Source organism: Lampris incognitus, chromosome 3 (genome assembly GCF_029633865.1).
Source record: "Lampris incognitus isolate fLamInc1 chromosome 3, fLamInc1.hap2, whole genome shotgun sequence".
Lineage (NCBI taxonomy): Eukaryota > Metazoa > Chordata > Actinopteri > Lampriformes > Lampridae > Lampris > Lampris incognitus.
The window spans coordinates 103319029-103559733 of NC_079213.1; the positions used below are offsets into that span (position 1 = coordinate 103319029).

The 240705-nt window shown below is 44.7% G+C and overlaps 2 protein-coding genes across 2 annotated transcripts; one reads left to right on the forward strand and one right to left on the reverse strand.

Annotated features, from left to right (window-relative positions):
- The first annotated feature begins 1470 nt into the window (after positions 1-1470).
- On the forward strand, positions 1471-70046 carry usp13 (ubiquitin specific peptidase 13). The gene is made up of 21 exons (XM_056277126.1): positions 1471-1611; positions 3949-4074; positions 9706-9766; positions 14424-14545; positions 16787-16929; positions 18714-18898; positions 22320-22417; positions 23231-23421; positions 24722-24793; positions 26765-26870; positions 29534-29659; positions 35721-35874; positions 37974-38148; positions 38872-38960; positions 41444-41566; positions 50008-50031; positions 50455-50598; positions 54847-55016; positions 64030-64219; positions 68232-68316; positions 69950-70046. Exons 1-21 carry the CDS (start codon positions 1501-1503, stop codon positions 70044-70046), a joined length of 2592 nt encoding a protein of 863 aa, XP_056133101.1. The 5' UTR covers positions 1471-1500.
- A 16090-nt stretch (positions 70047-86136) lies between these two features.
- Positions 86137-199801, reverse strand: pex5la (peroxisomal biogenesis factor 5-like a). Its single transcript, XM_056276543.1, has 14 exons — positions 199733-199801; positions 174014-174125; positions 155404-155613; positions 151435-151558; positions 149746-149839; positions 149418-149447; positions 142052-142147; positions 114250-114366; positions 111452-111595; positions 105679-105749; positions 96275-96484; positions 92923-93088; positions 89038-89195; positions 86137-86338 (listed from the first exon to the last, which is right to left on the reverse strand). The coding sequence occupies exons 1-14, from the start codon at positions 199799-199801 to the stop codon at positions 86137-86139; spliced, it is 1803 nt and encodes a 600-aa protein (XP_056132518.1).
- Positions 199802-240705: the final 40904 nt, after the last annotated feature.

Below are 240705 nucleotides of genomic sequence, written 5' to 3' on the forward strand. Positions count from 1 at the left end.
GGCTTGGATAATGGATGGATGGATGGATGGATGGATGGATGGATGGATGGGCTTGGATAATGGATGGATGGATGGATGGATGGGCTTGGATAATGGATGGATGGATGGATGGATGGGCTTGGATAATGGCTGGATGGATGGATGGGCTTGGATAATGGATGGATGGATGGATGGGCTTGGATAATGGAGGGATGGATGGATGGATGGTTGGGCTTGGATAATGGATGGAGGGCTTGGATAATGGATGGGTGGATGGGCTTGGATAATGGATGGATGGATGGATGGGCTTGGATGATGGATGGATGGATGGATGGATGGGCTTGGATAATGGATGGATGGATGGGCTTGGATAATGGATGGATGGGCTTGGATAATGGATGGATGGGCTTGGATAATGGATGGATGGGCTTGGATAATGGATGGATGGATGGATGGATGGATGGATGGATGGGCTTGGATAATGGGTGGATGGATGGATGGGCTTGGATAATGGATGGTTGGGCTTGGATAATGGATGGATGGGTGGATGGATGGGCTTGGATAATGGATGGGTGGATGGGCTTGGATAATGGATGGATGGATGGATGGGCTTGGATAATGGATGGATGGATGGATGGATGGATGGGCTTGGATAATGGATGGATGGATGGGCTTGGATAATGGATGGATGGGCTTGGATAATGGATGGATGGATGGATGGATGGGCTTGGATAATGGGTGGATGGATGGATGGGCTTGGATATGGATGGATGGGTGGATGGATGGATGGATGGATGGGCTTGGATAATGGATGGTTGGGCTTGGATAATGGGTGGATGGATGGGCTTGGATAATGGATGGGTGGATGGGCTTGGATAATGGATGGATGGATGGATGGATGGATGGATGGGCTTGGATAATGGATGGATGGATGGATGATCATGAAAAAACATTTGGCATTATTTGCGCCAAAACGTGAAATTGAACTGAAATGCAAGATGACGGCGGTGACGCACGTCCGCAATTTGATCGATACAAGTCCGTCTGTCTGTCTGTAAGATAACCGTTTTCAAGTATTCGAGTGACCGGGTGTATTGCGTGTTTGTTTGCAGGGCATAACCCATAAAATATTATTTTAAAAAAAAAGGCGCATTCACCGAAGTCGCCGAGGTACGAAGACGGGGAAAACACGGGGACGAGCGCGTGTGGGTGTGCGTAATTGGCGCACGGAGAGGTGGGCGGGGTCCGGCGTGCGTCACGAGCTGGCAGAGGGAATGTCAAAGGCTTCGCTAAAGAGGAAGGAAAACACGTTTCTCTACGGATATCTCCTGGGCCCTAGTCCACTACCGGGGTTACTGCTGTTATTTTTATTCCCCCCCCCCTCCAGCGTCACATCCACCCCCCCCCCCGTTGCAGGGAGGAATGTGGAGATCGGGTGCTTTAAAAATAGCATCCTCTCCTCTGACAGCCCTGCTCCGGTGACTCCCGCAGCATTGTGCCGCCAGAAGCAGGAATGCGAAGATGGCTGCAGACCTGGGAGAGCTGCTGGTCCCTTACATGCCCACCATCCGAGTGCCCCGGACAGGAGACAGGGTTTTCAAGAGCGAGTGTGCCTTTTCCTACGATTCTCCCGTAAGTGTCCGTCCCCACCTCCTCCTCCTCCTCCTCTTCCTCCTCCTCCTCCCTGATGACACCGTTTCGGAGAATTTACATCACAAAAAGCTTGTCTTATTACTCGTCTTTCATTATATTTCGCCTATACTCTAAACTGCAAGTGTGTGTTGTGTGTGTGTGTGTGTGGGGGGGGGGGTCCCGACTCCGCGACTCGCTTGAACTTGAAGCGCGGGGGTCTGCAGGACAATAACGGATTAAGCGTTGCGTACATGGGGAGGGATGGGGTTTCCAGTGTGAATAACAACTGTAGTATCGAGGAAGTCATTAGAAAAGGCCCCGTTATTAAGGGGCTATACGGAGGAGGGTCTCGTGTTTGCAACGCAGCCAATTGATTAAACTGATTACACCTGCCTGGCTTCTCCCATTGTTCCCAGTCATACCAGTCGCCCCCCCCCGGTTTCCCCCACAAAGCGCCGGGCTGGCTGGCAAACGGCGCCGGGGAATGGCAGGCTGGTGTTTTCGGTGAGACGCGGTAAATCTCGTCACGGAAGAGCCCGCGAAGGGTGGTTTAATGGAGGACCCACCGTCACCGTCCGGTTCCTCTACCGCGCCACTCTATGATGTGGCCTGACGGAGGGCAGTCCTGTTGTGTTGTGTTGTGTTGTGTTGTGTTGTGTTGTGTTGTGTTGTGTTGGCGACTGGCTTGTGGTCGATCGCACAAAGTTGTGCGCGCGTATGTGCACGTGTGGCTGCGGAAGGCGGCTCGGCTCGGCTCGGCTCGGTGCAGAACGCGCGGCGGGACGCCGGTTATCTCGGCGTGGACCCTTTTGAAAGGTGACTCAGCTGTCTGGAGTTCATCACCACGCTCCGGGTTATTTTTACCCGCGGGCTGCTGCCGCAGCTCACATGTCACCCCCAGACCCTTCAAGTGTTATCAGTCCCCCCCCCCCATTTATTTATATTTGTCTATCTTTCTCTATATATATGTAACCGGTTATTTTCTCGCCCGGTGCGGGATTCTATACGGGGTGTACTGCACCACAAGGCGACATCACTAACCGCTCGGCTAAAGGGTCAGACCCGTTAGCTAAACGGGTCTTATTAGTAGTTTACATATATATACGAGTGCAACTTTGCGGCTGTTGATGGCAGGTTTGATTCCCCTTTTTAGAAAAAAAATAATACAAAAACTACATGCTGTTGAATCCTGTTAAAACAACCACCCCCCCCCTTAATGCGGATGACACGGGTGCCTGCTGGCACCGTCTTTTCATCAGGGAGGAAAAGGGGGAGTTGTTTGCTCCTCGCCAAACTTTCCACGTCCGATCGCTTGTGCGGTGTTTCGTGTCTTCCCCTTGTGTTAAAACAACAAGTGACAGAGACGGGAACAACAAACACAGCGTTGTCCCTGGGAAGTGTTCTGGTACACAATAAACGAGCTGAGGCTGGCTGCAGGCCCAGATAGCAAAATTGCTGTGGCCCGGACCCGTCCCACACCCGACACTTCATCCGGCCCGCATACCGCGTGGAATGATGGCACTTGGGCGGTCCACCCCTGTTTGCCAAATCTGGGCCAGAACCAAGCCATAGCAGTGCCGCATGTGCCACATATTTGCCAAAGGTGGCCCATATTTGTTTTGTGATATTTGGACCATATTCACCATTTACCACACGGGCCACTTCAGGGTCACATCCAGATTACATGTTGTCGAGAGCACCACATCTTTGCCAAAAAAGGCCCACATTTGATAAGGCATATTTGAGCCATATTTGCTATTGTACATGTGAGTCACCTCAGGCTCACATCCATTTTGTCAGGGCCAGAAGAAGGCCATCGGTGCTGCATCATTGCCTGAAGAGGCCCACATCCGGATGCTGTCTGGGGGAGGAACCCAGCAGCCTTCGCTCTATGGTGCACATGAATTGAACTTGGTGTGTGCATTGTGAGCCACTTTACAAGCTGCATCACTGAGTTTAATGCATCTTGCTTGTGTTACTTTACAACACAACACATGTTAAATTATACGGACACAACATGTCACATCCTGTTTAACAGCGTGACCTTAAAATGTTGACCCTCATTGTAATCTCTCACTGGGCGTATAGCGATTAACATGGCTGACACACATTACACCTCTCTTTAAACATTGATTAGTGTCACATGATTCTCTAGAAATTTGACTTTAATTATGATGATGTGTTCAGTTGCACCACAACCTCTGTGTAATAACGAAATTTCCAAAGGGTTAAGGACGATGTTTTGGATATGCTGCCATGTTGTGCTTTAAAAAAAAAATCTGGCCTATTTTCATGTTGTTGTTGTTGTTGTTGTTGTTGTTGTGTATGTGTTTGCAGGAGTCTGAGGGAGGCCTGTATGTGTGTATGAACACATTCCTGGGCTTTGGAAGAGAACATGTGGAGCGGCATTACCGCAAAACAGGACAGAGTGTTTACATACACCTTAAGCGACACGTCAAAGAGGTAAGCTGTTCTCTCTGTACTGCGTCTGACTGGGGGTCCACAAGGAACTACAGCTGTACAAGTACTGTTACCGTTGTTGTTGTACCACTACTACGACCACTTTCACCGCTTCTACTTCTACTACTACCACTTCTACTACTATTACTACTAGTCAAGTCAAGTCAATTTTATTTGTATAGTCACCACTACCGCTTCTACTACTGCTGCTACTACTACTACTACCATGACAACATATAGTTTATTTCTCTCTGTGGAGAGAATTGAATTGAATTGTGAAACAGACTTAAAATAAAAGTGACACACCTAACAGATTAGCTTTATGTGTTATAGTGTCTACAATTACACCAGTGTAATATAGTACTACTACTAATACTGCTACTGTTACTGCTGCTACTTCTACTACCAGTATAAGTTGAACTTTATTTCTCTGTAGGGAAACTAAATTGTGAAGCAGGAAACAGAATTAAACCAACAACACAACTAATGTCGCATTATGTGGTATACTACTACACAAATTCAATGTAGTGCTGCTATTTACTACTACTACTACTACTACTACTGCTAAATAACAGTGCTAATGATATTTATAACTGTAATAAAAATCATTGAAAAATGCAAGACATGTATCTAAAAAGAGTGATATGGACCAGTGAACCAGGAAAATACAGTGAGAATAATGCAATAATTTGGTAAAATCTAATTGTGATTTAGAAAACAATAATGCCGACTTAAACACTTAAGTCTTGGTGACCCAAAGCTTAGATCAACACAGTTAAATTATTTGTAAAAAAGATATCCTTTTGTCTATGAATGATGGTAGAAGAAGTAAGTGTGATTTGTCTGGCGTGTACAAATACACAGTATCATTCACAATACCACAGTAGATGTAACATCAGGAGGTTGTGAAGGTTTTAACTTTCCTTAAATGTTTAATTTCATCGTCATTTGCCTGGTGAAGTTCATTTAGTAGGGCACAGCGCTAACTTGAAGTTAGCTTGGTGTATAAAGTGTTATGAACTCCAGAAACAAGTAATGCTATCACTTTTAATCCTGTATTTTACTGTTGTATTGTATTAAATCACATACCGAGCATATAGACCTAGTTAAATTCTTTGTCACATAGGTGAGGAATTAGGCAGGGGTGTCGATTTAGGCGGTTGTGTTGTTTGTTGTCCCCGCTGATATTTTTGTGACATGCAGGAAAAGCATGGTCACTGGTTAACATGGGTCTCTATTAGGCCCATGAATAATGTTATACATGAACAATGTTATGCTCCTCTCTAAAATCACATTGATTTGACTTGTTATCAAGACTTGCCTCTCTTGCTGTATGCCAATGTCTAGTAGGCCTGACAGGATAAAGATAGTTGTCCACGGTGTGTGTGTGTGAAGGTGAACATGAGATGGGATAGTGGGATGTGAAAATTTAGGAAACACCATCTCCGTCTGCTTAATTGAACGCCCACACTGGCATTATTATTACCCAGCACGTATACTGGTCCCTGCTACTGCGTCTTGGGCTGGATTCATCCTGCGCTTTATAAAGTTAAAGTTAAATAAGGTTTTCAGTGGATCAAATTAGATGAACAGAAAAACATGATCTTTGATAAAACCTGTTTCTCAAGGCTGACCTCCTTGGCTCAAGGGACTCTCGGATAGAGGCTCTTTGGTTTGATAGGTTTGGACCGACACTCAGTTTCCTTAAATTCAAATATCATCTAACGGCACTTCACAACAGTAGCTTTTGTTGTGTTTTTAATTCATATGCATCAGTCAATGCACTGTTCTTTGGTTTTGTAAAACGCTCAATGTTTTCTTTATTTGGATCTCGTTTAGCTTGAAGGTTAGTCTTCCAAGAGTCCATTTATGAGCCTACACTGGTATTTGGGAGAAGGAAAGCGAAAGAAAATAGGCGACATGAAATAAGAAAAAAATACGATAACTTTAATTAGATCAGGTATTATTATTAATCTTATTTAACACTGTACATCGTACTGACAACACTGTCATGTTGCTAGATATAACTATTTAACACACACACACAAACTTATAAACCACCAATCCAGTCATATAGGATAATAATTTTAATATTTCATAATCTTATAATTTTCATAATCTTCATAATTTTAACTGCCCCATAAATAAAAGTCCATCTGTTTCTATTTTTTCTTGGTTAATACACAGTACTTTACATCTCTAATCCTTATGTAACTGTTTATCCTGCATTAGTAGTATTTTGTCCCTATCACTTATGTCAGATCCTCAAACTTAAGTGGTATAGTAAACACAGTGCTGGCAATTCGGCCTTTTTTCCCAGACGGTATTTCCCCTCTATCACATGCAACAGTCGCCATGTTTTCTTCTGCCCATGAGCAAAGTTGCACCCACAGTGAATGCAATAAGCCCCATCATTACAGTTTGATGGTGAACAACAAAGGCCTTAGTTGCCCCCGTGTTTGCCCCGTTGGGTCTAATTGCTCCCAGATATAAGCCCCCCCGCTGTAAAGAGCTTCTATTTCCATGCCAGGATCGAGCCAGAAACAGCTGGTCACATACCGGCTCCGATGTCTCTGCTGCTTTCCACCATGAGTCCACATGGACCACAGTGTGTCAGCATTCTGTGTGTGTGTGTGTGTGTGTGTGTGTGTGTGTGTGTGTGTGTGTGTGTGTGTGTGTGTGTGTGTGTGTGTGTGTGTGTGTGTGTGTGTGTGCGTGGGCGCGCGCCTTGTTCTCTGATGGTCTTTTGATTGTGTTGTGCCCTCTGTCCATTAGATCAAGGAGATTGAGCAGAGAAAATACTCCAAATGGGCATTATAATGGATGTAAAATTTAAAACAAGTAAATCCTAGGTGCAGCATTTGATGTGGTGTGCGATGTTTTCACAGACTAGTCAGGGAAAGGTGTGTTTCCAATAGGGAATAATGAGGGAATAATGAAGACAAGTTCCAGGCATATGTGTGTGTGTGTGTGTGTTGTGTGCAGCTTCAGTAAGGGCCATGGTCCTTGGGTCCACAGGACGCAGCAGACCAAGCTCCCTCAGCTACCAACACTAGCTCTCTGAGCCCAGACACCTTCGACACACCTCCCCGCACTCCACACGACGACACTAAAAACACAGTCAAGGCTAGGCGAGGCCGCCGCCAGACTACCCTTGGTGTTATCGGAACTGCTGGTCTGCATGGGCTAGCAGTTAGCTTAGCCTGCCCCGCTTCCGTGTCCTGTCAGACCGCCCTCGGTGTTATTATGTTACGTTGTCATTTTGAACCTGACAGGTGCTGATGGACCACAGTCCAAAGACCTGCAGGTCAGGTGAATTGGACGTATTAAATTGACCCTAGGTGTGAATGTGTGTGTGTGTGTGTGTGTGTGTGTGTGTGTGTGTGTGGGTGGATGGGTGGTTGGATGGGTGGGTGGACCCTGTGATGGACTGGCAGCCTGTCCAGGGTGTCTCCTTGCCTGCCGCCCAATGACTGCTGTGTTAGGCTCCAGCATCCCCATGACCCTGAGAGCAGGATAAGCTGTTTGGATAATGGATGGATGGATGGATGGTCCTGATGGAAACCAGCTAGAAATGCTCGGGTCGTTTTACTGCCAGCTGATATTCATTTAGATGTACATGCTACCTGGATTCACAAAGTGTTTATGATTTGTTAAAACCACATATTGATTTATTTGTTAGTTGTCTATTAGGGGTTCAGTGTAAAAGCGAGATACCAAACCACAACAGTTCTGAAGATGGCAGCCTTTGCTCTGAATGGAACAGATGTTGTGAAGAGGTGTGATGCAATGATTTCTGTATTTCTGACTGTTTGAGTTTGTTGTGCTCAATTGTTTTACAAAGGGAAGCGTGCTCATGTATTTAGCTTATGTTTTTATTTAGTAGGGGATCTCAGTTGAATGCGTTGTGGATCAATTTGGTGTTTCACACTTTACTGTAGATAAGAGGGAACGGAGCCTTTAAAAAAAGCCGTGTAATGGAATTGCAGTATTTGTAATATCACGATGGTCGAGAAATTGCAATACATGTCAACTCTAAACTGAAAGGTGTCTGCCGATTCCCGGTCCTGTATCACATTCATGTTAACCCAGATAGCAAAATTGCTGTGGCCCGGACCCGTCCCACACCAACACTTTCATCCGGCCCACATACCGCTTGGAATGATGGCACTTGTGCGGTCCGCTCCTGTTTGCCAGTTCTGGGCCAGAACCAAGCCATAACAATGTCGTGTGTGCCACATATTTGCCAGAGGTGGGCCATATTTGTTTTGTGATATTTGGGCCATATTCACCATTTACCACACGGGCCACTTCAGGGTCACATCCAAATTACATGTTGCCGAGAGCACCGGATCTTTGCCAAAAAAGGCCCACATTTGATTTGGCTTATTTGGGCCGTATTTGCTATTATACGTGTGGGCCACTTCAGGGCATGAAGTGGCCCACATCCGGATGCTATCTGGATATGGAGTCTGGAGAGACACTTGGAACAAACTGGCAGTCTATCAACAGTCCACACACTTCTGTTCCTACCTATAGGTGATCCAGAATCACCCAATCCATGTATTAATCTTTGAATGTTTGAGCAAATTACTGATGATGGGAAACCTCTTGATGAGGGTTGAGTCAGTTTAATGCATCCTTCTGTCCGTTAGACGTGGGTGATGTGCTTCTCGGGGATCCTGTCAGGTTAGACCGCACAGAGGCTGAAAGTGCAGTGCTCAGGGGCTGCGGATGCCCCGTATCTTCAACTCGCCATGTTTTTCATGGACATGGCATCTGCCTGGTGGGTTGATCCTCTTCCCACCCTGTGCTGACCAGTCTCAGCGTTGCCTCTTTTCCTATTGGCGCTCTCCATCGGGGGGTTCCCCCCGCTGTGTAACCTGACCTGGAAAACTCTACATGTAGCATCAGTTTCTCACAAAATGACTTGCATCCAGGGCTGGGCAGTAAACTGGCATTATCAATTATCACTGGTGCTGTATCGGGGTGACATTTCGATACTGTTGTCTTGCGATACACTATTTTGTAACCTCAATGAATTAAAACAAGAAACTATGACATAAAATGTCTCACAAAATGAAGTCTGAAATATTTGAGGAAGTATTATTTGAAAACTACCTTTGGTTTTGATATTATACGTTACGTTACCAAACAGTTCAATGTGATGAACCACAAGCTGGATTCTGAGACATGATCATTTTAGCTTCTTTTAAATCTCGTCTTAAGAAGTTCCTTTTTATGAAAGCTTTTTACATATGTATGATATTTGTTTTTATTTATGCTGTTTTTATTTTTGCTCTTACTTGTTTGGTCTTACTCTTGTTTTTGCCTTGTTTGATTTAAAAACATTTGTGAAGCACTTTGTGGCATTGTTTTAGAAAAGTGCTTTATAAATGAAATTACTATTATTATTGTTATATTTAAGCATATATATATGCTTAAATATAACCATAATGATTCTAAGTTGTGCCAGATATATATATATATATATATATATATATATATATGGGGTTTTTTTCCATCTCACTTGTCAGACACGTGTTTTCTTTAGGTGACAAAAGTTTTATTTCATTATTGGCTTTATTTAATTTTCTGAAACTGATCTCGCTGTTGTCTCTTTATCCCCCACAGAAAGCAACAGGTGCAGCGGGTGGCGCCATCCCCAGGAGAAGAAATGGGAAAGTGTTTCTAGGTAATTTCTGTTTTACCCCGGTCTGACACTAGGGGGCAGAGCTGCGGTCCGCACCGATAAATCAACCCCTCTTTTGCCCCGGGTTGATTCCTGCATGGCTGAAATAAAAGCCCAGTCTATAGTTGGTAGGGTAGGTACTTCAGTAGACGTTTGACCCGGATCGGCGGTAAGGGACACTGGCAGGCTGGCAGTCTGGCTGCCGCACTGCGTCTCGCCCAGCGTCCTGTCCAGCGTCCCGCCCAGCGGGCAACGTCCCGCCCAGCGTCCTGTCCAGCGTCCTGTCCAGTGTCCCGCCCAGCGGGCAACGTCCCGCCCAGCGTCCTGTCCAGTGTCCTGTCCAGTGTCCCGCCCAGCGGGCAACGTCCCGCCCAGCGTCCTGTCCAGTGTCCTGTCCAGCGTCCTGTCCAGTGTCCTGTCCAGTGTCCCGCCCAGCGTCCTGTCCAGCGTCCCGCCCAGCGTCCTGTCCAGTGTCCTGTCCAGTGTCCCGCCCAGCGGGCAACGTCCCGCCCAGCGTCCTGTCCAGTGTCCTGTCCAGCGGGCAACGAGAGCGTTTACATTCACAGGCCAAATAAGTCAATCAAACCTAAATGGTTTAAATCCAATTTAAATCTAAATTATTTATTGTAAATAATCTTAAATGTAGATTTGGATGTAGTTGCATATATTGGGTGATGGGAACATTGTGTGTGTGTGTGTGTGTGTGTGTGTGTGTGCTGATTTGTATTCAAACCTGCGGTCAGAAACACAACGGTCATACATGAAAGACTCCAAAACCATCGCGCTATTGTGTTTTTGTTTTTGAACTATAGCCATGACCCCGTCAGCTGACCCCTCCCACCCCCCACCTAGTCTCTCTTTACCCAAAGCAACAGATACTTCCCATGTGACCTCCCCCCCACCCCCCATGCCCCCCCACACATACACACACCTTTGGTCTAAACATAGACCATTTATTTGTTGGTAACGGTTCTAAATCCAAAGCGCCATATGCTCCGCCCCGCCTACCGCTGTGTGTGTGTGTGTGTGTGTGTGTGTGTGGTAGAGGAACGCTTTCTGCCCCTTTTCCTAGCTGACGCATGCTGCCCCATCGGCCCATCAGCTGCCACCGCCCATCAACCCCCACCCCCCACTCCACTCCAGCCTGACACACTTCTGCCGTGGGCAGCCATGACAGGACTCCACTCAGTGCTCTCTCTCTCTCTCTCTCTCTCTCTCTCTCTCTCTCTCTCTCTCTCTCTCTCTCTCTCTCTCTCTCTCTCTCTCTCTCTCTCTCTCTCTCGCTCTCTCGCTCTTGCTGACCTGGTTGTGTGTAATGAAGATTTCACTTGCAAACAGATGTTCTTCTTTTATACTTCCATTTAAAACATTAGCCGGTCCACGATGATCCACATCAAGCTCACGAGGGTGTTTTAAGTCTCATAAAGCTTATTTCAAGATAAGTTTTTCTACCCCGCGAGCAGATATTATGTTTTGTGTCAGGAAAGTGTGCCTGTTCCATGATAATAGGACTTGTTTCAAGACATTTGGTCTGATAATAAAATCTTGAATTGTTTCTTGTTTTAGGTTTTCCATCCCTGATGAGTGAAAACTCATAACAAATCTCATAATTGAATACACTTTCTGGAAATAAGAACTATTATCTGTCAGTGGGGTAGGACAATTTTACTAGCAATATCTTTAAAGGAGCATTACAAGACTTAAAACAAGATAAAATGATTTGATAAGCTTGTCTTTTTTGCGGCGGCATGGTGGCGCAGTGGTTAGCACGGTCGCCTCACAGCAAGAAGGTCCTGGGTTTGAGCCCTGGGGTAGTCCAACCTTGGGGGTCGTCCCAGGGCATCCTCTGTGTGGAGTTTGCATGTTCTCCCTGTGTCTGCGTGGGTTTCCTCCGGGTGCGCTGGTGTCCTCCCACAGTTCAAAGACATGTAGGTCAGGTGAATCGACCATACTAAATTGCCCCTAGGGTGTAAATGTGTGTGTGTGTGTGTGTGTATATGTCGGCCCTGTGTGATGGCCTGGTGGCCTGTCCAGGGTGTCTCCCCGCCTACCACCCAATGACTGCTGGGATAGGCTCCAGCATCCCTGCGACCCTGAGAGCAGGATAAGCGGTTTGGCTAGTGGATGGAGGGATGTCCTTTTTGCAGCGTAGGGCTTTTGCAGGTAAAGTGATATGGTGCACAGTGTTGTACATCTTCACCATAGCAGCCAAATGTGGAAGAGTAAGACAAATGGCCTTTTTCTTTTCTTTTCTTTCTTTCTTTCTTTTTTTCTTGAGGAGGGGGGTTTCCCCCCTTTTCTCCCTAATTGTACCCGGCCAATTACCCCACTCTTCCCGAGCCATCCCGGTCACTGCCTCCACCCCCTCTGCTGATCCAGGGAGGGCTGCAGAGCAAACTGGTAGAAGACCTTCACCAACAGATAGGACAACGTCAGTAAATAAGGTTGACACCACGGCACTGGAAACTCTGATTCATTCTGAATGGAATTTGGAATGGTCCGACTCCAGCCAATGCAGTCACCAGTATCGCCGTAGGAGTCAATAAATGTAACCAAAAAAATATTAAGGATTATAAATTAAATCCTCTGTGATCGACACTGCTTTGTTTCCTGTCACCCCACACTTTATAAGGCTACGACTTCAGCTGTCACCTCTCTCGACTCCGTCTCTCTGATTCGGTTGTGACGCAGCCTCTCAACAAGGTGTTTGGTGGCATGACAGGAATGTGGGACAGTCCTCTCTGGCAGCCATTTTGGATCTCGCACACACGCATGCGCGGGCACACACACACACAAACACATGCACGCCTGGTACTTGTATTCATTATTTCCTATGTGACTGCAGGCCGATGGGTGTTTGGACATCTCCATAGTTGTCTGATGATCTAATCAGATGTCTTCTCTCCTCAGACGTCACTGTTACACCAGCAATAACACTGGGTTAGGGGGCAGCAGTGGCTCACGGATCTTTGGTTTAATGCCTCCTGAGTCACAGACACAACTTTAGGCCTCCGAGTGAGAAATCCACAACTGTATATGGAGTTCAAATGAAAAGAGGATTCTCTCTGTCATCTGTTTCCATTTGTTCTGCTTTTTTTTCATCGTGACCCTCTCTCTACCTGCACGCTCTCACTTAATGTGAAGTGGACCGCATTACATTTTAATGTATAAAGTGTGCTGTATACGTTTTGATTGACTGACCTGATGAACCTTCTCGATCGTTCTCGTAACTTATATTTTCACTGCTCTGTCCTTTACAAGCGAGCCATTACTGTGTGAAACCTTGAATGTACATTCAGAGTACATTCAATGATGGTCTCATGTGGTATTTCCATGCAAATGTTATGTAATAATGGGGGAGGGTGGGTAGGGGATGTTGGGGGAATCTGGTCTGCTGAAGTGTCCTTGAGAAAGTTCCCAGCCTGCTTGCTCGCTTCACTGTCATTGGTAAATGCCACGGCGGCATAACATATTTAAGTTGTCTTCCCACATGGACATTAACAAAGTCTCTCATCGACGCTGTTTTTCCATGTTTTCACACCTTGAATCATCCATCCATCCATCCATTATCCACCCACAGTCAAATTAATGACATCTAGCTAGATAGACCATTTGGCAAGGTTGGCAGTAGATGGTGTATCTAGATGCCATGGAGCGATGTATGTCACTTCCGGTGTGGAAAGATGGCTGCGTGAATTAGCGGTCTCACCCAGTGCCGGTGTCGGAAGGTGGCGGCGCGAATTCACATTTGCGGCGGCCTCACCCAGTACCGCCCATGCAGTGTCTTTGTCCAGTCTGCGTCTTAAGTTTTGTCTTCGTTTGATGGCTGGGAGAGCAGGGCAGGCTAAGCTAACTACTAGCCCATGCAGACCGGCAGTTCCGATAACACCGAGGGCGGTCTGGCGGCGGCCTCACCTGGCGTTGACTGTGGTGTTTTTGATGTCGTCGTGAGGCGTGCGGGGAGGTGTGTCGAGGGTGTCTGGCTGGGAGAGCTGGGGCTGGATCGGCTGGGAGAGCTTGGGCTGCTTCGTCCGGTAGGCCCGGGGACCACGGCCCCTGCCTGGAGCTGCGCTCGAGGGGGAAACGCCGAGGGGGGTCTGATAGGATGCGGAAGCGGGGCGGGCTAAGCTAACTGCTAGCCCATGCAGTCCAGCGGTTCCGACAGTCATCCTGGCTGGCGTTCGCTCTCTCTTGGACAGCGATTTTTTTATTTGATATATGTGTTCTTGTAGTTTTTGGATGTATTTTTGTCTTTGTGTTGCACTGCTGTGGGCTGGGGGAAACCGCATTTCGTTTCATTTCATGTACACAAGTGCATGAAGTGAAATGACAAAAGTGTGTCTGATTTCTGATTTTTTTTTTTTGCTGTTACTTATATTCTGGCAGGACTATTGGTTGATGATGTGACACTTAATTTAGGACTGTCCAGTGTGACACCCCCCCCTTCACACCTCAACACAGTCGAAGCACACACACACACACACACACACACAGAGTCATAGATTCTAAGTGAAGCGACTGCTGAACACCTCTGCTAACTCTCATTGGAGCTTTGCTTTCTGGACTTCAGCTTGTGAATGTCAATCAATGCTGTTATCAGCATCCATGACTTGTCTTAATTGATACTGTATGTATTAATCATGTGCTTCCTCCCTCAAAGATTTGGAGTTAAACCGCGATTTTAATGGGGAGGACTATGAGTATGAGGACGAAGCCAAGCTCATCATATTCCCAGACCACTACGAGATCCCCTTACCGAATATCGAGGAGTTGCCAGCACTGGTCAGTGAGTCGGTGCCACTGGGCTCGTGTGTGTTTTGGGCGTGTTAAAAGGGATGGGTGCTCACCAGTGTTTTACCCCAGGGCAGCCATCTGAACTTACAAGCACCTCCACTTTGCATGAATTCGAAAAGCCACCCGGTCCAAAATTTCTCACAGGGACCTGTCGACCCGAGTCAGAAGTGGCAGAAGTCAAACTGGAAACCACTGGTGACCTCACCGAGGGCATCTTAGCACATCTGGGTCTGTGTTGCAGTGTTTGCATGGAGTTCAGCAATAACATCAGTTTATGTGAAGTGCAAGTGAGGGCAGACGTATGTATTTCACAGAAGACCTCTTTTCATATCTTATTCACTCTCCCCGGCTGTTTCCGTGCTGTGTCTGCTTCTTTTTGGCATCCAGAAATTCTCAGTTTCTTTCTTTTTCTGTCCAAGTTATTCTACGCGTGTGTTATGTATTTCTCTGAAGCTATAACTTGTACTGCTCTTGTGAATAATTCATCACACGTCTGCTGGAGGAACACTCGGGCTCTGGCTTTTTGGTTTGGACGAACATCTTATGGTTGGTTTTATTTTTGTTTTGTTTTGTGATTTTTACTTGAAACTGATGCATGGTTCATCTGCTCGCTTCTGCATTTTAAGTTGCTGTTTCACGTTGCTGTTTCATGTGAAATCCCTTTGTTGTTGTTGTTTTCAATACTGTTTTCCTCGTCTTGTGCTGGATCAATGTTTTTCTGCCACTGAGTTGTCACACGTTCTTGGTGTCTTGCAAAAGCTCACTTATCTTAGTTTTTTTTTCTTTTTATTTGTTTTACTTCATTTACAGCTTATGTTGGCCCTCATGTATGGTGATTTCTGAAAATTTGTTCTCCTACAGCCAAAAACCAGGCTAATGAAAGTAAACCTTAAAATAAGACAAATACACTTACAATGAACAAATTAAGCCGCTTTCTCAGTCCTTATAACATTTGGTGGGTGATGATGTTTTTTCAAGGTACATCGCTTTTTGTGACATTCTCAACCAGACTTCACTCATTCTTTCTCTTTAAAGTATTAGTAATTGTAAATTTAATTTATCAGCACATTTCTGGACAACCAAGACCACCATTCAATTCAATAATAAATCCAACCATCCAACCATTGTCCAATCCGCTTATCCCAGTCGGGGTTGCGGGATGATGGAGCCTATCCCAGCAGTCATTGGGTGGCAGGCAGGGAGACACCCTGTATAAGCCGCCAGGCCATCACACAGGGCTGACACATTCACACCTAGGGACAATTTAGTATGGCCGACCGGAGCACCCGGAAGAAACCCACACAGACACAGGGAGAACATGCAAACTCCACACAGAGGGTGACCTGGGACGACCCCCAAGGTAGGACAACCCCGGGGTTGGAACCCAGGACCTTCTTGCTGTGAGGCAACTGCGCTAACAACCGCACCACCGTACTGCCCCTCAATAATAAATAAGAAAAATTAGATAATCGCAAAAAAAAAAAAAAATCAAGATTCAAAAATCTCAAAAGAACCAATTCAATGAAATGTGAAACATTGATTAAAATCCCAGAAACACGGCATGAAAACAGAAGTGAGTGATGGTCCTGCAGCCAGAGGGGCCTCGAGATGATGGGAAACCGTTGAAAACTTCAAACACAAAACATTAATGCATAAGTAATTCAGCTAAACTTATGACACAAAGTAATATTAATAGTCAAAGAAGTTTGAATCAATTCATCTGGATACAACATTTATTGACAGATACATACAGATACACAACTAAATGACATTAAAGATGTCACTTAGTTGAGTGATGAAATGTATCTGTCAATAAACATTGTAGCTGGATGAACTGATTCAAACTTCTTTGATCTTCTTACCTGGATTATTGAGCATGCATCAAGATAAACATAATAGTGGTTTTGCTTTCTTGTAGATGTCACACATGCTTTTATGAGGGAAATAAATCAGGACTTCTGCTTTGTAACCATATGAGGATCAATACAACAACAGATATTATTAAATATCTTATGCTGTTATGGGTTTGATTTGAATAATCAGAATCAGAATACTTTATTCATCCCCGAGGGGAAATTGAATAAGCTCACTAAATGGGTTGGGGGGGGGGGGTTGAAAGGGGCTTTGGCGCAAAAAGGTTGAGAGCCACTGGCACAGAGGGTAATAGGTTTGTGTCTGTGTCATTGATCTCATCTGTTTCTTTGTTTTTTCTTTCGTTCTCATGTCCAGGTGACAATAGCCTGTGATGCCGTGCTCAACGCGCCATCGGCCTACAAGAAGCAGGAGCCGGAGTCCTGGGAGGAGGAGATCCAGGTGTCCAGACACGCGAGGAGCCTCAGACAGCAGGACAATGGAGTCCGGATCCCACCCAGGTAACGTAGGACACACTCGTTTTACACCGATATCTACCATTCCATTTATATAGGCCTGGCCAGGAGGGGTTTTGTCAATTGTTACTAATCAATCCATCATTTCCATTTCGGTAATCCATTTCCGCTTCTAGTGTGGGGAAGATGGCGGTGTAAATTTACGTTTGTGGCCTCACCCTGTGCCGTCCATGCAGTGTCTTTGCCCATGTCCACGTCTGCGTCTGAGTTTGTGTCTTTGTCTGATGGCTGGGAGAGCTGGTGCTGGATCGGTTGGGAGAGCTTGGTCTGCTGCGTCCCGTGGGCCTGGGGATCGCGGCCCTGCCCGGAGCTGTGCCCAAAGAGGAAACACTAAGGGTGGTGTGACAGGATGCGGAAGCAGGGCAGGCTAAGCTAACTGCTAGTCCATGCAGACCGGCAGTTCCGACAATCATCCTGGCTGATGTTCGCTCTCTTGGACAGTGAAATTATTTTTTTTTGTGTGTGTGTGGATATGTTGTATATGTGTTTTTGTAGTTTTGAAGTTTTTGTATTTTTGTATTCTTTTTTTTGTAGTTTGGATATATGTGTTCTTGTAGGTTTTGGATATGTGTTTTTATGTTTGTGTTGCACTGCTGTGGGCTGGGGGAAACGATGTTTCATTTCATTTCATGTATGCAAGTACATGAAATGAAATAGATATTCCTGATTCCTGATCAATCCATCACACTTTATTCATATAACATATTTTGTACACATTAATTACATGGCAACGGTGATGACAGGTGGCTTGTCATAACCGTTGATGGTGGCATGTTGCAGTGATTTTTCATACTATTTTGACTGGTTTAGCAAATAAATAGTAAATGGTCTTGACCACGTTTATGTTGTGGCACTACAGCATGCTTTTCGACACCAAATTACAAACAGATTGATTTCATGCCATCACATCTGACTACATTTACTGTGAAATTTCTCATTTATGTCTGCAGTAACAGTGTTTTGTTTGGAAAACAAATGTGTTATCAATTCATTGTCAATGCAGTTGCCCTCACCTCGCCCTGGTCTATGATCAAAACCTGCTTTCAGTATGCCTGAGAGGTGTCTGTCAAGTTCTTTACTTCCTCCATGAGTCCTTGGCTATGTTCACACTGCAGGTCTTGAGCGTTGCATTGGCGGGTGTCAGACTCCTATCTGATTTATTTCCACGTATGAATGTGGTCAAAATCAGATCTGAAAAATATCCAATTTCATGTGCTTTTTTTACTGGCTACACCATTATCCTAAATTTTTATTTCTGATTTTTCCCTTTTTCTCCCAATTTAGTGGCCAATCAATCCCTATTTTAGTTCAAACACCCACCCTCGTACTACATGCGTTCGCCAACTGCCTCTCTCCGGCTAGCAGTCTCGAAGGAGACGCCTCGCCACTTTCCAGGCTGAACCACTGCTTTTTCTAACACACCCAGAGATGCATTCATGTGACGAACACAAGCCGACTCCGCCCCCCTCCCGAAGACAGTGTTGCCAATTATTGCTGCTTCATCGAGGCCGGCCATAGTCGGATCTGACGAGACTGGGGCGCGAACCCCGGTCCCCAGTGGGCAACTGCATCGACACAAAGCCGATGCTTAGACCGCTACACCACCGCGGACCCTGGCTACACTGTTATAAACACATATCCGATCTGTGTATCAGAGCAAAAATTCAGAATTGGGTCTCTTGCACCAGGCGGTCTAAACGTAGTCTTGGTGTGACTGAATGTGGAAATGAACAGATATTGAGAGCCTATATGTGTCTCTTTCCTGTCAGCGGGTGGAAGTGTCAGAAATGCGAGATGCGGGAAAACCTGTGGCTGAACCTGACAGACGGCGCTGTGCTCTGCGGGAAGTGGTTCTTCGACGGGAGCGGGGGAAACGGTCACGCCCTGGACCACTACAGACAGACCAACTTCCCCCTTGCTGTCAAGCTGGACACCATCACCCCCGATGGTGCAGGTAAGCCACATTCACCTATTCACCGTTCACTGTCCTCACCGGCCTGATCCATTTCAGCATTAAGTAGGAACTGCAGTCTGTCGCAGCAAGCAATGTGGGTGATGTGTGTAGAAGACAGTGAGACTTCCTGGACACGTCAACAGTCCATCGTAGAGGGCGCACACACACACACACACACACACACACACACACACACACACACACACGCAGTCACTCATTTAATGAACAAGAGAGAAGAAGAGAGAACATTCAAACCCCGTACAGATAGTCAAATCATTACTTTTTTTTGCAGATTTTTCCCCTTTTTTCCCCCCAATTGTACTTGGCAAATTACCCCACTCCTCCAAGCTGTCCCGGTTGTTGCTCCACCCCCTCTGCTGATCCAGGGAGGGCTGCAGACTACCGCATGTCTCCTCCGATACATGTGGAGTCGCCAGCCACTTCTTTTCACCTGACAGTGAGGAGTTTCACCAGGGGGACGTAGCGCATGGGAGGCTCACACTATTCCCCCCAGTTCCCCCTCACCCCCGAACATGTGCCCCAACTGACCAGAGGAGGCGCTAGTGCAGCGACCAGGACACATACCCGCATCCGGCTTCCCATCTGCAGACATGGCCAATTGTGTCTGTAGGGACGCCCGACCAAGCCGGAGGTAATACAGGGATTTGAACCGGTGATTCCCATGTTGGTAGGCAACGGAATAGACCGCTATGTTACCTGGTCGCCCAGTCAAATAAATTTTAACTGAATTTTTCGAAACTGACAAATAATAAAGTGTGAATTGGTTTCGTTTCCATCAGATCTGTTTGAGCGAATAAAACCCTGAACATAGTTTGATGTGTCCTATGTCATGTGTCCATACTTGAAGAGCCATGAGAAAGATGGACTAGTTAGAATGAAGAGACAGATGATCACGTGATTAAATTCTGTTCGCATTTCACTTTTTAATGCGTTTCCATTTAGTGCATGATCTATTTATCAATGAAGGCAAAAACCACCCCAATGGAGCATAAAAACTATTTTGTGATATATATTTATATTTATATATATATTTAAATAGCGTTTTTGTTTTTAAACTGTCAATGGTGTTGATAAAAGTGCTCAACAAATGAGGAGCGGAGTATATATACGTATACACACACAAAACAGTTTTATGTATCTTACATTATATCATTATATATTAATAATATATAATAATATATATTATGTTGTTTATATATGTGACATATATCACATAATGTAATAATATATATATATAATGTAATATAAATATATAAAAACTATTTTGTGATCATATATATAATATAAGATATATAAAAACTATTTTGTGATATACTATATATACACACACACACATAGAGATACATACATACATACTAGTATGTATGTATGTATGTATGTATGTATGTATGTATGTATGTATGTATGTATGTATGTATGTATGTACACTACCGTTCAAAAGTTTGGGATCACCCAAACAATTTTGTGTTTTCCATGAAAAGTCACACTTATTCACCACCATATGTTGTGAAATGAATAGAAAATAGAGTCAAGACATTGACAAGGTTAGAAATAATGATTTGTATTTGAAATAAGATTTTTTTTACATCAAACTTTGCTTTCGTCAAAGAATCCTTCATTTGCAGCAATTACAGCATTGCAGACCTTTGGCATTCTAGCTGTTAATTTGTTGAGGTAATCTGGAGAAATTGCACCCCACGCTTCCAGAAGCAGCTCCCACAAGTTGGATTGGTTGGATGGGCACTTCTTTGAGCAGATTGAGTTTCTGGAGCATCACATTTGTGGGGTCAATTAAACGCTCAAAATGGCCAGAAAAAGAGAACTTTCATCTGAAACTCGACAGTCTATTCTTGTTCTTAGAAATGAAGGCTATTCCATGCGAGAAATTGCTAAGAAATTGAAGATTTCCTACACCGGTGTGTACTACTCCCTTCAGAGGACAGCACAAACAGGCTCTAACCAGAGTAGAAAAAGAAGTGGGAGGCCGCGTTGCACAACTGAGCAAGAAGATAAGTACATTAGAGTCTCTAGTTTGAGAAACAGACGCCTCACAGGTCCCCAACTGGCATCTTCATTAAATAGTACCTGTTAGAGCCTGTTTGTGCTGTCCTCTGAAGGGAGTAGTACACACCGGTGTAGGAAATCTTCAATTTCTTAGCAATTTCTCGCATGGAATAGCCTTCATTTCTAAGAACAAGAATAGACTGTCGAGTTTCAGATGAAAGTTCTCTTTTTCTGGCCATTTTGAGCGTTTAATTGACCCCACAAATGTGATGCTCCAGAAACTCAATCTGCTCAAAGAAGTGCCCATCCAACCAATCCAACTTGTGGGAGCTGCTTCTGGAAGCGTGGGGTGCAATTTCTCCAGATTACCTCAACAAATTAACAGCTAGAATGCCAAAGGTCTGCAATGCTGTAATTGCTGCAAATGGAGGATTCTTTGACGAAAGCAAAGTTTGATGTAAAAAAAATCTTATTTCAAATACAAATCATTATTTCTAACCTTGTCAATGTCTTGACTCTATTTTCTATTCATTTCACAACATATGGTGGTGAATAAGTGTGACTTTTCATGGAAAACACGAAATTGTTTGGGTGATCCCAAACTTTTGAACGGTAGTGTATGTATGTATGTATGTATGTATGTATGTATAATATTTGTATACCTGGCCTGATGGAAACCCCACTACTGTTCTACTGGAATATTGACTATCAGTCCAACAGAATCAGCACATCATCATTACGTTTCAGATGGATAGAGTAATGACTTCTTAATGGAAAGAAATTGTGGAAACTGGAATTTACATAAAAAAATGTAGTGTCAGGATATGATGGTACCCAAACTTCATCCCAGTTCAACCCCAGTATGTGCCCCTCTCGCTGTGGGACAGTCAGATTACATAGTTTTCGTTTTTTACCACTTGTCAGTGTTAAACAGAATAACTGGTATGGAATCAATAAGTAGCTGGAATGGATTACAATAATTTCAGTATTGTTGTGATATTGGGAGTTTTTCAAATGCAGTTTTGGGGAAATTATTTTGGCACTGTTTCGATTTCTCCATAATTTCATATATGAAAGACCAATGTTAAAATAAAGAACTGATGGTTTAATTTGTGGCATTTTGATAAAGCTCCATTCCTTTAATTTCATTGCTGAGGATGAAGTTTTGTTGTGGGTGAGAAATCATCTCGTTGTTAACTGATTAAAAGGAGGATATGAGGAACAGGCAGCATGGTGGAGGTGGGACTTGGTTATAAATGATGTATAGATTGTGTCTGCTGTATGATGTACTTGCTGAGAAGTATTATACAGTATCTTCTTCTTTACCGATGGTCGACATAAACCTGTTGTCAAAACTAGTGGGCCGATGATTGTTTTTGGTTTGATCCTCCAACAGATGTGTACTCATTTGAGGAGGAAGAAGCCGTGCTGGACCCTCACATATCAGAGCACTTATCACACTTTGGAATAGACATGCTACAGATGCAACAGAGGGTAAGAGGATTTGTGTGTGTGTGTGTGTGTGTGTGTGTGTGTGTGTGTGTGTGTGTGTGTGTGTGTGTGTGTGTGTGTGTGTGTGTGTGTGTGTGTGTGTGAATAAACTGATTTTGCTTTTCACCAATTCACTTGCTTCATCTGCCTGCAACTAAAAGTAATCCCAAGACTAAACTGTCTCTATTGGCATCCGGGTGGCGTGGTGGTCTATTCTGTTGCCTATTAACACAGGGATCGCCGGTTCAAATCCCAGTGTTATCTCCGGGTTGGTTGGGCGTCCCTACAGACATAATTGGCCGTGTCTGCGGGTGGGAAATCGGATGTGGGTATGTGTCCTGGTCGCTGTACTAGCGCCTCCTCTGGTTGGTCGGGGCACCTGTTCATGGGGGAGGGGGAACTGGGGGGAATAGCGTGATCCTCCCACATGCTATGTCCCCCCTGGCGAAACTCCTCACTGTCAGGTGAAAAGAAGCGGCTGGCGACTCCACATGTATTGGAGGAGACTTGGTAGTCCGCAACCGTCCCCAGATCAGCAGAGGGGGTGGAGCAGTGACCGGGACGGCTTGGAAGAGTGGGGTAATTGGCCGGATACAGTTGGGGAGAAAAAGGGGAACAAAAATAAATAAATTAAATAAAATGCTTCTATTTGCAAGTACAAAACTAAGACTGTATTGACTTTTGCAGTGACTCCTGGGAAATGGAGAATGCTCATTCATCCCATATGCAATAGGATATGTATCACAGAGGTTGTTTGTTTGTACCCGGTGAAGTTGAGGCTTCATACCCAGCCTCTCCTCTCTCCTCCTTCCCCAGATGGAGAACGGGCACCACACAGACAACAACGCACGACCGCGGGTCAGCGAGTGGGAGGTGATCCAGGAGTCCGGCATGAAGCTGAAGGTGGTGTATGGCTCAGGTTACACAGGCATGAAAAACCTGGGCAACAGCTGCTACCTGGGCACCGTCATGCAAGTCCTCTTCAGCATCCCCGAGTTTCAAAGGATGTGAGTACGACACCACACCGGGGGGGGGGGGGGGGGTACACATGTTGGTACGTTTGTGAATAGGCTGGCCATAGGTTTTTAAATAAACACGTCGATAAATGGATATGCAACCAAATGTTACCGGCTCGCAGGATTGATGGGGTAATATTACGTAAATTAAAATGGCTGGCCAGGGGTGTCCGGGTAGCGTGGCAGTCTATTCCGTTGCCTACCAACATGGGGATCACCAGTTCAAATCCCCATGTTACCTCCGGCCTGGTCAGGCATCCCTACAGACACAACTGGCCTTGTCTGTGGGTGGGAAGCCGGATGTGGGTATGTGTCCTGGTCGCTGCACTAGCACCTCCTCTGGTCGGTCGGGGCGCCTGTTCGAGGGGTAGGAGGAACTGGGGGGGGGGGGTAGCGTGATCCTCCCACGCGCTACGTCCCCCTGGTGAAACTCCTCACTGTCAGGTGAAAAGAAGTGGCTGGTGACTCCACATGTATCGGACGAGGCATGTGGTAGTCTGCAGCCCTCCCCGGATTGGCAGAGGGGGTGGAGCAGCGACCGGGACGGCTCGAAAGAGTGGGGTAATTGGATGGATTTTGTACTCAAACAGGATATTCCGATGCATCGATTCGTTGCCTGTAAAAACGGAATCGAATCGCTCTTTAATTGACTCGTTACACCCCAAGTGACTATGGTGGCAAGTACATTTGTAATGTGTAGCAGGTTCACACAGTGAACAACAAAACTCCTGTTAGTGGTATTTCTCGACAATAAAATTTTCACCAAAGAAAAAGATAAAATGTAAGGTAATTTCAAAATATGAATTTAAAAGGAAAGATATAAAGGGTAAAGACACAACAGAGGTTGTTTGCATGTAGGTGTGAGAATGTGTATTTGCAGAGTATGGCAGATAGGATATTTGCTGTTGTATGTCTGGTCACACCAGTGCTCGCTGAGAGAACATTTCGTGGGAAACGGTCCACATGTACAGCCTCAGAGGGCTTCACATGCAGCGAGAATACAAGATGATGTACGACACCTTTCATCCCCAGACCCTCGTCTCCACACCAGAACCCTTCACTGTGAGCAGCTCTGGATAGGAAAACTAAAATGTACCGCTGGATTATCATGAACTCAGACGACCGGTTCCTAATAAAAAATTTGGAACCCTCGGCGTGCTGACAAGACACCGCTGCACCTGAGCGTGGTGGTGTCTTGTCAGCATGTCCCTGTGTTTTTCCATGAGGGTTTTCTTGGCATGTGGCCTCCCATGTGCAGTGTCCAAGTCTGACATGTGGTTTGGATGTCTAGGTATGTGGGCAATCTCCAGAGGATCTATGACTACTCACCCCTCGACCCCACCCAGGACTTTGCCACACAAATGTGAGTGACTCCCACATTACATAATGCCATGTCGAAACACGCCGACCTTTGAGGGCGTTCACCTATGGCCTCACGGTTTTGTGTAAACATTTATCTCTGTGGCCGTCCAGCATCAACGAGTCAGCTCATTATGAGCTTCTTCAATATCAAGATGGCTTTAGAATAACCATAGAAGGGTGATACAAGCATAAACATATACTGACATGTAAGCATATACTCATAAACAACCATCTTGTCTTTAATATGCCTCTAATAATAGGACTTGTATGTAAATAAATAGGACTCGTAGGTAAATCTGTGAGCTATTAAGTGAAACAAACTAGCAATCAAATTATGACTGCGATAAAAAATATTCGGGTGAAGGTCATTTTTTGATAGAAGACCACCTTGAGTTATCCCACTTATTATATGGTTTAACTTTATGATCGAAGTCAATAAATTGACAGAAAATAATATTTTGGCGATAACTATTTGTTCTTCTATAACATATTTACACAGTAGGAAACACTGATAAATGATCATTAGTAATGTGGATATGATGACCAAGCAGGTGGAGACATTCATTGTTCATTACACTAAAACAGTAGCTTAAGTTCAGAAAAGTGTCTCGCTTTACTGTAATGCAGCCATTAAGACCAGGGAATGACAACATTTAAGTTATATCACCATGTTGCCACAACCATTATCCCTATATACTAGATCTCATGATATGATGATATCATGATATATCATCATCATATGATATTATGATATACATATGATATGATATTAAGACATGATATATCATAAGATATCATATATTGTGGCAGGATGCGGAAAAACACAGGAGACGAAGGCGAGTTTGAACTTTATTCCTCAGCTCCAAAACCAAACTGAAACAGGAACAACCTTGCACCAGAGAGCCTGGGAACGTAAACCACGCCCCCAGCTCACAGCCCTGCTGGGTGAGAGACATAGCCCCTAGTGTCCGCCACAATATCATGATATCATGATATATCATGATATCATGATGTATGATATGATAAACCATGATAAGATGTCATATCATGATATGATATATCTATTATGACATCATATAGCTATTGTATAGATATATTGATATCATGATATACCATCATGATATATGATATGATATCATATCCATACACTGACCAACTCTACCTGGTGATTGTTTGCTAAGTCAATGTGTTACTAGCAGACAGACAGGTCGTGTTACAGCCACATTGGTCAGCTGCAATATGAACACATTTTCAACATGTTCATATTCCGTCCAATATGAAAAGCGAGAAAAGTCCTAATTGGGCCAGTCATGATATTAGTGGTCAGGTCAGAGTGTCCTATGAGCAAGGCACAGCGTCACCTGATCATGTTTTTAACTGGCACGGTCGTTATTTAACAAAACCTCTCAGTGCAAACCAACTGAGTTGTTTACAAGAGTAGCAAACCAACACTTTCGTTCTTACATGGGGAACAACAAAGATTTTTTTTTTTAAAAAAGAAGAAAATTATTTTTGTCACAGTCTCCATCCCTGTTCTTTTCAACAACCACTTCTCAGATGTCTCCTCTGACAAGGGAAGACACGTCAGTGTGGTTTGGAGTTGGGACACACTCAGCATCAGAACAAGATGAGATGTGTTTTTGTACACAGAGACATAATTGTACATAACTGTACATTTTGCACAGATGCGCCGTCACAGGTACAGCATACATAACTGTACTCCTGCAGGTACAGAAGGTAGAGGTCTGTACAGGGACTTGCAGGACAGGGTGCAGTATTGTACCCGGTATACGTAACTCCAAAAGGTACAATATTCAGCTGTACCATGCAAGGCATTAGTGCAAAACAGGAAAAAGAGGATTTGAATCACCACCCATTTAAAGATAGACCAAAACTGTAAAGCAACAACTGAAAAATGAAAAGAAAGAGTGATGTGATGTGGCCTTGGTTATGCTTTCCTCTCGTTCTGCAGGGCTAAACTGGGTCACGGACTGCTGTCAGGCCAGTACTCCAAACCGCCCGTGAAATGTGAGCTCATTGAACAGGTGATGAAAGAAGAATACAAGGTATTAAACTGGGTATGTCCAGCTCCCCGTCTGGGTCCGTAACCGACCGAAGCATGCAAATACCAAGACTCATTTGACAGGACACAGGGGAACGTGATGGAAGAGCTTAATTTGCTGTTTAAACCCTTTTTTATGATGTTTTTAGTCTTCCTAGAATGCATTTTGTTTTATTTATTTATTTATTTGACATTACAGCTTGTTTACTTTGCTGTGTTAGCTGCAGATGAGCTGATAGAGAAAAAAAGCTGTTTGGGATTCCCCCCAAATGTTTTTGTTGTGCGACTTTTTAAAACGCAGCCTTAAAAATGGTTTGTGGCTGCCGGGCGTACGGATGAGGTTTCTTAGGAACTCGACTCCAGGCGCAGCTCTGCTGATGTGCTTGTCCTCCAATTCCCATAATGCCTTTGGTATTTTAATACACCAGGACGCTTTTACTCAGCCCTTGCTTGTATTTGACAGCTGATCTGCAGAAGTGTCTCCGGGGCGTCACCTCAGTGGGTGCAACATATAAAATCGTCCCCGCATAGCTCCCAACTGCCAGATAAGTAAACCAGTAAATCCATTAAGGCCTAATGGGACCCAGCCTCCGCTGAGGCAGCCCCAGGCTTCCTTTAGGTCTTACTGACCATAGTAATTGCTAGGGAAGGATTTTGATCCAGCACTTCCTCCATACGGGGGAGACGTATGGAGGCGGAATGACAGCTGGGTGTCATGGCTGGGTTCAGAGGAGGATGGGGGGGGGGCGACATGTGATAGCAGATTGCGTCCAGTTCATAACCAGGCAATGCTGCACATGTTTCATTTATGTCTTTTCAGACCAGTCGTCATCCCATTGAGCGAAATTTTCCCCCCAATTGTATCCGGCCAATTACCCCACTCTGCTGAGCCATCCCGGTCCCTGCTTCACCCCCTCTGCCGATCCGGGGAGGGCTGCAGACTATCACATGCCTCCTCCGATACATCTGGAGTCACCAGCCGCTTCTTTTCACCTGACAGTGAGGAGTTTCCCACATAGCACGTGGGAGGATCACGCTATTCCCCCCAGTTCACCCCGACCGACCAGAGGAGGCGCTAGTGCAGCGACCAGGACACATACCCACAGCCGGCTTCCCATCCGCAGACACGGCCAATCGTGTCTGCAGGGACGGCCGACCAAGCTCACCTGACAGTGAGGAGGGGGACGTAGCTCGTGGGAGGATCACGCCATTCCCCCCAGTTCCCCCTCCCTCCCGAACAGTCACCCCGACTGACCAGAGGAGGCACTAGTGCAGTGACCAGAACACATACTCACATCCACATCCAGCTTCCCACCCGCAGACACGGCCAGTCTTGTCTGTAGGGACACCTGGCCAAGCTGGAGGTAACACAGGGATTCAAACCAGCGATCCCTGTGTTGGTAGGCAATGAAATAGACCGCTATGCTACCCGGACACCCAGCAGGAACATTTTCAACATTACAAGGTGCATCTTACACAAGCACAATTGATTTGACCCAAGACAAATAAAGTTTGCAGGATGTCCGATGACATTTTGCCGAGTTAGAAACCCCTGTCACAGCAGCAGGTTGCCAGCTGTGAAGACCCCTTGAGGCCCCTTTAACAGGAGCATTGCACCTATGAGAAGAAATGAGCAACATGGTTTTGATTTTGGTCTCTGCTGTTGTTGGTTTTGTATTTTGACCTCCAGCCGCCCTGAGAGGTGGGAGATGCTTGGAGCGCAGCACGAGATGTGGATTCTTTACAGACGAGTTCAACACAGAGGATATTTTTTTTATTCTTTCACAAGTAACATCTCAACTTCAAGGCCAGAGGTCTTGTCTGTTGAAGCCTGAACATCAAACCTGACAAGGTCATATGTCTTCGGCGGAGAGGGTCTCTGCTTTCACACGTTTGATCTGAGAGTTCTTTGCTTCTTCTTTCATGAAAGCTACTCAGAGCAGAAAGCTGCAGGGCCAAACACACCGGCCCGTTTTGCTAGAGATGCACAAATGCATCTTTTCCATAGCTGTCAATCAGAGTTTATGTGTCACATTTTGTGCGTTAAATGCAATTTAATTTGCTGCAGCAGATTAAGCATACAGACATGTCTGCATGCTTGAGAGCAAGTCAAAAAGGAGGGAGAAATGCAAGCATTTAGACACGCACACATACACGTATAAATACAATATATGCTAGGTAAGAAAGGATATGACAACACACGCTGACAAGGTATTTAGACTATTACTGTCATGCCGTTGGACAAAACAACTGAGATGTAATCCATTATGCCCCTCCAAGAGGGCTATCATGTAAAAACCAGTAGATCAAATCTAGTCATCAAGGCTTTGTAAGCGGTGTAGCACAACACTAAATTCATACGTACACCCGGACTGGTTTTTCTGTAGCGCTCACACCATAGTGGTAATGGAGACTGCTCCTGTTTTTCTTGTTGCACCTCCCCTCCAGGAGTACATGTAGCCAACATCAAACGCCCATCTCTCGTTGTGGCCATTTTCAAAAAAACAGAGAAGCAGATTGCAGCCTGGCATCGCCGGTAGGCCAGCTGTCCAACCCCCGTATCTGCTGTGTCCCTGATATTCGCTGGTGGCCCAGCGTCTTGTCTTTATACTTTTCCTCTGAGGCAGGCGAGTGGTCGTGCACAGCAAGTGTGTGTGACGCGCAATCTTCTCATTCCAGCAGCAGCAGAAGGGCATCTCTCCCCGGATGTTCAAGGCCCTGGTCAGTAAAGGACACCCGGAGTTCTGCTCCAACCGCCAGCAGGACGCCCACGAGCTCCTCCTGCATGTCATCAACCTGGTGGAGGTGAGTGGAACCGCGGTTTACACCAGTCAGAGGTGAAAGGTCAGGCTGCAGCTCTAATCTGATACCTGAACATAACCATTTTTTCTAACCTTATAGCTAAAAGAAACGTATGTAATATAATAGCATGTGAGTGGATGAGCTGAGTGGATGTCCGGAGCAGTGTTGACATTCATCCATACTTCTAAAATGCCGATGAAACGTGTACCGAGAAGGTGACAAATCAGGAATCAGGAACAATTTATTGTCATTTCTTATACGTACTTGCATACACAAAGAAATGAAATTTTGTTCCCGCCAGCCCACAGCAGTTCAACACAAAAAACGCACATCCAAAATTTCCCAAAAACGACACCACCAAAAACATGAAAAACAGAGAGAAGAAAGCAAAAAACAAACAAAAAACAAAAACAAACAGGTAACAACACAGTCCACCCTGCAATGCAGCCCGAAAAAATTCCTCTGTCCAGAGAACGAACTCCTGCCTGCCAGGATGACTGTAGGAAGTGCCGTTCTGCATGGGCTAGCAGTTAGCTTAGCCCGCCCCGCCTCCACGCCCTGCCAGACCGCCCACGGCGTTTCCTCCCCAGGTGCAGCTCCAGGCAGGGGCCGTGGTTCCTGGGCCCATCGGATGAAGCAGACCAAGCTCTCCCAGCCAGACACCCTCGACACACCTCCCCGCACTCCACATGACGACGCAGACACAGACAAAAATACTGCACAGTTGACCACGGCCAGACCGCCTCGGTGTTTTCTCTCGGGTACAGCTCCGGAAAGGGCCATCAGCTCTCTCAGCCGATCCAACACCAGCTCTCCCAGCCATCAAAAAATAAAAATAAAAAAAAACTTCACACGAAGACACAAACTTAGACGCAGACGCCGACAAAGGCACTGCATGGTCGGCACTGGGTTAGGCCGCCACAAACACGAGTTCGCGCCGCCATCTTCCCACACAAAGACAAGCGTTACAGGACAAACTGGGACGGGAAGGCATTAGAAATATGGACTTAAATCAGAACTCTGCATTTAACTGAGGAGATGTGATTTTTAGAAATATTTTTCTAAACTTGTGGCACTCCTTAAAAGAATCTAAGGAAGTACTGGTATAATAGCAGTAGGTGGTGTTATTGCACCGGTTGATAGCAAATCATTGTTTTGTTTTTGTTTTTTGTTTTGTACCCCCCCCACCCCCTTTTCTCCCCAATTGTCAATTGCATTTGGCCAATTACCCCTCTCTTCCGAGCCATCCCGGTCACTGCTCTACCCCCTCTGCTGATCTGGGGAGGGCTGCAGACTACCACATGCCTCCTCCGATACATGTGGCGTAGCCAGCCGCTTCTTTTCACCCAACAGTGAGGAGTTTCACCAGGGGGACGTAGCGCGTGGGAGGATCACGCTATTCTCTCCAGTTCCCCTTCCCCCCGAACAGGCGCCCCAGTCGACCAGAGGAGGCGCTAGTGCAGTGACCAGGACACATACCCACATCCGGCGTCCCACCCGCAGGCACAGCCAATTGTGTCTGTAGGGACGCCCGACCAGGCCGGAGCTTAACACGGGGATTCGAACCGCCGATTCCCATTTTGGTAGGCAACGGAATAAACCGCCATGTTACCCGGACGCCCGTCTTTTGTAGAATTAGTGAAGTGTAGTCTATGAAAGATAATTTCTGGCATGAAAAAGAGCCATTACGGATAACTGAATGTTCATAGTCATCATGAGACCCTGACTGATTTCAAGTCGCAGACTTTTTCAAAAACAGATTTCTACGGTTTTGTAATCAAACACTTTACGTGTGTGTATCTTGACATTTGTTAAGACCTGATTCTTGAACAGGTCATGGTTCATTCCAGGTAACTGAACGGTACGGCCACCAATGAAACACGGTGCCGTGAACTAAGCTGACTGTCCTGCAAGGCTGTTCCCCTCCCAACAACAGCTGTCGTCAGTGAAATCTGGTCTACAAAATGGCTGGGTTTGGTTGGGGGGGGGGGACTGTTTTTGATGAAAGACGGTGCACCGCCCCTTCGGCTGGCAGACCACGCCGCTGCTCTGAAGTGACTTTCTCAACGGGCTCTATATATAGCTCACCCCCGTATCTGTTACACAGGGTGTCCAGATAATGCTTCCTGTTCCGCATTTAGCCACGCGGGACATGTTCAGACTCCAACCCGGAACCTCATCCCCCTCTGTGTCACTGAGACCAACAAAACAAACCCACCCGATGACGCCGTCCTCACCCCTGTCCAGGGCCGCCATCTGTAGACAGACATGCCTCTCTGTTGAAAGATGCACAGGGTCGCACCCTGTAAGCCACCATACTCCACAAAGGCTTTAGAAGGGATTACTTATGACTAGCAATGCTCACTAATTTACCATTGTGTTATAAATCAGTAATAACAGGTTATAACGCATTAATAAAAATACTTTTTGGGTTGTCAGGTTGGGGGCCCACATTTTATCAGTGTGAGAAAGTCTCCATTCTCTCAACCACATGATTGGGTGAAGCTAGCCAAATTACTGACTCCTACCTAACCTTAACCTTAACCCCTGCCTAACCCTAAACTTTATTTATTTTTTTATTTGGATTTTTTCCCACTTTTTCTCTCCAATTGTACCCGGCCAATTACCCCACTCTTCCGAGCCGTCCCGGTTACTGCTCCACCCCCTCTGCCAATCCGGAGAGGGCTGCAGACTACCACATGTCTCCTCCGATACATGTGGAGTCGCCAGCCACTTCCTTTCACCTGACACTGAGCAGTTTCACCAGGGGGACATAGCGCGTGGGAGGTTCACGCTTTTCCCCCCAGTTCCCCCTCCCCCCCAAACAGGCGCCCCGACCAGCCAGAGGAGGCGCTAGTGCAGTGACCAGGACACATACCCACATCCGGCTTCCCACCTGCAGACACAGCCAATTGTGTCTATAGGGACGCCTGACCAAGCTGGAGGTAACACAGGGATTCGAACCAGCGATCCCCATGTTGGTAGGCAATGGAATAGACCGGTATGCTACCCAGACGCCCCTCTAACCCTAAACTTAACCTTAAACTTAACCATTGTAATTGTTGTTTCTGTTGCTACCATGTAAAAATCAACTTTTCAGAATGCATTACACACATTTCCAGGTCTTATTATTTGTACACTGGTCGGTCACGTGGTTTCTGAGAGAATGTCTATGAAGACTCTCTCATATCAATTAAACATGAGCTCCCAACCTGGCAACCCAAAAAGTCTTTAAGTAGGCTAATGCATTATAACGTGTTATTACTGATTTAAAACGCAAATGTCTTATTAGCACTGATAAAAAAAAATTAGCGGGCACTGTTAAGCCCTGTGTGCATTATTGTAAAGTGTTGCCTTTTTAGATGTACTAATAGAGCATTGCTGTTTTTTTCTAACTAGTTGGGGGAAATGGTGAATAATTATGCTAATGCATCATATGAATACTCCTTCAGTAGCTTTATTGAAGGAATATTTGTGAACCCCACTGATATGCCCACATCAAGTGATGGTTCGCTAATTTAATCAGTTGAAAACAAAATTTAACATCCCTAACTCCCACTTCTTTCGTTATCTCTAAATTGGGCATTATGTCAAAGACAAAATTCCAAATTTTGAAAACAGGCCAGAGAATTGCCCATTCCATGACCTCCTGCAGCTTCCTCCGGACTCCAAACATCTGATATCTCGCTTTGTGTGTCTGTTTACCACCTCTGTATCTACTAACCATCTGAAGGAAGCCTGGTCCACTGAGCTGAATCTTGAAGTGTCTGACGACATTTGGAATGAAGGTTTGACTAGAATCCAAACTTGTTCGATCAATGTCAGATATAAACTGATCCAGTTCAAAGTCGCCCATAGACTCCACTATTCAAAGACCAAACTACACAAAATTTACCCATCCGTTTCTCTATTGTGTGATTGATGCAAAGTTGAAGAAGGTTCTCTCGCGCATCTTTTCTGGCTCTGTCCTCATTTACATAAATTTGATATGAAATATTGCAGTGGTTCTCCAGAGTCTGTGAAAGGGGCATTCCTCCTGATCCAGAACTGGCACTCTTTGGATGCTCAGAGTCTGCTTTAAGCTGTACCCCTATGGAACAATCGGCATTGATGGTTGGCATGGTAGCTGCCAAAAAAATGATCCCAACAGAGTGGAAATCACCGACAGCCGCTTGCTTTCAGAAATAGCTCAATGAAATGATCATAATCATACAGATGGAGAGAATACGCTTCCATAAATCTAAAACACCCATAGATTCTTGAGCATATGGAGTCCATTCATTGACTATCTCAAAAAAAAAAAAGTCTTTAGTGATGCAACCCGCTATTCTTTGTCTTTTATCTGTTGTCTTGTAATACCTGTGTAATTTCTTGAAAACTGTTGTGAACCAAGTTATATTATATACCTATATATGTCTGGCAGCTCCTTTCCCCCCCTTTTTTGTTTTTTGTTTTTTGGTGTTTTTGTTTTTTGTCTGTTAATTTTTGCTTTGTTTTGTTTTATCTTATTTGCGTGTGTCTTGAATATAAAACTGAAAAACTGAAAATAAATTATTTAAAGTGATGGTTTACTAGATTTATGATGCCGTAGGTTGATATAATCCATAATAGTACTACCAGTTAGTACACTGGGTCTGGACACGGATTAGTACGTTAATTTGCTGTCTAAATTGTTCTGTGGTGCAAACGCTGATTCTCAAGTGTGGTACAAGGATGACTGCATCTTATACTTTGTATTTCCAAACTAAACTCTCATTGTCACACTGCCGTGTGAGCTGGTTCGTCTGAATAAGGCCCTGGATCATTATTTTCCTCCCTGTAAGTCGAGTGTACTACTGGCAGGCATCTCCAGCTGTATGTGATTTACAGTAGGAGCTGAGCTGGGAGACGCAGATAGTCAGACCCCCAAATCGAGTCGAGTCACTGCATCAGCAACTTTTGCCTCAGACCAGGCAAGACGCTTCAAACTTCACTTGGGCAAGAGTGAAATTATAACTTGTAATTAATTATAACTTGTGTATTACTGTGCTTTCTCAGAATAGACGACCTGGGGCCTCACCCAGACCCCCCCCCCCCATCATAGTCTCCAAATAAACACAGTCTGGAACCCAATGACCCCCGCGTCAGCCCATGGACACGGCTCTGAGAGGCTGTAATGCTCTTAATTAAACTCTTAAACTTTAGATGACTGACACGACGACACAGAACTGTTTTGAGATAACTGGGTCAAATAGCGGTTAAGCGCAAATCGGTCTTTGAGCAATAAATGTGTCTAAACCTGGTGAAGAATGGTGGTCAGATGACATGTTAACACTGTCATGTCTATATAAATACATAGGTTACACCTGCCAAAGCAACAACACATGTCCTCCAACAGATAAGTCTCAGATGACATTTAGTGTTGGTTTAATAGCAGCGGTGTTGGTTAACTACCAGTAACACTGGTTTAACACCAATAACATTAATTTAATACCAGTAGCACTGGTTTGATACCACGAACATGAGTTTAATACCAACACTGGTTTAATAGCAATATAATAGTTTTGATGTGAATAACATTAGTTTAATACTGATGACACTGGTTTGACACCAATAAAATCAGTTTAGTGCCAATAATATTAGATTAATATCAATAACACTAGTTTAACACCAATTACATCAATTTCATACCAATAACATTGGTTTAATACCGGTAGCTAACATTAGTTTGATATCAATAAATTGCTTTAATAGCAATAACTTTGGTTTCTTACCAGTAATATTACTTTAATGGCGTCGACATGTTTTAATACCAATAACATAAGTTTAATACCAGTCGCATTTGTAATGACGTGGTTTGAGGTTGTTGGGCCACCGTACTGGGGGCGTGGCAGATTAAAGATGGCTGACTAAACGACCAGGTGTCCTGTCGATCATCGTCTTTATACCAATAACAATGTTTTCATAGCAGTGAAGATGGTTCAACTGTTTCATAGCGATAACAGAGGGTTAGTATAAATAATATTAATGCCAATAAGGGTGGTTTGAGAAACAAATAACTAATCCTTCTTATCTATCTGTAAAGAGGAACAGCGCGGGCTCGGAGAACCCGAGTGACGTCTTCCGCTTCCTGGTGGAGGAGCGCGTGCAGTGCTGCCAGACGCGGCGAGTTCGCTACACGCAGCGGGTGGACTACCTCATCCAGCTGCCCGCCCCCATCGAGGCCGCCACCAACAGAGGTGAGAGAACGCCGGGCAGCGTAGGAAGCCACAGCTGCCACCAGGGGGCAGTACAGATAGCACCAGCCCGGTTTTCTACAGAACCGGCATGTTTTCAGTTCAGAGGTCATTGGAGGCTCCCTGAGACGTTAGCTTGACCACCGTGAATGCTTGGAGGTGTCGGTTGTCTATTTCTAGGTATGAAGAAGCGTCCTGGTTGATCACATTGTCACATTGTAGTCAGATAAAAACACGTAAAAGGTATAAATACACTCAGTATGCACTGAAGATATGGCGATGCATTTCCATTCCACGCAAAACGGCTACCTAAACAAATTTTGCTTTAACATCATATAGTGTACTGCAGGTCTTGTGGAATGCAGAGTGATGGGTATTAAATCCAGATGGCGTTATGCACTTAGTATTGTCATGTACTGAATGGTGTACTGTACCTTTAAAATGAACTCTGATAGAGATAGGTAACTAGGGGTAGACATTTTATGTAACACATCCGCAGTTGAGACATAAATCAAATCAAATCAATTTTATTTGTATAGCCCAATATCACAAATTACAAATTCGCCTCAGTGGGCTTAACAGCAACGCAACATCCTGTCCTTAGACCCTCTCATCGGATAAGGAAAAACTCCCTAAAAAACCCCTTTAACAGGGAGAAAAAATAGGTAGAAACCTCAGGGAGAGCAACAGAGGAGGGATCTCTCTCCCAAGACGGACAGAGTGCAATGGATGTTGTGTTCACGCAATTTACATAATACAACATTGAAAGAGGATAACAGAATTGTAATGGACATAAAATTTATGAAGAACATGATGCACAGGATGCCAAGCAGTGTCCACGTGCCAACGGAGCAGTCCAGGACCCAAGCCACGCGACCAGCATCATCATGTACTAAGAAAAACTTAGGTGAGAAGTGGAAGGGCAGGCAGCATCCAAATGGCGGCCACCATCACCATGGAGACCGAGGAGGAGAACCGACCGCACATGCATGCAAGAGAGACTCACATGACACCATTCAAACACAGAGAAAGAGAAAGGAGAAGACATCATTCAGAGAGAGAGAAAAGACTTGTTAGAGAAGAGAACAGTTTGTAATAGTCATTAGCCATAATCAATTAAGTCATCAATTCGTCATAATCTATACTCGATAATCTCGTCGGCAGAAGATTGGTTGGTAAATTCATTGAGACAGCAAACCAACCCGCCATCCAGTACAGGTTGTGAAGCACTCAACTTAAAGGCAACTAGTTGTAAACTAAGGCAAAAAGATGAGTTTTAAGTTTGGATTTAAAGGACTCAACAGACTCCGATTGTCTGATGGCAGCAGGCAGTTTATTCCACAAAAATGGAGCCCGATAGGAAAAAGCCCTGCCACCAGCTGACTTCTTTTTAACTTTGGGTACACACAGGAGCCCTGTATTTTGAGAACGAAGTGCTCGAGATGGCATGTAAGGTTTAAGGAGATCAGACAGGTAGGATGGAGCAAGCCCATTTAGGATTTTATAAGTATGCAGAAGCACCTTGTATTCTGATCTAACATGGATAGGAAATCAGTACAAGAGTTGGATTTCAAAACAGGTGTCCTGTTTGATTCCGATAAACCTAATAAAAATAACTAAGGTAAAGGAAGAAGTTACAATATATAACAGTTAGAAATAATCAAAAATCAAGTTTAGACCATTTCTCTGCACTGGAGAACGCTAGTGTGTTTCTAGGACAGCGCAATGAACTTCGCGAAGGAAATGACGCGACCAAAACGCGTCATAGATAGTGACATGACGCGCACGATCACGCGCAAATTACGAACGGCGCAGTCATTTTGACTGCTCATGGTCATTTTAGGTAGCTCATAACTTTTTTGTGCAGTTGATCTAAAACTCGTTTTAATGCAAATATATGCAATTTTAGGAGCATTCATGGAGCGGCAGCTCTGTATTCTCCACACACACACAAAGTTATTAAGTTTAGAAAATCCCAAACCGTCAAAATGACGGCCTTGGTCGTTCTAATGTTATGGAGTATTGTGATCATAAGCTCTTGTCATAGCACACATTGTAATTTGTGTGTGTTTGTGTGTTTGTTTTAAACTTCGGTCCACCAGAGGAACTGCTGGCATACGAGGCCAAGCGAAGGGACGCAGAGGAGAACTTGCGGCCCCCTCCCGAGCCGGTGAGGGCCCGCATCCCATTCACCGCCTGCCTGCAGGCCTTCACCGAGCCGGAGAACGTCCCTGACTTCTGGAGCTCAGCGCTGCAGGCCAAGTCCGCCGGAGTCAAGTAAGTTAAGATTCGATACTCAACCCACTGTGTCCTGTTTAATTGTTACGTCAATGTTATCTGTGTATTGTGCTGCTCCTTAAGTAGTGTTTTAATTGTGATTCTGTCTTGATCCAGTCATTTTTACTGTGCACTTGTTTTTTTCCTTTACTGTTCTGTCATGTATTTCTTTATGTACAATAAATAGTCTTAACTATAAAACTATAACTGTCACGTATGCATCAATGAATAAAACCTTACTTACCATATTTATTAAGCATTTCTCTACATTAAAATGCAATGCATTGTGTTTTACATTAAATAAAAGTGCACAGCTAAAAAGAAGGAAATGATAAATGAAGAGAATGAGAGAATAAATAAATAAAAATAATGCTGAAAATTTTAACCTCAATAAAACAGTAAAAAAATACAACAAGATAAAAAATAGAACGACATGAATCAAAATGAAATTGATTGAATTAAAACAGACAGAACGTTAAAAAAGCGTGTGCGTCAGTTGTAAATGTGATATAGTCTATATTAGGATGCCTTCACAGCACCTCAGGCATTTAAATTCATTACCAAGGAGTTTTTGAGTTTAAAGTAATAAAGTATTCCAGTTAGTTTTACTCATGTTGTATTCTCTGTACATTTCCAAGACGGCCACGTTTATTAAGATTCTTTAGGATCCTTTTTGTCTTTTTCCTGGAAGTTAAAGGTTAAACTCTGTTGTTTTCTTCTCAGGACTTCCCGTTTTGCCTCCTTCCCAGAATATTTGATCATGCAGGTCAAGAAATTCACGTTTGGGGTTGACTGGGTCCCCAAGAAACTGGGTAAGTGATTGAGGAGGGTTTTTTTTTTAAGCCACAGCAACACAACAGCCGGGCCCCACGCTGCGGGTGTCTTTTGGTAGAAAGCTAATCAGACTCTGAATCACAGTACTTGATTTTATCTTTTTTTTTTTTTTAATTTTTTTATTTCTGATTTTCCCCTTTTTTTTTTTTCTCCCAATTTAGTGGCCTTTTGATCCCTATTTTAATTCAAACACCCACCCTCGTACTGCATGCGTTCGCCAACTGCATCTCTCCGGCCGGCAGTCTCGAAGGAAAGCGCCTCCCCACTTTCGTGACAAGGCGAATCCAAGCCGAACCACTGTTTTTCCGACACACACAGAGACGCATTCACATGACGAACACAAGCCGACTCCGCCCCCCTCCCGAAGACAGCGTTGCCAATGATTGCTGCTTCATCGAGTCCGGCCATAGTCGGATCTGACGAGACCGGGGCGCGAACCCCAGTCCCCAGTGGGCAACTGCATCGACACCAAGCCGACGCTTAGACCGCTACGCCACCGCGGACCCTGATTTTATCATTTCAGTATACCGATGTGGTTCTTTCTCTGTTGTGAATCGTGTTATTGGCCTTTTCATACTAACAGAGCTTGTTAGCAGGTGGTCCTCAGGATTAATAGTATTGCTGTAGGTCTAGGTAGTGTAGCGGTCTGTTCTGTTGCCTACCAACACAGGGATCGCTAGTTCGAATCCCTGTGTTACCTCCGGCTTGGTCGGGTGTCCCTACAGACACAATTGGCTGTGTCTGCAGGTGGGAAGCCGGATGTGGGTATGTGTCCTGGTCGCTGCACTACTGCCTCCTCTGGTCGGGGGGGGACTGGGGGGAATAGCGTGATCCTCACATGCTCTACGTCACCCTGGCAAAAGTCCTCACTGTCAGGTGAAAAGGCGACTCCACATATATCGGAGGAGGCATGTGGTAGTCTGCAGCCCTCCCTGGATCAGCAGAGGGGGTGGAGCAGAGACCGGTGTGGCTCGGAAGAGTGAGGTAATTGGCAAAAGTACAATTGGGGAGAAAAGGGTGGGGGGTGTAAATGGGGCTAACATGCTTGTTTCGCCATTGGGGAGAAAGGGGGGGGGGTAGTATTGCTGTAGTTGTAAATGCCCAGCAGGGGGCGATATGACACCGTGACTCACACAGCTCAAATTAATGCACATGAAGGTGATCTCACAGACTAAAGATAGTTTTTATTTTCCACAAGTAAAACTTTACCTGTGCCTTTTTTGAACCCTCATTCCCCCCTCCCAAAGACCGCACACACACACACACACACACACACACACACACACACACACACACACACACACACACACTTCACATCCCTCCAAAGCACTGCAGAATTTTAACTATTTATAGGACTCGAGAACTTGAAAAGAGGATACTGCAGCATCTTAGGTTGCACATACTTGTGTTGATGGAGAGAAAAAAAACGGCAACCTAGAAATTCACCTTAAGTTTTTGCTGACCAACAACTCCTGCATTCAAACATTCCTTCATTCTAGATTTCCTTCTCGGGAAATATTTCACAAGACTGCTGCTGCTGTAGTGTTGAACAGCCTTTTATGTCACCATGTTAATTAGGTGATTTTAGTCAACACACATTCACTAACTCTAAATGGCTGTGTGTTGTCTGTGAGTCGTGCACGGTCCAGATGCATATGTCATCTGTCATTAAGGAATATCAACTACGCAAGACTGCCTTTGCAACAGCAAGGTGCATATAGATTCCCATATGCTGGTCTTGCAAGACTAATAGAGGCAAAGACAATAAAGTCTCATCTCATCTTCAGCCGCTTTTCTGGGGTCGGGTCGCGGTTGCAGCAAGCTAAGTAGGGTACTCCAGACGTCCCTCTCCCCAGCAACGCCCTCCAGTTCCTCTTGGGGGATCCCAAGGCGTTCCCAGGCCAGGTTGGACATGTAGTCCCTCCAGCGTGTTCTGGGTCTACCCCAGGGTCTCCTCCCAGTTGGCCGTGCCCGGTAAACCTCCAAAGGAAGATGCCCAGGAGGCATCCTCACCTATGGTCATGAGCTTTGGATAGTGACCAAAAGGGTGAGATTGCGGATACAAGCGGCTGAAATGAGTTTCCTCCGTAGGGTGTCTGGACTCAGCCTTAGAGATAGGGTGAGGAGCTTGGACATCCGGAGGGAGCTTGGGGTAGAGCTGCTGCTTCTTCGCATCGAAAGGAGCCAGTTGAGATGGTTCGGGCATCAGATTTAAAGTCTTCTCAGACAAAATCTATGGCGCATCAGTGCTTGAATGCTAGTCCTTTTCTCCTTTTTTCTCCTTTTCTACTTCTATCTATCTATCTATCTATCTATCTATCTATCTATCTATCTATCTATCTATCTATCTATCTATCTATCTATCTATCTATCTATCTATCTATCTATCTATCTATCTATCTATCTATCTATCTATCTAAAAATTAAAAGTTAACAAAAGTTGTCCATGTTGGTCTTTCAGATTTGGCCATCGATGTTCCAGACTTCCTGGATCTAAACCGGCTCCGGGCCACAGGACTCCAGGCGAGCGAGGAGGAGCTGCCAGACCTCTCACCTCCTATTGTACTCCCCGAAGACACCAGAGGTATATAGTACAGATCTCCTATCTCATCCCTTAACCCCTTCAAGACCAAGGATGGACCATCTTCATTTTATTTATTCATTCATTTGCATCCACAAAACACGTTTCCTGAGTCCATCTCTGTCCTCATCAGCAACTCTGAAAAGATGCTGAGACAATCACATACTCATTAAGGGAAATAGTGGCTTGGACTTTATTCAACTTGATGGCAGAATCGCTTACATGTGTTTGTTTTGTGCAGATACACTTTTCAAAATGATACTTTTCCCCAACACTGTTTCAGTCAAGCTTCAGCCTCAGATGCACACAGTTCGCCGCACTTTCAGTCAGTCTAGGTTAAAGAAGCTCTTAGTGAGTGTGCAGAAAAATAAGTCTTCTCTTTTTCATTCACTTTCTTTTGCGCCAAAATCTCTCCTCCCTGTTGCGTCATCTTTCAATAAGCTAATAGTCTGGAACCTCCTCGTTGTCATTTCCGTATGGGGGGGGGGGTCTGAGTTCGTCCAAATGGGGAAAAAAGGGAGCTGCTTTGCAATATGTGGTATACTAAGTGAAGTTTAAGGATGAAGTAAAGCTCACACAGAAATTAATACTTGTCGTTTCTCTTTGAGCCTTACTTAATCTTTAAACTTCTCTTATGATGTAAATTGCAAAGAAGCTATTTTTCCATGTATTTTTTAGCCTGCTGCTTTTTTTCCTTCTCAGCACTATTTGCTGGACAGGATTATTCATATAAAAAGCCCTTCACAAACTGGCTCCCCCATACCTCACCGACCTCCTCTCCCCCCACCAACCCTCTCGGTCCCTCAGATCCACCTCAGCCTCCCTTCTCTCTACCCCCAGGTCCAACCTCCGCGGCTTTGGTGACCGAGCCTTCTCCAGGGCAGCTCCCAGGCTCTGGAACTCACTCCCCCAAATCATTAGAGACTCAGAATCCCTCCCACTCTTCCAATCCCGTCTTAAGACACACCTTTTCTCCATTGCCTTCTCGTGCCCCCCCATCCTCTCGTCCACCCCTGGTCTGGGGCAGGCTGTGGACCGAGCACTCGTCCTGCTCCCTCCCTCAACTTCCTCCCCAACTCCCTCTCCAAGCGTATCGGACATTGCTGCGGTCTGCCCACATTCAGGTCACTGGTCGGGACTCACCTCTTCAGACTTCACCTGTGATTTATGTGATTTATGGTGTTTGTTTTTCTTTCCCTTTTGTATCTGTCCAAGTCGGAGAGTACTGCTGACGTCGTGTGTGGCTGCTGCTTCTCCCTCTCGTAGCCCCCTTTCCCATCCACCCCTGTATGTCTGTGTTATGGATATTTGTCGTCTTGTTTCACCCCATTTATTGTAAAGCAACTTTTGAGTATTTGAAAAGCGCTATATAAGTTTTATTTATTATTATTATATGTGTCACCGGGCGAGTGCCCAGTGGGGGCACCAAATGATTAAGACAACGACTAGACTTTTAAGATATTTAAAATATATTTTAAGATATTTGTCATATTTTCTGTGCATCTTTCAGCACCACGGAGGCGTGGAGGGCGGTGAGGAGAGAGAGAGGCGCTGTTTATTTCAGTAACCAGTGCAGTGGCCGTTCGGGTGTAATCCCTACTCCCACCACAATGTGGGTTCTAATGGCAGAGTGGCGCTGTTCGCTCGGTTACCAGATTTACAGACCTCTAGAGAATCCTGCCATTTTAGTTCGAGAATAAAAGTAGTGCACTTTATTGCTGATAGAAAATATGTTCAGAGACCATTTTACCAATCCACCCCCCTGTGTGGAATAGGTAAAATAAGTATTTTTCTGTTTAATAGAGGCGAGAAGGAAAATCAAATCCTTTATAAATGTTGTATCTGCCATTTCTGACCAGGAAAATGAAAAATGGCCTTTCGTTTGTGGATTTTAAAATGAAAATGAAATAACTACTCAGTTTTAATTCCTTTAATTTTTGTTTCTTAAAACAACAGAACAACAACCCCCCCATAATTTCAACTAATTCAAAAAAAGTACTACTACTACTACTTTGGGCCGCTCCCGTTAGGGGTCGCCACAGCGGATCTTCCATTTCCATTTCTTTCTGTCCTCTGCATCTTCCTCTGTCATGCCAGCCACCTGCATGTCCTCCCTCACCACATCCATAAACCTCCTCTTTGGCCTTCCGCTTTTCCTCTTCCCTGGCAGCTCTAGCATCCTTCTCCCAATATACCCAGCCTCTCTCCTCCACACATGTCCAAACCATCTCAATCTCACCTCTCTTGCTTTGTCTCCAAACCATCCAACCTGAGCTGTCCTTCTAATATAATATAATCCTGTCCTCCTTCGTCTCTCCAAGTGAAAATCTTAGTGTCTTCGTTTTTGCCACCTCCAGCGCCACCTCCTGTCTTTTCGTCAGTGCCACTGTCTCCAAACCATATAGCATAGCTGGTCTCACTACCATCTTGTAAACCTTCCCTTTAACTTTTGCTGGTACCCTTCTGTCACAAATCACTCCTGACACTCTTCTCCATCCACTCCACCCTGCCTGCACTCTCTTCTTCACCTCTCTTCTGCAATCCCTGTTACTTTGAGCAGTTGACCCCAAGTATTTAAACTCATCCACCTTCATCAACTCTACTTTCATCCTCACCATTCCGCTATCCTCCCTCTCATTCATGCATACGTATTCCGTCTTGCTCCTACTGACTTTCATTCCTCTTCTCACCAGTGCATACCTCCACCTTTCCAGGCTCTCTTCAACCTGCTCCCTATTCTCACTACAGATCACAATGTCATCCGCCAACATCATAGTCCACAGAGACTCCTGCCTGATCTCATCCGTAAATCTGTCCATTACCATTGCAAACAAGAAAGGGCTCAGAGCCAATCCTTGATGTAATCCCACCTCCACCTTGAACCCATCTGTCATTCCAACCGCACACCTCACCATTGTCACACTTCCCTCATACAAGTCCTGCACCCCCCTACATACTTCTCTGCAACTCCTGACTTCCTCATACAATACCACACGTCCTCTCTCGGCACCGTCATATGCTTTCTCTAAATCCACAAACACACTATGTAACTCCTTCTGACCTTCTCAATCAACATTCTTAAAGCAAGCGTCGCATCTGTAGTACTCTTTCATGGTATGAAACCATACTGCTGCCCGCTAATCATCACCTCTCCTCTTAACCTAGCTTCTATTTCCCATATCTTCATACTGTGGCTGATCAACTTTATACCTCTGTAGTTACTACAGCTGTGCACATCACCCTTATTCTTGAAAATCGGTACCAGTATGCTTCTTCTCCACTCCTCAGGCATCCGCTCACTTTCCAAGATTGTGTTACATTGTCTCAGTGCTATTCCCTGTACCTTCACATCACTTCACTTGGCACTGTGGTCATTCAGCTGTTGGAATGGTTGTTTATGTCAGTCGTTATTAAGCTTGCCTGATTTGGTATATGGGTATGATGATTTTTTTTAGACATCCTCTATAATGGTTTTGCATGTAGAACTCATACCAGTTATGCCATTTATGATGGAAATAATGATATTTAGCATGACGTGTTGCATTGGGATGTGAGTTGCATTCAGATTTGAGCATCAGTGTAAGGGCTAGTATGGCATTTGTATGCCCATGTCTATCTATGGTGCAAGGTTTTTTTGGTTGGGTCTTACATTTTTCTGAATTATGTGTGTTGAGCCTGTACTTTTGTTATAAGTTCATGCAACTTTATGGTCTTAATGCCCATAGTAATTTTCACTTTTTTATGTGTGAAGTGAGAGGAGGGGGGCGCTTCAAGTGTGGTCACCCTAGGGCCCCACACTGTTAATCTATTAATTGGACATAGTTTCCTAAGATCTGAATTTGTAGAACTTCCTCCAATTATGTTTTCTTTTAAAATCTGGTTCAACAACACCAAACCTCATCTATTGGTTTGTTTTTGCAGAATTATTTGCCTGTCAAGCTTGTGTCAGTCTCTCTGGCTGAGATTTAGTACTACCGGCATAGACTTTCATGTAAACTAATGCAAATGTGTGTTCTCTCACAGTAGCTGTAATCAGTAGCCTATTTAAGAGTGTCAGACTTATCTTTGACATAGTCAAACGATTGAACAAATCCCATCTAACATCTGATCCTTTGCCAGATCCTTGAATGAGTTTTCACAGTGAGAGATCACTGAATAGATTTTCTCAGGTCAGGCGAGCTCAGTTGATGATAGAAAAATGTTTGACTTCCAACGTCTGGCTGAACTTAATGGTTTCCAATGATCAGGTGAGAGCCCTGTGTAGTACAGATTCACAGGCAAGGGAAATAAACCCGCAATAGTAAGTGATGCTAATAAGCCTGGTTTGGATGAAGACTGGTAGTGATGATACATTTCTATGTAGTTTGTTCTCTAATGCTGTTGTTGTCAGTAGTAAATCATGTGAGGATGAGTAAATGTGTCTTGATGCATGCTCAGTAATCCCAGTGTCGAAACCCAGAAAAATGGAATCAGTTCATCTGGACACCCAAGTTTAGAGGGAGAAATATTCATAATTTCATTTCATTTCATCATGGCCTGGTTCCAATCGTACCTATCTGACAGAACTTTTTCTGTTTTATTTATATATATATATTCTCTCCCATTATATATAAGGGGAGAATTCTCATCCCCTGCCCCCCTCACATGTGGTGTCCCCCATGGGTCAATTCTTGGTCCATTATTATTTTTCATTTACATGCTCCCCCTGGGTCAGATCATCTGTCATCATAATATTAATTTTCCCCTTTTATGCGGACGACACCCAGCTTTATGTCCTGCTTTCTGGTAATGACACACACGATCTTTCTTGTGTTATGGCTTTGTCTCTCTGATATTAAGTGCTGGATATCACAAAATCTCCTCCGGCTCAGTGAGTCCAAATCTGAGTTCTTGGCCCCCCTAACCTAACTGGCGAGCTGGAAAAGGGTCTAGGGAACCTGTCCTCCATTATTAAACACTCTGCCTGCAATTTGGGTGTCTTTTTTGACTCCAAGCTCTGTTTTAACACACAATCACCAAGGTAGTACAGTCTCGCTTTCTCCAAATTAGGAACATCGCAAAAGTTCAATATTTCCATCTCAAACGGACCTTGAAAAAGTCATCCATGCATTCATCTCATCACGTCTGGATTATTGTAACTCCCTGTATTCAGGGCTGTCAAAAGTCCATCTCCTGCCTCCAGCTCATCCAAAACTCAGCTGCCAGACTGTTAACAAATTCCAAGAGACATAAACACATCACTCCCATTCTTGCAATGCTTCATTGGTTACCTGTTAGGTATAGGATTGATTTTAAACTTTTACTAATTACTTTTAAAGCCCTACATGGCTTCGCTTCTACAGATATCACTGATTTGCTCACACCCCATGGACCTGGTCGCTGCCTGTGCTCCTCAGGCAGGTCCCTTTTAACTGTTCCCTCAGCCAGCCTCATTAGTAAAGGTGACCGGGCGTTTTCTGTAAGAGCCCCATAGCTCTGGAACTCCCTACCTGAGGAAATTAGGCTAGCAAACTCACTGCCTTCTTTTAAATCACTTCTTAAAACTTAAAATCACTTTAAAAAGTGATGAGTCAACATTTATGTTCGCTGCCATCTTGGCGAATTTCAGAGCTGGAACATTTAAATGTGGGCAATGAGTTGGAACTGAGTTGGGATCTGCATCAGACACTTGAGCACCCTGTCAATCACTCCAGAGAGAGACCTGTGAATCAAAGCAGCCCACCCCAAACATACCTATCTTCAAGTCTTTCTACCCTCTTAATAGAACAATTATTTTCAAAATCTCTGCCTAAACACGCATTAGAAGTGAAATTAGGTTTTGAGAAATCAGCTGTTGGCTTTGTATTTCCAGGGAAAAGTTGGGGTTTTTTTATCCATTGATTTCCACACAACCGGCATCTTTTTAGAACCAGCTTCTATAGCAGCCATCTTAAGGCACCTCTGCAACGGCTTCCTAAAATCAGCTGTGGTGATTGCCATTTGGTGCTCATCAGCATAAGGTGTTTAACTTCCTCGGTTTGTCTTCTGTCTCTTTTCTTCACCCATCCTCTTCTTCAGGGCGACTGAGAGCCCTATCCAGTTTAGCTGCTCCGTTTTATTTTTTTTGTGTTTTTTGTGTTTTTTGTTTTTGAGGAGTTTAGGCACATCATGTTGTCAGAATACTCCTCAATATTTTAGCAGGCAAAGAACACTTAGTGTTCTGTAGTCTCAACCCCCATTACCACCCCAACCCACCCACCCTGCACTGGGCCACTGAAAAAGGGGCTCTGAGAAGGATCCAGAAAAGACAACATCTTCTGGCAGCCATTACAGTGCCATACAACACACAGAGAGATGACGGGTCCTCTCAGAGCTTCGGAGTTCATATTTATGGGGCGTAGCTTGGCTGTCATCAGGACAGGAAACCATTTTGATTTTAGTGGACAAAAGAGGAAGTCGGTGGATGTATGTCTGCGTGTACTCTTTTAATATTTCAACACTGAACTTCTGCGTGCTGCCCCCCGACACACTAAATTAACATCAAAAGACATGCATGTTAGGTTATTACTCCTGTCTGTGCCCCTGAGCAAGGCAATGGAAAGAAGAGCTGGAGTTGGTGCACGGGTGCTTCAGCTGCACACTGCTCCTAAACAGTAGGATGGGTTAAATGGAGAGAACAAATTTCATTGTAAGAATACAATTCGTTGTAAGGTACAATGACAAAAATTAAGTGGCTTTTTTTTTTTAGCATTGAGACGGCGTACCGCACCTCTCACATTAAAGAGCCTGTTCTTCAACTCGTTGGCAGCATTGTTTAGGTACTTTAGGATAGTCACTTCTTAGAGTGGGTTTAGACTAACATAAGATGAGATAAATTTCATTCGTTGTTGGGATATTGCATTGTGCAGTGGCTAGAAGTGCTAGAAACTCAAATCGAGATATGAACACAACTGCTGTACGAGGTTTACATGAGCCATCTTGTCATGACCACTCGTCTTTAAGGTGGTGAGAGCAACTCAAAACCAATGGGTCCAAAACACATGTGAAGTCTGACATCAGAACAGTGAGAGTCCAATTAAACACCATGACCATAACTGTAGTTGTCCACCATCGTAGGAAAAGTCCCAATTTCACTACACTGTCATATTTATTTAGGCTTTCTTATTTTTCACCAAGGACGGAATGTTTTAGATTCCAATATTACAATGTTTCAGAGACATCCATCCATCCATTATCCTAACCGCTTTGCTTCAGAGACATCAGTTTACAATAATCAGATTGGATTGAATTGCACTTTATTGATCTCCTCAGGGGAAGTCCGATATTAATTTAAAGATATAGTCTTGTACTCGACCGGTCTTAAAAACATTATCACAAGTCTACACTGTTTGAGACCAAGTCCATACTCGAGTACAACAACCCTAGTATATGTACGGTTATACATAAATGTGGGCAGTTTTCCCCACAGACATGTTGAACAGACAGGGTACATGAGTATTTAATGTTAAGATAAACCGCCTCTGGGGCGCCTCGAAGGGTTGGAGCGCATGTAACATGATCACATGGTCACATGGCCACATGGCCACATGGTCACATGGTCATATGGTTGCCGGTTCGGGTCCAGCCGCTGACCTTTGTTGCGTGTCATCCCCTCTCTCTCTCTCTCTCTCTCTCTCTCTCTCTCTCTCTCTCTCTCTCTCTCTCTCTCTCTCTCTCCTCATCTTTCCTGTCTGTCACTGTCAATAAAAGCAGAAATGGAAAAAAAAAGATAAAACTTCCTTTAACTATGAAAATCCTACCGAACGTGAATGAGTGTTTGAAAAATCACTGTTAATTTTTTTTTTTTTTGGTCAGGGTTGGCTGTGGAATACAAGTCTCACATTTAGATTTTAGTTACTGTTGTTAGGACCCGTCTGCTGTTGGTCTAACTCAGAATTTGTAAAATGTGAGAGCAGTGTAATGAAAGGAGTACAAAGGGGCCGAGCGTTCCTGTTTCTGTGAAAATGGTATGACAAGTTTCATCAGTCGCACGTTAAGCGCCCACCCATCGCCCGTCGGTGAGCATGAGCAGTGATTAATCACGTCTCAGTCGCCCTTCTCGCTCATCGATTACGAATCATAGGTCGCCCCAAAACGCATTGTTTCCCATCAGTTTAAAATGAAAGATTTTCTCACTGATGCAGAAGTAAGTCAATGCTGTAAACACATCATGAGTTTGCTTTGCTGTGCAATTGAAAACTTGTTACTGTCCTTGTTTATTTATTATATTTTATTATTATTTATTTATTATTTATTAACATTATTTGCACAGATGAACATGTTTCACTTTTGTTCATATGTTCTTTGTTCGTTTTGGCTCGTGTAAATGAGGTTTTTGAAGTTTTGATGGTGTGGTCTGGTCTCAGTTCTGCTCTGGTACCTGAAATCCTTCCTCATGCTGGTCTTTCTCTCTGCTCCTTTTCCAGATAACTCCATGAGCTCCATCGACTGTGAGTATTCCACCTCTCACCCGATATCGAAGTCTATAAATTCCCAACCCATCTATCCAAATTTACAAGGCCGGAAAAAGTTATTTCAGGCGTCATGTAGTAAAGACAAATGTTGTAGTGTTGAAATATGACCATGTGTACTATGTCAGCAGGTGCTGCGGGTTCCCTCTATAAGTGCTGAGACACCAGGTTTTATTCCCAACCTTATTTTCCAGAGCACTCGTTTTCATGAGACGGCCTCATTTCTTTCCTTAATAAATCATCCCGTGATGAGGAAACTTCCCCCTAAGGCGTTTCCTCTGGTCCCTTTACTTAACAAGGCCTGCAGAGAGGACTCTCAGAATCTGTTTGGTTGTTTTCATATGGCGCTGATTCAGCCGGTGTATGTTTTAGTTATCCTCGCTGGTTTTCTCATATCCCCAGCTCCGGAAATAGACGAGGCGTCAGTAATGCAGCTGGCAGAGATGGGCTTCCCGCTGGAGGCCTGTCGGAAGGCAGTCTACTACACCGGCAACATGGGCCCCGAGATGGCCTTCAACTGGATCATAGCCCACATGGAGGAGCCTGGTAAGACAGGCCCTGTCGCATGCATGAGAACATAGCTCTGGGACAAGCAGACGTGTACAGACACACACACACACACACACATTTTACATTAACACTATCCTGGCATTTACTTGACTTTTTTTTTTTTTTTGTGGATTTTTCCCACTTTTTCTCCCCAATTCCGAGCCGTCCCGGTCGCTGCTCCACCCCCTCTGCCGATCCGGGGAGGGCTGTAGACTACCACATGCCTCCTCTGATACATGTGGCATCGCCAGCTGCTTCTTTTCACCTGACAGTGAGGAGTTTCACCAGGGGGGCATCGCGTGTGGGAGGATCATGCTATTCCCCCCAGTTCCCCCTCTCCCCCGAACAAGCGCCCCGACCGACCAGAGGAGGCGCTAGTGCAGCGACCAGGGCACATACCCACATCTGGCTTCCCACCCACAGACACGGCCAATTGTGTCTGTAGGGATGCCCGACCAAGCCAGAGGTAACATGGGGATTTGAACCGGCGATCCCTGTGATGGTAGGCAACAGAATAGACCGCCATGCCATCTGGATGCCCAGTTGACACTTTTATCCTCCTGTTATCCTATGGTGCTGTCTTGTAGTGAACATTACTGAGGTCCAGTTAACGGCAATAAAGATGAAAACCATCAAAATTTCCCTTTTAAGTTTGTGGTTTGGCATGTGGTAGTCTGCAGCCGTCCCCGGATCGGCAGAGGGGGTGGAGCAGTGATTGGGATTGCATGGAAGAGTGGGGTAATTGGCCTGATACAATCGGGGGGGGGGGGGGTTAAAAAAACCGGAAAAACATTTTTTCTGACTGTAAGGTGAATAATGAATGTCCTGTTATCTTTAATATGGTCAGCAGGCCATTGATTACACAGAAATAACTGTGTTACCAGTAAAATAAAAGTAATTGAACTATGAGGAGTGATTATTCCTGAGTAATATATGAGTAGAATAGGGGCTTCCCTGTATCACTAGTACTGGAAGCTCCATTGGACCAATTCTCACAGGCTCTTCAACTGCATTTGTTGGAAGTGGGGGGGGGGGGTACTTATTGACTTAAACTTGTTAGGGATTTTACAAACTTTTTTTGGGATTCAACTCAACTATCGCCGGACTGATCAATCACACTCATAATATTGTCGCGAGTTCAGGGGGGCAACTGGGAACCACCGCAGCCGGGACGCGAACCCAGATCAGGCGATTGCTTTAACCGGTCAACTAAAGGGTCCGACCCGTTAGCCAACCAGCTAGCGAGTCTAGACATTCATGATGGTTACACTACCCCCCTCCTTCGGGAATCGCGTCCCTGCGCTTCAGCATACCAGCTCCCTCACGCTTCTGGGTGCGCGCACTTCTGATGGCCTCACAATCTCATCGTCCCACTTCTGACACCAATGTAGCGAATTCAGGGGGGCAGCCGGGAACCGCCACAGCTGGGACGCGAACAGAGGTGTAAAAACCCGGTCCAGAAAGTAAAAACTCTAACCATGTCTTTACTCCATCCATGTATTAAATCAGCTGATTTGGGAAACAAGTCAGTGCAATCTGATGGTTTAGTACATGGGTGGAGTAAAGACACAGTTAGGGTTTTTACTTTCTGGACCGGGTTTTTCCACCTCTGGATGCAAACCCGGGTCACCCGCACCAAAAGCGACTGCGCTAACAAGTTGACTAAAGAGGTCCGACCCGTTAGCCAAGCGGCTAGCGAGTCTACTTATTCATGATCGTTACAGTATTTATCCCTAAAACTACCATTGATTTTTAGAGAAATTTGGTTTTAAAAGTCCTTTGGTGGAGTTGAACTCTAAAGCTGAACCTCTTCATTCCCTGATGTTATTTGGTGAATAGGTCTGAAGTTCTGCAGATTAGATTCTCCTTGTTTATTTTCAGCTTGAAAATGTCGTGTTGGTGTCCGTTGTGTTTTTCACATTTTGGGCCTGTGCACTCGGAAATATACGCGGTGAACAATAAAAACTTGAACTTGGATTTGAAATAATGACTCAAAAACAAAACTCCTGCCCTCACCTTGAAGGAAGTAATCACCACCGTCCGAACTGCATTTCCTCCCACTGCTGAGAGCGGCGGTCGCGGCAGGGAGGGATGTGATTTGAATTCCTCCCTCCAGACGCATCACACTGACTGCTGAAGACCTGGCACATCTCTTTACACATGCATATGTGCACGTCACTGTGCACGTCACAGACCGATTTTCTTTTTCTTTACATCTTTCCCTTCTGACCACAGTAAAAGGACCCCCAGGTGCAAAAGTGTTCTGTGTTGTTGCTTTGGTGCATATTCTGATTTTTTTTTGGGGGGGGGGTCTTATTATGTGAGTGTATCTGTTTTGATTGCAAATGGGACTCTATGCTGTCGCTTTGTGTGTGATGTGGGCTTTATCATGTGGCTGTATACACACACAACAGTGTGTGGGTCAGTGGAAAGGAATTTCTCATATCTATCCATCCATGCATGTATATGCATGTGCGTGTCTGTCTGTGTATCTGTCTGTCTGGCTCCGTGTTTTACATTTTACCTTGGAAGTCGTTATAATGATACTATAATCATAGTGGACGGTGTGAATCTGTTCTCTCATTTCTTTTGAAGTTCAGGTCTGTGTGTGTGTGTGTGTGTGTGTGTGTGTGTGTGTGTGTGTGTGTGTGTGCGCCCCCACAGGCGAATATGAGTCATTTACTCTGTGTTTGCATTGGTCCATCCTTTTACGAGATTGTCAGTTACTGTCTCTCACTCCGTGTGGGTGAGTTGGTGTGTGAGGCCTTGTTCAGACTGCAGGCAAATGAGATTTGTTTCTCAGATCAGATCTTTAAGACAGGCTGTCCACACTGTTACTTGCAAGTGATCGGATCAGATTTGTATGTCCAGACTACACCAACCTATCTGCACGGGTTGCTGTGGTAACGGCGTAGGCGTGAGTAACTATGTACGCTGGAGACATGGTTTACTAACGGGGAAGCATGAGCGCTAGAGATCCATCATCTCGCCCTCCAAACAATCGTGCTGTCAAGTCGCGGTGCAGAACTCCTCCGTCTCACCAGACAAACTCAGCGGAGGAAGCCGGTATGCATTGTGATGTTCCGTGCTGCAGTCATGGCGGTCACTCTGGATTTGGCGTGGTCGTCATATGTCGTGTTGCAAGTGACACAGAAGACGGTTTGAAATCCGATTTGGGCAGCCAGAGCGTCCAGACTGAGACGCATCTGTAGAAATCCGATTGGAATCACATTTCAACCACCTCCAAATGTGGTTTCAGTCTGATTGGCAAAGATTGTATTTCATGTGGTTTTTTTGCTGTCCAGACTTTCTAAAATCATTCTGGATACAATCTAGATATGGCAGAAAATGGATTTGGGCTGGCAGTCTGAACAATGCCCAAGTGCCCTCTAAACGGGTGTTTCTCTGTACATGTGTGCATTTTCACCCTGCTTATTACCACGTTACCGCTCCAAGTAGCTGAAGGATTATAGCCTTGTTCAGGCTGCAGGCAATTTGGATTTGTTTCTCAAATCAGATCTTTAGACAGACTGTCCACACTGTTATTTGCAAGTGATCAGATCAGATTTGTGTCCAGACATCACCAACCTGTCTGCATGGGTAAGTCTTGTAATTCTTGGAGCTGTGGTAACAACGTAGGCATGAGTAACTACATACACTGATGATGCGGTTTACCAACAGGGAAGCATGACAGATAGAGATCCATTATCTCGCCCTCCAAACAATCACACTGTCAAGTCACGGTGCAGAACTCCTCCGTTTCACCTGACAAACTCGGTGATGGAGGAGGCTGGTATTATGATGTTCCGTGCTGCAGTCATGGCAGGCTCCACTTCTGTCACTCTGGATTTGTCGTTGTAATTGTGTGTCTTGTTATGAGTGATGTAAAAGACAGTTGAAATCTGATTTGGGCGGCCAGAGCATCCGGACTGAGACGCATCTGTAGAAATCTGTTTGGAATTGCATTTCAGACCACCTTCAAATGTGGTTTAGATCCAGTTTGCAAAAATTGCATTTCATGTGGTTGTTTTGCTGTCCAGATTTTCTTAAATAAATCTTGATACAATCTAGATATGCCAGAAAACAGATTTAAGCTGCTCTTTTTTTCCTTTTCTTTTTTTGGTCACAAGCCACAGCTGTATTAGGAACCTGATGTGTGGGCCTCTTTGGCAGTTAATGGTGTTCACACCATTAAGAAGGGGTTTTACATGAAATTATTGATTTATGCTCTCTCCTCTCTCTAAGACTTTGCAGAGCCCCTTACTCTGCCCTCCATGATGGACGCTGCTCCCTCCTCCAGCGACCTCCCCATGGGAGCCACCCCACTGGACAACTCGCCCCCTGAAGAGAGCATTGCCATCCTCACCTCCATGGGCTTCCCCCGCAGTCACACCATCCAGGCCCTCAGAGCCACGGTCCGTGCCCCTCTACCACCTTCATTTATTTCTTCATCACATAGATTGATTAAATGCTGTTCTGATGAGTTTTATTAATTTTAGTGGGCACTGAGGTTGACAACTTCTCCTGTTAGGGGTCCACACACCCCAACCCCAGCTAAGGGGACTGCTGTAATTATTGGGGCCCTCATGAACCCCTCCTTTCAACCCCAAAATGACTTTCATTCGTTTGACTGATGACTAGTTTCTATTTTTTACTTAGTTGAAGGCAAGACTGTAAACTGCCCACATATGAACGAGTGCTGGGCAATATGGAAACTATTATCATGATAGACACAGGGAATTTTACATGGCACTGATATATATGTACATCTGCTTAAATATGCAAAAATAACACGTTTCAGAATCCAACTGAGATTCATTACATAACAGTTCAGTATAGCATATATATAACAGTATGGATAATAACGATAATAACAATGACATTATATAATGATATATATAGTATATATATATAGTGTGTGTGTATATATATATATATATATATATATATATATATATATATATACATACACACACACACACACACACACACACACACACACACACACACATCAAACCATAACTAAATTTAAGAAAAATACTCAAATATTTCAGATCTAAAATTTAGGTGGTAGATTCTCATTATCATTCATTTAGACAATAAAATCCTGTTTCAAATATGAAAATCTCCAAATGTCTTCCCGATAGTATGGAATTATTGTATAGCCCTAGTATGACCAGTGTGTGGGTCTTATGATGGACTGGCCAACCTTTCCCCTGCCAAGAGACTGAATGAAAGAATGAAAATGCATGAAGTAATGTAATTATTTGTAAAGCTTAGGTAAGTAGTTTATTTGTTTTAATATCTACCTTGCTAACACGCAGACAGAAGAGAAGCTGAATAGGTGCGATAATCAACAGAACCTCAGGGGTCTGCAAAGGGGACTGCAAAGAAACAAAGAACACGAATGAATTTGACAAACTGATTAAAAACAGGACTCAAATCGGAGGGAAGTGGTATATCCAGAAAAAACAAACAAACAAAAAACAGCGTAAATTATAACTGATGAAAAGTAAACTGCTGTAGACTCAGGAAGAAGGAACAATCCTTAGAGTCCTGTGAACTAAATTGCTTTTGCAGATGTTTTCGTGTACTATTTATATTGTGGACAGCTGATGGGAGGATGTGATGGAGGTATGAGTCAGCGCTCTAAAGATGGAGACAGGAAGAGGAGATTTGAATATGAGTCCTCCAACCAGTCGTAAGCAGACTTCGCTGGCCTACTTGTTGGCTGTCGATAGTGCAGCTTCACTGGGTCTTTCATGTATGTCCGTGGTGAACAGCGACGTCTGCTCCCGCTCAGTAGTTGCTAATGTTGCAGTCGGCCGAGGCATCCTAAAGAACCTGTAACTGAGGCAGCTTTGCAGATCTAAGACAACACATTGGCTTTTTAGTGGCGATAGGCTAGTAAATATTGAGATTCGATGTTACTATTTTTTAAAAGATAATATCCAGTTTTCTACAACCCGGGTCTTATTTTCATAGTATTTTCCATCGTGCATATCTTATGAAATCATTTCACTCATGGGCTTCATTTTGTTGATTTGAGACACGGGACCACAGCTGGACTCAATTTTACAATGGTGTCCTTTAAACAACCCCCCCCCCCCCAAGTGTCTCAGTCAGACTGTGTCCATGACTGTCCATCTATGACTTCTCTATTGTGCTGGCCGCCTAGTTTATGGATGGTTACTGCTACCTATGGTAGGTATAGCTGCTACTTCCTGCAAGGTGAACCAGGAAGTAGATCAGCAATGCGATCAACCATTGACAGTATTTGACATTTCAGGTAACTATTTATTTGCACATTTGCTTTTACTTTCCAAATACAATTGGCTTAAATTGGTCTTGTTGAAAGATGTCTGACACTCGTGTTCAGTTGTCCTGTAAGACACTGTTGTAAAGCTGAGTCCAGCGGTGGTCCCGTGTCCAGAATCTCAATATAGCTACCTTCCCATCTTGGGGGGCTTGGCCCCTCTTTAGAACTGGGCCTGAAAGACACTGTGAGTGATTAAATGTATTTGATCTGTAATGGACTTTTGAGACCTGTCCAGGGTATCTTCCTGCTGTCTGCCCATTGCATGCTGGGATAAATTACAACTCCCCCCTCACAACCCTAAATGGGATTGAGTGGAATTAGGTGCTGAATGAATACATCACACAAATAACATTTCTATAATCCCTTCTAATTTACACATCTGGAAACAGATGCAGACCTAACTTTGCAGTCAGTATTTGCCCATGCTGTATCAAAGTAAATGCATTGGTGGCAATTTCAAGTGAATTAAAAATGGCCTCCGATTCTCATGTTTCAACCTGCCCCATCAGCAAAAATAGATCAGCAGCATCATTAGCCAGCTACTGAAATAGACACCGGTACATCCTTGTGTTAAGTCTCCGATGTCTCTAAAAAAAAAATAAAAATCACAGCCATCTGAAATTTTCTCTGAATCTGGAAAAAAAAGAACCCCCCACCACCACCACCACCACCAGGGGAATTGAGGAGTGAAAGAGCAATGGAGGAAACGTTCAGCCTCAGTTTCTCAGCCAGAAAAAGCAGCGGCCATCGCAAGTGCCTCCCCACATGCCCCTCATGCAGACCTTCTCAATGAATCACGACTCTATTTTGGACTAAAAGCAGGGGGCTGAGAACTTCTGCCCTGTAAGGATAACCCACCCAGATTTTAATAGACTCTGTGAAATAGTTTGAGAGCTGAGACAGAGGGGAAGAAGAAGCATGGGGTCATTCACTCTTCTGAAATGATAGAAAAAAATAAAATAGTCTCACCATTGCACCTATTCAAAGACTTTTTTGTCTTAGGATATGACAAGAGACGCAAAATATTACATGCAATAGAACCTTTTTCCTACACACACATGCACACGCAAACGCACATACACAAATACAATACACAAGAATTGATAAGTGACAGTGCCATTTATAAAACAGTTTATAAATATTTCCGTCTTCTAAGGTTAACATAATAGAGTTTAAGTTGTTTATATGAACTTTTGAGTTTATAGACATATGGTCAGTCGATTCAGTGTAATTGAATGTTGAAAGCTTGAACACATGCACACAGTATGTACAGTGCATCCGGAAAGTATTCACACCCCTTCACTTGCCCCACATTTTGTTATGTTACAGCCTTATTCCAAAATGGATTAAATTCCTTTTTTTTCTCATCAATCTACACACAATACCCCATAATGACAAAGTGAAAAAGGTTTTGTAGAAATTTTTGCAAATTTATTAAAAATAAAAAACTGAAATATTGCATGTACATAAGTATTCACACCCTTTGCTATGACACTCAAAATTGAGCTCAGGTTCATCCTGTTTCCACTGATCATCCTTGAGATGTTTCTACATATTGATTGGAGTCCATCCGTAGTAAGTGCAATTGATTGGACATGATTTGGAAAGGCACACACCTGTCTATATAAGGTCCCACTGTTGACTGCATGTCAGAGCAGAAACCAAGCCATGAAGTCAAAGGAATTGTCTGTGGACCTCTGAGACAGGATTGTATTGAGGCACAGATCTGGGGAAGGGTACAAAAAAATTTCTACAGCTTTGAAGGTCCCGAAGAGCACAGTGGTCTCCATCATTCGTAAATGGAAGAAGTTTGGATTCACCAGGACTCTTCCTAGAGCTGGCCGCCCAGCCAAACTGAGCAATCGGGGGAGAAGGGCCTTGGTCAGGGAAGTGACCAAGAACCCGATGGTCACTCTGACAGAGCTCCAGCGTTCCTCCGTGGAGATGGGAGAACCTTCCAGAAGGACAACCATCTCTGCAGCACTCCACCAATCAGGTCTTTATGGTAGAGTGGCCAGACGGAAACCTCTGCTCAGTAAAAGGCACATGACAGCCCACTTGGAGTTTGCCGGAAAGCACCTAAAGGACTTTCAGACCATGAGAAACAAGATTTGCTGGTCTGATGAAACCAAGATTGAATTCTTTGGCCTGAATGCCAAACGTCACGTCTAGAGGAAACCAGGCACCTCTCATCACCTCGCTAATACCATCCCTACAGTGAAGCATGGTGGTGGCAGCATCATGCTGTGGGGATGTTTTTCAGCAGCAGGAACAGGGAGACTAGTCAGGATCGAGGGAAAGATGAATGGAGCAAAGTACAGAGAGATCCTTGATGAAAACCTGCTCCAGAGCACTCAGGACCTCAGACTGGGGCGAAGGTTTACCTTTCAACAAGACAATGACCCTAAGCACACAGCCAAGACAACGAAGGAGTGGCTTCGGGACAAGTCTGTGAATGTCCTTGAGTGGCCCAGCCAGAGCCCAGACTTGAACCCCATTGATCATCTCTGGAAAGACCTGAAAATAGCTGTGCAGCGACGCTCCCCATCTAACCTTACAGAGCTTGAGAGGATCTGCAGAGAAGAATGGGAGAAATACCCCAAATATAGGTGTGCCAAGCTTGTAGCTTCATACCCAAGAAGACTTGAGGCTGTAATCGCTGCCAAGGGTGCCTCAACCAGGTACTGAGTAAAGGGTGTGAATACATGCAATATTTCAGTTTTTTATTTTTAATAAATGTGCAAAAATTTCTGCAAAACCTTTTTCACTTTGTCATTATGGGGTATTGTATGTAGATTGATGAGAAAAATAGGAATTTAATCCATTTTGGAATAAGGCTGTAACATAACAAAATGTGGGGAAAGTGAAGGGGTGTGAATACTTTCCGGATGCACTGTATATTAGTGAGAGAACCATGCCCACTCATGCACCATGGGAGAGACATGTCAACAGGTTTCCATTCCAACAAAACACGACACCTGCTGAATGAACACACATTAATGAACACACCTTAAGCCGGTGTGTTTGGGGGTCCACAACTGGAATGATAATTTGAATGTACAGTACTTGGCCCTATTGCCACATGGCTGGACACTGTGGGGTTAAAGTGTCATCAGCGAAGATGTATGGATGCCACAAGGTGCATTGATACAAGTCATCAAAGACAATGTGAAATGGCTTCACAGCATATTTCGCTTCTGTAATGTGGTGGATATGGCTGTATCTGACCATAAAGCTGTCATTTTCAAAGTCCCACTACAGCTTGCTACTCCTAGTCACTATCCTAAAACATGCTCTCGCATTCTTAACGCTAACTCTACAGTTAAATTCTGTGATGCTTTTAATTCTTCATCCTTTAATCCCTCTTTATCCCCCCCTCAATCCAGATGCATTATTAAATTCATTAAATGATCAGTGCCTAGTCATCCTCGACCAAATTTCAACATTTAAAACTAGGAAACAAAAATCAAATGACCTCCCCTGGTTGAATGATCATTCGTGCCCTTAGAACACTCTATAGAAAAACAGAATGACAATGGAAGGTCAACAAGTCAGAATTGGCACATAACACCCTTAAAAACCAAATATTAATTTACCAGAAGGCAGTTAAGGATGCGAGATCAGCGTACTTCTCTCAACTAACATAAAAAAATAAACACAATTCTAAAGTTCTCTTCAGGGTAATTGATTCTGTTATTAATGGTTCCTCCACTTCTCTTTTTGAACCCGATGTTGAGTTGTCTGAAAAATTTCTCACTCGTTTTGTAAATAAGGTGGAGAATATTAGGTCCCAGATCCAGCCAGGCTCTAGCATTTGTTCCTTTCCCCATGTTAATTCTGCCTCTTTCACCCAGTTTCAACCAATTACAATTTCAGTGTAGGAGAAAACAGTCTCCAATATGAACCCCTCCTCCTGTATCCTAGACATCATTCCCACTAAGCTGCTCAATGAGTTATTTTCTACTATCAGCCCCGTTATTCTGCAAATTCTTAATAATTCTCTGGCCTCTGGCTCTTTTCCAGACAGTTTTAAGCATTCAGTCATTCACCCATTGCTGAAGGAACCTAATTTAGATCCCCTGTCCCTAAGTAACTACAGGCCAATCTCCAAATTGTCTTTGCTATCTAATGTTCTGGAGAGAGCAATTTCTTCTCAGCTGATTTCTTTTATGAACACTAATACTGTTTTTAATAGTTTCCAGTCTGGTTTTAGAGCAGTTCATAATACTGAGACAGCTCTAGTTAAGGTCACTAATGACCTCCTGCTGACTGCAGACAGAGGTGACTGCTCGATTTTAGTTCTTTTAGACTTAAGTGCTGCCTTTGACATGATCGATCACAACATCCTCTTACATTGCTTAGAGACTTGGGTTGGCATCAAGGGCTCGGCTCTTAATGTATTACGCTCTTAACTCTCCAACAGAACTTTTTCTGTTCTGGGTAACTCTACTTCCTCATGGCTCAGTTGAGTTGTGGTGTCCCTCAAGGCTCAGTTCTTGGCCCCCTTCTCTTTTCTATATACATGCTGCCACTTGACCAGGTCATTCAAAATCATGATGTGGTCTACCATTTTTATGCTGATGACACTCAGTTATACATGCCACTAAAACCAACAGATCCTAGCACCCTAGCAAATCTCAAAAATTGCCTCTCTGACATTAAATCCTGGGTGTCCGAAAATTTTCTCAAATTTAATGATGATAAGTCTGAGGTCATTCTGTTCGGTCCTGAAAATTCCATCAGCCCTTTTTCTACTAATCTTGGTGGTCTGTCAGGTAGTCTTAAGCAGACTGCTAGGGATCTTGGGGTAGTATTCGATGCTAACCTCAGTATTGATAATCAAATCAAACATGTTGTTCAGTCGTGCTTTTTCCAGCTCAAGTTAATCTCCAAAATTAGGTCATTTTTATCAATTGCCGATCTGCAAAAAGTTGTACATGCTTTTATCTATTCTCAGCTTGACTATTGTAATGCACTTTATTCTGGTATCAGCAAGGGTTCCTTCCACCATCTGCAGTTGGTACAAAATGCTGCTGCTCAGCTCATTACTGGGACAAGGAAGCATGATCATATCACTCCTGTGCTTGCCTCTCTACACTGGCTCCCTGTTATATTTCAAATTGATTTTAAAATTTTACTGCTCACTTTTAAGGCCTTAAATGACATTGTGATCTGTAGCGAGAGTAGGGTGCAAGTTGAGGAGAGCCTGGAAAGGTGGAGGTATGCACTGGAGAGAAGAGGAATGAAAATCAGTAGGAGCAAGACGGAATACATATGTATGAATGAGAGGGAGGATAGCGGAATGGTGAGGATGCAAGAAGTAGAGGTGACGAAGGCATATGAGTTTAAATACTTGGGGTCAACTGTCCAAAATAACGGGGAGTGCAGAAGAGCGGTGAAGAAGAGAGTGCAGGCAGGTTGGAGTGGGTGGAAAAGAGTGTCAGGAGTGATTTGCGACAGAAGGGTACCAGCAAGGGTTAAAGGGAAGGTTTACAAGATGGTAGTGAGACCACCTATGTTATATGGTTTGGAGACAGTGACACTGATGAAAAAACAGGAGGCGGAGCTGGAGGTGGCAGAGTTGAAGATGCTAAGATTTTCACTGGGAGTGACTAAGAAGGACAGGATTAGGAATGAATATATTAGAGGGACAGCTCAGGTTGGACAGTTTGGAGAGATGTGTGGAGGAGAGATGCTGGGTATATTGGGAGAAGGATGCTGAATATGGAGCCGCCAGGGAAGAGGAAAAGAGGAAGGCCAAAGAGGAGGTTTATGGATGTGGTGAGGGAAGACACGCAGGTTACTGGTGTGACAGAGGAAGATGCAGAAGACAGGAAGAAATGGAAATGGATGATCTGCTGTGGCGACCCCTAACGGGAGCAGCCAAAAGTAGTAGTAGTAGTAGTAGTAGAAATAGTCTTGCTCCTTCATACATTTCTGATTTATTGGAGGGTTTCCGTGCAACGTCATCACAGAGATGCGTGTGCAGCTAGGGGGCAGAAAGCAGCTACAGCACAGAGATTTTAACCAAGATAGAGGTCAGATACAGCTGTGATGACATACAGTTGTTGTGCAATAAACTGCACAAACCGCCAAAAGGATGGGTGGAAAATGTTTAACATTTTCATTGTTGAACCACTTTGGTAGCTCTCAAAAGATTATGCATCTCATTATCTTTTGAGAGCTACCAAAGCGGTTTTGCCCCCTGGCTGCGCACGCACCTAGTAATGTTTGTAAACAGGAAACCCGTCTATTGACTTGGTATATGCCCTCTCGACCATTAAGGTCTGTAGATGGAGCCCTGCTAGCTATTCTCAGGTCTCGGTTTGTTACAAAGGGTGATCGGGCTTTTTCTGGTGGAGCCCCCTCACTATGGAATTCTCTTCCTATTGAACTAAGACAAACCGAGTCTCTAGCTTCTTTTAAATCTCGTCTTAAAACTTTTCTTCTTATGAAAGCTTTTACAAATGTTTGATATTTGTTTGTATTTATACTATTTTTATTTTTACTCATTTGAATCTTGCTCTTATTTTTGCCTTGTCTGGTTTTATCTTTTTTGTGAAGCACTTTGTAACATTGTTTTAGAAAAGTACTATATATATAATAATAATTATTATTACTATTATTATTATTATTATTATTGATTATGGATTTCCAAGTACAACAGGCTATTAGAGTGGGACAAAACAGGAAGGGATGTGATTTGATAGGATGGTGCAAAACATTTTATGATATTATTGGTTGGAATGTTGCTTGCCCGCTTGCTGGGACTTAGTTATGCAATCACAAAAACTTGTCTGTTTTAGAGGAAGTAGAAGTGATTCGATTTTGATGTAAAATAAGTAAAAAATAAAATTTTTGTGTTTTTTTTTTCCATAACTTGAGTAGGTGCATAATATGAGTGGGGAAATCAGCTAACAAGTCAGAAAAAAAGTCTGTTTTCATTTCACGTTGTCTTGAAAGCTGCAAAGTAATTTTTCTTGTAATTTATTGTTATTTGCCTTTGTGATTTTGAATATTGGTGAATGTTAACATTTTTATGTTACACTTTTAAATTTGTATATAATTGTCTCAGCTAATGTTTGACATGCGCTATGCTCATCTTTCAGAACAACAACCTGGAACGAGCGCTTGACTGGATCTTCACGCACCCTGAGCAGGAGGAGAGTGATGCCATGTCAGACATGGCCGACACAGAGCCCAATGACAACGCCTTCTCCAACACCAACTCACACAGTGACTCCACACTGTCCCCAGACCGGGACGCCTCTGGTCCACGGATCAAAGACGGACCGGGACGTGAGTAGCGCTGCGTCAATCCGATTTCAGCTGCCGATTCTGTCAGTATTAACATTTTACCCTTTTTGTCAGGATAAATATACCCAGGATGTATTTACAGGTGCAAAGATAGTTATATGTGTGAATTTTAAGTTACATAATAACAAAAGCTAATTATGAAAAGAAAAAAGATCCACATTGGTGGAACAGTTTGCATTTCAGAATCGGAAAAACTTTATCGATCACATAAACACGTTTCTTCGAGGAATAAAACAATAAAAAACACAACAGAAACAGGCAACAAACAGTCCTGAAGACAGACAACCAGCTAAACAATATAATTAAAGCGTAGTTAAACTGGTAGATATGCTGCTTATTAACAACTTTTATTGCTGATGGAATTACTTGTTTTTTGTGGATGTTTTTGGTGGTTAATGGGACATGATAGCATCAACCGGGGGGGGGGGGGTCACATGTTATGAATATGGCTTTACTTGGTGATGAGGAAATTATCACAATAGTCATTTTGGATTTTTACACAATATTGATGCACTATGTCTATAATGATATCTGCTTACATATGCAATCATACCATGTTTAAGAATCCAGCTGAGGTTCATTACATTGGACTGTTTCGTAATGAAAGTTATCAAACAGAAAATAAGTTTCAAACTAATTTTCAAGTAATACTCCCTCACACCTCATTTTCAGGTCATTCTAGGTGACAGATTTTCATTATCGTTCATTTAGACCACAAAAGTGTGTACCAGGATGTGACAATATCCGCATTTCATTCTGATACAATACCATTATGGAAAGATAGATAAATGATAATACCGAATTATCTTCCGGCCCTAGTGTGGCTTTTTTTCTGACTGTCTGAATGAATGTAAAGGCCTTGTAGTTGTGTTGGAGGGAAGTTTGCTTACCCACTGGTTTGGTTAATGATCCTTGAGAGTCCTTGCAGAGTTTTGTTTTGTTTTTGTTTGTGGGATAAAGAGCAATGGAAATTGAATTTTCAAATTTCTGATAAACCCTCGAATTGGCTCAGGAGGTAGAGCAGGTTTTCTAGTAATTAGAACGTCACTGGTTCAATCTCCGGCTCCTCCAGAGAGCGTGTCGACGTGTCCTTGAGCAACACACTGAACTCCTATCTGCTCTTGATGAGCAGGTTGGCGCCTTGCATGGCAGCCTCTACCATCAGTGTGTGACTGGGTGAATGTGAGGCATACACTGTAAAGCACTTTGAGTAGTCGGTAGACTAGAAAAGCGCTATATAAATGCATTTCATTTACCATTTACCCTCTATTTTATACTTGAAGGTATCTTATGACATAGAACACAGGAAGATTGATTAGCCACTTAAAGGGAAATTTTGCAGATTTTCAATCTTATTTCCATGTATTAATCATAGCGTTGGCATCTCTATAGTGTACATATATTTGTCAGCGTTATCTGTATCGCTGTAGTACACTAGAGCAAAGAAGGTTATTTTCACCATCCATTGAAGTCACTGGATGACAGAAGAATTACAAGTCTGATTGTCTGAGATGTTTGCTTTTCAATCTCCAACATTGAAAAACTCCCACGCAATGCATTCTGGTACATGTAGGCAATGTAGAACAGCTCTCAGCAGGAGAATGCCCATTTCTGTTTCAAAATGTATTCCACCATTCCAAGCGTTTATAGTTTTAAAAGACTAGAGAGATCACCAGCACTTACTGGACACGCAGATTAGTGGTGAAAATTTCCTTTAATCAAGCTAATGGAATTCCACTTTATTTGCATTCGATTTGTTTCCAAAAGTTTCTGAAGGTTGTTAAAATTCATTAAACATTTGGATGGAATTGTGCCTATTCACATCAGGGAACTGTCCACCACTACCACTACTTCTATTGCTACTACTACTACTACCACTACTCCTGCTACCGCTATTAATGCTACTACTACTGCAGCCATTGCTGAAGAAACCTAATTTAGATCCCCTGTCCTTAAGTAACTACAGACCAATCTCCAAATTGCCTTTTTTATCCAAAGTTCTGGAGAGAATAATTGCATCTCAATTGATTTCTTTTATGGACACTAATAGTGTTCAACAGTTTCCAGTCAGGTTGCACAGTACTTCATAGTACCAAGACAGCTCTAGTTAAGGTTACTAATGACCTACTGCTGACGCAGACAGAGTTACTGCTCGATTTTAGTTCTTTTAGACTTAAGTGCTGCCTTTGACACAGTCGATCACAGCATCCTCTTACATTGCTTAGAGACTTGGGTCGCATCAAGGGCTTGGCTCTTAGTTTATTACGCTCTTACCTCTGCAATAGAACTTTTTCTGTTCTGGGTAGCTCTACTTCCTCAATGGCTCAGTTGAATTGTGGTGTCCCTCAAGGCTCAGTTCTTTGCCCCCTTCTGTTTTCTATATACATACTGCCCCTCGGCCAGGTCATTCAAAATCATGATGTGTTTTACCATTTTTATGCTGACATCACTCAGTTATACATGCCACTAAAACCCACAGATCGTAGTGCCCTATCAAATCTCACAGCTTGCCTCTCTGACATTAAATCCTGGAAAAAATTTATTGCTGGTCTTTCAGGTAGTCTTAAGCAGGCTGCTAGGAATCTTGGGGTAATATTCGATGCTAACTTCGGTTTTGATAATCAAATCAAACATGTTGGTCAGTCATACTTTCTCCAGCTCAAGCTAATCTTCAAAATTAGATCATTTTTATCACTTGCTGACCTACAAAAAGTTGTACATACTTTTATCTATTCTTGGCTTGTCTATTGCAATGGACTTTACTTGGGTATCAGCACAGGGTGTGTTCACCATCTGCAGTTGGTACAAAACGCCGCTGCTCGGCTCATTACCAGGACAAAGAAGTATAACCACATCACTCCTGTGCTTCCCTCTCTACACTGACTCCCTGTTATATTTCAAATTGATTTAAAAATTTCATTGCTCACTTTTAAGGCCTTAAAAGGTCTTGCTCTTCCATACATTTCTGATTTATTGACCTGGTGTACGCCCTCTTGACCATTAAGATCTGCAGATGGAGCCCTGCTGGTTATTCCCAGGTCACGGTTTGTCACAAAGGGTGATCGGGCTTTTGCTGTTAGAGCCCCACACTATGGAACTCGCTTCCTGTTGAACTGATACAAACCAAGTCTCTAGCTTCTTTTAAATCTTGTCTCAAAACCTTTCTTTTTGTGAAAGCTTTTACAAATATTCAGTATTTTTTATTCATTCATACTGTTTTTATTTTTACTCTTCCTATTTTGGTCTTATTCTTATTTTTGCCTTGTCTGATTTTATTTCTTTGTAAAGCACTTTGTAACATTGCTTTAGAAAAGTGCTAAATAAATAAAGTTATTATCCATCCATCCATTAGCCAAACCACTCATCTTGCTCTCAGGGTCGTGGGGATGCTGTAGCCTATCCCAGCAGTCATTGGGCAGCAGGCAGGGAGACAACCTGGACAGGCCGCCAGTAAAGTTATTATTATTATTAAAGCTATTACTACTACTAGTACCACTACTAATACTAAAATTAAAACTATTATTACTACAACTGAGAAGAGTTGTTCACCAAACTGTTTGGCAAATAATTGTTTATTGCCAAAAGTTGAAAAACTGTCCAAAGAAAATGTAAATTGAGTGGTTTATCAAGTTTCTGGGCAGATGTATCTCAAGAAAAATACATTGCACTGTCATATTGCTTTTCCAACCTTTAACATTGTTTGGATAAACAGGGTTCTACTGGGCTGCAAAAGAAGGTTAGCATGTACATTTTCCAGTGAATTTAATGGATAGTGTTAGTCGACTACATGATATCATAAGTAGCTGTAGACTGAGATTCAAAAATACCATAATAGATGTAAAACCGCCGTCTGTATTGACATATTCAATTTTTTACATCTGGGTACATCAGTGCTACAAAAAGCAATTTGTGTTTTGTTTTTTGGTATTTTTCACAGGTTCTACATATGAAGTGATTATTTCATGCTGTTTTTCTTTCTTTTCTTTTTTTTAAGGTTATGAACTGTTTGCCTTCATCAGCCACATGGGAGCATCCACAATGTCCGGTCATTATGTATGTCACATCAAGAAGGAGGGAAGGTATGTGTCTGGCTAGATCAGCAACACCTTGTGTTCATTCAGTTTAATTTGTTGAGGTCTAGGGATTTACATATTGTGTGACAAATAGGTAATGCTTTATAATGAGTAGCTGTTAATAGTAATAAATGAGTAATAGGGGGTTGTCCGGGTGGCGTGGTGGTCTATTCCGGTACCTACCAGTATGGGGATCGCCAGTTCGAATCCCTGTGTTACCTCTGGCTTGGTCGGGTGTCCCTACAGACACAATTGGCCATGTCTGCAGGTGGGAAGCTGGATGTGGGTATGTGTCCTGGTCGCTGCAACTAGCGCCTCCTCTGGTCGGTCGGGGTGCCTGTTCAGGGGGGAGGGGGAACTGGGGGGAATAGCGTGATCCTCCCACGCACTACGTCCCCCTGTTGAAACTCCTCACTGTCGGGTGAAAAGAAGCGGCTGGTGACTCCACATGTATGGGAGAAGACACGTGGTAGTCTGCAGCCCTCCCCGGCTCAGCAGAGGGGGTGGAGCAGCAACCGGGACGGCTCTGAAGAGTGGGTTAATTGGCCAGATACAATTGGGGAGAAAAGGGGGGGGGGATCCAATAAATAAATGAGTAATAGGGCCCTTATAAGCTCTTACAACAAACGTGTGCATTATAACCTTTGGGTCATTTGTGAAAGTGGGTATAAGGTAAGGGTAAATCTTTTGGTCGAAATAGTCTAGTCTAGAGTGTTATGAGGAAGAGGTTAAGTTTAGATTAAAATCGAAGATGACACTAGATAAAGCATTACAAGACATACCAATAAGATGGTTATTTATACTGTTAGGGTTAATACTCCTGCCTGTGCCCCTGACCAAGGCAATGGAAAGAAGGGCTGGAGTTAGTCCCCGGGTGCTGCAGCTGCCCACTGCTCCTATACAGTAGGATGAGTGAAATGATGAGGACGAATTTCATTGTAACCTACAATGACAAAATAAAATGGCTTTCTTCTTTCTTCTACTTTCAAGCCGTCTGCTAATGTTAACAAGTGTGTTATAAGCACATGTTACATATTTATTAATTGCTATTAACAGCCACTCATTATAAATTGTTACCAACATAAAGGTGGATTTGAATTGTGGCGTGTGGTCGCCTGTTCCCATCACAGGGTTTCTGGTCAAATTACATTCAATTTAGCTGTTTAAAAAAGCAACACCCCCCCCCCCCAAATTGTCATGTTGAAGAAGGTACGGTGTCTATTGTTTGTGAAGAAAGGATCCGGTATCGTCATGTCATTCTTTTATTGATTGATCAATTGATTGGGCTGAAAAACTCATTCATCCAACCATTATGCAAACAGCTTATCATGCTCTCAGGGTCACGGGGATGCTGGAGCCTATCCAAGCAGTCATTGGGCAGCAGGCGGGGAGACACCCTGGACAGGCCGCCAGGCCATCACAGGGCCGATACACGCACACATTCACACCTAGGGACAATTTAGTATGGCCAATTCACCTGACCTACATGTCTTTGGAGTCAAATTAAAATTACATTCACATTAAATTCATTCAATCACATTAGATTAAATTCATCACGAATCTGTTGTTCTCGTATCAGCTATTTCGGAGAAGAGTTGAAGGTACACCATCTCCACCGCCATTTCTTCCCTTCCTGCAGGTGGGTGATCTACAACGACCACAAAGTGTGTTTGTCAGAAAGGCCTCCTAAAGACTTGGGCTACATCTACTTTTATCATCGACTGTCCAGCAGCTAGAGCGACGGATGGAGAGACAGCGACCCCCCCCCTCCCCCCAATCCACCGTGCAACCTTAGAGAACTGCAGCCTTGTAGCCAGGAGACTTGATAAAAAAGGCAATGGCAAAATAAAAATAAAAACGACTACAGTTACAGTAATGGAGATGATATCAAAGAAGAACGGAATGAAAAACGAAACAAAAAAACCGCACCTGCCAAAATGAGAACTACTCGCCTTATCATGATGTCACCGACACACAAACGGGAAACGTTCAACATGTGGTCAGGAAAGGGAAAGCAGCGCGCTTCTGTACGTGTGTATTCTTATTATGTTGTGCTTAAAAATGTGTATTTAAGTGTGTTGTTCGTCTTTACCGTGTAGGTACAGAGGGATGTGTGCAATTTCTGTGACTCGGGAGTGCTCCGCACACAAAAATAATGTCACATATCAGATCTTGTAATCCATTCTCTTTGCCTTCAGCCTTTCTACCAGTATTTCTTTTTAATTTAATTTTTTTATATGTGGTGCGTTTTTGTAAATGTAGATTGAAACGGCCATGCTTCACTGCCAGCCCTGAAATGCTTTGAACCGAAAGCTCTGCAACATGGCACAAACAAGCCAAGAGCTTTCTATTTTTTTGTATTCCACCATGCAGCGCCGAGAAAAAAAATGCAAGAGAATGTTCTGCACCCCCGTTTTTTGAAGGGACATTTGGGAGTCCAAGTATGTTTGAGTAGCTTATTTTGAGTAAAACTAAAGAAAGTTGGTTGGCGGGGTGAGCAGCATCGGCAGGTTTTTGAAATGAAAATGAGCAGGTTCAGCTGTGATGGGCACCTCCATAGAAACCCATGAAATGAATAGGTAATATGTAGAGCGTGAGGCTAGTCCAACGTCCCTTATTTGTGGATGATAAGGGTGTCAAATCTCCCCCTCCTGCTTTGACTTGCAGATGACACGCAGGCTTTGTTACTTGAGAAACCTCTGCCGTGGTAGTTGGCCGTCGGCTGAGGTCAGTTCTGTTTTTCAAAACGGAAAAAAAGAAGAATTTTCATCTTTTCTGAAAGCACTTTTAGACAAAGAGATTAAATTTAATGTTTTGCACCTGACACAGTGGACGTTTTCATCGACGTTTTCATTGACTGCAAGTAGCTGAATGTGGTGAGCCTATTTTCAACCAGTGCTAAAACCACGGTGGCCTCAAAATAGCCCTGAAATTAGCTAGAGATTACAGTATTTCATACAATTCTTATTTCATACTAGAAGACCACACTAAATTTTGAGGGAGCAACTGATCATCAACACACTAATTTAATATATATATAAATGAATACTTCATTTTTCATCTTGCAATGATTTTTTTTTTCTTACATTTTTTTTTCTACCCTCACAATAAACAGACATAGTATGCAATGTTTTTCTGTAGAACAACTCTAAACAAATGAGTTATTTCATTCCTTCAACAAAATAAGTTTGTTTTGGAAGGACAGACCACTATCCCACTGTTAAAATATGATGAGGGATTTTTTTTTTCTTCTTCCCGAAAGAGTAGCATGGTAGTTGAATGTGACTTGGTGTCCCTTCAACAGATCCATCCACTAACCCGTTTATGCATGGCAACCCTTGTGTGTTCACCTCTACAGCAATATGCACTTCAATTTCTCCTTTTTGAACATACATTTAGAAACGAGTTGTTCTCGCCTGCCACAGGTAATGTGTTCTACTTAACATGGTGCAGTGCAGAATGTATATCCCTATGGTGCTCACTGCAACCAAAACCTCAGCTTTAATACTTAAATACCATCTCAAAGATGGGACCGGTCGGTGCACAGGTGCCACCGACCCTTCAAACTGGAATCACTTGTCTCTCTCATCATGTCTGTCCTATTATTTGCAAAGCTATGGCTTCTGACGCAAAAGCTGTGAACCTGTTTTTTTTTTGGGGTTTTTTTTTGGTGGCCCCCAGAGTTCGTTGTGTGACATGCAATGGATGTTGACTTGAAACTGTTGTGCGTTTGTCGCATCTTGGCTAAAGCGGTGGAGCATGACTTGGTGTGGGCATTTTGGTGCATGCCCAGATAGCAAAGAATCTTTGGCCCAAATATGGTCCAAATCTGCGGTTATCTTATGGCCCACATTTGGCCTTGAATGATGGCGTTTACACAGGGTGAGTGTGGCTGCCTCAACTCAGCCACACGTTCACCTTATATGGCCCACATCTGGCCCACATAGTATGTGCTGTAACCCAAATCAAGCCCAGTTCATGACATTTTGGCCATGTCTGGCCCACACAACATTTGTTGTAACCCAAGTCAGGCCCGGCTTAGGATGTTTGGGCCACGTTTGGCCCACACAACAGTTGCCAGTACCAAAAGTGCCCCAGATTAGGCCCAAATGTGTCTGCTATCTGGGTGTCAAGTGTTCCGTTCAAAGAGCGGCCGAAGCCTACACCGCTTTGGTTTGCAAATGTTCTTCATTTGTGCTTTGTTCATGCTTCATTGTATCTGAAGGTGGAAAGTCGTGTGTAAGTGCTTGGCTGATTGATGTTAATACCAAGTGATGTTAGCATAGCGGGATAAAGACACCTGCAGCTAATACTTAATAACGGGTCTGTTTGATTTGGGTGTGGCAATGAGTAAGCGTTGACAAAAATATAGAGTAATAGTTTTTACTCATTATGAGGTTTCACTCATCGCCACACCTAAATCAAACAAACCCACCATTAACATTATTAGCAGCCGCTGTGTTTATCCTGCTATGCTTCCCCAGATAGCAAAATTGCTGTGGCCTGGACCCGTCCCACACCCGACACTTTCATCCGGCCCACATACCGCATGGAATGATGGCACTTGGGCGGTCCGCTCCTGTTTGCCAGATCTGGGCCAGAACCAAGCCATAGCAATGCCACATATTCGCCAAAGGTGGCCCATATTTGTTTTGTGGTATTTGGGCCATATTCACCATTTACTACACAGGCCACTTCAGGGTCACATCCAGGTTACATGTTGCCGAGAACACCGCATTTTTGCCAAAAAAGGCCCACTTTTGATTTGGCATATTTGGGCCATATTTGCTATTATACATGTGGGCCACTTCAGGCTCACATCCATTTTGTCAGGGGCAGGAGAAGGCCATCAGTGCCGCATCACTGCCTGAAGTGGCCCACATCCGGATGCTATCTGGGTGTGACATTGATCCCAGCATTGTCCCAGTACTCGGATTGTTTTTCCACATTTACTGAACTCACTAAAGTGGATCAGGGTTTGGTTGCTCTTTAAGAAAGCAGGGGGATCTGAAATTTCAGTTCATGTGATGAATCCCACTCCCACTTGCACTCTGTTGGGCATATTTAAAGGAAATTTACAGTGAAATTGACTTTGCAAGAATTTCTTTCAGTGGTTTTTATCACTGTCAATTTTTTTTTAAGTTGTCCGAAGATGGAGAGTTCATCAATGTCTATATGATTTCGCTTTCCTGTGCATATAAACAAATGCAGAATTCATGAAATGAATACTAATTGCATTAACTAGCCATACAAATGTCTTGAAATTGTCGCCATGTCATGCAACTGGGCGATGCCATAACCATACAAATGCATTTTTCTTTACCTTTGTGGAGACTCGACTCATTGAACAAAAAAGAAACTGTTTAGTAACCATAAAGAAATGTATTGACTTTTATGTATAGCAGCTACAATAAGTACAAAAAAGTGAATTTTATTGGGATTTTCCTTTAAGGACTGTTATGAGACCCTTTTTTATCATTTTAAACTGGTGTAGAGGTGTTCGGTTGTTTCAGAGCAAGAAGAACCGATCCTTCAGGACTCCTCATCCTCAGATGCTGCTTCACTTAAACTGCCGTAAGGTCAGTCAGCTGCGCAGCAGAGAACTCTGGTCTCTATGCAAGTCTCCTCTGTCTGCCAGGCCTCCCTTGAACACACATTTTCCTTTTCTTTTCTTAAAAAAATAGAGTAGAATGTAAATGGCACACGCCCTTCACCATGTGGACGCTTGTGTCGGCGTCCCGGCACATGGCTTTCTGGGAAACAGTCCGTGCTGTGTTCTGTGGTTATGTGTTGGTGATTCTCTTTATTTTTTGGGTTTATTTTCCTGCACCTTCTTTTCCTCTCACTTCTCGCTCGGTTGTGGCAGACTGACTCGGTTAATATGTGTTTAGTGGGTTTTTCTGTCCTCTGTGTTGTTTCAGCTTTCCCTTCATCTCTCTCGGTCTCTGTTGTGAAAGGTAACGGTTTACCTTTTGTGTCACGAAACGCTTTTGTCCGCTTTTGTCAGCATGTGTACTGAAGAGTTAGTGACACTTATCTGGGTTGTACAATTGTAGCTTTGTGAGTTGATTCTCTTTTTCATTTAACTAAATGTCAAAATGGTACTTTAACTGTTTCTATTCAGTTTTTTTTCTTTCTTTTTTTTTCTTTTTTGCAAACAAGTTTGTGCCAATTCTGTAGTTTTCATTACATACAGTTTTCCTACAAGGGACTATTTTAACTTGACTTTTGTAATGTGTGTATTTATCAGAGTATTGCTTAGGATACAGTATACAATCGGTATATGTGAATACTTTGAGATACCCGTATACCTGCTGGTACTTTACCTGCAATGTCTGGATAATCCAATAAAGTACGCCTCTGAGGAGACTGGCCACCAGTTTGTTTCCATGGAAACTCGTGGGTTAAAACGTGGCATGTTAACTCTGACATACAGAACAATAAAATAGCAAAAAGAAAAAAAAACGAGTGCGCATCTGAATCTAACAGGACAGGAGGCAGATAAAAGAAAAAATGTGGTTAAAGATGAGAACTCATGAAATGATCTCTTTAATTAAAGGGTTTCAACCAGGATGGATTTCCCCACACTTTTTTTTTTGAAAATCCCCCCCCCTTCTCCTCCCCCCCCCCCTCCCCAGATAGCATCCGGATGTGGGCCACCTCAGGCAATGATGTGGCACTGATGGCCTTCTTCTGGCCCTGGCAAAATGGATGTGAGCCTGAAGTGGCCCACATGTATAATTAAATATGGCCCAAATATGCCAAATCAAATGTGGTCCTTTTTTTGGCAAAGATGCGGCGCTCTCAGCAACATGTCATCTGGATGTGACCCTGAAGTGGCCCATGTGGTAAATGGTGAAAATGGCCCAAATATCACAAAACAAATATGGGCCACTTTTGGCAAATACTACAGTGCATCCGGAAAGTATTCACACCCCTTCACTTTCCCCACATTTTGTTATGTTACAGCCTTATTCCAAAATGGATTAAATTCCTTTTTTTTCTCATCAATCTACATACAATACCCCATAATGACAAAGTGAAGAAGGTTTTGTAGAAATTTCTGCAAATTTATTAAAAATAAAAAACTGAAATATTGCATGTACATAAGTATTCACACCCTTTACTCAGTACTTGGTTGAGGCACCCTTGGCAGTGATTACAGCCTCAAGTCTTCTTGGGTATGAAGCTACAAGTTTGGCACACCTATATTTGGGGTATTTCTCCCATTCTTCTCTGCAGATCGTCTCGAGCTCTGTAAGGTTAGATGGGGAGCGTCGCTGCACAGCTATTTTCAGGTCTTTCCAGAGATGTTCAATGGGGTTCAAGTCTGGGCTCTGGCTGGGCCACTCAAGGACATTCACAGACTTGTCCCGAAGCCACTCCTTCGTTGTCTTGGCTGTGCTTAGGGTCGTTGTCGTGTTGAAAGGTAAACCTTCGCCCCAGTCTGAGGTCCTGAGTGCTTTGGAGCAGGTTTTCATCAAGGATCTCTCTGTACTTTGCTCCATTCATCTTTCCCTTGATCCTGACTAGTCTCCCAGTTCCTGCCGCTGAAAAACATCCCCACAGCATGATGCTGCCACCACCATGCTTCACTGTAGGGATGGTATTAACAAGGTGATGAGAAGTGCCTGGTTTCCTTCAGACGTGACGTTTGGCATTCAGGCCAATGAGTTCAATCTTGGTTTCATCAGACCAGAGAATCTTGTTTCTCATGGTCTGAGAGTCCTTTAGGTGCTTTCTGGCAAACTCCAAGCGGGCTGTCATGTGCCTTTTACTGAGCAGAGGCTTCCGTCTGGCCACTCTACCATAAAGGCCGGATTGGTGGAGTGCTGCAGAGGTGGTTGTCCTTCTGGAAGGTTCTCCCATCTCCACGGAGGAACGCTGGAGCTCTGTCAGAGTGACCATCGGGTTCTTGGTCACCTCCCTGACCAAGACCCTTCTCCCCCGATTGCTCAGTTTGGCTGGGCGGCCAGCTCTAGGAGGAGTCCTGGTGAATCCAAACTTCTTCCATTTACGAATGATGGAGACCACTGTGCTCTTCGAGACCTTCAAAGCTGTAGACATTTTTTTGTACCCTTCCCCAGATCTGTGCCTCGATACAATCCTGTCTCGGAGGTCCACAGACAATTCCTTTGACTTCATGGCTTGGTTTCTGCTCTGACATGCACTGTCAACAGTGGGACCTTATATAGACAGGTGTGTGCCTTTCCAAATCATGTCCGATCAATTGAATTTACTACAGGTGGACTCCAATCAAGATGTAGAAACATCTCAAGGATGACCAGTGGAAACAGGATGAACCTGAGCTCAATTTTGAGTGTCATAGCAAAGGGTGTGAATACTTATGTACATGCAATATTTCAGTTTTTTATTTTTAATAAATTTGCAAAAATTTCTACAAAACCTTTTTCACTTTGTCATTATGGGGTATTGTGTGTAGATTGATGAGAAAAAAAGGAATTTAATCAATTTTCGAATAAGGCTGTAACATAACAAAATGTGGGGAAAGTGAAGGGGTGTGAATACTTTCCGGATGCACTGTATGTGGCACATGCGGCATTGCTATGGCTTGGTTCTGGCCCAGATGTGGCAAACAGGAGCGGACCGCCCAAGTGCCATCATTCCCCACGGTATGTGGGCCGAATGAAAGAAAGATGAATGTTGGGTGTTGGACGGGTCCAGGCCACAGCAATTTTGCTATCTGGGTAATTGTACTTCGCCAATTACCCCACTCTTCCGAGCTGTCCCAGTCGCTGCTCCACCCCCTCTGTCGATCTGGGGAGGACTGCAGACTACCACATGCCTCCTCCGACATGTGGCGTTGTCAGCCGCTTCTTTTCACCTGACAGTGAGGAGTTTCGCCAGGGGGACGTAGCGCGTGGGAGGATCACACTATTCCCCCCAGTCCCCCCCCCCAACAGGCGCCCTGACCGACCAGAGGAGGCGCTAGTGAGGACACATACCCACATCCGGCTTCTCACCCGCAGATACAGCCAATTGTGTCTGTAGGGACGCCCAACCAAGCCAGAGGTAACACGGGGATTCAAACCAGCGATCCCTGTGTTGGTAGGCAACGGAATAGACCGCTATGCTACCCAGACGCTTCAGACCATTTTAATACTGACAAAACTGAGTTTTTAAATCCAGTTTTTGGAAAAATAAATTCAAAATTTATTTATTCTTGTGGTAAATAAGACATGAGATCGTAGAATATATAACAACCGTTTATTTTAAAAGAGTACTTTGATATTTTTGTACATTTCAAAGGTGCTAATGCTTGTTGTGTGGTTAGCTATACAGGAAGAGTAATATGCATTATAGGTGTGTCAGTGAAGTCATGTTACAGTATATAAATTATATAATTTCTAAGCTTGTTCCTTGCATCAAAATATCATGTAATCGTGTTTGTTTTGGATAGATAAACTAGAATAAACTGTCATGTACACACAGGGAACTCAGAACGGGGTCGTACTGGCAGCGCTTTGCAGAAGAATCCACCTTGTGAAGCAGCTAGCGACTCTAAACAGCTGGTAAATGATTCACAGAGCGAGACAACTGAGAAAATAGTACTATGCAAGTTAAACTTAAACTACTTTTGGTTATAGTTAAAGTCAAACTTAGTCTGCGTCCATCAATGAGTAACGTATCGCCAATCATGAGAATGTTTGGTACCCTCCATCCATCCATCCATTAGCCAAGCCACGTATCCGAAGTCGAGTCGCGGGAATGCTGGAGCCTATCCCAGCAGTCACTGGGCGGCAGGCGGGGAGACGCCCTGGACAGGCCGCCAGGCCATCACACAGGGCCGACACACACACACACACATTCACACCTAGGGACAATTTAGTGCGGCCGATTCACCTGACCTACATGTCTTTGGACTGTGGGAGGAAACCAGAGCCCCCAGAGGAAACCCACGCAGACACAGGGAGAACATGTAAACTCCACACACAGGATGACCCGGGACGACCCCCAAGGTTAGACTACCCCGGGCTCGAACCCAGGACCTTCTTGCTGTGAGGCGACCGCGCTAACCACTGCACCAACCCCATTTTTTTGGTACCATTGTAACTCATTATGTTGTGTCAGATTAAATTTCTCATCAGGCCATTTTGTTTCTATAATTCAGGCTATGCGGTTCACACCGTCTTATAAGGAATGTAGTATTTGAGCACGTATAACCAAGTCTCAACACTCCGTGCAGCATAGTTCACCACAGTTTAGAGATCCTTTACATGCTGGTGGCATTGCAAAGTGTTATCAGTACATTTGTCTTGGTGACGGCGACGTCTACAAGAAGGTTCATGATGATCACATAGTTTGGTAGCAATGCATTCAAGGTCAATCAGGCTATCACCACATTTAAAAGAACCTAAATGTAGTGCACGCTAGACTCGTCTTTTGGCTTGTGCCTTGCAATCTTCCTTTGTCCATGCAAGAAAAAGCATCTTGTGTATTGAATGTGTGTGTGTGTGTGTGTGCGCATAAATACACGTACACACAAACACACTTTGCTGTCAAGGTTGCAGATTTCAAAAGTGCTTTGTAGAGATATTGTAAGGTACAATTCATAATATATTTCATTTCATAAAGTTAGAGAGAGAGAGAGAGAGAGAGAAAGCATTTTCATGAATTTCATGCATAAGAAAATGAGGATGGCATTCAGAGAGGAGCATAGAGGATCTAGCAGGCAACAAAAGCTTGCTGAGCTGTCGGGGAGCATGCCTTTAGCTCGGTGGTCACACCTGAGAAGGTACAGCAGTAGATTCTACAGCAGGGGAGGGCAATCTTATCCAGAAAGGGCCAGTGTGGGTGCAGGTTTTTGTCCCTACCAAGCAGTTACCCACCTGTGTCTCCTAATCCAGCTCCTCAGCAAAGACTCTACTGGTTGATTAGTGGGATCAGGTGTGTAACTGCTTGGCTGGAACAAAAACCTGCACCCACACCGGCCCTTTCTGGATAAGATTGCCCACCCCTGTTCCAGAGGAAAGGGAAGTCGTCATCAGGCGTCCTACACCAACACACAGCTATAGTACAGCGTTGTACACAGTAGTGTTTGTAGAAGATAGCCAGCAATTTAAAAACATCTTAAAAAAATAAGTTATTTTTCTTTGTCTTTGTAACTGCAGCCTCTTCATTCAAAATGCAAAAAGAAAGCCTACAAGCCCGTTTAAGAAAACTACAGTGATTTGTTTGTAAATTAGAAATTATCGGACATCACGGTTTTCCAGCTTTGTACTACAGTTTGTTATTGACAGTGAAGACATTTTTTTTGGGGGGGGGGGGCACATAGTGCTGACATTCAGTCATGGAGGAATGCCGTCCCAGAAAGCATCTCCAATGATCTGCACCCCAAGTATCTTCCAGGGAATTACAACAAGTAGATTTGGTTGATGGCTTATGGGGAGGGAATGTTTGACCAAGATGGAAAGCTCCTTCTTGGCCTCAGTGACTTTCTAATCTGACACAAATGATATAATCGAAGGATGGATGCCCAAAGTGCTGGCGTTTGGCATACAGCATCAGTGCACTCCCACCGCCACCACTACGTTCTGTGGTAATGTGAAAATAAAAAAGCTTTTCTAAGACAGAGATGCAGCTTTACACTTTTAGCATGTGTGCAAAAACAACTGTGGAGATGTCTTGATGCATGCTCAATAATCCAGGTGAGAAAATCAAAGAAGGTTGAATCAGTTCATCTGGATACAATGTTTATTGTATCCAGATGTATGTCTGTCAATAAACATTGTATCCACATGAACGGATTCACCCTTCTTTGATAATCCTGGAGAGATCCTATGACAAAAAGAAAAACAAAATAAAAAACTACTGATATCAGCCATGCTATTTAATGTTAAGTACCAAGACAAAACAGAACTATATGGTCAATGTTAGCTTTTTTTAAATCCCAACAAGACTTGAATAAACGGCTGCCTCTCTGTTTTGGCTCTCTTCCCTGTGACATATTGATGCAGACTGGTAACGGCGTATGAACGTCTGTGCTGTGGGAGACAACGGGCTCCTTGATCTATTAAACATTAGAGTTGGTGGAGGCTTGCCTGAAAAACAGCTTTGCAGCCGCCGCCCTGTTTATAGGCTTTTTAGGATGGTTTGATGATTAGCTGGATTTTATTGGAGCAGCATGGGTTTGTTTCACGACATTCAATTCAGTTGTGTTGTGAATTTGCTTCAGGAAATATACTTTTTTTTTGGGTTTTTAAAAAAAAAAAATCCCCTTTTTCTCCCCAATTGTATCAGGCCCTGTGATGGCCTGGCGGCCTGTCCAGGGTGTCTCCCCGCCCGCCGCCCAATGACTCCTGGGATAGGCTCCAGCATCCCCACGACCCTGAGAGCAGGGTAAGCGGTTTGGATGGAATGGATGTATCCGGCCAATTACCCCACTCTTCCGAGTCGTCTCGGTCGCTGCTCCACCCCCTCTGCCGACCTGGGAGGGGGGCTGATACGTGGTGTTGCCAGCCGCTTCTTTTCATCTGACAGTTAGGAGTTTCACCAGGGGGACGTAGCGCGTGGGAGGATCACACTATTCCCCCAGCCCCCAAACAGGCGCCCCGACCGACCAGAGGAGGCGCTAGTACAGCGACCAGGACACATACCCACATCTGGTTCCCCACCCGCAGACACGGCCAATTGTGTCTGTAGGGACGCCCAACCAAGCCAGAGGTAACATGGGGATTCGAACCAGCGATCCCCGTGTTGGTAGGGAACGGAACAGACGCCACACTCCCCGGATGCCCCCATGAAATATACTTTTGTATTCTTGTTGCCTGCAGTATATCTGTGAGGTTGAGTTCTCTTCTCAAAGGGCATCACAGGTACATCTGAGGTGGGTTTCAGAGCCGGCGTCTGCTGTGCACTGGAGGGATAAAACGTAAATCCATCTGACAGCAAACCCTTCATGTATGCCAGAGCACTGGGTGGGCCAAAGGCAAACACTACCTCGACCAAAGGTTATAAAAACATGAGAAGCTACTCTTAAGGTAGATGGCAGTTGCTGTTTCTGTTTTTGAAGAATCACTGACCGTTTACCGAATCTGTTTTGTCTCCCACAGGTTTCTGCCCACCAAAGAGGTTTTTTTTTTTCCCTCAAACAAACGGTCACATCAGAGCTGGGTGGTTCTGAAAATGAATGGCTACGGTGGCGGCATCTCTGGCGGGCCCTGAAAACGTTTTTCTCAAAACGCGGAAACAGCACTTTCATTTGGTCCACTGAGTCAGACGGGGCCGATTCGATGATTCAAAACAGCAACATAAAACATGACCTTTTGCATAGGATCCAAGAATAAAACCAGCTGTCTGCAGCGGCCAGACTGGGAGCTGACAGCTTAGCTAGCATGCACTGTGCTGATCTGCCATTTACTCTGTCCTGCATGGCCAGAATAGTGACGTTCACTTCAAACCAGAAACAATGGTCAACGCTGACAGACAGTTGAGGCTTTCGGCCTTTTTAAAGGGATCGTGTTGTTTTTGAGGTTGACCTGTGGAATTATCCGGAGCGCAACAAAGAATGGAGTTTAATATTTCATATACTCAGTTGTTTTTTTAGGTATATAGTATGGTCTCATATGTAAATCTCTGAGGACACAAGCCCACATGTACTATATTACTTCATGTCAGTGTTTTTAGGAGAAATGGTACCTTGATGTGAGTTGACAGCTGGATGGTTCCTCGTCGAGACCTGTCAGACTTTACAACCTTACAATTTTATTTTTTTTTAGTGGTTATCCGTAATTTTTTCATGTTAAAATGCCATATTTGATACTTTTCCCTACTGGCATTTTTGGAGCAACAGCCATTCCACGTGTTAGAAAGCCACTTTATCTTTATTGTCATTGTACAGGTTACAATGAAATGTGTTCTCTGCATTTAACCCATCCTGTTGTGTAGGAGCAGTGGGCCGCTGCAGTGCCCGGGGACCACCTCCACTTCTTCTTTCCACTGCCTTGCTCAGCAGCACAGACCGGAGTATTAACCCTAACATGCATGTCTTTTTGATGGTGGGAGGAAACCCACGCAGACACGGGGAGAACATGCAAACTCCACACAGAAAGGACCCGGGATGGCCTGGGGTTCGAACCCAGGACCTTCTTACTGTGAGGTAACTGCTAACCACTGGCCCACCATGCCCCCAATTAGCGTTCTGTAATTGCTCATCTCTATGCTGCCCCCCCCAAGTATTCAACCATAATGGACCCCACATAGGAAATTGTCTGAGTCTGCCACACAAGACAAAGAAGAAGAAAAAGGAACTTTTTTTTCTTTTTTTGGTCAAATGTGGAAGAGAAAGCTAAAGTGCTAAAATACAAAACCGAACACTATCCGGTGTTTAATTAGGTCTTAGTAAATGTTTGATATGGCCTGGTATGTTGCTCAATATTACCTGACATTGTTGATCAGTCTTCCTTCTCCCCCAAAATACACTTAACGCTGGATTATTTTGGGGGCGTTGCACCCAACTCCGTGACCGTCAGTGTTCACGTGACGAGCTCGAGAGCGTATCTGTTTCGAATGGGGTTTGCTGTGTGACGAACTACTGAAGAAATTAAGGATAACCACTTTAACATGGATGACCGCTACGCAACATTGCTTAAAAACACACGTTTGTCTCCCAGTTAAGGTGCAACAAGCGACCGGGTCGGAAAACGGAGAGACCGTTCACGCTGCGTCACACACAGCGACACGCCCCCCAACCTGACGACACGACTTCCTGTTCTGACGTGACGCGTCTCAGACCGAGGACCGGATGTGAGGTCACATCAGACGTGAGCTGACAGGTCTGCAAGTCCCGGATGCTGAACGCGAAGCCAGCAGCTGCTGAACCAATGCTGATGAGTGGCTTTTCTTCTTCGTATGAAACTCTGGACGTTTCCACACGACGCTGAAGAACTGATAAACACCCCCGTCCGCATTTTGTCCGCATTTCTCTGACCAGTCCGGGTCAAGGGAGCAGAGAAGAAGAAAAGCAAGGCGTCGTTACAAAAAAAGAAAAAAAAAGCCTTTGCGTTCAGAAGAAGCCAGGTAGTCAAAGGTATACAAACCTGGCTGAAAATGGCTTCGTACTTAACTGCTGCCATAAAAAACAGTGTAAATAAATACTGTTGCTCGCATGCATCTACAGGAATAAGGCTTTACACCCTGGCTTGCACGTTTCAGCTGGTTTGAGGAAGTGGTCGGTATGTTTGAAGTGCGGGGGGGGGGGCTCTTCCAAAAGCAGCTTAAGTTTCAGAAAGGAATCTGCGAGCGCGCGTGATCCATTCCTCCCCGAAACAACATGAATGCAAGCCAGGACCAGAATCTGGAGCTCCGGGGTGGTACGTTGCAGTCTTCTTTGCTCACGAAATCCTTCATTTAGGACACTGAGACAGTCCTTGACTCTGAACATAATTGGATAATGAAAAGATTATATAGATAGATATATAGATATATAGATATGTTTTTTTTTTTTTTAAAAAGGTTGTCCTCTTCCTCTCTTAAAACGGCATCTAAGTGTTTCTCGGTGAGGTTCTCTGCCTGTCAGCCGGTGTCTCCTGGCTCAGCCCGGCTCTGCTCCTTATTTTATTTCTCTATTTTTTTATTGACGTGTTCTCTAAGGCATTTGCTCGTACAATCTTTGCCCGTTCTTGTGCTCTTCAGGGAAACCACAAATTACAGTGCAAATAACGTCACAGAGCAAGTCAGCTTCCAAACACCCGCAGGTTCAAGAGCCCCCCTAAAAAAAACACTTTGGGGGACTTGGCCCCATGGGTGCTTGGCTCTGCAGGAAACAAATGCAACGTTCACCCAAGTTAAAAGCAAAATCTGTAACCTGGAATGAGCGACCTCTATGCAACTCAGCCCCACTGTCCTGTTTGCTTTGCTGTGTGGGTTGGATCTGAAATGGGAAGAACGGAGGCGTCATGACTAAGTCCGCGAAGGATTGTGAGCTGTGAGGGACAATTTAAGTTTTTGTTATGGCATGATGTACCATGCTTATGCTACACTCACACCAAATTCAACTCCAAACTTTGGCCCAAAACATTCAGATTCATCCATCCATCCATTATCCAAGCCGCTTATCCCAATTGAGGTCATGGGATGCTGGAGCCTATCCCAGCGGTCATTGGGTGGCAAGCGAGGAGACACCCTGGACAGGCCGTCAGTCCATCACATAGGCCGACACACACACACACACACACACACATACACACATACACACACATTCACACCTAGGGACAATTTATTATGGCCGATTCACCTGACCTACATGTTTTTGGACTGTGGGAGGAAACTGGAGCACCCAGAGGAAACCCACGCAGACACAGGGAGAACATGCAAACTCCACACAGAGGACAACCCGGGATGACCCCCAAGGTTGGACAACCGCGGGGCTCGAACCCAGGACCTTCTTGCTGTGAGTCGACTGCGCTAACCACTGTGCCACCCAATTCAGATTCAATGAAAAGTGAAGGGAAAAAGGATAAATGGTGAAACAAGTCACTGTTTTCCCCCAAGATATGCATAACGTTATATATCAATCTGTTTTCATAGTTGGCAAAGCAAAGGCAAGCCAACATTCTCAGAGTGAAATTATGAAATTTAACAGCAACTCCAACAGGTCTCCTGCCTTGGTCTCCAACTGACTTTGAGAAGAAGCTGTGCTGATTGTTTTGCTATGAGTGGAATTTTTGATCATTTTTCAACCCAAGTGAGCAACCATTTCCCTCATTTTGCATAGCGTAGGGTGAAAGGGAATCTTGCCGTGCCACATCACCATTTTCCATTGCCTTTTCATCACTGTTTTTCACTGACTGCCGCAGGGGGGCCTACAACACCGGCCAAGCAAAGCCAAAACAAAATTTTCACTTCCTTCATTGTTGTTTGGCAAGGCTCAATAGGCATTTGTCTGTGTTATGGGTGTCATCAATTGACGTTGATCAAAATTACTTTGCAGGTGACTGGACTGGCCTTTAATCAGTCAGAGCCGCAAACCCCATGACGTAGAACCGGAGCGGCCCATTTTCACATGAAATGGTCTGCTAGCAACAAACAGTACTACGGCTAGTAGGTCAGTCAATGTAGCTAATTATTATGTCTGTACATGATTTTCGTTGTCTTTGTAATTTTCTTTGATAAAAATAATTCGATAGTAGCATCAATGCTAACCTCTACTAGTGCAGCCATTGTTAACGATTTCAAAAAATGTAGCTGCTCGTTGTCATCTTCATCTAAACCGCTTGCCATAGTCCAACACATTTCTGCCATGCTCACTCAATTCTCAATGGATGCCTTCCAGACTAATATCTTGCATCGGGAAAAATTCCCTTGCAAGATTTAAGCTGGCAATCACAAAGCTATCGCCATCAAATTAATACAGGCCATGCTTTCAAACTATGGAGAGCTCTAACACTGGAAGAAAGATTAGAAGTGATGTTGACCATGCAACATTTTTACTGTGCAAGTAAATGACCTTTTGTATTTTTCAGAAAAGGTGCTATTGCACATACCTGTTGGTGGCGAATTGTGGGTAGGTGGGGAGTAGCTCCATCCCACAGCTTCACCCCACAACAAAAAGCCACAACCGTAACTTGAAGCACAATTCAAAAAAATAGCATAGAGGTCGCCAATTCCTTACATTAGAAATTCTACTTTTAAATGTATTGTGCACGTAAAGCACAATCCTCATCTCCGGCATTGGTCCACACTTGTTCTGATCTGTCCTGTACACTTTGGGCTCTTGGCTGTTGGGGATGGAGGTCCGGGGGGTGACAGAAGAGGAGGTGGTAGTGGTGGCAGGGGGGTATCGCTTGTCACCATCTCCCACCCCCTTCAAATGTCCAGGTTGAAGGCCCGCATGAGAAGGTCGAGGTCACCGATGTTTGCAGCCTGGAAGAGATCTGGCTGGTCCATCATGGACAGAGCTATTCTCAGAGCGGCCCAGATGTTTCCGGACATCACCTGGTGGGACAGTTGGCGGCTCCTGCTCTTCCTCTGCAGACTCAGAGCTGTCAGAAAGTTACTGGCTGCCTCCCTAAAGGGACAGACAAAAATACAAATCAATGTTTTTTTTTAAGTCAAGTCAAGTTTATTTATATAGCACAGGGGTGCCCACAATTTTTTGACTCGTGAGCTACTTTTAAAATGACCAGGTCAAAATGATCTACTCATATTAAAAATAATAATAAAAATACTCAATACATGTTTTACATATATATGAACATTTATATGCAGTGTGTGTATTTATATACATGTTGTGTTACATATACAGTATTGCAATGGATTTGCATTTATATTGAACCTTACACAGGCAATAATCCTACCAAGCATTTGCTACTACACTATGTTGAAATTGCATCACTGCATGAACCTTTACAGCTGTGGTAAATAGATTTGTGATCTCTACCTCTCTACTCTGAGGATGACCTGCACTGGAGGGAGTCAGACAGGGTTGCATAGTTCGGACAGTAGCTGCTGGTAGCCAGCCTCAAGCAGGCCTCCAAATGATCATCTGTCATGGTGGAATGGTATTTGGACTTGATAATCTTCATGTGAGAAAAGGCTGACTCACACAAATAAGTAGAGCCGAATAATGCCGTCAAGGAGGTTGCGCATTTCCTCATGTTTGGGTACTTGTCCTCTGTAAGTAAGTTCCAAAACTCTCCATGCGCCCTGGACTTAAGCTGAATGTCAGCCTGTACTGTCAGCATCTCATCCTCCACTGCAGACGAGTTCAGGTGAAACAGTGATGCCATTTTTGAGACGAGGGAATCCACCTCTGTATCTTCCCCACATAGGTAGCACATAAATGTAGCGATCGGCTCAAGCAAAGCAAAGTCTTGAAACCGTTTGTCAAAGTCTGACCGGACATTTTCAATCTGCTCTGTGTAGCGTGCACTGTCAAGTTGCGCACATGCCCTCCCTTGCTTCTCCAGCTCTGCTGCGAGGTTTCAGAAGTTTCCCAAATCACGGCGCTGCAACTTTGAGGACAGAAGTTGCATTTTCCGTTTGAAAGCGTTAACTGAGCTGATCAAGTTTACCACGCTTTTGTCTTTTCCTTGCAGCTCTAAATTAAGCTCGTTCAACATGTTGGTTAAATCAGTTAAAAACGCCAAGTCTAGCAGCCACTGATTGTCATTAAGTTGCTTGTGTTCCGCATGTTTAGTGATAAGGAGAAACTCCTTAATCTCCGGACAGAGCTCTCGAAATCTCTGCAAGAACCTCCCTCTACTAAGCCTTCTCACGTCAGTGTGTAGCAAGAGGTCAGAGTAGTTACAGTCGGCCTCTTCCAAATGTGTACCAAACAACCGTCTTTGAAGAGACCTCGCTCGAATAGAACAGGCGATTTTGGTTGCCACATCCATGATCTCTTTCATGTTTAGCAATTTTGCACATAATGCTTATTGGTGTATTATGCAATGGTAATTAAGGAAGTCAGGGAAAGCATCGTCCTCCCTGCACTTGGCAATAAATCCATTCGAGCGGCCCACCATAGCATACCAGGTATCGTGTAAGTTTTATGGCATGGGAGTCCTGGTTGTGACTGTATATTCTACATATGTATGCATTCTAATTTCTCACTCTGGCCTCAATAAACTATCCTACTACTAGTACTACTGCTACTATTACTACTACTACGACTGTAGTTCTGATCTGAAACACACAATACTTCTTTGTATTCAATAACCTGGTTTTCAACTGTTTCTTAATTTACAACTCAGATCTTAAACACACACTTAAGGCCTTTGTACAAGTCTGAATTTTTCTCACACATTTCTTTAACCCCTCGTCACGGCCCAATAGCTCTGAGAAATCTCCAGAAACATTTACGATGCAAGCCTTTTCGGAGTTGGTGTTAACTTGATGGACAACACGTTAGGCTGGGGTTTTTTTTGGATGTGGAACATTTTTGGATGAAAAATTCAGACTAGGTGTCCAAAACTCTTTATTTTTTGTATTTAGTAACTTGGTTTTCGAATGATTTCCAACTGTTGGTTCAGTGAACCACTACTACTACTACTACTACTACTACTACTACCATTACTTCTAGAACTACTACGACTATCACTACTACTATGACAGTATTCCTAAGCTATGAAGAAAAATACACATTCCGTTGTTTTATCACCAACCCTCCTTCTGCTGATCCAACCTATCACTCCCACGCCAATTACCCCACTCTTCGGAGCCGTCCTGGTTGCTGTTCCACCCCCTCTGCCGGTCTGGGGAGGGCTGCAGACTATCACATGCCTCCTCCGATACATGTGGAGTCGCCAGCCACTTCTTTTCACCTGACAGGGAGGAGTTTCACCAAGGGGGAGGAGCACATGGGAGGATCACGCTATTCCCCCCAGTTCCCTCTCCCCCCGAGCATGTACCCCGACCGACCAAAGGAGGCGCTAGTGCAGCAACCAGGACACATACCCACATCCGGCTTCCCACCTGCCGACCGGCCAATCGTGTCTGTAGGGATGCCCGACCAAGCCGGAGGCAACATGGGGATTCGAACCACCGATCCCCGTGTTGGTAGGCAACGGAATAGACCGCTCCGCCACCCGGATGCCCATAGTCAGGCTATTTAATTGTGTTTACTGCCTCTTTATTGTTGGTTTTTGCCTGAGATGTGACCAAAGACAAACTTCCAGCCTGGGTTGGCCAGTTAAGTTCTATTCTATTCTATTCTATTCTATTCTATTCTATTCTATTCTATTCTATTCACGTCCACTCACCCACCTGTGTGCCCCCAGGTTGATGCAGCTGATGCCCAGGTTGTATCGTGACCTGATGAAACCCGGCTGGAGCTCCAGGGCTCTGGTATAGGCCTCCACCGCCTCCTCGCTCCGGTCCCCGTTTGCCAGCGTGGCCCCCAGGCGGTTCCACAACAAGTAGTCCTGGAAGAGGAGGAGGAGGTGGAGGAGGTTGGGGAAGAGGGGTGGGTGGGAGGTGGTGTTAGCAGAGGTTGTTGTGGACAGACGGCATTGCTAGAGGCTGTTGACAGAAGACGGTTTGCTTCTTGCTTGCTGAGCAGATCCGAGTTTATCGTGATCTGCACTGTCAGATGCTGCCGGGTCCCCAGACCTCATATCTGCTGAAACATTCAGATGTGGACTTAGAAATGCATTCACTGGTCCATTAGCCATTACCGGGGAGTTTTTCCTCATCCTCTGAAGTGAATGAAAACTCATCTCTTCTTCTGAAAGACACCACTTCCTCTCTGGCTTTTAAGGTCTATTTAATGACCTCATTCTCTGTGAAATCAAGTGTTAACACTCTATTCTCCAATTTACTCTTAACTATTATTGTTTTATTATTATTACTGCTGTTGTTATTGCATCCTTTATTTTCTCATTTTCAGTATTTCCCCATTGTTCTTATTGTATGTTGATTCTCTTGTTAATACCGTATTTACTGTAAAGTGTGCAGGGACATCTCGGTGTGACGATACACTTTGAATAAATTCTGACTTGACACCTCATGTTCTTCTCTAAACTAGTCTCCATCCTCTGATTAAACCCCACTCTGCTTCATCTGTGGAGAGAATATTTGTCATACTTGCTGAAATAGAGGAAAGGCTTTATTTCGCTAATGTGTTTCTCACTTCCTGTTATGTAACGTTGCCGATTTAGGAATCCGGGCTGGTGTTGGGGTTGTACTTGGGGCCCCATGAAAGTACTCAAGCCTTTCTTTCCCTTAGCTATGCCACTGACCGAAACTAAGAATGACAGTTACGGGAAAAGTTTGCAAAAAGGAGTCGTCAGTGTGTTGGACAAAGAGGAAAGTTGTGAGCCCATGCCGAGATGAATAACCACCACTCGACTGCTTTACGTTACCACTTCCGAAACAGGAAGCTGTAAATTCCCATCTTCCCACATGCACAAACTACCGGATCATTGTTCTGGCACGCCACGCTGTGCATGCCTACTTTCAACAAACCGGACTATCCCGAGGCTCATTCCAGGAGACCTTGGCTTTATTCCACCCAGTTTTCTTCCCCACCTGCAGACGGATTGGCACATACAGAGGTCACGTTCTGGTGCAGTGTACGAGGCCTTTGACTTCGGCTCAGCCTGGCGGCGGGATGTCATTATCGCCCATTGCGTTCGGAGCTATTTCTCCAGCAGGGGTGCAGGTATTACCAAGTCAGATGCAAGTGGGGGGCGTTGGATTTTACCGGTGTGTAATATGTGCATCTGCCTGAGGGGATAGAGGTTGATTTGCATGAAGTGGATTCAGCAGTTCAGAAGAGAGCACTTGAGTTTCCATGTGCATGAATGAGTGCAAAATTTTTATTTTTTGAGTGTGTGAGTGCGTGCTTACTCAGGTTTGCGTGTTTTCATATATGTGTGCATGCACAAGAGTTAGTCTGTATTGGTGTGTGTGTGTGTTGATGTGAGCAGTACGTGCCCCCCCCCCCACTAGTGTGAGTGTGTGCGTGCCAGTCAGGAGTTCACGAGGTCGTATTTCTCAGTTTGTTGCTTCAGGTCCTGGTGTGACGGTTTGATGTGCTTCACTGCATCTGCCTGCAGGAGCAGTACTGAGAGCTGCCATTCCTGTTAAGGGGATGTTTGCTCGGGGGCACAGCGTCTATATGTTGCTTTACATGTATATAATACACAGCCTGTGTCAGAGCAGCGTTTTTCTGTGATGCACTGGGGAAAAAACAAGCTTATCAAAGAATTTTATCTTGTTTTGAGTCTCAAAATGCTTATTTCAAGATAGTAAACGCTAGCAAACGAACATGGAGAAAACTGGCTGGAAAACTCTTAACCCATCAGGTTGGACAGTCCACAGCAGCAGGGGTAAAGAGTACCAATGCTGACACCATCAATACCCTACTACTACTACTTTCAGCTGCTCCCGTTAGGGGTCTCCACAGCGGATCATCTGTTTCCATCTCTTCCTGTCCTCTACATCTTCCTCTGTCACACCAGCCACCTGCATGTCCTCTCTCACCACATCCATAAACCTCCTCTTTGGCCTTCCTCTTTTCCTCTCCCCTGGCAGCTCCATATTCAGCATTCTTCACCCAATATACCCAGCACCTCTCCTCCACACATGTGGACGAGAGATGCTGGGTCTCAACCTCAACCATCTCAATCTTGCCTCTCTTGCTTTGTCTCCAAACCGTCCAACCTGAGCTGTCCCCTAATATACTCATCCCTAATCCTGTCCTTCGTCACTCCCAATGGAAATCTTAGCATCTTCAACTTTGCCTCCTCCGGCTCCGCCTCCTGTCTTTTCATCAGTGCCACTGTCTCCAAACCATATAACAGCTGGTTTCAGTACCATCTTGTAAACCTTCCCTTTAACTCTTGCTGGTACCCTTCTGTCACAAATCACTCCTGACACTCTTCTCCACCCACTACACCCTGCCTGCACTCTTTCTTCACCTCTCTTCTGCACTCCCTGTTATTTTGGACTGTTGACCGCAAGTATTTAAACTCATATGCCTTCGTCACCTCTACACCTTGCATCCTCACCATTCCACTGCCCTCCCTCTCATTCATGCATATTGACACCATCAATAACCAGTTTAAACAATTTTATATTACCCTTTATAGTTCAGAACCACCCAGCGACTCGTTGCACATTTTCACTTTTTTTTAGACGGTTTGACCACCCCAAAAATTGCCCCCGAGGGCTGAGCGCAGATAGACAGAGAGATGTCAACGGAGGAAGTGATACAAGCAATTAAATCCATGCAGAGCAACAACATGAAACGAGTACTTACATTTTCTTGAACCCAGCATTATCAATTACCAGGAGTATGAAAATTTATTAGCAATATATATATAGACATACATCCCCCCCCCACCTTGTTCTCTCCAATCGCACCCGGCCATACCCCACTCTTCCGAACCTTCCCGGTCGCTGCTCCACCCCCTTTGCCGGTCCGGGGAGGGTTGCAATCTACCACATGCCTCCTCTGATACATGTGGAGTCGCCAGCCGCTTCTTTTCACCTGACAGTGAGGAGTTTCACCAGGGGGACGTAGCACATGGGAGGATCACGCTATTCCCCCCCCCCAGTTCCCCCTTCCCCCTGAACAGGCACCCCGACTGACCAGAGGAGGTGCTAGTGCAGTGACCAGGACACAAACCCACATCCAGCTTCCTACCCGCAGACACGACCAATTGTGTCTGTAGGGACACCCGACCAAGCCGGAGGTAACACGGGGATTCAAACTGGCGATCCCTGTGTTGGTAGGCAACAGAATAGACCATTACGCTACCCGGACGCCCCTATTAGCAATATTTTGAAGTAAAGATTATGAGACTTACAACAACCCCTTGATAAACTTGACTCTTTTGCAATGTGTATTTGTGTGTGTGTGTGTGTGTGTGTGCGCGCGCGTGTGTGTATGTGTGCGTGTTGTGAGGATGTACACGTGAGTGTTTGTGTCTCAGTTTTTAAGCATGTTTGTCAGTATATACTATACAGCGGGTGTGAGCGTGTGTCCATATGTATGCATACTTACCTTTGCACATGTGTGTGTTTGCTCGCAGTGTGTCTTTAAGTCCGCTGGTGTATAACTCTGCCTATGTGATGAGTGTGTTTGAGCATTAGTGTACATGTGTCTGTGCACGTGCTGGGACCCCCCCCCCCAAACACACACACCTCAGGCCGCACGGACAGGGCAGCATTGAAGGCCTCCACCGCTTTGTTGAACTCGGCGCTCAGGTTGTAGAGAACGCCCAGGCCCGTCTGCAGGTCTGGATCGATGCTGTCCGAGTTCTGCTGCACTGCCTCTAGGAAGACCTCCCTGACCTCCGGTAACAAGGAGCTACGCATGGACACGCATACACACACACACACCAAACTGTGGATTAGTGTGACTTAAGGCTGTTAAGACACTAGCACATAGAACGGTTGTGATGTGACGACCTCCCGACGGCTACTTTATTAAATTACATCACAGAGCAAGAGACAGACAGAAAGAGACAGAGAGAGAGAGAGAGAGAGAGAGTGTGTGTGTGTGAGAGAATGTGTGTGTGTGTGCATGTGTGTGTGTGTATGTGAGAGAGAGAGCATGTGAGAGAAACTGTATGTGTGTGTGTGTGTGAGAGAGAGAGAGAGAGAGAGAACAACCACCTAAATCACAGAAAAAAACAGACTGATAACTTTATTCATATACCCCACAGTAAGACAATGACAGAGAGAGACAGACAGAGAAATAGATGGAGACGGAGAAAGACGCAGACAGAAAAACAGTGAAAGAGAAAGAGAGACAGAGATAGAGAGAAAGAGAGAGACTTAGACAGACAGAGAGAGAAAGGCAGACTGACTGAGAGAGCGATAGAGTGATAGAGAGAGCGAGGGCGAGAAGGGGAGCATAGCACTGAAACCATAGATACCAGAGACTGGTGACTTTATTCATGTGCCCACAGTGGGACAGAGAAGAGAGATAAAGGGGGGGGGGCAGAGAAAGAGATAAAGTGAGAGATAGTGGGACAGAGAAAGAGACACAGAGAAGAGAGAGAAAGAGGCACAGTGGGACAGAGAAGAGAGATAAAGAGACAGAAGAAAGATAGAGACACAGAAGAGAGATAAAGTGAGAGACAGTGGGACAGAGAAGAGATAAAGAGACACAGAAGAGAGATAGAGACACAGAGAAGAGATAAAGAGAGACACAGAGGAGAGACAGAAGAAAGCTAGAGACACAGAAGAGAGATAGAGACACAGAAGGGAGATAAAGAGAGACGCAGAGGAGAGACAGAAGAGAGATAGAGACACAGAAGGGAGATAAAGTGAGAGACAGTGGGACAGAGAAGAGATAAAGAGAGACGTAGAGGAGAGACACAGAAGAAAGATAAAGAGACACAGAAGAGAGATGGGGGAAGTGAATAAACTGATGAACACCACGGGTGGGAACTGAAGGGAGGGAAAAGAGAGCCAGTGAGACGAGTCAGCATCTCTTTAGTGACGACGGATAAGTTGATAAATGTTTTTCCTCCTCCGGGGGGCAGAATTAGCCCTCCTCCATCCAGCACCACTAGCTGCCTCATTTTTCAGTCTTAAGAGAGCAAGGACAGACTGCTTCTGTTTTTTTGTCTTCTTCTTCTTTTTATATTCAGAGTGCTTTCGAGGAGATGAATGCATGTTACCGTACGCTTGCTCTCATAGCAATGAAATTACACCTTTACCGGCCGCGGCTGAGAGACCTTGAAATAACTTTCTCCCTCGCTGACAGCAGAGTAATAGAGCCAGCGGTACAACAAATGGGAACTGTGAACCGACCTCTAAAAGATGGTGTTTCTGAGTATGTGACGTACAGCGAGTGATATTTCTCATAACTGTTGAGTCGCTAAATATTACCGCGTGGAATCCTAACGACTGTTAATCAGCATTTTACTGCCAGGTTCCCGCCAGTTCCAGGCGGGGGGGCAGGGATTTCCAGATGGCCTGTGTGACTTAATGCTATGATCTGGAAGACTGCTGTTTTAGTTTAACCCACTCACACCTATGCTGATACTGGTAGTTGCATTGGTTGGTGTTTGATTATCTAAATGCCAAACATCTGTTCATACCCAGATAGCATCCGGATGTGGGCCACTTCAGGCAATGATGCGGCACTGATGGCCTTCTTCTGGCCCTGACAAAATGGACGTGAGCCTGAAATGGCCCACATGTATAATAGCAAATATGGCCCAAATACGCCAAATCAAATGTGGGCCTTTTTTGGCAAAGATGCGGTGCTCTCGGCAACGTGTAATCTGGATGTGATCCTGACGTGGCCCGTGTGGTAAATGGTGACCATGGCCCAAATATCACAAAACAGATATGGGCCACCTTTGGCAAATACGTGGCACATGCAGCATTGCTATGGCTTGGTTCTGGCCCAGAACAGGTAAACAGGAGTGGATCGCCCAAGTGCCATCACTCCACGTGGAATGTGGGCCGGATGAAGATGTCGGGTGTGGGACGGGTCCGGACCACAGCAATTTTGCTATCTGGGTAGGGGGCGTCCAGGTGGCATGGCGGTCTATTGCCTACCAACACAGGGATTGGTGGTTCGAGTCCCCGTTTTACCTCTGGCTTGGTTGGGCGTCCCTACAGACACAATTGACCGTGTCTGCGGGTGGGAAGCTGGGTGTGGGTATGTGTCCTGGTCGCTGCACTAGCGCCTCCTCTGGTTGGTCGCGGCGCCTGTTCGGGGGGGAGGGTGATCTGGGGGGAATAGCGTGATACTCCCACACGCTACGTCCCCCTGGTGCAACTGCTCACTGTCAGGTGAAAAGAAGCAGCTGGCGACTCCACATGTATCACAGGAGGCGCCTCCTCTCCCTGGCTCAGCAGAGGGGGTGGAGCAGCAACCGGGATGGCTCAGAAGAGTGGGGTAAGAAATTGCATTTTCTACTAAGAAAAGTGTAATGCAAGTGTAGTAGATGGGGGGGGGCATTCACTGGACCTTCCGGACCTGTTCAGGGGCCAAACCATTTCTGTGGGCGGGCCTAGTTGACATACGTATATTGTTTGTATCGTTACATGTTTGATTTTTTTCGATACTATCAAATATCTGGACACGTCTGAGCTTGTTGGCAGTTGCGTGTCTCTCCATGACTGCAGTCATAGACAGTGTGTTTGTCCATGTAATCTGTGAAAGTCAACATCAAACATGTGATGTCAGAGCATCCGGGTAGCGTAGCGGTCTATTCCGTTGCCTACCAACATGGGGATTGCCGGTTCAAATCCCCATGTTACCTCCGGCTTGGTCGGGCATCCCTACAGACACAATTGGCCGTGTCTACAAGTGGGAAGCCGGATGTGGGTATTAAAAAACCCCCAAAACAAAACATGTGATGTCACTTGCAAGTAGATTAGCACTTTGAAAGTTTTCTGTGGTGCTCCACACCTCATAGATGATATTTTTACATCCTTTAATATGTTTGTTTTAATGTCCTACTTCACGTGCAAACTTACTCGGCCGTCAACGAATGCAAACACGGACTTGATACTCTACCTTTCATACCGTCCCACGTTGGAGACGCGGGACATCCTCCGCTGGGAGTTGGGGGAGCCCGTCAGGTGGTTCTTGCCCTTCAGCAGGTGCTTGTATTTGGGGTTGTGGCGTAGCCAGCGCAGCAGGGCCTCACAGGCGTCCTGCCGCATGCCCGTATTGGTCAGGCTGACGGCCAGGCCCATCAGAGCCGTGAGGTTGTTGGGGTGGAGCTCCAGGCACCTGGTTGGGTAGGAGAGAGAGAGAGAGAGAGAGAGAGAGAGAGAGAGAGAGAGCATGTTGGTGGGGTTGGCAGGTCTGCACTTCAAAGGAGAATCGGGGTTTGTCGGGGATTAATTGGGACAGGACAGGGCAGAGGAACATCAGGTGGTGGATAATGATCTTCAGGTCAAATTAGGAGAGCCGCATCGCCGCCTTCCTCTGCCCTTTGTTTGGCAGCCTGAGTTTGGCAGCAGGATTTGGAGGATTTACTTTGGGGTTAAATCCAAGGGGAACGCTGCTGGGTGCTTGTTGCAGAGCGAGAGGAGGGCGGGAGGCGTCTGTTTGTAGTGTTTGTAATGCACTCTCCGAAGTTACATCACCGGTTATGTCATGTGGCGGACTGCCTTTAGTGCCCATTCTGACCTTTGCAAGTGCAAGAGGGAAGAAGAGCGGCACTATGTGAGATGAACAACACAGATTAGATAAAAGAGCAGACAAGATGCCAAAAACAAGATTTAGCTTTCATCAAGATAATGTTCCAGCCAGATTTGTTGATGGCTGCTGCTCCGACTTTCTTAAAAATCTCCAGTAATCTCAGTTTAAACCAATTTATTTCAATCGGGATTACATCAGCTTTGGTTCAGTGTGAGGCCAGCGGCTGCACAGCACACTCGGTAATAAATCTGACTTTTCTCTAAGCAGGTCAACATCATTTAGCCCCTTTAAACCACAAAGCAAGTTCAACACTGCTTTAGAAAGCAAAAGAAAAAAAAACATTAAGAGCCCAGATAAAAGTACAAGTAAAAAGAAAAATACAAAAGGATAAGTCAGACTTTTAAGAGGAGTTCCATATTTTCGCATGTTTGGCTGATCCGTGCATTGTGCTTTAACGTGCGTTGCATTCACATTCGTCTGATCTTTAAAGAGTTATAAAGCAGCCACATCTAAACCCCTACTGCCAATATCGTCACCATTCATTTCTGCCAGTCAGTTGATGAAGTTATATTTCATTTTTATTTTATTTTTATTTTTTTCAAATCAATATCAATACTGAGTGGAGTGACCTGCCTCATTCCACACCGTTTAATGATATGGACATTTATTTATGGAAAATATCTGAAATAAGTGAAACTGCACTGGAAACATTTGAAACCCCCTCACCAAGAAACCCAAGACTAAATGCAAGACTAGATGGCCTGTTAAAAAGGAAATGTTCATTTCATTTCTTATTTTCAGCTGTCTGGTCTGTTTCAATTCCCTGGTGTTTCTAGTTACCTGTTTGCACTTGAGGCAGATTATGAGACAATGGGCCCCTGGGCACAGACACAAGCTTAAGTTTTTCAGTGTATTTTGAGATTATCTCTTTTGAGAAATGAAATTTTATGGGTTTTTGTTGTAAACTCTGGCCATAGTGATTGTGTTTCCAGCCTCATGGTTTGGTCGGTGGTCTTAAGAGAATGTATAAATCCAAATCAAGAGACAAAATGTGAAAATATTTCCTCCTATTCATTTTTTAAAGCGCATATCAGCCCTGTTTGTGTAACCCAGCAGTTACCAGTTGATTCACCGTGACCACAGCTTTACGGCTGTAGAGTGGGGAACTCAGAGCGAGAGAGTTTACGGTTCACTCAACTAGAGAACTAGAGACTGGTAGGGAAGAGAGAAGACTTAGCAAAGTGTTGCCAGCTTCTAGCCTTTCTTAAAGTCACATCACCGCTTTCTACCATGTTTTCATACTAGGTGAGCACATGTACTGTACCTGTATTTGTTTTGTGGAAAGAGGCTATTTTCTTGTATGAGTAAATGTTGCTTTTACAAAGTCAGAAGACTAATCTCTAGCTAATATTCTAAATGTGTAATATACTCTACCCATCATATACAGAGTTATAAATTACTTCCATTTGACTGAATGGTAGAGAAGAGAGAAGACTTAGCTAAGTGGTGCCAGCCTGTAGCATTTACTGTCAAATCACCACTCTGCCATGTTTTCCTGCCAGCTAATGGATGGAGCAGGAGCTGAGTAGATGCATCATTCTCCTTGGACACTGAAGACAAGTTGGCCACCATCACCTACTTCTGTTCTTGAGTCACTTGACTATCAGAACATAATTATTTTTTATCGAGTGCTATAATATTGTAGCGAATTCAGGGGGCAGCCATAAATCTGCTGCAGCCGGGAAGCGATCCCGGGTCTCCCGCACCACAGGGAACTACGTTAACCAAGTCAACTAAAGAGTCCGACCCGTTAGCCAACCGGCTAACGAGTCTACTCATTCGTGATAATTACACTACCCCTCTCCTTTGGGAAGAGCGTCTCCGCGCTTCAGCATATCAGCTCCCTCACACCTCTGGGGGCACATGCTTCCAATGGCCTCATGTCTCACTATCCCTCTTCTGACACCAATATAGCGAATTCAGGGGGCAGCCGGGAACCGTCACAGCTGGGATGCGAACCTGGGTCGGACCCTTTAGTCAACTGGTTATCGTAGTCGCCCGTGGTATGAGAGACCCGGGTTCGCATCCTGGCTGCGGCAGTTCCCGGCTACCCCCTGAATTCGCTACAATATTTTTTTGGGTACCCAATTTTTGTTTTGTTTCAACCGTTTATTGGGAGTGTTTTCACATGGATGCAGGAGTATCAAATCAAGTATAATGATATTCCTTTCTGGGAGGTTTAACTGTTCATTGTTCTATAACATTAAAAATTTCACTTTCATTTCATTATTTACTCTGCTCATGGTAATGCACAGCTCCAAAGAGAAACAATCAATTCAACTCAATTTACACATTCCATGACTGAAAAGGAGCAGGGAGAAGAAAATCTTATTTTACCTGCGAGCATATTCAACCAGTAGTAAAATGTGCAATCTACACTCACCGGCCATTTTATTAGGTACACCTTGCTAGTACCGGGTTGGACCCCCTTTTGCCTTCAGAACTGCCTTAATCCTTCGTGGCATAGATTCAACAAGGTACTGGAAACATTCCTCAGAGAGTTTGGTCCATATTGACATGATAGCATCACGCAGTTGCTGCAGATTTGTCGGCTGCACATCCATGATGCGAATCTCCCGGTCCACCACATCCCAAAGGTGCTCTATTGGATTGAGATCTGGTGACTGTGGAGGCCATTTGAGTACAGTGAACTCATTGTCATGTTCAAGAAACCAGTCTGAGATGATTCGAGCTTTATGACATGGCGCGTTATCCTGCTGGAAGTAGCCATCAGAAGATGGGAACACTGTGGTCATAAAGGGATGGACATGGTCAGCAACAATACTCAGGTAGGCTGTGGCGTTGACACGATACTCAATTGGTACTAAGGGGCCCAAAGTGTGCCAAGAAAATATCCCCCACACCATTACACCACCACCACCAGCCTGAACTGTTGATACAAGGCAGGATGGATCCATGCTTTCATGTTGTTGACGCCAAATTCTGACCCTACCATCCGAATGTCGCAGCAGAAATCGAGACTCATCAGACCAGGCAACGTTTTTCCAATCTTCTATTGTCCAATTTTGGTGAGCCTGTGCGAATTGTAGCCTCAGTTTCCTGTTCTTAGCTGACAGGAGTGGCACCCGGTGTGGTCTTCTGCTGCTGTAGCCCATCTGCCTCAAGGTTCGACGTGTTGTGCATTCAGAGATGCTCTTCTGCATACCTCGGTTGTAATGAGTGGTTATTTGAGTTACTGTTGCCTTTCTGTCAGCTCGAACCAGTCTGGCCATTCTCCTCTGACCTCTGGCATCAACAAGGCATTTTCGCCCACAGAACTGCCGCTCACTGGAAATTTTCTCTTTTTCGGACCATTCTCTGTAAACCCTAGAGATGGTTGTGCGTGAAAATCCCTGTAGATCAGCAGTTTGTGAAATACTCAGACCAGCTCGTCTGGCACCAACATCCATGCCACGTTCAAAGTCACTTAAATCACCTTTCTTCCCCATTCTGATGCTCGGTTTGAACTGCAGCAGATCGTCTTGACCATGTCTACGTGCCTAAATGCATTGAGTTGCTGCCATGTGATTGGCTGATTAGAAATTTGCGTTAACGAGCAGTTGGACAGGTGTGCCTAATAAAGTGGCTGGTGAGTGTATGTCTAACTGAAAAATATTTTATCATTTGCAAACCCAAAATGTCCACACTGAATAACAGGAATGAATTTGCCAGCAGTTGCAGACATAAAAAAAGCACCTATTTTGTAATTATAAATAAATCATGCCAATAGACAAATACCAACCCCACAATGAACCATTAGCGATCATATGTTTTTGAATTTTTGAATGTCGCACCTCTCCCTTCCCCATTGGATGTTGTGCATGTGATGTGCATGATGAGGCAGTAAAAGGTATGTTCTTTCTCGAGTAGCTTTACTGACAACTGAAGATTGCTTATGGCATGCTTATGGCTTGTACTGTCTCATAAAGAATTTACTCGACTCACTGGATTATTTTGCTCCTTATTTGTTGAGCACTTTCCCTACCATTGAGTGTTTCTTTTAAAAAAGTTATATATATATATATATATATATATGTAAGTCAGGTGAATTGGCCATACGAAATTGTTCCTAGTAATGAATGGGTGTGTGTGTATGTGTGTCGGCCCTGTCATGGCCTGGTGGCCTGTCCAGGGTGTCTCCCCACATGCCGCCCAATGACTGCTGGAATAGGCTCCAGCATCCCCACGGCCCTGAGAGCAGGATAAGCAGTTAAGATAATGGATGGATGGATGGAATAACAATAATAAATCAAACTTATATAGTGCTTTTCTGACACTCAAAGTCACTTACAATAAACGGCGGTGAAACCAGACAACAGATAAACATAACACAGACATGGGAAGGGGGATGGGAAGGGGGGCTACGAGAGGGAGAAGCGGCAGCCACACACAACGCCAGCAGTACTCTCCCACTTAAACAGATACAAAAGGGCAAGAAAAACAAAAAAATAACAGCACTGTAGATGTTGATTTTCTGTAGGGGTTTACTGCCGGAGCCTATTCCTCTCCCAAGGTATCCACTTGGTAGTGGCACTATTTAACCCATAGCTGGGGACTGGTTCGTGGGCATCAGGGACTATCCACACACTGGTGGGCCTGTGTACCGCATGTCTAGGGGCCAGACCTCCTCCGAGTCCATTGTAGTTCAGCCAGGGTCCAAGGTGTACCCAGTTACCGTGTGTCGTCAGAGGAGGCACTACATAGGGCTTGCTGTTGGAGAGGCTATGTACTGGCAGGGAGAGACTTATGTGCTCAGCTCTCCTGTTCGCATTTCTGCTAGCCAGCAGTGAAGGTTGAGAGTGAGACATGACAGGCACACAGAACACTTACACCAACACACTAGACGCTTCACAACAACCCCACTTCTTACACAAGAACGTCAGACACATTCCACTATCTCAGGCGCATCTTTGCACAGCCTGCATCTTGGGTCTTGTCTGGTGTGGTAGACCCCTGCCTCAAGCGATCTGGTCCTGAGTGCCTGTTTTTGTGCTGCTATGATCAGAGCCTTTGTGCTGTCCTTCAGTCCAACCTTTTCTAGCCACTGGTAGGATTTCTTGATATCGGCTGCATCTTCTATCTGTTGATGGTACATCCAATGGAGGGGCTTGAGCTTCCATGAAATCTCCTCTTCTTCCTCTGCACTCTGTTTTCTGCTGCCTGAGGTACTCACTCAGCAGTTCATCCTAGGGGGGCCCTCTTTCTGATGTACTCATGGATGTTCCTTGTTTCATCCTGGATAGTAGCCCCGACACCCACTAACGCTGGGCCCCCATCTTTTCACTTATTGCACAGTCTCGGGCTGCTGGACTTTGTGTGGAGCCCTCTGTGCATTGTGAGGAGTTTCCGTGTCCTGATATCTGTGGCCTTTATCTTCTCCTTTGGCCAGCTTATTATTCCAGCTGGGTATCTGATGACTGGTAGGGCATATGTGTTGATGGCTTGGATCTTATTCTTCCCATTGAGCTAGCTCCTCGGGATCTGCTTCACTCTCTGGAGGTATTTGGCTGTAGCTGACCTACTTGCTGCCTCCTCGTGGTTTCCATTTGCTTGTGGAATACATGGGTATTTCTAACTGTCCTGTATGGACAGTTTTAAGTACCTATATATATATTAATTGTTACACTGAATTATTGATCATGTCGTGCACTGCTGACAGGTGACATGTCGTGCACTGCTGACAGGTGACAGGTCATGCACTGCTGACACCTGTATTTGGCCATTGGCCAAATACAGGTGCATCTCAAAAAATTAAAATATTGTGGAAAAGTTTATTATTTTCCGTAATTTAATTCAAAAAGTTAAACTTTCATATATTCTAGATTCATTACACAAAGTGAAATATGTCAAGCCTTTTTTGTTTTAATCTTGATGTTTACGGCTTACAGCTCAGGAAAATCAAAAATCCAGTGTCTCAAAATATTAGAATATTACATAAGACCAATAAAAAAAAAACTATAATACAGAAATGTCGACTTTCTGAAAAGTATGTTAATTTATGCACTCAATACTTGGTCGGGGCTCCTTTTGCACGAATTACTGCATCAGTGCGGCGTGGCATGGAGGCAATCAGCCTGTGGCACTGCTGAGGTGTTATGGAAACCCAGGTTGCTTTGATAGCGGCCTTCAGCTCATCTGCATTGTTGGGTCTGGTATCGCTCATCTTCCGCTTGACAATACCCCATAGATTCTCTATGGGGTTCAGGTCAGGCGAGTTGGCTGGCCAATCAAGCACAGTAATACCATGGTAGTTTTGGCACATTGGGCAGGTGCCAAGTCCTGCTGGAAAATGAAATCAGCATCTCCATAAAGCTTGTCAGCAGACGGAAGCATGACATGCTCTAAAATCTCCTGGTAGTTGGCTGCGTTGACTCTGGGCTTGATGAAACACAGTGGACCAACACCAGCAGATGACATGGCACCCCAAATCATCACTGACTGTAGAAACTTCACACTGGACTTCAAGCCACTTGGATTCTGTGCCTCGCTACTCTTTCTCTAGACTCTGGGATCTTGATTTCCAAATGAAATGCAACATTTACTTTCATCTGAAAAGAGGACTTTGGACCACTGACCAATGGTCCAGTTCTTTTTCTCCTTAGCCCATGTAAGACGTTTCTGATGTTGTCTCTGGTTCAGGAGTGGCTTGACACTAGGAATGCGACACTTGTAGCCCACTTCCTGGGCATGTCTGTGCATGGTGGCTCTTGATGCACTGACTCCAGCCTCAGTCCACTCCTTGTGAAGCTCCCCCAAGTTCTTGAATCGGCCTTGCTTGACAATCCTCTCAAGGCTGCGGTCATCCCTGTTGCTTGTGCACCTTTTCCCACCACATTTTCCCCTTCCAGTCAACTTTCCATGGATATGCTTTGATACAGCACTCTGCGAACAGCCAGCCCTTTCAGCGATGACCTTCTGTGGCTTATGGGGTATTGTCAAGAGGAGGATGAGAGACACCAGACCCAACAATGCAGACGAGCTGAAGGCCACTATCAAAGCAAACTGGGCTTCCATAATACCTCAGCAGTGCCACAGGCTGATTGCCTCCATGCCACGCCACACTGATGCAGTAATTCATGCAAAAGGAGTCCTGACAAAGTATTGAGTGCATCAATGAACATACTTTTCAGAAGGTCAACATTTCTGTATTATAAATCCTTTTTTTGTTGGTCTTATGTAATATTCTAACATTTTCAGATACTGGATTTTTGATTTTCATGAGCTGTAAGCTGTAATCATCAAAATTAAAACAAAAAATGCTTGACATATTTCACTTTATGTGCAATGAATCTAGAATATATGAAAGTTTCACTTTCTGAATTAAATTACGGAAAATAAGGAACTTTTCCACAATATTCTAATTTTTTGAGATGCACCTGTACAACTAAACAATAGAGTCTTTCAGTCACTTAGGCTTGCTGCAACACATGAAATGCCATTTGGTTGGAAAAGAAATAGAGTCATTTTGGTCCAGGGAGACATTTCTGAGATGTGGTGGGTGGGAAGGACGTTTGTCTTGCAGTTCTCTTTTTTTTTTTATTGACAGATGTCTGATAGATAAAGCCGTTTGTTTGTCTGTCATGTACAGCTTTCTGTGATGTCAAGATAGTTGACTTGGAAGTAGGTCATCATGCGTGATCACCCCTGGCCGTTTGCAATCAGTCTCCATGCGGGAAGTATCTGTTTTCGAGAAGGCAATCTCGGAAAGCCCCCCTCCCCCTTCCCCTTCCTGGTCTAGTTTGAGAGATGTTGGGTAAACAGGATGAGGTGTTTGAGGATGAGGATCAAGTGTTTTTATGTGGTGAACTAGGTTTTTCAGGGTTTCTTTGTTGTTGTTGTTTTTTTTTTTTTGGTTTTTTTTTGTCTAAACATTTATGTGGTGAACTAGGTTTTTCAGTTTTTTGCTTTTTTTTGTTTTTTTGTCTTAACATTAGGAGAGGGGACTTACAAGTTAAGTGGTTTTGTGGTTAATTGAAATTTTATCCCTAAATGTTAAAGTTGGACCGAAATCAGTAATCAAATTTAATGTTTCATGTCTAAAACCTATAGGACTGCATATCAAAGCATTTAGAGAATGTTTTTTATTTGTAAATAATTAATATTGTGGGGTTCTTTTAATATCTTTATCCATAAATGTTCTCCATTGTCTCGTGAACAGTGAGGGAGTGGTCTAGTCATTAATATTCACGAATTCACATTTGAGTGACAAGTACAAGTAAGGTTTGATGTAGAGGGTGGGTGGGATTTCGTATTTTGATGAAGTGATTGGCTGTATATAAATGAGTATCTAATGATGTCACAAGTATCAGAAAAATAGATCAACTGAGAAAAAGCTGAACTAGGGGCAGCTCTTTTTAAAAGGGCCATAAAAACTACATTCTAGCTTTTCTATATTAATATTTTGTTCAGAAGTAAAAGACAGGACAAAATACATTCAATTTAAAGTAATAAGCGATGTCCAAAAATACTACTGTTTCAATTTTTAATCCAACTTTAATTTACTTTGATAACATTTTAGTTTTTCTTCTTTCCACAAAAACGCAAAGGATTATTGGTTTCTCCAATCAATTTTACCAATCAGGCAAATGTCACACATTAAGATCGACTTAGATATATACCAGATATGAAATCTTGCACATGCAAATACATAATCGTCAACCGATGATGATAAACTGCTCCATCAGTGAAGCTCAGGGGCCACTTGTGTTGCCTCCACTTACCTCTGGAGGGACACAATAGCTGCTTGTTCGTTCTCATTCTCAGCCTGGGTGGTCCCCAACACCTGCCAAGCCTACATGGAGAGAACAGGTACATGGACATAACATGATTTTAAACCATACTAAACCCAACCGCCATAAAATATCAAAAAATGTATTGAAATCTAAACACACGGCTAAATATTGCCTGTGGAGGAAGACGGCCCCCATACAGTTATAGCCTACTGCCAATGTCTTTGAATGAATACCTGAGAGGATATGCTGTGAATTTTAAATCGTTAGCCAACTCCTCAGAATATAAAACCTCTATATTCCAGAGTCATGTAAGGACACATGCAAATAGGATTTAATATTGGTGATTGGCTTGTAGGTGTGTGTTCTGAATGAAAAACCACCATCATTAATGTTCCCTCAGCGCCACCGACGCTCAGATGGTCTTATTCAAAAGCCGGCCCTTTGGCTCGATTCATCCGTTCTGTGACAGACAAAGTAATGACTTCATGAATTAAGTTATCAGACATGACGTCACTGACGCTCCGCTGTAACTGCCCCTACCACCACCCCCCTCCCCGAGAGGTCAAATGATAATTGAGGTGAGGACTACTCATCTGCCGGCGGCAAACTGAGTTCATTATACACATACGGTAACGAGTGTCACCTCAATCTTGCTCGGGGGACTCACATGTGTCAGCAGGGAGAAAGGCAAAGCTGTTTGAACTCTGAGCTGTGGTTTGTCCACAGCGACGGGAAGCTCAACTCGAAAATTCAGCATCGTACTCTAGGTGGGCAGCTATGAGTTGAATTCGGACCTTCATCCAAATCAGTGAGATTACCAACAATCCTCCATTAACTGTGAGGGCCGTCTGAGCAACCTATGGGCATGCTGATCCCTGTAGGTCAAGTTTATTTGTATAGTCCTAAATCTCATTTGCAGTCTCAGAGGGCTTCGTATTAACCCAATGAAAAACAGTCCAGCAGTGTTGATCAGTGCTACTCAATCGTGGCATGGAGAGCCATGTGTCTGCAGGTTGTCATTTCCAATCCAACACTAAACCAAATGATTTTAGGGATTAGTCCTCCCCTGTCTGGCTGAAGGTGTGTTAATAAGGAAATAAGCTGGTGTAAAGTTGGACTGGAGAGAAAACCTGCATACAAATGACCATCCATGGCATATGGTTGAGTATCTCTACAGATGACAATGGATGACACCCTTTATTCTGAGAACGCCAAATTGTTCAATCTGGCATTTGAGGAAGGGTTTACAACAAAAGGCGGTGCAAGTACAGTCAGGAAACTGCTACAGTTCAGTCTAAGCGCAACAGCTAATTGTGCATCTATATTACAAGTCTGTGTACAATTTTTACATACAGAATCTGGGTAATATTATTATTACTTAATACTTCTTCTTTTTTTTCTTTCCTTTTTTTCCCAATTTTTCTCCCCAATTGTACTTGGTGAATTACCCGACTCTTCCGAGCCGTCCCAGTCGCTGCTCCACCCCCCCTGTCGATCCGGGGAGGACTACCACATGCCTCCTCCGATACATGTGGAGTTACCAGCTGCTTCTTTTCACCTGACAGCGAGGAGTTTCGCCAGGGGGATGTAGCACGTGAGAGGATCACGCAACCCCCCCCCCGGTCCCCCCCAACAGGCGCCCCGACCGACCTAAGGAGGCGACAATACAGCGTCCAGGATACACACCCACATCCGGCTTCCCACCCACAGACACGGCCAATTGTGTCTGTAGGAACGCCCGACCAAGCCAGAGGTAACGTGGGGATTCGAACCGGTGATCCCCGTGTTGGTAGGCAAGAGAATAGACTGCTACGCTACCCGGACGCCCCTATTACTTATTGTTGAACACTGTTTCCTGTCCTGTTCACATCTACTGTTAATAACATGCCATATTCACCTCCACCCTATCTGTTCTCCCACGCACTCCAGTGCAATAACTTACCTGTGCAACAGGATCCATACAATTTAATTTTTCTTGCCCTCTACTTCCATGCAATACAACATACTTCATGTCTTACAGTAATCATCATGGTCTATTTACAGCACACCTCTGTTATAATACACCTTGATTACTGCTTACATACATTCACACCTAGGGACCATTTAGTATGGCTGATTCATCTGACCTACATGTCTTTGGACTGTAGGAGGAAACCGGAGCACCTGGAGGAAACTCAAGCCGACACGGGGAGAACATGCAAACTCCACACAGAGGACGACCCGGGACGACCCCCAAGGTTGGACTACCCCGGGGCTCGAACCCAGGACCTTCTTTCTGTGAGGCGACTGCGGTAACCACTGTGCCACCGTACCGCCCACTAAATTGTCTAAATTACTTAAAATTGTACTAAATTGTCCCTAGGTGTGAATGTGTGTGTGTGTGTGTGTGTGTGTGTGTGTGTGTGTGGGCCCTGTGATGGCCTGGCAGCTTGTCCAGGGAGTCTCCCTGCCTGCCGCCCAATGTCTGATGGGATAGGCTCCGGCATCCCCGCAACCCTGAGCAGGATAAGTGGTTTGGATAATGGATGGATGGATTACTGCTTAAGTTGCTTCTTATCTCTATTTTTGCTTTTTATTAAGTCCATTTTTTATCAGATCTTTGCTTTCTTTTTAAATAATATATTTTGTATTTAATTTTATATATTTGTAACTGAGAGTAATGTCACTATACCTAACATGTGACAATGCAGAACTTGCTTGGTTGCCTTGCAGACTGCAAGTATCAGAGTACTTGCAGTCTGCAAGGCAAGCAAGTCTTGCCCTACAGACTGCAAGTTGAGGGGCTTGTGCCGTGTGTTATTTAATAGACACAGTGCCCCCCCCCCTCCCATGTGTGGTCAGGAAATGCAAGCAATTCCACAAACTGCCAAGTTTAACAAAAACGTTGCCAATCTTAAAGTGTGATTCCAGTATTTTTAAACCTTGGTCCTATTTTTCCATCATTTGTGTTCTAAATGACTAATAGGGGCATTTTTTTGTTTTGTTGAATTGGTCCAGTATTGAGCGAGAACGTTTCAGCCGGCAGCCTTGAAACAGGCTGCATTGTAATCCTTGGGGACAAGTGCCCCCGTTAAAGTACGTCCACTGAAAGTGCTTTTTACCACTGACAGGCTCAGATTGTATGAGAGTCTGACATTATGGAAAGGATCCCTACAGAGATAGACCTTTTTCTTTACGTTTCACTTCTTCCAGTCTCTGTTGTAACATCCCTTTGCGGCTGCTGCGCTTTGTGCGTGGGAGCGTGGCTTGTTTACCAAAGAAGAAGTCTTGCCAAGTCTTACAGAACTGACCATTCATTTGAGGTTGCATAGCCCGAGACACAGACGAACTGCTAGCAATAATTTATTTCCAGTCATGGCTGAATATTTAGCTGGTTTCAACAATGTGGATGAGTCATTTGAATTTGATGGCCGCCCATATTTAAGAGCTCCTAGAAAATGAAACGTGGACAAGGGGAGTGAGAGACAGACAGACAGATAGAGCGAGAGAGACAGACGGACACACAGACAGACAGAGACAGACAGAGAGGGAGACAGATAAGAGAGAGACAGATAGAAAGACAGAGACAGACAGACAGAGAGAGACAGATAGAAAGACAGAGACAGACAGACACAGACAGAGACAGATAGAGAGGGAGAGAGACAGATAGAGAGACAGATAGAAAGACAGAGAGACAGACAGATAGAAAGAGACAGATAGAAAGACAGACAGAGAAAGAGAGAGAGAGGCTTTAGAGATCCCTTTATACTGCACCTGTATATGTTCTGATTCCTCGTATCTGTCTATGTATAAGTACATGTTCGGTATATGGTCTGATTTTTTGTTCTGTTTGTAATGACTGCTTTGGCAATACAAGTGCCTATTTGTCATGCCAATAAAGCACTTCTGAATTTGAATTTGAGAGGCAACAAGCAGAGGAGGGTGAACCAGCTTCTCTGGTTGGCTGTAGTCATGCCAGACAGAATGGTCACTGCAGACCCGATGTCCCAGAAAGTTGAATCAGTTCATCTGGACACCACGTTTAGTGGGGGAAATGTTTCATCACTCACCTAAGTGACTTCATCAGTCTCAGCTGACTGCAGGTATCTAACCAAAACTGGGGATACCTGCAGGGATCACACCCTGATATGTAATGACGGCGATCGGTTTATTAAACTGGTGATTGATTTCATATGCATATGAAAACAGCAAATGTTCCAATTCAAATACATTTTAAGTAATTTTAAGTTTAAAATTAATAATTTTTAGTTTTAAAATTTAGGGTTAACACTCCTGTCTGTGCCCCTGACCGAGGCATGGCAAGATGAACTGGTCCCCGGGTGCTGTATGGCAGCCGCCCACTGCTCCTAGCTACACATCTAGGATGGGTTAAATGCAGAGCAGAATTTCCCCACGGGGATTAATAAAGTACTTAAAAAAAATTGGCATATGAATGCATTTCATATGAAACTGCGATATGAAACCGCGGCTTAGTTTCATATGCATATGAAACTGGTGATCAGTTTCGATCATAATGCAATTGTGCCGTTTACTTTTTGTCCCCATTAGTCATTTAGACTCTAAATTATGGAATAATGGGGCCCAGGTTTAAAAATACCAGAACTGCCCTTTAAACAATAACACACACACACACACACACACACACACACACACACACACACACACACACACACACACACACACACACACACACACACACACACACACACACACACAGTGAACACAAGTTATACTGAATGAACTATAAGTCAAGTCAAGTCCAAATTTATTATAACTATGAATCAAGTCTTATTTAATAACTGGAAAAGAGGAACAGATGGGGGGGGGGTGTTGTTGTTGATTAGCTTCTCAGAGGGTCTTCATGGCAGGGCACTAAGCCACTTAGCACCCCTAGCAGGAATTTGACAGTCGTATTAGCTTCATACACCCCTGGTATAATCTGCACCCCCCCCCCGAATATCCGTCACATTTCGGCGGGGATTCCACAAAGGGTTTGTGGGAAGGCTTAGCTCTCTGAGGCTGCAAAGAGGGTCACTTCTACTGAGATGTGGAGAACACACGAAAGGCAACAAACCTGCGAGGCCAGCTATTATACGGCCCGCTGGGCAAATGGAAATCCTCAGTGGGAATATGAGCAGGGCGGCACTTTTTCTTTGTTACAGTAAACAACCCTATTAAAAAGACTACAGGCAGTCTGCTCACTTAGTCTACACATAGGATAGTATATAGTCAATCTATAGTCCATCTATGTAGTCTAAGTATAGAATGTGTGTGTGTGTGTGTGTGTGTGTGTGTGTACAGTGTTTACCTAAGCGAACACGATGCTCTGTGTGTGTGTGTGTGTGTTTGCTTGCGAGGTTGGCGATAGCCTTGTTTTAAGGGGAAAAAAGGTAAGTCACCGATTCTGTTTGTCAGAAAAGGGCGGTGAGGTCCGGGTGATTAAAACGCCCTTCAGCGAGGCATTGAGCATCACGTATTGGAGGTTAAAAGTTGAGGACTGACTGGGTTGTGCAGCTGTGCTGTGGGAGCATATGAGCCTCTGTGTGTTTGGGACTAGTAGCTTCACATCCTTGCTGTTAATGAGACTGTTTTAATGGTCAACACACCGAATTAAAGAGGTATTGGGGTGAATGAATAGGGTCTGCATCAGTTTATGTCAGTATGTGTCTGTTTGTGTGTGTGACTTGTGTTTTAGAGAGTACGTGCGTGTGTGTGTGTGTGTGCGCGAGTGAGTGTGTGTGTGTGGCATCTGCCAGTTCACCTCTGAATCATGAGGGTCTTGCAAGATGGCCGCCTCCAGCAACAACACGGCATTGGGCAGATCTCCCTCCCGAGATTTCTTCAGGCCCTCTTCAAAGGCGTTGGGCCAGTCCTTGTAGGGGTTATCCGTGTGGAAGTAGTAGCCCTGTCATGGTCACCATCAACAGAACCAATGTCAGAACAGGGACACTGGCAATGTCCGTTTTCTCCCCTCTCCTCGTCCTCTGCAGTTGCATGTGTAAGCAAAAGCTCTGGCAGCTAGAAATTGATCTTTTCTGCTTCACATCAAACGTGGGTTAACCTCCCCGGGGTTTGTCTGTTCTCTTTAAATGTTAAACTTTGCATTTTCAAACTGTGATTACCCCGGCGTGTTGTTGCTGAGGCTCTCTGAACACTTTGACTTTGAAACAGCTTTTTTTTCTTTCTTTCTTCCAAGAGCTGTCTCAACACTAGATGCCTTTATGATTACTCCTGCATAAAGAAGGTCGGGTATTGGGTGGCGTACATGCATACGCTTTCTGTGGATACTCACATTGTTATAAGCCTTAACCCCCCCCCCTCCACACACACACACACACACACACACACCAAGATCATAATGATTCAACTTGGCTTTTCAAAGTCATGTTACTCTCAAATGATGACTTTATCCATTTACTGACAAGAGGACACACAAAGGAGGTTAATTAGCCACCGCTTGTGAGTCTTCGTGACTCACTAGAACGACCAAGGCCGCCATTTTGACTGTTTTGCATTTTCAACGTTTAATAACTTCGTGAGAAAAAAGATACAGACCTGCCGCTCCCTGAGTGCTCCTAAAATTGCATATATTTGCATTAAAATGAGTTTTTGATTAATTGTACAAAAAAGTTATGATAAGATCTACCTAAAACGCCGACGAGAGGTCAAAAAGACGACTCGTAACGTGCGCGTGATCGTGCGCGTCACGTCGCTAATTATGACGTGTGTTGGTTGCGTCATTTCCTTCGTGAAGTTCCTCGCTCTGTCCTAGAAACACACTAGCGTCCTCCAGTGCAGAGTCACAGTCCAAACTTGATTTCTGATTATGTCCAACATGTCTTGTTACAGACGCCGTTACAGACGCACCATGGCTACCACCGAGGCGCTGCAGTATATACAGGCGTTGGACACCGGCCATTTTAAATCGTTTGAAAAATAGTATTAAAGTTGTTAAAATGTTAATTTTGGTGTCAGTCATTCCCTAACAGACATACTAACATATGTGTTGCATTAGTATATCAATTGGGTGTTTATCTTGACAGAATATAGAGTTTAAAAACCGTGGGCGGTGGTCTTTTTAGTAGTTTTTAAGTTACGGTCTTTGTTTGGGACGGTTTCAGTATTTATTTTCAGTTATTTTATGTAACCGGTTATTTTCTTGCCCGGTGCGGGATTCGATAGGGGTGTACTGCACCACAAGGCGACATCACTAACCGCTCGGCTAACGGGTCTATTAGTAGTTTACATTTATCTATTTACATTTCACCTTTATAAGCCTTGTTAGGTTTGTTAGATCAGCAATATGTGTTTTCCGTTTTGTTTTTCAGGCAATGTTATCACTTTTTCAAATTTGCTATTCAAGTGCGACCATGTCTCTCTTAAGTTTAAATCGTTTACAAAAAAAACAGTATTATAGTTGTTAAAATGTTAATTTTGGTGTCAGTCATTTCCTAACAGACATACTAACATATGCAATGCATTGATATCTCAATTGGGTATTTATCTTGAGTTTAATAACCGTCGTTTTAGGTAAGCGTGAAATCCCGGTCGTTCAAGTGTTAAGAAGAAGTCATGTGCCGTCTAGATCCTTGAAGTCCCAGCGAGGCTAATTTAGTCCCAACGTATCTCTCTGAGTGTCATGTACCGTAAAGAATAAGCGATGACCTAGAAAGGCCGTGTTATGTACAAATTAGCAGAGGTTGCGCAAGCAGTCACTGAATGTCTGAACTGTTTGTCTGTTCGAAAATATTGCCTCCTTTGAGGGGAAATGAAACCGTTAGCTGAACGTAAGCACTCATTATATTTGAAACTCAATTTTAGTCTTATAAATTGACATCATGGTCTTTATATTTCAACACACGAGGAGGATTTAGTACTTTCCAAGGCATGCTACTCACTGCTGTATCTACGTAAGTGGTTAGTTCATAGTAGTGCAAGTACAACTTCCTTTAGGTAAACTAAAGTACTATATACGTGTCTACTCCTTCAGCCTCCTTTAGACTGGTGTTGCTCTTTTGAAATAGCGGCTGTTGCACTTTACAGCAAAACTCTTGACTTCATGGTCAATCTATTGTCGAGGTTGGACCAAATTTGACAGTTTAGTTTTTCTATTTTTCTCTTCTTAAAAGTGCTCCCAAAATTTCAGCTTCTCTCAGAAAAATCTTATTTTCTTGATACTCATGATGTCATCAGGCACATGCATTTAAATACAGCCAATCGGATCAAACCATCAAATTATGAAACCCCACCCACCCTTGCCTCCAATCCTTGCTCATACTTGTCACTCAAAGGTGAGTTCATGAATATTAATGACATCTAGACCAGTCCCTCACAGTTCCTGAGACAATTGAGAACAGTCATGCGTGACGTATTAAAACTCGATATTAGTCATTTCAAATAAAAAATGTTGCTGAATGTTTTATTGTGCCGCGTCCAAGATTTAAACGTTAAAACTTAAATCTGATTCCTGATTTCGGTCCGATTTCCACTCATGAATATATCACAAGATGCTAATTTGTGTATTTATGTTGAGCAATTAAATTGATTTTGATCAGTGACCTTCTCGTGTGGCGAGACGGAAGAGGGAATCTGGGCCTGCTCGTTTTCCGTCAGCCAGTTCCGTCGGGCAAGCTCTTCCCACTCGGCTTGCATCTTATCCCAGAACTCTGTGTCCGACTGCAAAGGACGACAGCGAGGGAGAAGAAGGTGAGGAGTGTCAGGAGGATAAGAAGAGAGAGGGAGAGATGGGAAGTGGTTTGGGTGGAAGAGGGATGATTAGTACACAGTAGAAGACCCATCACTTTGATCACACACACACACACACACACACACACACACACACACACACACACACACACACACACACACACACACACACACACACACACACACACACACACACACCCTGCGCTCAGAAATGTCCATCCATCTGGCCTGTTGGCTGGTTATGTAATGCATGGATTGTACATCTCTGATGATTAACAATCACAACCTCAAGTCAAGAGAGAGATCAGAGGCCCCCCCCCCTTAAATTAACCCACATTTTGACCTGCCATCATAGTTGAAGCTCCAATCCAGGACTTTTCCCCACTAATAAGTCATTATTTTATCCATATGAAACATGGTGATGATGTGGTGATTGTGTTGAACAGACAGTCAGTATTCCAGTAGAACAGTGTTGTGATATGTTTGGATGTAGGAGACAGAGAGAAACAGACCTGTTGACTCTGATTTTCTGGGACTACAAACCGGGTGTAGCAGGACTACAAACCAGGTGTAGCAGCCATTGTGGCTGTGTGCCGTCAGCTCAGCAGTTAACAGTTCCCATCCTTGTAAAAATGGATCTTAGGACCAAAGCTAACACAGACAGTCTAATGTATTACACACTACATGACACTATCTGGGAACACTGTTGTATAGTCATATTGATTGTCATGGACACATTGGCATCACGTTTCAGTCTTTTTTCCCGCTGAAGTTGTTTCCAACACGTGTGTGTTTGCCGCTGCACCAGTGTTCGTCCCACCCAGTCAAAACACTTCAACAGTGGTACACAGAGTTTGGACTCCAATCATGGGAAAAATGACTGGTAGTATTATGGAACCTGACTCCATCATCCTTATGGATAAAGTAATGATTTGCTACTGCAGAACAGCCAACGATTTTAGCTTTAAACTGAATGAAGCCTAGAAACACTGTCAAGTCAAGTCAATTTTGTTTGTATAGCCCAATATCACAAATTACAAATTTGCCTCAAAAGGGCTTTGCAGCAAGACAATATCCTGTCCTGAGACCCTCGCATCGGATAAAGAACAACTCCCTAAAAAAAGGCATTTAACAGGGAGAAAAAAAATAGGAAGAAACCTCAGCACAATGCACAATGGCGTCTCTTCATTAGGGGCCGCAGGGGCCCGGCCCCACCAGATGTCACGTGCAGCAGTGCATGAAATTATCAAAACGTCTGTAACAAGTAATATTTTTTTCCCTTCATAACTAACACTGTTGCACTTTTATTACATATGACAACGGTAGTGCTGTCTGACACATTCCACATATCTTCATGTACCTGTTGGGTAAAAGTCAGGAGTCTTTGTTTGGTGAGCATGGAGCTGTACTGTCAGCGTTTATTTAACCAAGTGTGCCGTTGAAAACACTGTGTGCATGTCCGATACACTTTCAGTAGTGAGCTGTGGGGCACCATCATGTTGGCCCCATGGTGAGAGCAGTCAGTAGAATGACATACGTGAAGACGTTTGGTAAACGCTGTTTACGGTATCAGCGTTGCAGAGAAACTTTTCAACGTTGAAAAGGATTAAGACATTTACAAGCAACATGGCATAGACCATATCCTGCTTCGCCTTTATCCCGCTAGCTATATATAGCCTTAGAGAGCGAAGCCTATACAACATACAACGTTAGTTACGTACTTTACCTCCAGAGTCTATGAGCATAGGCGCAGCCCTCTTAGTTCTGGGCGCCACTGGCTCTGTGAATAGCTGAAGAACAAAGTGTAATGATCTGTGCCCTCTGGCTATGTTAACTTATAACATTAATGAAGCAAGGACGACTTCTCTCGTGCTGGGTGTTTATTCATCGACCGGATTCCGACTGACGTTGTTACGTACATCACGTGACTTTGTTGTGGCGCTACGGAAAGCCGTAAGGGACATTAGCAAATCAAATATTACTAGCAAATATTACATCTCCCTTTTTCTGAAAAGTGCTGCTTTCTCTGCAGAGATACAGACCACGTTGAGCACGTTTATAAACGAATACAATCTTAATAAGAAAGAATATGAAAATGGAACTCTTATATAACTGGACTGCAACAAAGTAGTGTAAAACATTTCCTTCCCTGTCTAAATGTGACACCGTAATAACATTTCATCTTTTTTTTTTTTTTTTTTACATTCATAAGTCAAGGATTTGTCTTGGTTTGACCGTGCGACCTGACCTCGTGGTGTAACCAGGCTGTGTGTCTGGTTGTCGCTGATTGTTCGTGTCTGGAGGTTCAGCATGCTCTTGCTGATGGGCTTGTGTTGTTGTTAGCGCTGGTAACAGTCTGCTGTGAAGTGTGTGTGTGCGTAGTGTGAGTGTTCACTCTGCTTTGTCGCAGGTGTTGACGGTTGCGTTGGTAGATCTGACCTTCTTTGGTTTGGATGTGGTAGCTCCTGTCTGTGTTCGCTGGTCTTTCCACAGTTGCAGGTCTCCAGGATCCATCCTCCTGCCGGAAGCGGATTGGTGTGCCTGCGGGCAGGTGGGGCAGAGGTTTGGCTGTTCGGTTGTAGTATGCCTGCTGGCGCTGTTGACATACCTCTCTCCTTTTGTGAACATCCTCCTGACTGGCGATCTGTGGCTGCAGGTGTTTTGCTGTTGATGGGAGAATGGACCGCAGCCTCCGACTCATCAGTAGCTGTGCCGGTGATTTCAGGTTGTCCACCGGTGTGTTGCGATACTCCAGTAAGCTCATGTAGGGGTCTTTGTTCTCGGCTTTGGCTTTGTCCAGGATGCGTTTGGCCGTCTGGACAGTCTTCTCGGAGAGGCCGTTGCTCTGTGGGTAGTGGGGGCTTGTGGTGGTGTGTGAGAAACCCCATGTCTGTGAGAAGTTGCGGAACTCACCAGAGCTGTAGCACGGACCGTTGTCGCTGATGATAGTCTCGGGGATTCCGTGTCGAGCCATTGCTGCTTTCAGCTTCATGATGACGGCAGATGAGGTGCAGCTGTAAAGTCTTTCTAGCTCGAAGAATCTGGAGTAGTAGTCCACAGTGACTATGAAGTCCTGTGAGTTCCATGTGAATAGGTCTGTGCCTATCACTTGCCACGGCCGCTCGGGTATGGCGTGTGACATCATTGGTTCCTTTGCATTTGCGCTGCGCCGTTCTTGGCATATGCTGCAGTCTGCTACCGCATCCTCGATCTGTTTCCCCATGCCAGGCCAGAACAGTAAGTCTCTTGCTCGGCATTTGCTTTTTTCCACGCCAAGGTGGCTGGCATGGATGCGCTGTATCATGTCCTTGCGAAGCTTTTGGGGGACAATGATTCTCTCACCTTTGAACAGGATACCGTCCATTTCTGAGATTTCTGCTCTGTGGTTCCAGTATTCCTGGATGCTGGGCGGGCACTTTTTCTTTGTGTCTGGCCAGCCAGTGAGTGTGGCTCGTCTGAGTGCGGTGAGCTGTGGATCTTGCGCTGTTTCCTGCTTGATTTCTGTGAGTCTTGTGTCGCTCACAGGGATGTTGCTGAGGACTGTGTGCACTTGGGCCTCCATCCCTTCCTGTAGGTCACTGTCGTGGTGTTCTATTGACTTGCGTGACAGTGTGTCGGCCACCGGTATGTCCTTACCGGGGCGGTGGATGATTTGGATGTCGTATTTTTGGAGCGCCAGGATCATCCGTTGCAGCCGGGGTGGTGCTGCTGCCAGTGGCTTTTTTAGTATTGCCTCCAGAGGCTTGTGGTCTGACTCCACAATCACTTTTCGTCCATACATGTACTCGTGGAACCTCTTGCAGCCGAAGGCCACAGCGTAGAGCTCCTTCTCTATCTGTGCGTAGTTTTCTTCAGTGCTGTTGAGTGACTTGGACGCATAGGCAATTGGTTTGCCATCTTGGAGCATGACAGCCCCAAGGCCACTTTTGGATGCATCCACTTGGAGTCGCAGCTCTTTCTGCGGGTCGAAATATGAGAGTACTGGACCTGGGTGCTGTGTAATGAGATTCTTCATCTCTTGGAACGCCTTGTCGTGGACTGCATCCCACACAAACTCACTGTCCTGTTTCAGAAGCTGTCTGAGGGGTGAGTTTATCTGTGAGAGGTGTGGAGCAAATCTGGCGAGGTAGTTGATCATGCCGAGGACTGTCTCCAGCTCTGCTTTGTTCTGTGGGGGTTGCATGTCCTTGACCGCCTTCACCTTGTGTGGGTCTGGTTTGATGCCTTCGTGTGAGAGCGTGTGGCCGAAGTAGCTTACCTCGGACACGCATATGTGACACTTGTCGGGGTTGAGCCTCACCCCTCGCTCCCTTGTGCGCTTCAGCATCGCTCTGAGACGCTGGTCATGTTCCTCTTTAGTCTTGCCGAACACTAGTATATCGTCCACTATGGCCGTCACACCGTCCAATCCTTCATATGTTTCATCCACGCGTCTCTGGAACTCGTCTTGAGCGGACACGATTCCGAATGGCAGTCTGAGGAAACGATACCTGCCAAACACTGTGTTAAATGTCGTCAACATTGAGGATTCAGTGCTCAGTTTGATGGCCCAATAGCCTGACCGCGCGTCTAACACGCTAAAGTACTCAGCTCCAGCAAGCTTTGTGGTGGCGTCCTCCAGCGTGGGGAGGGGGTAGTGAGGTCGTTGTATCACTTTGTTAAGAGCTCTGGGGTCTAAACACACTCTAAGTTTGCCTGTCTTTGGCTTCTCAACAATGACGAGTGCGTTCACCCATTCTGTGGGTTCTGTTACCTTACAGATTATGCCGCCTTTCTCCATGCTGTCAAGCTCGTCCCTCAGTTTGCTGCGTAGGGCGATGGGGATTCTGCGTGGCGGGCAGACGACCGGCGTTGCATCTGGTGTGACGCGGAAGGTGCACTCGCCTGGGAACTCTCCTATTCCCTGGAAAACATCTGCATACTCATCCATTATGCTCTGTGATGTGACATTGTTTTCCTCGCTCACAGCCATCACTATTTTTACCAAGTTTAGGTCACGGCATGTTTTCATTGCCATGACTGGTGGGGCGTTTGTGTCAATGACGTAAAAGTCCAGCATAATTGCATTGTCTCTGTACTTACATTTGAGTTTGCATGTGCCTTTCACGCTCAGCGCGCCTCCTCCATATTCAGTGAGTCTGTGTATTGCTGGTTTCAGTGTCACATTTTTGAACAGCGCCTGGAACAGGTTGGTGGGAATAGTATTGGCCTGTGCCCCAGTGTCTAGTTTAAACTTTACCTTCTGTGGAGGTGTGCCAATTCCAACCTCTACGTAAGCCTGCTCGTTGCTTTTTCCGTTGTTCTCTATTGAGATGCAGTCTATGTACAGCTCTGTCTGTTCTCCCACAGCGGTGCTCTCCACTGTAATGTTGTCGAAGTACAGTTCTTCCTGCTCTCTGTCAGTGGTGTACTCTTCTGGGTTCTCTCCGACGGCATGTACTGTGCCGCGGTAGTACTTTGTCTGTCCCTGGGAGCTAGACTTGCATACTTTAGCAAAATGATTGAGCTTCTTGCATTAAATGCATTGTTTACCCTTAGCTGGGCAAGTGGCTTTAGCGCCATGTAGCCCTCCACAATAGCTACACGCCCTGGCGGCGGTGCTAACGTTACCCTCCCTTTGTCTGAAGTTAGCGTTAGCTGCTTTGGGTGCGTTCGGTTTGTAAGTCTTTCTGCCTATTGCGTGCACCGTTTCATGTGTGCTGCCCTGGCCCATAGACTTTAGCTGTTGCTTTGCTAGCTCGTGTGAGCGGGCTACATCTATGGCCTTTTCTAGCGTTAGCTCAGCTCCCTGGCTAAGTAGCTTTTCTCTCACTCTGGGTGAGTTGGTGGCAAACACGATGCGGTCCCTGACCATCTCGTCGGCATTTGGGTAGCCACAGTCTTTGACTAGGAGCTTTAGCTCAGTTATAAATTGTTCGAAGGATTCACTCTCTCCCTGCATCTTTTCATGAAATTTATATCTGGCATAAATCGGGTTTGCTTTGGGGGTGATGTACTCAGTGTACTTATCGTAGTACGTTTCTAGCTTCTTGGCTTGTTCTCCGCTGAGTGTCCAAGTGTTGTGCACATCGCGCCCTTTTTCCCCTATCCAGAGCAGGAGGTAGCTGCATTTCTCCTCTTCATTCTTCCCGCGCAGGGGGCCCGTGAACATTAGCTCCGTTGTTTGTCGAAATCGTCTCCATGCTTCAGGTAAGTTCGCCGATTCCCAGTCCATCCGTGGAGCTGGAACGCCGTACGAATCCATATTGGGTATTTAAACTCCGCTACTCTGACACCATGTAATGATCTGTGCCCTCTGGCTATGTTAACTTATAACATTAATGAAGCAAGGACGACTTCTCTCGTGCTGGGTGTTTATTCATCGACCGGATTCCGACTGACGTTGTTACGTACATCACGTGACTTTGTTGTGGCGCTACGGAAAGCCGTAAGGGACATTAGCAAATCAAATATTACTAGCAAATATTACACAAAGCTATTTGTTGGGAGCCGATTGTACGATCTCAGTTCAATTTATACACAGGAGTCGCGACTTATACACGGGGTCCACAATGCAGGTGGGCGTGGACTATTTTTTTCCAGCGATGCGTGGGTGCGCGAGGGATAAACCCACTAGCGATAACCGCACCCTTAAAATACACCAGGGGGTCCGCGGTGGTGTAGCGGTCTAAGCATCGGCCTTGTGTCGATGCAGTTGCCCTCTGGGAACCAGGGTTCGCGCCCCGGTCTCGTCAGATCCGACTATGGCCGGACTCGGTGAAGCAGCAATAATTGGCAACGCTGTCTTCGGGAGGGGGGCGGAGTCGGCTTGTGTTCGTCACATGAATGCGTCTCTGTGTGTGTGGGGAAAAAGCAGAGGTTCGGCCTGTCACGGAGCCGAATCCAGGCCGAACCACTGCCTTTTCCCTACACACACAGAGCCGATGCTTAGACCGCTACACCACCGCGGACCCATGACAAATGCATTCTTTTAACCATTTGACTCTATCCATCCATTTTCCGAACCGCTTATCCTGCTCTCAGGGTCGTGGGGATGCTGGAGCTTATCCCAGCAGTCATTGGGCGGCAGGGGGGAGACACCCTGGACAGGCCGCTAGACTATCACACAGGGCCGACATACACACCCACACAGATTTCTTCCTCCCGAACAGAAGATTGCGTCGTTTTCTTCGGTTTCGGGGTATGTTGTCTATCAACGTTGACATATTGTGTGCTCTCAATTGTAGAAGTAAATCTATATTTTTGTATTAACGCAGGCAAACGTCATGAGTACATACGGGTACCATATTGTAACGTGCATGGATAAGAAGACACGCTGGCCGCTGGCTTGCGGGTCTGACCCTTTAGTCGAGCGGTTAGCGATGCCTCCTGCGGTGCGGGCGATACGGGTTCGCTTCCCGGCCGCGGCAGTTCCTGTGGTTGCGTTGTCCCCCGAATTCGCTACAGTATGATGGACAGCGATAACAGCCAATGAAATGCGCTGAGATTGACACGTGGTCTGTACGTATATAAAGGATGCGTCTCTCAGTGTGAGTTTCTCTTTCTACATTGATTCCGGTGGGAGAAGAGCCGACGCCCCACCGTGTATTTATTCCTCCGTAAAGTTAGCATTTATTTCGTGCAAGCACTGGGTGTGCACGCCGGAATAGCTGAACAATTCAACTCTGACAACAATCAAGTTGTGCCTCTTGTTCCATCAGAGCGATTATCCACATCGTCACCCACTAGCCAACGAGTAGCCGTGGGCTTTGCTAGCTCCAGCCATATCCTTCAGTTTAGGATTTTAAGATAAGTTGAAGTAGTCTAACTTCATGCGAAGATTTAGTGCACGGTGCCAAGTGTATTTTTTTATCGTTTGATTGTAGGTTTTAGGCGATCTGAAGGTCTTTAAGGGAATTGGGTCTCAGAGCCTTCAGTTCGACCGCTCACTCTGCCGTCTTGGCCAGCGTCCAATATAAGGTGCAAGCTACAGGCGCAGTAGTTAGCATAGCACGCTAAAGCTACAGTGAGAGTAGTGCTAGTTTGCGAACTAGCCATCGAGCTAGCGTTGTTATTGTGGTTTTGTGGTGAAGTGTGTAGATTTAAATATCGTCGCCGTGGGTTAGTGACTTGCTTCCACGTTGAAGTGTCGTAGACCCAAGAGTCTGGATAGCGTGGCGCATCGCCGAGGAGCATGGCAGTGGAGTCGCACATGGAGGGTGGATTCGACGCCATACCGAAGCCGTACAGGGTCCGGGTAGGTGACTGAGGACATGGCAGCCTGGTGTGTGTGTGTGTGTGTGTGTGTGTGATAGAGAGAGAGATTTGGCAGCGTGAGTAACAAATCATCATTCAGTTTGGATTTGTACCCAGATAGCAAAATTGGTGTGGCTTCGGACCCGTCCCACACCCGACACTTTCATCCGGCCCACATACCGCGTGGAAAGATGGCACTTGGGCGGTCCGCTCCTGTTTGCCACATCTGGGCCAGAACCAAACCATAGCGATGCCGCATGTGCCACATATTTGCCAAAGGTGGCCCATATTTGTTTTGTGATATTCACCATTTACCACAAGGGCCACTTCAGGGTCACATCCAGATTACATGTTGCCGAGAGCACCGCATCTTTACCAAAAAAGGCCCACATTTGATTTGGCATATTTGGGCCAGATTTGCTATTATACATGTGGGCCACTTCAGGCTCACATCCATTTTGTCAAGGCCAGAAGAAGACCATCAGTGCCACATCATTGCCTAAAGTGGCCACATCCGGACGCTATCTGGGTATGAGCTCCAATTTAAATTATTCCAAACTGTGCACTTTATTAAACCTTTTTTATTGGGATTTTACTATTTTGTTTTCAGGTGTTTTTGTGTTGTCTTGTGTTTACTGTGTTGTATATTGCAACAAAGACATTAAAGGGGGCATATGCATTAAAATGCTAACTAACTAGTGCTAACCTAAGGGGAGCAGCTGAAAGTAGTGGTGGTAGTAGTAGTAGTAGTATATGCATTACAGTGCTGTTTCTTAAGCAGTGTATTTAGTGGTGTTTGAATAAATGCCAATTTTTGTAAAAGATACATGCATACATACATTAATGTCAGCAGTTATATTATTGCATATGCAAGGGGTCAGGTTGTACTCACACAATATAGCGTCGCTTTAGGTTAAGTGGTTTAGGTTGAATCTGTTTCTTTGAGAGTAAGTGCTCAAGGTGGGGGCTCATGAGTCTTAAGTGTTTAAAGAATGGGAGTCATTGTTCAATAACAGTACAACTGTATATATTTAGATCCTTAAAGCTACCTGAAGCTTCCCTTTCAGCTATCACTCAAGTGAGATTCCTTGACAGAGTATTTATTGGTACATCCCGGGGTGTGACGATTTCCATTCTAAATCAAAAATCGATCGAAATGAGCTTTCAATTTCAACCTTCGAAATCAAAACAGAATCGGCGATTCTCCTGGTATTTTTTTTCTCTCCACCCCCGCCTATTGGTGTGCGTCCAAAGCAAAAAAAATTTCAAGAGACTGCTTGACATGACATACCAGTATCCTGCAGCTGCACTTTTTGAGACACCATGGCCACTACTGGATTCGAAGATGATGGAGAAACAGAACTGGAAAATCCTCCTGCTTCCCTGAAGTCACCGGTTTGGCAACATTCTGGCTTCCCTGTGAGTTATGTCAACGACTGTCTTCTTCGTCTTTCAGCTTGTTCCCTGTTTCTCAGGGGTTGCCACAGTGGTTTTACAGTTTCCATCAGTACCCTGTGTGGACACAGCACCAATGGCGGCTGTTGTTAACCCAGGCCTCGGCCGATCCGGTATGGAGCCTCAACCGATCCAGTATGGTCTTGTCAATCTGCATAATGATTTGGCAAAATTTTACATTGGATGCCCTTCTTGACACAACCACTAACCCCATGGACAGGGGCACAGGTAAAGTGCTGGATGCCATCCCAGTATTCATGGACTTGCACCCATGCCTGTCTCCAATTATGTCAATGACTGCATGGACAGAAAAACTGCCCTTTGTAGACTATGTTACATGCAGGTATCAGATGCCACCTCAGGCAACATGACGAATATGGCAGGGCATCTTCAAAACCCATCCATCCATTATCTGAACCGCTTATCCTGCTCTCAGGGTCACGGGGATGCTGGAGCCTATTTCAGCAGTCATTGGGTGGCAGGCAGGGAGACATCCTGGACAGGCCGCCAGGCCATCACAGATCCAATAGTCTAAAAATGGCATAGCTGTCCGTACTGAAAATCGAGAATGGAATTGTGACCTTAAAATCGGAAGTTTAATCGTATCGTGGATTTGGAGAATCATGACGCCATAAGTACATCCCATCATAGCTCCTCTCATGCATGTTATTGTATTTGTGGTAGTTTGTTTGTCAAAGTACTACCTGTTGGGGCTGTGCGATATGACGATATATATATTGTGTGACGATAGAAAATGTTTATCGGTTCATATTAAGCTCTATCGTTTATTTCGTCGTGTCGCAAATCTCACTCTTTACGGCAATATTTTTCATCATTTGGATGACCCTTTCCACTCTGCACAGATGCAGGCAGGAAATTTGCACGAAGGCAATACAAACAAACATGGAGGACAGTGAACGTAACGCAGAACGGGGTAATTCCGAACAGAAGGACTCCGACTAGTCAGGACAGAACGAGGAGCTTGTACTTAAAAGAGGGGCTCCTTCTGTTGTTTGGACGTGGTTTGTGTATGAAAAGTCTGACATGGACCAGAAAACTGTACTTGGCAAAATATGCCGTACGCCGGTCCCCACAACAGACTCAAATATCACCAGCCTCTTTTACTACCTACACAAAAATCATGTCAAACAGTTCTGCTGTTAAAGAGTATTATATGATGGGTTTTACATTTTTGACTATATTCTCATTTTAGGCCTATATTTATTTTGTTTGCAACTATAGTTGAAAAGTATGTTCTATTTACCTTTTTATATTTTATACATTAATATTTTATATTTTGTTACGTGCTTAATTGAAAATTTGCACAAAGGTTCTAAGTAAAAGGAGAAAATAATGAAATATGAGTAGGTACCTTTTATTTGTTGAGTATGTAATAAGAAATAGGCCTTCCCATGTGGTCATTTGATATAAAATATTCATTAAATTTACAGAAAATGTGTTATATCGTGGTATGTATTGTTATCGTGATATGAGATTTCAGTCATATCCCACAGCCCTACTACCTATGTACATTAACTGAATGAGCGTTTGGTGGGGGTGCTACACTTAACCCACTTAATCCAACTCAGGTTTGTGGAAGGATGGAGTGAAACAGGTCAGAAGGACCAAACTCACACCAGCGTTCACACCTTTTCGCAATTTTATTGTCTTCAGTTGAACTATCTTTTGACTTTAGAAAGACCAGCTCCCACCATACCCCTCTGACCATCAATGGTACGGACGTGAAAAGAGTCGGCAGTGTTAAGGTCCTGGGAGTTCGCATCACAGAGGACCTCTCCTGGTCCTCACATGTCACTGTGCTTTCCAAGAAGGCCTGGCAGCGTCTTCACTACCTGCGGCGTCTGAAGAAGGCGAGTCCCCCCCCCCATCCCCCATCCTCATCACATTCTACAGAGGCACCATAGAGAGCATTCTGATCAGCTGTATCACTGTCCGGCATGGGAACTGCAAGGCCTCTGACCGCAAAGCGCTACAGCAGATAGTGAGGACAGCTGGAAAGATCATAGGAACTGCTCTCCCATCCATCCAGGCCATCTATGATGCACAGTGCACCCAGAAGGCTCTCAGCATCGTGAAGGACCCCACCCACCCTTCCAACATCCACTTCACCCTCCTACCCTCTGGCAGGAGGTACCGGAGCATCCGTGCTGCCTCCACCAGACTATGCAACAGTTTCGTTCCTCAGGCTGTGAGGTTCCTCAACAGCCTGAACACTTAGACCTCCCACAAAATGACTTTTTGACTTTCTTACTCACTGTCTGTGTCAGGTGTGCTTGTGATGTTTAGGTCTGTGAACGTAATTCTTGTTTTTAATGCAGTTTTTGTTTTTAATATTTATTGTGTTATTTGTTTTTATGTGGCACTGAAGTCCTTGTGAAACGTAATTTCATTCCCTTGTATGTACGAGACACGCATATAAGGGAATGACAAGTAAAAGCAGTCTAAGTCTACTTTGTATGTTTTTGAACTGTGGGAGGAAGCCCCAGCAAACATGGGGAGAACATGCAACTCTCCCTCTGAAGAATAAACCCAGGCCCATCTTTCTTGCTGTAAAGAGACAGGGAGAACCACTAGGTTATATCCTTAAAATGGTTTATGTGGATCTTTATCAAAGCATTACTTGAAGCTTCAGGGGTTGAGAAGATGTTAAAGCTCTTGAATTGCAGATTTAAAAATACTGTATATGGAATTATGGAAATGAAGTTGCATTCTAATCTAAATTCAGAAAACCCCTTTTTACAAACAGTCAGTTTTCCCTCTCCTGCTGAGCTGAGTCGTGTGTATGTATGTGTGTGTGTGTGTGTGTGTGAGAGAGAAGGCCAACATTAAAATGCAATTTTCAGCAATGATCATTTTCTGTAATACATTTGGAGCTTCCGCCTGCAACTGGGCCATAATGGAAACCATTTATGACAAATTGTGACCGTGGACATGGCTTGTGCATGTGCGCCCAATTTGCAGGATGATTGCGATTTAAAATGAAAAACCAACCACGAATACACATATGCAGGGTTTTTATAAACCTGACAAAAATACCATGTATACACGTTTCCCCTTTTGTACAAACATGGGAATCTAATTGTAAGTATAGACAAAGTTTTATGCATCTGGCCCCTGTCGTGGGTAGACGGAGGGTAATTTACATCCAGCCCACGCACCAACAATTAGTTTTTTTCTGTCATAAAGTCAGGACCTCCTGCCGGCTACTGTGATGTGGGAGTGTCCCACAGGTGGAAGCAATATAATGAAAAAGAATATAAGAGAGAAATGGGGGCAAGTGTAGGAAGATGGAGACAGAAATGTGATGACTAACCAGCTGGGTGGGGTTGATTTGATTTCACATTTGGAACAGCAGCAGTTCATCGTGTATGTAGCACTACTTACTGTGTTTAGTCAAAGACTAAGGCCAGATGATTGGTGCATGTTTGACAGGAACGTTTGAGTGGAATAGCGAGGATGCAAGGAGTAGAGGTGGCGAAGGCGTATGAGTTTAAATACTTGGGGTCAACTGTCCAAAGTAACGGGGAGTGCAGAAAAGAGGTGAAGAAGAGAGTGCAGGCAGGGTGGAATGGGTGGAGAAGAGGGTCAGGAGAGTGATTTGTGACAGAAGGGTACCAGCAAGAGTTAAAGGGAAGGTCTACAAGATGGTTGTGAGACCAGCTATGTTATATGGTTTGGAGAGAGTGGCACTGACAAAAAGACAGGAGGTGGAGCTGGAGGTGGCAGAGTTGAAGAGGCTAAGATTTTCATTGGGAGTGACAAAGAAGGACAGGATTAGGATTAGGAGCGATTATATTAGAGAGACAGCTCAGGTTGGACGTTTTTGAGACAAAGCAAGAGAGGCAAGATTGAGATGGTTTGGACATGTGTGGAAGAGAGATGCTGGGTATGTTGGGAGAAGGATGCTGAATATGGAGCTGCCAGGGAAGAGGAAAAGAAGAAGGCCAAAGAGGAGGTTTATGGATGTGGTGAGAGAGGACATGCAGGTGGCTGGTGTGACAGAGGAAGGTGCAGAAGACGGGAAGAAATGGAAACGGATGATCCACTGTGGCGACCCCTGACGGGAGCAGCCAAAAGTAGTAGTAGTAGTTTGTCTTTGTAAACCAAATCTAAGAACTCAATTTTTCAGATAGGAGCCAATGAAACTTGAGATCTATAAAATCAGGATGAGATTGCCTTGTTGGCATGCACTTTGCCTTGCCAACTGCATCAAACATGTATTATAATAAAACACAGTATATAGTGAATGATATCCACCCAGTCATTTCTGTGAAAACACCCCACTATGGAGCAACAGGCAAAGTGTAAACCGGCTTTTAAATAGTGGAGACATCAACAAATTCTCCCCTTATAGTTCTGGTTATGACTAATTAAATTGTCTGTGTATTGTGTCAACAACCAGATTTCAATTAAACAACACATGGGCATGCAACTATATTCTATTTTGCATTTAAACAGGCTCAGACCTGCCTGGCGTTTTCTAATTGAAATTACAACATGTCTGAGAAAAACAGGAATGCAGCCATGTTTCATTCAGCGACATTTCCCCTGGCAAAGGTCACATCAGAACTGCTTAAACTAATGGAGAATGTTGAGAAGAACAGTACATTAGACCTGCCATTATGCAAATGTATCCCAAAGCATGTCGACATCAGCTAATGTCAACCAGCCGTGATGTTGGTGTGCACGTTGTAATTCCACAGCATTTCTCTCTGTGAATGCGTGTAGCAATTAGAGGAGCCATGAAAGGAGACACTGTAACTTTGCACAACCAGGAGGGGGGGCTGTGGACTTCATGTCAAACTACCTGCTGGCAAATTGGAAATGGAGCCAATACTGATGTGGCCTGGCCATGCTGATGAATTTACAAGGAATTCATTCATTCAGTCTTGGAATTCATTCAGATCCATCCATCCATCCATTATCCAAACTGCTTATGCTGCTCTCAGGGTCGCGGGAATGCTGGAGCCTATCCCAGCAATGAAATGCATATTGGTGGCTCTGACTACAATCTTATTGCGCCTATTTGTGTTAAAATCCAGGTGTAAACTGACAACAGATGCAGGGAAGAGGGCAGCACAGTGGCGCAGTGGTTAGCGTGGTTGCTTCACAGCAAGAAGGTCCTGGGTTCGAACCCCGGGGTAGTCAAACCCTGGGGGGGGGTATCTTGGGTTGTCTTCTTTGTGGAGTTTGCATGTTCTCCCCATGTCTGCGTGGGTGCTCCAGTTTCTTCCCACAGTCCAAAGACATGCAGGTGAGGTGAATCGGCTGTACTAAATTGTCCCTGTGTGGGTGTGGGTGTGGGTGTGGGCCCTGTGATGGCATGGCAGCTTGTCGAGGGTGTCTCCCCGCCTGCTGACTGCTGGGATAGGCTCCAGCATCCCCGCGACCCTGAGAGCAGTATAAGCGGTTTGGATAATGCATGGATGGATGGATGCAGTGAAGATGAATTGCAATTCAGTTTTTTGAAGGGGGATATTTTCCTGCTTTTTTGACAAACTGGCACTGGTATAACTACTCTATGTCTTCGTGACTTTTTTCTGACGAAGCTTGTTTGGTCTCACCAAAACCCATTTTATTTCCAATGCTTCACATCCACCTTTAATCAAACGGGCTATTTGAGGGTCATTAAAATAATACTGACATTATGAATGAGCTGCTACTCAGATTGGCTGTCATTATTGCTGCTCCCCCTTGGCAGAAACAGCGATTACCCAGTCAAGAGTCTACCTTGCTCTCAGGACTGGCAGCCTGATGCAAAGTCTGGTTTGATTGTTCCCTGTGTGACATCACTCCGAGGGACAATTCTGATTGGCTTGTTCAAATAATATTTTGTCCCATAATAAGCTGCTGAAAAAAGAGACGTCATTTAAGTGCTGTGAAATCATGAAAATGATGACAGCATAATCTGGTTTCCCAGAATCTTTAAACCACCAAGGGAGATGGTTTGAGGTGCATTGTTGCTGCACATTTGCTGGGTGTATGTGGAGCTGTTCTCAAGGCCGCATACATCATCTTCTCTGTTTCTCAAAACATTACGTCCCTGGCAGCGTATGAAGCACAGCATGCAGTATAGGGGTGGAAATCTTTCAGAATCTCAGGATTTGATATGTTTTCGATTCTTGGGATCGTGATTACATTCAGAATCGATTTTCGATTCAAAAGGATTTCCGATTCAAAATCGATTCTCGATTCGGTACATAGGGGTGTTAATTTCAGGATCTACTTCAGTCCGCTGTGCGCTAAGAAAGGCAGTGAGGCAAATTATGGCACAAAAGCAGACTAAAGTGTGTATAAGATTATGTAGTTTTTATGTTTGAAAAAGTTTTATCAATTGATTGCAATTACGTGAACACACAAAGGTAAACCTAACCTTTTTCAGTGAAAAAAATGACGCGGCGGCAGGGTCCGAAATGAGCTTTTTGGCTTACCGGCCAAGGGGACTGGTAGATGAAAAAAATCTACCAGCCAAGTATAATTGTACTGGCCAAAATAATTGGTAGCCTTTTTTGTGCCATACAAACGTTTTCAGTACATATCAATGAGAGAATAAGGTATTGTGTTGAATAAGAGCTTTTTAATAATGTGCAGATTTGAAGCAAAAATATTTTTATGTAAAATTAGTCAACGGTTAAATGATAAAATGTTACAAGTATGATTTCATGTTGTATTTGCAGTATTATTGTAGCTACTCGAGTGCTCCACATGCCCGTCCCTAGTCCCAGACTACTTCTCACTCTACAGCAGCCACTCTCTTTGCACCGTCCATGAAGTCTGGCCTCCTGCTCCTGACAGAGTCTTGGTGCCACAGATTAACAGCGCTGGTTGGGTCATACTCCCTGATCTCAGGAGATGACAGCTGCACCATCAGTAGATCAGAGAGTGTGACAGATTTGAGGTTGTTTTTTTTTTAAATAATTTTTATTTCTTATTTTTCCCCTTTTCTCCTCCCAATTTAGTGGCCAATCGGTCCCTATTTTAGTTCAGACATCCACCCCTCGTACTGCATGCGTTCGCCAACTGCATCTCTCCAGCCGGCAGTCTCGAAGGAGACGCCTCGCCACTTTCATGACAAGGCGACTCCAGGCCGAACCACTGCTTTTTCTGACACACCCAGAGACGCATTCATGTGACGAACACAAGCCGACTCCGCCGCCCTCCCGAAGACAGCGTTGTCAATTATTGCTGCTTCATCGACTCCGGCCATAGTCGGATCTGACGAGACCGGGGCGCGAATCCCGGTCCCCAGTGGGCAACTGCATCGACACAAAGCCGATGCTTAGACCGCTACACCACCGCGGACACGCCAATCAGTTTTAACCTGTTTCATGGTGTTACGGCCACGAGTGTGTCCGTGTAGGTATAGTTGTTTTTTTGTTGCCTCCTGTATCTAACCTCACTCTGGCTCTACGTTCAGGTATCTGCCAGATGCTCCTCATCACCTAATCCACCGGTCAACGATTTATCCAATTTTCATCAGCTGTGCAGTCTCCCATTTAATCCCCCACATGTCTTTAGTTCACCGGCCAGCTAATTTAGTTTGTGTGATGTAGCTACTTTGTGTTTGTAATGTCTGGCTTGTTTTCAGTTGTTTGTTTGCATGAGTTATGTTTAGCGTTTAGTTGTTTAGCTCTTTTGGGCAAGGGGATCAAGGTAAGATGCCCATGAGCAAACACCCCATCACGTAGCTTACCTCTGTTAGACACAGGAGGTTAGCAGCGGTTGCCACTTTTTGTCTTTAGGTTTGGTGCTTTTCAGCACTGTCAAGGGTGGGTTACTTTTGTTAGTAGTTTATTGTTTTGGCAACCGTTCGGTTCCCTTGTCCTGTCATGGTGTTAATAAATATTTATATTTTATTATATTTAAACGTTTGTCTCACTGGTCTCATGTTCCCTGATCTTTTCTACCTTCATTATCTTGTTACCGATGACAAATGAGTTGCTACGGTTTTTGGCATCCTGGCGACAGACAGAGCAACTCATTATCACGGCCTGTGCATTATAGTTCCTTTATCATCATACCGCAACTTTTCACTAAACTTTATTTTTTTCGGTTGGTGGTGATGGTGGCTTCTTCCTCCTCTTTGGGGCATGGTTGTCTTTTTGATGGTGGTTTTGCGCCTTCTAAATATCGCCACATAACTGGTGTTGCTTGCTAGCATTAGTTAAAAGAATAGAGTGGGCCAGTACCGAGTTTGACAGGGGCTGGTGTCATTGTTCCTCTCGAGTGTGCGTAATGTTACCCGCCAGTAGCGTCTAGCAACATTCTAATGCACTTTGATTGGTCCATTTCTGTTATTGCTGTTGCTATGTTATCGTTCTCATGCACTTTGGTTGGTTAATTTCTGTCATTGTTGTTGCTATTTTATTGCTGTTGCTAAGGGCAGAGAGAGCGAGAGAGATGGGGGGGGGGATTAAGTGGTTGGATTTCACTTTTTTTGTTACTCGCCATTTGGCGAGTAGGCTTCTGAGATTTACTCGCCAATCACAAAATCTACTCGCCTTTGGCGGGTGGCGAGTGTTAATTTCAGACCCTGCGCGGTGGTATGTCGTACTTTTGCTCAGTTGTCTGATCATAAATCTAAAGCCTTCATTGTTGATTACGTTGTAGGGGCACAGGTCTTTTGAAATGAAACAGGCGATGGATCTAGTTTTTTTTTTTTTTTGCCCTTTCAGAATTGGCTGGGAGTTTGGTAAAGTAGTGCAGTGTGAGTTGGTTGTTTGTTAATGTTTCAGAAGGTCATTGTTCCACTTCTTTCAATTCTGGGTGATGGCGTATGATGTGAGACCTAACATTTGTAGTGTTCCCAAAATACTCAACTTTTGTTCTGTAAATCTTGCATGTTGAATGAGTCATGTCAAGCTTCTTCTTCCCCGGGAGATTGTGAAATCCCAAATGCGCACAAACGCTTGCCTTCAATGATGACGGGACTGGCTGAATTTATTGTCGCTCCATTTTTAGAAAGGCTACCAAGAGCTAACATTAGCAGCGACTGAAGAGCCACCGTCATGTTTTCCGGAAGCCGGTGTAACAGCCCAAGATATACCCCCTGGCCAGACTATACCCGGTGTTAAAGTGGGCTAGCCTGTTTTATACCCCGGGTCTAGTATTATGGACTAGTCCAGTTTATACCCCGGGGTATTATTTAGGCTAGGCTATTTCATACCCCCCTAGACCAGATTATACCCTCCACACTAATACCCAGGGTTAAAGTCGGCTAGCTTGTTTTATACCCCGGGTATATTCTGGGCTAGTCATACAACAGATTAAAGGAACTCTGCCACTGACTTTTCGCTCTTGTCTGGGATAGCTGCAGCTTCAGAACACTTGGAGAAATGGTAAGTTATGACGACGATGTACTTGTTACCACTTGTAGTTTCTTGAAGAGGGCCGCTAATGTCAATCCCAACCAGACTCCAGATCTTGGCAGGTACAGGAATGGGGTTGAGTGACAGGGCTTCTTTGCTGACTTTGGGATGACTGATGAAACACTTCGGACATTCTTGTACATCATTCTTCATGCCTCTCCAGTAAGTGGCTTTGCTGTTTGATGAAACTGAGACTTTGCATTCATGTGCTTGGCAGGGTCCAGGTCATAGATATGCTGAGGATACTTTTGGACAGAGCTGGTGTACAAGTTCAAAATCTGGTTGTACAGGCTATCGTCCATGATGGATTTTTGTTTGGGAAAAAAAAGAAGAAAATTGATAATACACATGTAGGCACCCAAAACTTCACACTTACCCTTGTCCTTCCTTCCGTCTTTATTTTCTTCCTTGTTTGTTATTCCTACAAAAACATATTTTGTCATTGTAATTATTCAATTACACGTATAACAGTTACTGGGGCAAATTGTCCCATGGCCATTCCTATCTATAGTTATTAAAAACATAAAATTAAAGTAGCCACTGTAGCGCACTCATGCAACTGCACCTGGTGGCGCAGTTGCATGAGTATTGAGGTGCTTCACTTATCGGGGCATCACATTGCTCAGCTTGCTGAAATTACTGCATGCCCTGGAAAAGAGGCTCCGACCGATTGTCGAACCTCGGATCCAGGAGGAACAATGTGGATTCCGTCCTGGCCATGGAACAATGGACCAGCTGTTTACCCTTGCGGAAGTGCTGAGGGGGGCATGGGAGTTTGACCAGCCAGTCTACATGTGTTTTGTGGACTTGGAGAAGGCTTATGACCGTGTACCCCGGGGTACCCTTGTGGGGGGTACTCCGGGAGTATGGGGTACTGGGGCAGTTGCTACAAGCCATCCGGTCCTTGTATAACCAAAGTGAGAGCTGTGTCCGCATTCTTGGCACAAAGTCAAACACGTTTTCGGTGGGCGTCGGACTCCGTCAAGGTTGTCCCTTGTCTCCGATTCTGTTTGTGATATTCATGGACAGGCTCTCAAGGCGCAGCCAAGGTGAGGAGTGTGTCCATTTTGGGAACCTCAGAATTGCATGCTCTTTGCAGCTGATGTGGTTTTGTTAGCTTCATCAGAATGCAATCACTAGTGCGCACTGGGGCAGTTTGCAGCTGAGTGTGGGATGAGAGTCAGCTCCTCCAAGTCTGAGGCCATGGTTCTCTACTGGAAAATGGTGGATTGCTCCCTCCGGGTTGGGGATGAGTTGTTGCCTCAAGTGAAGGATTTCAAGTATCTTGGGGTCTTCTTCACGAGTGAGGGTAGGATGGAGCAGGAGATTGACAGGCGGATTGGTGCAGCATCAGCAGTAATGTGGATGTTGTACCAGACCATTGTGGTGAAGAAGGAGCTGAGCCGGAAGGCAAAGCTCTAAATTTACCAGTCAATCTTCGTTCCAACCCTCAACTATGGTCATGAGCTTTGGGTAGTGAACAAAAGGGTGAGATTGCAGATACAAGTGGCTGAAATTTGTTTCCTCAATAGGGTGTCTGGGCTCAGCCTTAGCGATGGGGTGAGGAGCTCGGATATCCGGAGGGAGCTCGGCGTTGAGCTGCTGCTCCTTTGTGTCAAAAGGAGCCAGTTGAGATGGTTCAGGCATTTGATTAGGATGCCTCCTGGGCGCCTTCCTTTGGAGGTTTACCAGGCACGGCCAACTGGGAGGAAACCCGGGGTAGACCCAGAACTCACTGGAGGGACTACATGTCCAATCTGGCCTGGGAACACCTTGGGATCCCCCAGGAGGAGCTGGAGGGTGTTGCTGGGGAGAGGGAAGTCTGGAGTGCCCTACTTAGCTTGCTGCCACCGTGACCCGACCCCAGAGAAGCGGCTGATGAATGAATGAATGAATATTCAGAACCGTAGAAGATAAGAATCGCGATTCTTATGTGAATCGACCCCCCCACCCCACCCCTAATGCAGTACCTCCACCATTCTGCGTTAGCCTACATCCAGCAACAAGAACTTTCATATCCTGAAAGCTGAGAGACTCTTTCAAAGATGCAGTTTCCAGGGTAGATATTAAACATGAAGTCAATCAACCACACCTGGACAAAGTGTAGATACAAGTTGCATCGAATATCAAGGGGCCTTACTGACTCTGAGAAGGTTTTTAATCAATATTTACAACACTAAAGCAAGCGGTTTCATTGCCTCTCGTTCTCTTTTACTCCTGTTTCAGCAGCTCTGATGAAGTGTAACATGAAATGAAATGTGTTTCGTTTTCCTTCTGCCTGCCACTAAATGAACAGTTGGAAGAGTCATTAGTTTATCTCGTGAATACATTATGGAAAATATAAATGAGCATGACATCACTTCTCAAGGTAATACTTTGGCTGCTGGAGTCCCCCAAGTGTGGAACTCAATGATTCCTATTTTTCCTGTGGAAAAATCCAATTAGTGCTTCTTATTTAGCTGAACTGAGGTAATACATACACTGCGGTGAAAAGAAATGTTCATCCACACCACAAGGAGGGTAATTTTATAAAAGCTTGATGACTCATGCTGGTTCTGCTGGAACAAATCTGACACCCTGACTAAAATACGATGGTACAATACAGTCCTAGTTTTTATTGTGTACTTAAAAGCCAGATATTTGAGCCTATTTCTCAATACAGTAAAGTTGTGTTCATTAGGATTCACAGAGAAATACAGTCTTAATAAAAGCTTGGTAAGCAAAGACAACAATACCGGAATATGGGAGTAAAAAGCCCACTTCACTTGTTTACATCTTTGGCTCCGGCATAGATGGTGACACACACGACCTTCCCTGTAGGTGGACCACGAGTCTTTCAATCAAAGAACATTTCATTATGAAATCCCTTAAGAAGATTTTCAACATGAAGGGATGTATAAAGGATTGGAGACCTATACTGTTTTGCAGCTTCCGGCAAACATCAAACACACTATTTCAGGCATGTAAATTGACTTTTTTTTTATTAATATTATTTTTAGCTCACTTTTCTCAGCATTGAATTGAATTCCAGCTTCGAAAAGACCGCTGGTATCCGGTAAATTAATTCAGTACCACTATGCCAAAGCTACACTATCAAAACAGGCTTTGTGTATTTGTTTTGCATCATTTATTTATGTAAAATGTACACTCTCTTTCAATGATTAAATCTCCAGTGTGTCTAGACTGAGCTGTACGCTAGAGAATATCACTATCGCCTTTTGCTAGCAGAATAATTTCATCATGGCACACTGAGTGATGGGAACTGTGCCTGGGTCAGCGCTTTAGGACTGATCTGGTTATCTGTCTTTTGTCCAAGTTGTGTGTGCGGAAGTGCTGATACCTCAGTGGAAACAAAGCAAGCAAATAGGGGTGATTTCTCCGCTTTGCCTCGGGGATTCCATTACAAAACCTCTCATTATTTTCCAGTGACACGGAGTAGCCTCCAAACAGGTTCAGCTCATCTCCAGAGTGAGGGAAGCCGTCGCCTTTTAATGTTAATGAGCCACCGGCTGTCCAGGAGAAGTCCTTGGTCAGCGAGACAGACAAATAGGGGCTTAGAGTCCTGATAATGTCACTGGGGCAGAGAGGGGAAAACCATGTACAGGTAAATATTACATAGATGTCTGGCCAAGTGATAGAGAGTTCATCCTGGCAATGCATCTGGCCTGCACATAAAGGGGGCAAAAGGAGCCCAGCCACTTTGTGTGCGTGTGTAAATTTATGTCCAGCAAAGTCATCATTTACTAAAACAAAGCAAAATGGACACGTCTTCGCAAATTCAATTGCTTAAATCCGTGCAAGTATCTTTATTGGAGCGAGGCTTTTGGTCAGCAGAGCCTTCATCAGGGCAAGCATCCTACACAGTGAAATGGGTACAGATATAACAGTTAGTGTAATAAGCTGTATAGACTGTAGCTGTGTGGTAGCACTCTTACTATCATGGGAAGTATAGTTCTCCGTTTGTAGTCCTTCCTACTAGGGCTGTGCGATATGACCATAATCTCACATCATGATATAGGTCATTCATATCACGATCACGATATAGCACTCCCCCCATTACCCCACGCTTCCAAGGCATCCTGGTCACTGCTGCACCCCCTCTACTGATCCAGGGAGGGCTGCAGACTACCACATGTCTCCTCTGATACATGTGGAGTCGCCAGACACTTCCTTCCACCTGACAGTGAGGAGTCTCACCAGAGGGACGTAGCATGTGGGAGGATCACGCTATTCCCCCAGTTCCCCCTCCCCCCCGAACAGGCGCCCCGACTGACCAGAGGAGGCGTTAGTGCAGCGACCAGTACACATACCCACATCCGGCTTCCCACCCGCAGACATGGCCAATTGTGTCTGTAGGGACGCCCGACCAAGCCGGAGGTAACGCGGGGATTGGAACCGGCAATCCGCGTGTTCGTAGGTAACCGAATAGACCACCTGGACGCCTTTGCAGTAGCACTCTTACGGGGGGGGGGTGTGGAAAGTGTAGTTCTCAGTTTGTAGTCCTTCTTATGGTTCAGATTGGTGCACACACACACACACACACACACACACACACACACACACACACAAAGTACATTAACTGGTCAAGTACCTAAATCATATGCAAAATGTGAACATTGAACAAACTAAGAGAAAACAATGGTGAATAATGAATAAACATTTGTTGCTTTGATGCTATGTAGTATTACCCCTACCCGCCCACCCATCCTCGTAAAATGGTACAGGTTATGTATACTGGTGCAGCATGTGCTCATTGAGTGAAGCAGGGTTTTTTTTAGCAGGGGAAGGGGCTTTCATTGGACTATTTAAGGGGCCTAGTCATGACTTCATTCAGGCCAGGTTCATATCATTTTATATCATATAGTTTTAGTTGTGAGATAACGTGCAAACTCCCTCTAAAACTGTTGCTCAGCCTCGAGATGGACTGAATTGCTCATTTTGAATGAGCCGTCTTTAACACCTGACCGTTTCCCAGTGCAATCAGAATTACATGCCCTGCTCAAAGGCACAAAAGCAGAGGCTGTTGAGCGACACGGGAGCGTTACTAATTCATTTACTCCATCCAGGGTTTTCCATGCTAGTCTAGTTGTCCAAACCTGTCCGACTTCTGTCACTTTTTGTTCTCAACCGTCTGCGATTTCACTCCAATCCAACGTCTCCCATCAGACCAGCGCCCCCTGGGAGGAGAGGGTGAAGGTGTTCACTCACCTTCTGCTGTTCTAAAAGCACAAAAGACCCAGCAGTTGCCCTGATCTTTGTCTTCATTGGTGCTGTGAAGTCACCATCTGTACCTAGCAGCCAAGGCACTTCTTCCCAGAGTGAAAATTAACTCTGGAGCATTTGTGTCGGAGCTTTATTTGATAAGAGCGGCAGGCCGTCATTAGCCCGGAGCCGCCGCCGCTGCCCCTGTATGACTTAAACAGTCACGAGTTTGCTCAGAAGATGTCTCGTTATCACTCTTTTTAAATTAAGGTTAAGCTCCCTCTCTCTGTCTCTCTCTGGCAATTGCCAGTTAGTCCTCCCCTTTAAATATCGTTTTATGTGAAATGAATAAATTCCAGAGCTACTCATCTGCTTAATTTTTTTTTTTGCAAAACAACTGAAAGTTAAGGGCTTAATTCCTTTCCTTGCCTCATTTGGTGGGGTCCTTTTTTTTTAAAAGTTTTCTCAAATTTGGCAGTTTCTGTTAATTGAATAGGATAGGCGGCCACCACACTCTGCCGAAGTGGTGTTCTTCCCGGGCCTGCCGAGCCACCTCCTCCCCTCATTTCTTCATAAGTATGGAGGCACACGCACGGCTGCGTGGAGGGAAATTATCTGTGATTCTGGGCCTTGATATTGGCAGCTTGGAGCCAAAATGGCTGACCGTTTGCATGGAAACGGGGCTCTCTGTGGAGCGCAGGGACCAAGCACTCAGGCCGCTCGATCAGAGCTTTTGAGATAGTGTTGCCGATCGATGCTGCATTTGTCCCGGAGCATCTCAGAGTCTCATCACTTATCAGAATTACCTGCCCGCTGTACGCTAACTGGTTTGGGACCTTATGGCTTGGTGTTTCATATAAATGTCACACCCTCGCTTGTTTTTTTTTTTAGGAAGTGATCTCCGGGTTGTAAGTACCGCCTCACTGTGGCGGCTGCTCTCACTTTTTTTTTCAATAACATATTCCTGTCTCCGATACATTATTTATTGACTGGTGCACATTATTTATTGGCCATTATAGGCTCCCATATCACGTATCTCCTCTGCTATTGTAAAGTCGTCATACAATCTCTTGTATACATTACGCCCATCTTGTATAATTTACTGACACTTAATACTCGCATCAATGTCATATAGTACATAGAATTCCTAAAAATGTATATACGGTGTGTGTGTGTGTGTGTGTGTGTTGTCTGTATTTTGAAGTAAATTTCGCATTAATTCTAGGAATTATATAATGAATTATAGATTTTGCATATACATACAAAATCTATAATTTTATATTAAAATCAACAATCTATAAAGAAGAAGGCGACACAAAATCTGTAATTCTGTGTTATGATGAGGCTCATGAACAGCAAATCCAAGTCATATTCTTATGTATGCTCATATATTATTATTCTTATGTGAAATAAAAGACCTGGCAAATAAAACACATAATTTTTCTGACTGTAATGTGCAGTGTGCGGCGTCATGCCGTGTTGCGTGTCTTGTGTAAATGAAGTAACTCCAGAGTCCAGGGTTAACTCCTCTGAGATGTCCTCTGAACGATGGAGTGACTTTTTACTTTCATTACAAAACCTAACTTGCTGGCTATCTCTCCGGTCGTTAATCCTCGGTGGCATAGATTCACGCCTTTTGTAGAAACCTCCGCCGCGCTCTTCGGTGATTTATAACATCATCCATAAAAAAAAATATGGAAAAAAAAATCTTTCCGGCTGAAAGAAAGCTAACAAAGGTGCTGCAGCTTACTGGAGGCAAGACAAACACAGCCGTCGGCATGTGGGCAGCAATCCTCCCATTCCATACATCAATGCATCAAACAGGACAATGTAGAAAGACGCCTAAAGGAGGAAGGTAATCTGCACGCTTTCAGCTTCGAACAAAAGCCTTCAGCATCCAGAGATGGAGGAGGTTTTAGATGACATCCTCCATGTCATTACGGTAAAACCTGAAAGGCATATTTCACAATTTTTCACTTGCTAATCGGGGCGACCACCACAGCAGATACGATGCATAACCCCGACGATGTATGGAGCCTTATCTAATGACCGGCCCGGAGACACCTGATATGACTGCTCGCTGAATGCCTGACCTATTTGCCTCCTCACTGTTGGGAGGGGGGCTTCTTTTTTTTTTTTTTTTTAAATCCAGGTCAGACACTGGATTTCTTACTTGTCAGTCAGTACCGTTGAGCTGCAGATGTCGTAGAACTCATTCAATACAGATCTAAAAGAAAGGTGTGTCGGTCCGACAGAGATAAAACTCAAGGCAGAAGTTGGTGTTATAATGGTGACTATCAAGCTTCTAAGCTGAGCTGTCAGCTAGGATACCTCGTGTCCCCCTTTTTCTCCCTAATTGTACTTGGCCAATTACCCCACTCTTCGGAGCCGTCCTGGTCGCTGCTCCACCCCCTGTGCTGATCCGGGGAGGGCTGCAGACTACCACATGCCTCCTCCCATACATGTGGAGTCACCAGCCGCTTCTTTTCGCCTGACAGTGAGGAGTTTCGCCAGGGGGACGTAGCGCGTGAGAGTATCACGCTGTTCCCCCCCCAATTCCCACTCCCCCCCCCGAACAGGCGCCCCGAATGACCAGAGGAGGCGCTAGTGCAGCGACCAGGGCACATACCCACATCCGGCTTCCCACCCGCAGACACGGCCAGTTGTGTCTGTAAGGACGTCCGACCAAGCTGGAGGTAACATGGGGATTCGAACCAGTGATTCCCGTGTTGGTAGGCAACGGAATAGACCGCCACGCTACCCGGGCGCCCCCACTTAGCAGATTTTGCAAGGGAGTGAATCTGACTGAACTCGATTCCCCCAGTCATTATGATCAAGTAATATTGCTGAGTGACATAGCCATTATGAAGATATTATGACATGTGATATTCACACATTCTGTTGTTCTTTTCTTCCCGCAAAACAAATGATTCAAAGTGTCTGTTTGGCGCAATGAGATTTGTTGAATTATTCAATACAAATGTTTGCTGCAGATAATATATTGAATACCTCATTAAGACAGGGAACCACACTAGAAATATGCAGAAAGGACCCAGTTTTTCTAATATAATACTTTATATTACTTGCTAGCATTGTTCACTTAGGTCTAACAGTGTTTTACTTGGTTATTTAATGATGGCTTTTAATTTAAAGGGTTAAAAAAAAAACCATTCGCGGCCTCTTTAAACTGAGTGTAAGTCGACCCTGAGGCCCCAACAAGGACAGCACTTTTCTGCTGACGGGTAACCCGAGAAAAAGATCCCCCGTGGTGTTAAATAATAAGAAAGTGTGAAGTGCTTGAAAGTATAGTGTGAGGGTAGCTGTCAGCAGACCGGTGACACGGAGAGTAGTGTGTCGAGTAGCTTCCTGCTTACCTCAACAGCGGCCTTGGCACGCTCAAACTCTTCCTCCAGAGAGTGATTCCTGGACAGCAGGGCACTCCCCCACCTCTGCTCCTTAGTTAGACGGCCCTGTCGCACACACACACACACACACACATTCAGATACAAACCCATCATCCGTCCACAGTTCATAACATATACACATGCATGGAGGAGGTGACAGGGCAGGAATGTGCAAAATGCATAGTAAGCACCCCCCCACGCGTTCCCCGCAGATGCAAAAACGCATATAATATATAATGTATACAACAACACACATGCAGCGTTTCTCTCTCTCTCACACAGACACACACACACATATACATTAGCATGGGCACGTACACACGGTAAACCATAAACGCCCAATCACACGAACCCACACACAGAGAATACATTTGATACAAACGCATACGCAAAGCACACATACGCAGGCAGATGTTCACATTCACATGCATACAAACAAACAACCCACGCAACCAAACCATACGAACCAACGCACACACACGATTTACATAATAATGTGTATACACACACACACACACACACACACACACACACAAGCAGCCAGAGGGAGAGAAAGACAGAACGTGTTGATATGCTAGGAGCCATCCCACCCCTAACTGTATGGTCTAACATTGCATGCCCTTTGACCTCTAGCCATGCAGTATCTTGTACTGAAACACAGGGACGGTCTCTCCATTACAAACTGGGCTAAATGACTCTGGCTTGATGTGAAAGTGACATATACATATATACAGCCAGCCATCCATCCATTCATCCATCCATCCATGCATCCATCCATACATCAGCAACTACACAATTAGGTAAATTATTTTCAGGCAGGGGTTCAGATAACCTTTTCACGCATGGATGTGGTGTATTGACTTGCTATAGATAGCAGAAACTGTAGCCCAGGGCTAAGCAATCTGTCACAATGGCAGTGAAATTGAATCGGGTTTCATTGGGGGGGGGGGGTTAATTCGTAACCTTGGGTTTGCTGTAGTTGGTGGTGTGCCTGTCATAATTGGGTGACTAAGCTCTTCTGCTAACCTGGTGTCAGCCCAGCTATTAGATGTAATATTACATTCCCTGCGTTCTAGGGCTGGGCAATTAATTGAATTTTATTCTTAATTTTAATTTTGGCATCCCAACGATTATGAAAACAAGATAATTGAGATAAAACGATAACTGTGCTGGCGGCACAGTGGTGCAGTGCTTAGCACGATTGCCTCACAGCAAGAAGGTCCTGGGTTCAAGCCTCGGGGGTAGTCCAACCTTGGGGGTCATCCTCTGTGTGGCGTTTGTATGTTCTCCCCGTGTCTGCGTGGGTTTTCTCCGGGTGCTCCGGTTTCCTCCCACAGTCCAAAGACATGTAGGTCAGGTGAATCGGCCGTACTAAAAAAATTGTTCCTACGGGTGAATATGTGTGTGTGTGTGTGTGTGTGTGTGTGTGTGTGTGTGTGTGTGTGTGTCAGCCCTGTGTGATGGTCTGGCGGTCTGTCCAGGGTGTCTCCCCGCCTGCTGCCCAATGACTGCTGGGATAGGCTCCAGCATCCCTGCGACCCTGGGAGCAGGATAAGCGGTTCGGATAATGGATGGATGGATTATTGTGCTGCACTCCGTTTCACGATGATACTCTCGTTGGGTCTTGTATTATAAATCCAGCGCACCCCTTTCCTTTACAGCGGTGCACCCTCGCCCCTCCCTAAAAGCCCAAAGTGACAAGTCAGCCCGGCTGCGGCATGTTTAGTTTAGCTGGAGCCAAGATGAGGGAAAGAGAGCCTTCGGTCAACAAGAAAGGTAAAACCAATTCAGCTGTTTGGAAACACTTTGGTTTCAAGGATGCCGACGAGGAACCACAACAAATACCGTGCAAGATTAGTTACATGGTGGTGTCGCACCACAAGACTATATGGCCAGTTTTACGAATCATCTGAAGCTCAGTCACAAAGGGGTCTATGACCAAACAATAAAGGAGCAAATAACAGAAAAAAGTAAAGCCCCCTCGACTTCTTCCACCACAACTGAGTCATCGATTGAGGACTCTCTTTATAATGCAGCCGCCCACCCAGCCAGCTCTCAGACATGAGGAAATACCAGATGCCCTCACATTCTTCCTAGCAGAAGACATTCGCGCTGTCAGCAACCAGGGATTCAAGAAACACATTATTTAAATCTATATCTATATACACTACCGTTCAAAAGTTTGGGATCACCCAAACAATTTTGTGTTTTCCATGAAAAGTCACACTTATTCACCACCATATGTTGGGAAATGAATAGAAAATAGAGTCAAGACATTGACAAGGTTAGAAATAATGATTTGTATTTGAAATAAGATTTTTTTACATCAAACTTTGCTTTCGTCAAAGAATCCTCCATTTGCAGCAATTACAGCATTGCAGACCTTTGGCATTCTAGCTGTTAATTTGTTGAGGTAATCTGGAGAAATTGCACCCCACGCTTCCAGAAGCAGCTCCCACAAGTTGGATTGGTTGGATGGGCACTTCTTTGAGCAGATTGAGTTTCTGGAGCATCACATTTGTGGGGTCAATTAAACGCTCAAAATGGCCAGAAAAAGAGAACTTTCATCTGAAACTCGACAGTCTATTCTTGTTCTTAGAAATGAAGGCTATTCCATGCGAGAAATTGCTAAGAAATTGAAGATTTCCTACACCGGTGTGTACTACTCCCTTCAGAGGACAGCACAAACAGGCTCTAACCAGAGTAGAAAAAGAAGTGGGAGGCCGCGTTGCACAACTGAGCAAGAAGATAAGTACATTAGAGTCTCTAGTTTGAGAAACAGACGCCTCACAGGTCCCCAACTGGCATCTTCATTAAATAGTACCTGTTAGAGCAGGGGTCGGGAACCTTTTTGACTGGGAGAGCCATAAAAGCCAAATATTTCTAAATATATTTCATTGAGAGCCATATAGTATTTTTAATGTATAATAAATTAAATATGTCTTACTTTTAATGCGACTTCTGGTGCTGCATGGTTTTGCTGATGGCCTTGTAGTCTGGTTCATACGTGGTGAGGTTGAGCTTCATGCAGGCGTTGAGGCTTCCATCAGTTAAACGTGAGCGTAGGTTGGTCTTAATGTTCCTCATATGCGAGAAAGACTGTTCACATGCATATGTAGAGCCAAACATGGTCAATACGGCAATACTCACACGCTGCATTGTGTGGTATGTCACAGGAAGCTCGTTCCAAGTTTTAAGAATCAGCTGGTCTTCAGGTTGAAGATTTTTAATTTCTGTCCACTTGTGTTCCCTCGCCAGCTCTGCTCGCTGTCGCGCAAGACTTTCCAACTCTCCATTAAGTGACTTGAACTTACTCATCCACATGTCTGATGCCTTCAGGTCAGCAACTTCCAGCTCAAAGTCTCCGATAGAGACCCCGGGGATGCATGTCAGGTCGATTTTGTCCACTGCACACTCATGTGGATGAGTGATGAACTTGAAAAGACCAGTGCGCGCACGAAATTCTCCAAAACGTGCTTTGAATGACTGCAGGAGATTGAACGTAAAGCCAGCTAGCTGCTGGAGATCCAGATGTTGAGTGGAGTCACTTGCTAAGCATGCATCTCTAAATTGTTGCAGTCTTTCAAAGTGCAGAAGACGACCTGTTTCAATGTCCCTGAGAAAGACTTCCAGCTTGCTTTCAAATGCAAACACTGCTTGTTGAAGGGATGAGATTGTATTTCCAATACCTTGCATTTTCACATTGAGCTGGTTCAGATGGCCAGCTATGTCCACGAGATAGTGAAACTGCAGGAGCCAGTCAGTGTTGTCTAGCTCAGGATGCTTGACGCCTTTCATTTCAAGAAAAGTCCGGATTTCACTCAGGCAAGCTGCAAAACGGCTGAGCACCTTCCCCCTTGACAACCAACGCACGTTGCTGTGTAAAAGCAGACCGGGATAATGATTCCCAACTTCTTCTAACAGAGCTTTAAACTGGCGATCATTTAAAGCTCGGGCAACAATAAAGTTGACCACTCGAATGACCAGTGACATCACCTCACCAAGCTCCTGGCCACACGTCTGAGCGCAAAGCGCCTCCTGGTGCAGGATGCAATGAAAACTTTGGATGGCTCTCTTTTCATGTTCACGGAGAAGCGCTACAAATCCTTTGTTCTTCCCCAACATACAGGGTGCACCATCAGTACAGACAGAAATAAGTTTATCCATCGGTAGTTTTTTTTCTTTAGCAAACTCCATGAAAGACGTGAATAAATCCTCTCCTCTTGTTGTCCCTTTCATTGGCAAAACAGCCAAGCTTTCCTCACGCAGTGTGTCACCTGCAGCATACCTGGCAATGATACTGCACTGAGATAGATGGCTAACGTCTGTTGACTCATCTAACGCGAGAGAAAAGTATGTCCCGGCGTTTATGTCCTTAATTTGTGTTTCCTCGACTTGATTTGCCATCATGATGCTACGATCGTGCACAGTTCTTGCTGACAGGGGCATGTCTTTTATTCGTTTGATTATCTTGTCTTTATTTGGGAAGTCATCAAACAGTTCATTGGCCACATCAAGCATGAATGTTTTGGCATACTCGCCATCTGTGAATGACTTTCCATTCCTTACTATTGCCAAAGCCCCCGCAAAGCTAGCGGAATTCCCGTCACCTTGCTTGGTCCACACACGTAGTTGCTGCTGACTCGTCTGCACTCTCCGCTGTAGCTCCTCGCATGCCCTTTTCCTGCTGTCCCCCGCTGGAGATTTCCATGCAAATGAAGCATGGTGCGTATCGAAGTGCCGCTTTATATTTGACCGTTTCATCGAAGCAATTTTATCATTGCATATTAGACATACCGCAGATCCTGCTCTCTCCACAAATGCAGATTCCTCTGTCCACGCAGCCTGGAATGCACGGTAATCATCGTCTTTTTTTCTTTTCGCCATCTTTTCCGTTACAAGGGTTGAAGCGGATAAACTAGTTGGCTATCTGATCAAATTGATTTCTTCACTTTACAATGACCCGGACATGCTTGCGAGCCATTGGTTCCCGACCCGACCCACGGGTGACCCGTGAAATTTATCTTCAAAACTAATTTCTGTTTACTTTAAAATGACACAGTATTATTAAGAAATATCACAAGTATTTTAAAATCAGTTCCAAACTGATTTTTTTTTTTTTTTTAATTTCAACTCAAAATTGTCTGGGAGCCATATGCCGTCACCGGAAGAGCCATATATGGCTCGCGAGCCATAGGTTCCCGACCGCTGTGTTAGAGCCTGTTTGTGCTGTCCTCTGAAGGGAGTAGTACACACCGGTGTAGGAAATCTTCAATTTCTTAGCAATTTCTCGCATGGAATAGCCTTCATTTCTAAGAACAAGAATAGACTGTCGAGTTTCAGATGAAAGTTCTCTTTTTCTGGCCATTTTGAGCGTTTAATTGACCCCACAAATGTGATGCTCCAGAAACTCAATCTGCTCAAAGAAGTGCCCATCCAACCAATCCAACTTGTGGGAGCTGCTTCTGGAAGCGTGGGGTGCAATTTCTCCAGATTACCTCAACAAATTAACAGCTAGAATGCCAAAGGTCTGCAATGCTGTAATTGCTGCAAATGGAGGATTCTTTGACGAAAGCAAAGTTTGATGTAAAAAAAATCTTATTTCAAATACAAATCATTATTTCTAACCTTGTCAATGTCTTGACTCTATTTTCTATTCATTTCACAACATATGGTGGTGAATAAGTGTGACTTTTCATGGAAAACACAAAATTGTTTGGGTGATCCCAAACTTTTGAACGGTAGTGTATATTTATATGTTATTTTATTTCTCAATTTTTACATTACTTTTTTGTTTTTTCATTTGAATTATATTTAAAGTTCAAGAAAATCCACTGTTGAAAAGACGAGGGTTTTTTTTCCAAGTTCAGTAAATCCATGATGTTTCCAAAGTCTGTAAACGTTAAATAATCGTGATCTCAAAAATCCCCCCCCCCCTTTTCTCCCCAATTGTATCTGGCCAGTTTTCCCACACTTTTGAGCTGTCCCGGTCGCTGCTCCACCCCCTCTGCCGATCCGGGGAGGGCTGCAGACTACCACATGCCTCCTCCGATACATCTGGTCGCCGCTCCTTTTCACCTGACAGTGGGGAGTTTCACCAGGGGGGCGTAGCACGTGGGAAGATAACGCTATTCTCCCAGTCCCCCCCCCCCGAGCAGGCACCCCGACCGACCAGAGGAGGCGCTAGTGCAGCGACCAGGACACATACCCACATCCGGCTTCCCACCCGCAGACATGACCAATCGTGTCTGTAGGGATGCCCGACCAAGCCGGAGGCAACACAGGGATTTGAACCTGCGGTCCTCGTGTTGGTAGACAACGGAATAGACCGCCACGCTACCTGGACGCCATGTTTTGATCTCGATAGTGACCAAAGTAATGGTGATTATAATTAATGTCATAATCGAGCAGCCCTACTGTGTTCACCATGGACCACGGGAAAGACCCTTTTCATTCTAGGTATAACTGAAATAGGCTCATCTCCATATGTGACTCAAAGAAGTGGTGCTCCCTGCATTAAACCCCTGAACTGCAGGTCTTTCTCATATTAACATGGAGTGTGGAAAACGTCATTCCCAACCTCCAGATGTCCAATCATGTGTCACATGAAGGAGCTGTTACTATACGCAGTAGAGGTGTTAAACTGTGCAGAAAATCTTAAAACGAGGCTTTTTGGTTTCTGTGTGTGTGTGTGTGTGTGTGTGTGTGTGTGTGTGTGTGTGACATTGTCTCCCTCTCTGAATGTGCCTGCCAAAAAGAAATCTGAAGCCACTGTTAACAGCGTCACTGTCAGAACACTACTATGAATCCCTTGAGTAAAACAAATTTACTGTTTGTTTGCCAATAAACCCCCAACAGCCAACACACACACACACACTCTGTCCTCCTAGCACAGCTATCTTTAATCCCAAATCTATAATTTATCAGCGTTATTGTTGGAAATGTGATGGATGTTTAGCTAGCTCAGTGAGATCAGCCGTAATAGTACTGAGTAAGGCCGCTGAATAATTCACCGGCCATTAATCTAATAATGGTGTTTTGGAAATAAGGCCTCTAAAGAAGACCTGCACAACCGTCAGTCAACTCAGGAGGAAAGAAGCTTGACATTTGGACCTCGAAGCACCACAAAGGAACAGTTTCAAAAGCCAGTCTCGGGATCTCCTTAAGGGTGCCTCCTTGGCCTAATGATGGTAACCACATTCATGACCTCTGTTTTGCGGGTCTTTTTTTTTTTTTACAGCTTTTGGTCAATTATGACTGTGTGGTGATGCTGGTTTCCCGGTGCAAATGTATAGGTCTTTCATTATTGTATGAAAGGATGCATAGGGAGGCTTACATGTCTTCCACTAATATACTGCCTGTTGAGCTGAAATGGAAGAACGTGACTTGTTAGAAACACAACGGCGGGTTAACAGGATCACACAACAGGATTCCTATGCGAGCTCAAATATCTGGTTTTGACAGGGTGGCATGCATCGGCATATAAATGTTGGAGGCACACTTTGGAGCTGTTAAATTTCCCCCATGAAATTCCCGTCTATCAAAAATAATCTGCATCACAACGCTGGAAGTTTGTCACATTACAAGTATGGTGCATTGTAAAGTGCAAGCAGCACACAGTAAAGATGAGCGCCTCAGGGATGCTCACAGACATGAAGGCTTACTTGAGATGCGAGGGTAAACTCTGACTCGGCTTTGGTATTTGCTTCCGGGGTGTTCTTGTTTGATGGTTCGGATTGGGTTTTGCAGTCTATCGACCTAGCAAAGACAAGAGAAGAGAGAAGACGAGTGCGGAATAAAGGATTAACGGTCAAATTGAAAGGAACAGTGCTTACAGTGATATCGTCTGTGGAGTATCTTATCTAGGCCTGTCAGTGGTCTGTAAGAACACATATTCCACCCATCCATCCATTATCCGAACCGCTTATCCTGCGCTCAGGGTCGTCGGGGTGCTGGGGTCTATCCCAGCAGTCATTGGGTGGCAGGTGGGGAGACACCCTCGACAGTCCGCCAGGCCATCACACAGGGCCAACATACACACACACACATTCACACCTAGGGACAATTTAGTACGGCCGATTCACCTGACCTACATGTCTTTGGACCGTGGGAGGAAACCGGAGCCCCGAAGGAAACCCACAGGAGGAGGCAGACACGGAGAGAACATGCAAACTCCACACAGAGGACCACCCGGGTGGACCCCCAAGGTTGGACAACCCCAGGGCTCGAACCCAGGACCTTCTTGCTTTGAGGCGACCGCGCTAACCACTGCAACACTGTGCCGCACACACATTCCTTCCCTTGGAAATCACCTGCACATATCTCTGCCTTAGCAGTCATTTTAAAGGTTTCCACCCTTTTGATCATTTTAAATAGCACCTCACAACATACCAAGACACATTAAAAGGTTTTGAGGGATGTCCTTAAAGAGACCTTTTCAGCATTTGACAAAAAAGGGTAAGTCATGATGTCTTATTACGCTTACATTTTGATGTGTGGGTGGGTAATAAATTGTTTTCTGTAATGGCCTATAGTTTTCCATTTAGACTTCAGTGAGTTATGCCAGAGCGAATTATGTTTGCCGTGTAAGAATTTATTTAAAAGGAATTTGACTCGGTGGCTTAAATCACATTAAGTCCAAAAAGGCAATTATACACGTACAATAAAAGTAGGCAAGCAGAATATAAATAACATGAAATAGGAAATTAGAAAATAGCAAGTCTTATCAGCCTACCAAGGCAAATTTGCAATTTGTGATAATGGTCCATACAAATAAAATTGACTTGACTTATCTTTTTAATATCTGCCGTTTTTGATTATAGCCAGACTAACACGTTATGAAAAGAAGCCAATACAGGCAGTGTTGTCCGTGAGTGAAGCTATAATGATACTCGCTCTAAAAAGTTGAGACATTGATTTAATAATTTTCCGGTTTCTATACTTGATTTGGTGGAGGTATTCATCCGTTACACCCATGAAACACGTTTCTAGGGCCATTTCATTATCTGAAGACCCGGTCATTTCCTACCTCGGAGGAGGATAAATACAACTGAAAGAAAAGAGATTTACATAATTTTGTACCCAAATATTGTATGTTGGCCCTGTGATGGCCTGGCAGCCTGTCCAGGGTGTCTCACCGCCTGCCGCCCAATCACTGCTGGGATAGGCTCCAGCATCCCCACGACCCTGAGAGCAGGATAAGCGGTTTGGATAATGGATGGATATTGTATTTTTGCCTTTTTCCCGGCCGCCATTGTGAGTAGGAATTTGTCCTTAATGACTTGCATGGTTAAACAAAGTTAGATAAAAATAAACATTTACACATGCAGCTGTCTCTTGGAGATGATACGTACCAAAGAAATTCATTGGAGGAATTTTTGGAGGAGCGCCGTCTCTCCGTCTTCCACTTTCTGCTCCCATTTCTGTCAGGGTTCGGGTTGAGCTCCTCCCATTTATCCAGGGGAGAGCCGATGTTGACTGGAGACAACAGGGAACGTTTCCAAAATTAAAATGCATGAAGAAGACAAATGTAACATTCCTGCTTGCCTGAAGCATAATAGTACTCGAAAATATTGGCAGGGGGCACGGAATTGTACCGAATTGGGGGGGGGGGCACAACCAAAGACAGCAGCCGGGGCGGCTGAACGTTTTTGTGGCTGTTTGATGGCGCTACCCCGTGAGACTATTTTGATTTGTAGTTGTTGTTCTCCCTGCTGACGGATAGGGCACCACTATTCAGGCAGAATTTACAACATCGCACTTTTAACTTGCAGCAGAATAAAAACAATCCTTTATCCTAACCTCTCGATTTACCTCTAAAGTCACTTCCAAATTCAGTCTTATAAGCAGTACAGTACGATAATAACGTAAGATACGGTAACTTAATTGTCCCTGAAGGGGGAAATATCCTACATTTAAAACACAGACAAAAAAAACAAAACTTGCTGCAAAAACACGTTCGTTTTGTTAAACATGAGCAAAAAAGGGCATTTGGGTAGTGTGGCGGTCTATTCCGTAGTCTGCCAACACGGGGATCGCCGGGTTGAATCCCCGTGTTACCTCCGGCTTGGTCGGGTGTCCCTACAGACACAATTGGCCGTGTCTGCGGGTGGGGCGCCGGGTGTGGGTATGTGTCCTGGTCGCTGCACTAGCGCCTCCTCTGGTCAGTCGGGGTGCCTGGGCGGGGGCGGGGGGGGGGGCTGGGGGGAATAGTGTGATCCTCCCATGTGCTACCTTCCTAATGAAACTCCTCATTGTCAGGTGAAAAGAAGCGACTGACTCCACACGTATCGGAGGAGGCATGTGGTAGTCTGCAGCCCTCGTGTAGCAGCGACTGGGAGTGGGGTAATTGGCCAAGCACAAGGGAAATCCTAAAAAAAAAAGACAAGATACTAAAGTATCACTCGCCACAGCCTCTCCATGATGAGGATCCACAGTCCAATGAGAGGCATTCCATGTTACCCCATGGAAATTTTATTCGTTAATCAGTTTGATTGACAAGGGGCCAAATGACTGTCTACACTATTCAGTCTGCGTTTGGGTAGCCTATAGCACCTACCAGAGAGCATGAGTTGGTACTCAAAGTTCAGGAAATGAGAGGGGTCAGGTATGATTTTGAGGGCCTGATGATGGTTTTTCTCAAATATCATCTGGGGATGGGAGGGGGAGGTGGAACACCCATGATTTTCCCTGCCAGCTTGATCAGACGTTGGAGCTGGGCCTTTGTCTGCACTAACGGGTTGCTTAAATCAGGTGGCGATGCAGACTCGATACCAGATCTGTAAAACAGGAGCGTGATATTGCTCTTCACACCATAGACCCCCAGTCTACGTAGAAAATGGAGACGCTGTTGAATGCGTGCACACACAGTCAACTTAGGTGCGCAAACTTATTTGTGCATCCATGTGGACCTCCTGGTACATGTATGAGCTCACCTGTGCAATGGGCATGCCATGGATAATGATGGGTGTGTGGTCCCCGATGGACTTAGGGTCGATGAGCATCTCTTCGGGGTTTTTTTTGCTTTTAACAGCAGCTAGTGTGCCCTGCACCGCCCCACAAACCCCTTGATATCCTCCTCCTAGCAGTTTATGGTGGAGTTTCAGCTGAGCAGGCTGAGGATGGCTGTCAGCAGAGAATTTGATCAGGTAGTTATTGGGGTTGCTGCTAATACAGACACTAGTGTATAAGGTGAAGAGGATAGGGGCGCTCACACAGCCCTGGGGGCCTCCGGTACTGATAGCATGGGACTTGGACAGGGTATTATTGACGCGCGACAGTTGTATCCTGTTGGTTAGGAATGAGTGGTACCATTTTATTGTGTAGGGGTTGATTGACAACTGCCTCAGCCTGATAAAGAGGACATGCAGCTGGATAATATTAAATGCAGCGCTAAAATCAATAAACATGAGCCTTGCATATGCCGCTGGGCCTTCCTGATGTTTTAAGGAGAGATGTGTTATTGTGCTGATTCCATCGTCTCTACCCCCGTTCTCCTTGTAGATGAATTGGCGGGGGTCTAGAGATGGCTGGACATCCACGTAGGTATCCTGCCATGTTTTTGCCAATGACTTCAGTGCAGTTGATGTCAGTGCAACTGGACTGAAATCATTGTTTACGATGGGACATCGTTTCTTGCGGACCTGGGTGATGTGGACGTTTTCCATGGCAATGGGACTGTATGAATGTATGTCAATGGAGAGTTGAAAGAGAAGGTGCCATGCCGGTGTGAGTCCTTAATGACAGCAATTGGGCTCAATCACCAGTTTGTCTGAGTCCGGCTTACAGACCACCCCATTTTGCACCTGCGCGCACTCAGAAATGAAATTGTTGATCTCGAAACGTTTGCAAAAGTCATTCAGCTCATCAGCTTTGCCAAGTTCATCAGTGAAACCTCAACATGTGTTTATTTCATCAGACTCATCACATCAAATTCATATATGAGAAATATCTGCTAAAGAAACCAGTCCTATCTCTCACCTCTGGCGTTTTTGTCCTTGACATAACTTCGATTGTGGAAAAATGGACACTTGTTTTTGAGTAGGATGATGAGCAATGGAGGAGCCATTTTGTGAGATCATGCTACAGGGTTAGTTGCAGATACAATTATATACAATCACTAATGGATTGACAAAGCTAAAAACAGAAACCGTCTATTATTGCTGCGGGGCATATGAACAATAAACCATCTGGCCACCATTTTTACTGGGCATGAATATCAGCTTGTAAATGGCGTTGATGTTATAATCAATTAATTAATCAGACGGGCCACACAATCGTTTGACTCACTCTGGGTAATTAGCTCCCATTTGAAAAATTAAACTTTTTCAGCTGGTAAATAGGAGACTAATGGGCCATTTTCTTCTTAACGTCTTTTAAAAGAGGATGCATTACATTACACACTGATCTATCTGTGACCCATCTGAAATAAACTTCGGGCTCTTTCCACGGGGAATATTTCTGTGTTAGAAAGGGTAAATTTAGGATATTTTGAGACAGAGAACAAGCAGATATCTTTCATGTTTGTGAAATGCAGTCAGGAAGATAGGATGTAAAAGGCACAGTGTGACATACATTGCAAACATTGACAAGACTGTCAAGGTATTTTGTCTTGTTAAATCTCAGTGCTTATTTCAAGATGTTGCTTGTAAACAAATTTTACCCCACTAGCAGAGGTATTTGTTTGTTTCATGAATAGTGTACTTGCTTTATGGTACATTTTAGGACTTGTTTCAAGTTATTTATGTTAATGGGTCGGACCCTTTAAGCAGCTACGTTAACCAGTCGACTAAAGGGTCTGACCCGTTAGCATGTAATGACCACGAATGACTAGACTCGCCAGCCCTTGGCTAATGGGTTTGACCCCTTAGGAGACTACGTTAACCAGTCAACTAAAGGGTCTGACCCATTAGCCAAGGGCGCGTCCCCATGCTTCAGCATATCAGCTCCCTCGTGCCATGGGCGCACGTGCTTCCGATGGCCTCACGGGCTCACCATCCCACTTCTGACACCAATGTAGCGAATTCGGGGGGCAGCTGGGAACCGCCGCAGCCAGGATGCGAACCCGGATCTCCCGTACCATGGACGACTGCGCTAACCAGTTGACTAAAGGGCTCGACCCATTAGCCAAGGGCTAGCGAGTCTAGTCATCCCTGCTCGTTACATATGCATGCAGCAACACTAATAATGGGGAAAAAAGGGAAGCTTTTGCAATTCAAAAGAACTGCTGGTGGGGACATAAAGGCATACCCGTCCTTTGCATTCTGTACAGCCAGTGTATCTGACTCAGATGTAAGACTAAAAAAAAAAAATCTTTTTACAACCTGAGTCGAGCGATACCCGCTCGGGCGTGCGTAGGCTGGGGCCTGTCGGTTCAACTTCCACCTGGATCAGCTCCGTCTCTTCCGTCTTTGAGCGGTGAGGGTTGTTCTTCGGGCCCTCGCCGCGGGACGACAGGGGGCTTCTCTTGTCCTTGCTGTTCCTTCTCTCACCAGGTTCGCTGAGGTCCAACAGGTCCAAGGCTGAAGACAGAACTAGGAGGGAGAATAGGACTCCTTCAGCATGCTTTTATTTTGTGTGCTTTTAATACCGTCAGGCTCTCTGAAGAGCAACTAAACCGTAGAGTCTACGGTTTAAAATGGTTTACGGTTTTAAATGGTCAATGCCGTAGAAGACCTTTTTAGTGAGTTTGCTGACATCTGCAAGTTAAAAACCATGTAATGGTTAAAAACATGGCAGGCTGGTCTTCGTACTCTGTGAAGTTAGCATAGCAGGATAAACACATCTGCTGATGATAACATTAATAATGGCTCAGTTGGTTGTAGGTTCACCACCACACTTATCAGCATTGACTGACAGGCAGACAGAGCCAGCAATAACAGTTGTCAGTAGTACTGTCAATGCTGTTTTTTTGGCACACCTACATCAGACAGATCCATTAATACATGATCGTTACACACTGTAGGCACTGGTATTGTGCACCTGCAACATGACTGACAGGCAGGTTAGGACGCCGCTGTGCAGAGAGTAGTCCCGACTGGTTGTTAAGCAGCCCCCCCCCCCAGAAATTCATGGTAAAAAATTTTTTAAATTCCAGGGTAGATTTTTATAATTCTGCAATATTCTACAACCACTAAAATTTCAGGTTAAAGGTGAAAATTTGTCCACAGATCCTTTAGAAACATTTATTTAGTTTGTGAAATTGATGGACAAAATTAATTGTTTTGAGAAATATTAACATTTGTAAGATTCATGGACAAAAAGAATTGCTTTAAAAAATAAAATTTTTGCTAAAAATGACGCATACAAGTTAAAAATTAAATAGAATTTAGTACGGGATCACAATCGGTATTGTCTGCCCTTTCTTTTTTTATGTCCAGCAAACTCCAGGTAGTCATCTATTGTTGACTTTTGCCAGTGATCCAGTATTTTGCTGCACGCAGCCTAATCGAGCTATAACCGTAGCTTGACTTAACTGTGCATGTAAACGCACTCAGTGTAGAACAGCTTTCCCCCATCCTTGTGAAGCTGTGTATAATTACATGCTCTCTGTGAAACCTTGATATTTCCTAATTTTGAGAGATTTGTGTCCAAGAACCTCTCCCATTTTCTCTTGCCACTGTGATATTTAAAAGCAGTGAGACAAACAACAGTAATTATGGTAAGTGCTTGGGTGCTAAAGCCACACTAAGCACGGTGCACTTTTCAGCATGATTCCGCGATTCCATGGCCTCTCTAATTTTCTATTAGAGCATTCAATTTTCTGTGAAATATTCTGCGGTAGTGGTATTGCGGATTTCGGGGAAGCCTGGTTAAGATTCAGGCTGATTAGATGGCCAGAGGCAGTCACAGAGACTTCTCTTTTTTTCCCCAAAGCATTTTATTCATTTATCTGTAGGGACATTGAGGAATTTTCACCAAATATTATCACACTGGTGAAATTCTAAAAATCAATTGCCTCCACTAGCTTTAACCTTATTAGATTGAGGAGTTCACATGTCCTGAATGTTTTTTGACATTTTGGGTCAGTAAAAACACTTAAATATTTTGAATTTGTTTGAATTGTAAGAAAATAATGGTCTATTAACGTTTTCATTAAAACAGGTGTTTTTGGGGTGTCTGGGTGGTGCAGCGGTGTATTCTGTTGCCTACCAACACGGGGCTCACCAGTTCGAATTCCTGTGTTACCTCCAGCTTGGTCATGCGTCCCTACAGACACAATAGGCCCTGTCTGCGGGAGGGAAGCCAGTTGTGGGTATGTGGCCTGGTCGCTGCACTAGCGTCTCTTCTGCTTGGTCAGGGCGCCTGTTCGGGGGCAGAAGGGGAACTGGGGGGAATAGCGTGATCCTCCCACGTCCCCCTGGCAAAACTCCTAACTGTCAGGTGAAAAGAAGTGGCTGGTGACTCAACATGTATCGGAGGAGGCATGTGGTAGTCTGCAGGCACCCCCCCCCCGGCTCGGCAGAGGAGGTGGCACTGTGACAGGGACGGCTAGGAAGAGTGGAGTGATTGACCGGGTACAACTGGGGAGAAAAAAAAAGGGGGGGGGTCCAAAAAACGGAAAAAAAACCAGGTGTTTTTGGCAGACAAATCTGTTAAATTGTTTGGATGAATCCTCCTTTTCTAAAAGCTGTACTTTGGGAGGGAAAAATCAGGTTTAAAAAGTCAAATTTGAAGGTCTAAATGTGGACGGCTTAAAAGGGAGATATTTCAAATGTTGGCTATAGTGTTGGTACTGAGTTGGTATTAGCTGTTTAGCTGGTGTAGTTCAACGCCTTCTCTGATTCAGAGCCTCCTTCTGCTCTCTACGTTTTAAGAGGCCGTTTTCTGAACATAAAAAAAACCATTTCCATCATCGTGTAAATGACCATTACCCTGTGTATTGACCACTTTTATTTTTAATGCCACACAGTGCAGCTTTAACTATGATGGTTATTACAAGTCCGCTCATTCTACTAAGCATTTCTTGAGCTTCATTCAAGCATGCAATTGAGAATCCTCTTTTTCCTTTTTCAGATAAGACTGTAATTACCGAGTTTCGCTCACTGCATTGTATGCAGTTATGTTTGATCAAGACATTTTCTAATGTGAGCTGCCAGAGGTACTGAGGCTATCACTGTTTTGTCCTCTGGTTAGACAACCCTCAGACAAATTTGGTACTGCTCTTCAGACTCTCTAAATATATTTCAGGTATGATGGCTGCTGCAAAGTCTGATGAGGATAAGGCAGCCCCTTTAGGAGCTCTTGTTTGGTCAATTAAGCAATTCAATCCCAGTCTGGTGGACGGGCAAGGACGGACACAGCCTCCTTTTAAGGAGCTAAACCCTTTGTTTGTGTTGAAGATCAGCTGTTTTAACTGCCCTTTTGCTGTCAATGAAGAGGTGTTGACACTTGGTGCCGTTGGTGACATTTGGGCGGCACAGGCAGCCCAGTGGTTAGCACTGTTGCCTCACCCATCCCAGGTCCTTTCTGTGTGGAGTTTGCATGTTCTCTCCATGTCTGCGTGAGTTTGCTCTGGGCACTCTGGCTTCCTCCCACCATCAAAAAAGACATGCATGTTATGGTTGATACTCCTGTCTGTGCCCCTGACCAAGGCAATAGGAAGAAATAACTGGGGTTGGTCCCCGGGTCCTGCACGGTGGCTGCACACTGCTCCTAGCTACACAGCTAGGATGAGTTAAATGCAGAGAGTAAATTTCATTTGTATATATGTAGAAAAAGACTAATAAAGAGTATTCTATTCTTTCATTTCATTCATTGGCGGTCACTTGGGGTCGAGTATGACTGTCCCGGGAGGACGCCTGTGCATGACAGCTTTTTACGTGGAGAGGCTGATGTGCCTGCAGCCATCACACGGTCTTCGGCAGGGGGTGGCAAGAGTCCAATGGCATGGTGAAACAAGATGATTGGAGACCACCCTCTGTTACAGCCTTCATCCGCCTTCACTGGCATTGTGACCTGAAGACATCTTCTGCCAGTTCCACCGTTGAGGTCTTTGTTGGATCACGCTTTGTCTGGACCTTCTCTCTTGCCTTATCCACCTTGGGTGACCCTACCAGGAGCCAAGGTCCAGATGGCATGTAGCTGTTGGGATCATTAATACATGCAAGCTTCACCATGACAAGGTGGTGATCCAGGAGAAGACATTTCATTTAAGCTTAAATCAGAATGCTATGATTTTTGGGTTATTGGATCAGTTGTACTGTGTAGGGCAATCTACAAAATTACACATTCTTAGTACCATGTTTAAGGTTCAATACAATGGCAAATGAAGTTGGAAGAAAACTGTGCCCCTTGATACTATACCGATCAGCCAAAACATCAAAACCACCTCCCTAATATTGTACAGGTCCCCCTCATGCCGTCCAAACAGCTCTGACCCATCGAGGCATGGACTCCACAATACCTCTGAAGGTGTCCTCTGGTATCTGGCACCAAGACGTTTGCAGCAGATTCGTTTAAGTCCTGTAAGTTGTGAGGTAAGGCCTCTGTGGATCGGACTTGTTTTTCTAACACATCCCACAGATGCTCGATCAGATTACGATCTGGGGCATTTGGAGGCCAAGATAACACCTTGAACTCTTTATGTTCCTCAAACCAATCCTGAACAATTTGTGCAGTGTGGCAGGGCGCATTATCCTGCTGAAAGAGGCCACTGCCATCAAGGAATACCATTGCCATGAAGGGGTGTACCTGGTCTGCACCAGTGTTTGGGCAGCTGGCACATGTCAAAGTAACATCCACATGAATGCCAGGACCCAAGGTTTCTCAGCAGAAAATTTCCCAGAAAATTGCCCTGCTGTGCATCCTGGTGCCATCTCGTCCCCAGGTAAATGATGCACATACGCATGGCCATTCACATGATGTAAAAAATAAAATAAAAAAAAGATTCTTCAGACCAGGCCACCTTCTTCCAGTGTTCCATGGTCCAGTTCTGACACTCACATTCCCATTGTAGGCACTTTCGATGGTGGACAGGAGTCATCATGGGTACGCTGACTGATCTGCAGCTATGCAGCCCCATACACAGCAAGCTGTGATGCACTCTGACACCTGGCTATCATAGCCAGCATTAACTTTTTCAGCAATATTAGCTACAGTAGCTCTTCTGTGGGATTGAACCAGACGGGATAGCCTTCGCTACCCACACATATCAGTGAGTCTTGGGCATCCATGACCCTGTCGCCGGTTCACTGGTTGTCCTTCCTTGTACCACTTTTGGTAGGTACTGACCACTATATACAGGGAACATCCCACAAGACCTACCATTTTGGAGATGCTCTGATCCAGTAGTCTAGCCATCACAATTTGGCCCTTGTCAGTCACTCAGATCCTTACGCTTGCCCATTTTTCCTGCTTCCAACACATCAACTTCAAGAACCGGCTGTTCACTTGCTGTCTAATATATTATTTAGCAGCCCAGCCCTTGGCAGGTGCTAGGGTAACAAGATTATCAATGTTATTCACTTACCTGTCAGTGGTTTAATGTTTTGGCTGATAGGTGTATAACTTAATTGGCAGTGCTAAAACCAATATTACATGTATTATAATAACTGTAGTATTCAGACAATGGCTTTTCAGTCAAGAAAAATAAATCTTGAGGGCAGAATACATTGGCACCTGCTGACACCTGTCAAAAACGACATTCATATGCTGCATCCACATGGTCCTCTGGAACTTGGAAAATTGGACTTAGTTAATTGTTTTTCTGTTTTTCTTCTGGCTTGTTTAACATTCACATGAAATCTTTTGGAGGAAAAAACATGATGGGGCTGTTGTCCACAAGCTAACATTGCTGTGACTGCTCTTTGCCTTTAAAAGACATTTGTGGGCGTCCAGGTGGCGTAGCGGTCTATTCTGTTGCCTACCAACACGGGGATCGGCAGTTCGAATCCCTGTGTTGCCTTCAGCTTGATCGGGCAACCCTTCAGACACATTGGCCATGTCTGCGGATGGGAAGCCGGATATGAGTATATGTCATGGTTGCTGCACTAGTGCCTCCTCTGGTCAGTCGGGGTGCCTGTTCAGGGGGAGGGGGAACTGGGGGGAATAGCGTGATCCTCCCACGCGCTACGTCCCCCCGGTGAAACTCTTCACTCTCAGGTGAAAAGAAGCGGCTGGCGACTCCGTTGCGCAACATGCAATAAAGATGTCCTGGCTAAGATTATACCAGTGGTCCCCCCTTATCCGCGGTTTCGCTTTCCGCGGTTTCAGTTGGCGACCACGGCCCGAAAATATTAAATGGTAGATTCCAGAAACAAACAATCCAACAATCAAACAAACAAACAACAATAGATTTTAAATTGCGTGCCGTTCTGAGTAGTGTGATGAAATCTCGTGCCGTCCCGCCCGGACGTGAATCATCCCTTTGTCCAGCGTATCCACGCTGTATACCCTACCCGCCCTTTAGTCACTTAGTACTATTGTATATATAGGGTTCGGTACGCGGACGCCTGAAACTGCGGATGGAACATGTCCCCCATGGATAAGGGGGGACTACTGTTTTCTGTTCGGGCTATGGCAGTTAGAAAGACACAGACTAACTTCGGCTAAGGTTAGACTACAAATGTTTCATGCATTTACTCAGCAGATATGAGCATTGAGATAATTCAAAATATTGTGTTAAAGTTCACACGTATTTGTTGTTTGTCACATGTAGTAGACCATTTTTGTGCCGGCAGGTAATGCCGGCCCTTTCCGCCAGCTACCACCACAAATATATCACAAATATATTTAAGACCTGTGGGAAACACTGTATTTTGTTGTATGCTGGCTTGCAATGACCAAGTCTTTCTTTTTCTTTCCTCTGCTTTAAGAAATGAAACCTTGAATCTCTCTGTATCTGCGTCTGACTGGTAACTTATTTTACATTATCTTGCCAGACCTGAAGGTGTCATTATGGGATTTCCCAGAAAATTTAAGGTGAGACTGATTTTCAAATTTTGTGGACATCCAAGGTTTTTGTGACACTGGTGCCATGGGAAGGTTTTGATCTCAGATTTGCAAATTTAGCAGGTTTGCAAATTTGCATTCCTGTCTGCTTTTATTCTCAAGGCCATTGCTGCCTTTTGACAGTGCATCAAAGCAGGCACTTTGGAGTTTAGATGGAAAAAAATCAAACATAGTTCAACAGGGCTTTGTTAGTATGTTTGTACCAAAACACAAACGGATATGTTTTGTTAACCACATTAAAAGATATCTATGAGAAATTGCATGTAGTTATTTGGACATGTTCTTGAGTATACCCATGTGATGATTACCAGTTTTGACAGAAATACATTATCTTTGAATATCTACTAATTCAGGTAGCAGTCCAGCTGTGCTTATTTAGTGCAATTAGCAATGCCTTAAAGGCTGTGTTTAGACTGCAGGCAAATCTGATTTGTTTTGTCAAATCCAATCTTTAGGACTGACTGTCCAGGTTATTATTTGCAAGTGATCGGGTCAGATTTGTGTCTTCAGGCATCATTAAACCATCTGTATTGGTTTCCGTTGTAATGATGTAGGTGTGTGTACATACACTAACCGAACCAAAATGACAAACTGCAAGCTATGGAGGGTATGGAGGTTGGAGATGTAAAGTGTCCCCTCTCTATTCACACCTTAGCAATGTGTAGCCAAGGTGCAGAACTCTGTCATCGTGCCAGACTAGGGATGTGTATCATTAAGATTTTAACGGTAATACTATTCTTACCGATACTGCTTATTGATCCGTTATTTTAACGGTACTCTTATCGGCCCTTTTTGTTATTTTTTAAGAGGAAAAAAAGGAAACAAATTAAGAACAGATTTAACATTGCTTTATTTTCTCATATGTACTGTATGTAAATTAACTTTCTGGAGTAGCAACTGTAACAGCATTGTAGTTTGTCAACGCTTTAACAGACTATTATGTGAGAATTAACTCACAATATTATAGACTATAATGTTGTGATGATGGAAATGTAAAACAAATGAAATAGTTATTTACTGCAAAAGAAAATACAGTGGTATAGAGCAACACGGATGGGGCATACAGGTAGGCTGCAAAAGGCCTAACAGTTCTGAGCAGTTCTTCTGGAGAAAGATCAACATGTTTGCCTTCTCTGGCAGAAGTCGGGATTTCTGCTCCCTCCTCCTGGCTTATAGTGTTCCCTGCAGTCAAAATACCCTCTTGCTATGGGTGGAGGAGACTTGATCAGAGAGGTAACTTGTTGCAGTGTTTGTGAGGAGGGCAGAGTAGCTCTGTTCTCCCATCACCACATCACAGGATCTTCAGCCATGGGGATGGGAGGCAGGCCTTTGTAGAGCTCAACTTCTAGAGCTCAACGCGCTTGCAGCAACAGCTTGCAATTGAGGGACAAGGTGTTCTGTTGGCTCATCATCCTCAACTCCCTGTCTTCCTCTGAGAACAGATCTTCCAAGGCACTCCTTGTTTTTTTACAATGGAGGGTCAGTCTCCTTTCATTTCCGGCAGCCATGTCAACATGTACCATGGCTCTGTATGGGCTTGGCTAGTACTTGGAAGGGAGACCTCCTGTGAAAACTGAGTTGCTGCTGGAAGTGGTGTTGGTTGGCCGGTAGGGGGCAGTCTTCCCGCTGGTCCTAATAAAAATTAAAAAAAATTAAAAAATTTCAATGCCCCCAGTGCAGTGACAGGGATTCTGTGCTGTAGGAGATACCGTCCTTCGGATGAGACATTAAACCGAGGTCCTGACTCACTGTGGTCCTTAAAGATCTCATGGCACTTATCGCAAATAATAGGGGGTCCCCCAGTGTCCTGGCAAAATTCCTAACCTGGCTCGCTCCATCTGGCCACCTAATCATCTCTCCATGTAATTCGCTCAATGATTCTTCCCTCTCTACCTCAAGTTGATGTGTGGTGAGTGTTCTGGTGCAAAATGGCTGCTGTGTATCACCCAGGTCCGTGCTACACATTGGTGGTGGTTGAGGTGAGTTTCCCCCCTTCACTGTGAAGCGCTTTGGGTGTCTAGATAAAGCGCTATATAAATGTAATCCATCATCATCATCATTTCTTCTCTTTTTCCTAAAGACCCCTACTCCTGTTGCTGCTGCTCTGTGTCTGTGTGCGCCAGCTCCTCTGACAGCCCTGGTGTTGCTCCTGTCGATTGGCCTTAACAGCTGTCTTACTCAGTCTGTCCCAGTTGGCGTCACTCACAGGCCTTCCTTTAAATCGAGGGTCGATTGCTGTGGCCTCATGTCCTCATCCTGATAGCGCTCCAAAAGGTTCCCCCACACCTTCTCTGTGATGGTTGCCACAAACATATCTTTCTGCTTAACAGTGAAGTGCTCTTCTAGTTTTTGGAGGATGGCTATGATCTGTCCACAGGTGGCATTCTTGTTACATGACACACAGTGTGGATGTACAAAGGATTCCCATGAGCTGGACAAACGCCTCAGCCTTATGGAAGTCCTTGTTCTTCAGGCAGTCCAGGTTGTCCTTGGTCATTGCCTTTTGCAGTCGTGGGTCCAAGGCTGCTGCTTGGCTCACTGGAGACTGCTCTCTCTCACTAAATAGAGAGTGAGTTCCATCTGGTCTTGATGTCAAGTATGAGTGAATGTTGTGGAAGGCCTGAAACAACAACAAAAAACAACAATTTTACTCCTGCACACTTGAATACTGAATTAAATTGTTGAATTTGGGAATTTCAAAATAATATTTTAATGGGTTTAACTGGCTTCTTACCGAGAAGCTGCTGCTTTTCCTTCAAGACTGTTTTGGAGATCAAGGATCTCTTGAACCACACGACTGCTGCTCTGATTCGGGCTACCCATTTATAAACAGAAGCAATTTGGTAGATTTTCTTTGCTGCCACATTCAATGTGTGTGCAAAGTATCATATTTTTAGGATCTCTAGCCTCTTGATGGCAACATCCAATTATAAACATCCATAAATGAAGATAAGACTGAGGTCCTTATCAGTGCTTCAGATAGTATAGCTTCCAAGGTTGTTCAGCGTATTGGGTCCCTTTCTTCAGCTGTACAGTCTGATCTTAGAAATGTTGGTGTTATTTTTAATCAGGCTATGTACTTCAATCAACATATTACCGTACATGTTTTTTTCCATTTAAGAAACATTATCAAACTCAGGTCTGTTTTGTCACTACCTGAGCTAGAAATGATCATTCATGCTTTTATGTGATCCCGGCTGGACTACTGCAAATCCCTTTTCACCTGCCTCAGCATGTCGTCCCTGGACCATCTATAAATGGTCCAGAATGCTGCTGCAAGGCTTATGACTAGGTCCAGCAGGACGATTCACATTACACCAATTTTATATTCTTTACATTGGCTTCTTATCAAGTTTAGAATTGATTTTGAGGTTCTTATTTTCATATATAGAGCCCTGCATGGGCAGGTTAAGGGGTTAAGTATAGGAGTAGTACCTTTCCTAGATGGCCTTTCATGGTGTCCTAGACTGGTCTCCATACACCCCAGCATCATGTGAAGCACAAAATATAGCCTCCCCATGATGAATGACCATCCTTGCGTCGTGAAGAGCCACATCGACTGCGCAGTATTCCTGTTTACGTTGTCAGGAGACAACAGAGCAGAACACGGTGGATCTAGAGGAGTAAACCTCGATGATAAACCCTGCTACTCTTATGGGTAGCAGTAGTCCTAGGTGCATTCATCGATAGACTGATGTTATGGACCAGGGGACATCGTGGCTTTTCAGATGATCAATGCATCTTGACAATGGAAAGGCAAAAAATCCTAAACCATAGAACTGCATGTGGAGTAGCGCCCCACGCTTTAAACAAACATGTGCAACCGAAACCCTATATTGGGGCATCCTGATGGACGACCTAGGTGAGGTGAGGTGCATGGTCAGGCACCTGTGTACATCTGTGACCTGCTCCATCCCTATATCACTAGTAGGTTGCTTAGGTCTTTTGACCAGGGTTTACTAATTGTCCCTCACTCTTGTTTGAAAACAAAAGGTGATTGTGCGTTTGAAGTTGTGGTTTCAACACTGTGGAATGCTCTACCTTTAGACGTATGATCTGCAGTCTCTGTCGACGCCTTTAAAAAGCAGCCGAAGACCCATTTGTTCAAACTAGCCTTTGTCTTGCCTGGTACTACCTAGTGTTTGTAATTATGTGTTTTTGAGGTCTTTCATTGCTTATGTTTTATGGTTTGTTTCTTTTTTACTGTTTTTATGGTCTTTTTAACAATGTTATTCTTGTGAAGCACTTTGTGACCTTGTTCTGTGAAAGGCATTATACTAAATAAACTTGACTTACTAACATATTGCCAGTGTTATCAATGGCCACAGCTGCAGTCTCGCTAGGCTCTATCTCAAACTCTTGCAAAATGTCAGATCTCTGCCGCTTCATCACCGGTTTGTGATTTGTACACTGCCCTAGTGTGTAGGACATTCTGTTTTACACTGCTCTGGCTTGTGTAGTGAGTGCACTGTAACAGTGAGTTGATGGTCCCGGCTGAGGCTGGTCAAGTCAAGTCAATTTTATTTGTATAGCCCATTATCCCAAATGTCAAATGACATGTGCCTCACTGGGCTTTACAGCAATACAACACCTTGTCCTTAGACCCTCACATAGAAAAAATAGGTAGAAATCTCAGGGAGAGCAACAGAGGAGGGATCTCTCTCCCAAGACAGACAGGCATGCAGTGGATACTGTGTTTACTCAATTTACACAGTACAATATTGAAAGAGGATAACAGAATTATAATGGAATTATAAAATGTATGAAGAATATGATGAGGAGGATGCCAAGCAGTGTCCAGATGCCACCGGAACAGCCCAGGACCTGAACCACGTAACCACCATCACCTTGTAGACCTGACAGGAGGACAGACTACACATGCCCATAAGAGTGACACATCACACCATTCACATACGTGCGGGAAGAGACATGAAAAAACATTAATCGCACACGGAGTGAGAGAAGGATGTAACATTGAAACAGGATAACAAAATTATATGAATTTATAAGATATATATATGTCTATATATATATATATAAATGTGATGAGGAGGATGCCAAGGAGTGCCCAGGTGGCGATCACCATGGAGACCTGGGAGGAGGACAGACTACATGTGCACACGGGAGACTCACATCACACCATTCACATACACAGGAGATGAGAAAGGAGAAGACGTCATTCAGAGAGAGAGAAAAAGATGTGTGAGACAAAGGAACAGTAGTTTGCTATAGTCAATAATCTATATTTCTGTCGGCAGAACAGTGCTTGATAAATTCATTGAGACAGAAACCGACCCGCCATGCATTACAGGTTGTGAAGTACTCAATTCAAAGGCAACTAATTGTAGGCTAAGGCAAAAAGATGTTTTAAGTTTGGATTTGAAGGACTCAACAGACTCTTGATTGTCTGATGGCAGCAGGCAGGTTATTCCACAAGAACAGGGCCCAATAGCAAAAGGCCCTGCCACCAGCTGACTTCTTTTTAACTTTGGGTACACACAGGAGCCCTGTATTTTGAGAGCGAAGAGCTTGAGAAGGAATATATGGTTTAAGGAGATCAGACCGGTAAGATGGGTCAAGCCCATTTAGGGGTTATAAGTCAGCAGAAGCACCCTGAAAGCTGATCTAACATGGATAGAAGCCAATGAAGGGAGGCCAGAATTGGTGTAATATGGTCAAATTTTCTAGATTTAGTTAGAATTCTAGCTGCAGCGTTCGGAACCATCTGAAGACTTACTATGGTACTAGCCTGTGGCAGACTTGAAGAATCAAATAATGTGTATCTATATTTGGGATAGAAGATAAAAGCATAGTCATACATTTGGCATCATCAAAATTAGAGGCACATACACATATTAATATAATTGGTATATGAAAGAGTCTGCCGGAGACAATGATGATGCACTATTTTTTCAGGTGTAAACTGAAGCTTTTAGGAATAAAAAAAGCTATTCCTCTGGCTTTTGAGTTAAATAATGAATGGAATACCTGTCCCACCCACAGCTGCCTCAGACTTGTGTGATCACTTAATTTAAGGGGAGTTTCCTGGAGGAAAACAATATCTGCCCCATGAAGCCTTTTGAAAGGACCATTTAAAACTCTCACATTCCATGAAATCATTTTCACATGCAGCTTTTTGGTCATGCTATCAATATTAGGCTCAGTCATAAATCCTACTAAATATAATCACTGGAATGATATAATTTACCCAATATATATTTAGTATATGAAACCAGCTGTACTTGACGTGACAGTAAACATGTGACATTTATGTCAAAAAGTGACCAACATGTGACCTCCTCAAACCCCATCCCAAAAACAAAAGCTAAAATAGAACAAACTTTGCAGCATGAGAACAATCTGCTAAGACTTCCAAATTCTATGCTCTTCCTTCCTTAGAAGCGAGCAGCAGGTCTCCTATACAGTTATACTCCCAATGAACAACGGAGTGTCAGTCAGACTTAACCTAACCTAACAAACAGCAGGAGAATTCCTGCATTAACCATGTATTAACTAGGGCTGCACAATATATCGAAAATTTACCTTCATCGCGATATCAACATGCACGATATATGTATCGCAAAAGACTGCTTGAACTGCGATAAGTGGTTTATGCAGTTTGTGTTGACTTTGGTGCCCCCTTCTGAAAAAGAAAACGGCGGTAGTATCACTTGGCTGATTCCGCCTCAGCAACAACAAAATATAATGTAAAAAATAAAATTCTAACATTAGTTACTCACTCCGCAAAACTGGTAAGGTATCAGTTTTAAATTGAGACTGTTACGTAATCATTTGTAATATAAACTCGTAGTAGCTGATATATTTAAATAGGCCTAGATGTTCTGTTAAAGTGATGAAGAAGCTGTATTGCCATGCAACCAAGTTGGTGCTATTTGATCATTGTCAATATAGTGGCTGCAGCAAACCATTTTGCTGGAATGGAAATAATGCATTTCAATTTTTTATTCAGTGTGCATAGGCTGTTCGTTGTCTGGGGTCTACGTTAGCAGCAAACCTAAAGCAGAAAGACATTAAAACTGTATACTTCAATATTTGTTTATTTATCGTGAGTCATATCATCATTGTGATATTCAACAACATTATCGCATGTTTTCCTAATATCGTGCAGCCCTAGTAACTGTAAACAAGTACACCTCATATCGGTACAGTTAACGTTTAAACTATACTTAAGTTTGTGTAATTAAGTAATTGCCATTAAACACAATATTCGGCATTGATTTTTCAAGAACTTGTGCAATCAGAACCAGTCTTTGACATATGGTAAGCCAGGTGACTTGCTATGCACTTGAAATCAGCTGGTCTTGTAGTTAATGACCCCATAGCAGTCAATCATGAAAGGGAACTGGTCAGTTGTGGGTGAAGTGCTAAGTTCTTAGGTATTATTCAAATAAGGTCCTTCAAAGACATAGCGGAAGTGTAAACATAATCCCCCCCCCTTTCTCCCCAATTGTATCCGGCGAATTACCCACTCTTCTGAGCCATCCCAGTCACTGCCCCCCCCCGCCGATCCAGGGAGGTCTGTAGACTACCACATGCCTCCTCGATACACGTGGAGTCGCCAACCACTTATTTTCACCTGACAGTGAGGAGTTTCACCAAGGGGACATAGCGCATGGGAGGATCACGCCGTTCCCCCTCCCGCCTGAATAGGTGCCCTGACCGACCAGAGGAGGCGCTAGTGCAGCGAGGACACATACCCACATCCGGCTTCCCACCCGCAGACACGGCCAATTGTGTCTAGCGACGCTTGACCTAACCGGAGGTAACATGGGGATTCGAACCGCTGAGCCACGTGTTTGAAGGCAATGGAATAGACTGTCATGCCAGCCGGATGCCCCCCTAAACATTAAACTTTTTAACATCAAAGACCACCTTTTCGACCAATATAGACCATAGCACATTTTAGGCATCTGTACTAATTGACATGGACCACCGATTTTTCTTTTATTTGTTCGTAGAATGTTTCTGCTGTGGCAGGGGTATCGAAGTGGTGTTTGTTACCGTCAATGGTGATGCAGAGTCAAGGTGGGTGGCATAGGGCGAAAGTAATTCCAGCTTTGTGGTGTTTAGCCTTGATATATCTTTGAATGCTGCATGCTGCTTGGCCAAGTTTGCACTCATGTCAGGGAAGGAGAGGATCCTGTTGCCGTTGAACTGTATGTCCTCTTTGTGCGTCCTGGCCCAACAAAGCACATGCTCCTTGTCCTGAAGGCAGTGGAATTTTACGATGATGGCCTGGGAATGTTTGTCTTGGTTAGGTTTTGGAGCTGGTGTTCTGTGTGCCCTGTCCAATTCCAGCGGTTTTGGAAAAATCTCACCTACGATGATTTTGTGGATGAGCTGTGAGACGACTTCTGATGGCGAACCTCCTTCAATCCCCTCTGGTAAGCCAACGATTCTTATATTATGTCATCTGGATCAGTTTTCGAGGTCTTCTACTTTGGCTGCTTTGGCTGCTAATGCTGCGTTAGCCTTTTCAAGCTTATCCAGTCTCGATGTTAGCTCAGGTAGCTCATCACTGGGGCTGGTGAGTGTACTTTGCATGGTCGTTATCTTTTGATTGTGTGAGTCCAATGCGGCGATGATGGTGCCCAGAGACGTTCATATAGGTGAAAGGTAGGTCTCCAAAGATGTAGAGATGCATGTTTTGAATTCTGCAGCCAGGCTGTCATGGTTTTTCTCGAGCTCTTGCACTAAGTTAGCAGTGGTTAGCGGATCTGCCATCTTAGCCTCAGGAGCTGCTTGAGTTGCTTGTCACGGTTGTCTTGAAATTGCTGAGCAACATATTTGGAAACCAAGTACAGTTATTGTCTTATTTATGCAATTAAATGAGGTAAATATATGAATGGTGCAAATAGAGTTATGGAAAATACGCAGCCGTCTATACGTTGTCCAACTGGAAGTCCGTTAACCTCGGTTTTGATAATCAAATCAAAGATGTTGTTCAGTCATACTTTCTCCAGCTCAAGCTAATCTCTAAAATTGAGTCATTTTTATCAATTGCCAATCTGCAAAACGTTGTGCGTGCTTTTATCTATTCTCAGCTTGACTATTGTAATGCACTTTATTCTGGTATCAGCAAGGGCTCACTCCACTGTCTGCAGTTGGTAGAAAACACCACTTCTCGGCTCAGTACCGGGACAAAGAGGCATGACCATATCACTCCTGTGCTTGCCTTCCTACACTGGCCCCCTGTTATATTTTGAATTGAATTTATAGTTTTATTGCTCACTTTTAAGGCTTTAAATGGTCTTGTTCCTACATACAGTTCTGATTTATTGGCCTGGTATACACGACCATTAAGATCCACAGATGGAGCCCTGCTGGTTATTCCTAGGTCTTGGTTTGTTACAAAGGGTGATTGGGGTTAGAGGCCCCACACTATGGAACTCTCTTCCTGTCGAACTAAGACAAACCAAGTCTCTAGCTTCTTTTAACGCTCGTGTTAAAACTTTTCTTTTTATGAAAGCTTTTACAAATGTTTGATATTTGTTTTTAATTATTTATACTCTTTATTTTTACTCTTACTTATTTGGTCTTACTCTTATTTTTGCCTTGTCTGGTTTTATTTCTTTCTAAAGCACTTTGTAACATTGTTTTAGAAAAGTGCTATATAAATAAAGTTATTATTATAGCGTATCACAATCTGGACTGAGCCGAGTCTATTCGTTGCTGAGGGAGATGGACTTAGAATAAGAGCTTCAAAAGATTGGAATTTAGATTCAAGTTTAGAAATTAAATTGAAAATAGACATATATTAAGGCGACACCTCCACCTTGTTTATTTGCCCAAGCTACGTGGGCATGAGTATAGTCAGGTGGGGAAGCTTCATTTAAAAGAAGGAAAACATTTGGTTTCAGCCATGTTTCGCATAACCATATCATATCAAAACTATGTTCAAGAATCAGATCATTTATTCGTAAGACTTTGGTAGACAGTGATCTGATATTTCCATCCATCCATTATCCAAACCACTATGAAACCAAATTTAAGCATCTTGTTGAAATGATCAGTAGTAAGCGGAACTTTAGAGCTACCAATGGATGAAATATTAATTGGAATTAGACACCTTGTATTATTAGTTGACAATTTTGAAGACCTACGCTTTGGACGATATGTGGTCACACTTTTGATAACATTGGATGTTTGGTTCTGTAGATTATTTATTAGGTGCTTCGTTGCATATTTCACCACAACCAGTGGTAGTAGGAGAGGAGAGCTTGGGAGCGATACAGCAGAGTAGGGAGATGGTCTCAATATTATAGACCAAGCTGTCAGTTTGAGCTATACTATGAGAAATTCCCTAACTAAACTAGTTGACTCCACATCCGCACTACCTTTAAACCTAGCAGGCTCTGTAATCATCTGCAACCTGCTGAATGATTGTCCCAGTCTACTTGTCTATGTCCCTGGTGTCAAACTACACATAGACAACTATCTATATTGCTGGACAAAATAGCAGCGCTGTCCCCAGTAGGGTGAAATGCCACCCGCATTCAGCAAGTAAGGGCGGACCCAGAAAGAAGGCCAGTTATTAACAAAGCTGAATTCCTGAATCTCAGTAGTTCATTGGGGTGAGCCTATTGTACATCTCATCATTACCCCTCATGGGTAAGGCACCAGAGACAATTAATCGATGCTGACACATCTTTCTAGCCAACTCAAGCGTCTTGACTAGGCTGGCTTTTGTGATCAATTATTGTTCATCCTAGCATTATTGGTGCCGACATGAATATCAATGTTGCTGAAAGTAGTGGTGCTTTGTGCCTGGTTTCCGTGTTTCTCCCCCCGTGATGCCAGCACCCTAAGATGTTAGAGATTCTGGTCCCAGGTAAAGAGTGAACCAAGGCTGATGAAGCTAATCTGATATTGCGGGTAATGGAGTCTCCTATCACTAGTGTATGTTGCTTTACTCTGTCGACAGAAGTGGGAGAGGCATGCTGGCCAGTAGGAGTACCAACAGGCCCGGTGAGGGGCAACAACCAGTTTGCAGTCAGAAGAGGTGACTGCAGACCAAGCCACAGTGGCTTGCTCTTGCGAGCCTTCCCACACCGGTAAACAGAGACAAACTCCAATAGCAGGTCTGCTGTCAGGCCTGGGGCTAAGGCTATCTGGAGTTCCCATCGCATCTAATGTAATCCTAGCCAAAAGAAGCTTCTTTAACTCATGGACGTGTCTCTGTCGTAGAGACATTTCTTTCAAAAATGGATATGTCCAGATGAACTGATTCAACTTTCTGTGATAGTAGAGACAACCTGTTAAACTTATTAAAAAGGTTCAGCTTATTGCAACGTAGTTATAACTACATTCATGCTAAAGCATATACCCTCAGGTGTATTTGCTTTTTGTTGATGATATATTTTCAAAAGGGGGATTACTCCAAAGGTAGCAATTTACATTTGGTGTGCATTTTGTTAAGAATTCGTGAGTTTCACTCCTGCTGGCTTAAGGAGGGTTTATTCATACTCATTAGACTGTACTGTACCTTACAGAACTTCTATATATATATATATACACAGATGGACACATCATAAAAACCATATTGGTGGTGGCAATTGAAGCTTTCTGATCCCTCTGGTAAGGTTCACGTATTGTTTCTCTGTGGAATTTTCTTACAAGAAATACATTCCCCATTATACTGTGTAGTACATAAACCACTGAAATTGTCTGAAAAGAAAAAAAAAGTTTTCCACACAGTCAAAAGTTTTTATCACGCCAACAACTTTGATTTCATCTTTTAAAAGCCATTTTTGGAACAGTAAAAGTTACAAGTATGTGATATCTGAATGGTACCGAGAGAGACAGTTGTGGTTGTATGTCTACTGTCTCTACAGTCACAGGCATCATAGCTGGCCTTTCAGCCTTCCCTCTACCTTAATAAGCAAAGAAAATGCTTAGGAGAGTTCACTGCCTTCTCTCTTTTAGAAACAAATGGAAATAAAAAAACAGCTGTAACTGTACCGGCTGTGTTGGAGGTTACCGGGCGGGACACCCCATCACACTTGGTCTCGCAGAGGAAGTCGTCAATGGAGGGGCTAAGTAGCGGACGGCTCTCTTGTTGCTCGCTCACCAGCTGTGAAGGAATAATAGATGAGACCATTCAAACTCAAACAACACACCCTCTTTGATCTTGACATCATGATGACAATTTCAACTACACCAGTCGTTTTCAATCAGGTCCTCAGGTGTATTCAGAGGAAATACTCAGAAGTTTGATTCAAGTAAAAGTACAAATACCTTGACACAAAATTAACTATTAAAAAGTGAAAGTACCATGTTGACATTCATACTCAAGTAAAAGTATACAAGTACTCAAAGTATCAAAAGTAAAAGTACTTGTCATATCCAGGATGCTGATATAACGGAGCCCATGATACAGTTTAAATTATGCCTACTGAGCCTCTTTTTCTGCAGATGAGTGGGAATGCATACCACGATTAAAATCTATAAAATATGGAGTAAGTAAAGCTTTATTTATATGGAACTTGTTAAAACACAGTTACAAATTGCTTCACACACACATGAAAAATATAAGTAAACAATTATATCAAATTACATTATTACACGGCTTTGTTGAATATTCGAATCTGATTGGTCAGTTACGTTATTTTACGATCTGTTATTTCTGAATAGCAGACCGCTGCTATGAATAACAGACCATTGCTATGGACACTATGTAGAATCTAACTATTGTTTTTAGCAGAAGCAATAAAATTAATTTTAAATCAATAAAATAATTTTTAAATCAATATTTTGTGTCAAATTCAGATTCAGGACCCCTCCGCTTTGCATCTGGGTCCTGCATCACCGTATTGGTATTTATTTCACAATAATGACTGGCTCGCTGTACATTATATGTGGCACAATGAGAAACGGACCAGATTTAAGTTTATCAAAAATGTTATGACCCTCAATCAATGACAGGAGCAACAGTTTTTCAAGGATTTTGGATAAAAAACGAAGTTTGGAGATTGGTCTATAATTCTAATTTGGATGTGACAGCATAGTTGATAATAGAGCGCAGGCTCGGACCTAAGCCAGGAAGGATGGATTTTAGAAATTTTGTGGTAACTATATCAGGGACTTGAAGAGGGACACATATGGGCTACCGTATTTAAAAGGAACTGTAGGGAAACGGGGGTAAATTCAGGACCAAGAGGTCTGAGAGCAGATGAATGGGGCCAGGGATCTGAGGGCTGGACTGATGAATGCAACCAATCTGGAGGGCGACCAGGACACAGGACTGAAGGACCAAGCAGCTCTGGCAGATGGGCCGGTGGATGACCTGGAGGCCGGTGATGTGGATGGGCCAGCCGCTCGGGAGGTCACTGACACAGACAGGACTGCCACATGGGGGGTCGGCGACATAGACGGGACGGCTGCTCAGGAGGTCGGCGACACGGACAGGAATGCCGCTCGGAAGGCCAGCGACGTAGACAGGACCGCCGCTCGGGAAGTCGGCGACGTGGACAAGACCGCCACTTGGGAGTTCAACGGTGTGGACAGGAGGGGGGTCGGCAGTATAGACAGGACCGCCGCTCACGAGTTCAGCGACATGGACAGGAACGCCGCTCAGTAGGCCGGAGACGTAGACAGGACCGCAGCTCGGGAGGTTGCTGATGTGGACAAGACCGCCACTTGGGAGGTCGGCGGTGTGGACAAGACCACCGCTCGGGAGGTCAGTGGCATGGACAGGACAGCCACTCGGGAAGCTGGCGGCGTGGACAGGGCAGAGCCACAGGAGACCCGGGAAGTTGAGCCACTGGAGGCACAGGAAGCTGAGTCATTGGAGGCACAGGAAGCTGAACCACTCGAGACACGGGAAGCTGAGCCGCTGCAGGCACGGGAAGCTGGGCCACTGGAGACACTGGAAGCTGTGCTGTTGCAGGGATGGAAAGCTGGGCTGCTACAGGCATGGGAAGCGGGACCACTGCAGGCATGGGAAGTGGGACCGCTAGAGACACGGGAAGTGAGACATGGGAAGCAGTGCCGCTGGAGACATGGGAAGCTGAGAGCTGGAACCAAGCAACCTCGAAAGCCTAAAGGCGGGTGGTGGATCGAGATCAGGCCAAGCGTCGGCAAAGGCGGGAACAGACTGGTCATCGGCAGAGGTGGCTGACAGCTCGGGAACATACTGGGCAGCAGCAAAGGCAGCCGACGGCTCGGGAACAGACGGGGCGTGGTAAAGGCGGCCAATGGCTCGGGAACAGACTGGACATCGACAAAGGTGGCCGACGGCTCAGGAACAGACTGGGCGTCGGCAAAGGCAGCCAATGGCTCAGGAACAGACTGGGCGTCGGCAAAGGCAGCCAACGGTTCGGGAACAAACTGGGCGTCGGCAAAGGCAGCTGACGGCTTGGGAACAGACTGGGCGTCGGCCAAGGCATCCAACGGCTCGGAAACAGAGTGGGCATCGGCAAAAGTGGGCGAAGGCTTGGGAGCAGACTGGGTGTCGGCAAAAGCGGCCGGAACAGGAACAGAAAAACACAACCATGACACTATTACTATTAATCAAGCCAGAAGAGTAAGCAGTTTGCAAATAGTTGGTGTAATAGTAATTTACAAGAATGTGAACCTAATGAATAATTGATGAGCAATCCTAAATCAGCAGTCCTTTTAGATATTTGATAAATCCAGTCCCTGATTTGTTTTACCCTATGTGACCCAGATCGAATAACACTGATCAAATTTCCTTTTGTGAACCTGGTGTCTTGCACACACAGTATAACTACCTTCCTTCATCCAATTCAATCAGTCAGTCTTTTACCAGTCGTAGTGCCAACATTCAAAGTTCTGACTCTCACCTACACACTGCTATCCTTCCTCTTCTCCCTCTGCCTCTGGACATGCCTTCCCCCTCTCCTTCTCCTTTGCCCAACAGTAGCATAGTTTCTACCGGCACCCTGCTGGCCAACAGTACCGGTGGTGGTCATTGGTAACCTGGGCCTTGCCCGATCCAATATAGAAATCGGATTTATGATCCATATATTTGATTTGGCAAGGGTTTTACACCGGATGCCCTTCCTGACGTAACCCTCCCCATTTATCTGGGGACTGGCAATAAGACTGCACTCGTCTGGGCATCCTCAGTGGCTGGGTTGCAAGAGCTCCACTCATAAAGACGCAAATTGCAGATGAAAAAGGAGAGAGAGACACACACACACACATGAAAGTATTATATTATCATATCAATCAAGTTGTAAAGTCCATAATGTTGGCAATTGGTGATGAAATTATGCGCAACAATGTACCCTATTGTGGCCAATCAATATAGAGATAATTCTTAGCCGATTTGAGCTAATGGCTAGTTGGGCCATTGCTGTCTATTAATTTTCAATTTTCTTTGAATTGGACTTATATAAAGTCCAATTAATACAATCTAAAAATACAGGAGGGTCTTATTATGTTAACGGAGTGACTGTAGTGTCAGTCATAGGGCGTGGTTCGTTTCCATACTTTATTATTAACTTCCGGGTTGGCCACGGAATTTCCTGTGAAGTGAGGCTGGACGAGCGTCACCGTTATTTTATGGAAATCCAAGAAGCAGCAGTAGCTTTATCTACATGTGAAGCGGAGTATATGGCACTGGCCGCAACCACGCAAGAAAGTTGGTGTCTTGTACAGTTATTGAATGGAATGGATGGTGAGTGCTATTATGCATCAGTAAAAATCTTTGAAGATAACCAAGGTGCAATTGCTCTGTCAAAGAACCCAGTATGTTGTGAGCAATGTAAACATGTTGGCATCAGGTATCATTTCATCTGGTCTGCACTCAATAACTACTGAATGTTGTCCAACAGTAGACGAGGTTGTAGAAGTTTTGACTAAGCCTGTAATGAAGTTTAAGATTGAAAAATTGGGTTATATGTTTGGAATGTGAACTGCCAGACTGTTGTGAAGTGTGTAATCGTGCACAATGTGTGTAAGTTGATTAAGTTATATTGAGTACGACTTGTACAGTATAAGAGCAAGTGGGGGTGTTCACTTATAAGCTAAGATGTTGTTAAAGTGTGCTCTTACATTGACATCATGATCTGTGAGAGATGTACAAATAGAAAAACAAAAACAGTTTGAGTTCAAGCAACACCAATGATGACCACGTTTAATTATCCAAACCACTTATCCTGCTCTCAGGGTCGCGGGGATGCTAGAGCCCACCCCAGCAGTCATTGGGCGGCAGGTGGGGAGACACCCTGGACAGGCCGCCAGACCATCACAGGGCCTCCACACACACACATTCATACCTAGGGACAGTTTAGTACAGCTGATTCACCTGACTTACATGTCTTTGGGTTGCGGGAGGAAACCGGAGCCCCTGGAGGAAACCCGAGCAGGCACGGGGAGAACATGCAAAACTCCACACAGAGGACGACCCGGGATGACCCCCAAGGTTGGACTACCCCAGGGCTCAAACCCAGGACCTTCTTGCTGTGAGGCGACCGCACTAACCACTGCGCCATCGTGCCGTCACATGTAATTATTCCTCTGTGAAATATGCATAATTAAACCAGTTTTCCTACCCTTATGATGACAGCGCCAACATTTACTTTCCATCTTTGCCACCAGTAACAGCTGGTTTTCTGTTCTGCCAGGTAGTTTGTTAAATTCACCTGTTGCTGAAATCCAGCAGCACTGGTGGGACCTGATTGAGAACCAGTGAAATAGATGCCTTCAGCATGACCTTATCGATGCCTTCCAGCATTGCAGAACATTTAGAAACCTCAAGAATGAAGCATGCTGACATTTTTAAATTACTTTTAAACCAAGGACACAGTCTTGATGCAAAGCACTACTGTTGTGTGATTGTGGTGTGGTGAACAGAACGATACGGGATCATTTGTAATTGTTAGTATTGACTGCACTTTGTCAACTGAGTAGCTAATGTTAAATATTATTTACATAACATCCTGACTGGAAAAATAGATACTTTGCAGTGGTTAGCTAACTACCAACCCAGAAAGGCAAAGCTGACACATCAGAAACAATTAAAAACTTTTATCAAAAGATTGATTTGTTTGAGCAGTTGATAGAGAACGTCTTACTAACATTTCTGTCAATGACATTTCTTTATAGTCCTACTATGAATAGAACCACAGGGACACCACCAAGCCACAGAATAGGAAGGAGAAGCTAAGAGAGAATAGTGATGGGGGAGTAAAAAAAATAGATTTTGTGGGTGTCCAGGTAGGGTAGCAGTCTACTCCGTTGCCTACCAACATGGGGATCGCTGGTTCGAGTCCTGTGTTGCTTCAAGCTTGGTTGGGCGTCCCTACAGACACAATTGGCTGTGATTGTAGGGTGGGAAGCGAAACGTGGTTATGTGTCCTGATCGCTGCACTAGCGCCTCCACTGGTCAGTCGAGGCGCCTGTTCGGGGGGGGGGGGGTAGCATGATCCTCCCACGCACTACATCCCGCTGGTTGAAGCTCCTCACTGTCAAGTGAAAAGAAGCACCTGGTCACTCCACATGTATCGGAGGAGGCATGGGTTGGACTACCTAGGGCTCGAACCCAGGCCCTAGGTTGGACTACCTAGGGCTCGAACCCAGGACCTTCTCACTGTGAGGCGACCGTGGTAACCACTGCGCCACCGTGCTACTGCTTTTTGCAAAAGAATAATCGAGTATTCAAACAAGTCTAATAGTACAAGCAAATCTTCCTCAAGTTCACCTTGTGCTAGTACAACAAAAGTAAAATAAAAGGAAGCTCTCTTACTTTTAGTCTAAAATAAAAAAATAGGTACAATAAAAGTGCACCAAAGTAAACTAACTTTTGTGTATGTTCAGTGCCATTCTAAAAAAAAATCTTCACTTCCACCTGGGAACGAAGACGCATCTATAACCCTTTCTTATGTTTTCCATCAGATATGGATAAATTGGCTTGAGGCGCAGACTACAATAGATTTGTCCCAAAAGGTAATTGCAAAACCATTAGCAGTTGCTTATCTAATGCAAATGTTAATTGCCTCAACGATGATGTATGCAGGACTGTTTTCTGACGGCTGCAGCCAGTGCATCTGCAACTTAAAGTAATCTGCACCTAATATATATTCACCCACCTGGAGCTCTTCATGGAATCCATTTGTCAGTCTCAGCTTTATGATTTGAGCATGGCTTTAAAACCCACTTTCTTTCTAATAAAAAGGTACAACATCATTGTTACTGGCTTATGTGGTGTGAACATAATACCGGCAGAGAGGAAACATGACATTTGGCATCTTGGCACTCGGGGCAGTGCTCGCGAGCAGAATTTTAATGAAGGCACTGAAAAATTAATTACCAGCCATAGAAAGTGGTTGCACACAAGCTGCCATATGCTTGATATAAAAGGAGCTGAGTGGGGCTTTAGTAACTTGTGTGAATATGGCCAGGCTGTATTTTGACAATCACAGATGTTGGTGGTGCCGTGTGGCCCCAGAATTAATAATGTGGGGAGCTTATTAGATGTTAAAGCTGAATTAAGTAACAAAACTCTGACCTCATCAGGTGCTGACAAATTGGAATTCTGCCTCAGCATATTTTGAATTACAGAAAAGCTATAGCATGTCATTGTTGTTTTCACAAATATAGCTGTTGTTTGTTGTTGTTTCTTTAATAGTTGTACACTAATTGAGGTCAGGAACATAAAAGGACTCTGAAACTATAATTAAATAGTTTTTAATGTCATACTGTGTTTTCTTTGATAAAGAATAGGCACCTGAAATATAATGAATGTCGGAATTATATATTGATGCTCAATACAACATCAAGTTCAGAGTCTCATTGCAATTTTTATCTTCTTCCAGAAAATAGCAAACGTCTATCCATTCATTATCCAAACCGCTTATCCTGCTCTCAGGGTCGCAGGGATGCTGGAGCCTATCCCAGCAGTCATTGGGCGGCAGGTGGGGAGACACCCTGGACAGGCCGCCAGTCCATCACACAGGGCCGACATGCTTGCTTGCTGGTTGGCCATTGTATCCGATGATGACCATCTTCTCCTATTTGTGAGTCCTTTGGTGGCTGACTAGTCCGATCCTGGATGCACAGTTGTGGTTGCAGACCGGGCATGTAAAAGTGGTGCTGGGGGGTAGCTTTGCGAGCATGCCTCTTCACACGCTTTGCTACACGGTGTTGTGTGCACTGGTTTTTCCATATACTTCACTCCCTGAGAGACATGAGAGAGCCAGATGGTGCGGCAGGAGGCAAGTTTTTCCAAAGAAGAGGGGTTGATCTGGCATCTTTTCAGTGTTTTTTTCATTTCGTCTTTGAACCGCTTCTTCTGCCCACCAGCAGTGCATTGACCAAGGTGTAGTTGGCCATAGAGGACTTGGCATGGGAGTTGTTGGCTGGGCATGTGAAATGACGTGCCCAAGCCACCTGAGTTGATGGTGGTTTAGGGTAGACTCCACGCTACAACTGCCTGCCCGTTCCAACACTTCTGTGTGTGGCACTTTGTCCTCCTATGTAATGCTGAGGATCCTCTGGAGACATCTCACATGGAAGGTCTCCGGGCTTCTGAGATGGTGGCTTTTGATGGTCCATGCCTCACATCCATAGAGTAGTGTGGAGATGCACCCTGCTCTGTAAACAAGCACTTTGGTGTGAAGATTGTGTTTGCTGTTCTGGAAAACCTTTCTCCTTAGACAACCAAAAGATGTTGAGGCTTGTTTGAGGCAGTGCTGAATCTCATCGTCCATTGTGCAAGTGTCAGATAGCATGTTTCCCAGATATTTGAGGGCAGGAACGGTGGCCAGCTGTTGCGCTTCTGCTGTGAAGGTTGTTGGGTGGCTTGGCAGACCGGCACTCATCTGACAGATTACCTCTGTCTTTTGGCTGTCGATGATCAGTCCCATTCTCCTGTATGCAGTTACAACTGCAGACAGAGTGTTTTGTAGGGCTTCTGGTGTGGGCTACCAGGGCACAATTGTCGGCATACTGTAGTTCAATGATGTTCTCAGAGGTCAACTTTGTGGTTGCCTGAAACCTGCGGATGTTGAATAGGTTACCATCAAGCCTGAAGTCAATGGTGACTCCAGCCTGCTTCTCCATCCTCCTTCGTAACATTGTTATAATAGAGACTAAGAAGATATTGAACAGGACTGGGGCTAGCACACAGCCTTGTCTGACTCCAGTCTGTGCACCAAAGGGCTCAGAACTATGGTTCCCCACTACCACTCGGGCCATCATTTCCTGAGTGAATCTGTCCAAGGATGTGAGAAACTTGGGTAGACATCCAGATTTCTTCAGGACTTGCCACAGCAGGGCCTGGTAAACACATAACATACACAAACACACACATTCATACCTAGGGAGAATTTAGTATGGCCGATTCACCTGACCTACATGTCTTTGGCCTGTGGGAGGAAACCGGAGCCCCCAGAGGAAACCCACGCAGACACAGGGAGAACATGCAAACTCCACACAGAGGACGACCCGGGACGACCCCCAAGGTTGGACTACCCCGGGGCTCAAACCCAGGACCTTCTTGCTGTGAGGCAACCCCGCTAATCAGTGCGCCACCGTGCCGCCCAATAGCAAACATATGTATATAAAAGCATAAAGAAGGATAAAAATCAAGTTAATTACTCTGACAAGGAAAAGCTGTTGATGTGGTTCCAGAGAGTGCCGACCCAGTACATGTAATTTGGGTTCTGGAGGGATTTTTTTTGTTTTTTGGGTTGCTCTGGTTATCGGAACAAAAGTTTTGGTCTAGTTTTGGGCATAGGGCTGTGCAATATGGCCCTAAAATAATATCACAATATTTCAGGGTGTTTCTGTGATAACGATATTCTTGACGATATGACAAAATACTATTACTAGTAGTCTGCAGAAGACAGTGATGCTGCTGCCTTACCACAGTATTCTATGTATGTATCTGGGAATGCTGTCTTTGAAAAATATTTCTTTTTAGGGATGCTACTTCTAGGGTCCTGCTTTTTAATAAGCTGTTTGAAGCCTTCCTTCTCAACTGTTTGGATTGGCATATCTTTAGCCAAAACAAAATGTGATGGCTTGTTATTTTTTTTCTTTGTTTTTTATGGATCCCCCCCCCCTCCCTGATTGTACTTGGCCAATTATCCCACTCTTCCAAGCTGTACCGGTCACTGTTCCACCCCCTCTGCTGATCCAGGGAGGGCTGCTGACTACCACATGTCTCCTCCGATACATGTGCAGTCGCCAGCCACTTCTTTTCACCTGACAGTGAGGAGTTTCACCAGGGGGACGCCATGTGTGGGAGGATCACACTATTCCCCACAGTTCCCTCTCTCCCCCAAACAGGCTCCCTGACCGACCAGAGGCGCTAGTGCAGCGACCGAGACACATACCCACATCCGGCTTCCCACCCGCAGACACGGCCAGTTGGGTGTGTAGGGATGCCCGACCAAGCCAGAGTTTACATGGGGATTTGAACTGACAATCCCCGTGTTGGTAGGCAACGGAATAAACCGCTATGCTACTTGGATGCCCTGGCTTTGGTTATTTATTTCCAGCATCTGCCTTTTCTGTCATACAGAGTACAACTTGCCAGCTACGCTGAGCCAGTGTAGTTTGTCTGCTTGGTTTGGAACTCACATCAGCTGTTGAGCTGTCCTCACGGGATTTTTGGCTCTCCTTGTATTCAGCTGCGTGCTTCTGCTTGAGGTAGTGAAATAATTTTGTTGTTTTGCCACATTTTGTTGTTACAATCTTCTTGCACTTCTTGCGTATTATATTACATTACATTACAGTCATTTAGCTGACGCTTTTATCCAAAGCGACTTACAATAAGTGCATTTAACGTAGGAAATCAAGAGAACTACTCGTCATCAGAGGTCATAAGTGCATATAACTGTGTTTTGTTGTACATCTGGTCTTTTGTAACCAAACCACTTCCACACTACTGAAGTCGCTCCCCTGTTTGGAACTACCTCCTCTTCCACGACGCCGGTAGCAATGTTACACCCGCGTTCAGCCATTCTTGTTGTTTCTGTGTCATCCCATTAGGGGTGTGCCATATTCTATCATTCACGATAATACTGGTATAATTTTTAGTATAAAACAGTTAATATTGTGAGAATGACAATATTCCGACTTGTTGACGTAATGATGTCATACTGTTTTTGCTGAACGGTGAAAAGTAACCTGATTTCACCCTTAGTTGTCGTTATTGTTGGTCTTTTTTTACAAGAATGATGTTGTCTCTGATTGCTTTGCCCAGGTTTCCAAGCTGGAACACTGCTGTAAATCCATCTTCCTGTTAATCAGTGCTAGAAAAACAAAAGAGCTTATTTTAAACCATGCAGACCCACACCCATTGCTTACACTTTGTCACCAATCTGTGGAAATTTTAAATCGTTTTAAGTATCTAGGAACACACATGGATGACAAACTGAGTTTCGCGGACCATGTTGATTCTAGTATATGTAAGAAAGCCAGTCAGAGACTTTTTAATTAGGAAATTGAAGAGATTTGGAATCAGTCATAACATTTTGGAAAAAGTGTATGTCAGCCTCATAGAGAGTATTATTTTTTTTAACAATACATTATTAAAGAAAATGCAGCAATATGTTGTACAAAAATAGAAAAAGGGTCATACACAGGGCATTTTCACTTTTTACGTTTTCTCCCAGCCCAAAACACCCTTAACCCCCTACCTTACACCCCATCCCACAGGCCTCTTCCACAGGAAATAGATTACTATAGTAGATTAAAGATAGACATTACAGTAAATAAAATTAAGTAAACATAACAGAACATGACAATTCAGTATAAAAATAGAGATGTATATATGTATCGGTATAAGTTATACTCATGAAGGGAGGGGTAAAATTAATTAAATAAATACAATGACTAAAAGCAGTTGTTAATTGCACCAAGACTGTTGCAGTACTGCTGAGAGTCCCGAACATATAGTCTGACTCTGGGACCTGCAGTTAGGGTATGTACACGCGAGAGCATACATACACTCACCGGCCACTTTATTAGGCACACCCGTCCAACTGCTCGTTAACGCAAATTTCTAATCAGCCAATCACATGGCAGCAACTCAATGCATTTAGGCATGTAGACATGGTCAAGACGATCTGCTGTATTTCAAACCGAGCATCAGAATGGGGAAGAAAGGTGATTTAAGTGACTTTGAACGTGGCATGGTTGTTGGTGCCAGACGGGCTGGTCTGAGTATTTCAGAAACTGCTGATCTACTGGGATTTTCACGCACAACCATCTCTAGGGTTTACAGAGAATGGTCCGAAAAAGAGAAAATATCCAGTGAGCGGCAGTTCTGTGGGCGAAAATGCCTTGTTGATGCCAGAGGTCAGAGGAGAATGGCCAGACTGGTTCGAGCTGACAGAAAGGCAACAGTAACTCAAATAACCACTCATTACAACCGAGGTATGCAGAAGAGCATCTCTGAACGTACAACACGTCGAACCTTGAGACAGATGGGCTACAGCAGCAGAAGACCACACCGGGTGCCACTCCTGTCAGCTAAGAACAGGAAACTGAGGCTACAATTCGCACAGGCTCACCAAAATTGGATATAGAAGATTGGAAAAACGTTGCCTGGTCTGATGAGTCTCGATTTCTGCTGCGACATTCGGATGGTAGGGTCAGAATTTGGCGTCAACAACATGAAAGCATGGATCCATCCTGCCTTGTATCAACGGTTCAGGCTGGTGGTGGTGGTGTAATGGTGTGGGGGATATTTTCTTGGCACACTTTGGGCCCCTTAGTACCAATTGAGCATCGTGTCAACGCCACAGCCTACCTGAGTATTGTTGCTGACCATGTCCATCCCTTTATGACCACAGTGTTCCCATCTTCTGATGGCTACTTCCAGTAGGATAACGCACCATGTCATAAAGCTCGAATCATCTCAGACTGGTTTCTTGAACATGACAATGAGTTCACTGTACTCAAATGGCCTCTACAGTCACCAGATCTCAATCCAGTAGAGCACCTTTGGGATGTGGTGGACCGGGAGATTCGCATCATGGATGTGCAGCTGACAAATCTGCAGCAACTGCGTGATGCTATCATGTCAATATGGACCAAACTGTCTGAGGAATGTTTCCAGTACCTTGTTGAATCTATGCCACGAAGGATTAAGGCAGTTCTGAAGGCAAAAGGGGGTCCAACCCGGTACTAGCAAGGTGTACCTAATAAAGTGGCCAGTGAGTGTATATATCACTTTATTTTATTCTATTTAATGCTGTACTGTACTTTCCTTGTATTCTTAATCACACCTACAATGCTAAGTAAAATTCCTAGTGCATGTAATGTACATGGCAATAAAAGTCTTTCGGATTCTGATTCTGAAAATCACATCGCAATTTTAAGGAGCTATTTTTCTATATTTTGTAATTTTCTTTAAAGACTGCTTCAGTACCATTTAGAAATATATTAAAATGCAACTGACATATGACTTATATTTTTAGAAAACTGAGCTTTATTCTGTTTTTCTTCAAGTGACATCATCGCTTCTCACATACGTGTTGAAACATTGGTTTCGATTGGGTCCTATTCAACCAACATAGCTAATCAGCATTGTTTAGCCTCACCGCTACAGTAGCTAGCTTGAATGTGTGAGAGTGAGACTCAAGTGAATTTAATTGATTAAGAGAATTTGAGAGTACCGGACATAGCAAATTCTAGATACTAAAAAAAAAAGAAGAAGAAGATTTGTGGATGTAGAGTCACGTAAAGTGCATTTTAGCCATGTAGCCATGTCTCAGTCCTGTCTCGCCCATTCATTGTAGATGCTGTTTACACATACTAGTGGTGAAGGGTGTTCACAAATGAAGGAACAATGGAAGAGATCCATGAGATCCATCTTTGGCAGGAGTAACTGGAACAACAGGTGAATGTACGGGGTGGTACAGTGGTTAGTGCTGTCGCCTCACAGCAAGAAGGTCCTGGGTTTTAACCCCAGGATTGTCCAACCTTGGGGACCATCCCAGGACGTCCTCTGTGTGGAGTTTGCATGTTCTCCCTGTGTCCACGGTGGGTTTTCACCAGTTGCCCTGGTTTTCCCCACCATCAAAAAGACATGCATGGGGCATCCATGTTGCATAGTGGTCTATTCCATTGCCTACCAACACAGGGATCGCCGGTTCGAATCCCCGTGTTACTTCCGGCTTGGTCGGGTGTCCCTACAGACACAATTGGCCGTGTCTACGGGTGGGAAGCCGGATGTGGATGTGTGTCCTGGTTGCTACACTAGTGCCTTTTCTGGTCGGTTGGGGCGCCTGTCCTGGGGGGGCGGGGAACTGGAGGGAATAGCGTGATCCTCCCACCTACTACGCCCCCCCCTTGTGAAACCCCTCACTGTCAGGTTAAAAGAAGTGGCTGGCGACTCCACATGTATTGGAGGAGACGTGGTAGCTCGTAGTCCTCTCCGGATCGGCAGAGGGGGTGGAGCGGCGACCGGGACGGTTCGGAAGAGTGGGTTAATTGGCTAAGTACAATTAGGGAGAAAAAGGGCAAAAAAAAAAAAAGACATGCGTGTTAGGGTTAATAATCCTGCCTGTGCCCTTGACCGAGGGCACAGACAGGTGGTACTGAGGACCTGATTGAGAACCACTGAACCAGAAGCATCATATTGCAGTAATGTTTTAGGCACTAAAGCACATTACACAAGAACTGAGCAATTGGCAGTGCATGGGGGGTTGCATAGCAGTGAGTTAATGCTAACACAGCAGGGTGTTTGGTTGTTATTCCTGTATTAATAAATCAGATCTCATGTGTCAGGTGAGTTGCTGCCTCAAGCCCTACAGGGGGGTATTTACACAGGGTGATATATCTCTAGTAAAGTTCATGATTAAATAAGGTGAAAACCCCAGAAATATTAAAATGACCTTTACCCAAAGTAGGCTGCTGTAATAACATAACTGTAATATAATGTGTTGCACTGAGAACAAAGTCAACGTGGCACAAATCCCAAATCCCTGCTGTCGTATATTTCACTGTAATTTACTTTGAGAGAAAATAGCATTCAGTAAATGGGCAAAAAAAGAGCCATCTTCTGTATTGTTGATCCCTTTTTTTCCTTTTTGTAGTCTATTCGTAATTTTGTAAGAAAGTTATCATCCAAACCGCTCCATTTCTTATTCTGCCATTCATATTAATTAATTATTAATTCACTGATGATTATTGGTGCAAAGAAATGAAAATGCAAATTTTTTTCTGTCCACCATCAAATGTGAATATTGAATGAATGTGCTCTTGCAATCAGGCTTCATGCAATATACAGTAAAGGCCAGCCGAGCAGAATAAATATTAACAGTGCAAACTGTACAAAGCCCTCGGAGATGTGGCGTCAGAGGGCTTAAAGATTAAAGATAGCTCTGCTAGGAGGTGTGTGTGTGTGCGTGCGTGTGTGTGTGTAAATATGGAGTCCTTAAGCATAAAATCCATTCATAAATGCATGCGGAGTCACATTAAACGGTGGTGGCTGAACCAGTGTTAATCTTTGAGAGATACTTTGAATTGTACATTTCTCTGCAGTTCCAGTGAAAACCCCAAATGAGACGGATGCCCTTGAATGCTACCGGTGTTGCATTGAGTAAAACGAGCAGACCTTGCCTGGAGGGGATGATTTGTATGACTTCAGCTAAGTTTATACTGTCAGGGGGGCTGCTGTTAAGCACACTGACGGATATCTGGACTTGTACAGTACCCCATAACATCATTCCATCCATTATCCAAACCGCTTATCCTGCTCTCAGGGTTGTGAGGATGCTGGAACCTATCCCAGTAGTCATTGGGCGGCCGGTGGGGAGACACCCTGGACAGGTCGCCGGGCCATCACAGGGCACCCCATAATATCCGAGTGACTAAACTGATTGTGCTTGCTGACATAACTTACGTAGCATGAGCTCAGTGTTAATAATAACAGTAGTAAACTTTTTATTATGTTGCACCTTTCTAAACAATGTTACAAGGTGACTTACACAACAGGATAAAATAATGCGCATAGTTAAAGCTGTCATACATGGTTTTTATCCATGAAAGCTGAAGTCCGCAACTTTTATCCTTTAAAGTTATTTTATTCATGATGGTGTCAGGCTCCGTAACACTGCCAGTCATCTTCACCATGGTTGGAGACACTCTCCAGTCTCTGTATACCACTGTAGAAATGTTTTGACCAAGTAGGATGAATACTGGTGCAGCGACAAACACATACATGTTGGAAAAAAGACTGAAACGTGATGCTGATGTGTCCGTGACAACCAATATGACTGTACAACAGTGTTCCATATAGTGTGGTGTAGTTGGCAATACATTAGACTGTGTTAGCTTTGGTCCCAGGATCCATTTTTCCAAGAGTGGGAATTGTTTACTGCTGAGCTGATGCCACACAAGCCACAATGGCTGCTACACCTGGTTTGTAGTCCCAGAAAATCAGAATCAACAGGTCAGTTTCTCTCTGTCTCCTACATCCGAATATATCACGACACTGTTCTACAGGAAGACTGTCTGTCCACCACCAGCACCACATCATCACCATGTTTCAGATGGATGAAATAACCACTTATTAATGGAGAAAAAAATCACAGAATTTAGCTTTAACACATTTGGTACTAAATGTTATGCTAAATGTTATTCATTGTGTGACAAATCATACAAGTTGAGACTGTTCGGCATTTCCGACATCCAGCACAGTTTTGACCATGTAGGCCTGAATAGTGAGGGACAAGCACTGCACTCAAGTGAGAGGACCAAGGTCATGGCTTAACATTGCTGCTGGCAGACTGTTTAGTGGAGGACCTTGTGTTATTTGCATCGAATGGTCCGTAATTGACCCACGCCCGTGTTCTTCAAAGCACTTCCTGTAATTGCCATGGGGATGATTCTAAATGATGATCTTGTTTGGATTTTTGTTAGGGTTTTTTTCTTTCTTTTCTAAGACCTTGATTGAGCCCCAACCATAATCATCCAGGAAAGAGAAACGGGAAATTCACTGCAATTATCTTGGCCTATAAGCACCCAGGCACATGGTATGGCATGGCACAGCCACACCGGGTAGCACAACACCGCCAATTATAGACTCCTCGTACCTCCTGGAGGGAACATCCTGGAGAGCTGAGTGAACAGTTTGTCCTTCATTACCTTCTCTATGCGGAGAACCCCATTGTGTCCCATGATACCTTTTCCCTATCCCCTCTAGCACCTCCCTGCTCCCATCCTGTGCTGAGCACATTGTCGCTTTGTTTGCAAGTGCTTTCACGGCAATCCAGAAAATTATGTAATGGAAAACTTGATCTAATTGTGTCACCTGGGCACGACTCCAAGAGATCTCTCAGATGTTGTTGTCAAGGGAACCATGTACCAGTTAAACTCCCACGAGTCTTGAGGCCAGGCGGTGGAGGTGAGAGGAGGATGAAGAGGAGGGGGGGGGTAAAGGTAGATTATGGTGTGAGTGTGCGAGAGAGAGCATTTGTGAGCATGTGTAAAGTGGAGAGTTTGGCGAGATTTCGTTGTTCATTTTTTCCTACATTTTTATAGCGCTGAACACCTGCAGTTTTTTTTTAATTTTCCCCGTTTTTCTCCCCAATTGTACTTGCCTAATTACCCTACTCTTCACATCCGGCTTCCCACCTGCAGACACGGCCAATTGTGTCTGTGGAGACGCTAAATCCAAGCTGGAGGTGCCATGGGGATTCGAACCGCCGACCCCTGTGTTGGTAGGCAATGGAATAGACCGCTACGCTACCCGGGCGGCCAACCTGCAGGTTTAATGGGTGAACGGGTTCCCTTTTGAATTATTGTAAATTTGCTGTGGATTTACAACAGTATCTTACTGTATTTTATAATAATTGTAAAATCCATCAATCCATCCATTATCCAAACTGCTTGTCCTGCTCTCAGGGTCACGGGGATGCTGGAGCCTATCCCAGCAGTCATTGGGCGGTAGGCAGGGGAGACACAGTGGACAGGGCCGACACTGTTAGATATTCATCCTTGGCATGTAAATGAACAGTTAATGCGGTCAGTTAACCATAACAGTAGATAACCATAACTGTAATTTATCAGCATAAAACAGTGTTTTCTGTGAAGCGGTGGAAATACGCGCTATCATCCCTTTACAAGTCCAGTCACTATCCATCAACATTGTACTGTTGATTGTAGGCCAGTGTTTCTGTTTTGACAATAACATGTTTACTCATGACAGCAAGTCATTACTCATGACTGGCTGTTCCTGAACTTGACTTTGGACAGCACAGCTTTGGTACTCTCCTTCACATTCTAACGAGAGCAGCCCATGCAGAGTTCACCTAAGGAGGTAACGTTATGCACATTTCCAGGAATTGGTGGTGTACCGTAGAGTTGTTCTGATACCAATACCAGTATTAGAAATGCCTCCGATACTGCCTAAAATGCTGGATCTGGTATTGGCAAGTATGCGAGTCTATGCACCGATCCAATATCATGTAACTTATTAGCCCCAAAACGGGATCAACTTTAAAGTAGTTTCGCCCGGATAAAATGGCCGTTTTATGCAGGGTATCGGAATCGGTATCGGGACATCTCTATATTGTTATGTCTGCATGATTATTGAACTATTGACATTTCAGTTAATGTTTCATCAGGTCTGTTTCATTAGGTCAGGTTGCCAAAACTGGCAAAGCAAGTTCTGTAGCTAGCTCGAGCTCAGTTAGCCGTAGTAACGTTAGCTAGCTAACAGCAGCAAAGTTAAGCTGTTGTTTCAGACCTTTGTAAAGTTTCTTTGAGGTCATCGTTTATTTATTTAACTTTGTTTAAAAATTCTTACAAATACAGGCTAACATGCCAGTTTTCCAGCCTTTCAGCCTTTTAAGTTCTGTAAATAAGGCAGGGTATCCTTAGACTCAATTGAAGCCAGCAAAAATAACCAGTAAAGTGAACGTTATTAAAGTTAATCGTCAATTAAAGTGGGAAGAAGTAGCTAACTTGTGTTTACTTCTGCTGTTATAGAGTCAACTGTACAACTGCAAACTGGAAGGAACGGGAAGATTTTCAAAAGGGAGTGAAGACTTGGAATCACCAAAGTGTCTCTCAGCAGATGGAGAAGTGAGGTGTGTCACTGTGTTATGCCCAGGAGCAACATTAAAACCAGATCATTAAACCCAAGTCAAACACATTTTATTGTGTACTCCATTGGAGTAATCTCATGGAGACTACATACAGTCATCAGCGTACCCACACAAATGAAATGCCAGCATCCTCCATTGAGGATCTAAGAATGAAATGGCCATACCTTTTTACTCAGAGTTCAGTAAAGCTTGTCATTAATGATTTTATTAGGGACAGTTTCTTCCAAATACGGTGATGATGTACCTTGTCAGTTTTTTATACAAATATTCCAAATATTATTGGTCTTATAAAGTCAGTTGTACAAATGATTCAGGACTTGTAATAAACTACAGCAATATTTTATTGAATGTGTATTCTCTTGTGTTTTCTAGGTTTTTTTTTTATTTGTGGGGATTTACAGAAATTAATTGCAAAAGTAGCAGATTTTATTGCCCTTTGTAAATAAAAAGTAACATGCTGGCATATACTATAAAATTACTGTAAAATCCAGTTATCCTACTGTCATATACTGCAATCCAATATACAGTTATATACTGTTAAAATAAATAACAGTAGGTGCACTGTAAAATTAAAATAAAATGCTGCCAGTATTTTACTGTTATTTTACAGTGAAAGTCTTTACAGTGTATGTATAAACTAAAGATAGAGCTGGTCAATCTATGGCTATAACATGGACATGGTGATCTGAGACTAGATGTGTTGTGGGATTGTGGTTATGGTAATATGATGATGATATAACTTAAATGTTTTCATTCCCTGGTCTTAAAGGCTGTGTGAATGTCTGTACCTGCTTGGTCATCATATCCACATTACTAATGATCATTTATCAATGTTTTATTATACATAAATATCTTATGAAAGCACCAATAGTCATCCCCAAAATATCCTCACATTATCAATTTGAAGATATTAAGATAAAAATATTGGGATATTTGGTTTTGTAAGTATCGTCCAGCTCTATCTAAAGACACGTTACAGCTGGGTTCACGTTACAGTACGCCAGGTGCGCCGTAAGCTTGTTTGTTGAAAACTGCAGTGTGTCAAGATGAGGAACTCAGTACAGTAAACTAAACTCATCGCACAGGGGCAGTTAATTGGTAGGCAATGACCCTGAACACATGAAACCAAACCCATACTTGAAAACCAACACATCTAAGCAACACCAGCCGGGTTGATTGACAGCCCATCATCGGGAATTTGTTCCAATTACTGACACTTGAAAGAAGGATCGATGACAAGCTTAGTAGTAATGCATCACTTTACACACACCCACCCTCAGCCAAACTAATTAACTTACTCCGGTATCCCCTCAGGTCAACTTTCCACGGCCACCATACATCCATCCATTATCTTAACCGCTTATCCTGCTGTCAGGGTCGCTGGGATGCCGGAGCCTATTCCAGCAGTCATTGAGCGGCAGGCGGGGAGACACACTGGACAGGCCGCCAGGCCATCAATTAAATGTTGCATTTACTTATTAAAATGTTATTTTAAGGAGTTCCAGGCAACTATGTTAAGTAAGTTTTAAGAAACTTGATTTATTAATGTGTATTGAAGGAATTGGAAGTCACTTAAAGTTGCTCGGAACAATGTGACTTAAAAATTTCAATTTAATTCAACATCTCATCTCATCATCAGCTGCTTCTCCGGGGTCGGGTTGCGGTGGCATCAAGCTAAGTAGGGCACCCCAGATGACCCTCTCCCCAGCAACGCCCTCCAGCTCCTCCTGGGGGATCCCACAACGTTCCCAGGCCAGATTGGACATGTAGTCCCTCCAGCAAGTTCTGGATCTACCAGGGGGTCTCCTCCCAGTTGGACGTGCCCGGAAAACCTCCAAAGGAAGGCGCCCAGGATGCATCCTAATCAGATGCCCAAACCACCTCAACTGGCTCCTTTCAACGCGAAGGAGCAGTGGCTCTACTCCGAGCTCCCTCCGGATGTCCAAGCTCCTCAACCTATCTCTTAAGTCTGAGCCCAGACACCTTACAGAGGAAACTCATTTCAGCTGCTTGTATCTGCGATCTCTCTGCGATTTCGGTCACTACCCAAAGCTCATTACCATAGGTTAGAGTTGGAACAAAGATTGACTGGTGAATTGAGAGCTTTGCCTTCTAGCTGAGCTCCCTCTTCACTACAACGGTCTGGTACATCATCCGCATTACTGCTGATGCTACACCAATCCGTCTGTCAGTCTCCCGTTCCATCCTACCCTCACTCGTGAACAAGACCCTGAGATACTTGAACTCCTTCACTTGAGGCAGCAACTCATTCCCAACCCGGAGGGAGCAATCCACCATTTTCCAGTAGAGAACCATGGCCTCAGACTTGGAGGTGCTGACTCTCATCCCGGCCATTTCACACTCGGCTGCAAACTGCCCCAGTGCATGCTGGAGGTCGCGTTCTGATGAGGCCAACAAAACCACATCATCAGCAAAGAGCATGCAATTCTGAAGTTCCCCAAACAGACCGACTCCTCACCTTGGTTGCGCCTTGAGATCCTGTCCATGAATATCACAAACAGAATCGGAGACAAGGGACAACCTTGGAGTCCGACACCCACCGAAAACGTGTTTGACTTTGTGCCGAGAATGCGGACACAGCTCTTACTTTGGTTATACAAGGACCGTATGGCTTGTAGCAACTGCCCTGGTACCCCATACTTCACTCAGTACCCGCCACAGAGTGCCTTGGGATACATGGTCATAAGCAGTGATTAAAGTGGGCCGGAGCTACCCGGATCCCGACACCGGCACTTCCCCTCCTCCCCCAAGTCAACCGGAGCTGAGATCCGGCACTCTGTAGACAGGAGTAATTTCAATCTTTTTGTCACAGTAAAATTTAAAACAGAAAACATGACGCAGCCAATTCACAAGCATTACAAAATAAATCGCAAATAAAGTCGTTCTTCTATTTTTATACTACTTTACTTTTTCTAAAAGTTTGAATGATATCGCGTCCTCACGTGACCCGCACCTGCCTGCTGTCTGGCTTCACCAGACTTGACATCAAAGGAGACTGGCTTCACGCTCACGGGTCAGGGTCAGTTCACCGCACCAGGCAGACAAGACTCGAGAGAGCGACAACCTGCTACCTGCATTATTATCTTGGATGGGGGGGCATAAAGAGTGAGTATCTTCAGTGTATTTCCAATAGTATTTCCAATAGTTTTGTCTAGCTCTGCTGTGATTTTCATTCAAGCAACTAACGTTAGCGAACGTAACGTTAGCTAGCTAGCTAACTAGCTATCTTCCACCCGGTAACGTTGCTAGCTAGTTGCTGACGTTGCTGGCTAGTTGTTTGAATGCTGCTAGGCAAGCTAACTATCGGTAGCGTCTGGTAACGTTACCAGTAGCTAGCTAGTTATGTTTGTCCAACCTTAGCTCTGGCCATGCAATATTTTCATTCAAATAACTAACTAGCTAGCAAACGTTAGCTACTGTAGCTATTATTAGCTAACAATGCTAACGTCGGGACTACTGGACCAGTGGTTAGCTAGCCTAACGTTAGCTAGCTGCCTATCACTCCCGCACTTTTGCCCACCTCTCTATGCAGAGATCCCCCACTTACCAAATCCCACTTTAACCCCTGGTCATAAGTCTTCTCCAAGTCCACAAAATTCAACATTTCATTTATTTATTTTTTGTGTCTATCTTATTTTACAGCTCACAATATAATTACGTCTTTACAGCTGGAGCAATCTGGGCTCCATATCAGAGGCACATAAAGAGTCACCCAGAAACTGTCTTGATGCATGCTCAATAATCCAGGTAAGAAAGTCAAAGAAGGTTGAATCCGTTCATTTGGTTACATTTATTGATAGATACGTGTCATCACTCAACTAAGTGACATCTTCCTTCTTTGACTCAGAAATGGAAAGTGTGTGTTTAGGGGTTTGAGGGATGTGGATGTGTGTCTGCACAGATCTATTCCCTTAGTGGTGACTGTCATTTGTTGTAAAAGGCACCGCGTACTGAGTGAGCTGACATCGTAAAATACGGTTTCAAACACAGCCACAAATTAGAGAACAAACAAAAGCCAATTAGCTCAGAGTCCCAATAAACAGAACATTTTACGAATTTGTCAGCAGACATTGCACTGGCCGTATTTAAGAGCTGCACATCAGCCTGGCTCGGAGGACCGGGGTGCTATGTGTGTGTCTATAGCCCCGGGTGGCTCTTGTCTCTCATCGTGCCACAGCCAAGTGAAACCTTTACATACACGTATCAGCTCGTGGAAAATGGCCGGTGATGAGCATGGAAAGGAGTCGAACTTTTTATTCATCTGTGTTTATGTCAACGCAGTGAGCTGTCATTACGACCATGTTGAGGCGTGAGAGGGAGAGATTGATGTTTTTAATAGGATGTGCAGTCATGTGTCCCGGCTAAACTCGCTGACAGACTTCTGATGTGGTTTTTGCTCTTAGCTGAGCACCTTGTTCATTTAATATTTCCACATCTGAAGCGTGTCAAGAGCAGAGAGTTTGATTGCTATGTTATGTGCCATGATTTTGCTAGGCGGCGGTGAGGTGTTGAAGTTAATTGCTGTTTGGACCCAGATCGAATCGAGAATGAGAATGAATCGTGTGAAAAGGAAAACTGAGAAAGTCGATGACCTGGTCTCTGTTTGTTTGTGTTGTTATGCATTAATGTGCCTGTATGTTTTCCCTCTGTGGGGAAGGAACGCCGATTTTGCAAACAGATGAGAACTCTGTGGCTGAGCCTATTTAAGGTACAACCCACTAACCTCTCTCTCTCTCTCTCTCTCTCTCTCTCTCTCTCTCGCCGTCTCGCTCTCTGCTTCGTTTCTGTCTTGCTCTCTGCCTCGTTTCTGTCTCGCTGGCACTCTCTGTCTGTCTTACTCATTCCCTGTCTCGCTCTCTCTGTCTCTCTCTCTCTCGTTTCTGTCTCGCTCGCTCGCTGTCTCTCTCACTCTGTCTCTCATTCCCTGTCTCTCTCTCTCTTGCTGTCTCGCTCGCTCTGTCTCTCTTCTCTCTGTCTCACTCGCTCTGTCTCGCTCACTCTGTCTGTCTCTCTTTCTCACTCTCTATCTTGCTGTCTCTGTCTCGCTCACTGTCTCGCTCTCTCTCTTGTCTCTGTCTCGCTTGCTCTGTCTCTCTCGCTCACTCTGTCTCTGTCTCACTCTCTGTCTCTCCGTCTCGCTTACTGTCTGTCCCACTCTCTTTCTGTCTCTCTGTCTTGCTCTCTCTCATCTCTGTCTTGCTTGCTCTGTCTCTCTCTCTGACTTTCTATCTTGCTCTGTCTCTCTGTCTCGCTCACTCTGTCTCGCTCTCATTCTCTCTCTGTCTTGCTCTCTCGCTTGTCTCGGTCTCCTTCGCTCTCTCTGTGTGTCTCTCTTTGTCTGTGTGTGTGTGTGTGTGTGTGTCTCTCTCTCTCTCTCTGTCTCTGTCTCTCTCTGTCTCTGTCTCTCTCCCTACAGCAGCAGTTTTTTTGTCGGAATACTTCAAACATTTCCTTTCATTTACACGTTCCGTGTTGTGTCCTGAATTAAACATCCAACATTAAAAACCAAATCAATCACAGGGAAGCAAGGAGGCTGAATCAGAGTTGTTGACTCTAAATTATGAAAGCATGATATTGGAATTTGCAGATGGTGCGACGTTGCAGTAGCGGTGGCATCGACATTTTTAACGGGGTAACAAACGACCTGGTGACATTCTGCTATTGATCTACATGACGGGTCCATCTGAACAGAAGAGATGCCAGCCCCTCAGGTTTGCCTGAGGGGAGCAGCTCCTGGCTCGTATACATGACTATTCATCATCGAGCAGTAAATGAACTCAGGTTGTGGATAAAGGCAAGTTCTTTATCTCTGACCTTGCTCAGACAGGACTGCTCTTCTTTAATCAAAGAAGCCAATTAAATCTTTCTCCCTTTTACAGTGAGCGAAAGAACGACGTGGAGGTGTTTTGAGGTGACGTTGACGTACAACTACAACAACTTTCTTGTTTCGTTGTGGGGGGGGAGCCACGGGGGGGTCATATCTGGATATCTGGCTCCTGTGAATCCGACAGCTTCCTGTTGTGTCGGGGAAAACAAGCCGTAATTAAGCCTTTGAAGATTCGAGGAGGAAGTGTTGTCTTTTTCCTGCAAGTTAAGTCATCTTGGTTGACGTGTGTTGTGTGGATGTCAGTCAGAGTACATCACAACACGAGCTAGTGCACGACAGCCGCGATTTGGACACCTGGGTCTAAGACAGCAACAAAGCACCATTAAAGGCGATTAAAAGCACCACACAGATATAGATGTATGATCACACACACACACACACACACACACACACACACACCCATGTGCCCACGCACACATGCATCAGAAATCTAGCAGAGCTCACAAGCAAGAAGACCTAAGAAGACATCTGCTACTCCCACTGCACCACCGTTATACTTAACAAGCAAAGAAAAAACAAAGCACAGCAGCGTGCAAGCAAAACTACTGCAGTTTTTCTACGAGTGTAGCTCAAACCAATAGCCAGATGCCATACTGCAGGGGGGGGGGGGGGTATAGCATTTTTAGAAATGCATACATAGTTGCGCCAAAATTTTAGCTGCTTATGAGGTGTATCAAGAGCTCACGAGGAGGTTGGTCTGACCTCATCTGCATTTGTGGGTTACGGAGTGGGAGGGAAGGGCATTACTGATGCGCCTCTCTCAGTCCTCGCCAAAAACCACAAAGAGTGTTTACTGGAGACACTCGTCATGAGTCAAGAAAAAAAAAAGGGCTGAAGAATGCCAGCATGATTTTTCAGCCTCATTATAACTTAAGGGCTTTGCACACCAAGGCTGACATTATTTATTTATTTATTTATTTTTGGGATTTACCCCAACCCCCCAACCCCCAACCCGAGGAGGGCTGCAGACTACCACATGCCTCCTCCGATACATGTGGAGTCGCCCGCCGCTTCTTTTCACCTGACAGTGAGGAGTTTCACCAGGGGGACGTAGCGCGTCGGAGGATCACGCTATTCCCCCCTGAACAGGTGCCCCGACCGAGCAGAGGAGGCACTGGTGCAGCGACCAGGACACATACCCACATCCGGCTTCCCACCCGCAGGCATGGCCAATTGTTTCTATAGGGACGCCCAACCAAGCCGGAGGAAACACGGGGATTCGAACCGCCGATAGCCATGTTGGTAGGCAACGGAATAGACCGCCACGCCACCCGGACGCCCCCGAGGCTGCCTTTTTTTAGGTCATATTTGGGTTTACCCACCGACTCCGAAGAAGTCGTTCATTGTAAATGTTTTAAATGCATCTTAATGATTTTCTCAGTTTTATTGTTGCACCAGTTGTAAGAAACGCTGTGCTGTCGGAGTCGTACATTACTGGTGAAAATGAATGAACAGTTGGAGAGTTCAATACCCCATAAAGCAGCTGAAAACGCACTTAAAAAGACAAAAGGTGTAAATTATAGCTAATCTTTGTTAGTTGCTATGAGGATAATGAAGAAGGATTCCAGTGAGAAGGACAGAACAGAGATCAGTCAAACGGATGATCTATGCCTTTTCTTTTTCTTTATTATTTCATTACGACCAACATGAGGGGGTAGGGGAAGTGGTGGTGGTGGTGGTGGTAAGAAGATGGGTGGGGTGGGGGGATGGGGGGTGTTCTGCGATGGTTCTGCCCACCTTGGTAGTCACCGTGAGGAGGGGCTTCCCTTCCGAAGACGCCTTACTCGGTATCTCCTTCAGGACCATGGCAACAGTCTTATCTGCGGCCCTAGAGTCTCTCCCCTACAACAAGTGAGATCAACAACGAGTTGCGTCAGGACATTTTGGACAACTCGGTGCTCTGTCCCCCGTCCAGGGCAAACCTTACACAGACCACTTTAAACTTTATGATGATGATGATGATGATGATTGTGCTGGTGGTGATGATGATTGCGGTGGTGGTGGTGTTTTTGGTGGTGATGATGATTGTGCTGGTGGTGATGATGATTGCGGTGGTGGTGGTGTTTTTGGTGGTGATGATGATTGCGGTGGTGGTGGTAGTGGTGAAGGTGAAGACAACATGGAGGTAACTGTTGAGCCATGTACAGGGAACAAAACATCGACTGGAAGCACATTTGGACAGCACTACTGTAATGGCGGTGGACACGTGGGTGACCGCGCAGTTTCACACAGGGATGAGCGCGGCCGCTCATCACGGTTATGTTTCCCGCGCCGTGACGTACGACCATGGAATACTATACAAAGTACTTCACCGCGAGTCTCGCAACGGCTGACAATGATCTGGATCACGCATGAGAATGTATAGCATGTCTGTTGGACAGCTGCTGGAGGGACATATGGGCAGACTCAAACAGTGCAACTCCTTTGTTTCCTAATTTTTGTGAGTCACACGAGTGAAAGGATGCTTTATGGAATGAGATAGTTCAATAAGTGTATTCATGTGCTTTCAGAGTACATTATACAACCCCCTTATATAACTTCGGAGTAATATTGTACGTTGGAGGTACAAGGTCTTAGCTAACGGCAGCCCTGCAGACGCGGGGCAGAGTCAGACTTGACCTCTTCCATAATAGAACCGCTTCCCACAACCCACCAATGACAAACGCACACACACAAAGATGCAAACTCACGGTCACACATGCACCAGCAAACAGTTGCGAATTCATAAACACACACACACACATAGTATATACACACACACAGATGCAAATTTACACACATTCAAACTCTCATATAGCACACAAACATGCAAATGCTTGCACACACACATACAAACAGAAATATACACACACACACACACACACACACACACACACACACACGTAAGTACACCCCATCCATCCGTCCCCGTCCTTGGCCCCTCTTGGGAGGAGATCCGCCTACACACTTTCTGATAATTACCAAGGCCGCCTTACATAAGAGGTCAAATTAATTTCGTAGACCTTCACCCCTCAGTGCTGCTGAGGCTGGACTGTAAAAAACATCATAAACCCATCAAGGGGATCTCCAGTGGACACCACGCATCCCAGAAGTCACTTGTCGTTCACGTCCTGCCTGCTGCCTCCCGTGGGAGACATTTTCAGAATGGAGTATTCGTTCTCCTCATCCGCCGAGGGGGCACGGCTGAAGCCGAATGACAGCGTGGAACGAGAGGAGCTAGCTGGTGTTTTGGGCTTATCTGGGTGAAGTCTTCCAGTTCTCCCACAGTTTTATTTGCTGACCCCACGTCTCAGATTTGTCTGAAACATAGAAGTCCTTCAAAGTATTTCATTTACCAAATTCAGGGAGTTCCCCCCCTCCCCACACTTTCTCTCCAATTGTACTCAGTCGACTACCCCACTCTTCTGAGCTGTCCCGGTCACTGCTCCAGCCCCTCTGCCCATCCGGGGAGGGCTGCAGACCACCACATGCCTCCTCCCATACATATGGAGTCACCAGCCGCTTCTTTTCACCTGACAGTGAGGAGTTTCACCAGGGGGACGTAGCACGTGGGAGAATTACGCTATTTCCCCCCCCAGTCCCCCCCCCCCCCAACACCACCAGGTGCCCCGACCGAGCAGAGGAGGCGCTATTGCAGCGACCAGGACACATACCCACATCCAGCCTCCCACCCGCAGACACGGCCAATTGTGTCTGTAGGACGCCTGACCAACTCGGAGGTAACACGGGGATTCGAACTGGCGATCCCCGCGTTGGTAAGCAACAGAATAGACCGCTACGCCACCCGGACACCCAACCAGCTACCTGGACACCCCAAATTCAGACTTTTAACTAAAAACTCTTCGATATTAACATGGGCTCCGGAAGCCCCGCAACCTATCTGACGTTAGCGGTCCCCTCTTCTCACCCAGTCACACACACCAGGCAGGTTTTGCTGGTCAGATTTCGAGGTGAGCGGTGTTCCGACACCACGGCACGTGATGTATGTACAAGGCCCGAGGGTAGCTCCTGTAGGGCCTTTCATGCTCCTGATGGACTCTCAAAAACCGGCAGCTGCCACCGTCCGGCTCGGTCTAGCAGAGTATAAGTAAAAGCCCCTTTCACACACGCTGCCTAACCCGCAAATCTCCCGGCGCTTTCCCGTGTCGGGCTCGTGTACAAACGCGAGCCGGAGTCGATATTCTAGAAAAGTAGTGACGGCAGTTTGCCAACTCGACACCTTGTAACAGCTCTGGAAACGTTTTGGAGCAACGATGGCGTGAGCGAAGAGCCGCGAGGCTGCCGAGTTGAGCGAGCAGGATGAGAGTCCACGCTGGTGTCGGGTGGGAGGCGTTTAAAGGGGCGGGGCGGGGCACACAGAACGCGTCCGCGACCTGCTCATGGCAGGCTTTGGTGTGACGCGTGACACTTGTTTGTAAAATAATGAAATAAGCGATCTCCGGCAGAAAAGGGCACACTTAAACCTGTCTAGAAACTGGACCGACCTACAAATAAGAGATGCACTTTCAGTCCATGCAGAGAATGAACGCTGGTGATGTAATCCGCGAACAACCTGCCAAATCATCCGGGAAGAGGCTGACCGAACAGAGGCTGACCCGACCTTTCTCTCCCCCGGTCTTTAGTAGCCACAGTTACACGTTCCAATAGAAACATTGAATTCATATTCTGGATATATGTGTATGTAAAGTATCTTTCTTAGGCTCCATATAGTCTATAGTATTTATCTCTTATCTAGCTCTCTCTCTCTCTCTCTCTCTCTCTCTCTCTCTCTCTCTCTCTCTCCCCTCTCTCTCTCTATCTCCCTCCCTCTCTCTCCCTCTCCCCCCCTCTCCCTCTCTCTCCCTCTCCCCCCCCTCTCTCTCTCTCTCCCTCTCCCTCCCTCTCTCTCTCTCCCCCCCCTCTCTCTCTATCTCTCTCTCTCTCTCCCTCCCTCTCCCTCTCTCTCTCTCCCTCCCCCCCTCTCTCTCTCTATGTATATATATATATATATATATATACACTACCGTTCAAAAGTTTGGGATCACCCAAACAATTTCGTGTTTTCCATGAAAAGTCACACTTATTCACCACCATATGTTGTGAAATGAATAGAAAATAGAGTCAAGACATTGACAAGGTTAGAAATAATGATTTGTATTTGAAATAAGATTTTTTTTACATCAAACTTTGCTTTCGTCAAAGAATCCTCCATTTGCAGCAATTACAGCATTGCAGACCTTTGGCATTCTAGCTGTTAATTTGTTGAGGTAATCTGGAGAAATTGCACCCCACGCTTCCAGAAGCAGCTCCCACAAGTTGGATTGGTTGGATGGGCACTTCTTTGAGCAGATTGAGTTTCTGGAGCATCACATTTGTGGGGTCAATTAAACGCTCAAAATGGCCAGAAAAAGAGAACTTTCATCTGAAACTCGACAGTCTATTCTTGTTCTTAGAAATGAAGGCTATTCCATGCGAGAAATTGCTAAGAAATTGAAGATTTCCTACACCGGTGTGTACTACTCCCTTCAGAGGACAGCACAAACAGGCTCTAACAGGTACTATTTAATTAAGATGCCAGTTGGGGACCTGTGAGGCTTCTGTTTCTCAAACTAGAGACTCTAATGTACTTATCTTCTTGCTCAGTTGTGCAACGCGGCCTCCCACTTCTTTTTCTACTCTGGTTAGAGCCTGTTTGTGCTGTCCTCTGAAGGGAGTAGTACACACCGGTGTAGGAAATCTTCCATTTCTTAGCAATTTCTCGCATGGAATAGCCTTCATTTCTAAGAACAAGAATAGACTGTCGAGTTTCAGATGAAAGTTCTCTTTTTCTGGCCATTTTGAGCGTTTAATTGACCCCACAAATGTGATGCTCCAGAAACTCAATCTGCTCAAAGAAGTGCCCATCCAACCAATCCAACTTGTGGGAGCTGCTTCTGGAAGCGTGGGGTGCAATTTCTCCAGATTACCTCAACAAATTAACAGCTAGAATGCCAAAGGTCTGCAATGCTGTAATTGCTGCAAATGGAGGATTCTTTGACGAAAGCAAAGTTTGATGTAAAAAAAATCTTATTTCAAATACAAATCATTATTTCTAACCTTGTCAATGTCTTGACTCTATTTTCTATTCATTTCACAACATATGGTGGTGAATAAGTGTGACTTTTCATGGAAAACACAAAATTGTTTGGGTGATCCCAAACTTTTGAACGGTAGTGTATATATATTATAATTTTTTGGGGGAGGGGATTTTTCCCCATTCTCTCCCTCCCCCCCCTCTCTCTCTCTCTATATATATATATATATAGTATAAATTTTTGAGGGAGGGGATTTTTCCCCATTCTCTCCCCCAGTTGTATCCGGGCAATCACCCCACTCTCTGAGCTGTCCTGGTCGCTGCCCCACCCCCCCGATCCGGGGAGGGCTGCAGACTACCACATGCCTCCTCCGATACATGTGGAGTCACCAGCTGCTTCTTTTCACCTGACAGTGAGGAGTTTCACCAGGGGGACATAGTGCATGGGAGGATCACGCTATTCCCCCCAGCTCCCCCTCCCCCTTGAACGGTCACCCCGACCAACCGGTCATCTCCTCTGGTCGGCAACCAGAGGAGGCGCTAGTGTAGCGACCAGGACACACCCACATCCGGCTTCCCACCCAGACACAGCCAATTGTGTCTGTAGGGATGCCTGGCCAACCCGGAGGTAACACGGGGATTTGAACCGGCGATCCACGCCACCCGGACGCCCTTATCCACATGTATGTTGATAACTTGGTGTGTAAATGTTTTGTCGTCGTGTGTCTGTTTGGTACAATACATCAACCCCACCGATACTGATTCTGAGATGCCGAGAAAAACGTGTTGTACATTTCATGTTATGAGTTGCGTTACCCCCCCCCCCTCCCCCTGTGCGTTATGTGTAGGTTTATTTCAACAGTGTAAACAGATTGTGGATGTGGTTGGAGTTGTGCTGCATGGTGCTATTGTTCGCGCACTGCCGGTGTGTAACTGTAAGTGTGTATTATTCTGAGGTGTGTTCATTACAGCCTGCAACTTCTCTTATTTTAAGTTTTGCACCGGCCCGTACTCCTCCACCGCCCCCGAGTAATTTAAGATGAGCTGGCAACAAAACCTGCGGCACATGGACCGGCTGTCGAGAAAGCCGGTCGACCTCTCTTTCTTTTTTTTTTGGTGCACGATCCGTTCCGCAACTTTTTATTTTCATCCTCCACCCTTAACGGAGGGAAAGCTTGACGACGGAGCTAATTATCTGCGTGCACTTGGCTCGGCGGTGCTGAGAAATAAGGACGGAGGCGGCTCCCTCCCCTTCCAGTCTGGGGAGAGCAGAGAAAGCCAGTGGTGCACGAAACAACAGCTTGAATAATTCATACGAGAGGGCTTTATTCTTTTGGTTTTTTTTTTCTCCCAGAGACGATCTAATAAGGACGCAGTTTGTCCCCTTCCATTACACGTCTGCAGCGCCACACACTAATGGATCCCTTCTGTCTCTTCACTTGTTATTTTGTTTTTTTCTTTACTGACACCATCATCCATCCACCCACCCATCCATTATCCCAGCCGCTTATCCTGCCCTCAGGGTCGCCGGGATGCTGGAGCCTATCCCAGCAGTCACTGGGCGGCAGGCCGGGAGACACCCTGGACAGGCCGCCAGGCCATCACACACACACACACACACACATCCACACCTAGGGGCAAGTTAGTATGGCCGATTCTCCTGACCTACATGTCTTTGGACTGTGGGAGGAAACCGGAGCACCCGGAGGAAACCCACATAGACACGGGGAGAACATGCAAAACTCCACACAGAGGACGAGCCCCCCGAGGTTGGACTACCCCGGGGCTCGAACCCAGGACCTTCTTGCTGTGAGGCGACCGCGCTAACCACGGCGCCACCATGACGCAACCGGTGGTTTTGGTGAGCGTTTCTGCGGGGTCCCGGAGTCTGCTTTTAACGCAAGAACGTCTGATTTCAACAAGGGAGCTGCATAAAACATAAAGCACATTTTTCTTTTTTAATTATTTACATCCCCGATATAACTGCAACCCACTCAACATCCAGTCGCCGTGGGATTGTTCTTACTCGGCTGAAGAAAAAGAAAATCTAATTGTCTGCATGCAATTTACTGCAGCGTTACACAAACGATTTAATCAAATAATTAGGTGTTGTTGTTGGCAAGGTACGTGAATGTGGCTGTTTGTCTCAGCACTCAGAAAATCCATTTAGAATTCCCCGGCCGTCACCGCTTATTTCTTACCACAGGAGCACCTCTGTGTGTGTGTGTGTGTGTGTGTGTGTGTGTGTGTGTGTGTGTGTGTGTGAGAGATACAATTGCAATAATGTACTTTGATTTGTTGCACATGCCATATACATATTCATTTGGGAAAATGAAATCATTAGTTGGACTTTCATTCAGCATATCCATCCATCCATTATCCGAACCGCTTATCCTGCTCCCAGGGTCGTGTGGATGCTGGAGCCTATCCCAGCAGTCATTGGGCGGCAGGCGAGGAGACACCCTGGACAGGCCACCGGTCCGTCACAGGGCCCAATAAATATATTTAAGTAATAATAAAGTATATTAAAAAATAAGCTTTGAATAGCTGTCCAAAGCCTGTATAATCTGACAGGAAGCTCACAATAATATCCTGCAAGCATCACGGAAATAAATAAATAAATACGCTTCAAAGTTGGCCAAAATTAGTAATGGGGTTGTAAAGTAGTCAAAAATGATTACCTTAAATGATGTTTGTTGCTATTTTCACAAAAACAGAGAACCCCCCCCCCCCCAAAAAAACCAAGCAAAACAAATCTGAAGACCTTTCATTTCATGTATTGGGCCTGCACAAGGCTGCCTGAGAGCAAGCCTGGGCGAAGGCGGTGTCCATGGCATGTTCACATTTAAAGCGTTGTCGTAGGACTAAACCAAATACATCACGGGAAAGGTCTCCACCTGTAGAGTAACATTATCTCAGACTGGAGATTGTGAATGGCTCCTGCTTTGAAATGCTGGCCTCGGAAACTTGTCTGTACCCGTCAAGTCAGACAGTCGTTCTCATATCAGAAATCTAGAGGCACGCTTGTCTGCGGTGAGAAACCGGGCGTCGTCTAACGTCTCACCACTTCATTCTGAAAGGAGCAGATGCTGGTCATCGGCCCTGCAAGACAAAGTCACCTATACATGACCAAGAAACGCCATCTCTTGACCACTATGTGATCTCCCAAAGTTCCACAGCCAAACATCTTGGTGTTATTTTTGATCGATTCCTATCTTTTCAAACAATTGTTTTTTCTTTTCAATTTTCCGCCCCCCTTTTCTCGCCAATTATATCCGGTCAGTTACCCCACTCTTCCGAGCCGTGCTGGTCGCCGCTCCACCCCCTCTTCTGGCCCGGGGAGGGCTGCAGACTACCACATGCCTCCTCCGATCCATGTGGAGTCGCCAGCCGCTTCTTTTCACCTGACAGTGAGGAGTTTCACCAGGGGGACGTAGTGCATGGGAGGATCACGCTATTCCCCCTCCCCCCTGAACAGGCGCCCTAACCGCCCAGAGGAGGCGCTAGTGCAGCGACCAGGACACATACCCACATCTGGCTTCCCAACCACAGACACGGCCAATTGTGTCTGTAGGGGCGCCCGACCAAGACGGAGGCAACACGGGGATTCAAACCGGCGATCCCTGTGTTGGTAGGCAATGGAATAGACCGCCACACCGCCCGGCTGCCCCTCTGTCTTTTGAATTTAACATCAGAGAAATCATCAAGACCTAATTTTTCCACCTATGAAACATTGCCAAACTTCAATCTTTTCTGTCCGTGGCTGATGCTGAGCTCCTGATCCGTGCTCTTGTTTCATCCAGGTTGGATTACTGCCGTGTCGTGTTTTCCGGCCTGCCACATGCTAGCACTAAGAACCCTCAGCTGCTTCAAAATGCTGCTGCTAGAATATTAACTAAGACAAAGTCTGTGACCATATCGCACCGATTCAAGCCTCCCTTCACCGGCTCCTCGTTCATGCTAGATCTGACTCTCAAGTGCTACTTTTAACCCGTGACATGCTTAATGGGCCTGCCCCATCATATCCGTCAGGTCTTATACAGCCTTATGTACCTTCTCCTGCCCCCCTTCTCAAGGTGCAGGCCCCCTCACTGTCCATAGAGTTAAGAAGCCGTCTGCAGGCTGCAGAGCCTTCTCTTGCTGCGCCCCCTTTCTCTGGGATGGTCTCCCAGCCCACATCAGAGAATCTGACTCTGTAGACTTTCAAATCTAAACTGATAACCCATCTGTTCTCGTCAGCTGTCAACTGGTCGTCTTATTTCTTTGGTAGTTTGACTTCCTTCTGAGCTTTATCACAACTATCCTCTTTTGAGAAGATCTGTCTCCGTGTATTTGTGGCGACAGGCATGGGCGCAAGTCCATGGATACTGGGATGGCATCCAGCGCTTTACCTGTGCCCCCGTCCATAGGTTAGTGGTGGTGTCAGGAAGGGCATCCGACGTAAAATTCTGCCAAATCAGTATGCCGATTGACAAGACCTCTCTGTCCCTCTTTTTTCTCTCTCTCCGTCTCTTTTCTTTTTTCTCTGTCTCTTTTGTCTCCCCACCTCTTTTCTCTCTGTCTCTCTTTTTTCTTTTTTCTCTCTGACTCTTTTCTCTCTGTCACTCTTTTTTCTCTGTCCTTTTTTCTCTCTCCATCTCTTTTTTCTCACTCACGTTCTCTCTCTCTTTGTTTTCTCCCTCTGTCCCTTTTTTCTCTCGTATACAATGGATCATCTCTTTCTTTCGACCGCCTGATGACTTCGGGGGCCTGTTTGTGATGTGTCCTGTTTTCCCTTGGACACACTCTCACCCTCTTGGGGATTTATGTTATTGTTTGTACTGTTCTCATCTAAAAATGCTTTTGTACTGTTTGTTTTAGCTATGACAACTTCTGCATCACTCTCAACCACTTCTCTCATCTTCATTCTCTCTCTCTCTCTCTCTCTCTCTCTCTCTCTCTCTCTCTCTCTCTCTCTCTCTCCCTCACTTTCTGTCTGTGAATGCTGTGTGGAAGTCTGCCTCGCCTCGTGTGTGTATGTGAAGTCTGTTCTCTGCAGGGCCCCACTGAGCAGAGCTGGTTTTGTGGTGCTAGTTCTCTCTGCAGGGCCCCATTGAGCAGAGCTGGCTTTGTGGTGCTAGTTCTCTCTGCAGGGCCCCATTGAGCAGAGCTGGCTTTGTGGTGCTAGTTCTCTCTGCAGGACCCCACTGAGCAGAGCTGGTTTTGTGGTGCTAGTTCTCTCTGCAGGGGCCAACTGAGCAGAGCTGGTTTTGTGGTGCTAGTTCTCACTGCAGGACCCCATTGTGCAGAGCTGGTTTTGTGGTGCTAGTTCTCTCTGCAGGGCCCCACTGAGCAGAGCTGGTTTTGTGGTGCTAGTTCTCTCTGCAGGACCCCACTGAGCAGAGCTGGTTTTGTGGTGCTAGTTCTCTCTGCAGGGCCCCACTGAGCAGAGCTGGTTTTGTGTTGCTAGTTCTCTCTGCAGGACCCCACTGAGCAGAGCTGGTTTTGTGGTGCTAGTTCTCTCTGCAGGGCCCCACTGAGCAGAGCTGGTTTTGTGGTGCTAGTTCTCTCTGCAGGACCCCATTGAGCAGAGCTGGTTTTGTGGTGCTAGTTCTCACTGCAGGGCCCCACTGAGCAGAGCTGGTTTTGTGGTGCTAGTTCTCACTGCAGGGCCCCACTGAGCAGAGCTGGTTTTGTGGTGCTAGTTCTCACTGCAGGGCCCCATTGTGCAGAGCTGGTTTTGTGGTGCTAGTTCTCTCTGCAGGACCCCATTGTGCAGAGCTGGTTTTGTGGTGCTAGATCTGCCGGCTCTCGACTGCATTTGTGCAGTTCTTGTCGGTGTCTTGGATGGTCACAACTTAATTGCTTAATTTGCCTCATACTCTCTTTACAAGTTTATCGCTAAGCACATTTACATTTTGCTAAGTTTTATGCATTAACTGTATGTATTCTACATTACCTTGCTCTGTGTAATCTGTGATGTTACACTATAATTCTGTTATTTTTGTGTATTTTGTGAATTTGAAACCTAAACGGTGAATGGGCTACATTTATATAGTGCTTTTCTAGTCTACCGACCACTCAAAGTGCTTTACAATTTCCGCTTCCCATTCACCCATTCAACCTAGTAAACAGCATAGTTGCATAACGACCGAAACCGACAGTTGCATCACAACCAAAGTGGTTTGCCATGCAGCGCACTGGATTCTTAATCTACTGTAATTATTGTTGTATGAATAGGAAACATGCTTTCCATGCCGGCTATGATCAGCTATTTGTTGCACTTTTCCCTTCCACTTGAAATGTATTCTTGTCAATAAGTTGCATGGATAGGAAAATGCTTTCTGTTCAATTTGTATATGTTGCAATTCTCTCGTCTGCTTTATGTAATTTACATTGTGTGTTATTATCATGTGCCAACAATCGGGTGGACGTAACGAAGTACATTTACTTGAGTACTGTACTTAAGTGCATTTTTCAAGTGTCTGTACTGTACTTAAGTATTAATTTTTTTGGAAACTTGTGACTTTTACTCAACTACATTTGAAAGACAAATGTTGTACTTTTGACTCCATTCCATTTCTATGAAGGTTCCCGTTACCCTGCGCTCACACCAGCAGCGACTTTATCGCTGTATGTCGCCAAGTCGCTGTCGCTTTTTGCAGTCAGCTTCCGGACATTGCTGATGTAGTTTTGAAGAAGTAGGCTACAAATGTGTTGACAGGAGATGCATCAAATGTACATACTACATGTCCAAAGGCATGTTGATCAGCTGAATCGGCCATACTGAATTGTCCCTAGATGTGAATGTGTTGGCCCTGTGATGGCCTGGCGGCCTGTCCACAATGTCTCCCCACCTGCCACCCAATGACTGCTGGGATAGGCTCCAGAATCCCATGAACCCAACTGGGATAAGCGGCTTGGATAATGGATGGATGGATGGATTCACCCAGTCACACACACATTCATACACTGATGACGGACACCTACACCTATTGCATGTCTGTTTGTCCTGGAAGAGGACTCCCTCGTCCCTCTGTTGCTCTCCCTGAGGATTTTCCCATAATTTTTCCTGATAAGAATTTTCTTGTGCAGTTTTTCCTCATTCGGGTCTAGGGTCCAGGGATAGAGGGTGTCGTATACTGTCATATACTCTACTGATTGTAAAGCCCTTGGGGACTACCTTGGGATTTTGAGCTGTACAAATAAACTTGACTCTACTTGTCTTTATGCAGAAAAGAAACTTGTTGCTGTGGCCTCTGTGAACACATCTAGAGAAAACCACGATTCCCGTGTCATTCGCAATGATTAGTTGTGTTGGCCAAAACGATGCCACTCTCTGACCTGGTTAAACCGGTTTTTAGAATACAATGGATTTCAATGGGGGCGGCACAGTGGCGCAGCGGTTAGTGTGGTCACTTCACAGCAAGAAGGTCCTGGGTTCAAGCTCCAGGCTAGTCCAACCTTGGGGTCGTCCCAGGTCATCCTCTGTGTGAAGTTTATATGTCCTCCCCGTATCTGCGTGGGTTTCCTCTGGGTGCTCTGGTTTCCTCCCACGGTCCAAAGACATGTAGGTCAGGTGAATCCGCCATACTAAATTGTCCCTAGGTATGAATGTGTGTGATGGCCTGGCAGCCTGTCCAGGGTGTCTCGCCGCCTGCCACCCAGTGACTGCTGGGATAGGCTCCAACATCCACACGACCCTGAGAGCAGGATAAGCAGTTTGGATAATGGATTATGGATTTCAGCAGTTTGCAAAATGTCGCCTTCTCTGACATTGGCTACAATGCAGCTGCTGGTGAGTAGGAGAAAATCATTGTTGGTTTCAATCTTCTCATAGACCATGTCAACAATACAAAAAACTTAAAAATAGGTCTTACCCTTTAATTATGTTCAAAGCTAATATGACTCTTTTCCCTTTTTGATGATCACTGTGGTATTTTCCAAATTAGTTGAGGTGGATTTTGATTTGTTTTGAAGCTGCGTTAAGAAATCCATAGCAAATTTTACAGAAGCAACTATTAGATTAGCACAAGCTGTATTTGCCCCGATGTCTCCCGGCGACGCGTGCACAACACTACCAGTGATCCCTCTCGTAGCCTGGTGATGCAGCATCCGCACCATGGTTATGAGCAAAATAATTCTTAAACAATTCAGTAACATGTTGAAATATTTAACAACCTCGTCATATGTCATTTCTACTTTCCAATACCATTTCTGTTACTCAATAGCTTTTAGAAGCAGAGTGATTGGCAAACAGGATCCAAAAATCCCCTCTTCATTTTTGGACAAATGTAAAAAAAATATATGGATCCTAATGTAGACTCAGAGCCATGAAATGACAAAATCCCACCTGCCACTTGTTTGAATCTGCCTCTCCATATACTTTATGGGAGATACTCTTGAGTTTTTTTTTAGGTTTAGGGCACAGAGCCACTCATCACCAAAGCTAACGAACACTACTTTACATCCTTGCTGAAATGGGGTCTTGCCGATGGGCTCTGCTGAATCCCAGTGTTAAGACTGTCAATCAGGGCTTCAGAAGAGAAGACAAGACACTTTAATGTCATTGTACATACATACATTTCCCATGGATTGTCACCTTGTCGTGGTGGAGAAGCTTGTGTGGTCCTGAGATCCTGAGAGCAATGCCCTCTGGAGCTTTGCTCCTGGTAGGGTCACCCATGGTGGTAAGGTCAAGGGGGAGGTCCCTGACAAAGAGCAATCCAACCAAGACCTCAAGGGTGGAACAGGCGGAGGATGGCTGACTTTAGGGGATCATCACAATGGCTGGGGAGGCGGATGAAGGCTGCAGCAGAAATGGGCCCCCAGTCATTGTGGACGCCATGCCACTGGACCCTGACCCAGATCTGTCAAGAACCGTGTGGTGGCTGCCTGTGCACCAGTCGCCCCATGATAAACAAAGTCACGCACAGGCGTCCTCCAGAGGACAGTCGTATTCGCTTCGAGTGACTGCCGACGATGATGATGTACATATACAACGAAGTTCATTCTCTGTATTTAACCCATCCTATGGTAGGAGCAGTGGGCAGTGCCTGGAGACCAACTCCAGTTCTTCTTTCCATTGCCTTGCTCAGGGGCACAGGCAGGAGTATTAACCCTAACATGCATGTCTTTTTGATGGTGGGAGGAAACCGGAGCACCCGGAGGAAACCCATGCAGACACGGGGAGAACATGCAAACTCCACACAGAAAGGACCTGGGACGACCTGGGGTTCAAACCCAGGACCTTCTTGCTGTGAGGCAACAGTGCTAACCACTGGACCACCGTGCCGCCCAGCAGTCAGACCCACATAGGTCAGTGGCCATGCTTAGCTGCAGTGACACTCCTCTTCTTCATAAACATAAAGATCAGAGGCACATTTTAAGGACAGACACAGAAAGGGATGCATTTAACGCCAGAGACATCAAAATTGCTCTTTCCTTCTCTTCCTCCCTCTCTCTCTCTTCAATTCAAGAAGACTCTACTGGCATTACTGCTAAAGCACTTTGTGTAAGGTAAAATTGTCCGTATAGTCATGCAAAACAACGTCAACAAGAAACATTATATAAGAGCAATACAAGATACTACGATATGGCGACAAACATTGTAAAGATATTAGAGGGGGGGGGCAGATTGTGAGGTAACCACGTACTATACAACGTCCTGGTGTTGTCCTTCTGTTTCTCCCTTCAGCTTTTACAAGCATTGATATATTTGTGAGTTCTTCTCCAAGTATTAATGCATTTCAATTTGACCAGAGCATGTATCGGAGTCTTGCCATTTTATTTCCTTTAGCGAAAAACTTGGTTCTTTTGTTCTTATGTATACACGACTATTAAGCAGGATATGTTGTCCTGCCTCCATTTCTTTCTGTAAGCAGAAACAACACAGCCTTAGACTGCTAGGTTCCCCCCCAGCTCTCGCTCGCTCTCCTCTAGCTCTCTCTCTCTCTCTCAACCCCCCTCCTCTATCTCCTTCTCACTCTCCTCTCCTTTGTAGCGCACTCTTTCTGCCCCCCCCCCCAGCTCTCTCCCTTTCTCTTTCTCACTGCGCTTTCTTTTACGTAAGCACTGTTGTCTGCATTTGGAGGACAGAGCTATTCACTGCACAGCACCCAACATTCAAAATGTACAAGTTGCAATGGGGAAAATGATGCGCTGTTAGCTGGGCTAATAACTATAAATGTTACCCTGGAATCTCATCTGCATGGCTGTCATTTGGACAGAAAGCCACTCATGGGTAAGATATTATATCAAAGTAACATTTCCTGCCACTGTTTATTGGTTTTCATAAGCTTTATGGTAAGTGCGCCTCATTAAAAGAAGAAGAAAGAGAAAAAAAAAGTTAAATTGCATCGGTGTGCTAAGTCATTGAAAACTGCAGCCAAATGTGGTCTGGTGTTGTACTTTGAAAATGGTACCTAGGGTTGCTCTTGGAGTAAATCATAGCACGAGGCCCTAAAATATTCGCTAACACTCAGCGATTCTTTGCAGCAGCCTATTATCTGGAAGACAGGGATTTTTGTGGCTCTGATAACTCATATCGCGGCTGCCGTGACGTATAGCCTGCTTCCTGCTGCAAAAAATTTACGTCCCTATACAAATTACTGCCCCCTGTGCAACGTTTCATATCCTGCCAAAGTCATTTCTAAAGGGCTCGAGAAATGCGATCTCCAGCCATAGCCAAGCTGATAAAGATGTCTGGACAGAAGCTTTTCTATGTGAAGGATGGAATTTATTAGGGGCACATTTTAAATGTGGACTCAAGTCAAACTTTGTTAATGTCTATGCAGCAGTATTAATACAGTGTGTAAGTGGAGTTTACCGTAGGGGAATCGGTGTAAAATTATCCTGTTTAATTGCAATTATTGAAATGAGCCCAGAGTGATGGCTCATGTTTATCTCTTATCGCTTTGACATCAGTACGTTTACATGATGCTAGAAAAAGTCGATTTATTGTGTTAGTCCGACTAAAACTCTGGACTTTTAAAATACATGTAAACGTGTTAGTCCGACTGAAATCGTACTAAATCGAATTTCTTGAAGTCGGACTAACACGCCTAGGTAATGCGGTTGGGGATCGATTTACTCTGGCACGTATACGCTTCAATCGGCCCCCAACTGGCCTAGGCGTTCTGCGCATGATCCATAGTTCCCGCAGCAGTCTTTCACCCGGAAGTGGAACAGCGTAGTATCAACATGGTGAGTGCTGGAGCGAGAACCACACATTTCTGGACAGACGAGGACACAAACTTTGTGTTGTGTCAGCTAAAGGAGTTGAATATCCTAAAGCACATGGATGGAAGGAGAACGCGGAATGGCGAACCATTTCAGAAAATGGCGGAAAAGTTGGACGAAGTGGGATTTAAAAGAATCCGGAGCTAGGGGGTTACAAACCTGTAACACGGCATATGTTATACCTGAGAAGCCGTGTTCGGTGGAAGCGCCTCAAACAGGCCTACTACCACAGACCTGCTAACTTGTTTGTCGCTTGTTTGGTATGTGACGCAATAGGTCAACCGGAAGAAGGCCCAATAGCAACCAGCTGAAAGGGGGCATATCGCCACCTACTGTACCAGATTTGGACATTCTTATGTCAATAAATCGAATCTCCCCCAGTTCTTGCATACTGGGACAACAACAGTAGTCCAATTACATGGCCTAATCGAGCTATAAGTGTAGCTCGACTTAAGTGTTGTGACTCCAAGGTTACCTTGTTTCCTTCGTGGTAAAAGTGCATTTCAGTCCACTGAACTAATCGAGTCATGGGAGGCTGCAACAGTATAGCGTCGTTTTAATTGACTCTTCCGGGACTCTATTGCTATCTAATGCAACACGAGGATTCATTAAGATGCCGAAAGCAGTGCACGTTTTTAATTTATTCCAGGGGTTTTAGATTTCCCGGCAACAATCTAGAAAGCATGCAGCCTGTTCAAGTATGAAACCCAAGGCATGCACTTTTTATGGTATGATCAAAATTTTCCCTGCTCAAGCCGAGATGCATTGAATAACAGATTGGATTTTAGACAAAGGGGGGAAAAAAAACACGTTGCAACAATACAGGTAGTCGCTCTTTAGAATCATCATTAGAAGAAAGTCACTTCTGTGAAGGGTGAATTGATTTGACATATTAAGAAAAAGGAAGTCTGTACCACAAACTTGAGAAAAAAAACTATGCAAGGGCCTGACAACTGTTGCAGGGATCTGGAACATTAATGTAACTAAATTAAATTAAATTTAAGTTGGAAACTTGATTGACTGATTAAAACATCTGCCTTAAACACCTTTTATGTTTACCCTCTCTTGGTTTTGAGATGGCGGTGATTTTTTTTCTCTTTAAGAACAGACATTTAGTCGTCCCTCAGAGAGCTTCTTCACCCACCAGACACCTCGGTCATCAAGATTTTAACTGAAGTGTTCGGAAAATCCAGAGAAACCCATATTTGAACAACTGGAGTCCAAAAAGATCCACCCTCAGCGCTAATACTAATTTGCTCAACTCATGAGAGTCTTAATACTGATGATGCAAGCCTTTTCGCTCTTCCTTTATGTACTCCCCCCCCTTTTTTTTTGTTTTTCCAGCATAAAAAACTGTAGGAAAGGCAAAAATCACCTCAACGAAGAAGACACCCACCCAGTATATTTTCATTTAAGGACATAAATCAGGAATCAGGAACACTTTATTTCTCATATCATTCCATGTACTTGCGTATATGAAATGAACGAAATATTGCTTCCCCCAGCCCACAGCACTGCAACATAAAGACAAAAACACACGTCCAAAAACTATAAGAACTTCAAGAACACACATATCCAAACTAACACATATATCAAAAGTAAAAAATCACCTGTCCAGGAGAACGAATGTCAGCCAATGACTGTCAGAACTGTTGGTCTGCATGGGCTAGCAGTTAGCTTAGCATGCCACACGTCCGCGTCCTGTCAGACTGCTCTCGGTGTTTCCTCTTCGGGTGCAGCTCCGGGCAGGGCCATCATTGTTGGGCCCACCAGATGCAGCAGACCAGGCTCCCTCAGCCAATCCAATGCCAGCTCTCCCAGCCAGACAGCTTCGACACACCTCCCCGCACTCCACACGACGACACTAAAAGCACAGTCAATGCTAGGCGAGGCCGCCGCCAGACCACCTTCGGTGTTATCGGAACTGCTGGTCTGCATGGGCTAGCAGTTAGCTTAGCCTGCCCTGCTTCCATGTCCTGTCAGACCACCCTCAGTGTTTCTTCTTCGGGCGTAGCTCCAGGCAGGGCTGTGGTCGCTGGACCCACAGGACGCAGCAGACTAAGCTCTCCCAGCCGATCCAGGCTCGGCTAAAAGGCATTATTACTATTGGTTTAATGATACTTGAAATTATAGCTCGACATTTCAAACTGCAGCACTGTGTGATGGAGATCTTTTTGTTTTTCCTGTACTACTGGACTTCACCTTCCTGTACTTTCCTTGTAATCATGTGTCAAGGTCACCTGCTGAGACAGACCACACTGTATGGCTTTAAGCCTTGTTGAGGCTGAAATCCCTCACTCAACCTAAGTGTTTTCAGGAGGTTTGCTGAGACCCACCATGTTGATGTTTTTTGTGCACATGCAGCATTTAACAGCTGGAGACTAAAGCCAGCCTTTGCTGGGGCAATTCTTTCTTACAAATAAATCTCTTTGCTGTTGGTTTTAGCCCGCAGTGATCCCAGATATATGAGGGACTTGTCTTGTAGGACGGCACGAGTGCCACAAGTTTTACACACTCAGCAGAAAACCATTTGAAAGTCATTTAAGCATATTTCTCTGACTTATATAAACTTTCCTGGCGCTACATGAATTGTGTTATAGTACCCATATTGGTATTTCACTCTCACGCGCACACACACACACACACACTGACGTTTATTGATCATTAAGTAGTTTACACACACCGGGAAGTTGCCTGGATTGCATGCTCAAGCTAAAGACAAGGAAATGAACGCAATATTCTATTGAAGCAGAAAGCAAAGTAAAGAAAACTAACATTAAATAAGTATAATCCAACTATCTAATTCTCTGCTAATTAGCGGTACTCTGTTATATATTATTTAGATGTTTGGTATTGTACTTGAAGGAGACATTACACTGACATGAAAGCTTAAAGTCAATATCTGCAGAAAGAAGTGACCCGAGTGGGTGGGTTTAAAGAAACAGATTCGAGATGCAGAACAACATACAGTGTAATAAATAATATAACAGATACTTAATAAATATACTTCCTGTCACTTCTGTGTCAAATTTTCTCATTTCTTCTTGACACAAAAATGTTCTGATCAAATCCGGATATACCAAGGTCCAACTCATTTAGCAAGAACAGCGAGCTTTATGGGGGTATTACTAACCAACAGTCAGGTACAGGGGAATAATTATCCTCCACTGTTCCCTGATAACCTTAATTCTAGCATTGTGCTGCTGAATATTTTATTATGGAGCTGATTTGCAATGGCAGAGTGTGCAGCAAAATGAAGTGACATTTTCTGGGTAAAGGCAGAGGACGGTAATGCCACATAACGGGGAAGAGATGGGGGAATAACTGTCCCTGAGGCCTGCAGGCTGGCACTTTGCACGGACAGCTGAGTAAATAGGGCTTGAATAGAGATTAGTGCGAAAGGCGTCGGGCTTCCCGATGTGTGCCAACTCATTACAGCGACCAAACATTTACAGTTCCAGCTCCAAGTCCACACCATTTATCACCATTAATTTACTGATATGCACACCAACACCACTATTACTGGGAGTAATCGCTTCTGGACAAAGCATTTTGTGTTATTAGAAACTGCATGATTTTCTTTTAATACCTGGGTTTAAACAGACCCCTTTAATGATCCGTCCAAGGCAAGCAATCAAAATTCTTTGTATCATACAAAAATCTGGCAAGATGTTGAATGTTAATCTGTCAAAAGATTGAATAAAAATATGTCTTAATCATGTTTTGCCCACTTTGATTTGGACCTTTATAGACAATCAGATAAAGGCATTTACTGCTTCAAACTAAAATGTATTAGCTTGATGTGTTTATGATCATGTTATTCGTCTGTCTATAAAAACACTTATTTACCACTAGTGTTTTGAGATGTGGCAGTTGACATTTCGTATGGGAGACTGACTGCTCTTGGCTGTTGTCTCCCAAGAGCCCAGTTGTGGACAATATTTGAACACTCATTGTCGGATTTGAGACAATAGCCAAAGATGGCTGGAATTGAAAATGGTCGGATTTTGATGGTTTCTCCAGTTGCAATAAGTGTGAACTCACATTAGTACAAGAGGGAACACTGGTGGTTTTAGACTTCGCAAACAGGGACAGGAGGGTGCAAGGACCCTTTTTCCATGAAGGTAAACAGCCTACTTTTTTTGTAATATGGTCTTTTAGCTGTTGCAAAACTCCAACACCTGTGGTTTATTGAGGACTTCCTGTCTTCCTGTCTCTCTCTCTGTCTCTCTCCACCCTTTGGAATTTCACCAGAGGCAACTAGGCAAAGTCTTTTCATACACTAACTGAGTTTGCAAGGTGGCCTTCGACCCAAGTCGCATAAAGGTTTTAAATTGACATCAACCAGACCACATGACCTCCCAAAATAATCATGTTTTCTATAAGATAAGATGTACTTTATTAATCCCTGTGGGGAAATTCATCTTCTGCATTTAACCCATCCCAATACACACTGTAACTAGGAGCAGTGGGCCAGCCACCTTGCAACTCCAGTACTTTTTGCCATTACTCGTTCAGGGGCACTGACAGGAGCATTAAACTATGCATGTCTTTTGGTGGTGGGAGGACACCAGAACACCCGGAGGAAACCCATACAGACATGGGGAGAACATGCAAACAACAACCAGAAAGGACCTGGGACAGCCTGGGGTTCGAACCCAAAGTTATCAACGCTACATCACGCCCTCTGACCCTCAGTACTGGTGCACCACAAGGCCATGTATTTTCTCCTCTTCTTTTCTGCATCTACACCAATGAGTTTACATCTCACCACAGCTCAGTAAAACTATACAAGTATGCAGATGACACTACTATTATTGGTCTTATCAATAACAATGACAAGACTCTGTACCGCCAAGAGGTGAATTGGGCTGTACATTGGTGCAGCGACAATAACCTCTTACTCCTTACCTCAAAAACAATGGAAATAGCTGTAGACCTCAGGAAGAGCACAAACATCAAAGCCCCAGTTCATATCTCTGACCAACCCATAACCCTGAAAGACTCCTTCAAATTCCTCAACACCTACATCAGTAGCACACTGAATTGGAACATCAACACCAACCACATAATCAAAAAGGCTCAGCAGAGACTGTACTTCCACAGGCAACTAAAGAAGTATCATATCAAAGAAACACCTATTGGTCCACTTCTATAAAGCCATTATAGAGAGCATCCTCACATCATCTCTCACTGTCTGGTATGGGAGCTCAGTCAAACCAAGAGGGAACTGGAGCGGATTGTTACTAAAGCCTCTGAAATAATTGGTTTTGACCTTCCCCCAGTCAACTGACTGTATATAAAGTGCACCTTCAACCGGGCAGCTAAAATTACTAGTGACCCCTCCCACCCAGCCCACCACCTCTTCCAGCTTCTGCCCTCTGGAAGGCACTACAGGTCCATATGAACCAAAACCAATCGATTCAAGAACAGCTTCTTTCCTACAGCAGTCAGAACACTTAACATCCCTTGCTACAAGACCCCATGTACTGCCTTGAATGTACTGGACTGAACTCAGACTGGACTGGTATATCAATCATTGTACTCTCTGCCTGTTGGGCTACTTGATATGCTGGAAAACGGAGCTGTATATATCATATATATTCACTGTACATATTCTCACATTCATGCGTTTCCTTTTTATGTGTTGTAATGGTTTATGGTGCTGCTTGTTTTTCTCGTTCTTTTTGCACTGGAACTGAGCTACCGTGCTGCACCAAAACAATTACCACCAATATTGTTGCATGGCAATAATAAAGCATATATATCAATCTAAAAACCAAATAGTAAAATGCTAAAATATTAAAATCTTAGAAAATAAATTAAGCAATTTAGAATTTACAGAAAACGAGTTAGCTAAAAACAAGAGTTGGAAATTATATAAGATGAAATTAAACATTTAAATTGCGCTAAGGATACATATGTGTTTTTGAATGTTCTACATGTTATTCCAGGTTGCAGGTACACAGTGCGAAAAGCTGGATTTTCCAAGCTCAGTAAATACAGCCAGCAACTGCAGCGTAATCTGATCATCTGATCGTGTTCGATAGGGGCCCGCAGTAAAAGACAGCAGTAAAATAATGTAAGGGGGTTAAAAAAAACAACAATAAGGGCCTTATAAATAAATAAAACCCAATGTTTATCACACCTTAAGAGAGGGAGAGAGAGGGCCACCCAGCCTTAGCATGCAGCTCACAACGATGAGTATTAAAATTAGTGGTAATAAATCTTAGTGTGGAGTGACAAACAGTGTCCAAGGGCTCCAGGGTCGCAGCTGAAGCATGCATGTATAAAATGTCACCATAATGCAATACTGACAGAAACATTGCCTCAATAAGTGTCCTTCTACAATGTAGAGAAAAACATGTTTTATTCATATAAAAGAAACATTTTTCCTTAATTTAGTTTGCCAGTTGAAAGAGATAATTTTATTCATCTATTTGATTCTGATTTTCAATTTATTCATTTACACTATTGTTGGTAGACATGTAGCCAGTAATGTTTCTATTACCCAAAGTCCTTGTATGTGTCTTTATGCATGCTCAGTAATCTAGGTAAGGAAATAACAGAAAGTCGTATCATCATCCGCGTCACTCGAAGCAAGTATGACTGTCCTCTCAGTTGGGTTGTGTACTGGTGGGTCTTCATATGGCTGCAGAGGCTGATCCCCGATCCGCGTGCTGTGATGCAGTGTGGGCAGGGGAAAGTGGTGGTTGCTGGCTCTCTCTCTCTCTCTCTCTCTCTCTCTCTCTCTCTCTCTCTCTCTCTCTCTCTCTCTCTCTCTCTCTCTCTCTCTCACCTTGTGGCGCTGTCGCCTTTTCTCCGTGGCACAGTGCAGCTCCATTTCATGACGTTACAATGTTACAGTTTCATTTGGCAGAAGCTTTTATCCACAGCTTCTGCTAAATGTTTCATCCATTGTTCACGAGTGAGGGTAGGGTGGAGCGGGTGATTGACAGGCGGATTGGTGCAGCATCAGCAGTAATGCGGGTGTTGTACCGGACCATTGTGGTGAAGAGGGAGCTGAGCCGGAAGGCAAAGCTCTCAATTTACCAGTCAATCTTCATTCCAACCCTCATCTATGGTCATGAGCTTTGGGTAGTGACCGAAAGGGTGAGATCGTGGATACAAGCGGCTGAAATGAGTTTCCTCTGTAGGGTGTCTGGGCTCAGCCTTAGAGATCGGGTGAGGAGCTCGGGCATCCGGAGGGAGCTCGGAGTAGAGCCGCACTCCTTCGCGTCGAAAGGAGCCAGTTGAGGTGGTTCGGGGATCTGATTAGGATGCCTCCTGGGCACCTTCCTTTGGAGGTTTTCCAGCCACGGCCAGCTGGGAGGAGACCCCGGGGTAGATCCAGAACTCACTGGAGGGACCACATGTCCAGTCTGGCCCGGGAACGCCTTGGGATCCCCCAGGAGGAGCTGGAGGGCGTTGCTGGGGAGAGGGACGTCTGGAGTGCCCTACTTAGCTTGCTGCCACCGCGACCCGACCCCGGAGAAGCGGCTGAAGATGAATGAATGAATTTATCCAAAGCAGTGTACATCTGAGAGTTAATACAACACACGCAAGGATCTAGTTAGGCGACAACAATGTAAATAAGTGCCAAAAAACTAGGTTCAAGTCTGATTGGACATAGGTGTCAACAGGCAGGGCACAAAGGCAATGCATAGGGTTCATAGAAGCGATTGTTTTATACCGTCAGGTGTGGAGGTGTTCGAGAAAGAGCTTGGTCTTTAGTTTCTCCTTAAAGATGGAGAGGGACTCAGCGGATGGAATGGAGTTTGGTAACTCGTTCCACCACCGGGGAACCACAGAAGTGAGGAGTCTGGCTAGTGACTTAGGGCCCCGTTGTGGCAGAAGTGCCAGGCGCCTTTCACTGGCAGAGCGTAGTGAGGGGGACTGAGTGTAGACCTGCATGAGGGAGTTCAGGTAGGCGGGAGCCGTTTGAGTTGCTGTTTTGTAAGCGAGCATCAAGGTTTTGTATTTGATGCGGGCAGCAGCTGGGAGCCAGTGGAGGGATTTGAACAGCGGGGTGACATGTGCTGTTTTGGGCTGGTTGAAGACCAGACGCGCCACCGTGTTCTGGATCATTTGCAGACAGAGGTTTGAAAGTGCATGCAGGGGGGAGACCTGCTAGTGAGGAGTTGCAGTAGTCAGCGAGTGATATTGTACATGTTTCTCTGAAAGCAAAGACAGAAATCCGTGTAATCGAGAATTTACAACTTCAGATCTGAAACTGATTCATTTGGTTTACTTCAGTTTCCTACGCCAAGTAGGTGGTGCCCCACATTTATAACGAGAGCATAATTATATTGTGGCCATTTGTCCTAACAGTGGGTAAATGATTTACACACACACACACACACACACACACACACACACACACAGAGCTGTCACTTACATGGTAGATTTAACTCCAATGAAAATCAATGCAAGAACACACACACGCACAAAAAAAGACAATACACACATTTTTCCCCCGTTTTACTCCCCAGCTGTATCCGGCCAATTACCCCGCTCTTCCGAGCCGTCCCGGTCACTGCTCCACCCCCTCTGCTGATCCAGGGAGGGCTGCAGACTACCACATGCCTCCTCCCATACATGTGGTGTCACCAGCCGCTTCTTTTCACCTGACACTGAGGAGTTTCACCAGGGGGACGTAGCGTGTGGGAGGATCATGCTATTCCCCCCAGTTACCCCTCCCCCCTGAACAGGTGCCCCGACTGACCAGAGGAGGCGCTAGTGACCAGGACACATACCCACATCCGGCTTCCCACCCACAGACAAGGCCAACTGTGCCTGTAGGGACGCCCGACCAAGCCGGAGGTAACACGGGGATTCGAACTGGCGGTCTTTGTGTTGGTGGGCAACAGAATAGACCGCTACGGTATCCAGACGCCCAAGACACACATTTTTAAACATTCCCAAGTATCTTAAAGGTGAATTGTTCAATTTCACAGAGGGGCACAAACGCACAGGATTGACCTTGGCCCCACAGGGTGAAATGTTTGTGTGCCAGATGTAATGTGGCCACATTACATCTGGCACACAAACATTTCACCCTGTGTGTGTCACGACAGCTCATCTGGAAAAATGTACATTTTTAGCTACGGTTCAAGATTTTCTTTTCTCTTTTTTTTTCATCCAAAAAGTCGTGAAAATGTTGCCTAACTTTGCTGATTTTGTTCACTGAAGCCCTAAAACTCATGTGAAATTACAACTCCTCAGATGGAGATGCTGGATTTCATTTTTCACACCCGTACCTTCAGAAAGGAAACTTTTTTTCTCCCACCTGTCGTCTCGGGTTTCTCTGCAGTGAAAGGCAGAATGGCGTTTCCCTGGCTGACAACAGGAAATGTATACTGACAGGCGTCACGGAGGAGTGACAGGTGAGTCATGCGCAGCAGTGTGCAATTTTGAACTTTTTTTTCTTTCTTTTTAAAGCAGTTTATGATTCCGTCACAGGACAGATTCCCCGGCAGGCCCGGCAGGGTAGAGGGAAAGATGATGTGGATAGTTCACTATGAGTGGACCCGAGAGAAACTCTTGGACATCTGCCATCGACCCTCTCATGTCTGAGCAAGTCAGCAGCTGTCAAGCAACGTGAAGCTCGAGTGCAGCACCGCTGTCAAAAACACGAGTCAGAGACGCCCTCCGCTTTTCCTACCTGGATTATTGAGCATGGCGGACTACAAGAGGTGTTGTGGGGGGCGTCCGGGTAGCGTGGTGGTCTATTCCGTTGCCTACCAACACAGGGATCGCCAGTTCGAATCCCCGTGTTACCCCTGGCTTGGTCGGGCGTCCCTACAGACACGATTGGCTGTGTCTGTGGGTGGGAAGCCGGATGTGGGTATGTGTCCTGGTTGCTGCACTAGTGCCTCCTCTGGTCGGTCGGGACGCCTGTTTGGGGGGGGGAGGGGAACTGAATAGTGTGATCCTCCCACACAGTACGTGCCCCTGGTGAAACTCCTCACAGTCAGGTGAAAAGAAGCGGGTGGCAGCTCCACATGAGGCATGTGGTAGTCTGCAGCCCTCCCCAGATCAGCAGAGGGGCTGGAGCAGCGACCGGGATGGCTCGGAAGAGTGGGGTAATTGGGAAGGGGGGGGGACCCCCCCAAAAAATGTTTAAAATTTTTTAAAAAGTGTTGCTGTCATGAACCCCCCCCAAAACATTTAACCCCCCCACACACACACATTACTCTCCAGGCTGCCGCTTGGCGGAGACAACGATGTAAAAGTGCTTGTTTTCCTTCACTGCTTAAATCGCAGCCGGTTGTACCGTAATGGCGGGATGCATCTCAGATTAACACCTTCTTAGTACGGACACTAAAAGAGCTGTCGGCAGGAAAAGCTTGGCTTGATTTTAATCTACCCACCCCCTTTTTTTCCCCCTCCCCAATTGTACCTGTCCATTTACCCCGCTCTTCTGAGCCGTCCCGGTCGCTGCTCCACCCCCTCTGCCGACCCGGGGAGGGCTGCAGACTACCACATGCCTCCTCCAATACATGTGGAGTCACCAGCCGCTTCTTTTCACCTGACAGTGGGGAGTTTCGCCAGGGGGTGTAGCATGTGGGAGGATCAGGCTATTCCCCCCAGTTCCCCCTCCCCCCGAAATAGGTGCCCCAACCGACCAGAGGAGGCGCTAGTGTAGCGACCAGGACACATACCCACGTCCGGCTTCCCACCCAGACACACGGTCGATTGTGTCTGTAGGGACGCCCGACCAAGCCGGAGGTAACGCGGGGATTCGAACCACCGATCCCTGTGTTGGTAGGCAACGGAATCGGCCGCTACGCAACCCAGATGCCCCCTCTGGAATTTAACCTATTTTTTAGGGCTGCTTCTGACTAAAGGTTTCCCCAGTCGACTAATAGTCGTGACTTCAAGTCATTTGTCGACTAGTCGTCACATGTTTCTGATATTAATTTAACTATTTAAATATATTTTGGGGGCGTCAGAACATGGCTTGAGTTCCTGGGCTGAGAGAGAATGTTATAGGTAACATTTTAAACACTTTGCCACATTACAAAGAAGTTCAAAACGGATCTTTACTAAGTTGATTAAATATGATGTAGCATTACACACATACAATCTGTGTCCTATGGGTCCTACTCTTGGGACCGCTCTGTGGTGTGGTGACTTTTCACCATCTCCACAAAAGATGAAACTATCACAACTGACTACTATGACAAGGTAGTCACTGTTACTTCAAAAGTATTTTTTTAACTTTATAATAATAATAATAAACTTTATTTATACGGCGCCTTTCAAAACAACGTTACAAGGTGCTTTACAATACAAGATAAAATGGTACACACAGTAAAGATAAGGGAAAAAAAACACGATAAAAACAAAGCATAAGATTTAATCCGCTTTACAGAACAATTTAAAACAGAATAAAAATCACAAGAACATAATTAAAACATAGAACATTGAAGCCAATAAAACAAAGTGTGTGATTAAAAGAAGGGAAAATAAAATTGATAAAAGAGAAATATAAAATTGGCCAACAACAGATTTACTCTAAAAAGCCTTACTGTAAATGTAAGTTTTAGAGGTGATTTAAAAGAAGGCACTGAGTTATCTAACCTAATTTCCTCGGGTAGTGAGTTCTACAGCTGTGGGGCTCTAACAGAAAATGCCAGGTCGACTTTTGTAACAAGGCTGGCTGAGGGAACAGTGAATAAGGTCCTACCTTCAGAGTGCAGGCAGCGAATAGGCTCATGCGATATGAGTAAATCTGTGATAAAGGTAGGAGTAAGGCCATGTAGAGCTTTAAAAGTAACTAGCAAAGGTTTAAAATCAATCCTATACCTAACCAGTAGCCAGTGAAGTGTTGCTTTCAAGAATGGGAGGGATATGGTCTTGTCTCTTGGAATTTGTTAATCTGGCTGCTGATGAGCTGGAGGCGGGAGATGGGTTTTTGACTGAGCCCTGAATACAGGGAATTACAATAATCTAGACATGATGAAATGAATGCATGGATGACATTTTCAAGGTCAGTTTGAGATAGAAAATTTGTAATTTTTGCGATGTTCCTGATTTGAAGAAAGCAAGACTGTACTACCTTGGTGATTTTTGTGTCAAAACAGAGCTAAGAGTCAAAGAATACACCCAAATTACAGGCGGAGTGCTTGACATTGGCAGACAGGTTCTCAAGATTATTTTTCAGGTTGCCGGCCAGGTTAGGGGGGACCGAATAAAAGGACCTCAGATTTGAACTAATTGAGCTGGAGGGAGTTTTGTGACGTCCAGCATTTACTATTGGAGATATAAGTCATAACATGGTGAAGTTCGTCTGTGTCACTACAGCAAGTGGGACATAAAGTTGGATGTTGTCCGCATAACAGTGAAAATTAAAATTATGATTGCGGATGATCTGATCCAAGGGAAGCATGTAAATGGAAAATAATATTGGACCAAGAATTGACCCCTGGGGAACACCACATGCAAGGGGGAATGGGCGTGAGGAGATTTCTTCCATTACAACAGAAAAAAATTTGTCGGATAAGATCGGAACCAGGCAACTGCAGTGTCCTTAATGCCCACACAGTTTTCCAGGTGATTTAAAAGGATTTCATGATCGACCATATCAAAAGCGGAACTCAAGACTAGCAGGATTAACATTGAACAAGCACCAGAGTCTGCGGCAAGCAGTAAGTCATTTGTAAGAGCTATTTCTGTGCTGTGGTGGGCACGGAATCCTGATTGATATTGGTCAAAGATGCTACAGTTATTCATGTGTGCAATTAGTTAGGAAGCAACCGACTTCTCTAAGATTTTAGATTAAAAAAAAAAAGAAGGTACATTTGAAATCTGTCAGTTGCTTAAAACAAGAGGGTCGAGACTGGGCTTCTGCAGGAGAGGTCGGACTGTTGCATGTTTAAAACTATATGGGAACCAACTGGTAGACAGTGGGCAGGTGGTAATGGAGAGAATTTATTGGCTGACTGTCTTTAATCTCTCACTTGAGAGATTTGTTCAAAATAAGTCAAACTGGCATTGGGTTCAGTGCAGATGGTTTTTTTTTGGTCATCATAGGTGTAATATGGATTCTGATGTCATTATTTTATTAATGAAGTGGTGGAGGAACCGCTCGGATTTTTCAATGGATGCTTCCAAAGGCTGGCGGGGGGGCGGGGGGGGGGGTTAAGCACTAAATTTAGTGCCTGAAAATAAAATCCTGGGGTTGTGGCAGCTACCAGCAGTCAAATTGGAGAAGTAGGAATGCCTTGCTTCCTCTTGCTTCCTTAACTGCATTTTGATAAGTTAGCATCAGACTTTTCAGTATATCAAGAGATACCTTGAATTTATCCTTCTTCCATTTTCTCTCAGCTTTCCTGCATTGCCTCTTAAGATCCCTGTATCGTCATTACGCTAGAGGAGGGCTGTTATGTTTGACTCGTTTAACTTTGATAGGGGCAATGTCATCAAGGATCACCCGACAAGTTCTAGTAAAATTATCCAACAAATCATTTGCAGAGCGATCCTTCTTATTAAGGGTACTACTAGCAGGAGCTACTAAAAACGTTTTGCTAAAAGTGCTAGCTGACATGGAATTAAAAGACCGAGAGTGGATACAGATTGATGGCTTCTGAGCAGGAAGCAGGAGCAAGGTGTGGAAAATCACAGCTTTTGTGATCATCCATCCATCCATTATCCAAACCAAACTGCTTATCGTGCTCTCAGGGTTGCGGGGATGCTGGAGCCTATCCCAACAGTCATAGGGTGGCAGGCGGGGAGACACCCTGGACAGGCCAAATATGGTCTGTATTCATTCTGAAAATCAAGAAAGCAAGCTTTTGCCCTCAGAGACATTAAAATCTAACAATCTAACACTATAAGACAACAGAATATCAAGAGTATGCCCCCTATTGTGAGTTGATTTTTTTAACAGCTTGTTCAAGATTAAAAGACTCAAATCAGCGGTAAAACAAGACATGGGGGGGGGGCAACAAACATTTAATGTTAAAATCACCAAGGATAAGAACTCTATCATATTTGCCCTTAATGAAAGCAAGAAGTTCAGAAAATTCTTGATTAAAACTAGTGTTAGCCTTAGGCGGTCTATAGCTTTAAATACAGAGTATAGGATGCTGGCCATTTTAAAGAAAACCCGAGACTTGAAAGAAGAAAAAGTACTGAGAGAGACAGGGAAGCATTTGTACTTATTAGAGATAAGATAAGCTGTAGAAACCCTGAGTGAATCTGATAAATAGTAAGATCCTTCGGCCGAATCTGATGAGATGTTGTCCCCTCCACTTTGGTTCAAAGGACGTTTTTTTGTTAAGTCTGGCATAAAATTCAGTAGCATGCACTGTGTCTGAAATTAATGGTCTCAGCCCTTCCCTGACCCCTAAAACATCTGAATGTATGCTAAGTCACCGTATCAAATGTGACAAATGAGTGGGGAACTCACAGAAACACTTTCTGGTCGGAGGACCATCTACATAAGTCCTAAAAGCAAACCGAAAGGCTCTGAAGTGCTATTAGTGTTTGGCCGTCCATCTCCCCATAAATCATTCTATATGAATGGCTCTGTCAGTCAGTCATGTGATCCAGTATAACAGGAGTAAAAAAAAAAAAATTAAACATTTTGATCCAGTTCAAAACACTGCACCGCCCCCCAACTCGTGACTGTAAATCAATGTTGGACAATAAGCTCTATACAAACGGCTGCTGCAAGTGACCGACACATCCAGGCCTGTTGTTATTGGGACATGTCTGAATGTCCAGTTGCAGTTTCCTGTGTCACAAATGATGATGCTCAGCGCTGGATTACCATACCAATGCTCTGGTTAGGGTTTGTTTTCACAGTCATCCATATTTCATTCATACTGGACACGCAGCTTCCGCTTTGTAATCGAACTACAATTCAATGCAGGTAATGGAGGACCAGTCCACAATCCTTGTTCGGTATAAATAAGAAAAAAATCTCACGGTTCAGGTAAAGCTAATGTGACGCTACAGCAGTCTATCTTAGCGAATTCATTTGGTCATTGTTATTAATAATGAATTCCCTCTAAGTCTTTTTTAAAAAAAATTATTATTACCCCCCCCCCTTTTTTTTCTTCTCCCCAATTGTACCCGTCCAATTACTGTTATCTTCCGAGCCATCCTGGTCACTGCTCCACCCCCTCTGCCGATCCGGGGAGGGCTGCAGACTACCACATGCCTCCTCCGATACATGTGGAGTTGCCAGCCTCTTCTTTTCACCTGACAGTGAGGAGTTTCACCAGGGGGACGTAGCGCATGGGAGGATCACGCGATTCCCCAAAGTTCCCCATCCCCCCGAACAGGCGCCCCAACCGACCAGAGTAGGCGCTAGTACAGCGACCAGGACACATACCCACATTCGGCTTCCCACCCGCAGACACGGCCAATTGTGTCTGTAGGGATGTCCGACCAGGCCAGAGGTAACACGGGGATTGGAACCGCTGCCCGGATGCCCCTAAGTCTTTGTTTTGATTTGCTGTGCTGCGATGGACCGACGCCCTCTGCTAAGAGCTAGCAGTAAGTGAAGTAACTGTGTAGTAATACACAAAGTAATATGGAGAGAAAAGACCTTAACCAACATTAAGTAACGACTGTACGGTCTTAAAATGACCACTCAAATTCACAACATTAGATGGCTGCAGCATCATGCTAGCCTTGGCTAACTTGTGGAGGCACAGAAAGTTGAATCAGTTCATCTGGACACAATGTTTATTGGGAGAAGACTATCTCCCAGTAAATATTGTGTCCAGATGAACTGATTCAATGTTCTGTGATTTCCTTACCTGCGTTATTGACCATGCATAAAGACCAAAAAGAGAAGATAAATTGTGGGGTGTTAACACTGAACAAGGTGTATTGCCCACACCATAGTCAAGAATCATTTCACGTAATTTCTTTGATTTACTCTCAGCTGTACCCTTCAGTTTGCACAGTACTCCAATTGAATTGCAGTTAATACAATTCTGTGCCTTAATCTCAGAAATCCGGGGCCATCTCACCATAGGTTTCTGCCCACTAATATTCTTACCTGGCTAACTACCCCTTCTACTACAGTGCTTGAACCTACCTCCTCTGCATCCGCACCTTGACATTAAACCTGCTGGGCTTCATCTGACTGATTTGACCCACTTCTCAACAAGCCCTGATGGATGCAGGGCCCCTTATGCTTCCTCAGTCAAGCACTTTCTCCTTCCCTGGTGGATCCAAAGCCCCTTCATTCACAGATGGTTTCTTCTTTCGGCCATATATGCAAACCCAGCTTCTGTCCCTCCCCCTCTGAACGGACTGCTTCCATGTTTCTGTTCCTACTCGGAATCAAAGCCGTTCCGAGGTCCAAAACCGTGTTGTCCATCTGTGAGTCTTCTCTCTCTCTCTCTCTCACTCACACACACACACACACACACACACACACACACACACACACACACACACAATCATTAACACGCTCTGTATCGTCCCTATTTCTCTTTCCTTCTCTCTGAATGTCTTTCTCACTCACATAGACACAAACACACTCCCACATTCTCTCACACTCAGAAGCACACATACACACACAGCCAAACACGCATTCTGTATGCATACACATTTACATACGTATACAGCATGATGTACATGTGCTCGTGCACACACACACACACACACACACACACACACACACTCACAGCACTTGAGAGAGAGCGTGAATCAGATGGACTGCCCTACCGGGGGGTTTACATGACTTTGAGCTCCCCTTTCACAGACGGTGGATGGATGGGTTGCTAAACAACAAATCGGCCTGGTGTGCTCTCGTAGTGAAAATATACTGTATAAAGCAATAGGACCAGACCAAGGTTACTCCTATGGCTCTAATTGATGTTCTTGGCTAGACAGAGAAGTTCTGTAAGCCCACTCAATCTCTCACCTTTCAATACGGAGTGTTGAGAAGCCAGTGTGTGGAACGGCATATTCCCAAAGGTTTTGGAGAAACCAAACACTGAACTTCATATAAAGTTGGAAGACAGGGTCTGTGATTGCTCTTCCATGTACTATTAAAACTTCCATCGTAACTTCGGGGCATTTGTCACAGTGCCTGACAGCCTGCCTTTAGGAGTTGTGAGGATTTGGTGAAGGATTCTCCCTTTTTCTCACACCAGACAAAGAAACTAAAATCACAAGAATCCAACTTGTTTTCCCCACTCTCTTCTGTCCCCAAGACACCCGTCTTGAAAATTCACCTTAAATAGCCTCCTTGAGTTTACTTCCAAGTTTTACTCATATCCAGTTAAGTCCGAATTTACCAGGATTTTGGGATTCTCAACGTTAAGGCACAAGGAGATGAACAGGTTTTAAAGTAGAAAATCAGGCATATATAACAATATCTATTAAAGTGTAACTTCTCCCCCAGCGTTGAGCCTAACTCCACCCACTGCATAATTTTGAAAAACACTAAACAGTGGGCAAAGGGCTGAGAGGGGGAGCGGGGAGGGACTGGGGGGTGGGGGCAGGAGCGTGGGCAGGAGTAGCTGGGGAGATTCATGAGAAGGGCCCAGCATGAGTCGCCAGCTCACTGCCGCACCCAGTCCCCTCCAACAGCCCGCCTTTCGGCATTGTGTCAGACACCGCCCGCGAAGACACCCTGATCGCTGCGATGCAAATGTGCCGCAGATGCACCGCAGACAGAAGGAAGCCACGCAAGTTGGGTGTGAGATGGAAGAGAAAGAAGAATTCTGGAGTGAGTTGGATGAAGTGGTGGAGAGTGTATCCAAAGAGGTGAGAGTGGTGATTAGAGTGGACTTAAATGGGCATTTTGGTGAAGGAAACAGAGGTGATGGGGAGGTGATTACGAAAAGGATGGAAGTGGCTCTTGCGAATACATATTTCAAGAATAGGGAGGAACACAGGATGACGTATAAGAGTGGAGGAACGTGCACACAGGTGGACTATATCTTATGCAGGAGGTGCAATCTGAAAGGGATTGGAGACTGCAAAGGGGTGACAGGGTAGCTAGGCAGCATCGGATGGTGGTTTGTAGGATGACTTTGGAGCTCAAGAAGAGGAAGCGAGTGAAGGAAGAGCCAAGGCTCAAATGGTGGAAGTTGAAGAAGGAAGACTGTTGTGTGGAGTTTAGACAGGAGTTAAGACAGGCACTGCGTGGTAGTGAAGAGTGGCCAGATGGCTGGGCAACCACTGCAGAAATAGCTAGGGGGACAGTTACGAAGGTATAATTGGTGTAACATCTGGACAGAGGAAGGAAGACCAGGAGACTCGGTGATGGAATGAAGAAGTACAGGAAGGTAAACAGAGGAAGAGGTTGGCAAAGAATGCAAGATGAAGAAATTAGACAGGGGTACAATTGGATGCGGCATAAGGGGAAGAGAGAGGTGGCAGGAGAAAAGGACTTGCACCTAGTGGCAGACAGAGGGACCGAGCTGGGAAGGATGTGCAGCAGGTTAGGGCGATGAACGATAGAGATGGAAATGTGCTGACAATTGAGGAGAGTGTGCTGAGAAGGTGGAAGGGGCTGATGAATGAAGAGAATGAGAGCGAGAGAGAGAGAAAAGGTTGAATGATGTGGGATAGTGAATCAGGAAGTGCGGTGGATTAGCAAAGATGAAGTGAGGGCATCTGTGAAGAGGATGAAGAGTAGAAAAGCGGTTGGTGTAGATGACAGAGCTGTGGAGGCATGGAGATGTTTAGGAGAGATGGCAGTGGGGTTTTTAACTAGATTGTTTAACACAATCTTGGAAAGTGAGAGGATGCCTGAGGAGTGGAGAAGAAGTGAACTGATACAGATTTTCAAGAATAAGGGTGATGTGCAGAACTGTAGCAACTACAGAGGTATAAAGTTGACCAGCCACGCATGAAGATATGGGAAAGAGTGATAGAAGCTAGGTTAAGAGAAGAGGTGATGATCAGCGAGCAGCAGTATGGTTTCACGCCACGAAAGAGCACCACAGATGTGATGTTTACTTTGAGAATGTTGATTGAGAAGTATAGAGAAGGCCAGAAGGAGTTACATTGTGTCTTTGTAGATTCAGAGAAAGCATATGACAGGGTGCCGAGAGAGGAGGTGTGGTATTGTATGAGGAAGTGAGGAGTGGCAGAGAAGTATGTAGGAGTGGTGCAGGATATGTACAAACCCCAATTCCAATGAAGTTGGGACGTTGTGTAAAACGTGAATAAAAACAGAATGCAGTGATTTGCAAATGCTTTTCGACCTATATTCAGTTGAATACACTACAAAGACAAGTTATTTAATGTTCAAACTGATAAACTTTATTGTTTTTTGCAAATATTCACTCATTTTGAATTTGATGCCTGCAACACATTCCAAAGAAGCTGGGACAGGGGCAACAAAAGACTGGGAAAGTTGAGGAATGCTCAAAAAACACCTGTTTGGAACATTCCACAGGTGAACAGGTTAATTGGAAACAGGTGAGTGTCATGATTGGGTATAAAAGGAGCATTCCCGAAAGGCTCAGCTGTTCACAAGTAAGGATGGGGCGAGGGTCACCACTTTGTGAACAACTGCGTGAGCAAATAGTCCAACAGTTTAAGAACAATGTTTCTCAACATACAGTCGCAAGGAATTTAGGGATTTCATCATCTACAGTCCATAATATCATCAAAAGATTCAGAGAATCTGGAGAAATCTCTGCACATAAGCGGCAAGGCCAAAAACCAACATTGAATACCCGTAACTTTCGATCCCTCAGGCGGCACTGCATTAAAAACCGACATCCTTCTGTAAAGGATGTTACCACGTGGGCTCAGGAACACTTCGGAAAACCATTGTCAGTTAACACAGTTCGTCACTACCTCTACAAGTGCAAGTTAAAACTCTACCATGCAAAGCGAAAGCCGTATATCAACAACACCCAGAAACGCCGCTGGCTTCTCTGGGCCCGAGCTCATCTGAGATAGACTGACGCAAAGTGGAAAAGTGTGCTGTGGTCTGACGAGTCCACATTTCAAATTGTTTTTGGAAATCATGGACGTCATGTCCTCCGGGCTAAAGAGGAAAAGGACCATCCAGATTGTTATCAGCGCAAAGTCCAAAAGCCAGCATCTGTGATGGTATGGGGGTGTGTTAGTGCCCATGGCATCATGGGTAACTTGCACATCTGTGAAGGCACCATTAATGCTGAAAGGTACATTCAGGGACGTCCCTGCTTATTTCAGCAAGACAATGCCAAGCCACATTCTGCACGTGTAAAAGAGTGCGGGTACTAGACTGGCCTGCCTGCAGTCCAGACCTGTCTCCCATTGAACATGTGTGGTGCATTATGAAGCGCAAAATACGACGACGGAGACCCCGGACTGTTGAGCAACTGAAGTCGTACATCAAGCAAGAATGGGAAAGAATTCCACCTACAAAGCTTCAACAATTAGTGTCCTCGGTTCCCAAACGCTTATTGAGTGTTGTTAAAAGGAAAGGTGATGTAACACAGTGGCAAACATGCCCCTGCCCCAGCTTTTTTGGATCGTGTTGTAGGCATCAAATTCAAAATAAGTGATTATTTGCAAAGAAACAAAGTTTATCAGTTTGAACATTAAATATCTTGTCTTTGTAGTGTATTAAATTGAATATAGGTCGAAAAGGATTTGCAAATCATTGTATTCTGTTTTTATTTACGTTTTACACAACGTCCCAACTTCATTGAAATTGGGGTTTGTATGAGGGAAGTGTGACGATGGTGAGGTGTGCAGTTGGAATGACAGATGGGTTCAAGGTGGAGGTGGGATTACATCAAGGATCGGCTCTGAGCCCTCTCTTGTTTGCAATGGTGATGGACAGGTTGATGGACAAGATCAGGCAGGAGTCTCCATGGACGATGATGTTCGCGGATGACATTTTGATCTGTAGTGAGAGAGGGGAACAGGTTGAGGAGAGCCTGGAGAGGTGGAGGTATGCACTGGAGAGAAGAGGAATGAAAGTCAATAGGAGCAAGATGGATATATGTGTGTGAACAAGAGGGAGGGCAGCGGAATGGTGAGGATGTAAGCAGTAGAGGTGACAAAGGTGGATGAGTTTAGATACTTGGGGTCAACTGTTCAAAGTAACAGAGAGTGCAGAAGAGAGGTGAAGCAGAGGGTGCAGGCAGGCTGGAGTGGGTGGAGAAGAGTGTCAGGAGTGATTTGTGACAGAAGGGAACCAGGGAAGGTTTACAAGATGGTAGTGAGACCAGCTATGCTATATGGTTTGGAGACAGTGGCACTGACGAAAAGACAGGAGGCGGAGCTGGAGGTGGCAGAGTTGAAGATGCTAAGATTTTCATTGGGAGTGATGAGGAACGACAGGATTAGGAATGATTATATTAGAGGGAAATCACAGATATCAGCTTTAATTAGTGAGCCAAAACAGTAAACACTGCATGCAAGATAAAAGAGGCTTTTGGCTGCTGGAAGAAGAGTATGCACAGTCCAAAGGCCTGATCATCTTTTGTCTTTATCCCAGACGTCCTCGTGCTAAAAGGGTGGACGTCCTACTGCGGGTGAAGACCTTCATATACGCTGCAGGCATGCAGTGAATCGTAACAGAGCTGAATGGGCCAGAAACGCATCCCTGTGTCGGAGGGACACATGATACGTGTGCAAAGCCTTAGGACACTAGCGGAGCCATCATGATGCCTCGCAGGTATGGCGATGCCGAAAGGTGAACATGAACCCCAGCCCGCTGCTCATGAAACATGCATATAGGGGAAACAGATCATGTACAAAGTGTGTCAGTTTTGACATACGTGTTACACACAACCCAGCTCAAGGGGCGACCAGCATCCTACACCACTTCTTATGTTTTTCCTCATCAATATTGATGCCGGTGGACATCGCATTACCTCCGCTGAGAGCGCAGGCGATTAGTAGGGAGGAGCTTGTCGACTGCACGGGAAACTGTGGTGCGTGGCGTTAATTTCCAAAACTTCTGTTGGACACCTTTTCTTGTAATGTTTTTTTTGGGGGGCGGGGGGTTTCCCCCCTGTATTTTTCCCCCCTTTGTCCGGCCAATTACCCCACTTTTCTGCCCAGATAGCATCTGGATGTGGGCCACCTCAGGCGATGATGCGGCACTGATGGCCTTCTTCTGGCCCTGACAAAATGGATGTGACCCTGAAGTGGCCCGTGTGGTAAATGGTGAATATGGCCCAAATATCACAAAACACATATGGGCCACCTTTGGCTTGGTTCTGGCCCAGATCTGGCAAACAGGAGCGGACCGCCCAAGAGCCATCATTCCACGTGGTATGTGGGCCGGATGAAAGTGTGGATGTGGGACGGGTCAGGGCCACAGCAATTTTGTTATCTGGGCAATTGTATCCGGCCAATTACCCCACTTTTCTGAGGCGTCCCACTCACTGGTCCACCCCCTCTGCCGATTTGGGGAGGGCTGCAGACTACCACAGACTACCTCCGCTACATGTGGAGTCGCCAGCCACTTCTTTTCACCTGACAGTGAGGCGTTTCGCCAGGGGGGCATGGCGTTTGGGAGGATCACACTATTCCCCCCAGTTCCCCCTCCCCCCAAAACAGGCACCCCAACCGACCAGAGGAGGCACTAGTGCAGCGATCTCTTGTAATGATTTAATGTGCCGAAGATTTTTTACTTTTTGTCAGAACACTTCATTCACTGGAATCCAATATGGCAACACACACACACACACACACACACACACACACACACACACACGTTTTCCATGGGGTTTATAATACTTGGCCATTTGTTGTTATGACTGTATATATTAACCTTCCACTGTTATTTCACGCTTATTCATGCTATCTAAACATGCATGAACAGTCTAGCTTGGAGGTCTTTAGGGCCATATGAGAACCAGATCACAGGATCGAGAACTAATTAAACGGTCAACTGCAATGTGTGCATCCTGTCACCTACCATACCGCTTCTCACTCGCCTACACACATAAAGATGTGAATAATAATCCCCCCCTATAGACAAATTGTGCATTAATTATGATACAGATTGTGCGTAATAACCATCTCCCGGCCACAGGCAACTTCTCTCTCATGTGTGTGAATTGTGCAGTGCACTGGATTTCTCTGTGCCCACACCCGGCTGATGAGTTACCCTCTCACGCATGGGTGGACTTTCCACGTCCAAGAAGAAGGTCCATCAGACGGAGCAGAGAAGACCCACAGCTGGAAGCTGCAGTTGTGCTTGCGTACTCTCACACACTGTTATGCCAAGTCAAGCTTGCACTGCAGTTGCATTGCATAGTTGTACTGATAGGTATGCTATTCTCTCGCCACACAGACACACACACACACACACACACACACACACACACACACACTTTCTGAACACACACGCAGTCTCTGTCTCTCGTCTCTGAAAGACTCTTATCTGTTCTCTAGGGATGCTCCAGTATCAGGCAGCGCGGCACCAAATAATAGGCTTTGTTTTGATTCCTGCCCTTTGTCGGTGGGAAAGGATCGATTCCTTCCCCGCCACTCGTTAAATCACTACCCGCCGGTAGCCGAGTGAGGAAACTCAGGACGCCGCACGAATTTTGCCAACTGTCTGTGGCATCGATCATCCTTTTCAGGAAGACAGAGAGATGGTCTCTCATGGTTATGTCAGGTGTGTGTGTGTGTGTGTGTGTGTGTGTGTGTGTGTATATATTAAGAAAGAATGTGTGTGTGTGCATGTATTCAGAAAGTGTGTGTGTGTGTATTCAGAAAGTGTGTGTGTGTTCAGAAAAAGGGCTTTCGCACAAACAGCCATGATCGAACAGTGAATACCCAGATCAGTTTTGTGAACCCGGCTGTCGTGTATGAATCTTGACACGGGGGGGGGGGGGCAGACCTGGTTTACTGGGGGGAGGCAGACCTGGTTTACCGGGGGGGGGGGGAGGCAGACCACGAGGGAAGCTTCATGCGGAACAGACCGGCACGTGGCTGCAGGACAGGATGTATTTTAGGCTATGCGAGTTCCTAGTCTGTTTATAATTTGAGCTAGAATGACCCAACTGATCCACACTTCCGCCAGCTGTCACCGGCTGGGTACCGGGGCCTTCGGTCAGCGTCCGAGGAACATTAGCCGCGGTCTAACCCTGACCCGAGCGTGGCACCAGCGCTGATGCCTCAGAGGGTTTGTCATTGCCCATCAGACGGAGGTCATGGTTCGAGTCACGGCCAAGGCGGCGTGGTGGTGCGGTGTAATGTTCATTGTGGCGATGCTGACAGGAGCTGTGTGTGTTTAGTTGGACCCGCAGGACGCAGGATGACCTCTTACATGTGCTTGGAGCAGGTGTGTTGTTTTTTTAACAAACAAAAAAAATGAGCCATGGCGGCACAATCGTCCGTCTTGTTTTCCCCAGTGGTGGTGAGGGTGGTGAGGCGACAGCAGGCGAACTGCAAACAGCAAATTAACTTGACGAATGGCTTCGAGTTCTGCAAGTCCACTACTTCCTCCGGCCCGGGCAGATGGTGACTGTGTTTTATAAAGGCCTCTCGGTGGTCTCTGTCGAAAGACGGAGCGGGAGAGGGGGTGTTTCATATGCTGTGCATGTTGCTGATACACACAGGTGAGGGTCAGAATCAGTGAATTTAGCCTTTAGCTGCTCAGCCCTCTACAGTATTACTTAACTGCAGTATTACCTCTCCAATATTACTTTTACTGCAGTATTACCTCTCCAGTATTACTTAGCTGCTCAGCCCTCTCCAGTATTACTTTCTCCAGTATTACTTTAACTGCAGTATTACCTCTCCAGTATTACTTTAACTGCTCACCCCTCTCCAGTATTACTTTAACTGCACTATTACCTCTCCAATGTTACTTTAACTGCAGTATTACCTCTCCAATATTACTTTTACTGCAGTATTACCTCTCCAGTATTACTTTAGCTGCTCAGCCCTCTCCAGTATTACTTTCTCCAGTATTACTTTAACTGCAGTATTACCTCTCCAGTATTACTTTAACTGCGGTATTACCTCTCCAATATTACTTTAACTGCAGTATTACCTCTCCAGTATTACTTTAGCTGCTCAGCCCTCTCCAGTATTACTTTCTCCAGTATTACTTTAACTGCAGTATTACCTCTCCAGTATTACTTTAACTACTCAGCCCTCTCCAGTATTACTTCAACTGCACTATTACCTCTCCAATATTACTGTAACTTCAGTATTAACTCTCTGATATTACTTTAACTGCAGTATTACCTCTAAAGTATTACTTTAACTGCGGTATTACCTCTCCAATATTACTGTAACTTCAGTATTAACTCTCTGATATTACTTTAACTGCAGTATTACCTCTACAGTATTACTTTAACTGCGGTATTACCTCTCCAATATTACTTTAACTGCAGTATTACCTCTCCAGTATTACTTTAGCTGCTCAGCCCTCTCCAGTATTACTTTCTCCAGTATTACTTTAACTGCAGTATTACCTCTCCAGTATTACTTTAACTACTCAGCCCTCTCCAGTATTACTTCAACTGCACTATTACCT

Excerpts from the sequence above, each read along its gene's own strand:
- usp13 (XM_056277126.1), top strand. The coding sequence starts at position 1,501 with ATGGCTGCAGACCTGGGAGAGCTGCTGGTCCCTTACATGCCCACCATC. Across the intron at positions 14,546-16,786 it reads TCGAGGAGTTGCCAGCACTG|GTGACAATAGCCTGTGATGC; the intron begins GTCAGTGAGTCG and ends TCTCATGTCCAG. Across the intron at positions 22,418-23,230 it reads TGCTACAGATGCAACAGAGG|ATGGAGAACGGGCACCACAC; the intron begins GTAAGAGGATTT and ends CTCCTTCCCCAG.
- pex5la (XM_056276543.1), bottom strand. The coding sequence starts at position 199,801 with ATGGTCCTGAAGGAGATACCGAGTAAGGCGTCTTCGGAAGGGAAGCCC. Across the intron at positions 155,614-174,013 it reads GGTAACCTCCAACACAGCCG|TTCTGTCTTCAGCCTTGGAC; the intron begins GTACAGTTACAG and ends TCTCCCTCCTAG. Across the intron at positions 149,448-149,745 it reads AGTTTACCCTCGCATCTCAA|CTCAACAGGCAGTATATTAG; the intron begins GTAAGCCTTCAT and ends CTTCCATTTCAG.